Source organism: Aethina tumida, chromosome 3, assembly GCF_024364675.1.
Source record: "Aethina tumida isolate Nest 87 chromosome 3, icAetTumi1.1, whole genome shotgun sequence".
NCBI lineage: Eukaryota > Metazoa > Arthropoda > Insecta > Coleoptera > Nitidulidae > Aethina > Aethina tumida.
Window position 1 is genome coordinate 21,152,320 of NC_065437.1, and position 207,121 is coordinate 21,359,440.

Below are 207,121 nucleotides of genomic sequence, written 5' to 3' on the forward strand. Positions count from 1 at the left end.
GAGGTGTATTATTACGTTCCATGCATACCACCTTTAACTAAATCATCCTCGCTATTCGGAATTGTTATACATGAAACAATTCAGTGGAAATGAATATTGTAGTATCGCCAGCATGCATATTGTAGCACCGAACAAAGTTATAATAAGCGTTTGAACAATTACTGGAGCAATATTGGATGGCTTTTACGGGGAAACGCTAATAAATAATGAACATAATAAATGAAACTTAGTCTCTGTACATCTTTCAATTAAATACAAACTCGATAGTCAATCGAATTAGAACTCACCTGCCTCCAAACAGAAACCTGAGACTCTCGAATATGATATATGGCCTCGTAAATTTTGTTTTATGATCAAAATTAAATGTAGCTCTTAAAACACTGTATGTTCACATCGATTGGCTATATAGGCATATAATGAAATAACACGATTTCGCTTTTAAGGCCTCTTTTCTAACATGTTTTTACATTGTTCTGCTACATCACGTTAATTTGTCGGAAAATATATTATTCATACATTTTACTCTGTTTTTGCGACCCACTGCGATATGTACGTTACAAATGAGACAGGATTTTGTCAGACCGGCTGTAAAGAATGAACTGTAATAATAAGGGAATGGCGTGATATAAATTTTACATACATATGTCGCGAATGTTTACAAAGTGTATATACGAATATACAATACGAATTTGGCGAGGGAAATCTTATTTCATATTTCTTCGTGCGACTTGCTATTGTATTAAATTAGGGTAAACAAACATGTTTCGTGTAAACAAGTTAATAGTTATAATAGTATAATAGTATAACCAAATATTTGCGTAATGTGCACTGCATACAGTTTAATAATTAACATTTGAACTGAAGGTCTATGAAATATTTGTATTGAATGAATTATATGTATATGTAAGTTGTAAGAAATTATTATTATTTCACAGTAGAATTCAAATATGCTTAAGTAATTATGAATATACAGAGAGAACTACGTAAGATGCAAATATGTTATGTACGTATACAGGGCGTTCCAAATCTGATAATTTGGAAAATTATTTTTTGAATTTTTACAATTAAAAAAATAATATCATCAATAAGAATTATCGATTAAAAATAAATTCAATAAATATATTAGGCAATGAAAAAAGTAATTTACGTTTCTGGTTCATCATCGCAATTCACCCTTCACTTAAAAATTGTTTGGGCAAATAAACATTGTATAAAAAACAAAACAAACAAAAACAAGGTTTGTTATAAACATTAACATTTTTTATCTTTTTATGAAATCGACGTATTATTTAGAAGTGCATATCGGGTTAAAAAATTTCGGATAAGTTATAAAACACCTTATAGGTATCATTTATGTTTTAAAATATATATTCTCTGCATATTTTGAAGTGGATAAATTGAATTATTTAAAAATTCAAAAACTAATGGCATTGTAAACAACAAATATATTATCAAAATAAGTTTAAATAAACAATGTTAACTCCTACATAAATTAAATAAAATTGTATCATCAACAGATCAAGGATCAAGTAACAAGAAAATTAATAAAACAAAATATAATATGTATATTCAAAATTAGTAAACGAATAAATTCTTGATCCATAGCTCACCTTTCTTCTCTAAAAGCATTAACAAGCTCTTCTAAATTTGGACGCCGGGGCCTTTCTAGATGTCTCCATATGTGTTCAATTGGATTGCAGTCTGAGGAAGTGCAGTACGTCGGTCATTATAATCTACGAAAACGAAATCTGGTCCAAATTTTGAGCAAATGGAATAATAATTGATTGAATAACTAAGCCATGATATCGCAACTCCGTGGGTCTTTAAGCAATTCCAGACTGTTACAGAACCACCTCCAAAAGCAACAGTTGGAAACATGCTTATGACATTTCCCATAACGTTCACGCCATATCCAAATACGGCCATCCGAGTGACACAATGTGAACAAACAATTTCGCCATTCGACTTCAGTCCATAGCCGGTGATTATTGGTTCATATTCTGAGGAAATTTAAATTTTATCTGTTTAATAGAGAAACCGTATTCTGACTCTAAGATGAGCTTCATGCAACCTTCTGGTGAAGATACATTTAGATTGATCTACACGGGGCTGTAAATAATGTAGAACAAGCACTATACGACTAGCAGAAATAATCAGAAAATGCCTTGTCTTCTTGTCGTAGTTCGTTATTGACCTTGTTGGACGACTTCTAGTTAACTCAGATTTTCATTCTCTTAAAATTACACTTATAGTGGCAAAATCTTTAGAAGACTCTCTCTTCTTTGAGACATTTTAGAGTGCTAGGCAACAAAAAAATTAAGAGTCAATCAAATAAATTATGTACAAATCCATAAAATGCTTTTTTTGGAATCAAAAATTTTACAAGAAATGGAATATTGTTTTTTTTATGTCAAATACATAAAAAATAAGATAAATTTAAATATAAACATTATATAGAATATAAATTATACCGTCTAAAGCTGTAAAAATTCAAATAATTGTACTGCTCAGTCGGTGATTATTGGTTCATATTCTGAAGAAACTTAAATTGAACCTGTTTAACAGAGAATGTCGAAAACTTATTTTGACTCTAAGATGAGCTTCATGCATGCAATCTTTAGAAGAGAGCCATTTGACAGTGCTAAACAACAGAGACATCAAGAGTCAATCCATAAAATGCGTTTTTTAGAATCAAATATTTTACAAGAAATTGGTTATTTTTGTATCTCAAATACATAAAAATATGATAAACCTAATCTGACCTCATGTCGCATTAGATACTTAAAGGGAGCTTCAAAATGTTAAATGCAAATCTACTTCACCATAGAATCCAAATATTTCTCCATACAACTATTGTATGTTTTTGCCAACATTTTGCATAATAAATTTTGAAGAGGATTATTATAAATCTAATTGTATAAATAATATTTATTGAATCCACAAAATAAAGTGGCCATTGAATTGTATTAATCAAAACTGTTCAATCCACCGCCGAATTAAAAATGGTCGAGGCAACGTGTATCGCGATACCGAAATGGTGAATCAATTAAAATAAAAATGTAAATCGGGGTCGAGAGCTCATGAAGAACAGGGCGCAGTTGTGTGAACGGTTTCGTATAATCGCATTTCCCATATAATACCATGATCCAGTTCAATTAGCATGATTAATTTAGCATAAGCCGTTTGACGTACACAGGCGGCCAACCGTAGGTGAAGATCGATACGTGGAGGCGGCGAACCAGGACCAACCAACCATCCGAGAGTGGATCCGACGCCGCGAACTCCCGTTCACATCGCGAAACGTCATTCTCACCTCTCTCTTGGTCTCCCGGCGTATGTATTTCAAAAACGGACCACTAGGTAAATCCATTTACACGTCCGTACACTGACTGCGGGATAAACAGAGCGGTTGCGGAATAATTGATGGGGCCGGGAGCCGGCTGCCTCCGACACACGGCGGCAGTCATTAGTTTGAATATTAGCACAGATGACTACAGATACTTGATGTCTGGTATTAACGTACGCTTCGGATATCTGTTAGTTCTGCCATCATTAGAACAACACGTATTCTTCACAACCAGTAGTCTTATGTTCCAACTGACTTAAGTTACTCTAAGCATGTTAATGATAAGAAGTGATCTTTTTTGGTTTAAAATTTTATTCCAATAATATACATGAGTGAGTAGTGACATTATTATCATATTGGAGGGAGATCGTACTCTTAATCCTGGTTAAGGTTAATGCTTTATCAAATTTTCCATTCATTTTGTTGAAATATTGAAGGAGTTATATCTTGATATAGATGATAGACTGGTCAGTTCCGACATAGTATCACTTTTCAATAAACCTCCTGTCAATGAATCCTTAAACATAATAGCAGAAATACTACGAACAGGATTAGCAACGAGCAGTCCTCTAAAATCAGAGATCGACAATTTCTTTATGGAAAAGTTTAAACAAGCAGCGATAGACTTTTAAACATTTTCGTGATTTGTAACCATGGGCCAGAAAAACTAGATCAGTTTCTGAGACATCGAAACTCTAAATAGAACCACATTAAATTCGTAATGGAACTAGAGAAAGGGAATCAAATGCCTTTTTTGGACCTAGTAACATAGGTGGGTGAAGACAAGAAGTCTCAGATCCGCCAATGATAAGACGGTCTCTCAAACAGCTTCTGGGGTATACCGTATACCATACTCTTGAGGAAGAGTACATATTGGTAACACAAACCATTCAGTGAGGACTAAAATAAAAGGACAGTAAAGAAGCAAAATAAGGCAATCAAACCAATTTGCTGAAGCTGAACATGAATTGTTAGATGGAAATCATACTGCTTACTTCGACAAGTGGATATCACACTAGAAATATGAAGAACGTCATTGAACAGAATGAAATAAACGTCGACCTACAATGTAGATACTCATTAGTTTCAAAAACCAACATTGAGGGAAAAATAAGTTACATTTGATTATTTGCAATAGACATGTGTGTAAACAATTGTTCTGGAAGGCATGTTCCTGTACCAAAACAGATGCAATTTAGATCATGTGTACATAAGTTTCCTTTGGGCATCGGTGCGGCAAACACCGTTCCGAATTAAATGGCAAACAGCGGTCCGTTTATATGCAAATGCATTTGAACATTATCATTTCGTTGGATTGGTTAATAAAATTATCCGACGACGGCGAAATTAATTTAACCGGAAGGTTAATTAACAGAGAAGAAGGCTTGAGCCGGTAATGCCCCGCATAAAGCAAACTTAATAGGTGTTGCAAAATGCACATATTTACCGTGTGTTGTTGAGCTAAGTGCTAATATATGTATATGTATGGTGGCTCGCGTAATACACGGCTGAAAATTTCATGAGATGCGGGGTCCCAACCGACCGCAGCAATATAATCTCTTCTATTTATTAAAATATTTACACTGCAATTCGGCGAGATTATTATGACGCCCATAGTTCATTAAGGTCACTTCTGCTTGTTTTGTAGTGGGCTTCTATTGTTCGGGGCAGAAAAAATTGCCAATTTGTATGTATGTCGATACGGCCGTTGCTGTAATGCGCCAATACTGCATTACATGATTTTCGAAATGTATTTTTGTGGCTTTTATGTGATTTATATTGTTTTCAACGTGATATAATGAATACAAAAATTTATTTATTTAAATAGACGAGGGCAAAAAGTCACATTTTAAGCAAATACAATATTTTATAACAACGCTGTCAAACTGTGTTTCTGCTTAGTTTAGTTTGTGATTGGCACCTATTTTAATAAAACTATTGTACTTTTATAATTTTCCAACAATGGAACAAAATTAACATCGAGCAGTGATAAAATATTTGTTTTAAAAAATGGAAACAAACTGCACTCAGTGAAGTTTATAAACACTCTGCACTTTCATTAACTATCATAAAATACAATTCGAATTCAAACATGACTGTGCTAGCATTTTTTGATGGAGATCGTCCAGGCCATCCCAATAATTATTAATAACTTCATAGAAATAATGAGTGAAGAATACTAATTACCACTCAATCTCTAGGTAACCCAACGGGCTTAGCAGGACAAACCCGATAAACCATCAATAAATTATGAGGTCAGCTGGTGTTAAGTTTAGTGTGTAGGTTTATAAGGCTAGCCCCACAAGTCTAGGTCGTCCAAATAAAGTGATAACTTTAGAAATGACCAAATCTACGATATCGGTATAACTAACATCGTGCTGATATTTTATGCGTCTCATTTGAGAAGGAAGAGTACATTTTAACTCATTTGGATATGAATAAGCTTTCCACAAGATGGGCGTCCTAATTGCTCACAACTGATAATAAACGCACACGTGTGTCAACTTCAAAAGAACGTTTGAATGCCTATTTCATCCACCATATTCGCCTGGTTAATACCCATAGATTATTTCCTATTTACAAATATGTAAAAAAGGCTGAAGAGAAAAATATTACCTCTAAAGGTATATAAAAACGTTAGATTAAGTAAAGTAGTGACCTAATCATAGCCACTTATTAAAAGATATTAAAAATATGATAATAATTATTTTCGTTGCTCTATGTGGATTTAAATTGATTATTTACAAGCGATAGTTTACTTATTATAATTATTTAATCATTAGTCGAAGTGAAACTGTAAGAAAAATAATAATTCATTGTTACCAAGACTGAGAGAAACGAATCAATCGTTTCCCGTATTATTAAAAATTTAGAGAATTCTGAGATATTAAAGCTAACCAAGAGGAACTGGGACTCTGCTGAAATTAGTCCAAAAACTGTGAGATGATGGTTAGCAGATGGATTTGGGTGACCTCAGACCAACAAGAAATATCTTAATTTCTACCAAAAATATGATGATTTGCTTAGGATCTCATTCACTGAGAACGAATGGACAAATCTCAATTCAATTTATAAAAAAATGACTTAGTTTATGTTAAACATACTAAAGAGACAAAGCAATATGAAAAACTTGTTATACTCACAATGAAACAACAATTCTTCAAGCTTCTTGGATTGTTTTATATACAGGGATATATTAAACAACAATTTGCCATTATAAATTGAAAAATGATAGTATTAATAAATGTGTTTCATCATGAAAACGATCCCAAATAAAAATCCAAAATTGTTATGGATTGGTTAAAAGACCAAAGAATGAATGTTTTGACTTGACCGTTCCAATCTCCAGACAACAACCCTACAAAAAACATGTTTAAAACCAAATTTGACATAAGTATTTCACATATTTCAATGAACTCGTCACAGCAATTCAAGAAGATTGAAGGAATATAGACCTGTAATATATTTGGAAAATTGTCGAATCTATGCAACAGAGATGGGTTCTTTCAAAATTAATATTGCTATCAATATTCATTAATTATAAAAAATTCTTATAATATTTCATAGAATAAGAATATAGTAGTTTTTATAATACTGTATAAAGCAACAATAGTAAATTCATATTATTTTAACAGTACACATAAGTAAAAGAGTTACGAGGTAATTTTGTTGAAGAATAAAATAAATCCATGAATGCTTTTCCTTGTTGAAATTAATTTTCCTTATTATTTCAAAATGTAACTAGACTTAAACCGATATACAGGGTGTTTCAGAAGACAATTCAAGACACAATTTTATATCATATATCACATCATACTAATAAAATATATTTTTGTAAATTAATTTACTTTTGATTGGCCATTTGTTTGCACAATTTTTAGATCTCTGTATTATGAAAGTATTCGAATTATATTTAGTCACAAAATGAATAATGTTTAATTTAATATTCTCGGAATATTATTTATATAAAATATTTCTGCACAAATTTTAATCATATAAATAAAATAATTGCCCCTAGCAACAAAATTTTAATGACCACATATATATACACAATCAATTTCAAACAATTCGGTGCCGGTTTATCTTCAAAAATCCTACACCTCGTTAAAATTAATTAATGATTATCTCTATTTGAAATTATCCAAATATACATTTAACCCCGGCCAGATAATATCGACGAGTGCATTATTCGCCGAAGCTGTTTATCTGATAGAAAATAAATTTCGGTGCTACACGGAGCGAGGGTGAAAATTCACTGAATTGAAGTTAATATTTACGGTATTCGCAGTGAATAACACAAAACACAACATGCCTATTTGCCCAAAATCGATATTGATGAATTTTGAATTTTCACCGGTTCACTCCGAATCGTTTCCCTCCACACAAAGCCAGTCGGGAAAATTTATTCGGACTCGCAATTTAAATAAACCATAATATAGCATAATTTTTTATAAATTAGTTGTAATTATTTAATAATTTGTGAGAGCACGTCAATTATAACATGCACGGGGGCTGCATGCTTGCAATATTATGCACTTAATTTTAAAAATCCGTAAATATTTCCATATAAAATAAAATTATGCTTTATTAATCTCACAATCCGTGCCGAAATGTTTGCTCTAATTTTCCTTATGCAAGAAATATGCAAATTTTATGATAGTCTCGAGTTTTTAGCCACGGTGCTCGCCAACTTTTCGTATACATTAACTGAGACTAAATTGAACAAGAAATAAGAAGATTGCTGAAATTAAGCAATATCACTGCGCCGGATTAGGTCTTGAAAAGGTGTGTTATCACCTTTTTTTCCTGAATTTCATTCCCTCGCATTTGTAATGATTATCAAAATAATTGGTTTATACAGTTAGGGATTTGATTGAACTCTTACATCAAATATATTAAACTGAAATTTTCAAAAATTTTGAAACATAATTTTCGATATTCACAATAAAAATATGAAATTAATTTTGTACCTTAATCTATACACAAATAATTAAGAGAAAATTTGGTGAACTAGCAATTAGTGGCTTAACAATGTTAGTTAAGAGTTGCTAAGTTATTTAGAATATTGATTTTGTATTCATATATTTTACAGAGTCGTAAGATTTGCATAAGCTAATAACTTGCAGGAGCAGTTTGTTGCAAGCATTTATTTTCATATCTCTACATTTTTAAAGTCAATTTATCTTTATGCTCACTAACTCCAGTTATTTCCTTTTATGATTTTATAAATTTAATATCATAAATTTTCATTCAACATAAATGCTTACGAAAACCGGTAATATAAAAAGCGTATAATAAAATAACAACATTTTACGAATATTAATTTATAAAAAATTTAACTCACGAACTTATGAAAAGACTTTGTATCAATTTTTCAGATGAGCAGAGCGCACACTAACAATGAGTAAAAGAATGTCGAGCAATTTTCATCGCACCGTTTTCTTTTATGGTGAGAATGTGTACTCTCAATTTTATTAACACGTTAAAAGCATTTTTGTGAAATACTTATTTTATAAAATTTTTTATAGAAGATATAATATTCTACAGTTCGAACATGGAATTTGTCGCGACAAACGAGTGAAAAATATGCAAAATATTTAAAAGGGTAAAAAGCAGCAAAAGTGTAAAGAGTTACGGATGGTAATTTGATTACTGTGGATGTTAAATCGATGAAACCAAATCTTTTTGAAAGACTCGTTACAACCAGTTAAAAGAAGAGATTTATTTTTTTTTGATGTCGATGATATTCGACTACACAATTTTCATTTAATCATTAATTTCAATATCACTAACTTTCGTTGAACAGCTCTTATTCAAATAATTTGATGTATCACACAAAATACTCACATCTCGCACCAAACCGAAATAATTTCACTCACTGTTTTACTGTTCTCGAATTGATGATTAAGGTCTTTAACTAAAACGTAAGTTAAAACAACCTAACTATATTAAGAAAAAAAAAAAACAAAACAGATAAAAATATAAACTTAATTGATTAAAACTTAAATACTAAACTAAAAATTCGGTAAAATCTAATAAATTAAATGAATACCACAGTTTTTATAAACTCGGTTTCTAGGAAGGGAATGACTAAATTAATTTAAGGTTTTCTATAAGAAACCCTACTCTAAATAAAAGTGTACTTGGTGTAAAAAATCTTGCAATTCAATATACATTTATTTAAACATGAATCAATTTCTAACATTATTAACTTTTGCATAAGGAAAAACCAAACACAATTATTTCAAATCAATTCGTTAACTCAGTCTTATAAGTCAATCAAAATTCAAATAAACTATTCTGCGAGGAGTTTTTTATTCAAAGATTAATATAAATTATTTATTATCTGATTAATTTAACTTTTACTTGGCTTTAGAAGGAAAAAATCTACAAGCAAAGCTATAAATATATAACCGCAGCTTCTGAACGAAATGGAGTTGTGGGTACTACTTTTTGTGATTTGACCAATGCCTTTGATTGCGTCTCTCATTCAATATTCCTGGATAAATTTAAATTGTATTATTTACATGAAAGTTGCTATATTTTATTTATATAAATGATATCTCAGATTTCAGTATAGATTCCAAATTCGTATTATTTGTTGATGATGCGTCATTTTTGAATATGAATAGTGAATTAAGAAATGTAATAATAGTTAGTTTGCGACTGACAAACTTGCTTTAAATGCCTAAAAAAACAAAAAATAATTTTCAATCTAAGGCACGTTAAGCAATATGATCAATAAGTTACATTTTTGAGAGTAATGTTGGATCCTCGTTTGTCATGGGAAAATAACGTTAACAAACTGTCGCAGTTTGAAAATTTGTAAAATGGTATACTTTGCTTTATTCCATTCATTAATTAATTGTCTTGGGGACACTCGTTTTAAAAGAATTTTTTCCATCCAATCCCATGTTGGGTCCTCCTTTTCTGGAAGATATTAAACAATATTACATGTAAAAGAAAAGACTCACTAAACAATCTTTTATTAAATACTTATTTATAAAAGTCGGTTTTCTCTAAATTATTGTGCATCAAAACTGTTTAATAAATTAAATATGCAAATCGTAATCTAGATCTTAAAATATTCAAATAGAAAGTAAAACAGATTTTACTTGAAAAAGCATATTATTTATAATAGACGAACAGTCATTTGATACTAATTTTTGACATGTTTTATAATAAACTGTTTGATTTTTTTAATTTTGTCATCTGTATTGAAATATTCCTATTTATGTTATTTAATATTAATATTTATATAATTTTTTGTTTTTAAATCTTTATTTTGTATGTAATATATCTGTTTGTTAACCACTGTTTGTATACTTCTGTCTATGTATCAAATTCTTTTAATTAGTATTCTAAATAAAAGAAAAACCTTAAGACCTGAACAGAGGTCACACGTAGCAAATCTTATTGTTGATATCCGAACGGAAAAAAAGTAATAAATGTCTTTATTATTTTTCGTTTTGTGTATAGTTAAAATTTAAACCCATCATACAAAATAGAGTAGTATGTAGTATAAAATCATGGATGAAGTCCTTGAATAAAATCTGAATGAAGATAATTAAACAAAATATAAAACAATGCTTTTACATCTGTTACAGTAGTTTACTGAAACGTTTCTGCTTAATTTGATTCATACTATTGGCATTGAAATAGTTTAGATTCTTTTTTTTTTGTATCACCCAATATGATCAAATATCAAGTATGATTTACTAATTTCAAAAATAATGATTTGGTTACTAATATATTGCCTTTTAAATATCAAATACTGAGTGTGCACGTTTAAACAGTATGAACATTTAGCGATCCAAAATGAAATATGAAACAAACAAATAAATTATCACAAATAAGTCTTGCAACAAATTACATTAACTTATTTACTATTATGTATTTGCATACGTTCATAGAGTGAAATTGCTCCTGAATGTGCATAAAATATATTTAGAAAAGAGTTACTTATCCTTAGCCTTGATAAAAAAATCTAGTTGTTTTATGAATAGACAAATATTATATAAGCAATCAAGGTAAAAGGCAGTATGCTTCACGGGTAATACATCTGTAAATCAGTATCAGTCGCTTTTGAATTCCATTAAGTAATTGGTTTTAAAATGATCCATAAAAGCCCATGTGAACGCATAGTGGCTGAGTGAAGCAGGCAAATCAGGCACGAGAAATATGAAGCTGAAATACTGTAATTAAAGTTGACATCTTCGCTTGCTTTTAAAAGCTCCACATCGATAAAGTCACTACGGGCCTGCTAACCTATTACAAGCGAAATTCGATTTTATACTTTGGAAAACGGTATCTGGATGTTTTTAAATTTGTTTATCTTTTTATGAAGCTTTGTTAAAATATTGCCAACCCGCCGGTTTTTTAATAGGTCGTAATAGAATTACCTGGAAAATATTTGCGCAGCTAAATTGAGCTGTAACACAATAATTTTGAAGCGGGCACATAGTTTTGCCTAGCGAAGATAATTAAATGTTCTTCGGGGTAATATTCAAGTGGGCGGTCAAAGCGATGCATCCTCCACACGGTCCCTTCCAGTGTTTAAACTAGTTGCTGCCGAACAGACGCAACCTTGTCGCTTGCTGATTACCATGCTGTACTTGTTGATTTTCAGCTTCCCAGTTAAAGATAATTTGACGTGCAATATTGGTACACATATTACTTGACTGTTCCTAAACAAACACAAATATTTGTTAATGATTATACAAAATAAAACATCGATTTAAGAAAATAGTTTATTAGTAGTATTTAAAATCTATACAGTGGAATTCATTGAAAATTGTTCAATCACATTACAGTCCGATATAATAATGTCCACAATCGGTTTGCCTATTTTCCTTGCATAGCCCTCCATTACACGTAAAACGTCCAACCCCTTATAGATGCATCCAAAGACAACGTTTTTTCTATCCAACGACTCCATTGGATTAAAGGTAATTATAAATTTCGAATTATTCTCGTTGAATTTGATCCTAGACGCAGACAGAACTCCCGGCTTTGTATGTTTCAAAATGTGGTTCTCTTCAGTAAAATTTTTGCCGTAAATGGACGAACCTCCCCTTCCCGTGCCATGTGTTATGTCACCCGTTTCAAGATAATATCCTTTTTTTATCTGGTGGACCTTGCAGTGTTTATATGTGTAGCCGAATTTATTTCTGGCGGAGCATATTTCGTAAAAGTTTTGCACAGTTACCGGAACGACATCTTGATATAGTTGCACATAAACCTTTCCCAGCTTTTTGCCTCCCTTGATGCTAAATTCGAGATATGCATAAAGTTTATTCTGAATGCTGTCTAACAACAATAAGTCTTGGCAAACTGAAGGCATCGATAGCAACTTTTCATCTTCAGTTCGTTTCTTTATGGAATCTAATGTCGCATACAGGGATATGTGGTCAATGGCTTTCTTCTCTTTTTGCCACTCGATTCGCATTTCCTTATGGCCATAGATTGATTTGGCGTTTTTAATTCTTTCATACAATTTTAAGTTTTGGATATAGATCTTCTTGTAATGCTGTTGAAATTGTTCAATCTTACTGTATTGCATGCAAGCATGGGATTGATTTTGTGCCCCACCTAGCTTGTCAATAGTGTAAAGTCTTATTAGTAGTTTTTTATTTTCTTGATCAATTTGCCTTTGTGCAAGGGCATCATCTAGGGCCCTTCTTTTGTTCAACGATTCCATAAAATTAAAAGCAGCAGCCTTATCATCCACTTTGGGTTTTGCTGTATGAATTCTATATCTGTGATCATTGTATTCTTCGAGATCTTTGTATGCATTGTTATTGTTTTGCTTTTTGAGTAATATCCGCGGTATTTTCTTAAGCTTGAACACTTTTTTCTTTTTCTCTTTCAACATTTCAAGGACACCAAATAAAAAGTAAATGTGGTAATATAAACTGCAATGTAAAATTAAATGACATATGACATTTTAATAAAATCGTCAAAGTAAAAACACAACAACCACATGCTAATTGTGTTTCGGAATATATTTATTATTTAAAATCTGTGCCATAATTACATACACATGTTCAGACTAGTAGTAGTGAAGAATGAAAAGAGAACAAATTTTTTTTTTTTAATGTATATCATAATGTAAAATAATATAATAAAACCATAACATTAGGTATCGGAAAAATTAATTTATGTTTTTAATGTTTAACTTTAAAATAACATAATATTCTCTAAAATAACTTTTATTAATCAAAATAATCAACATTATAATCAATAAACAAATTCATGTCACAGGAAAAAAATTGTGGGTTCTTGTAAGTAAAAAAGAGATCAACTTTAGCTTTGACCTCCTCATCGATCCAAAAATATCTGGCCTGTATGGTAGATGCGGCAGAACCTCCTATTTAATATTTTAAAGGTTCCTATGAGTTTCTAAAGTGACGTGAGATTGTGTTGTCAAGAAGAAGTAGAATTTAAACAGTTGTTTTGATCATTTGGTCTCTTGGTAGTTCGTGTAGGTCGTCAATAGACTACCAGATAAATAATCATCAAATTAAAACACTTTTAACTACCACCAGGTTTTACAGCTTCAATCTATTCGTGATATGATCAATAAAAGACTCATTTGCCTTGGGTGCATGGATTTTACATGCCTTATTTTATTATCCTAACTTAATTTGTTTAGAATCCTCTTGTCCAACTTTTTAATGAAATTCTTTGCATGAGGCCCCTTTCTAAGGGTTAATTGGAGTTTAATGACAGGCCAATTTTCAAACACAAGTCGAGGATTCTGCAAGAGAAATTGCTTATTTTAATTTTGGTGTTGGTTTTAAAACGATATTGATATTGTTTATCTTAACCATATTCATTGAACATTACAGTATCTTCAGTAAACCATTGCTAATGCAACGTGCTTCTTCTGTTTCTTCAAGTTTACATGAATTATATCACTTAATTAGCATTAACCCAAAAAATGTTTTAAACTAATGTAAACATTAACTAAGTAGTATACAAAAGATTTCAAAAAATATGTATAGTTTAACTTAAAAATCTTAAAATATGTCAATAAAACTTCTTAATATTATTATTTAATATAATGGAACTATAAATAATGTTGCATTTTTTAAAGATTCAAGTCATCTCAAGATTATTTTTATGAAATATAAAGTAGATATAAAATTTAGGTCATTTGAAGCTGTAAAATATTTTTATGTTGTTTATATTGTCCGGACTAAACGTTCGGCTTTTAAAAACCTTTACGATAAAAGATTGTGATTAAGAACTTGTATGGTAAGGCAGTTTACAAATGTCTCGTATTATATGTTTATCCGTTACTCACTCACTGGCAATACCAAAAGTGTCAAAAACTTCAGGACTTTATCCCGCGCTAAGTAATTTATCAATTTAAAGACGGTATTAAATCCCGTTTTCAAGTAATGCAATATACACGGCTAAAAGTACAAAGTGTGCAATTTCTGCTCCACTATATTCCTGCGGGAGACTAGTGCCACATATCAAAGCGCTGCAAACACGCCGTTATACCTGGGGTGAGGTTAATTAAAAGTTATGACCCCACACACTTGTTTTCTATAGTGCTGACCTGTACATGTTCCAGTTTGACACATTGTCCTGCGGGAACACCGACTCAGCCCCGAAACTGCCCCCTTCACTCGAACAAGCCGCTAAACCATTTTCCAAGTACGTAAGTAGGTACCTACATATTTTATTATGTACTGAATGCTAAATGGGTTAATCACAAGTTACTTGGTGGTTAATTATTCAAACTTAATCGACTTGTGATCTAAAACTTGTTTGACGCTTAACAGACCAAGGATTATAAATGAGGTTTCCGTCAGCAATACAGAAGGGGAAAAGTTAAATTTGATAATAAAAAAATTGTTATAAACTTCCACCAACGTATTTACAGACATAATAATCCTTTGAGTGATGCTCAGCTTCCCTGGACATTTGAATTAATTTGTATGCCATGCGATGAAGTTGTTGTATATTTTCAAGTACACAAAGTTAATCCGTAAATCATAACAAAAATTATATTGAGTTTAGTTGATATATTTATTATGGACAAGCCCTAAACAATTCAAAACACAAAGTCAGACAAAACAAAACACCCCATTGAAAACTTCTAGACGGCCCGACGAATAAAGAATAAAAAAACAACAACAATGTAGTTCAGTCGTTGCTCGGTGTTGCTCCTCGTGAAATAAGAGAGGTGGCCGGCGGACGTGGTCGTCGGGACGCGTGCGGCGCAGCATCCCCGTGTGTCGTCCGCAATTGGGAAATAACGGAGCGTCGTGCGGCGTCAGTCCACTGTGGGCAAAGCTTACGTGCGGTTCACTCGCTCTTTCTCTCTCTCTCTCTGAACGGCAACCTTAACCTCCCTAGTCCGAACGACCCTTGTAATTTATTTAAAATTAGAAAAAATAATAATAATAATAATACATCAGTCCTGCTCTGTTAACGCGACGCCGCTTCCATCGACTTCGACCGACACGTAAATTGCGGCAAACCTGTGCTAAACATCCAAGACGGTTCTGTTCCCGGAAGTTATCCGCAAAGTATCCGCTCCACTGCATGGCAAGTACCCACATGTGTTACCCTGTAAATCGTATCCGTGTTACCGAATAAATCGCTAGCTCCACCACGTAGTGACTTCGGTTCCTTAACTTGCTGATTGGTAATAAATAAATTATTTTTTGTCGACGCAGTTATTATTTTGGAACTTATTACCAATAATATACATTAAGTTACAGAACTGAAGGTCAAACAAATTTTGTATGTCATGTATGTAAAATGTGCTAATAAATTGCCCTTTTATGTAATGTGTCCTACAACGCACGAGTACTCTTTGGAACTACAAACATATAAATTGAAAACTGTTTTTAAATGGTTAAAGTAGTTAAAAAAATTGTGGTCTGTTAAATTAAGTCTTAAGGATGAAGCTTAATGGTAAATTCATTGCTGGTCTTTTGTCCTGTCTGGAAATAAAAAGTTAATTAATAATTTAATATCTTATAATTTATAACAAAATTGGTCTATTATTCCTATAATTATGTCGACTCAATTTTTTTTTTTTTTTTTCGTTTTAGCAAAATTTTTAACATAAATCAATTGTGATGAAAAGGAACAGGTGGCTTCATTTTGTTGATCATGAGTAATTTTGTTACTATAAGAGTAATATTAACAACTTCCTTAATTTATTCAGAGCTAATTGTGTTTCTACATTTCTTTGTAGAAAAAATTATGTATAGGGACATAATAACTGATAAATATTACTAAAGCATAATTGTTTCGTCACAGAATAACAAATCTTAAGTAATTTAAACGTACTGAAAGACGGCAATTTAAGATAAAACACCCAGAGATGTAAGGTCATTCAAGTTAATTTTAGAGTCTAAAATTGTCTACCTCAGAAATGTCACCAACACTTATATTTCCTTTTAGCAACTGATAACTAACACTGTATTTATGCAACCAAATAAATAGGAATGACGCTATATCAAGAAGTCAGTTTTAATTTTTTATGGTTTTCATACTTTTTTATTGTTTGTTCATCTTTTCTCCTAAATTAGATACAGTTACATCAATAGCTTCTCATGGTTCACTTTAATTATTTAAGTTTACAACGATGAATAACAAAATGCGGAAGGATTCAAACTTGACACTATCAAGCAAATCTGTAACGGCATATTAATGTAAGCTATGTCCAATAATCCCATTAATTGCATCGCCTGCAATTCTCCGAAAGAATCCCGCAAATGCTAAAACTCTAGAAGCGTCGCCAATCAATGACCAACAACTAATCCACTGCAGTTGCATTTGTCTAGTAATCTAAGGTTATTCATAGCTATAAATAGTCGCATAGTTGTCGCATGTATAAATAATCGAGAATGGCACGACGAACTAAACGTATTTTGGTTCCCTACTCGCAATTGTCGGCCAGTGTTAAGTTTTAACATCGAAAGACGACCCCGTTGTGAACATTTCTGTTGGTTCTTTTGAATTTCGAATAAGCAAAATTGCCATAAAACCCTATTTTACAAACTCAGGTACACACACACGCGCATGACCGCATACGAATGATGCAAAATTATTCATCATCAAGTTATTATGCCGATATTATGACATACGAAACGGTCACAGAGGGAATGTTTAGAAGCCGAAAGCATAAAATGATTTTTATCTGCTCGTAAAACGTACAAAATGTATTCTTTGAAGTGCCATTACCGCAGGAACAACGGGCCGGCTCATTTTAGTCCGCATGTAAATTGTGGAGGAAATGAATTTTATAAATATGGAATTATACGCAACATGAGTGAAATCCTCTTTAAAATGTTTACATTTCGCATGTTAAGAGGTTTAATTGTCACACTTTTTCGGTAAAACTTTGGTAATACTCTTTAAATAATGGAAACGTCATTTGATAAACTTTATCAGCTTTTAAATATTTTTAAAAGTAGGTTTCGCAACCGGATAAATAAATAAAACTGACAAATGTGGTTAATAATAGAATATAAAATATAAAAATGCATATACCAATATCATAAATTAAAACTAGTCTTTGAATAATATGCCAAAAGAATTTTCAACAAAGCCATTTGCAACTTAATGAATCTTATTTGCTACAAAAATAGCAACTGGCAACCAAATATGTAAGGGCTGTTTGATGCCAAGCAGTCTCGTTGAGCTCATTAGTATTTTGTGAAAATAAAACCGGGAAAAAACTGGTATGATTTAATTAGAAATTCCATTGAGAGCAAATCTTCCCATAAAATAGAAGACATTCATTTCTATGTGAAAGACTTGTACAACTGATAAAAGCACATGTACCATTCGAAATGGCTGCGGAAATAAAGCGATAAAAATGTGTAGTGATAAAAGAAACATGTTCTTTATACCTCGTGATGCTACACATGCATTTTCGCTTTCATAATTGGTTGGAAAATTATTGATTGCACGTTTTAACGAGTGAATTCGTTGTTATCTACTTTTGTGCCGGCCTGCGCCTCACTGAATTCTGGGTCGAGAACAAAGACGTGACAAACTTCAAGAAATGCACTATCAAAGTTTTGAGAACGTCTATTCAGCCTCTTTTAGTTTCAGTTAATTTCTGGAGTTTTCAATGAAATCAAAATCGCATCGCTTTTATCTTAAATCATTTGTAGTTCTTAGCAACGAAATGCGGGGCAATGGCTAAAACGTCAGGGATTAAGGTACGGTATAAGGCAAATAAATGGGGGGTAACTATTGAATTTTGCAGTGAGAAAATATGCTGATTGCTGATTCGGCATAAAATAATTTTCGTCTAGATGTCGAGCCAAAAATCTGAGGACGTCTAGAATTCGAATTAAATATACTGAACATAATTAAGGTGCTATAAATATGCTCCTTGCAACGTTTTAATGTGTTTCTCAGTGCTCGAACCTAATTTATATGTCGTCAAATTAAATTTTAAAATCAATTACTTCTGGTACGTTCCAATAAATGTCGTAAAATTTCTGAACGTAAATTAGTATTGAGTAATTCGTGAGATGTTTTTAAATCTTTAATGTGAACGAAATTTAAACTTTTAATTTAATTTTAAGTACAGATAAAAATTATATTGTTATGGATTACAACAAATGTGTAAATTATAAATAAAATTAAATAATTAAATTTGAGCAATTAATATTTAGTTATATTCTTCATATAGAAAAATATAAAACACACTCTTTGGTACTGAATAATTTGAATTATTTAAAAATTCTGAATACCAATGGGGTTATATTGCAACCAATATAATATAAAGTTTTAATAAACAATGTAATCTCCTGCATAAATTAAACAAAATTGATTCAATAACAGAATTTTTAACTCAGTAATAAAACCAATATCATCAAATTTCTTGGGAAATTTGTAACAAAATAAGAACAAAATAAGAAATGAAATGTAATTTTTTTATTTTTTTATTGTTAAATATATAAAAAGTAAAACAAATTTTAAATACTAACCATGTAGAGTTGCAAATATTTAAATAATATATAATATAATAATATCTATTTATTATAGGAAACTCAAATTATCCACTTTAAAAGACATCCAGTGTTCCTATTTTTTATAAGATGCTATAAATTTTTTAAATAATAGTAAACTTTATATTATTTTCATTGAAAGTATTATTTACATACAGAATTTTATATGGTTTTTATAGATTTATTTTACTCCAAAAAATGCTACTTACACATTTTTATACCAGTTTTGAACATTTTTTATACATCTAGTGTGAAATAAGATGGAAACACATTTTTACTCGATTTAAATCAATAATACCTAAAATGTTTGACAATAAAAATATTCAAAAATATCGATTAGGGCACTACACATAAAAATAAATTGTTCATTGTATTTAACATCCTTTCAATGAGGACATACCAAATTTCCTAAAAAAATATGGATATGACAATGTTAAATAAAGTATCTCCTCTTTTATATTTAGAAAATATAGAAAAATGAACACAATTTTGGAAAGAGAGAATGAAGTTAAAAATAATATTCAAAGATTTATATTTTAATTTATATATACTATTTTGGGGTTATTGAAGCTTATAATTAATAACAATGTTTGTTATCTGTTGTTAATTAACTTAATTTACATTATTAATTAAATATATTTACATAATTATATATTCTCATATAGAAATCCGCAAATATGTATAATAGCTAAAGCCAATTTAAAGATAAACATCGAACACAGTTCAAACACAAAATGTAGTAAATAAACCGAAATACGTTGATGGAATCAACCAATGAAGTGTATCTATCAGATTTTTGTAGGGCATCCGGTGTCCTGCGAGCCGCACACGCTGACAAAAAGCAATCAGCGATTCGCATCCAATTAAGCCCCGACGGGTGTGACATGCATGTTCAGCGTCGACCGAGGGGGTGGTGGCGACCGAGGCGCGACACAAAAGATCGGTTGCCTTTTATAAAACACTTTGCTGCTCGGTTATTGAAATTCGCCGGGACTCTTATCGGTATTAGTGTCCGCTTGTTGGTAGAGATATGTCGGGGCATTGAATGTGCAACCAGCCCGGCTCAATGCATGACACTTTTCGTTTCTTTGTGTGTCGCCTCCGCAACGTGAACACACAACTGCGACAGGGTTGCCTCGCGCGATTCAGCCACAACAATTACACCCGGATATATGATAGTCGATGCAGAAACTACGAACAATTGTAACGTGTCGGGTAAGATTACGGCTGACACGGCTTCGGAATATCAGTAATCAAAAGTGGGTTTCATCACTTTTTTGCGCAGCTGCAGATATTTTCTTGTTTCTGGAGTTGACACTTCAAATGCAACAAATTCAACAAGTTTTAGAAGTTTATATACCTTCAGTATTAGGATGTCGTTCACGACAGGTCTCATATAAATACTAGAATAGGCCAAAATATTTTTTTAACTTCTAAATTGGTTCCTAGATGAGCTCTTAATCTTAACAGGAAAGATCTGCTCATCTCAGTTTTTCCTTTTTTTCTTCAGTCCCATATGGAAAAATCTATATCTCGCCATTATTTGCTGGTACAGAAAATTTCTGTTTACATTTTTTGTAGGAAATTGAACGCTCTATACAATTAATTCATAACTCTTACGGTCTGGAAGAAATCGGAGGTCGAAATTTGAAGATTTAATATTTTTCAACGGGTTTTAAAATGTAACGGAAATTTTTTTCCATAAAATTGAATATTTTATATTTATATAGCTATATAATTTATATAGCTCAAAAATATTTTTTCAATGTAATTTTCGTACTGCATCAAAATATAAAATTTCGTATAATGAAATGGAACTTTTTTTCTTTTCCATTAATGATATTTCTTAAATAAAAAATATTTTTTTCTGAAACAGGTAATTTCAAAATTCATGACAAATGGATTAATTTAAAGTATTAGAATCTTCTAAATGGTTAGATTAATCGATTAACTACAGGAGATCTTGTTTATAATGATTAATTATTTGTGAGTTATAAAATGTAAAAAAATTATAGATGTAAAAAAGATAAATTCTTCAAAATTCTTCAAATTTTGACCTCTTATATCTTCTTCTTGCGTAAAAAATATCTTTTTTTGTAGAGCGTTCAATTTGAAGAAATTACAAGAAATTTGAATAGAAATTGTCTGTGCTATCGAGATATGGATTTTGTCATATGTAACTTAAGAAAAAATGGAGAACTGATAAAGAAGACATTCCTATTAAAAAAGAGCTAGTCTTGTTTTATACAGTATTATAAAAACTACTATATTCTTATTCTATAAAATGTTGCTGGTCATAAAATATAACTTTAATTTTGAAAAGGATTTTTAATTATTAAGTTTGTGTTCATTAATTTCACATTTATGCCTTGACACATATTTTACCATGTTCCGGCAAATCTATATTTCTTCAAATTTCTTGAATAGCCGTGATGAGTTTATTTAAATTTGTAAAATTTTAATTTGCACCTAATCCTACTCAATTTTGGATTTGTGTTTGGGATCGTTTTCATGTGTAAAGAGAATCATTTCTTCAAAATAAGGAAGCAAATTGTTGAATAATATATCACTGTACAAATAAATCTCTATCCACTAACAATCTTCTCAAAATCCACTAGTCCCATTTCTTTCAGGTTGGCTTTCATTTCAGCTAACGATAAGAGTGGATTGTCTTTTGTCCTTCGAATTACTCAGTTCTCAATTTTCTTTCAAGTTGTTGAAACTCAAACAAATTTTTCCGAATCTACCATTTATTTAGCCGTTTTGTTTCTTTGTTATGGTAATTCAATAAATTGTAAATTTTCTTACAGTTACATTTCGACCATTTATTAAATAACTATATTAAGAAAAAAGAAAAAAAAATAATATAATTATATTTACAGAGAGCAATGAAACTAAAAAATTGCCTTAATTTTTTATATTGAAAAATAAAAAAGTACGCATATGAGACTCAGAAGAAGCTTCAAAATATTGCATCGAATTCACCATATAGTCCAGATATTTCTACATAAATAATAATCACTTTTTGACTATATCAATTTTTTTAAATATAAACTGTTTAATTCTAAAGAGGAGGTCATTTCATAGCATGAATTCGCTTATAGAATTTGTATGAATGTAAATTCCTATTTTTAGTATTCATGTCTTTTAGAATAATAAAAATAATCAATATCTGAAATTGACGAACATTTTGGTGCATAATATTTAATTTCGAAAAAACATATTTTCTTTTACATATTTATATGATTAAATAATACGTCAAATTTTTATTATTGTTTAGAAATGTATTGTTGGGATACAGTAAACCTGGCAAAAATTAATTAAAATTTAAAGCAACTGGGAAACAGTTTTATATTATTTTTCAATTTTATATTAAAAACTCATATGTGCAATAAAAAACTGCTAAATTATTTTTACATTTGTTTGAAAAAACATTTTTAAATTAGATCAAAGCAAATCTCATTATTCACATTCATTATACTACATCGATTGTTAAAAGGTTTTTGTACCAAATTGGTCTGTTAATCGATTTACATTAGGTAATATAAATTATTATTGCTGTTTAACAAATGTTATGGTGTCATATGAATAAGTCATAAACCAACGAGAAGGTGTCCTAACTATCAAATGTCAAAAGCCAGTTTCAAGATCACGTCTTCGTGGTGGCTTTCAGGCGGGTCATGTGCACGTGTTTGTACTTCTCCCTTAAGACGACGTTTATTATGTTTATGCGGTCCATTAAATTATCAAGTGAAAACATGCATAAGATTTGTATTTATGCGACTTCTGAAATACTTGCTCAAGAAAAAACTTTAGTTTCTCCATGATTTATTTCTAGAGATTGATGTTCACAATTATACAAAATTATTTTTGTAATAAAAATATCTAAAAACCCTCGTTGAATGTACATATTGTGCCTTAAAATAATATTACATATATGTTTATTTATAATAATGAGACTTATAAGCATCTTGTTACTTTTCCAATTATTATTTATATTACTAAATGTTATTAAAACAAATTATTATTATCTTCTTTTAGAGATGGTCAAGTAATAAATTACACTTAATGTGTTGTATAAGTAAGTAAAAAAATATTAATTTTTTAATTATAATCGACATTTTTGGCAAGAAATTGTTAACTGACTGAACCTAGTTGTAACAGTTCAAACCTTAAAATTAAATAACGATATTTATATTAAATAAATTTATGATTTAAACTAGGTTTAGAAATTAATTATAGAATTTGTTGTAATAAATAGTACAGATTATGTTTTGCAAAGAGAACGTAATGAAAAACATTTAACTTTTCATATAATTCTTTGTAGTTCTGTTTGTATGAAAGGATAATAAACGAATACATGGACTTGTCCATTTCCAAATGTAATTAAAATAATGCTTCCATTGTAGAATGCACAGAATCACGAAATCTGCTGGCGTAATGCGGAATTTTTCAATTATCTCTGATTTATTTTAGCTATACAATTTCTAGTATAAGGCTCAAACGAATTGTATTATTTTGTAATTAAAATTTCATATTGAAATGTTGTATTCATTGTAATTCGTTGCAATTAAACTGTAATTTCAAATAAAGTTTTAGTACAATTTTGTTAATTAAAATATAATAATATAAATCATAACTATTTCTATGGATATGCATACATGTATGTTTTTATTCTAAAATATATCTGATTTTGTTAAAGCTTGATCATCAATCAATACAACTTGGACCGTTAATATTTTATTTATTGGAAACATTTGCAATGATGATTTGAATTTTTATTTTGCAACGAGACAATTTGATTATTGTCTCAAAAGATGGAAGAAGTCTTTGAGGGAAAACAAAAACTTAGCAACACATTGATGAAATAATACCATGAACTATCGTCATTAAAACTGAGATAACTTCTAACTGTTTTAAAAAAACTGGTTTTGATCAATATTCTGCCATGAAAAGAGTCAAATTTCTGTGGTTTCTAGAAGTGAGCGATTAAAGGATACAAATGAAGAACTTTGCATCTCTGATTACGAATACGATATATTGTAACCAGAATTGGAGTTTTGCATATTAACATGAACTTCCCTCATGAATTGTTTTTTAATCTTTTCAAACATGTTAATATCAAAATGAAATTTCACACCTCATCAAGACATGCTATTAGATAATTATTTCTCAAGTACGAAATTAATTAAACACTTTATAGTTGTTATTTACACGGAAAAGTTTCATAGTCGAGATAAAGCGAACACATTTATTTGCTTGGTCAGGAAGGACATCTCTGGGGATGAAACTTATAAGCTTTGACTTTATTGATATGTGGATTTACCTTCCGTCACTAAGCCCATAAAATTGGAGCGGAAAGACGAAGCGGATGTATTAAATAAAAAACAAAACAAAAAAAAATTAACTGATCGTAATCTCAGATTTTCCGTAGGTTTATTATTCCCATCATTTTAGTCGTTATTAGATCGATTTTTTTCTGTCTGCCATTCAAAGGGCGAAAGTGGATATATGGATCAAAGAAATAAGTCGGAACGGTAAAATAATGACTGCGGAGTCTTTGTGAGGATTGGTGTATTGTGTATTACGAAAATATTCAAAATATATGTTGTAGAAACATTCATTGCCCTTGGTAACTTGTTATACCGTAGATGTATACTGATACACAAAGAAGAAATGTTTTCTGTCATTTTAAATTTATGTTATTTTAATTGTATGAATTTACGGATTACATGAACCCACATGAAAGTGGGTGACACAATACGACATCATAAATTTCAGGTTTTAAGCTGTTTACTCGTAAATAAAAAACTTTTTCACGAGTTTGGTTTCATGTCTGGGCGAATTCCTTATTCAGTTCACGACGTCGAACCTTTACTTCCTGAAATAAAATCTGTTATCTTAGACACATTTTTCAGCGAGTTTCAGATTTAAGATAAACTCTCACATTCAGTCGGTCCATTGAAAATGAATTTACTCGGTATTATTTCTACTGCATGTTTCGATCCTTTTAATATACGTTTGGTATAAAAATAATGAGCCAAAAGTTTTAGTTGGTTATTTTAATCTAAAACAGATTTTGTTTTTAACTGGAAAATAAATTTAATAAGCACAAGATAAATTATTACATTTTTATTAAATATTATTAAAAAACTAATTAATATTTTAAAATTAAAAAAAAAGATAAAATATTCCTAATATCAACAATAAGCTTAATGTAATACATATTGAATTACTATTTTTTTAATGTGATCAATAAAGTAATGATTTTGAGTTTGAATAATCCAATGATGGCACCAGGATGTCAAATTACTGTATTAAATGCACATTACGGAAATGATATGTCATGGATATCCCTATAGATCATTTGGAACATCCTGTGTAATGCAATTTGCATCAACAATTTACATCAATTTGATCTGATATGGCTAATTTTCTATTGTCTATCATTAATTTCATTTAAAAATCATTTAACTTATAGAAACCCATTCCTCATTACCTTCCTTTAAATTAAAAAGTGTCTTCATTATAATATTGTTATCCAGACATAAAAGCAATACATTGTATCAGTTAGAAAATGTCATCACCATTACAAATAATTCGTAAATAAAGTTGAAATTTCAGAATTGCATAATTTATACAGTGGGGGACGCGCCTCAACGAACATGCTTTTCGCTTTAGATATAATGGAATGGGAATAAGTTTAGGGCAATCAACTTTATATTCAACATAAATAAATTAAACCTTCTACGTTTGTGTTTTTCCTAAATTTTGTCCTTAAAGCGTAATATTGAGTTTCAAGAGATTGACATCAATTTGCTTTCAATTTTAATATAACTGTTATCTCTACATATTATCTGATTTGTATCATTTCAAATTAACTGTGAATTATTTTGTTTAACGTGGATGAAATTTTAAATAAATATATATCCTTTGTTTACACTTGTGTGTATAACCAATTTTACTATAATATTTAATTTTATTTATTATTCATTTACTGTTTTACTTAAATAAAATATGAATCGAACTGAAATTTATGCAATGTCACTAAATTATTATCTATATAACCAGTGAGAAAGAATATCATATTTATTATAGCAACTTTTAAAATGTTAATTATAGTCATATCTCTTTTAGTTGATGTCAACTAATTAACACTTTGTATAACAAACTTTTTGTTTTATATTTTTGGCCCATCTCCGTGACATAGACTCCATTTTCGAATTTTTCTATAGTCCTCCAAGTTTCTTAATTGCTGTCTTCATTTGTAAAATTTTTGTATCGAATTTGGTTATATTTGTCACAATTTTGGATTTGTGTTTAGAACCGTTTTCCTGTTGAAATGCATTTATTGAGAGCATTATTTTTTCTATATATGGAAGTAAATTGTTGTTTAATATATCTCTGTACATAAATCAGTTTAAAGAGGCTTATGCCAGAAGAATTGACTTTCACATTTTTAATAAAAAAGGTTTTTCTTGCTGGACTGAGGTGAAACGAACACCCATCCATTAACCATCTTTCCACAGTCCTTGAATTAATTTCAATAATTCCTATTTCCTCCCGTTTGATTTAACTGACGATCAGATTGGGTTATTTCTTGACATTCAAATTATTCAGTTGCCCATTGTCTTTCAAGCTTTTCGAACAGAAAAAATAAAAAACATTATAGGTACTGGCATTCAAGTAGTTCGGCTCATATTTTTAATATATTTTAATAAGTTACCACAATTAAACTGTCATGAATGATGTTAATTAATATTTACTAATTATTTTAAAACAATAATCATTGGAACTAATAGAAGAAATTAATTGACAAGAAAATTCTGTTACGATATGTTTAGTTAGCATTCCAAAGGACGTTATTATAATAAATTATTCTTCCCTTTATTTCTCAATCCTAATAATCTATATAAAAATATGATTATAAAAAAGTTTCGACATTATTGGGTTTTAAATAATTGAAGTGTACTTTCAAATTCTATATTTCTGCCATGTGTTGTATTCGAAACAATTTATTTTCGCATAATAACATTGTATTGAATTAGGGTTGTGTGGTAACCAAATGTTGCCTAGATAGTTTAATAATACGCGAGACCTTGCTTTTCACCAGTATCGAAACAAGCGATTTTGGGCAACCCTTACAAATTATGAAACTGTAGATAATGAATGAAATTTCATGTTTATTCAGGAAAATTTCAATTCACAAAGTTCAGTTCTTGTCAGGCTCATATGTCCCAGATAATTTTCAATTGTGAATTTATTTATATATATATCACTCATTATAATTACTTATTCTAAAATATTATATGAATTAAAATATATAAACAACAGTAAATTTGTCGTATGTGATAAACGAAATATTGTTTAGGTTTTCTGAAATTTTCACCAGCATATCTAATAAAATTAAATATATAATAAATAATTATTTTGTTTCAGATATACAGATGTTCCATATCTAATTCCAAGCTAGTAAATACTTTCACAACAACCCCAACAAAGGTTAGTAAAATGCGATATATATTTTACTCCTATTAAAATAAAACTATGTAACAGAAATATTATTGTGATATTTATTTTTAATACTTGGAATATCATTCAATATTGGTTTAATATTAATATTTAAAATGAATTTTATACGAGTAAAAATAATTCTAAAAAGAAATAAAACACAGCCCGCATATATTCATCACAGCTTTTGTTTATGAAAAATAAAAAATTAAATAAAATACTAATTGGCAGAATTATAAAATAAAACTATGAATTTTCTATATTCATTTCGTAGACTCTTTTGTTCGAAAAATGATGAAATATACCAGTTTTAGTATTACTCCCAAGTGAATACCGCCCGTGAATTGTAAAGAACAAAACTAATGCTGCCATCGTTTGTAATAAACTAACGTCTAACGACAATATTTGAGTATTTGACTATAATTCTAGACAATGTTCTCATACTAATTATCCAATAATAGTTGAAGTGTTTTATCAAATTAATTAGTTTGAAATACCGAGGTTAGATTTAGATATCATGTCTTGGCTAAATACTTGAACAATAGATAATCCTATAATTATAAAAGTTATACTTATGAAGCTTTGTTTAAGTTATAAAGCTCATTTATCTTAAAAGGTTTTTGTCCTTTTTGTCCTTAGTCGTAATAAGAATGAAAACCTTTTTAATTTGAAGGATTTATATTTATCAACCGTCGTATTTAAGATTTTTTCAACAAACGTTTTACAAATTTACTCATAATTTCTTTCCATATATTATAATAATGTCAGTTTATTATAGAGAAAATAAATGTTTATGTCTTAAAGTATTATTATACATTAATGTTAGGTATCGCAAAAAGTAATTAATTTTTTCACTATTAACTTAAAGTTAACATAATTTTATTTTATTCGAATAAGTACACTGCGTCGCAAAATTATGGAATACTTTTAAAAATATACAAAAATGAAACAAAATGTTGTTTTTGTTAAAGTATTTTTTTGATAAATTAAGCACACAGTTTTAAGGCAAATCTATAGTATTATGCATGGAGTATTTTCATCAGGCGCGTCAATGTCCTTTTGACATTCTTATCAGTGCCCTCCCAAATTTCTATGATCTTTTCCTCTAATTGATTTAAAGTGGTGGCGGTTGAAGTGCTCTAATTAAATTAATTAATCTTCCTATATGGTCTAATAAATATTCAATCGGATTTAAGTCCGGACTTCAAGCTGGCCAGTTCATTAGCGGAATATTTACCTTGTCAAGGTAGCGAAGGGTACAACATGAGTTTCTAGGATTTCCCTTATATACCTGTCAGCCCTGGAGCTTCCTCCAGCAATGACAACCAGTTCCGTATGCAAACTAATGCCTACTCAAACAAATCATTACCGATCCTCCACTAAAAGTAAGAGTTTCGGCTATATTACATTGAACGTGATGTTTCCTGGTCGCCTATGTACTATTCTACCACGATCATTGCTATTTTAAGAAAACCTAGACTCATCACTAAACAATACATGGCTCCACTCAGCTTCCCCCAATGAAAGTACCCTCAAGCGAAATTCAGGCGATCCCTACGATATGTTGCAGTCACTAAGGGACCTATTACAACACGGTACGGGGTTATTTTCCTCCTTTAGTTTTCTCCTTATATCCTGGCTTATTTTTACATTATAAATCAATGAAAATTGTTGTTGCAGTAAAGTACTGGTCACAAAACTTTGTCTAAGAGTTTGGTTTCTTAAATATCAGTCTTGTTATGACAAAATTATTCTGTTCAGGTCTTTTTTTGTTGGTACTCGTTTCATAAAATGGTTTAATCACTTTTGAAATCGCCCATTGTATCGTATTTAGTTGGTTTGATATCTCTTTTGACTTTTTCCTTGTTTGTAAAGAGTACACATCTGTCACATTCTTAAACCAAAAACATGTTTTAAATACAATGTAGGGAAATAAATACAGTTTACAAAAATTTTAAAATATTCAAATAATTAACGTAAATTATTTTTTCGATTATTATCAATTTTTATTCGCCAAGTGTACTAAAATTATTGCTTTTTTACATTTAATTGGTACGGTTTTTGGTAGCAGAAATAGAAAGCCGACGGCACACGGACAGGTGAAAACGGCCGAAGTCTCGTGCGCTCTTGTTTGGTTGCCGGGGCGACGGGCGCGCGCCGCGACGCTTCTCTGTCTGGGGCATTGATTGCACCGCCGCGTTTCTATTCGACGGCCGCCGCCGGCCGCACACGCCACTGACGTGGAGATGACGCACTGTTGTTTCAATCACAGTACCAATTTATATGTTTTTTTCGTAATTGTTGAATATTGTTCTTCAAATAGAAGAATAGGTAACATTTGGATAAGAAAGTAACTGAGATATATTAAATTTATATACTGCATTTTCGAGTGTCGGATGTTGAGTTTTGCTTTTAGACTATCCAGTTGTTTTAGTGATCCAATTTTATGTATTGCAGAATATACTTTACTTCCTTTCTAGATTTATTTTAGATGTGAATAATTATTGTGTTCTCCAGAAAATAAAATATATTGATAATTATTTGCCTTATATATAAAATTACAGTATAACCTTCTTATTATCTTAAAGTCCATCTTTGCAGAAAGATATAACGTTATCTTAGAAATTTTGTGTTTGTAAAGAATTAAACAGTTGGTTAAACAAAAGGTGTTCCAAGTAATTCCAGACTAAATAAAACCAAATAATAAAACTAATTTAAGTCTACACAATTCATTATTTTCAGCTTATAAAAATTTTTAGTGGCACATTTTTACATAGCATAATCACTTCAAAAATATATCTTTTTAAAATTATAAGAAAATAAGGGCAAATCTACTTCAAATGTAAATCATAATTGAATTTGTCATTAAAATAAAGAAAAAAAAAACAATATTTAAAATGATCAAAAAATAATAAATACAAATTACATAGTTACACAGTACATTTTTCAGGTACAAGTTAACAAATATGATATTTCAAGAAAGTATTATAAAAGCATCTTTAAAAGTGATGAGATTTTGTGGCTTATTGAATATAAAATTTTTTTAATATAAACTTTTTAATAATAAAGTTTTATTGCACACTTTGCCAGGTGTAAATTTTTGTAAATATTTCAGGAACATACAGAAACATCTCGATGTGATTTGCGACGATTTTAAAAAACTTAACATCAGCTCTGGAAATTCATTCGAAATCAACCAATTTTGACCACATTGTGCACATTGAAATCTCCGTAATAAAGAGATTTTTTAATATGATTTCGGATATTAATGGATTTTTAATGTTGTTACGACTGTGCGACGACGGGAACTGAGTTTTGATAGTTCAGTTTTCACGTCATGAATACGATTTGTGATTCTGATAGCGTTCAAATGTGTGTTACTTTCTCACTTGAGATTTGCTCGCGGATCTCGCTTTCAATGGAACTTTGATAGTCGTCCCCCGTACCCCAGATACTTAAACTACTTCTATACCGAAACTTTAACAATTAGGATTTCTAAAATGGATTCTTATTGAATCATGCAAAATTTATGAGGTAATTATCCGCAGAACAAAGGGCCAGTTAAACTGCACGAAGTAACGATTACATTCCTTTAAGTAATTATTTTCAATACAATGGTGCATAATAATCCTATGGAAACATACAGCTGCTGCAGTCTCATTGAAATTTAAGCCATCGTTTCAACGGTCAACCGCGACATCAGGATAGTATTTAGCGTGGACCCGTTATTCAGGAGCTCGATCACTAAACCGCATCAACACTGGTTTGTTTCAGGATCATCGGTTTGCGGCAACCGTGCTAGTCAATCAGTCTTCGCTTTTATCTTTCGGATGTCCATCGAAACTGGGGCCACCAAATACAATGTATTGTTGGGCCATTTTAAATTACTACCTTCCCAAACTAACCCGGAGCAATTACCGATCCGTGCTGCTCCAGCAAATTAACCATCAATGTTTAAAACACACAGATTTTACCTAACAAGAGCTGAATTAATGTCCGTGTATCAGTATAATGTTTTCCTTTTCGGAAACGTCTACCCATTGAGCAAACCGATATTGAATGAAACGTCAACGTTCTATTTCAATGTGATAAACGTCGAACGTTTTTAAATTCGTCCCGCATATCCTAATTGAATCCTGAAGACGTTCCAAGAGTTTGAACACGTTGTGTTTGTTCATTTGCGCACGGCAGACGATACAGCAAGCCGCAGACGCCGAAAAGGAAACCACGTGCCGTTCTCCCATCGCGGTATCTGTCGCCAGCAATGCAAATAACATCTGATTTGCGGCTCCGATACGAGATACGTTTCACCGGAAATTTTCGCGCTGTCTCTGTGGTTTTGCCGGTGCTTTTGGGCTCTATCTCGCGTCTACTTCTGTAATATGCCACGGTGAAAAGAAATACGACACCGTTATTATCTTATTGAAAGGATATTGTGATAGATGGTCCTTGTAAATTGAAATTTATGAGACCCTTGTAAATCGCATCTGATGCTAATAAATAAGAGCGAATTTTATCAGCATGGTGAAGTCCAGTAATTAAAAAGAAACATAAATGTTTTCTTCAGTTGGTGTCTGGAGATTGGGATGGGAAACATCGATGCTTTAGCCTTATAATCAATCCATCAGAATTTTGATTTGCGTTTGGGATTGTTTTCATGTTAAAACACATTTATTAAGAGCATAATCTCTTCAATATATGGAAACAAATTGTTATTTAATACATACATGCAATACATTGTATATCTCTGTACAAAAAATAAATCCAAGGGAGCTTAAACCAGAAGAATGGAATCATTCATATAACATATCTGAAACACCCCTATATTTCACTATGGGTATAACAAACTTTTTGTATAGATTTGTCTCTGTAGGATATTTAACATAAGCCGAACTATAATTTCTTTTATAGTAAATAACCGATTTAAATTCACAGGGAGCAATGAGGGATCATAAAGTAGCAATTTTTACAAAAATTTTGTCCATTGAAAATAAAAAGATATTCAACTTTCTAAAGAATAAAATTAAAAACAGCAGTTGCATGTTCTGCACAATAATAACAGCAAAAACAATAAAATGGATACGGCATCATATTTTTTAGTGGTACGGATCATATTTTTAATATATTTTAAAAAGTTGCTATAATTATGGCCATTACTGTATGTTTAAAATATTTTCTAATTCTCTTTTTTAAAACGACGCTGATTGATCCTTACGTTTCCATTATTGTTATCCTGTAGTCCTGACAAAATGTAAACTATTAAATAACATTGTATATACACTCCTAGACAAAAGTTTGGGAACCTTAAAATTACAGTTCTATCTTCTGTAAAGGGGATTAATAAAAATGTTTCTATAAGTTATAGAGTTATAGTTATAGTAATATTTATTTTTATTAAGATATCATAAAGTAAAATAGAATTTATCCTAACCTAAATTAAACTATTTTTTTTGGACATAAGTTTGGAAACCTTATTAAATAATTTAAATAATAATTTTCGAATAATAAACCAAAAACAAATAGAAGCATTAATATTTTGATTTGTAACTATCAGCTTTTATGACTCTTGGACACGTTTTATTCACGAAGCCAACCAATTTTCTGGTAAATTTTATAGACAGTTTTTGCTATTCCTTTGTGCAGAATATCAGAAATTCGATTGTACCACACCCTCATTTCTAAAGTCTAAAGTTTGTTTTGGTTTGGGATTTGCTTTCACTTTGCCATGATTAAAAATAATGTTTTTAATTTGTTTACTACCATGAAAATCTAAACAACACTGGTAGATGGTCAAAATAAATTAAATTATTAAAATGCAATAATATTAATATTTTATTTTAAAATTATTGTTTATTTACCCTTTTAAACAATTATATCCTCAGGTTCCCAAAGTTTTGACCAGGAGTGTATATTTAAAATGGTAACAAAAATGTTCGTAAAATTTTATTTGACACAATAGATCTGATATTGGAAATGAGAACAATGCATGAATATTTTTCATACATATATTGGACATATAGAAAATATTGGAATGCATTAAATTGGAATTTTTATACAAGTACATTTTAGAAATCCGTTCTGCAGTTAAATAACAAATATTTTGCTGAAATAATTGTAATTACAGTTTCCGCTTTACATCTACTGCATTATTATTTAATAAATTTTATATAATAAATTTATTATTCAGGGATTAAAATTATGGAACGAAATTTATAATTCAATTTTTAAATATGTTCTCTATCAGACCAAATAATAATTTTAAATTATTTTATACAAACTACCTACTCATAAAAAACCAAAAAAATGTATGATATTATTGTCAATTGTTGAAAATTTCATATTGTACCCGTTTTTTAAGTATAAAAATAAAATAGTTTCCTATTGTTAAGCTTCATTGTACGAAAAGATTGTGTGTGTTACTTGTGCGAGCCTGTGTCCTATAATACTCTTCTAGTTATCTTCATGATACACTCATGATCCTCATTAGGGTCGTCAAAAGCGAACAGTAGCGTATAATTTTCCGGCGTTCGGTTCTATAAAACTACAAAGAATGACCGTAACATGCTGAGCGGTGGAATCTCATCAATTTAATGACAAATAACGAGACGAAACAACGCCGAATGTTTTTTATACTTTGTAGACTGTAGCAAAAAGTTAGCTATGCCGAATTGGTTGCTACAACATAAAAATAGCAAATTGTAAATTACAGTCTAAATAAAGGACACATTGTTTGAGACGAGTATATACTTAGATTGGATGGTCGATCTAAAGAAGAAAAAAGGTCGCCTTTTAATTCCAGAATGGAAAAAAAGGTTTTCTTTAAAGGTAAATAATACTTTGTATATATGGATTGTGGTAATTTTTTACAAATGATAATGTGGTGAAGATTAATAATCCTGGATTATGTTAATTGAAAATGTTTATTTTATAGCCTTTAAAACCGTTTCCAATTGTAGTTTTAGTACACTAAAATCTGTAATCGCCAATAAAGTAATTTATGTGGTAGAAATTTACAACGTTCGTAAATTTTAGGAATTCGATAGTTTATTACGCCTCCAGATTATCGCTAAAACTCCCTATTGATTAAAAACAAGACAAAACAATGTAAAACGGAATCTAAATAATTTGATCGGTATATAATGTATTGATTTTTGTATCAGTAGATTTTAAATTAAATATAAGCCACTGCTTTTGCCTGCAAGGTAATTTCTCCAGGGATGCTCTAATTCAACCCAAATCAGCTTATAACATTTATGTCGAATACAGTTTACCGGACCATAAAATGTGAAAAAATAACCGAATGATTTTCATTTTCGCATGTAGACATCAACATTCATTTAAAAATTTATATTACTTATTGATTTATAATCAAAATCCATTGTTTCGACAAAGTTTTAAAAGTTTTAAATTAGTCAGTTTATTTGAATCCAATCAAAAATTTTAAATTACATTTCTTTTCGGTTCATGAGGTATTTAGGTTAACATATAAAAAAGTAAAGATTTAATCCGTTTATAGAATTTTAGGAAATATGTACAATTAGACAAAAGGTGATTAATTGAACAACAATAACATTATATTAAAAGCAATTACATCCTTGTAACTATATTTTATAAAAAAGTGATTTGTAGATGTAATGAGCAAAAAATTAAGTAAAATGACAGTTTTTATAAATTTTACTTTTTGAGATATGGGAAGCAATAACAAAACTATTTCAGGAGGGAATGTCTTGCTCAATAAAAACTTACAAATATTTTAACATTTTAAAATTAGATTTAATTTAATAGCATATAAATATTGGAGATATAGAAGAGGTAAATATTAAATGGAATAATGTATATTAATCGCCGTTCCTAATATAAATTTACAGGTGAATAACTTCTTCTCACCCCTGGATATGAAGACTACATTCAGAAGTCACATTTAATGTCACCCTTACCCTATGTGGTTTCTGCCAGATTAGTGCTTACTTATGCAAGTTGGACGTAATAAGCTAATGGGAGGAACTTTGTAGAGGTCATTATAAGTTAACCAAGTGTATTGTATGGACCAAGTTGTAAACTTGATAATTCGAAAGTCATTTTCCTGTTTTCTATTTTTTTCCCCATATCTGAGGGGTGAACAAATTTTGTAGCTCTTTGGTTCTTTAAATTGACTTAAATATATCAAACCATACAAATTATTTTGGGGGATTTTACCTATTAATAATAAGTACATAGTACAGTGAGTTGAAATAAAATAATTGCTATGTACTCAGTAAAAATAGTTTTAGGAAATTGACGGCAAAAAACCTACATTAGAATGTACTATAATACATTCATCCAACCGTTTTTGATCAAATGGTTTACTAGTCACTTGACATAATCATATAGGCAGTGGTTTTCTAAATGCCTTTAACAGGTTCTGAGTGTAATACCAAAATAAACGAAATCTTCGTAGAATTTTCGGTCCTAATCGAATAGCGAAGAGGCCATTCCGGACGTATCGAGTGTTTAAGTAAAAGCGACCGAATCGGAAACTTTATTATTGGGACATTGGGGAGAAAGCGAAGGTGGACGAACGAAATTAAGTTCCCATCGACCGGACACCGTCAAATACTTATATTGTGAAATATAAATGAAGAGGGGCAGCGCGGAAAATGGCGCACCAATTCCCCGGTGTGTAATTATAAAACTAAATCGATCAGAAGTTTTATCGAGTTTAAGTAGCGTGCAAGACTGTACGGGAACATATTAAACTTTTATATTCCACTAATACATTTCTAATTCGTAATGTTTTATTTGTGGCAAAGTTAAATAATTAAAAAAGTTTATTTCAGTCATGATTAAAAACAAACATTAAGTATTTTTTATGGTGAGGTACAAAATAAAAATATTTGCATAAAATTTATAGCATTACTAACAGAATAAATACTGTGCTTTTGATTAACAAGTTTAAATGAAGTTTAAGTTATTTCTCGGGAGACATCCACACTCAATAAAATGTATCTTTTAAGTTAATTATTAAATTAACATCATCCAAAACAAAACCGACAATTTCATCTTGATATCAACGACTAAACGAATAAAGAGAACAGAAATGGAGAAACCCGCCTAAAAACGCAGTCGACTTTCAGTTCTGAAGCGACGATGGTAATTAATTGAATTGGTTCGTCCCTCCATTGTTGCCAACCCCGAGTTCAGTGTATCCATTGAATCGTTTTGATACAAAATTTCATAAAACATAAATATCGCATATAATCAAAAGAGTAGAACTTTTGTCGGGATTTTCATTGTTAATTTTTATGGAGGTTTTTGATGAGATTTTCTGGGCAGTTCGTTTCAGTTTTTTCATTAGGTTTGGTCCAATTTTCTCTAATTAGTAAAATATTGGTTCGTTGGCAACAGTGTGAGATGCGGCGATCCACGAACAATCTGGTAACTGAATTTTGAAATTATGGATCGTGTTGTGAATTATGTATTCCATAAAAGTTTAAATTGATTTTCAACTCTTCGTTAAATGGCCTTTGTTTACATTCGGGATGCGATACTGATAGGCAACATGGCTTCATCACAAACATTTTGCTATCCTCATTTGTACGTCTAATTTTCAATATTAGCGGCATAACGTGACACTATTATGTCACGATAACATTTACTGTGTAAATGTAAATGTTTAAAAAATTACATTTTTCTATCACCGTTTAAAACTCTGCTGAATTTTATATTAAGCTGTTATAAAATTTTGTTCATCCCCATCAATCTTACCTTATAACCCCTATAAACCACACTTTTCTGTCTACTTTAATAACACTATGCAAGAAGAGATAATCTCCTTTAAATGTTTAGGGCACATTAAATACATAGATAATAATCAAAAACATTATAAATTATTTTGCACCAGGACCCACATGATTGCCAGTTGCTTTGTAGGATGCAATGAGGAATTTTCTTTACAAACCCAATAACTGCCTTTATCCCACGCCACTGAGTTAAATAATCCCTTTGTGTGAAAAATCTTCAGCGGTGACCTAATTTGGACCTTGGAAATGTAACTTTACTAGAGTATAGATATTCTCAATTAGATACTTCATTTTTTATTTACTTTTTATGATTTTTTAATTAAATTTAGTTTTCTTTAGTCTCGTATACTTCCCCAACATTAAAATTAAATCTAACAAATTAAAGAAATATTTCAAATAATTTTTATAAAATAAATAAAGAAAATGGTTAATTCATTAATTTCCAACAAAAATTATAGTTTAAATGTATAGTAGTGACCATAATTATAACAACTTATTAAATTATATTAAAAATATGAACTATACAATTTAGATCAGATGCGAGTACCTATAATTTTTTATATATTTTCTATTATTGTTCTGTCTACTCCGTAAACTGTAAGAAAAATTATAATTCAGCGTTACCAAAGCCAAGAAAAACGAGAAGAGTTGACTGAAAGTTTACGGGTAAATAACTCAATAGTTTCTCTACAAAAAAATTCTCTGTAATAAACTTGGAAACTGTTCAAAAACAATCCAATCTTATCGTCAACTGAAATTAAAGCTGAGTTGGAGAAAATGGGATTTACTGAAATTAGTTCAAGGTCTATGGGAAGATGGTTAAAAGGTTTGACTCCATACCTACAAGAATAACCCTGATTTCTACTAAAGCCCAATTTTGACTTGCTTAGGATCACATTCACTGAACTACAGAAAAATGGGGATAAGTGGTTGTTAGTGACGAGTCTAAATTTGATTTATAAAAAAGTGATAATTCTGCTCACGTTAAACTTTCTACAGGAACAAAACTGCACAAACAATTTGCTATGCCTACAGTGAAACATGGTGGTGGTTATTTATCTTGCCTGTCCCAATCTCCAGATATTAATTGTTTATAAAACTTTGGAAAACAAATTCGACGTAAAATTATACAAATTTTAAATGAATTCGTAATAGTAATTTAAGAAGTTTGGAGGAATATTGGAAAATGATCGAGTTTATGTAACAGAGACGGGTCAAAATTGTAAAACAACAATGTATATTATACAACGTATTGATGTTAAATTAAAATGATTAATGCTATTGTAATGTAAAATCCCTTTCAAAATTAGACTTACTATATTTATTTCAGGGTTTATTTAGAAAAATATTAAAACAAAACATTTTATAGAATAAGGACATAGTAGTTTGTATAATACTGTTTAAAATAACAATAGTAAATTTATAATATTTAATTAACAGTTCACATCAAAGAAAAGTCATATCTAAAATATTTAATATTGTGCAGTTGCTATAATAATGACCACCACTACATACACTACTACAATATTTTAAGTGCCACGAATGTTTCTGAATAGTCTGCGTTGTTTGCGAGACAAATATATTAAAACTTATATTGACATATTAAAATTGAACAACACGACATTTGACCAAGTTTAGGAGCAGACAATGCGACCGTCAGAAACTACTACATCAATCGCAGTGTTTTTGCAATTAATTAAGAGCTCATCCTGGCGGGTGATAAGAGTCGCAATTACACCAGTCGACAGCGGCAATATTCTATGTTGATGGGAACGTCACTCCGTTCAGCCGTCACCGCCCAACATTCCTGCCGCTTGAGCACGAGAAACTGAAAATCAAGGGGCCCGCCGGTAACTCGAATACAATGTATTACACTTGGATCGTGTCATCTGCAGAAATTGCCAGCGAAAAATGGCAGCAAAACATAAAGACAATCGTTTACGTTGCGAAGGAATTGGAACGATCGCGCTGTGTGCACAAACTGGGGTTTGTCTTGACAATGATGAGCTTAAATTGTTTTCTCCAAACACTTTTTTATATACCGTTGATCTTTGTTATTCGCACTTATTAATGAGGTTTTGTTTTATTGTCTTGATGTACATTGCTTAAATTTATTACCCAAATATTAAGAATGGTAATCAAAATATAATATAATTTTATGTTAACCAGTAGTATGTAAAATGTAAAAGGAAATACGTATATGTTCACATTTAATTAAAGCTGCTAAAGTTTTCCTTTGAAATTAAGTCCATGATATTTTCTTACTCGAAAATTAATCAGTTTGTATAACTTAAATGATAAAGTTTATTTTGTAATGTCTGGATTAATAATCTGAAATGTCAGTAAAAGATATAAATTGTATAATACGTTAACAAGTATAAAACAATTTTAACATAAACTTATTTAGCCATATGTACAATATTATCTAACGTGTAATAGTTAAAATTATTTGAAATTTTATTTCCTAAAAATTAAAATGTTTAATTTAAACTTTTATAACTGATTTTAAAATGGATTTAATCACTCTGTTACAGAGTTATGGCAAATAATAATTTGAATTATACACACACTTTAATAACAGTGGTTTAACTTTGATGTTTCAACTCATTGTCTTTGAAGCCGATTCGTGTTCATGTTTTCTTAAACCAATTTAAATTTTGAGGCTAAAAAAATAATTTCCATTGTAAAGGTATCAAAGATTCTTGGCAAAAATTTATATAATACTAAATACAAAAATTAACTCTATGTAATATTGAAATCTAGAAACAAAAAATATTTTAATAATTTCCTGATTTTATGATAATTTGTTCAGAACTAATTTAATTCATTTTGTCTATCGCATATAGATATGAAATACATGACAATTAATTAAGTTATAATTACATATTAACAACTAAAAGCATATCTGGTATAATTTAAAATCAACTTTTGCTTTTGCTTCTTCATAGAGTGCACATTTTATCAACAATTACCCCAATATGTCATTCCTTCGACACGAAAAAACTTATTTATTTTAAATTACTTCAAAATAAACTAGTTAAATTAAAATTGTACAGTGTAGAGTGACAAATTTTAAATGTAACGGTAAGTCGATCTTAAATAAAAGTCATGTAAAATGTCGAAACTAAACTTTACAATATTGCCTTGTATAAAACAAGCACTATCAATTATTATTTTTATGAACGGAATGGCCTTGTGAGTGAGTGCCTCATTTGAGAGATAATTTTATCCTTTATTGAATGCAGTTTCGTAGGATTAAATTTGGCGAGTAAATACAAAGTTATGATTCATTTAATGTGTTATATGACAAAAAAACATTCATTACATTTATTACTAATAAAATCGATATTTCTATAAGAAATAAATACAAAGAGAATAGAATAGAAATAGATTTAAATCTCGTTTACAGTCCATTTGTGTTTGTGATTATAATAGTTGACACGGAAGGGCTTTTCAGTGTATTATTTAGTTCAAAATTAATATTAATCTCTCAATAAACATGCCCAAAGTGCGACTGGCCATAATCTTTCAATTAGTGACGTTTATGTTTTCCTAGAACTCCTCTAAAATTAATCAGTTTATGAAACTAGTTCATTGGTTAAATGAAAATTATTTATTATTGAATTATTTTCATTGGTCCGTGAAATCAAATTGCCAATACGGCAGTAACGTAGTTATTATTAATAGCATGGCTGCAAACATTATATGCTCGCTATTAAATTATACTTTATAAACCGAAAATGATTCGATTGTGAATATTTAATGAGGCTGTAAATATGAGAGAACCAAGTAATTTTATGTTATTGTTAATAATATTTACTTGAATGTTCAACATTTCCAGTAGTACGTCATATGTATGGATACTGTTTTTTCATAATTAAATTTGGTAAAATAATTGTATGTAGAGTAACTTTAGAAATTTTCATTCGCCTTGATAAAATTGTACGTTTAAATATCAATACTGTTGTCAGTTATGCAGTATGTTTTATAACAACAATACGGCAATATAATTGTTAATTAGTGGGTTTAGTTAGGTGTCTTCTGATTTTGAGCTTCTTCATAGATTTTGTTTAAGTTTGACTTTTGGATTTTCGACTATATTGAATACGGTTTGGCTGCTTAAAACAAAAAGGTATTAAAACCATGTAAATAAAGGTACATAAAGGGAGGTACGCTGTGATAAAAATATAATATGTGATAATGTGATAAAAATATAAACAATGTACTGTCAACTATCTCTGAATATGTTAAAAATGTTAGTCTATAATTAAATTACTTACCAGGAGAAAACGGTTTAAATTCCATATTTTAAAAGGCAGAGATGTTTCGTTACAACGCAGAGTTTAGTGTATTCAGTCGACAATTTTGCGATTATATTGACGGGATATAGAAAATATAATACCGGATAACATATGTTGGATCTATCGGAAAAATTCCCCTCAATATGTATAAGCGGGCGAATATTTACGACCTCGAAAAATACCGAATTTATTGACATTCTCCCGGGCTAAAGCTAATATTTTCCTGTTGAACAAAAACATTTACGTTGACGAATTAAAACGGTTAAAAATTGTAAATAACATTACGCATTTACTCTGTTCAAAATTTAAAAATACATCAATAACAAATTGCGTCTATAAATAACAAATTCAGACATTAAACAAATACCGAATGAATTGCGTATAGATTAATGGAATTATACAAGTCTTAGGAGCGGTTTAGTCAAATAACTCGAGGAATTAATCGAGACTCCTGCGACCTTTTCACGGACTCTCGGTGTCTTGATAGTTACACCAAGTCCGAGTAATTAACTAGTAGCAGTGCAAAATTCAACAGATCCTCGGGTTGGATTACATCTACTTGTAAATAAGGTATCGACTCTAATTTTATGTTCGTGAAACTCCGTCGCGAATTAATTCAGTCGTCTTAAAACAGGCACACCCATTAATTGTGCGAGTTGTTTTTAACTCCATTGTAAACCCAATATCGAGAAACAATCATTAATATTTATAAGATATTTAAGATGGGTTTTCCATTTGTTTTTTGAATTTCTTCCTTCGGTTTACCATGCCATGAATATGTAAGAGCCCAATTGAAAATTAATTTAACTTGTTCAACTAAATATACCAAAACTGATACGGGTCACTGTGACATAACAGCTTAAACCAAAATTCTCATTTTGTGGATTAACCGGCCTTTATCAATCTTCATATTAAGTTGTTATACGGTCAGACAGGACGTCACAAGGGCTCAAGTGATTCTGGAGCTCATGTGGCCACTCTAAAGTCCATGTATCAGCGAGTCAAATTATAATTCTCCGCAGTCATTGGATGCTAGTCCAGTCGACGGGTTTTAATCGTCTAGACAATTCCCAACTTATTTTCCTAAATTTATTAATAATTTTAACAATTTTTTTTGTTAAATTAATTATTTTACTTTTTAAATATGAGCTCTCAAAATGGGATTTATTCGTTAAATTTTATTAAACCTGCAAGACCATAAAAATAAGCACGTAATTTAAAAATTCTAGTATTTCCTCGTATTTATGAATTTATGAAGAATATATAATTATTCAGTACATATTCCAATTTATGAAATTTTATGGGGATTGAATTTTACGTTCGGGCTTTAAACTTAATCAACTTACAGTTAAATTGAAATGTTTTAATTCCACATATTCACAAATATAAAATAAAATAAAAATCTCACAAAAAGGTAAATAATAAAGTTTAATAATCAAATCTAGCAAATTTAGTTTTACTCTAGTAGTTATAATATAATTATTTTATATCTAAAATGTAATTTAATAACTAATTTATATGATATAAATAAATTTTTCAGTTTTATAAAAAATATTTATTCATAAATATACAGGCTAAAAAAAGGCTAAGGTTGGTAATTTTATTAAACTTATTTAGTAAGTTTTATAATTACATATTAATAATAAAAAATTAATTTAAATATAAGAAGCTTTATTAATTTACAATATGTATTCCGTAGTTTTTAGATTATTTTTATTTAAATAACAAATATATTTCTTGTACATAATAATTATTTACTATACCATAAGAAAATAATTTCATTAACAATTTTATATTAAAATTCAACTATTATATAAAAAACATATTAATATTTTTATTTTATTAATATAACAATAATAATCAATTTCTGCTCATAATAATAAAAACAGAAATTTAGAATTTTGATGGTGATGGGGTATCGCAATTAAATGTAAACTACATAAAACAATATTATTCATTAATTTAAAATTTACACCTACAGTGAGCTTTGTTACATGATTATGGAGAATTACTTACATTATTTAAAGGTATAAAGTGCATCATATACATTTATATAAATTTTAAAACATAGATATTTTATAATATATCGATTAAATATACAGGATGTCCCTCTTAAAAGCGGCACTCCCTCATAAAATTTGTATTTTTTGTCCGATTTTATGAATTTTGGTACATACCCATTTCAGTGGGAGGTTAATCCAGTAGTGTATGATTTATTCATTTTTCATGTCTAAAAAATTACCCAGTATGTTTTGGTTTTACATGTATGCTAAACAATTAAAATAAAAGTTTTTCAAAATCTGAAAAAATATACAAATTATATGGGGGAGTTTTGTTTTCAAATGAGCCACACTATATATGATTTAAAACTAACCAACCGAATTCTAATTTAAATTATGGTGGATGCGCCAACAAAGAATGTTCACATCCACATTCAAAATTTTCTTCCTTATTTTATGACGGATTTTAAATAAATAGACACACTAAAGATTCAAAGATCAATTTAATTTTAATTTAAACGATATGTACAATAGATATATTAAAAAGAAATATTTTAATCAAATATAGTATTATTAATAATTAACTTTTGACTAATTAAATTTCTGTATAAATCAACTAGTCAGTTTCAAGCATTCCTATATTTGTTTATTTTATCCTATATTTATTAAATGTAATGTAATTTAATAATTGATAATTAATTTTAATTGATGCTAATATTATATAAATTTTATTTAATTATAGGATATAATATATGAAAAATAAACACATTAATGAATACTAAAATAGATTTCTTTAAACAATACATTTAAATATAAATTAAAAATATTTTATTTTTAATAACTTCACAAATTTCTCTTAAATTTAGTAATACATTTAATAAGCCATGAGATGTGCCACTTAAATTAATATTAATATTAATATATTTGTTTCGTTTATAGGGGAAATAAAAAGGTCCTAGATATTTTAAAAGGTGCGTGTAAGATACTTTTTTTATTTAAACAAAGTGAATGATGAGATCGAAAAGTTGTATTAGGGAAACTTTAAAAGTTTTATCAATTTTAAAAAGCATTTCCATATTGGTCTTTTTCGAAATAGTTTTAATCAATCATGCAAAACGTATTATTGTAACGGAAGTAACAAGTTTTCTTGAGGAAGATAGTTGGCAGTTGAATTCTAAAAGTCTTGACTCGCGAAGCCGTAAATCACTTTTATATGATATTTATTATCGTAATTCTTTAGCAACTTCCAACGTACGAAACCCCGTTACATAAAGTAAGTTAAAATGACAGATATCACAAAGAATTTTCCAATCTTTGAAGAAGATAAATGACCATCATTTGTACATGTACCGGATGGATACGGTTCTTTACACAAAAGTTTTCCCGAGATATTGATTCAATTTAATCCTACTTTTTCACTTTGCTTTGTTACGACATGAAACACCACAAATATTACAAGAATCGGAATTCTCATCAAACGGCACACATGTGACCAAGTCTCCAAATGAATTGCCCTATTAATCAACGCACTTAAATATTTTATCCTTATTTACATTGGCATCATAATTCTCGATTACTCAACACAACAAACACAATTATAAATTTAGATGGGAATAGCTTTACCCGATACCAAATTCCCGTGAGCACGTTCAGTAAACGTGCAAATAATTTGGTCCAAACAAATAAGGCAACAGCAAATTTCAGGTACGTATTAAATAAACTCCGGTCGTATATCCGAATGTATCTGACAACAGTGTTTAATCTGTGTGTATGTCGGGTGTAAATTGACTCAATTTAATTGAGTGACACGACTTAATTTAATTTCAGCCGAGATTCGTTACAATGAACGCAGCTTTGAAATCATCAGCGACCCGTTTAGAGCCAGTAAAGATAACCGCATTGAGCCATTTACATTTTGATGAGTTTCAACTTTCTTTTGTCTCTCGGTCGGCGTGTGTTTGAGCCAAGTTTCTGGCACGCTGCGAACGCGTCAATACTCCTCGAAACACCATCGAAAGTGACTCATTTGCTTGAGTTATTCCGACTTACACGACTAAACTTGATTCCGGCAAAACGGAACCTTTGCATGTATGGTAATTGGTTGCCAAATTAGATCTTGCTTTCGCAGTCGGTTGGGGTTGGTTTTTGTAGAGTCACAGTAACGTTTGTCTGATTTCTTAATGGCCCAGCTTTTTCGATCGTTCGCAATGTTAAACAAGACGTCGTTCAGAAGAACTCGAATCATACTCCGGGCATTAGACTAATCGGCCGCCATTTGTCCGTGCAATTCCATTCGCAGCGATAAGTTTTGCGTCCCGCCAGAAGAGTTAAGTAATTGCAGACATGTTTCATTGCGGTCAGGGAGATGAAAAATTACACGTCACAATGTAGGCGGCCAGGGACGCGTCTTCGTTTGTCTCGTCGTCGGATTTAAAGACTTAAAGCGGATGTCTCACGGGAAATTATTTTGAAAAAGGAACACTTAACGGCCGAGCCGGACATTTCATAAGGACGGCACTTTCATTTCGCGCCATTAATATTAATTCGGTCGCGATATCTCGCAAGAGACCTACATCTATTCCATGGGCTTAAAGGGTATATAATGAAACAAATTTATATGACATTAAATAAGAAGTAAATTAATTTTCTCATTATTTATGTGAATAAATATAATTAATAATAATAAAATAATATCATATGTTAATTTTTTTTGTTTTTGGAGAAAATGCTGTAAGTGATGAGATCAGTTTAAAAGTGGCAATGATTACATTAAAGATCAACCACGTCAAGGTTGTCCTAAGATCTATATCAATGAATAAATTAAGGAATATCTCATGCAACATGTTTGGAAATAAAGCTAAAGATGAGCTTCTTTAGGTAACTCCAAAATGTTAAATACAATTTTTATTTAATACATAATTTAATTTTGAACACAAGGTTAAAACTGATGTTGATTTTTTCTTTAGTTCCATATTTACAGAATTTTTCTCGTGTCATGAATTTGCTTGTAAAACATTGGCAAAAAATGTTGCTTACAATGGTAATTATTTTGTTGAATAAATTAAATTTTAAAACGTAAAGCACTTTTTATATAACTCTTTTGTTCTATTTACATTAAGAAAAAACTCCATATTTATATAACTACAGAAATAAAATAATTATAAAGAGAAAAAAGCAGGTTTTTCGCATTTTTTCTGAATCAAGAAATAAACTTATTAAATACTCTTTTAATGTTTCTATCATCACATTAAAACTTTAAACGAACCAAACTTATTTGTATGCGTGCACTTTGCACAAATGCGCTTTTAATGTTCCACCGAAGAAATGATTCAGTGGGAAATTGGAAACAAAAGTTATTTAATCCGCCGTCTGGCACTAAAACAAATTTACCTGGATTTTGCGTTATAAAACTTATCTTGTTGCTGTCGAGTTTTACTTAATTTTTCTACACATGTGCCTCTTTTTCATATTTTTATATTTATTATTGATTTTAATAAATATTGAAATTTAATATATATTTTAAATTTTAATTTTCCAACAAAATTTGCTCCAAATTATATATAAAACAAATACAAAATTATAAGTAATTTACAAGTTAAAAAAAAATTAGATAAGTTTAGGTACCTCAAGAAAATGTTTTTATGGTAGACTCACGCACAATATTTTCATTAAAGTTACCTTATATGTGAGATATGCAGTTGTACAATATAATTACCAGTTTTTTGGAGAAAGAACTTGTAATTAATAATTATGTCCTATAAAATTTATATTAAATAACTTTAATTATTAATACATATGAAGCAATTCTTAATATAAACTATTTATCTAATAAAGATTAAAGCTTTAAAGAACACCTTGTATATTAAGAACGTATTATTTGTTTTCTCAAAATGTCGTTTTTACAGTTATATTATAAAAATTAATGTAACTTAATTACAGAAATAATTATTAATAATTACAGAAATAATGAAATACGTTTATCTCTGGCTTTCCTTTGACGCCCCTATCAGGAACAATAATTGCGCAAACCGAAATTGGGACATCTGTTGGGGATTTTACCTGAAGTAATCAGTGGGGACATATTCTGTCCAGCATCAGACAGATATTGGACCGCGACAGGCGACCCTTCGGTGCACTGCATAGGGTACTAAGAAGACAATTATTATAGACACGCAATCAATATTTCCATAGAAACTATACAAGAGACGGGGCATAAGTTGTTCGGTTGCTGAAGGGCCGCCAAGATCGGTACATCAAATAAGCGTTTGTTTCGAGTGTGTGGACCCTTTCAAGACGTAGTAGATTGCGGAAATTGAATAAATTATCGAGTTAATTTAGTAGTCTTGTGACTTGTCCCATCAACGGTTCCGACCGACGTTTATTCGATTAACTACTTTCCTTGAGAGTTCGTCCGACCAACAGCATAACTGGGAAAGTTTAACAGACTAACAACAAATGTATCTTGCAATTCAATTATGAACATATGATATATACATTTTTACAAAGTCTTAAAAGGTTAAGTTAGTAGCTTATAACCACTAGATATGCTGATATTACATTGACATCCAGACATTTAATTAGCACAATACAAATTTTTCATGTTAAATATTGGTCAAATATTATTAAAAATTATCAAAAATTAAAAAATTCTATCTCACTACATAAAAATGTTTATTACTAATAAGTTAGCAAACCTTTAATTAATTTTTCTCTAGAGTGGATCTCAACATTTTATATTTATACGAATTTCGACTGTCAAGTAAATGATTATTGTAGTTTTCAGTGAAGCAATGAAAATTTTATGATTACAATATTTTAGATTTATGTCAGGTATTAAAATTTTAAATAAAATTTAGGAAATGGGAGCACTTAAAGATAATTTTCTTAACTTTATTATTATAGTAATAACAACGATAATTTTTATTAATAATAAAAATTTATTGTTAATATTCTAGTTTATACTTAATCTAGAAACACTAATAAAATATGTTTTATACATTATTTTATAAATAGACATATTTAATAATTAAAATCACTATTGTTAAAATTGTTTAGATAGATATTTAATTGTATAATTTGATTACAATTAATTTTTGTACAACAAAACTTAAAAAGTATTTTTAAAATAAAAAGGTGTCGCAACCCTTACCAGCAATTTAAGAACGACATGGCCTGTTTTCTGTTAAATGAGTAATGTCTTCTTGGTACATTCCTCTAAAGATGTCGGTATAAGTTGTTGTATGTGGCCACGGATAATTTGGCCATTTTTTGCAACTCTGCTGGTATGTGGAAAAGGCGTATCCTGCATAAATAGGAAAAAATCCTCAAAAGTATCTCTCCAGAGGCTTAATGCAGGTCCGTAGCACTAAATCCACATACCGTTGACCGGTTAGTGATTGTCTAGTGGAAATCAAAGGAATCTTTTCACCAATTTTAATGCCACCTTAAAATATTACACTTCCTCCTTTATATTTGGGATCAGATCGGGCAGCTAGGCACCGTGTCTTCCACGACCTCTTAAAAACAGGGATCTGGGGGTCTACCACGAACCCGAGTGAGATATCTCACCCGAAAATGACACTTTTCGCCAACCTTTAATTATCCAGTTTTCATGCTTCAAACACCAACTTAATCAGCCAATTCTATTTTGCGTTGGTAGTTGTGGAACCTATAAGATTAAAATGTAAGTTGTAAAAATAAGTAAGTTCACTTCACTACTACTATACATGAGATTGATGAATTTGACACTGCAGGAACAAATCTTGCCACACGTTTACATTTTTTTATCAAAAAAATATTTGATTTTTATTAACGACTAATTTTTTTTTTCATGAAAAACAAATCTTTCTTTTGTATATTATTTGATTTCATATATAAGTTGGGTTGTGTGAATATATGTTACATATATTATCTTCAGAATTATTAAAAAAATGTATTCAAAATTTTTCTCCTCTTACTGTTCTTAATTTAAAATTAGATACGGGAGGCCAAAAAAACCGTTAAGATTGACGTAAGGGTTTTTGATGTAATTAGGTCCTTTGAAAATCGGATAAATGATCATTTAAGTTTAAAAGGTTTTCGCTCATTGATTTCTCACCGGGCAGCCGTTTCATTGGTTAGTAACAGACATTTCGGAAATGACAGATTTTTATCATAATGGGATTCCTTAATTCAATTTGTAGTCAGACAATTTTCTCACAATCGAATTCTCTATTACTTAGATGATTCTGTGTTACATAGTTTTCTTACTTTAGATTAACTTTAGCCTAGTTGTTTCACAACACTGATCAATATTTATTTTATTTGAATTACTGAAATCCAGGAATTGTTGGCATTTACTTTCCATTATACTTATGGAATAAATGTTTATTTGAATGACAACAATAGGACAATACGTAAAATGAAAAATCAGCTTCCATCTGGCAGTAGCATTTCTAACATCCAATTCAATTAAAGTTAAAATTTATATAAAAACGACATCGAGGGATAACGAGCATGAAGTACAAACTGTACCTTTTGTCGGTGGATCGCATTGTTAGGAATCGTGTTTATCGAGGTATACGTGTGTGTCGTATCGTGCTAACGTCGGATGATGCGGACCATTGTTGTCCTCTTGGAAAAGATTTTCTGAATCCGATTTCCTTGGAAAATGACTGCCGCTTCCAATCCGATTCGGTGTCCCCATTGAAAACTACATGCGACCGAAACATCGTTCCGTCCGAGTCCTCGATTTAAACGGGGAAAAAGTGACTCATCCCCGATGTGTGATCAATGGCAAAGTGGAGTTGTGCGAGCAGGTTCGTAATTAAGAGTGGAAAAGAAAAGGATTTTTTCGGTTTTGGCTACACGAACATTGAAAGGCTATTTTGCCATAGCTTTACTAGTCTCACCAAATAATTAATAAAGTTACATTAAAGATATTTTCTGTTACCGACCTCACATGACAAATTATCATGGATATTTCGAAATTCAAGTCAAATTTCTTCCGGTAAAAATAATTGCTGCTCTCAGAAAAGTGCTACAAAGATGGAACGTATTCGTGTTCGTACCCACCTATAGGATATTGTATGAAAATCAATAAACCGCATCTCTTTCTGCTAAATGATTGAATATGCCACATTTTCTGTATTCCCTACTGCGACAGGCGACAGAAAAAACGCTACTTTTAAAAATATTCATCGGAGGTTTGCCATTTTGTGAGCACTCCAATTTGTTTTAAGATGCCAAAACGTGTCGCCATCCAGATACTCGGGATATGCATGTTTTGATAGGTAATGCATTTTGAAAACTATTTTAGTTCCGTAAGTACGAAAAGATGTAGTACAAACACAAATAAGCCCCTTTAAACCTTCTGACACTATAATCGATAGAATTCTATGTGACTTAACGAATGATTGTGCTCTATTTTACATTTGTACAAAACTATTAAAATAATATTAATCACTGCGGCGCAATATTATTATTTTATTAATACTTTGAAAAATTAACAAAAATGAAATAAGTATGTTACTTTTCTTATATTATTTTTTAATTAAGGATACAGTTATATAGAAAATCTATGAATATATATTGAAAAAGAAAAAAAAAATACAATGCTATTAGAGGAATAATTAAATTTAACAAAATTTTATCACTTTTGAAGTCACCGTTTGGTCGATTAGTCGATTTTGACTTTTTCCTTCTTCATAAAGATGGTCACCGCACAATTTTCCATTGAAATGTTGAGATTATTTGCTCTGTTGTGCATTGTAAAGATTCATAAACCGTAAAATATGGACAAAAACACATATATTGACGAAAATTTTGGAATACTGTATAGATAGTGTCAATGCTACTAATATAATATAATATAACTTTAGTAAATATTCCATAATTTTGCGACGCAGTTTATTCGATAAACAAATAATAAAAATTATAAGTAAATAATATAAACTATTATTTTTTAGTTATCTTTTTTGAATTTAAATCATTGGCTTAAATTTTTTTATTAGCTAAGATATTGCTAGTTAAAAACAAAATGGGAGATAAATAAATAAATTTAACAATTTTTAAATACGAAGATTTTTTTTAGATTTATTTCTTTGTGTGTGAGGTTTATTGCTGAATTGAATAATTTAAAAGCCGAGAGTGCATGAAATGCAAACATAAAAGTATTAATTAACACTTGTACCCGCTCCATATTTAAATGAGATATGCCAGAAACAGGTTGCAATATTAACTACTAATTTCTTTCTTAGTCAGAATTACACACAGTTAATTAAGTTTCCGGGAGTTTTAATTAAAACAACTTTATCAATATACGAAATAAATTAGATGTACTGGTTTGTCCAATGTATGTATCTTTTTCTTATTTTTGTATTAAATTCATTCAAAGGAGATATGTTTAATAAATGTACTTGTTTTTTTTTTTGAATTTGTATTCAGATGTAAAATTGTTAACTACAATAACTAGACGCACTATACTTCAGAGTACTTAACTTCCTTATAAAGAAAACGTTACAATTATTTTTTCTAGGTAGAAACTACAGAAAAGCTCCAATTAAATTCGGTTTAAGGAACGAGAATGCATTGTTTTATGTAAAAGCCCCGCTCCCAATATTAAATTCCCTCTCATGCTGTTGAAAGAACGCTTCTAATATGGGTACATGTAAAATTGAATAATAATGAGAACGCTAAAATACCTTTCATTTGCATAATTTACAAAATAATTACACTTCATAAAACTAATTAATATTTGATTGCATCCGCCATTTTTTGAAAACTAACTAAATAATGCGTTTGACGGCATATTCACAATGCATGAATTTATTTTGTTTCAGCATTGATGCCTGTTTCAGAATCAACTAGAATCAATTAAGTCGTTGGTTTATTGATAATGAACTCTGCATTTGGTGGATTTCAAATTAGTTTGCTCGGGTCAGTTTCAATATGCAAACATGTTGCTCATTTGGATATTATCAATTCCGGTTTTACACCGACGACTTCGATGTACTTATTAAATTATTTAATGAATACTGTACTTTCACTAAAATTTGTTATGTTTTAAGAAAATTCTACTGACACGTACGTCATAATATACGTCATATAATTTTCAGTTTAATAATAACATAAAAATTATTAGAAAATATTATATTAAATTCTTAATCATTATAAAAAACGATAGTTCATTTGTTTAATTTATATTATTTTAGATTTTTTGTCTAAACTACTACTGAAACGTAAGTGAAGATTATTCTGAAGTTGAGTAGCATTAAATATTCAGATTTTGTATTTTCTCTCTTTCTTAATCTTTTATTCCACTTATACTTAAACTAGATGAGATACTCTATCAGATTTATTTAAATGTTTTTTATACATTTAGGGATGGCTTATTTCAGTTTAAAATAATTTAGAATTGATTGACCTGTACAAACCTTTTCCATTTACACAATTATAAATCTGGCAAAGACGTAATATATTTATAAACTTATAAACAATGTATATGCTCATTTCGTGCAAACTTTTCCATTTTAAATTATATGCTTTTTAATCTTTTTTAAATCATCATCAACGAATAAATTATACTAACAAAGAACATATACAAAAATTTCGAATAATGAGTCAAAATTAACATTTTCTTTAATTTCCATTAACAGGAATTTCATGAAAACTAAATCTATAAAGGGCTATAAAATAATGAAGCAGGAAAATCGAAATCGTTTAAAACGGTGTTATATAGAGCCAGATTATTATGGTATCATTTTACGTGCTAATCCATCTCAATATACATCCACCGCGAAACACTTTCCGCGCAATATGTTACAACGTCTGACAGAAAACCAATTATCGGGATAAGTGGAATAATAACGGTGTAAGTAACGGTTAAAAGGGTCTAATCCAGTTCTAAAATAATAAACCATCACAACTCTATTACGGAAAGATTTCCGAAGATACTATGGGTAATCCTGTTAATTGAAAAGGTCTCCCGTTTCATGTCTCGCATTATTTTGGTATTGAAAATCCAGAAATTAATTTGTTTGTCGTAATGCTTTTCTTTAAAGACGTGTTAATGTTATTACTTTTATACAGTCTTGCTGTACATTAACAAAACTTTTTGTTGTTTCAATGTTTTAATTACATTGGTGTAACACTGTTTTTTATGAAATATAGCACAGATTGTTAAATTTTAATTATTTAACTAATTAAAATTTGTAAATATACAAGTGCCTGAGTAATAATATTACCAATTTTAATAATTAAATGTTTTATCTTAGAAGACCTACTTTTAACAATATTATTAATATTTATCGCCTGTGAATAATAAATATGACTAAAACAACACTTATATTTGTAATAAATTGTCGGTTTGTCTATTCTTTAAGTCTAATGTTGCCTTATACGATTTTATGTTGCACAAATAGTTAAATTTTAATATTTCCGAACAATTGTCAAACTACATGTTTATGTATGAATCTAAAAAATATTAAACTAGACAATTATAAAAGAGGATAAAGCGTCCTTTGAAGCCTCCACAATTGTATTTTAAACATACCAAGTTTTTAAATTTGTTTTATTGTCAACCTAAATTCACCATTTCATTCACCGTTTTTGTTGAAATATTTTCATTGTTAGCTGTCTAAATAAGAAACATGACAAAGGTGTCATCAAATATTATGTATGACCCATGTTTTAGGGACTTATACATTTAATATGGTAACATTTAAAATTAATTTATATAAATTAGATATTCGCTGAGTTTCGTATTTTAAAACTAGAAAAACCCTTAAGAGAAGGTCAACTAGATTGAAATGTATCTTTAGACATTTTCTTTTCACCCAAACCATTTCCACATTGATTTTCTATAATCTGTGGCCTAACGTGGCGCAGCCCCCTTATATATTTTCAATAGCCACTAATGGCGTAATTAAAAGGCAAAGGGTTGGCCAAGACTGACATAAGTTTTGATTCAGTACGTGGTAAATGGGAAAATTTTGATGCAATACCGGGGCGTTATGTGCTGTTGACGGCTATATTGTGAACATTAAAGTAACATATTGGGTCATATTAGAGTCAACGAAGCATATTCCGAACTCAATGTGGTAACCATATCGGCCTCCACTTAACGCCTGTATCAGAAGTGAGTTACATCAATGAATATATGTAAGTGAACCGACGAATACAATTTGAATTTCACACTTTTATTGGATAATGCTAAGTTTTCATTTCGGATATGGGGAGTTCCTGACAAACACATTTTTATGAACAGCTTTCCAAGATAAAAGAGCTGAACTAATGTAGTGACAATTCATTCATATATTATCGAAAGAAGAAGTGTTGAGTAACATTAAAAATAATAATGAATAATAGAAATAATCTGCGAAGTGATTATCAAAATAAATTTAATCTAAGTGAGATAAGATACTCTATATTTCTAAATCTACTTATTGTAAATGTTTCTTGCTTTGATACAAGAAATATGATAAGTTTTACTAATAGTTTAAAACGAAACCATTTGAAAACGAAACAGTAATTAAAACATTGTAACTAAAAACCATTCCGACCAGAGGAGCAAATTAAAAAAGCCGCTGCATTATTTAGTCTAGATTCACGGAGATTTATTGGGAATTGGATATATTGGGAAATTCTCGAATTTCATTAGTTTTCCCTCGAATCGGTTCTATTGCCGTTTTCGCCGGTGAAAAGGACAAGTTCGCCGGCAATCAATCAGCCGACGGCAAAAGGCGAAAACTTTCAAAGTCAAATTAATTTCAACGTTTCCACCTCGCATTCGCCAGTTTATAGGTCACGGAATCATTCAGTGAAAGTGAAAATGGCAAAATGCATTTTATGTAAATAGCTGTATTTTTTACCTTCTCTCAAGGGAAGTCCTAGAAGTATATTTTTATCTATGTACGTGTCTTTTCATAAGGTTAATTCATGCAAAACCACTAACAAGTAGTCAGATCTGTGTATCCAATTCAGACAGAATTACTTTGTGGCTATAGTATTAGCCATGTTCTATTAAATACCAACTAATACACAATTTTTAATATAAATCGGCCTTGTTTCGAATATTAGTCTCTGATTTTGTGTTCAAGAATTTCCCACAGATTCTCAATAGGACTTCCTTCCAAAATGAACCCTTTAAAAACTTTGAGGTGTGTTTGGATGGTTTCAGTTGTTCAGTTGAAACTTGTACAAATACTGCTTTAAAACATATTTAACAGTTGGCTTTATGTATTTTTTATTCAATCGTTCACCTTTCGGATGTCGAACTGTTAAAGAGGTTAAACTTGGATTCGTCACTTGGTTCACCCAATGCGCTCTTGCGCAAATTCTGACTGACTGCGATGTTCTTCTTTTGTAGAAATGGTTTCTTTGATGACCTACAAATTTTTAATCCAGAATACGAAAATCTTCGACCTTGCCGAACCAAAAAAAATAAATTACATACAGTTCTTGGGGTGCCATACAGAGTGGGTAAAATACCTAACCACTATGCTATACTGTTATATTTTAGGATATTAATAATATTGGTATTACCGTACAAATTTTCAAAATATAGAAAATTGAGAAATTCCAGGTATTATGGCCAATACTGTAACTATATCTAACGTTAAACTTCCCTAGTTTTACAAAAAGTTTGAATGCCTTTAATTCTTCCTTGATTGTTGATAACCCCAATCACCTTCTAACAATCCTTGAACTAATTTTATCAAGTCCCATTTTCTCCATGTTCGAATTAATTTCAATTGACGGTAAGATTGGATTGTTCTTTGACTTTCCAATTATCCACTTATTCATTTTCTTCCAAGTTTTTCGAACTCGGATAAGTTTTTGTAGTTACTACTTGATCAGTTTCTCTGAATTTTTCAATAATATGGGAAACCATTGACTTATTTAGCCGAAAATTCTTGTTATTTTTGACCAATGGTTAAAAAATTATAAATAGTAAATAATCGACTTAAATTCTCAGAAAGCAATGGAGGTCTATAAAGTAATAAAAGTAAATTAGATTGACAAGTTGAATAGAAAAAACAACAATAAGAGAAAAATTAATAAATATTATAGGTGCAGTTTATATTTTTAATATACACTTATATGTAGAGCAACAAATTAAAAAACATAATCATTTTATTAAACGAACCATCCTATTTAATTTAAATTAATTTTATAATTATTAAGTGTCTAAACATTTCATATCTTTCTTTGTATATGAATATCTTTATTTGCTTAGGTTTTATATAACTTTTTATTTCGAGCAGGGTTTATAACTAAAGCAACCAAACCAAATCAATACTGTTGATTTTATAATTTATTTCTGAGTCCGACATTGTTCCTTAAAGCTAAAAATACCTAAAACTGTCCATTTATCGACACAAATTAAACAACAAATTGTTAAAAAGTTTCGGAATGATGAATAGCACAGTAAAATTGCAGTCTATTTAAATTTGAACAAATCGATAATTTCTAGGACGATTTCCAATTTTAACAAAAGGAATACATTGGAAATGTTCCCAAAGGTGATAGAAAATGTCAGTCTAACTGTGAATCCCATAAAATGAAGATTAAAAGAAGCTGGTTTCTATGGTAGAAAATCAGCCAAGAAGCCTCTGCAAAAAATAGAGCAGCGAGACTACTTTTTGCAAGAGAACATGAGAGTAGAGAGATGGTCAATGGAAAACAATTTTTCGGTGAAATTCAGTTCCAATTATTCAAATTCAAATGGCATTTCAAGGGTTAGAAGATTAATTAATGAAAATTATAATCCCAAGTACACTAGACATACTGAGAACCATGGTGGAGGTGGTTTTATGGTTTTGGGGATGTTTTTCTGGGTTTAGCATGGGCCTGTTCATTAGGATACATGGGATAATGGATCGTTTCGTTTATCGTGACGTTCTGGAGAAACATAGGCTCCCAGTTGCCAAAGATAACATGAGTTTGAGGTGGACCTTCCAACACGTTAATGATCCGAAACACACGTCTAGGTCATTTAAAGACTGGTTAGATTAGGGAGTAAGTCCTGGCCAGCAAAAAGTCCAGGTCTCAATGGAATTGAAAACCTTTGGGATGAAATTGATCAGAAAATCCATGCAAAAAGGCTGTCAAATTTAAATGAACTGTACCAAGAAGTTTAATGTCAGTAGAAAGAAATATCGAACGATTATATTGAAAAGCGACTGAAATTAATTAAAAAAGGTTTTTATAAGTTATTAAGAATAATGGATATGATACTAAAGGCCAATTAAATCAGGGTTAAATGTACGTAAGGTTATTTTATTTTACTTTTTGCTGCTTTTTACCCACTAATAAACAATTATATTACCGTATCATCGTTATCAAACATAATATAACTGGCAATAATATGGATATTTAAAGGTACACTGTTATCAAGACAAATGAAAATTTCTAAAGTTATTATACATATGAGCGACATCGACATTTAATAATAAATATTATTAAAAATATACGTAATTAAAATGTTATCTGTTTCAGACAGCAAACAAATTTTCCTTTAAATTATATATCAAATTATTTAAACATGCCTTTATGAAATTCAAATTTATATGTCTATTGTTACATTGTGTGATTTTAGTTTATAAATTTTTGTATGAACACCTGTCATATTCGTTCCCCTTTTGAAAATAAACAACACAATCGAATTACGTAACATATTCATTAAACACTCCAAACCAAAATAACAAAACATTAATTTAATATGATGGGTAAAATTCAATGTAATTAATTAAACAATGCAGCAGTTTTAAATAGAATCCATTAAGCATTTAAAATATGCTATCGCCTTTTAACATTAAAACACCACATTTGCTAGAACGCCCTTAATGCTCTTATCGTGTATTTACTACTAAAACATTATAAATGGAAGTGCAAAATGTATTAATTACGAATAAATGTTCAGTTCACGGAATAAAAATGGAAAAAAAGAGAGTCGCGCACAAATAACGGTTCGCCAAATAAAACACAAAACCCGAGATTTATTAGATTCGCCGTGTTTCGTCATCAGTTTCGCGTCGTCGCGGCCGAGGAATTTTATATTCGCGATTAAATTCACTCGTGGCAGTAAACCGAAAACGTAATTATTCGAAATCGTAAAAGGGGAATGATGTCAAAAAATATGTCGACGTTGCTCGCGTGGTTGCCCCAAAAGTCGCAACTCCCGAATCCGGGGCCGCCGTTGTCTCTCTTTGTCAATTATACATACGGACGAAGAGGTATATGTATCCTACGATGCCGAGATAATGATACAACTTTCTTCCCTTGCTGCTCGACGATCGTTAAATGCTAAAGAGATATTTTGCCAAACTTCGGAGTTCTCTTGTTGGTTTCTTTTGAGGGGCTGCCAACCTTGAACTCTAACGAAGACGTCAAGAATATTTTATAAATAATAAATGTCACTGCGCAGATAGTTCATGTCAACAATGTACTAAATTAAAATTATCAGATCATACCACAATTAACTAAAATTAAATTTTTACATTTATTATGGCAAAAATAATATTTCTTTATCTAGATTTTTTCTATCACATTTCTTCAATATTTTTTTTTTCTTTTTGTATTATATTGTATACATAATAGTGGCCATAATTGTGGCATCTTATTAAAATGTATTAAAAGTATCACCTCTACTACTTAAATTGAACAACAGTATCTATAATGTTATTATAGAGGTAAACAAGAAGAGAGTCCCAAAAATTGAAATAAAATCGATAACTGAATAATTCGAATATCAAAAAACAATCTAATCTTATCGTCAACTGATATTAAAAATAACCTGGACAAAATGGGAGTTGACGAAATTAGTTCAGACCGTGAATTGATGGGGTTTCTTTTGTACAGACTTACAAGAACAATCAAGGCTTCTACTGAACAGTGGAAGTCCAATTTTGACTTGCATAGGATGACATTAATTGGACCACAGAATAATGGGGGCAAGTAGTTTTTAGTAATTAGACTAAATATAATTAAAAAAAAAATGACGATTCTGCATATGTTAAACATCCCAGGGATAAAACTATACAGCCTTTTAATAGGAATATATTAAATAACAATTTGTTTCCATATATCAAAAAATCATCCTCTTAAATGTGTTTCAACATGAAAACAATTCCAAACACAATCAATTACGATTGATTAAAAAACCTTAACATCAAAGTTTTACTTGGCCTGTTCCAATCTCTATAGAAAACATAAGGTACTGTTTTTAACAAATTATACAATGTGTACAAATTTAAATGACGTCTATGCTACAAATATATTATATAAAAAAATATATTATACAAAATATTGATGTTAAATTAAATAACACAGATTTAGTCGTTAAAAATCCCTTTCAAAATTAAAGATCCTCTATTTATGTCCAGCTCAAATTAGAAACATATATGTAACACTTGATAGAATAAGAATATAGTGATTTTTATAATTCTAAATAAAACAACAATGGTATATTAAGTTCACATTAAATAAAAGAGTTATAATTTAAAAAGTTCCTATAATACTGACACTGAAAATGTATATCGAAATTTAATTAAAAAATTAAACATTCTAGTAGTGTGCTATCTATCTATAAAGACACAGATACCGATCTAGTGTAAAGTAATAAAACATATGAGTAGAACGACAACGTATTAAGTATTCTCTAAAAACAAAAGTCGGGAATTTTAATTCAAAATTAAATAATGCAATTTTGAAAAACATGTCAAAAACTATTTTCTGAGTAGGTTTTAAAGAAACAAGTAGAATATATTAAGCTAACATTTTCCTCTCAGTGTGCATCTGTTGACATATTATCTATCTAAGAATGCCACTGGAAATTAATATAATATTTTTATCAATTTTAAAAACATTTATACGTTTCTTCACTTTTGAAATAATCATTTTAGATGTAAATTGTGGATAATTCTATATCACATATTTTGATTTATAAAATGAATCATTATCATTACGATCTAGTTTTGCCGAAACCATTAAAAAAAGTACTTAAATTCTTTTCATTACATTTTTCCCTGTGACATTTTATTATGCGTCTCGACGTCCTATTCACTTCGCTTTTGATATTTTTTAAATTGTGGCGCCCCAAAGAAAACTCCACTTTATTACTTTTGCATTCACAAAGGAAATTTCACTGTCTGTTTTCCAATAGCATATATTAAATATTTATTACAGTTAAGATATACGGGCTCATTCCTTTGTCACGTCAAATTTAAGGAAAATAATCGGCTGGAAATTAATGATACTCGAGAAGGAAGTCTTTGATGATGTGGAATTAGTTAATTCACAAAGTTATAATTGAAATTATTCGAATAACACAGATCTGGTATTGCTGCGTTTGCTCGAATCGTAAACTTACGGTTTGTTTTGAAATTGTAAACTGTTCAAAGTAAAGTATAAAGTGTATATCAGTTCATTTAATATAAATTAAACGGGAAATAAAACGAAATAAGTAGAACTAAATCAAATTTGAGTTCCGACCGCAGCTGAATACATTAAATTAAGAATTGCCCGCTATAGAGTGAGCCTGAGAACAAAGTTGTTCCATGATATTACCATAATCCTATTTCATACTATACCTTTATTTATAAAACATGAACACATTAAAGTTTTTTGTTGAATTATTCATAAATATTTAACCGAAAAATTAGAGAATAATGTTGCCGTAAATCTGATGGCGGCTCCATGAACTAACATCCCAAATGATGTATCTAATTAATTGAGCAAACCAAAATTTCTGCGTAAATCCGCTTTAAATCAACCGGAAAATAATTGGATAAAGTTTAGGTAGAAGTGAAATCTGCAGTAACCGCTGATCTTGTCGGATTTTCGTTTTCCAACTTTTATACTGTCTGTTTTTTAATCAACCTGGACTCGTCCATTGTAATTTATTCAAACGGCAAGCAACCGCTTCATTTTAAAACAAATTTATCTGCGTATTTAATTTTTCTTTTTTGAATTTTTCGATAGACTGAGTTTCCATCTGGTTTCACTCTTAAATATCACGGTTAAAAAACTAACTGGTTGATTCTTTCAAATTCTTTAGATTAACCTCTTACAATTCCATAATTGTATCATTTGACAATAATTAATGTACAATTAATTAAGGTTGACCTACGTTTTATTTCCCAAATGAGTTTCCCCAACACATTCTAAAGGCTATTAACAAAATTGGTTGCCAACAGCTGGAGGCGATTTGTTTTTGGTAAAGATTTATATATAAAATATGACCATTAGTACGTTCTCATTAAAATCAATGTTTATTAATTAAATTTTTCGTTCGTAATTGATGGTCTTTTTAATATTCATTACACTCACCTGGCGCAGTTATAAATTACTTCCCCAAACGATGTGGAACTTCATGTTGCGAAAAAGGCGTTAAAGTCGAACAATTGATTTATTTCATATTCTCAAAATTAATTTCCTATTAATTTAATTCTCCACTACATATTATTTAAAAAATGTGCTATAAGCAGTTATTTAACAATACATATATTTATATTGAAATCACTTTTTTATTAAAAAAAGTCATAGCCAAAACATAGAAGAATTTAAATTTAAAACATTTAATTAACTTCCAAATATGAATATAGGATGTTTCTATTATTACGCCCTTAGACTTATAAATAATTTATGAAAAGTTGTAGTCTTATAATTAGTACAAATATGCATTAATTAGGGACCTGCACATCTGCACGGTACGCCATCAGGATCTGATGATCAGTAGGAAAATATTCAAATTATTTTCTTGTTTACTAATTTCAAATGAAATATGTCAAAATGGTGTGGGTTGTTTCGAAGATTCGTTCCAAACTTAAATTTTCCATTCAGACTTTAAATTTAATTTACAAATTAAATTTCAAGTTGATGAGCACTTCTTGGTAATTACTTAAGTTCCTAATAACAGTAAATCTGTGAATATAAATTAATTTAATTCTCTGCCTGTCCAACAGAATGAAGTAAAAAGAATTTTATTTAATGAATAAGTAAACACTTGGTGAATTTATAAAATACCAAAACGTGTAAGTTTTTTTTTTCTTTTTGTTGAATTATTCATAAGCATTTAACCACAAAAATGGGGTACTAAATATGATGTCAAATTAATTGCCTCAAAAATTACTTAAAACAAATTGTTTAAGATTAAAAAAATAATTATAATGAATAAAACTAATTAATTTTAAATTACAACATCGAAACCGTAACGATAAATTAAAACAATAAATTTTAATTTTCATTAAATTAAGTGGATAAAATATCTTTGAAATTTATATTTATTTATACAAGCTGTTTATTATACTTCTATAACCAAAAAATTTTTAATTATAAAAATTTCATGTGAAAATTATAGTGAAATAAATTTCTTGTGAGGGCAAAATTGGAAGAAATTTCGGACCTCTCGAACAATTTAGTTTCGAAGAAAATTTCCCGTATGAGTAGTAAATACTAATGAGAAGTACTTTCGAAATTTCTCGGGTGCATTAATTGCTACAATTGCGAGTGGTAGCCTTATAGTTATATATAAATATAACGATGTTACGACGTAAAAATTTACTAAAAACGTAAAAAACTACTAAAATCTCAAAAATTCATTAAAAACGTGAGAAATTACTAAAAACGTAAAGTGACCTAATTCCATACGATCATTTTCCATACGATCAAATTCCATATGACCATTTTCCATACGATTAAAATCCATACGATCATTTTCCAATAAAGTAGTGGGCATAAATAAATGTTTTTAAACTGTTTATTTATTATTTAAGGTAGTCGCTCTACTTTTGTTCGATACTGTACATGGAAATAGTAGATATAAGAAGAAAACATAATATAAAATGTATATAATTTAAATAATTCATAATTTTGTTTTATTACTGTCTTAGCAATAAAAAAAATGTTATATATAAAATAATGTGTTCTATAAAGTTAAAAACAGTAATATTATAAACCAAGTACAATTAAAATAATGTTAACAACAAAAATTCTTAATTAATTTGTTCATTACTCCCAAAATCATACATGACAATAAAATTTCTCTTGTATTTTGAAGATACACCATCAGCGATGTTTTTATGATGAAGCATGGCACTTCTGCGTTCAGAAAATTGAAAATAAGTGAACATTAAACAAACCTGCGCGTACATCTAACGATCGTAAAGTTTTGTTATCAAGCATAATAACCGTTAAATTTTTCAGTACACAAATCGCAGAACGAATCATTACCAGATGCCGGCAACTAATTTCGCAATTATGCGGGAATTTACTCGACCCTAAATCGAACATCGGACCACATCGACTGTTAATGGGGCACAAAACACCGCCGCGTTCAACCCGTCGCCCACCCGGCAGAACACCGGATAAAACGCCGCAAAGACCGTGAATTTCTTTCGCGTTACCACTACCGTTCGACGGGGGACCGATCTAATTATGTCCGAACGTTTGAATCGTTGTTTGTGCGTGTGCCGTGTGGCCTAATTGGTTGCGGTATCCTGGAAAAAAAGGCGACGCCACGAGCGAAACTGCGCGACATCCTCTTTGCTCATTTGTTGTCGTCTGGTTTTCAGACGGAGAATGAAATTATTTTGTTTGTGGCGAAATGAAATGTAGTTTATTTTTTAATAAAATTGATCTTTATAATTCTATACATGTGGCTTTGTTTAATATATATAGGATGATTCACTTAATCCTTTAGAGATATTTAAAAGTGATCTAGCAAGCATCTGAAAAGCAACTGCTTTTCTTCAAACGGAACCCACTAAATATTCTTGAAGGTTATTTGCGGATTCCAGATTTATTATGCGTCGCCCTAAATGTCCTATAGGATTCATATCGGGACTATTCGCTGGCCACTCCATAACCCCCAAATTATGCTCCTCCAAAAAAATTTTGAATAACTCAGGCAGTGTGTGGTCTTGAATTATCTTGTTGTAAAGTAAAATTTGGGCTAGGCTGATTCATGAAAGGTAACACGATAGGCCGCAGAATATCAGCTGCAACAGCTGCACATCTTGAATGTAAATTGGCTTCATGAAGTCTGTTTGAGTAGATAAGTGTGTCCCTATGGCCATAAAGTGAAGGTTTCCTAACGGCGAGCTGTTCTTGTTCGCTTTTAAAGTGTCATCTGAACCAAACGTCGATCTTCTCGAGGAATAGTCTCTGACGAGCAATATATGGTCTCCAATTTCTCTGCATTGATTACACAATGTGAATACCTGGCTAACTTGTTTGGAGCAAGTTTGCCACGTACCACTGCGATCGACCTCCTTGCAGAAGTACAAGGCCCTAATAACTGAGTTTTTATAACATTAAAATATACTGGAGTTTGTATAAATAATGCGTTCAAGATTTTATATGGTAAATATGCAAAGTGTTTACATTTTAAAAATTGATACCTATTTCATTGTGGCTAGTTTATATTCAAAAAGGTCAATTTATATTCATATTATTTCATATTTTTACAGAAAAACAAAAACATTTTTATTAGAAATTATATAGAATTAACGCCTTCATTAAATGCTCGAGATTCGACCATTGGAAATCACATAATGTCAATCATAGGTTTAGGCTGTCAAATAATCATTTTATGTTTAATGTTTCACAATAAAAGTTCTACTGCTTTTTTAAGGATATTATATATATGTGTGGTTCCATTTGATATTAAAAAGTTACTGGCATTTAAAAATAATGTATATCAAGAATTGCATTGTCAAATACTGTTAATTTAAAAAAGTTAATCTCAAGCATAAATGAAGTTAAGAGATTGACTCAAATTATAGAGTTTCATTTGAAAAAACAATGTTATTGTCATTTTCTGTTGAACCTAAACTTCTCATGAAACAGTGAGATGAATCACCCCGTATAATGTAAATCACATTAACATTAATTTTAGTAAAAATTCTTTTATCTTCTTATCTACTTTCATAGTTTACATAGTACGTTCTATTCATATTTATAATAATAAATACATGCGTTTTATTAACTGATTTTATGATTTGAAATATTTTTTTATTATTATATTTTATTAATAATATTTTAACTACACACCAAGTTTTTTTCCATTTTTTATACAATCTAAGGTCTATAATAATAATAATTTATTTCACAACACACATTTTACTAACAAAATAAATATTTAAAAGGAAATGTTCAGTGGTTGAAAAAAGAAACAGTGAATTTTTGAATTTTAGATGTCCATTATGCTGAACATATACATATTTATATTAATATATTTTAATAAAACATTAACTTCCAAAATTAATATAACACCGTTAATTTTAATTCTGATGTTCATGTAAATTTTTAATATCTAAAATGGTTGCCTATTGATTAATTAATATTGCACTGTTTATTTTAATTCCAGAAATATAATAAAAATTATATGCGCCTTTTAATATTAATAATTGTTATAGTTTTTAATAATTTTCTATTTTTGTTTATAAATTACATATGTACAATATAATTTTAATAAAAGTAATTTTATATTTTTAGATACTGTTGAATTTTTTATTAATAATAATTTATAATTAACCAAGGTTCCTATTTAATATTAGTAAGTTTTAAAATTTCTAGTTTTAAATAATTTATAACAATACGAATGAAATTAAAATTAACTAATATATTATTTTTATATATAATTTCACAAATATGGAAGATTGTCATTTTATATGATAATAAAACTATCTGGCTGTCTTAAAATCATATAAAAAGCCAGTTTTCAATAATAAATTTCAGAATTTAAGGTAAGTAAAGCTTTAATAAGGGTGAAACGTTATACTCCCGTTTTATAGCTTTAATAATAAGGAAATCTCCTCATACAAATGTCTCATTCAGAGACTGCTATTTAATTAAACGCTTTTTATTATATCTCTAATCTGTTTATGTCTTGCCGCACAAATTGCTAGTATTTCTTTTTCCATTTTTTTCCTGGATAATTTATGCCAAGTAAATAATGAAAGATGGAAATAACTACATCCACTTATTCATCATTTAATTATAAAAATGAAGTTTTAAATTTTTTATTGAGTTTAAACATTTTCAGAATTTATTGATATCAAATAAACATCTAATAAAAATGATTTGTTACAAAGCTGTGTCATTTATAAACTGTTAGAGACGAAATATATTATTCATGTCGGTAATCCTCCTCAAGGCTCTTATAAGATTAAATTAAATTTTGAAACGGGAGCTTTGTAATAAGACCAAACCCGTATAATACGGTTTATTATGACTTGCAATATTTATGTGTCGCGTCGTAAGCGATTTATTATTTACTGCAGTAAAACCTTCGATAAATTCAATAATAGCCAGTATAATATAGTTAGAACCATTATTATAAAATAATTAAATCTTAATAAAAAGAAAAAACTGTAAGCTTATAACTGTAAGTTTCAAATTTATACTACATAATAAAATCGTATTAGGCAATACATTTATTGATTCTAATCTGTTGTTTTCAGGTAAATACCCTATTATCATCAAATATTCCAATTCAAACTGAGTTGACCGCTCTCGTGAGTATTTATGTTCAATACTTAAACTAATCCACTATTTTATGATCAGTACAAGCGTAATTTACAATTGTTTTGTCTAGTGTGTATACATCGACTGATTTATGAACACAAGACGCCTTGAGTACTACATTTCGTTTATAACATTATGTATTAAGTTATAAATAATAATTATAGATATTAACCAATAATAATTATTAATAATATTTTATACATAGTATACCTTATTGTATTTAACATACCATGGGATCTGAAATATACTGGTTTTAATAAAAAATATAAAATTTGTTGAGCAATTTTAATAAAATTTTCAGTTGAATAAAATCTTAGTAAGATATACAAAATTTGGTTACATTACAATAAAAATTATTCGACTTATTTAATAATGTGTAACTCCGCCACCATTTCGAATACTCTCCTGTATTCGGTTAGGCATACATTGATTAAGTTGATCAATTTCCACCTGCGTTATCTCATCCCAAGCTTGCTGAATAGAACCCCGAAGATCGACAAAATTGTCCGAAGGATGGGGCAAGGAACCGAGTCGTCTAGGATAACATCCTAAACCTGTTTAATGGGATATAAATCTGGTGACATTGCAGGCCATGTAAGTACCATTTGAGTTGGCTTCTTGAATGAACTGCCTTGTGATCTCCGCCGTGTAGGGGTGGTGGGCGTAATGGTTTAAATGACGAAAATGCTCACGCCGACAAATTCTGGGCATTTTTAACGTGTCTACTTAACATGTAATAGTACAACTAACAAGAATCATATTTTATATGGTAAAAAACGACATAGATTGATACAAAAAAACCAAGTGTAATGCAGAAAATTTTAATCGTTTGTATATCTTACTAAGTTGTATGTACTTATGCTGAAAATTTTATTAAAAATGCTAAATAATTTGTAAAACAAGTATTGTATTTTTTATTAAAATCAGTATACTTCAAAAATATACATTTTTTTAATATTAAATTGTTAATTGCAAATAAATAATATAAAATGTGTATGACCAAATAATACATACTTATTTCGACATATGATTAGAACAAAAAATCAGATTTTATAATATATTTTATATATTATTTATAAGTACTAATATGAGCTTCAATAAAACAACAAAAGAATGAAGTTTGATAAGCTTGACTGAAGCCCATCGATTTTATTACAAGGAATGTGAGATCCAAAAGGTCGGTGTACCTTTAAAAATTTGACATCACTTTATAAAGAAGTATGACTCCAAGTAAACCAGTGTGTGAAGTGAGCGGAGTAACAGTTCGAAATAAAACAAATTGTGATTGTTGGATGTAATCGATTGGGGTCGCAGTTTGCATCATTCAAGAGCCACCGTGCTGTGACAGTTTGCCAGTTGTGACATGTATTCAGGCATCGCTTTCCCGTTCCTGGAAACCCCTTTGTTCCGAGGAAACCTTTTACATTATCTATATTATTTATACTTTTAGATATCGCGTCATTTTAGAGTCGGTTCCATTAATTATTTAGTGCCTTGTCTCCCGCCTTGATTCCGGTGGGTGAGGATTTAATTAAAAAATTATGGGAGACTGACGGCTCTCATTAACTGTTCCCGATTAGGCCCATGGAAGTCACATTCTGTCAATCATTGATTTGGGAGGCCGAACAATCGTTTCATACAAGTATTTAATGTTAAGGTCAAATTCACAATAAAATTCTTTATGCTTTTATAAAAATTATCAAATATTTTTTAATGAGTAATTTTTATAATATTTTTTAGTAATAAATTACGTTTTTAAGGAATTTCTTATGAATTTTAAAGTCGTGTTAAATAAATATAAATGATATATCAAAAATTCATTTTTATTTTAATTTTCATTATCCAATTTTGAAACAATATATTTTCATTTTGTGTATTTTAATATTATTTAATTTCAATATTTTTAATATTATTATAATATCTTTATCTCATGATGAAAAATGCTGTTGAGTTGAGTTAGAATACTTTTTAGTTGACCTCGTATTTGATAGTTTGCCACTTCAAGGTTTGTGTTTTATCGATCCAGCAGTTCTTCATACGTTTTTAAGTGGAGTTCCTGAAAGCCGCCACATCAGCATTAATATTTTCCCCGCTCAGCAATTCCTCCGTGCTAAGTTTTAAATCAAGTGTGGCGTCTCTAATTAGGACCACAGAAATATAACCCAGACAAATATCTTTTTAATTTTAAAATGTAAACAGCTATTCTTGCTTTAAATTTAATTAAAGGGTTAGTCACATAGGCAATTCCTTTTTATTAGGTGCAATGAAAAAGTACATCTATGCACTAACGAAAATTCCTCCACTCTGGTAACAAGTAATATCCAAAGTCACAGGAAAATCCGGTACAAAGTAAATTTAATGTGTGGGACCATTGTGTGTCGCATAATAAAAATCTCGTAGCGGAAAAATGAATGGTTTTGTATTTTTACTCGTTGCTTTTGCGATAAATCTATATTTGTGTATTACAACATTTTACTTATAAGGTACCATTGTGTGTTCGCACAAAAGAGACGAAAGGAAATTGAAAAGCCCCGACAAATAGGAGAATGTCAAAATGCCTAATGCGTCTGATGGGGAACGTATGAGATTATTTAGTCTATACAAAACAATACATTAATAATATGCATCTCTGCTTATTCATTAGATTTATATTGTTCTCCTGATTTAAATCATAGCGGTTTCGTTGAGGGCTGCTCTAATTGCAAACCTCGACAAGTTTTGAAGAAAATATTAAATTAACTCCGAGGGAAAAGTAATTCGGTTATTTTTACTTATAATACTAACACTTTTTCATTTCATACCAATTACGAAGGACAATAAGACGGAAAGAATTAAGTTCAGGATAATCTTCTTTATTCCTTAAAAAAGGGGAACTTTTTTCATCATTGTCCTACTAAATTATGACTCCTTGTTTTTAATTAAATTTAACAAAGGAGTACAAATTACATCAACCCATTCTAATATTGTAAATCTTGTTAATTTTGTGTATTCTTATTGTAATTGTTTTATTTGGGAATGATTAAATCAAAAATAATTTGCATTTAGCGTTACGTAAGTAAATGAATCAATTATTTCATACAACACTTCTCCGAAAGGTCTGTACAGAATTCAACTACCAACTGTCAAGGTAAAAACAAATCAATTTGACTTATTTCAACTTAGCATACAAAAGTTAACAATTATGAATATACACTTTATGAAAGGTAATAATTTATTTTCAGTATTCATAAAACTTGTGGTATAATCAATTAATTTTCGATAAAAACTATAACGGATAATGTAATATTTGAATTCATTTTGATTATCAATTTATATGTTATACAGTCCTATTTATTATCAACTAAAGAAATAATTTCTTTTTTAATGTAAAGTGATTTATTTATGGAACATATTTGTCTAAAATGTAATAAGTCATTAAGGTTCCGCAAGGTATTTCTTTGGCTTTATATTTAATATTACAGCAAAGCACGGGGATTCTTCAAATTAAAAGAAACCTTATCAAAAAACATTAGATTGTTAAAGTGTACTAAAATATATTTTAATTTATATAATATACTCTTATACAGTCACACGAAATACGCAATTACTTAAATTCTTTCGTTGTTTTAGTAACAGTTTATACGTTCAACATTTTTTTACTTTTAATATATGCATGTGTTGTTTGTTCACTTTTATTGTTGGATATTTTCCTTGTGGGTGATTTTATCAAATTATTTCACCTCAGTTTTTGCTGTGAATAAACAATATGTTAATTGTTTTTTTTTCTTTGAATAAAATAAAATAATTTCTGTACTTAAAAATACTGTAACTTTTAATTTTTAATATTAAAAATCTATAAGATATTTTCATTTTTTATATTTCTCTGAATATATTTAATATATAAAATATTTTAGAATAATAAAGAAATTTAATGCTTATAAATAATAATTTAATAGGTATATAAGATAAATTTCAAATATAAAAGAAAAAGTCTATTTCCTTAAATATATTAAATAAAATATTTTATAATAAATTATAAATTAATATGCTCCTTAGCGTTTTTTACTTAATTGTTCTGATAAAATATTTTCTTGTGGTGTTTTTGTTATTTTTTTTCTTTTTTCCTAAAAATATGCATGACTAAATTTCAAAACTAAAAGAATAAGTTTATTAGTATATTTCTTTAAATATATCCAAAAAAATATTATATAATAAATTACATACGATTTTTTACATTTCCTACAATTTTCTACATTCACACAAAATTTGATACATACAGTTCTTTGAAACCTTTAGCTCGTTTAGTTTAGTAACGGTTAACATGTTCCTTTATTATTTTTTTGACGAGACAGTTCTGATGTAATATTTTTTTCCTTTTTTGCTAAAATATAGAATTTTTAATGTTTCCAAGTGTCTGGATTCATGTTTATCGTCGTTTTCTTTATTAATAATTTCATCAGTATGGTGTTTTTTTGTTGAGACGTTTCATACGAATAAATTTACTTTAAAAAGGTAAAAATAATTTCGATACTTAAAAAACTCATTCTATATTTCCTTATAAATATTATTCATCATATCATCAAATTTCAATTTCAAAAGTCCCTAAGAATATATTTTATAATAAAATAATTTCGTTATTAAAAAATGGACGTTAATTTATTACATATTTTCTAATATAATAATATTCTATATTTCCTTCTAGTAAACTTAATAGAACCAAATTAAAAAAAATCCATAAGAAATATATTTAATAAAATATTTTTTAATAAATTATTTTTTTTTAATTAAGTTTAATCGTTTTTGTGCTGATGTATATAAACTGTTTCTTTAACCCTCCCCCAACAATTTTCCACATTTACATGACATTTGATACATACAATTATTTGAGTCCTTTTGCTCCTTTTAGTTTTAGTAACGGTTCTTTTCATGTTTCGATGTAATTCTTTTTTGTGATCTTTTTCAATTATTTTCTAAATATATGGAATTTTTGATCTTTCATATGTCGTTTGTTCACTTTTATCGTCGAATGTTTTTTTTTACAGTTTTTACAGATATTTTTTCATCAGTTGGATACTCAGTGAAGGTTATACATTAATTTATTCTATATTTTCCAATATTTTTTAGAAAACTGATACATTTCATTCTCTAAAATTTTTAATGAACTCTTATATAACCAATTCTAAATTAAAACACTCAGTTATAGAAAAAAAAAAATAATTATTTCTTATATCTAATTATACTAAACAAACAATATAAAACTAAAAAAATCTTGTCACAGACTCATCATTCACGCCGGAAGCAAATAAAGATTTGAAAGTGCGTGTAAGAATGTTGACTTCCAGTTTCGCAACGGACGAAGAAGCAAAAAACGAAAGATGAAGAACGTGAGACAATGTTTGCGATTCTTACGGGCCGTCCCACGTCATGCCGTTCTTTTCCCTTTCGCAGCTGCGAACTTCATCCCGTTCCCGTTTTTAGTTCTAATAAGTTAGCGAAAATTGCAACGTACTGACTGACACAAAAACGTCGGCCGTGCTTTTAGCGGCAGACACAACGGGGCGAGCTTTTAGGGCCGCGGGGCCTCCCACCCACCGTTTTTCGAAACGGGACGTTGTCAGACGAATTTCGTCAAGTAACTGAAACTTTCGTGAAAGCATGTTTAATGAAAACGCAAATGAGCTCGTGCCACTATTCAACCAGCTCATATCGTACTTTATCATCGCAATTTCCAGGAGTACGTCAGACTCCTTACCTGAGAGTCTCATATATATTGAAATATTTTAGTTTAACTTATTTTACTTAACTTCGTTTTAATAATGATAACTGAAAATTAGTTCTAATTATTTCAGGACATTTTTTATTTATTAAAAGGCTACAACCTGTTTAAAACTTTGAAGATTTTGAATTTGTCTCCCAGTATGTCTTCTACTTACCACTTCGCACTTCTTCCTGGCCCTGTATATTTCAGTGAGCCCATTAGTTCTAGTTTCATTTTTTACTGATTTATATGTTCTATATGTGATTAAATCAATAGCCCTTACTCTTCACAAAGAGTAGGATCCTTAAGCTTACTGCTGGTGAGCTCCCATAAGGGTCTAAAGACCTTAATAGCTTCGTTTGTAATTTCCCTTGATTTGTGGAATTTACAATTTTAATTTACTTGTCAGATCAAAAAAAATATATTGCATATTTACCATGTTTTCTACAGGGAATAATTCTAAAACACAATAGTCATGAAAACCTGCGATTTAAAGTTTTCTATTTAGATCATTTATTTGTCGTATTATAAAAGTTTAATGCTAAAATACTGAACCGTACATAACTACAGAATTATATTTACTTTGACGAATAAAATTCAGTCGGGGGAGAGTTGAAAACGTAACTTGAAAAGGTATCCGGGACGTCATTTCGCAAATTTAATGCGGAATTGCTAGTTTATGTGAAAAATAATCATGCAGGGAGATACTGAAGTCTCTCTTCGTATATTTACCTTAATTAAGTCGGTTGACGTGGTAAAATGGATGTCGTGTTTCCGAGCTTCATTAATATTTTTAACGTTTTAATGAGTTCTTTAAAGCTCAAGTTAAAAATATGTGGGCCGCATAAATTATTGTTAAATTTTACGTAGACTGATGTACAACGAGACACGTATGTGAAAGTTTTAACTAACTTGGTTTGTTGAATATCTTTTTCAGAAAATAACACCCAAGTGTAAAAAGTGTAAAAAAACATGTTGCATAGAGGGGATATAGGCAATAAATTTCTGTCTGTAGTAAGAAACTGCAAGGGATGTCGCTCCACTTTCCTGGAACGCTATAATATTTCATTACTCGACTGCTAAAATGATATGGGCCACATAAAAATATATAAAAGGGGTCGGCCGAAACGTCCCCTCAAAAGCTTTACCGAAGTCTTATTAAATTTTTCTCGAAAGAGAATCCATTCATTTATCCTTTGATAGTCTTTTAAATTAATATTCATGTTACGAGATGATTATAAATTTAAAATTCAATTTTAAAAAGCTATTTGTTACAATTTTTTACCTCTCGATCTTAGTCGTTTTATTAAATGTCTGATATGAACCGCTCTGCTTAATGCAAAAGAAAAAATGTCCGGCCTAATGTACATAAATTACCATGTCAAAAGCATCAACTTTGGATCAGGATTTCATCCAATTGTGAGCATATTTTGTATCCATATTTAAAGAAATAAAATATGTCTTGAGATCATTTATTACCATAAAATTTATATTAATAAATTTTAGTTATGAGACAATTCGTCCAAAATTTAACAGCTGAAAAGTCAAAAATTCTATTTTGGAAGAATAACCATTTTTTCTGTTAGTATAAGAAGAAAAATATATTAATTTCATAATAATAAATAATAATTCAACTCAATATATAAAAATATATTTGCAAATATCCATAATATGAGTATTTATTTTGTTAGATAAAATATTTACATTTTTACCTGCTATTTTCCAAATACATTATAAAAAAATATATTTTTGGCTACTATTTAACTATTATATGTTTTTCATTGTTAATATATCAGTTTCCTGTGTAGTTTGCAAAGTTCGCATTAGTTGAGTAATAGAAATTTTGTAGAATTAGCATTTCCGTCTTTTCAATTTTAATAAGTCCGTTTCTTTTAATTTCAAGCTTCCCAATTCATAACAAGAGAATTTTCAAGTACGGTCTATTTCACAACAAACTGTCTCGTTTCCTCCGTTCGCATTTAAGTAGCTAGTTAAGGCAATAATAATGTTACACGGACTATAATGTTCGTCAGTAATGAGCGAACTCCTACCCTACATTTTCCAGACGAAATCCCGCATTATCGTATTTAAATCCTCATTAGAAGGGTCCGCCGGTTTACGCTTTGCCTATTTGAGTATGCGGTAAACATATTTTTCCGATTAAATAACCGAAGTACAAGCGGAAGTTTAGTTTTGTGTCACTTTATGGTATCCTTTCATGATTTAACAGATGACTTAATTTTGGTTCGCTTGGTCGCCGTAAAGGGGCTCGGTTCTAGTCGAAAAAAAATATCGGGATTAACGCTTAATGGGTCATTAGTGAAGGGTGGTGGAGCTAGGGTTGGTTTAGGGCAATAGATTTTTTTTCTACTCGTTTTACAGCTTAATTTTATGTGGGTAATGAGAAAAAAGATCTTAATCACATTTAAAAAGTAAATATGAACAAGTATGTTGTTAAGAAAATTATCTTACTTTCTTATACTAATTAATTAACTCTTAAATGAATTTTCACAATTAAAAATTGAAAGTATTATTTATAAAAATAATAAAATATTTAGATATATACATTTAGAAAAAATATGTTAATATTCATATGTAGTTTTGCACATTTACAGACCTACTTCATAACATGTTAAAGCTCACACATTATTAAAAAGTTCCATAGGAATTATATAACACGCATTTCGATCAATAATGGGAAGGTCCATCACTCAAATTTGCTCATGTAGGTGCTCAGCATGCTGAAGAATAAATTGTTAATTTGTTCCTGCAGTAAGGAGTTCCATATTACCCGAACATCTACTTCAGCTGTTCCAGTGTTTCTAGGTACCTAGAAGATTTAGTCTCCACGTTGAAAAACGGGTAACATGGATTACGCCTATCTTCCTTTTAATCTTTTTTCAGTTTCTTTGACTCAGATGGTAACTGCGAAAACCAGAAAACCAACATTATATTGATGATACAGTAATTATGCCAAGCACCTGTTCCAAATACCAATAATCTTCACGGAAATTTCCGCGTTTCTACAAACATACTCGCCAACACTCGGTCTTAGTCCAATTCTCTTCTTGCCAGTTCTATGATGGAAAGTCCACCTTAATTGACGAAACCCTCGACGTTTCCTTACTTGAGACATTTCATATAAACAGACACCTCGTAATTTTATATGCATACATTGCACTTGTGGAATGTACATTTAGTTGCGCTCAGTGATGTGACAACTTCATACGTATAAATAAATAACGAGGCTATGTCTGGAAGTTTTTAATTTGCGAGATTTATATTCGTGTCACATAGCCGAATCTGCTTAAAATCCTTAAGAAAACAGGCGGAAAATGAACGTACAATAAAATATTCCCTCATCTCGAGAATGAGGTTTATGGGTAAAAGCGTACGTGAGATCACGCCTCTTGCTCCCCATGCGCATAGACTGACTACTTGAAATATGGCCGTAGGAACTTCACTACTTATTACATAATACTTATTTCACTCGGTTTCCTTCCCCTTTCCTCGCAGTTATTTGTATTTACCGCGACGTCTTCTTCGACAATGAATTATTGATCCTTCTTTGATACCACTGTTGTTGGAGTTGAGAACAGCGAGTTGAGAACAGCGAGACTCTTGGTAGAATTACCTGAATATGAGTTGTTCCACCCGGTTTCGTTGTGGTGACTATCCTTTAAATAAAAAGTGGAAAGGAAAGAGCATACCTGTGCATCTCAACGAGAACCAAGATACATTTAGTCACAAATAAAGACATAAATAAAGAAATCAAGTTATAAATGTTATTTTGCGTTAACTACTATTTTAAAAGGACAATTCGCAAAAAAACTAGAATGATAGTATATAATAATCACCCTGTGCACAAGGAAACCACATTGTAACCGTGATTTCATTTGCGCAATGTTCCATATATCACAACAGCGATTTAATCAACCAAAATAATAGAATATTTTATACGGACCGCTCTCCAAAAATAGGCTTTGTAAACAGTTAAATTGATCCCATAAATACTTAAATAACCGTGGTGCTACATATTTCAACTCTTTTTACACCTATCCGTTTTAAATCCGACGAAATTATTCTCAAAAGTATTTATTAGCATTGCCCCGCCGGGAGTTAATAAACCCCTCCGAATGAGCACGGATCAAAGTTACAACATTGTTGGGGCGTTTTTCACCCCCTCCATTGGGCGACGTTGGGGCAACACTGGCGGATTGTAAATTCCGGCTGTCAGGAGTTTTAAACGCGCCGAATGTGACACACCGAAGTATTCTCGGTATCCGGGACGTCCTCCAGGAACTATATGAGGTGTTAATGAGATTAATGAGACCTGGGCGTTGTAAATAACACACCGTTGGTTCGGAATGCCGCCGTCGCCGAGTTCAGGTGGTTCGAGGGGGGATGGATTTTAGCCCGAGTGTCGTTGGACCCCCCGGTTAATGGGCCACTAATACTTTGCCTTTATCTCGTGCTTTGGGCTGTCATCGGGAATTACTATGTGGTCCTTGTCGTCCATTCTAACCACCACTGTTTCGTTGTTCTCCAAGTGTCCATTTATCATGCTAACAATACAATTTAACACGGCGGACTGGCAATTTTCTTTTGTTAGGCCATAGTATTATTGGAATTTATATTATTTTCTTTGGCAATTCATCATCGTCATCAATTTTCATGCGTTTGCTGACGTATTAGCTATTAATTCGTCTTTGGCTTCAGTTTCATATATATTTCTATTTGGTACAAAATTAAAATAACTTTTAAAGCTCTTTAAAGATGAAAAACATGAAAACGTTTATTTTTACTAAAAGCATAAGTAACTCCACTTAAGCCAATTATTCTAAATGAAACATATTATACATTGAAGTACAAATGGAGTCATTAAATCAGTCAATAATAAAAAGACAAAAATTCATAATTCAGAGAAGAAATAGAAAATAATAACAAAGTCTCATAAAATGTGGAAAAAAGGATACAAATTTTGTCAAAAATTGATCCCATACATATTTTTAAACGTCTAATAATTCAACACTTGTGCAAGCTCCCGCTTGTAAATGTCAGTGAGATTATAGTATTAACCCTTATCCTGGCGACATATTAATTTATCAAGTAAATGCCATTCGCACATGAATTCGTGTCGAGGACTAAACAGGATTTTATTTATCCTTGAGTTATACTTTCAAAATAATCGCAGTTGAAATTGTTGATATTTTTCTACCGTTTAGAATGCATATAAAAGTTTTATTTTGGAATAATGTTTGATTGTTAAAATATTTTTCGCAGTTAATATAATTTCGCTTGTACTTCATGCACAAGCACTCTAGTGTCAATCGCAAAGCGGTGTTCCTCCTTCGCAAGAAGAAAAAAAGAGAGGCACCTACATTTCTAGCAGCAAATACGTTCACGGTTTCATTCCATTAACGGAAAATTTCGTTTCAAAGGGAAACATAATTTTAAATAATTCATTTGGTTACGGTTCTCCGACGTACACGAACTAGTGTGGCATACGGGGACATGGGGTACAGCGGTGTTGGAATCATGACTGGCGGACCTGTTACATTCCCAAGCCAATTAGGTAATGTAATATCGCATGACGTGCACCAACACTCAAACAACTTCCACAGGGAACTTTCTTAATTACATCATACAGCGATGTTCCAATTCAGGCGGGGGCGCAAAATAAAGGCAAATAATCGAACACACATAGGAGGTTCTGTGTCTGTAAAACGGCGATAGACCTGGGCTCATCTTGGATTTGGTTTTTAGCTGAACAGTTTCGGATACATGAATTTGTAGCCACTTACCAGACACGTTTGTATTTTGCTTGTTTTAGTCCTTACAGCGGATTCAAGTTTTTTTCAAGACTAGCCGTTATTTCTTATAAAAGATAAGAAAATGAAATATACATTGGTGGTCATAAGTATGGTATAAATTTTAACTCATATTTCATTTCATTATATTTATTTTTATATTTTTTCTTATGGAATAAAAAAAGTTTACAAATAATTAAATTTTCCTTTAAAATACATTCAAATAAAAGATCATCATGGACATACCAAATAAATTTGGAAATAGTTTATTTATTTAATATGTGGTAGCATAACCATTTTGTTTAATAATTTCTCGACGTCACTCATTCATCGAGTCGACAAGATTACATACTTCCACAGGAATATTTGCACATTCTTTTTGTATTGTCACAAATGCTCTTTAATGCTGATGTTTTTCGTCGGATTTTTATTTCCCGTTACAGCCCTAGATGTTCAATTTGATGTATGTCCACCATCTGATCCAAACTTATACTTTTTATCATTTCATGATACTAAATACCACATGCGTGTGGTCTAGATGATTTCTGGCAAACTCTATTCAGATTTCACGGTTTCATTTGGATATATAAAGTTTTTTCACAGTTAGGCGCCGAAATAACCCTGCTTCACATAACCGACGTCTCACGGTTCAGTTAGAAACATCTGCACCGAAACCTTGGAATATTTCCTGGTTAATTTGCCTTGACGATTGTTTATCAATATCCTTCTGATGCGTTTATCGACATTTGGATTTGTTTTTCAAGGTTGCCCCATCTTCTTACGTGTATTCAGATTGTCTTGCATTAAATTCATAAATTTTGAGGAATCTGGTGTTCACTATGAAAATCTGCGTTTTTTCAAAACTAGTGATCTCAAAATGTATGCTATTTTTGTCCAATTTCTAAAAATTATTCCACACTTTTGTCCAGCACTATACGTATATTACATATATGATCTCTTTATTCAATCAAAAAAAATATATTTATATTTTATCTCTCAGGACACTTGAGACAAGTATGTTTGTAATAATTATAATAAGAATAAAATTGCTTATTGGTGGATTTCCCAAGATTATCCCATTTTATCACCAAGACAACTTGATTCGAACAATGCCACAATAACAATTAAATTTACTGTAATACTTTATTCGATCGTTCAGATAAATGTAGTAAAAGACAATCACACAAAAGTATGAAATTCGCCATGAGAATAATTCCCACGCGCATCGTATTAATTAGTCGTGTTGTAAAATAAGAGTTAGTCTAGACATCCGGTAGTGCACAAGTTTTTTTTTGTTCATGCAGTTGTTCTGTAAATTCTCGATTACAATAAGTAAGTACGTATTTGTATTCAAGGATTTTTAATTGTTATTTTAATATATTATTAATATTGTAACATACAGTTGTAAACAAATTGCAAAACTGTTTTTATAATATTCAAAAATAAACTTAAAATTAAAGTTAAAATTGATTTTTCTGGTATATATTTTTTGCTGTTGTAACTAAATAAATGTCAAAGCCACATATTCCAACTTTATCTCATTTCTCATCCAAACCTGTTACAGAGTTTTCAAATACATAAAATTACAAAAACATCCCCCGACATCTTAGAATTCAAGTGGTTCGCTTACGAATGGGTAACGACATTTGATAAATATATAAGACAAACGATAAAAAAATCTGATTTAAAATCTCGTTAACATTTTCGGCAACACCGAGATTTTAATTTACTCAATCGAACAACATAATTATATAAATTTTGAGTGAACTATAGGTATAAATTGATTAAAATTCGCTTTTGTGTTCCAAAATTAAAAGTATCAGTTTGATATTCGCATAATGCGTTTCACTTGATTAAACACTCTGATATTTTAAAATTAAATTCATTGTGCTGATTCAGGTTTACTTTATTAAATTATTTTTGTATGCGATATTTAATAAATATTTAAACACAAACACAGAATTATTATTTCATTTTTGATAACTCTCAACAAATTTTAAATAAAAACAATAAAGTTTTGCATTTTTAAATAATTTAATAACTGAAATATAACGTTATCATCTTGTTTTAAACAAACTCTATTTACTACAATATTATTACAAAGAATGTATATGCATGTAAACTATGTAAATGTTTTCATTTTACAATGTTTATGGTGTATAAAAATACAATAATATATATTTGCAGGAAATTTCACAAATATGGTATTAAAAGCACCATGTATTGAATTTTTCCACGATTATTTAATTTTTAAATATAATTAATAATGTTTGTATTACAACGTTACCTGGTTTATATAAATCCTTCCCATTTTATAGCAAACTATGTAAATGTTTTATCCGCATAATAACAAAATTTTATGCAAAACTGTAATTAAATAAATCACCTGCTATGTTTATAAAATATATGCGAGGTAGATAATAGTATGAGGTCACTGCGTACTAAAAATATTATTCAATAATAAAAAACAAGCAAAATTACATCATAGACATGACTTAAAGAACCTTCACTGCATGTTGAAATAGCTTGTTGTTCAATGATGTCTTTTTAATATTTTATTTTGACATGATGATGACTACTGAATTCCTAATTTCGCCAGGAAACAATGTTGCCACTAAATTTTTGTTATTTACTTTTTGTAAATAAAAAATTAAACAATGGATAATGGAGCAAAGTTGGCTCCCAATAATTTTTATTTAAGTTGTGGTTAATCCCAGTGAGTAGTATAAATAAATTAGCATAGCTAGAGCCTCACTTAATCTTTCATAAGCTCGAAAAACTAGTGCTTATATTTCAGATATCAAACAGCATCATGCTCATTAATTTTCAATAACTCATGAAACTTTAAAACTCCCAGTGATATGAATTTGACCTATATTTCAACACATTCACAGCTTTCATAAGTCCGTGTAATTTGCACGTTAATGGAAATGCACCGGTCAAACTTTTGCTTTTACATTTTATAAAATGTACTTTTCATAATTCGTTTAAGTTGAACCAAAAGCATAACTTCGCATTACACATCTACAATCTAATATCCTAATTAAATTTTATTACTGTATAAGAGAATATTTCGAACATTGCCTACAATTTAAGCTTTGGGATTTATTTTAATAAGCCTAAGTTAAATTTGCTTAGAATCCGAGATTTTTGTTTGGATCACAGACTCGCAAAGAAGAAAGTGTGTCATCAAACGAGTAAATGTGACTTTCTCATTGAACCAAGAAACGCAGACATTGATAAAATGAAGATTAGAATTGTTTAATTGTGTCTTTATTCGTAGCTTATTAACAATTAAGATGTTTGTTGACCTCAAAACTGGAAATTGTTTCTGACAACGGTTTACTTTGCAACTCCCACGAATTATCTGCGGTAAAAAGTTCATGATCAGGGTCACTACGCAATTTACATTCACGTTGATTATAAATTGTATGTATTTGCATAACAGATAGATTTATATTGAACACAATAACTATTATAACATACATTAACGTTCCTTTCGCGTTTCCATGTAACATAACGTTAATATTAATTAAAATATATTTTGGGCTTACGTGGTAAGCACCCAATCGAAATTATTAACCAGATTATTGTAAATTACGCTTGCACAATCGGAACAGCTTACTATACAAGTTTCTAAACATGTGCACTACTAAGCTTACCACTTATTAAGTTAAATATTTTAAGTAGATTTAGAATAATTTCATTAGTTCTTGATGCGCATACCAAGTATACTTACACTGATGCTTCACGTTAATTGTTCTCGGATCCAATTATGCATTTAGATAGCAGAATTGTGTATTTTCACCATTATTTTTGGTTAAGTAGAGGTTTGTAACATTTTCATAAAATTATCTTAATTATTCTTTCATATTAATTTTAGAATTATTACACAATAAACAAAAGATTTCTTTAATGTACCATCAAATAAATTAAATCAAATGAAATGTAGTACAATAATAATTTTTAAATTTATAACAATTACATTGATTTACAGTCAGATTAATTAGAAAATAGGAATCTTTTATCCTACAATAACAAAAAAAGTAATTATTGGTTTTAGTTATTTAGTTAGTTACTATTTTAAACTCTTTTGTTTTGTTTTTCCTTGACAGACAAATTATGTATAAGTATAATATGAACTATCTGAGCAGTTTTTCATGGCGAAAATAGATTTAAACGGGGTGTAAGCTTAAGTAAATTGAGAAATACAATAAATTTAAATGTGTTAAGAGCAAAATAAAATGAATTCTTGTTTCTGAATTAACTTAGAGATGGGATTGTTACAAATGGTTAATTTTTAGGTTATTAGGCACTGCCTAATAGACTCGTACAAGACTTTGAAAGTTCACAAGAGGGCTGTAATTATGTTTGCAAAATGATAAATTGATTCTTAAATGTAGCCAGAGAAGTTTTTGAAATCAGAGATTATATTCTAGCAATCTGTCCAAAAAAGTTTTCATCAGCCTCCGAAAATACTGCATTAAGAAACTTGAATAAAAAATTTAAAATGTAAATTATATAAATAAATCCATAGAAATAAAAAATACAAAAATACCTTTAAATGAACTCTAATTGATACAATTAAGGGATAACTTATTGTAGCAAAATATTTTAACAAAGTTAGATATCACTTACAGAATATAAAATTACAAATACATTATACACAAATTACTGTCAAACACTATAATATATAATATAAATAACTTATCACTTTTCGTGGTGAAAATAAATTAAAATGGGGTGGATGTAAGCTTAACTAAATTGAAAAATGCAATAAGTTTAGGTGTGATGAGGGCGAAATGATTGTTACAAATGGTTAATTTTTAGGTTATTAGACGCTGCCTAAAGGAATCGTACAAGACCTTGAAAGTTCACAAGAGGATTGTAATTATGTTTGTAAAATGATAAATTAATTTTTAAATGTAGCCTGAAAAGTTTTTGAAACAAGAGATTATAACCATCAATCTGTCCAAAAAAGTTTTCATCCGACTCCTAAAATACTGAATAAGGAAACTTCAATAAATAATTTAAAATGTAGATTTTAAAAATAAATTCATATAATTAAATATAAAGATAATACCTATAATATAATTGATACAATTATGAATTAATTTTTTATAGAAAAATATTGAAACAAGGGTAGTTATACTTTTTTTATTTAGTTACTATTTTGACCCTTCAATTAGATTTTTCCTTGATACACAAAATTATTCTCAAATACTATAATATATATTATAATATAAACAAACTGAGCATTTTCATGGTGAAAATAAATTAAAATGGGGTGGATGTAAGCTTAACTAAATTGAGCAATGCGATAAATTTAAATGCGAAATGGACAAAATAAAATGAACTCCTGTTCCTAAATTAACTAAGAAATTGGATTGTTACAAATGGTTAATTTTTAGGTTATTAGACGCTGCGTATAAAATCGTAGAAGACTGAAAGTTTACAAGAGGGTTGTAATCATGATTGCAAAATGATAAATTGATTTTTAAATGTAACTTGAGAAGTTTTTGAAACCAGAGATTATATCCATCAATCTGTTCAAAAAAGTTTTCATCAGTCTCCGAAAATAAGAAACTTGAATAAATAATTTAAAATTGAATAGATTGTAAAAAGTAAATCCAATAAATGATTCATCTGTAAATGAACTATAATTGATACAATCAAGGATTAATTCTTTGTAGTAATGTAGTAAAACAAGGTTAAATATACCTCGCAGGATGTTATCTAAAATCACACACCACAACCATCCGAACGAAGTTTTACTTATGTTTATCTCCGCACTATTTGTTAAGGATACAGTGGACTTCTGTGCTTGGGGTTGGTGTAAATCAGCCTAAAGGTCGGGTCGTTACAACCCTGTTCTGTTTTTACAGCTCGATTTGCTTTGAGTGAGGTTACCTCTGTAAATATTTGCCCTATTTTTGAAAAAGAAAAATTACCATTAAACAACTCGAATCTACAACATAATCCAATTGAAATGTTGAACTGGTGCACGAGAATTTGATTAAAAGTGATTTTCGAAAGATGTAACGTCGTGAAAACTGCGTTCGTGAATATCGCAAATCTCGTTTGCCGTCTAAAACCTGGCCTTTATTGAATCAGATATGGCAGGCTCGTAATCTTGGGGCGTTTTTCTCGAATGTTATTTTCATATCTGTTTTAAAACTGATTTGCCGGATGTCTGAACTTGTTAAAGTGAACGTACGTCAGGAAACAATATTTTTGTTTCCGAATTAAATATCCGGCTTTCTCTAATTCGACCAAATCAACTTCTAAGGATTAATTTTGTTTTTTTCAACGAAAATAGATCTTTATTTACACTTACGCTTCATATACAAAAAAATTTCTTTTTGTATGAAGTTAGTGCCACTTGTGCCTAGAACTTAGCGACTAAAATACTTTCATGACGGTCACGATAAACTGTAATAACTACGTGGATCCCATTCTGGTGGTAAATGACAGCATCGAAGTTTATAGGCTTTAGCCTCGTTTAAAGATGTATAAAAGAAAACGACTACTAAATACCCTCTCGAGGATCATGAAACGCATTATTCTTGTCGAGTGCGTAAAAAAGGAAGCGACGATAGCTTTAACGATCTTTGTTTTTATATTCCCTAATTCTGTGTAACACATGAGTGTTGTTGTTAGGGAGTGTTTTTCTACACGCTTGTAAAATATAATGTTATGGCATTTCGATGAAATAGTGCTAAAAAGAGACGTTTGCTTGTAATTAAAAAACCGAAGACCTCAAGTTATGAAATATATTAAATTTATTACAGCTATGTGATCGATAATACAAGGTTTGATTTGAACAACACAATTTTATAAGAAAGTATTCCTTTATTGGATTGCCATAGCTTTCAGCCACCATTACATTTATTTATAATCCATTAAGCTTTACAGATAATTCAGGCATCTCAGGAAATTTCTGAACGGACCGGCATCGATCGTTGCAAACCTATTTTCTTGGGTTTAACTTCTTAATTCAGTAAAAGTTTAACAAATAGTATTTAGTTTCCGAGATGTTGGAAGGGCAATAAGGAATGGTTTTAATAATCAATGTGGCAGAATAATTAAGCAAACATTGAACAAAAGGGCTTAGAAATGCACAGTAGACTATATTACATTCTACATCTTAATTAAACAATAAAAAATAATTAATCTTTTAATATGTAGTAACAAAAATAAACACTGGGCCACTCTTGTTGTTAGAACTAATTTCAACAATTGTCAAAATTAATGTTACTTGAACTGAGTTAATCATAAAAAAATATTTGTAAAAATGGACTTAATTAAACATACACTTTAAGTTTACTTATAATAAACATTCTCTAGCAATTAGCTTAAGAAATAATGAAAGTGCAGATAGTATTTGGTTAAAGTTGGTCCCCTTTAGATTAAAAATTAATTATAATAATAATTATATTATGAAAATTAATTCTATAATTCATTTTATTATTTTATTCATTTTTTATTTCTAAAAAACATTTACATGATCTAAACTTTAAAACATAAAAAAGTTATTCTTATTTTAATTGATTAACATAAATGTCAAAGAGACATGTGTATGCTTAATGAAATATTTAAATTTAAATCAAAGGAGCGATAATGATGTCTAAGTGCCAACTTATTATGAACGATAAAGGATAATGTGACAATACTAATCATGGAAGTTGACACACAAATTGAATTCGAAACAAGCAAACGCCGCAAATGTTGTTAACTTTGCCACAGTCAATTTCTCATGCCATTCGTCAATGTTAATCCCATTAAATGCATAGTATTATCTGCGGCATATTCCAGAGAACAATGCTGTTGTCTTGTACACATTCCTTCTAACATAATATTGAAATTTCATAGTGGAATACGGCATATACACAACGTTGGAAATTTATCAGAGCAATGCAGAATTCTAATTATATATAAACTCCATTTACTATTGAAGATAAGGTACGACGTGCATTTTGAGTCTTTGTTAATTGAATAAATTACCTTCTATAGGTGAATGGCTGTGAACCATACTCCAGACGGAGCATCAACACAAAAAACTATTTGTTTAGTCTTGCGTCAAACTTTAATTGATAATAAGGTTTAGCGTTGCATTCAATTTACACAATTTAACTTAATTACCTTAATCGCTGGATACCTTATTATTATATTAGTATTGATATATTTAAAGCATTTGCTATTGTTTGTTGTGCTCGTTTTGTTCAGTCATTTAATTTTTCATTCAATAAATGTTTTATTACTCCAAAATTAAATATGAATTTTCATATAAAGCTTAATCTGCTTTTTGAAGTTGAATAGGTATTAAAAAGTGAACCATACATGATTTTATCAAATTAGTTGAATGTATTGAAAATGGATTAAAATTACATCAGCCGACATGATTTTCCATGTATAAAATACTGTTAATTTTTCATTTTATTATTATTATTATTATTATTATTATTATTATTATTATTATGTTTTTTTGCAACGAACGAATTAATATACCGTTAATTTTCACTAAGATCTTAACACTATAACTATGTTGTTAAGTAAATGACTAGAATATATAAAATATATATTTTTTTGAATTAGCTTGAAACGAAAACCTAAAATATACATATAATTTGACAAAATTTTGTTTCGTCTGCTTCATACTTCATGAAATAGTTTATCTCTAGATAAAGAAATTTATTACTGGACCACAAATCAGGTCCTCAATGAACTATGAAGCAACAATGAATACTTCTGATTTAAAAGATTGGGTGCCTTTAAAAAATGTTGTGAATGATTTTTTGGGAAATAACAAGTATTCTAACTAACAGAATATCGGACAACTATACTGGATAAATTTATAAATTGAGAAGCATGGTCATTAAAACGTAATATTCTTGTTCAAATCACAAAAAAAATACGAGCAGGCACAATTTTATAAAAAAAAATTGGTATTCTTTTTATGAATATGTAAATAAAAATGTTTCCGACATAATAATAGATTTTACTTTGTTATTTTGAAATTAATATATTTCAAATTTCTAGAAAAATAATATATAATAATAAAAATAATATATAATAAATAAAATATAAACAAACTGTCGATCGTGTTATTAGTTTAGTTTTTCTTAAAATTCCATAAAATTAACCGGAAATGATAATTTCCAAATCATGTTTGAACGCGCCAAAGATTAAATGGAGTCATTGTTTGGTGTGATAATAAAAATAGAGAAGTTTTCTTAAAAGGATAACGCCGTTCCGTTGTTTAGCATGGAATTTATCTCGCCGTAAGACAAAGTAACGTCTTTCATTTCGTTTAAACTCGGGCAGAGTTATGGATAATTTATCGGAAGTTTCAATATCCACTGTCACTACGGGACGCGCATATAAAACAGTTTCCCGGCTAATCTTGTATACGAAGAAATATTGCAGTCAAAGCTAACTGAGGATATGGCATAAGCCCGAACTCCCCGGGTTCTTATATTTCTGCATATTTTCGCCTGAAACAACCGTCCTTCATGACAAAAGCCCCTTTGTCTTACGGCCATCTAATATGCAGATTGTATGATACAGTTGGAGAAATGAATTCGCCAAAATTGTTTTAAGTCCTTTGTACGTACACAACCTCAACGGTTTATTTTGTTCGCGTTTCCAATGAAAATTCCTTTGCACTGCTTGAATTCCAGTAACGGTGCATTTAAGTCGCAAGAGCACGAATTTCTAACATTGTATGACGCGTCTGAAATGCAGACTAAGAATTACTTTATATTATAAAGTGAAAACTTTATCTGTATATACATTTTAACACAATTTCACGTGAATCCCCGGTTGACGTGCCACGCTTAGTTAAGTGATCCCATTTAAGACTTCCAATCCGAATTTGATTTACCAAAAATAAAATTCCGATAGTTGGTATTTTCCTTGCTTTGTAGCGGAACAAAGAAATCCCATTTGGATTTTCATATTCACTGTCAAATGCAGACAATAAAACAAACATTGTATCGACGATTACATTGTTACGTTCAATTGCATTGTTGATTGAAATTTGAACCGTCCGCGAAACTGGCTATCCATCAGGCAATACAGGCGGTGCAAAATTTTGGATTGTTCCTTGTCGGCGCGTCAATTATTCGATAAAACGGATGATGCATGAATGAGATAAAGTTAACAATTTCGTTATATGGGTGTAGAGAAACTCGGTAAACGTGTACATAAAAGCTATTTGATATTCCCAGTCCACTGTAACTGTATGTTCAATTGAACTTTGATGTCCAGTTTATTTAGTAGGTAGGCATTCGATTAGTTAGTTGTACGGTATTTATCGATGCAAACGTATTATTGGATTCTAATTTTTGGACGTAGGTGAACTTGGCAAGCGCATTATTGCTGTATTTACTCGGCCTCGTCTCTGAATAATTGTCATGATTTTCGCTTTAATATTAATAAGCTATAATTAAATTCAGTTCATTTTCATAGGATTGTTATAACTACAACAGACACTAACACACTAACGAAACAATATTTCTACAATACAATTATTTCATGAACTCGAATGTGATTAAATATAGAAGGCCAAATACCTATTTTCCACCATTTTAATCCTGAACATTAAAGCCTTTTCAAAAAAGCCGTTTTTTATATTTTTATGTACGCAGCAAACGGTAAAAATTTTTAATTGCATATTAAATTTTCATAAATCAATAATGCAGCCTTCGTTTTTCACAAAAAATATACATTAATAACGCGTGGTCCATTTGTAAACTTCATTGTGCACGAAACAGGGTAAAATTAAGCATCTTTGTGCCCCGACCGGCTGAAAGAAAGGCCCCAGTTTGGTGAGAATTCCACGAAACAACCTACTAATGACAATATCGCATGCGATTAAACAATGGCTGTTTTCTTTGCAAAACTCGGGCGAGAGAACGAAATAAAACGTTTATATTATGTTATACATGAAACCATTTTCGAAATTCATGCCTCCCGGCGACGCATAATCTGCATATTAGATGAATCTGACACATTTGTGTTTGTGGCAATCTACAGTAATAATTCAGAGCAAATGTTGGATTCACAACCTTTCTTTTGTGTCTCCCTTGTTATGGAATACTTCGGCAAACTTTCAAACAAAACAAGTTTCCAATTTACGTACAACTTCTGAGATATTTTGAAACATTGGCGGCTGAAGTTTTTCAAACCGTCTTACACGTATAAACTTGAAAAGCTGAATGGTGTATTCGCAGGGATTCAGTGCAAGAAGGATCGAGTTGGAGTTTGAAGTGCTTCAGGTAAACAAAAATAATCTACAATCTATACATACGTGAGAATTATTATCCCTCCCGACGTATGGAGATGCAAAGTGAAACGCTTATCCCCGTAAGCTTAGAAAATTGCCGGGAATCTGCCGAAATCCCCAATAGAAATCTGCGAAATATTATATTCATGCCATCCAGAAACCGGCACGCCCGACGCCGATACTTAGATTATCTAGTCATAACGCTCCGCGGAAATTCCGTGCAAACACCCCCAGTCCGTTTAAAAGCATTAAGGTTTTTATTTCCGGCGGAATCATTCTCCGCCTGTCTTTAATTTTAATTAGATTCCCGACGGGACTACTACACTACTGAAACAATGGCTCTTATACTCATTTAAAACGAAAGATGACACTTTTAATTAAATCAACAGTTCTTCTATCGAAGAGCGGCGAATTTACTGTCTAAATTGAAAAAAACACAATCTGAAGAAAATTAAGTTTTCAGTTTTTTATTGATGCTCGGCTTTCAAACAAACGGGAAAACTTAATTAAAAGGATTATTTGATAAGACTGCAGTAATTTTTTCGACGAAAAAATTAAAAAGGGAAAAGAATCGAAGTTGGATTTTACCAATAAAGGTGCAAGTATTTGTTGGGCAGCCCCAAAAGTAACTGACCTAATAAAAAAATAAAAAATATTTATTTCTGAGCTCAGTCCCCTTTTTATAATTTTCTAACAATATTCAGTAGCTTTATTCCTCTGCTTAAAGTGAGAATGGACGAGCTCTTAACTGCAAAGCCCAGCTCTCCCTACTGTTGACAAATCTTTTACTACGGAGCCTCTTTTTCATGTTTCGAAATAAAGAATAGTCTGACGGAGCTAAATGTAGTGAATAGGAGGCGTGAAGCAGCAATTCAAACTGATACTGACTACAGATGTGTGAAATAACAATTTTTTTGCCAAATGCAGTCATTTTTTCTTTATTTCATGTCTCAAATGTTCCAATATGTTCACAGAACATTGATGATGATGAATGATCAAAGAAAATTATCATTGTGCATCCTAAAAAACTGACGCAATCCTTTTTTCAGCAGATAGTATTAATTCAATTCCTTTGAAAGAGGTTATTCGTTTTCAATCGAATCGTTTTATGCAATGTTATTAATCAAACTCTGGATTTAAACATCCTCACGATGCATCCAAAAATACTAATTAATGTAGCGTCTTAAATTTTGAGACTTAAATTAATTCCTTAAATTTCCTTATTGACATTTTATAAAATCCTCTGAGAGGAAAAATATTACTTGCTACCTCTTGTGGTTTTGATATTGAAAAATAACTGAACTAAAAACTCCACTACTTTATAAATATAAATATAATGGACGTATGGTAAATTGCTCCAAATTCTAGTCACAGAACAAATACTCGTATGGTTTAAAAGAAAGAATCAGTATGTAACAAAATCTTTCTTTTTAGAAGAACATAAAATTTTCAGCGAAATTCAATGTTTGACGTTGTATGTACCCTTTCAGTCATTAAACATAGTAAATAAATGAACTTCGCTGATGCACATTATAATATATAAATTCAATAATGTTTCACCATCATTTTTGATTTTGCTAAATTACATTTTAATCACAAAACGAACATTCAAATTATCCGTATTTGCAATTTGCAGAAGCCCAAACACAAACAAAAATAACCACGTACATTTTATTATTACATATTCAGCGTGAGCACTAAATTCGAATAAAATAACCACAACGGGTATTTATTTAATGGATGTTGTATTCCCCCACACACGTAAATTAAAGCGCCCAGACGAGAATGGAAGGGTTGAATAGTGTCTGGCCCTGATGTTCGGCCTCGCGCATATGATTTTCATATAAAATCAATAGGCTGATGAAGTTATAAAAGTACGAAGGTACATCGATATTTCCAAGTAAATAGAGTCAGACGGGGACGCGCCTCTAAAATTCGATATGTGGAAATTACTAAGGAATTGAAGAAGAATATATTTTGAATCAAACCCGGGTTAATCAATTGGAAAATTTATAAATTAAGAACTTTTAATGGCGACACTGCAAATGTTTAATTGATTATTTAAATCTAATGAAGTTTTAGTAAATGGGCTTCATTAATAAAAAAATCTAATTATCTCATTTAGTAAGTAACTCATGTTTACTTAATCTCATTTGCTTTTTCTTACGTAGGAATTGTAAATATTTAAATAAACAGATACCAAGAAAATAGAAAATAGTTAGCTAAAAGTAATTTATATTCGAATGCTAGACCGCCCATTAATCCGGATTAATAGTTTTCGCAAAGAAAATAAAGACGGAAAGCCACTAAAGGAAACACTGTGAGGAAAAACCGATGTAAATATTTGTCTTTGTCTTCTTATGGTAAACGTTTTATCAAAAAAACAATGCCATCCATTATTCTCCCGGGCGGAATGATAAATGTTTTACTATTGCGCCTACGGGAACGTTTAGTGGATTGTTGAACTGTGCTCTTAAGCAACCGAAGGGGTTTTCCTGATAATAGATTGGGCAATTTACACGCTCATCAAGATTGATACTGTACATTGTTGATAGATTTTTTCCGAACAGGGAAAATACCGAGTGATCAATTTATTTTATAAATTGGTTGGCGTTCTTCAATTTCAGTAGGAATGCGGGGCATGAAACCAATTAAGCATTAAATAAATAATCAAATTGAGTTATTATAACTTATATACAGCAAATGGAACTTTTTAAATTAACTGATAGTAGTTATTTCCCGGACGTTCATGCCACTAATGCAAGAAAGTGGAGTTTTATAGCTCGGAGCAGAGCTGCAATAGGAAAATATGAAAATATCTCATGAAAATATCTTATTTCAAATTAAAAATAAATTGCTACCCGTCAGCGATTTATTGACCAGGATAGAATACGAAAAGATTTTATTAAAAGACGAGAATATTGTTCCTGATGGGAAGTTAGTTGAACCAAAACAACGGTTTGTGGAAAGTTATTTAAAGAATGGTCCAAATTTAATACCAAAACGAATCTCTAATGCCGCGCTCGTTTAATCACAAGACCGCAATAATTCACATTTTAACTGTACACTTAAAAAAAAAATCTCCAAGAGAATTATGACACACATTTTATATCGGGAAAGAACTCGGGCTTCCCTAAATTAAATTAGCTTTTAGGTATTACGTTGTCGTAATATTTTTACAACCCCACAGGAAAATGTTGTATCATAGTTTCAAATGAGGTGTATTACATTCAACCGGTAATTTACTGGCGTAATTAAATTTTTATTTATATGCCGTTCCAGACTTGCCGCTTTGTAAATATGTAATTATATAACGTCTGCAGACGGGAATCATTTGAACATTTTTTTTAATGCACAAAGGAGTTTATCCAATGCGGGACACCTCATTAAAAAGTTTTCGCGCGTCGAGGTTTTATTAACTGCATCAACTAGAAAATCTATATTTATTACCGAGCCGGGTCGTAAACGCTAATTGATACAAACATTTCTATATAAATGTTTACTATTGTGGTCAAGAAGTTACTGTTACTAAGTATTAGTTTTTTCTTCTTAACTTCAAATTAGATGCTTTATAAATTTTTGTGAATTTATAGTAACATCTACTTTATTATATTATTATTTAATATAATTTTAAGGAAAAACTTTTATCTTGTATAATTTAGTTTCTCCAGATACTTTATTTTTTGGTACATTCGGTATCTCTAAGAGGGCTTTACGAGGCTCCATCAGATAAAGCGCGGCTCAAAATAAGGCGATTTAACTAAACTTACCTTAGTATAAAGTTGTTTTGTTTCGGTGCAATCCGGCTCTAAAGTTGCAATTTTTTAATCCACTTTTTGTTATAAAAAACATACGATTTTTGTAAGATTTGATGAAGTTTAATTAGGTTTTATACTTATATTGTGTAAATTATGCTATTATATTATGAAACAATCAAAATTTTTGTTAAGATTTGGTGAGTTGATAGGCCAAAAACAACTTTATGATTAATAGTTTTTGTTTCATTCTGTCGTGTGTCGTGACATTTAAACAAAATGCTTACATTAAAAGAGTTATTATTTATAAAACTCTGGAAAATTGTAATTTCAATCATAATAGACGTAAAGGTCTTTAAATAGGTATAAAATTAGATTATACTTACTATGGCATAATATTCAAGCAGAACAGGTCATACTTTTAACATATTTTAAGTTGTTATAATTATAACCAGTTCTATTTACTGTATAAGAGGAAAACTAAATAAAACACACAAATGTTTTAAAGGTTTGTATCTAGTTATTAAAGATGACTTTGTTTTTTCGTTTTAATTAACGTAAGATCGAATTACTTTTTTGACATTCGAATTATTCTGTTAACAATTTCTCCAAATTATTTAATAATATGGGAAACAATTGACTTATTTATCCATTTTAGCCATCTCTTCTTGTTACTCTGACGATGAAATTATTATAATAAGCAAATACCGTTGGTAAGAAAACGATTTAAATTCAAGCAATGAAATATCATTGTTATTATAATTTTGTCCATATAAAAATAAATATTACGCAATTTTTTAAAGAATAACATAAGATTAACCCCTTGCTTAGTAAACATAACATTAACAAAATAAATAAATGAATAAATGTTAAAGGCATTAGTACAACTCATATTTTTAATATATTTTAATAAGTTGCTATAATTTTGGCCACTACTATATATAAAGTTTTCAAACTTAATCAAAATTATTTCGTTTTCTTTTTTTTTTTTTCGCTTCAAATTAACCATTATTAATTATAGTATATATATAAGATTTGAATTCTCCTGTATCGTAATATAGCAGGTTTTTCTAAATATAATATTGCAAATTCGAAATTGAATCGAGACGCGTAACGGTGTTGGTAATCTTGGTCAAACTTTACATATCATTACGCAATAAATAATCACTTTAGTGTAGGTAAAAAAATTGAACAGAGAATGAGTTTCAAAATTGCTGTAATATTATTTATAATACAAATTAAAAATAGACTTTTTAATATTAATAGGGAAGGTATTTTTGAAAAATATATCCCTAATATGTCCGTATTATGATTAATTATATAAAGAAACAAAGGAGGGATAAATAAGCGATGTAGATTTCTTTGTTTTGGCCTACTGCCCCAATCGTACTGCGACGCGATTTTCATTTCAGGTTGCGTCTCATCCGTCAGAAACTATTCGTTTAAATGCGTAACAAATTATTTGATCAATTACAATTCAAATTACTCACCAATCAGTTAAATCACTTCTAACGCTGAAAGATGCAAGTTGGAAAACAATCGAACGGCGAAGTTGGGTTATGCCCGTGCCCGAGAGCACGAATTCAAAAACCGCGCATCTACGATATTAGCGATTTTACGCTTTTCATTCGCATTGTTGGCAGCATTGTCGCTTGAAGCACGTGGGGAGTAGCGTCAACGTTTTCGAGCTCCGCAAAATAACACATTTTACATAGTTAAAGTGGGTTCAATGTAAGTTTCACCAGGGGAAAATTAATTTTTAGTGAACGAAAACGTTTATTTTTAACCGGTCCCGCTTGCATCGTCGTTAAATCAATTATCGGCGAAACTTTGCACTTAGTGGTTATGTATGCGAAGCTTGTGTGTGTGTCTATCCGTTTGTAACAGAAAGAAGTTTTGGTTCGTGTATCAAATGTATGTGTTGTGTATGGAGTTTGTTGAAGTCGACACCGCTCTATTTTTAGACTAAACCATTGTGAATAAATAATGCTTTGTGTTTAATAAAATGATCAAGTGATCCATGCTGCGCTCATAAATTCATTTTTTTTTTCTTAATTCGCTGATTCTCTATTATTAGTCAGTATACTATAATTAACTAGTCTGTGACACCGACAATAATTGAGTGTTTATGCATACTTGATGGATCAAGGTATGTTTAAGTTATACACTTTTTATTTTTTTTGTTCCAGAATTGAACCCAACTACCTTCCCCTCGCCCTGACCCCTCTCACACAACACCATGGATTTGGACAAACAAATACTCAATGATGACCCAAATGTCACCCTTACCATTAGATTGATAATGCAAGGAAAGGTACGTCTACTAATAGATGTCTTCATCGATATCTATCAACTTGCATGTTGTTTGTTTTAAATGTTATGTGTTGGTCAGATTTAAGTTTTCAATAATTACATGTATTTTGCCTATTTAGTTTTTGTGATTAAATCATATAAAAGGTGCTGTAATCTTAGTTTAAAAATGATAAAATGATTTTTATTAAAGACATCATAGAAGTTTGCAGACAATGTAGTATAAGCATAAAGCAGTTTACTATGTAATTTGTAATTTAATCATCTTGGTTGCATTCATCAATACAACTAAGTCGTTTTTTGAGATTGCATGTGTAAAATTACTTGATTTCTCAATGCATTTTTATAATCTGCAAAAACTTTAGAAATGATATTAGTATATATTATTTTTATAATAAACAATATACATGAAACAAGTAACATCTTTAATAGTGATTATGTGCAAGCATTTAAAGATATTTACATAATGAAAACAACAATAACTGTAAACTGTATTGTTATATACTATTCGCTTATTTCTCAGTATTGTGTTATTATTCTTTGTTATAAATGTGAACAACACCATTTTATGTTGTTTTTTGAAGTTTCTCACTTCCATAAAGAAATAGAACAATATATTAAAAAATAAAGAGAATCCGAAATTAATGAAAAATCAGCTACTTAATTTCATAAATTTTAAAGTCTTTCCCATTTGTGACACATTAATGTCATAATTATTCTTTCTCTCTTATGAATCATAAGAAAACTATTTTTATTTACTTTAGATTTAGTTGTTAGGTTAAAAATAACCCTTTTTCAAATTTAATTTTGTACAAATATTTATTAAGTTTAATCGTAATAGTAGTTCCAAGTCGCACATGCTTTAAAATGATTTTTGTTTTGGACAATTTTCAAAAGTATTTTAGTTTTTTTAATTGCAGTTTTCTACTACAAATTTTTAAATAATGTGTGTATTGTTTAAATTTTACTATATTCTGGATAAATTTATGAATGACTTGTAATTACTCAGAGGTTTATCTCGTGTGATAAGAATAAAAATATATTCAGTTCATATAAATGTTAAAACAAACAGTTCTGCGTTGTTCAACTATATGTAATTCAAGAGGAATTCTCTATAAGTTTTATTCAGTATATGATAAATATTCCATCGATCTTTGTATCTTTCACAATTTCATATTCAAAATATTTTAACATCTCGGTAGGTATTATTTTATAACTGGGAAACTAATTAATATATATATTAATGGCTCGTAAAAGTTACAATTATAAGCTTAACTATTTTAAACATCTCTAACTACGTACATATTAACTCGCATTAAATCTGTATGTAAGCTTATATAAATGTATTACAAAATAATGTCTACTTTTTGGACCAAACAAAACCACACCTGTATGCATATTCTGTTCATCTACAGTGCAAAACAGTGGTTACGCCACCTCGCCGAGATATTCCGCCGTTAATTAAAATTTATAAATTTCCATCAGTTTTACAAAACGCCCGATCTTTGTTCGACTAGAACGGCGCGATTCCCATTCTTTTTTGTTCCCCGTTCTATTGTGCACACCTACAATATATTTTACGGTCAAACTTTTTGTAAACAGCTCCTAATGATCGAAAGGAGAATACGAACGTGGCCTGCGTCGGTTTTCTCGTTCCCATTAAAATGTTCCCCGAGTAATTATGTACCGAAAGCCGTACAAATATGGGTAATGAGATTTGTTCGTACTTAGAAACCTGTCCGGTTCACCGGAGCAACTTGCCAACCGACTTTATGCACGGGCTTTTAGGGGAGTTTATTTTTATCGTCTCGGAAATACGTTTATACAAGTCTGTATGCACATTAATTAGATGATAATTTAGTTTATTCATTTACGCTGATATGGCGAACAAACGAGGCTAAGAACCGAGTTATAAACGTTAATTTTTCATTTTTTGCATAAATAACTACGAATTTTGCCAAGTTTACTACACAACGTACGTCCAAGGTTGCCGCTAATGAGTTTTTCTTTATGAAATTAGGTGTTGATGCGAGTATCGTTTTTCCGAAAGTATTTGGGACGTGCGTATTAATATCCGCATGGGGCGAAAATAGACTACGTCAATTGTAACAAAAAGTTACGAAGAGAGTTCATTGAAACATTGTTTCTCTAAAAATAATAAATGGTAAAATTATGCAAATAAAAAATTAAAATAATTAAATTATTACACTGTCGTTTCCTTATAAAACATGTTTTGGTGCACGTTTTTCATTTTATTATAGAAAACTTACGTCACTAATATTTATAAGTGCCTATGTAATATTTATTATGGGAAAATTGCAGGGCTGAAACAATCAATTCGATATTAATGATGTTTTGTTTTAACTAATTGATATCCATTCGGTCATAAATCTCTTGTTTTTACGATAGGGAAGAACAATAACATGGTTATTGCGCAATGCTCACGAGAATATATCCTGCACATTATTTATAATTATGTTTATTAATATGCCGCACAACTTTCTACATGGTTAAATATATTCATGTTACACGATAACGGCAAGAAAGGCGGAGCTGTTCTTAATAGAAGAATCTAAATACAAATTTGCTCAAATGACCTATTTTCACCGCAAACATTCACGATATTTACACACAACATGTTTATGTTAGATATAAATAATTATTACATTATTATACTTGTCATTTCCACTTATGTATGTAAATTTGCTTCGCAGTTCATTAAGGTCCTTCTTTGTGTTTAAAACTTCAAGTGTAAACTTATATCATTAAACCGAACAGTAAAGTTTACAGTTAGCAGATCGTAGTTTATGATATTGACAGTGGCAATTTGACGTAGTGGAAAAGGAGATTACTTAGTGATACGGAGATTGTTCCAATTCTAACTCTCAATAGTATATACTGCTAATTTAGTATTATTATAAGTAATTATTCCATTATCATTAACGGTGAAATTGCCTCTGGGACAGGAGTACAAACATTAGTCTGCGTCTGCGATGCTGTAATTCTCATATTGTCGTTGCGGATAATCTGTACGTGAGAGCAAAACGACAATTTCAAAGGTGATTTCCTTTTGTTCGGTGCCAAATTGATTTAATTATAGATTGATACTGGGTCCCTGGGACAAGCGAAAACAAACAACATGAAAACCACGCACACACACAACAAGAACGTACCCAGTAGTCTGGGTCAATCACCAGTGTGATTGCCAAGATGTTCGTGATGCATCTTGCGCCTATGTGCTTCGATCTCTCTTAGCATAGATTCACCTGCGGGTTATAATTAAATTGTGTTAACGAGAGCGACCGCTCCATGTTTTATAGATCGAATCGACTATCAGGCACTCATTAAATTTAGAAGGCGACATGTGCATTGTCGGAATATGTTTTTTTGCGTATGCAACTCTGGCATTTAAGGCAGGAGGTCGTTTGTTCTCATGTGATGCACAACTTTCGTACATGTGTATGTTTAATGTCTTTAATTTACAAAAAGAATTATTTTGCTGGCATCGGTTGGAGGCGATAAATTATCCCACATCTAAAGCGACTTATGCTTGCATAGAAATTAGTCATAAACGTTATCTGTAATACATGTAAATCTTTTTGTTGCAGGAAGTGGGAAGTATCATAGGGAAAAAAGGAGAAATAGTAAAGAGGTTTAGAGAAGAGGTAAGAACTAAAGTCGATATGCGACTATGTAATTATAAAAGGACAACAACAACTGAGAGTTCATTGTACGTTGGCTTCCATTAAAGTTAGTAATGCGTCTATAATGGCCTCGGTATCCGTACGTCATTTAACAGAAGATTATATGAATTCATTTTTGTTATGCCGGCGCGATAGTAAGATAATTACTTACAATTTTCAAAAGAGTGTCAATTGTTTTATAACATTAAACAAATCGATTTTGAGCAATTCAGTGTCCACTTCCATTTCTAATTTTGTGCTTTTTATGTACTAAATATTACTTTTGTACTTTTCAGTCGGGTGCCAAAATAAACATATCCGATGGTTCGTGTCCAGAGAGAATCGTTACAGTGACGGGCTCAACAAGTTCAATTTTTAAAGCCTTCACATTAATATGTAAAAAGTTTGAAGAGGTAAGCACCGCGTGCGTTTTGCATTTTGAACATTTCATAGAATTACTGTTACGATGGCTTCCGAAAAGGATTCGATCGTCACTGCTTGAAGTAATCTGTTAATGTTAGAAAATGTCTAATGCCGGTTGATAAATATTAGATGGTGTCAAATGCATGAAATAATAAGCAGATGTAGTGCCTGACCTGCATTTGGTTTAATGTGTTACATTTGATGTGCTCCATTGGCTTGAAGGCTAAAGAAATATTTATATTTAAGTAGCCTCTACTTCAGGGCATTTTGCATTTTAATATTAGATTATGTTGAGTGACTTATATAGTTTATTCAATGTTTTGTTTAAAACAGTATTATTGATTGAACTGATATTAAAATGTAGAAACCGCAAACGAAATGTTTTAATAATGTTAGTATATCATTGAGTTAATTTTATTTTATTGACACAGTACCTTATTAGAAATATTCATTAATGGTTTATTTTTCTGTTGTGTCTGAATTTGTTAACACCATTTACAGTGTGTCTGGTGAAAAAACCACTTTAATATATTTTAATTATTGGGCTGTTGAGATTGAAACTTCTCAAATGAAATATAGATAGATTGCCTACCTGTTAAATCAAATTTCATATTGATGATCTTTAAACATTCAATTTAAATATGATTAAAAATATTTTGTGAACTTCAAAAGGTCCACAAGCAAATTAGAGCTTTTAGGATAAAAAACAGTACAATATTAAAATGATGAAAAATTTTACAAAGGTTTTACAATGTTGAAAATACTTACTACTTATACAAAAATTGATTTAGCAGTTAGATAAGATATTAAATTTTGTTCTCAACGAAGCAATATCTTAAAGTGGTCCTTTTATAGCAATCACACTATTTATGTCATATATTTTAGTTAAGCCGTATTATAAAGGTAATTTCCTTACAAAGCTTGTAGAGTGCAATAGTTTAACAATAGGCGTGAAGTATATCGTATTTTGACAATCGTTGTGCATTCGTTAATGTGGCGTTGTGTTATTCGATGGGTGCCCTCAGTGGTGTTCCCAGTTCCAGGATATAAACAGCGGAGGCAGCGGGGTACCCCGACCACCCATCACACTCAGACTGATCGTGCCGGCATCACAGTGCGGGTCGCTGATCGGCAAAGGCGGCTCCAAGATCAAGGAGATCAGAGAGGTGACCGGTGCCTCGATTCAAGTGGCATCCGAAATGCTTCCCAACTCGACAGAACGCGCCGTCACCATTTCAGGAACCGGGGAAGCCATTACTCAGTGTATCTATCACATTTGCAATGTCATGCTCGAGGTGAGATTTATTTGACGTGACTTTGTAAGAAGTCCAGTTCGGGAATTTTTACTAATGTACCTTATTCTTTTACATTTCAGTCCCCCCCTAAAGGAGCAACCATCCCCTATCGCCCCAAACCCCAAGTGGGTGGCCCCGTGATCCTGGCCGGCGGACAGGCCTATACCATCCAAGGCAACTACGCCGTCCCCGCCCACACAGACGTAAGTACCACCACAACCCATCACCATCTCCACCAGCAGCATCAGCAGGCGGCCATGCCTCCCGGCGCCCTCCTAACCGCCGCCCCCGCCCCCCACCCTCTCCTCGCTCCTCCGGGCGCCGCCCCGCTCCTGCCCCCGGGCCACCCGCTGGCCGCCGTGGCCGCATCGGTGGCTGCCGCAGCTGCCGCCGCCACAGCGCCGCACGCGGTAGCCGCCGTCTCGCTCCACCACCACCACCACCAACACCAAGATCCGCTGCTCAAGGGCAACGGACATTTGCAGGCCGCGTTGCCGCCCGCCCACCTCCTGCCAGATGTAAGTTGATCGTATTGGTGCTCCCCGCCCGCCAAACCCCAAACCGACCGTGCATCTGTTCGGAGACCTGTTGTTTGTAAACCGTCTCCGTGTTTTTTCCCGTCCATCGGTCGAGACGGCCTTTTGGATTGCCTCCCGTATCATTTGTTTGGGACAATATTGGTGTATGACATAAAACGAATGTTAATCTTGCTATAAAAGGCACAATATACATTGTCTCATGCCAATGATTAAATGAGCGGACCCCCTGTTTTCGTCGATCCGATTTTAACCTGCATGCTGTGTTGCTTATATATTGTCAATGTAGTCATATTACAACACCCATATTTTCAATGATTTGTTATCAACGTTATAGCGTCCACAACAGTGATAAATTTGCAAAATAATTTTGCTTATGGCACCGACACTTACAACTGCACAATTATTTTTATTGCCAGCAAATTTAAAAACATTAGACCCAGCCCAAGATATCCCTTACCTAGATAATAGATGTAAATAGGACGTAGAGATTTGAAAATTTTTTGATACTTATCTAAAAAAGTACTGCTAATTATTACACTACACGAATATTTCCTTGTATTTTATCATGTTGCATGCATATAATTAGCTGTGATTAGCTGCTTCTTTAAAATACAGTTGCGGTTCATTGTTCCTTTGGAATTTTACTAAGCGTTAGGTTGCTTCTTGCTAACAATTTTCTCCGCTAACATTTTTTTATCGAAAATGCGTTCAGAATCTTGGGACTGGATTTTTAATTACTTATTAAACTGTTGCACATGCATGCAGTTTGTCTTTGATTTGCAGGTGGGGAGTACAGTACGATTATCCTTACAAGGTAGTGGTGCATAAGTCACAGTTGTATGATGAGTTTATTTGTGTAATAATTTAAATTTGTCATGGAACTGTTTATACAAATTTACCACAATTTACTTTGACGATATATCTTTTGTTATCAGAATACTTTAACATTATTATCAAAGTAAAGTGTTTGGTACTAGTTTGTGATAAAATACTAGGTTTAACATTTACAAATATTTTCTTTCAGTACATCAACAAATTCTTGTAGTGTAGTACTTAAGCAAGTACTCTCATTTTAGATAACGCTGAAAAATTTAAATGTAGATTTTCGTTGCATTAATCAAAACAAATGATTGTAATCGCAACGAAAATCTAAAGGTACACAATATATGAGTGTATTGTTGTTTCAGATGACACTTGGTAAAAGTCCACTCGCAGGACTTGCTGCCTTGGGACTGGGGGGTTTAGCACCGGCTAACACAGGGGGACTAAATCCTGCAGGTCAGTACTAACTTTATAATTATATAATTTATTATTAAATAATGTGATGATAAACGTATACGTAAGAGATGGTCAAAGAAAAATCAGCAGTGCCTGAGCACGGTTCCGGCCGTGCACAAATTTTCTTTCGACGGTGGCTCTGTGAACGTTAAGATTATGAGATCTGATTCCGGTATTGTAATGTTTATCATCCACTATCACGCTACACTAAAAAAATCACGAATGCTGTTTCGTTACAGCGTTAGCAGCCTTGGCCGGTTCGCAGTTGCGCAGCTCGAACTCCCGCAATTCCCAAAATTCGAATCAGCAAACACACGAGATGACCGTGCCCAATGAGCTCATCGGCTGCATCATCGGCAAAGGTGGCACCAAAATAGCGGAAATCCGACAAATCTCCGGTGCGATGATTCGTATCTCGAACTGCGACGATCGGGAGAGTGGCGTCACCGATCGCACCATCACCATCTCCGGCAATCCGGATGCGGTCGCGCTTGCCCAGTACCTGATCAATATGAGGTACGTAATTTCATTTGTTGCCCTTCGGAACCAATATCGTTTCGTCGCTCGTTGAGAGTACGCGCTAGAAGTGAATCGGTTTGCGAAAGTACAAAGGCGAATGTCAAACTGATTCACCTATACGGTTCTGTCAACTTGTTAAGTAAAATGTTATGAATTCAGTACATTTTGGTGGTAGTTCAGGTGTTGTAAACGCGTTATACAGAAGAACAAATTCGAATCCTTAATCCTCTCCCATCGATACTGCTTCATTTGTTATGAAAGGGATGGCATGTTCTTATACCAAGCAGATTTTAAATAGTGTTTAGTCTTTGGCATTAGGAACGTGCCGAATGGATGTGTGTGTGAATGATATTTGTCATTGATGTATGTTTTGAAAATTTACAAAAAATGTAACACGATGGTTCAATGGAGAGAAGTACCAAGGAATCGACGTCGCAACATCGCCACAAGAGAGGAAGGAAGGCTCAGTTATCATTTGATGTGTTCTTGGAAAACGGAAAAGAACCAGTTTTACTTTGTTTCATTGAAATTTTAAACCTTTTAAACGATCCCGTCATATCCAAAATTCGTCGCGGCATCATTCCACCTGAACACTAATAAAATTTACTTTGTTGTTTAGCGAATGTATAAACAATTACACAAATATTCGCAAATGACACGTAAATTGGTTGTGATCTTTTTGAATGATGTCGATCATGATTACCTACTATTGTCAATAACACATCAACTGATCCATGTTTTCCTATACTTATGATTTTTTTGTTCGTTGATTATTTGAGGTTTTAACCTCGCGATCACTGGACAAATATTCCTGATATCAACTCCAATTGTTTTCCATCTTTTTACTAGTGTTGTCAACTAATGAATGAAAGGAAGGCTTATTAGAAACAATAGACAAGCCTTTTATTGGTTACTGACAACAAAGTAGTACAAAACTTTGTTTACATTTTGGAATAATTAAGAAACAGCTTATGATATATATTTAACTAGAGTTGTACATCTACTCAATAAATTAGTAATTTTTTATTAATTTATTATTAAACATTAACATTAAAGTTGTTTTATTATTATTCCACTTTTGAATCAAAGTTGATTCCCGCCCCATATTATGCACACTGCTCATCGAACCGCCGCGGCCTTTACACTAAAATCCCACGTTTTGTTCTGTCTCTCTGTCCGCACAGTGTCGAGCTGCAGAAAGCAAACCTCGAGGCCCAAAACTCGCCATCCGCGGGTGGCGCGGGCGGCACGGGCGGCGGCTCATCCGGCACCCAATCGGCCGCCCCCGCCACCGGCGCCTCGGCCGCCTCGGCGTCCCCCCTGGCCAGCGCGATACCACTGGCTCAGCTCTTGGCAAAGCCTGGCGCTCTGAACGCCCTCACCTCCCTCAGCGCCCTCGGCGGTCTTACCGAGCTGCTGGGGGCGGCGGCGGCGGGTCAGGGGGGCGCCGCCCCGCCCGTCCAGACCACCGGCGTCCACCGCACCCACAAGGGCAGCTACGCCCCACGGCTCCGGTCGCCCGGCGGCGGCCCCTCGGAGGGTTCCAAGCTCAAGAGCGAGAGGAACAAGTTCAACCCCTATTAAGACTACTACAATCCCACCATCACCAACCACCAACCACCTTCCTACCCACAACACATCCGATGCGCCGAACTGGAAGGGGCGCCACGCTTTGTTTTACTCGCCGCACGTTTACAGGATGTGTCGATATACATATATATTTATTTTTAATATCTACAATTTTAATTTTACATTTACGTTTTGTATTATGCTAAACTATTTTTAGCATTTATTCTCCAATGTATCTAACAAAATATTATTATTTATGTATTTTATCGAACATTTTTAATATAATATTTAAAGGACCAACCTTAATGACATTTACAAAATTATTAACCATCCTGTATACGATACCTGACAACAAATTTAAAATTGGTTCGTGTACATTTAAAAAGAAATCAATTTTAAGTCCTGTTGAATTGGTCAGGCCTACGCTTTGGCTGATTTCAATGCGCAGTTGTAACGCAACGTGGCGTTTAAAAATGTTTTTTCGAGCTCTCGACCGTGATTCACTCTTATGCCTTTATCACTGGCTTCAAGAGAAAATCTCCGCCGGTCCAATATATATAAAAATTTAAATCTGATGTTTTGTATATTTGGACAGGCGATAAAACCCACGTTATTTAGACTCTCGTTGACTTTATACTGATCAAAAAGGGGCCATATATGTATAGTAATTTTCTATTGACGGTTGTATATTATTTTTTAACATATATGTGTATATATAATTTTATTATTTGTGATAAGAATATATCAGTTATTTTTCTTTTTCGCGCGTATAAAGTCAATGATGATAGTTTATTTTGTATACATTTATCATTTTTATAAACACGCATTATATTAGTAATATTTCTTATAATTCATAGTACAGATAGTTTTTTGTCGTCTGATTAGGTTACTTATACGACAAATCGAATAGTTGTAGTCATTCACAGAATTTTAATTATCTTATTTATTTATAAAAATATATTTCTTTTTTTTTCTAAACTGTTTTGTATAATAATGATATCTTTATATATAAGGAGAATGTAAAGCTTTTAACACGTATTGCACTTTGTCTTCTTTTTTTACATTAAAAAAAGATTTTGGTTATTCTTATTTAACCTTTGGAAACTTATAACAAACTCGACTAGGTTTTTCGTCAGTTTGAGGTATTCAGGATTGTTTACGTTGAGACTGACCATGATAAATTGTATATACAAAACACTTAGATTTAATTTTAGATTCTAGGCTTAAAAGTATATATTGTACAGGGTAAAATTTATATATTTATGTTTTAGGCATTAAGATCTACTGAATTCGTAGATTTAAATATTACAAATATGTAATAAAGCTTTAGGTTTGATAAATTATGATTTGTGATTTATACCCAAAAATTGTAACTATTATATACAACTCATGTTAAAAGTCGTGCTGAATTTTAATAATAATCATATTACTGCCAATAACGGAGGATGATCCTATATGACCTTATATATAAAGATGGAATATTTATCAAAGTCTGTACTTGATTTTTTATAACGCTAGTTATTTAATATTTAATAATAATAATAATCTGAAACAATAATAAGTAGACTTAGTTTTGTACAAAATTTAAATGCCTGTATGAGTCGTTAATATTAGGGCAGCTTGTTGACATATCAGCAGCTGGGAAACACATTCAAAATATGTTCAGACGCTTTTCTAGTGATTTCAAGAAAATATATAATTGAAATTTAAATCTTACTATATATAATTATAATTTTATATTTAGCATTGTAAATTATGATGTATTAATACAATACATTTTGTGTGTGATGGAATTTTCTTTTTTTATTTTCATTTTTACTCAGCGAAACGTATGAAATGAAAATACCTCGTGATATTTAATAGTAGGTCGCTTTAATCCTGATTTCATACGAGTCGAATCAACAAATATTCAAATATATTTTTATTAAAAGGTTTGACGAAAAAGAGTATGAAAGTTGGTAACAAGGTTGCGTGTTCATCTCCTAAGCCTGCTAACAGACCGATGCCTTTTCAAATAATTCCAGGCCAAGAAGATCACATATCCCGGTAAGATTAACCATCCATTTTTCCTTGCCTTTACTATATTATCATCCAAACAGTATGATGCTATCTCTCAAATATTTAAATGATTTCATTCAATACATAAATATTGACTTTATAATCATTATACTGTGCGGACTTTATTTATATTTGCCCAAACACCACAATATCCAATGCCCAAAACCAATTTTGCTCCGAATTCACCTTGATCCTCAAAAGTACTCTGGTTTTGTAAATTTATACACTGTTAGAAATTTGTTTGCAACATCAGGCATTAATGCAATTTATGTTACCCAATTTTGTTTTTATTTAGAAATTGTTTAAGCATAGTGGTTGATTGTGGTGTTCCAATATCAATTTTGACCCCCAAGATAAAATTTACCCTTGCCTCTGAACTTTTTTCGTACCTCTACACAATCAAATATATCATCGATGTTCGTCATTCACTCTAAAATTTTATGAACCTCTGCTTTTTACTGAAATTGTTCTGTGTTGCTTTTATTGACAGTTTTTGCGATTGTACGATGTCAATATCCCTGTTTCAGTGAAAAATTAAATCAAATCAAAATATTTTTAAGAAACCGGATTTATTGAATTACATCATTTCATTAATCCAAATAAATCAATGAGAGCACACAGATGGTCGCCTCAAAGCTAATTTAAGCATATTGTTGCCACGACTAAATCGTCCGTTTCGTTTAGGATATCCATGGAGACGGCCGGCTTGCCCATGCCGGGTTACCACTACATCTCGCCCAACCACATCGTGAAGGCGCCTATCCACTAACAACCGGACCACATGAGGGAACCGCAACCGCCGCCTCCAACGCCTCTGTACACCGGCCCCCCGGCTCTCTACTGGCACTTCGACGGGTGCCCCCAGAATTTATGGTCTGATCTGTAAAATTAAACGTATATAAGAAAAATTCAATTGCAGAGCAACAAAAAATGATATTTAAAAAATACGACAATATTGTCAATACTGATGGATAATTTTTACATAAAAGATTGGTCAAAGGGGAACAAGCCAAAGATATGTTATTTTTAATTTTTTATATATAACGTATTTATATATATAATATTTAGATACAATCAGAAAATTTACTGTTTATTATCTGTTAGATAATTTTCTAGTTGTATTTTGCAGAGAGACTTGTTTTTTGCAAGTTGATTGGATTGTTGAAAATCGGTGGTAGTTGTAAACAATTAATAATAATACATATTAAAAATTAGCCGCGAGAAATTTCGTATTCTCGTTTCTGTAAATACGTTTCGCACGCGTTCCGAATTATTGTCCTGTAGATGTTAGTACCGGAAACACTGAATGGCTCAATTTACTCGTACTCATGTTCACCTACCAGGCAGTAATGAACTTAACTTATTCAAAAAATGTTTTAAAAGACTGTCAATCATTATTTGACTTGCATAAAAATGATCGTGATAAATTATCAGATCCGTAGCTTGTTATTGATTTGTAAATGCAGACTGGGTTATTGAAACGTTGATTCTAAAAATTTAATATTAATCATTTGTGTATTATTGTTGTTTGATTTAAACTAAACTGTTAACTCTCACTGTAATTCACAAAATTAATGAATTGTGAGACAATTCTAAAACTGATGTATTATAAAAATTGTAATTAGTTATTAATTTATTATTTATTTATTTATTTATTTATTTATTATAAGTACGTATTTTTCAGAAGAATTAATCTGATTAAAGCATCTAAAACATGTTTGCACCAAACTTCAATGGATTATTTGCCTGGAAATCCACAAACCTATGGATCAATGCTATTTTATATATGTATATAAATAAGGAGTACTAATTATAAAAGAGCAATAATAAATTTGAGTATTAATACAATCGTGATACGTTATACTAGCTTTAGTTAACAAATTTTGGGTTATGCAATAAGAGCGTAAGCACGTATGTGCCATATATTAGAACGGTAGAATGTTAAAAGGTTACTTAGGGCAATAAAGAAAACCTTAAAAAAATATTTAATGGGAGTACTAAAAGTAAATAACATAAATAGTTGTGTTATATATAATATTTTTATATTAATATACAGCTAAATGAAATGTTGAAACAATATTTCGATAAAGCATGTAGAGAAATAATTGTAATGTACAAAAGCTCTTCTAGATACTCATTAAATGCCATAAGTATTATTAATCGTAGGCGAATAAAGACGGACTTGAATTTTCTATGCACATAAAACGGTACAAGAATTCTGTGTAGATCATTTAAGTCTGACGTACTGGATATATGGTATTATTTTAAATGTATTATTCGCACCAGGACAATAATTGTGGACACTTCGTTTTTATTTAGAATGTTGGTTTTTTACATTTAACTTTTTTATTTACAGCTTACATTGTTATAGCGTTATTTTTATTAAGTTTAATTGTTAGAGTGATCTGGGCACTTTGTGACCATTCGAATTAATCTTTACAGACGTGCATTTTTATATTGGGCTGTGGTTATTGAAACTTAGTGTTTGTTATTGTCATTTCTTCCAAAATAACTTTTTCGTGCCAAAAATAAAATGATCTTCCTTTCTCACCCGCAGTACTAAAAAGAAATGCTCATTTCACTCCAGTTTAGCAAGACATACTCATAAAATACTCTATCGAATTTCGAATCTTTGTGGTTAGTGGTAGCTTTACTGTGATCATTGGTGACTTTTGATGACTAACATCCACAAAAATATGTTTAAATTAAAGAAAGTGACCATAATAAAATTTATTTGTGGATGTTTGCACCACCAACTAACTGATCATTTATTAATTCCTTGTACTTAATGATGCGAATCAGATGTTGAAACTTTTACACTCAACACAAATCATTTAGTTGGTTTACTTAAATAAGCATGCTTTTTAATTATGAAAAAGAGTATTAATGCGTGTTATTTATTCTGGATCAAGGGAATTAATACATTCCAAAATATATATATCGGTAACATTGGAAATTGTAACAGAGTGTTTGAAAAGACGAAGAGATTGAGTGTAAACGTTTCTCTAAGTAGGATTCTGACTTGCCACCTTCTTCTCTAGTTTGTGTTCTTTTTGTTAACTTTAAGGTATTGCTTGTTAAATAGTTGTAGTGATACATACTCTAGTCTCGGATTTATTAAAAACTATATGTTTATCGATGTAATTTATTATAATTCGATATGAACATTTGACTATAAATGGGGACAATCTATTGTTATCCCTTTACGTTACTGACTGTTTGTAATATTAGAATATACAGTACTCATTAATTTATGTGCCAAATTTTAGAATTCTCTGATTCATAATATTTCTATATTTATAAATGTCATCTTATGAAATCAGACAGGAGGATATCTCGAATATACATAGGTTTTAGAAGTATTTGACAGAGCATTTGTAAAAAACTTTAGTACAACAGCAAAAATTGGGATGGTCTCGTTTTATCTCATTCTAGTCTTTCCACTTTGTAATGTGTGATATTTATACAAATTTGTTCAAGATTGTCTATGAGAACATCCTGAAAGCTTTAACATAAATTTTTGTCTGAATTTATTTAGATAATTAATTATTTGATCATCCCAATTTGCGATAGTCGATGCTTCTAAAAGTAGCGTGTACGTTAAAAAATTGTACTGATGGGGTTCACAATAACCCTGTCTAGATTGTAGTATGTTTAGAAGGGGCCTTAATGTCGGCTATTTCATAGTTGTCGTGTTGTGCAGGCAATTTAAACGGTTTTAGCTTTGTCTGTAGCAAAGTGCTATACAAGTACATTTTGGTGCCAAACGTGGTAGATTTACGTACTTAACTGCAACCGAAAATGTTTGAATTTTCTCTCAAGTCAAGGTTATTAAAAAGCATATCTTTTCGGTTGTTTTAGATTTATAGTACAGAAAATAAACTTTGGAAAAAAGGAGAACGTCGGTTCTCTGAAGTTTATTACCAGGAATGTTTTGTTTGATATTTTAAAAGTTTATGTCACAAGTGAAACTTGATGTCATTGACATAAGCTTTTATAAAATGAATTTATCCATGTCATATTAACATGTAACATAATTTATATAATTTGTGACTGGGATATATAAAAAAAGATATTTTTCAACGTCACATATATCTAAGCTGAGGTCTTAGTCGCCTCTAGCACCCTGAATTTAAAGAAACACAATCAGCAAAATGTAAAAAGATCATTTTATATAGCCTTTATTAAAACAGGGTCTTTATTAATAAGAGAAAATATTGTAGATAGTTATAATGTTTCGTCTTTTGGACATAAAAAATTGAACAGTATTGTTTTTGTGAGATTATATAATTATAGTATTATAAGATGCCAAATTATTGAATTCCATATATACTTTTTTAATAAAACCCGTTGCCAAAAAATTACTTTTCAATAAAATGCTTATAATTTTTTAAAGCAATGTAAATTTTTTATAATTGTTGGCAACAAGTTTCAGGGTAAATAAATTATCGTTATTTTGAAATAACGCTACTGTACATTATTTTGACTTTTCACAGTATATCACTTTCTGATAAATACACTGATTGATATCTTTGAAGTGTATTTGTCTTAAAGTGACTCCTATGGTAAAAGCTAATAGATTCATAAATATTCTATATGTACGCTAATTATTAGTGCTTTTGCTTTGAGATCACAACACGACTGTATTGTATTAGCAGTAGAGGCATGCTGTTACTCAATTTGAATTTTCTCTGACCCTATCATATCTTTATAACATATCCTGAACTGGGTAATAATATTCTAACTTTAGAGGTACAAAAAACCTTGTAAAAAGAAAAGCGACTGCTCAATGGTTTTCTTCATATCATTACATTGTTGCGAGTAACAGCAAAGATATTTTGATATACAATCTTGATTGTAATATTTTTAATTAATGTAGTTTATATTAGGCAATAAATTAATTCGAACTTGTAAAGCATTAAAAAAAGACATTTTTAGATATTGCACATATCTATTGTTCTTTCCAAGCAAAATGTTTAGTATATACATATTTAAATAAGATGTTTTATGTTTGTTTTTGGTTAATAAAGTGTGACTATTAACTTGTGGTTTTCTTACCTGACAAAAGGCTGGACATAATCCTTTTTGTTTTCCCATAATTCCATAAAAAAACTCACTATAAAATTTTTTTAGGAATAAAAATAAATAGTTTTAACGTAATTTTTATATTTATAAATGTTTACACTACTCACATTCACTTACGTTTTTGTTAAAATGAAATGCATTAGAACAGTAAATATATTTATTTACATTACATTGTCCGTAAAAGTTACTTATACTAATTAAAATGCAAATATATTTTAGAACTGCATAAATTTAATAAACGAATATCATATATTATACAATATTACGGTTTCCGAAATATCCGTTCTATTCAATATTTTATTAGACACTGATTCTTATTCATAATTACTTAAATCACAACTTATCTGTGAGTCTTCCTACTGGGATGACACATTTGTTGATGATTATCACAACTTATACAATCGAACACAAAATTCCTATTTAACTTTCTCAAATTAATTACAAACAGTAAACACTAATAATTTTAAATTAACAATAGTTAAATACTGATAAATAAAGCAAGTTTGGTTAAATTACAACATTTTTATTATAATATTTACCTGAACCATCGATGACTATATAAAAGTGTATAAATATAACGAGTAAAATTAAATTGTTCAGTAATTTTTGTATTCACCAATTTATTCAGGGCACCTATAAATTTATTAGTATTCGGTAAATAGAGCCTTGACAGAAATTTACAATATTCGTTTTCATAGTAAAATATTTACCCAAACAATAATATTTATTTAATTTGCGTTAAATTTATTGTGCAAATAAACTGCACGTGAGTAGCAAGCAATGCGAATGCGACATATATTTTAACAGCAAACGAAGTTATTTGAAATTTACAATTAATGGATTTTTCTAATGAGCATGATGTAAATTTTACAACAAAAGCGTATCGATCAACATTTTATTTGTCTATTTTATATCTTTAGATTAATATATTTTGTATACAAAATTTAAAAATGTTACAGTTATTTCTAAAATAACACATTAAAATACTTTCCTAATATAATTTAAAAATTTTTTGATTGGTATTTTTTGATTGGTAAGATATATAATAAAAAAACGTTATTTATTGAACAGGCGCATTCACCAAAGTTTATTACTAGATACCATCGAATAATTAGTACGTGAACATAAAATTTAGAAATAAAAAAATAAAGTACAATCGAAAAATAATGGATTTAAACAAATTAATTGATTTATATTCTTAATAATTTATTTACACCATTAATTATTAAATCATATCGATTACACACAATTTAATGAGTACCGCATTGAGTTTAACTATTCTAAAAGTTTTATTTTATTTCGTTGCTTACGTCGTTGCAGTAGTAATAAAAAAGTAGTTACTAATTCAGTTGTCTATGGGATTATTCGCTGGCTCCTATCTCTAATTACTATGATCGTTAACATCATCATATATTCAAGAGATTTAAATAAATTTTTGATGAACTTTTTTGTGTTCAGGTTTTTTAATTTTTAATTTCTTCAAAATAATTATTAATTTTTCAATTTTTTTTTTTTTTCATTTTTAGAAAAATTAGAAGAAGCGTTTGCCAACATTCTGTTAATTTTATAAAACTTTTTTAAACACATTTTAGGGCAATTTGGATGTGCTAAATACAAAAAAACATGCCAATTTTTTTCATTTGAGTTAATACTTTTATTTTTCAAATTAACAAAATTTCAAGTCTGTTGTCAAATTCAAATATAACAAATTAATGGATTTTGAAATGTCAATTATTGAGAATATTTTTGAAAAATTCTTATTTTTCCCAGTTGTCTAAAAATATTGAAAGAAGTATTTAGCTACTATAATACATTAAATTTTCAGTGAAATTTTTTTATCATATTAACTTTTTTGTTATGTAACCTCAAACTGTAATAGGAAATTTCTTAGATATTCTCAACATGTTTATACAATGTATACAAGTTTTGGCTTGCGGTTATATCGAATTTCCTCAAATCCATTTGTATTTAATACCGTCACGAATTGTTCCGTTCTCCACACGAAGCCATAAGACACATCTTGAAAGAGTTGATGGTAAAACGTGACACGTCAATAAATTATTCTATTGTACCCCAGCTACTTACCTAAACAAAAATACAATAAAAATTGAACGTTTTACAAAAATATTGATTTATAAGGAATGTGGAATAACGTTTCATTTTTTAGCACAGGCGCAAAAGTCAATAAGCTGTATGCAATATTCAACACAAATCTCAGGTGTAAACCCAACCTTCTGCGGCACGCGAATAATAAGTAAAATTTCAGTTCCGTCCATTCGGTTCGACGTCCAATGTACTAACAATCTGGGCAAGCATAGAGAAGTATAAAACTTCACTTCAACACTTGTTATTTGTTTATATTAACTTAACTTATTGAGTACACCTTCGAACAGACATTATTTTTGTTCAATTCTGAAATTTCGAAAATGTATTGAGTCAATTATCCAGACAAAGAAAAAAACTTGTGTTAATGAACTTTCTACATTATAAAAGTAAATTCAATTCTCGTCCATTTGAAATAAAAAAATTAAGGAAATATATTTTTTAGGGAAAGTAGCTGTGTTATGAAAAAATTTCTATATAAAATTGCTACTGTCTTTCAAAGACACGGTTATTACAGTTTTTGTAATGTTTACACAAAATGAATTTTTGAGCAGTTACTCATTAAAATCGAATTAATAACAAAATACCATTACGATATTTTTTTAAACAACCTATATATAATCTACATATAAATATAGTTTATATGTATTATGTATTGTTATCTGTGACCCCTTAAACTGTTAAACTATTCTATATTGCTAAATACTAAAAATCACACGTTACACAAAAATGTTCGGAAAAAAAAATAATTAAAATAATATTAAGATCTAGCGCCTTTTGTCAATTTTTAGTAAACTACAGACTTTATTACTTATAAATAGATTTTTATAAATAATAGCTCAAAAGATAAACAATAAAAAACTGTATGCATGTTATACGAATTTATTCTTTATGAACATGAAATAAAATGTCAAATGTGTTTCAGAATATTTTTTTTTTTTTTTTCATAATTTTATTTCACGATCTTTCTATGAATTTAAATCGATTATTTACTAGCACACATTTGCATACTTTGCTAATTACCTAATCATACGAAGTAGGTGCAAGTAAAACCAATAAAAATTATATCACGACTGGCAAGACTTTGCGGTTAAACAAGTTTTCCATATTAAAAAATTTAAAAAAACTGGCCCATTGATAGCTACCAACAAATTTGTCTGAATTCTAAATAACTTAAATGAAAATGGATAACTGGTTAATTTGAATGTCAAAAAACAATCTTATCCAATCTTATCGACATCTGAAATTAAAGTCAACCTGGACGAAATGGGACTCGTTGAAATTAGTTCAAGAACTGTAAGTAGATAGTTAGTGGATGGAGGTTCGTTTGACCCCAAACCTACAAGAACAACCCTGGTTTTAGTCCCATTTTGACTTTCTTAGGATCACATTAATTGATCTATTGAACAGTGGGGACGAGTATTTTTTAGTGATGGGTCTAAACTTGTTTTTTATTAACTTATAAATTTATGCTTCTGCTTATGTTAAACGTCCTACAGGGACAAAACTATTATGCTATGAGAATGTTTCAGTTCTTCTGGTACAGGCCCTCTTAGACAGATTTATGTACAAGAATATATTAAACAACAATTTGTTTCCATATATTGAAGAAATGATGCTCTTAATAAATAATTTTCAACATAAAAATCTCAAATACGGTTTAAAATTATGTCGTATTGTTTAAAAGTTCAAGATATTCATGTTTTGTCTTGCCCATCCCAAACTCTAGGCATCAACCATATAGAAAACATGGGATATCACGTATATAACCAAATTCGATATAATAATTTTACAAATTTAAATGAAATCATCACACCAATTCAAGCAGTGGCTATATTTTTGTCTAGTTCAATTCTGAAAAATATATGTAACATTTTATAAAATAAGAATATAATAGTTTTTATAGTACTGTATAAAACAACAATGGTAAATTAATGTTTGAAAGAATACACAGTAAATAAATGTTATGGCTAAAAGATATAACATTTTTAAAAGTTGATCATACAGTGGTGATAGTATACATATATGATTAAAAGATCATAGGATTATCAGACCAAAAATAAGTTATGTAGGTAGATTAAAATTATCTTTATTTTACACGTGTCAACCAATATATTTATAAATTAAGAAGTTGTTATAAATCAATTTTCCTATGACTAGATACATGGAAAACTTTATCCATCGTAACTACAACCAATCTCAACCTTCGGAAGGAAGCAGTCGCGCTCTGAAGAGCGACCTTATAAATATACCCACATCCAAACATGCTTACACATGTCCCATCAGGAGGAACTGTTGGCGTCGTCGTTTCCCAGGTAGCAAAAAAAAAAACAGTGAGGTATTGTCCGACGGTGAGAGATGAGTATGTCGAAAATAGTAAGATTATTTTATTCGCGGTGGGCGTATTGCTTCGACGTCGCGCTGACCACCGAAACGACAAACTAGTCCGCGCCAGCGCCGACATACCTCCGCGCTACGCTATACGGCTGCTTTTCCCGACGCGCTTTCCTAGTTTTCCTCAGTGCATCCCGACTAAAACGTGTGTTTTCCGCCTCTATGCGCGCATCCTTACACCATACATGGGACTAATGTTTATCCATCGCAGATGACGGCAACGTGAAAGGTAATCATTTGCCTTCTAATGAGCACCACGAATACCACCCCCCGGCCGGAACACCGTTCGCCCGTTACCCAGCAATAATTCGCATCACTTCAAAAACTTTTCGGTTCACGTCCGGCGCAAAACATCCGAAAGTTAACTAAACAAACTGCTCGCTTTGATCGTACCAGTGATAAATACTTTAAAGAAGAAGTTGCCACTTGAAATAATATTAAACGGTGATAAGTATCCAATAAACACTAACCGAATTAGAACCCGATTTACATCGACCCAGTAATTATTGGATGTCCTTATATTTATATAAGTTATTGGCAGTTTAATCCTTTAAAAATTTAATCAATATGCGGTCGTATATGGTTTATATACATACATTACAATTATATGTATAGGCTAATAAGGCAATCGATTGGCGTGCACTGTTATATAACTATTTCTTTTTGCTAGCGAATTCACGATGACAATTACGATTTACATTAACTGTGGTAGATCTATTGCTTGGACAATTTACCTTGAGTGATAGCCAAAAACGGGCCATACATATTTAAAACACTGTCGCAGTTGACTCAACTATTTTTGCTAATTATTTCATTAATACGACTGGATTTATAAGATAGATTGCTTTGCAATTACATTTTTCAACTTGGGTTTGCGTCGAATTATTACATTATATGGTTTTAGTCAGATCTTAACCCATAAAAACTGAAAATTCAATAAAAATTATTAAAATTTCCCGACGGACAGTCAATCAGAACAAGGTACAAGATATTCAAGATCGGGACTTTTGGCTTACATAATCATGTGTAACGTCACTATTGTATTTTTATTACAATTGTTTCCTAATACTTTAAACCAGTGATAACAAGAAAATTCTGATTAATACGAATCACAAAAGATTTCGGGCAGTATTCGACTGAAAGTTAGAACGCGTATGCCAAAGCAAGCTGGGATAAATTAAATTACCCACTTATTAATTTAAAAAAATAATTATTCATAAGAAATTAAATAAAGTGAATTTTTTTTTTATGAATTTTACTTTTCATACTCTTCAGCAATACATCCAAATAGTTTAAAACATAAAATGCTCCTAATATAAGAAATTATTTTTAACTTGAAAATGTAAACCATCAATATTTATACAGCACCTAAATAAATTCATTCAAGCAATAATTCTTTATATGCCAAGTCTAAATTTGTAAATGTACCAAAATTTTCCTTCTTTGGGAGGAACACAATAAAACCCCATTATTTATTTCTTAGTAAATAATTTATGGCCACTCCAGATTCAACGCTTCATTCACCACGTATAAATTTCTGCTTTTGTACAAGCAATAAGACTAGAACTGATTCACGTAAAACCTATTATTCTTCTGTAAAACTTCGGAGCTTTACGGTTAAAAATATTATGAATAAAAATATTGAATGGTTTAAATAAACGATTATTAATACTTAATATTTTAACATGTACATTCAGAATAGTTTGTATAATACAATTGCATTTCATCGATTTTGATATTAAAAGTATAAACTTTCAATCAATTTATTGTTTTGTTTGTTTTTTTTCACAACAAAACCAAACATTTACTAGACCACCACTGTACATTTAGTTTCCTAAATATCGATCTCACGTGCGGGTTATAAATAAATGGGACAACATGCAATATTTATGTGGAAAAATACGACATTGCAAATTTTTCTCGATAAGCAACGATCCAATCCAAATTCCACAAGAAATCCAATGCCAAAACATGGTTGTTCCTTGAATTTAAATTATTTTATCGAATTTACATGATTTCCTTCAATAAAATTATATTTAATACTAAAAAACGTATATTTATAGCAAAAATAACACTTAATCAGTAACCATATAATAAAATGTTCGAACAGAAATTAATTTAATATTAAGTTCCAAATACGGATATATTTTGTTACATCGTGTGATCAAAGATGATGAGCCAGACAAATTACTTTCCTGTGTTAATATCACACTCCTTTTACTGACATGGATTAGAATTCTGGTGACACTCATGGGTTGTCTGTGTGTGAAACCATCATGATGTCATATATGATGTTATGATGTTAAAGAAACTGATTAAGGGCTTTTTATTTACTATGGTAAAATTATAAGAATTTGAATTTATTTTAATTAGTTTACTAACATTTGAAATAATTTTAAAACAAACTAAACAAAATAAAAAATAAGAATAAAGAAGTAATAAGCAGTGTTTGATATTATATTATTAATAATTACAATATAGTTCATTAGTAAATAACTTTTTAATAAACCTTCCACAATGCTCTTTTGAGTTACATTTTGAATTTTATAACACATTATTAAAATATAATTTGAACATTTCATATTTAATGTAAAGAACCCTTGTTGAAATATTAAGTTATAACAGGAAGGGATGTTCTCACAACAGTGGTGGGTAATAAGGTAAAATGTTTATTTAGTCTGCTTTTACCGTAACGTTTAGGTCTAAACTCCTTGCACCAACACATCAATTTACATAGGATTGTTTGCCGTTATTGCGTTAATTACATAAAATAATATGGATTTCCCGCCGCCAAAGCAACGTCACACTTATGCATACACGTCACTTAAGAGGAAAACTAATTGCCCTAAATTCATAAATACGAAATGTCTGTGACAATTTCAAGCTGCACATCTCGACCGAATAATATATTTAATACGAGTCACTCCAGTTAATATTGGTTGAGGTTCAGTAAACTGCCAAATTCTATAAATAAAACATAATAAGAACGTTGAATTTAAAATGGGACCGTCGAACAATTCCTCAATTAAATCATCATTAAATTGATGAATTTGCAAAATATTTATGTGGTTTTCGGATTTATTAACGCCAATTAAACTGTGGCCTCTTGGCGGTCGTTGCTTGATTTATGTGTCGAGGTGTTTCATTAGCGTTTTCCTAAAACAGAGCTCGTATTTTTGGACCTACAAAATTTTCAACTTGTGAAATGATGTATACTCAGTGACATAGAGTATAGAACAGGTAGATTCAGTGATCAGATTTCTATGATTTTTGGTGTATACTTTGGGGTACGAGAGAGTCGTAAATCAATGAAAATAATGAAATATTATTTTTTTAACCTCCAAGACGTAATAAATACTCATTGAATCGCTTTGGTGTTAATCTAACGAAATGATCAATTTTATCAAGAGGTATATCTACATGTCTAAGTCTGTAAAGCATCCTACCCATGATGTCCTACACGTGATATCAATGGGTGATAACTCCGGAGATCCAGCTGGTCATTCCACTATATCGGAATGTTGGAGACACTCCAAAATAACTATTACAGTATGAGGTCAGGCATTATCCTGAATAAAAACTGAATTTTGAAAGGTCCAAAGGAGTTCTACAATTTTCCTTTAATGGAAATTCCATATCCTAAACGTGTCGTTTACGATTATTATTATCTATGTCACTGAATATATTTAAAAAACATTAACTTGTCATTTTGCATATATTATTGAATGAGTAGTGTTGTAATATAATAAATTGCTAGAAAGAAATTTAATATTGCTGTAATCGGCGATTACAATTAGCATTTACATATTTTAGTTTCGCTCGCTATCTCCGGAATTGAACAGAATCCTAATGCCATTACGCTTTCCATTCGACCATTCGCAATGCGCATAATGAAATTTTAGTGTACTTGTTTGTATTTCCCTTTGTAAAACTCAATCAACATTTTTGGGGTATTAAAATTCAACCACCTTAATTAAATATAGCCTGTGTAAATAGTAACAAAACAGGACCAGAAAAAAGTTCAAAGAACAATTTGTATGTACAAAATAATCGTTTTTAATTGCCTGCTATTTAAACAATTTTTATCTTCTTTTGTGTTTTATAAAGTTGTCAATCACAATTTGTGAATTTCGCATTTATGAAAGTCGGCATTAAGTTCGTTATTAAAATAAACGATTGAAGAGATAAATATTCATTTTTATTACCCAGTTATATTAACACTTTATATTTTTTAATATTACTTTTATAAAAAAATTTCATTGCGAATTTATTTAATAAATAAAAATCACTATAAACCGGATCATAAAATTTAAAATATTAGGTTTATTTTGTAATATATTCTATAATAAAACAAAAATATAAAAATTTTAATTTTGTCCCACAACACTTAAAATTTATGAAAGTGGGGCTAAATTAGGAATATTAAGTTTATTAAAGTTAAAAATGTAGGTTATAAATTATCTCTAACGTATGATTATAATAATATTTAAAATGTTGAAATAAAGATTCTCCAATATAAATATTTATTTCTCATAAAAATTTTAATAAATTATAAGCAAAAAATAAAATAATATGTCCATTTACACAAGTTTAATATGTTTCTTAGAAGTATAAGAAGCTTAATGTTAGAAGCAATAAATATATAAATAGATTTTAGTGGAATTAAAATAAATGTTTGGTCACTGTATTCTGTCGTCATTTCAAATGTCCTGCAAATTCAATCAACGATTATGTTGAAAAAATTGTTCCACATTATTTTGTAATAAAAGTGTGAGGAGACACTGTGAAGCTCCTTTATATTTAAATGTGCTAAAATTTTCATGTGTGAAAGCTTTTTCTCTCGGTTACGTTGCATAATTCAGTAAGTAGTTCGATATTCTCTTTCACATTTCACGCTCACATTCTTGTATTCTTGAAAACTGCTCTTTTTCAGGATTCGAGAGATTCTCTCATTCTTATTTTATACTGTTTACAGTTACACAACGTGAGCGGTGTTCTCTAATTTTTTCTTTTGTACGGTCTCAAAGTTGAAATAAAAAAATATTCTACGGCATTTTAAAATATTGGATTCGAATTGTTTCGGGCTTCGCTCTAATGATCTTCAATAAACAGTTTTATGAGGACGAGTGTATATTTTGGCATCATACGTCCTACTAAATTTATACCAAAATACTTTCGAAAGTTCATCCTCTCATTATTAGGCTTCATGTACACAAACCGTATTATTCCCTTGTTGTCGTTTTGTAAAGAGTGACAAAAATAGTCGAGTACACGGTTTGCCAAATAAACAAAGGCACAATGCGGATTGGTATTACTTCGTAATTTAATTGTTTGTTTTTGTGACCGTCGTATACGACATGAGCTCACACACCGGGCGAGGAGCACCTGTTTTATTGGGGAATTTTGTAACTAATTCTATTCTTGTGTTTGGACCGAACGTGTGACGTCATTGATTTGAATATGTCTGCCTCACCAAGTTCTGAGGTAAAGGTCAATAAATTTCTGCTTTGGCAAACTCGCAATCTGCGACACTTTGAACAGAGAAAATACAAAATGTAAATTACACGAGTATCAAATCCGAAAGCTATTGAAATGCAATATCCTTTCCTAAGTGAAAAGGAGTCTTGACATTTTACACTTATTTGTATTGCCCCTCTTTGATCATGTTTCTTTGCAATAAATCTATTGGTCCACTATCCAGCTTTCCCATGAATATTTGAAATTGTGATTTTCGCATTCCGCGTCATTTCCTCAAACCCGTAAAAACGGTCAGATGTAATAAACCAAGGAATAATCAGCACAATAGTTTAGCAAAGCTGCGGAATATAAATTCGGGCGACCCACTGCGAAGGCGCCGGCATGGCGCTGTCGATATTTTACCACTTTTATGAAATTGAAACGGACTTTTGTTGTATTCAGTTTCCTCCATTCAACGTAACCCAATTTCTCACTTAACCGGACCTAAAAGTGCTGATCGATCTTTTCTATAAGATTGTTTGCCTTTCAAAATACTTCAAGAGAGAGGAACGGGACGTGTTTTATTAAAACGTGGCGCCGCACATCAAATCGGATTCTTAGGAAATTTAATTTTTGATACTTTAAGTTTTCTGATAAATTTCCGGAATATTACATCAAATTGGGTAGTTTTTCTTCAAAAAATTGTGATTTTATCGCCTATTTTCTAAAAAGTATATGAAACAATTATTATTATTATGTTTACTCTGAATTTCTGTGTTTATATTCACAATATTATTTTAATTATCGTCCATTAAAACGTCAATGTAATCTTAGAAAAAATGCATCCACAGAACCTAATTGTAAATACTACACTTTGAATGTGTATGTAGTTTTAGATCTATTGTCTCTATTTTTAACTTATTTATATATTATTTCTTTATTTTAATTAATGTTAATGTTTTAATAAAAAATATTAATGAATTAACAGGCTGACATTGTAACAATTGAATTTAAATAATTTAGAGTTTTATATATACGAAAAAAAATTGAAGATGGAGAAATATTTAATTTGGTCTAATATTCAAAATGTTATAGCAGAATGATATAGTACAGGTTCAAACAAAAAAATATGGTAATTGAAAAACATTATTCTTAAAATCGTTCAATTTAACTTGAAAAAAAAAATTTAAAAATAAAATTAAGAAGTATCTTGTTGTGGTTTGAAAGAAGTTTGTCGGATAGTCGAAACCATTTTGATAAATGCTAATCTGACTCTTTATAACTTAACAGACTTATCCCGCTGCAACAAGTCAACAACTCTTCAATTCTCTTTCCATCAAGCTGAAAAGCCCACAGCTTCAAAGACCTTGTTTATTTAATTACGAAGTTCTCAGGCGTCCTCTTTGTAAAATAGAGGCTTTTTATGGAATGACGATATGCACTTATTGGAGACGGACGTTAATAATGTGGCGCCGTTAGTTACTTGACGTTCCAAGTGGTCTATACTCTATTCTCAAGGATCGAGTGCATTTTTGATATCGGGCGAGGAATCATGAATTAGGACACTTAATTATAGTGTTTGGTCCCTCGATGGTAAGAGAGTTGCAAGATGATTTTAGAAATCACTTTTTGAACAGTTTCTTATACTTTTACCTTGCTTAGGATGTTTTTTAAAATTCTAACAAAGATACAAATACTTATAATATGGATAATAAAAGTAATAATAACAAAAGAATTTATTTTGCAAGCTTAAAAAATAATAAATTCTTCTAAACAAAAGAATCTTTTTATATAAATTATGCATCAAATTGTTAATAGACATTTGAAAATCTAAATTATTTTCTAAAAACATACCCAAATATTTTAACTTGGAAATTTTTTCAAGACAAACGTTAATTTTTACTGCAAAATTAATATTACAAACTCATACAATTTAGAAAGTTTTTCTATTAGCATAAATTGAGATATGTAATACAGTTTATAGTAAATAGTTTATTTTATTATTATTTAATTAAATTCTGCATATTATTGAAAGCTTTTTATGCTCTTTCTAACTAAGCTATATTGTATTTAAGTCATTTTTTGTTAAAAATTCCGAAAGGTTAACCATCAAATAAATTAAGCAAAATCTTTGTATAACATTTCTATAACGTACTCCATCATATAATCCACATATATTTGTCATTATCCAGATGTTTACATAAAAAAACAATGTAAATCTGAAAAGTCAAAACTGTCTGTTTTCTTATTAAAAAAAAAATAATTTTTTTCTCAGCATTAATTTATTTATATAATTTTAGTAAAAATTGTTGATTAATGGATTACACTGACCTGCAATTTTTTTTCCTTCTGATTTTATGCATAATTTTTCATAAATTAGATATTTCTGAATAAAAAAATAAAATATAAAATTATAAAACATATATAATTTTTATAAAATGTAAAATTTCAATAAAACGGTTTATAATCAAATTTAAATCATATATTTTATAATTCATACAATATTAGGTACACAAAATCTGTTATAAAAAATCAATAATCAATGTTATAAAATTTCACTTTGTAGTTTTCTTCCTTGTCATATTTTCTATTATATACAATATATAATATTATTGTATAATATTTTGGTAATTGTTTAGAATCGCGGCTCCACCTATTTTTGGCTATAAAAAATTCAAAAAACATTTTTTCATGTTTTTTTTTCAAAATAGCCTATTCTTTGGTGCATTAAAGAGTACGTTTTGGCCGAGTAAAAAAATTAAGATTTCATAAAGAAAAATTAATTTTAAATTTGAAAAAATAAAAACCTAACCTAACATAACTTAACAGAAAGTTCAAAAATTTAATAAAACATTATTGGCATAAATAGAAATTGTTTAAAAAGAAATATTAAAAATTTGAGAATATGAGAAATTATGAATTAAATATAAATATTTTTTTATTAAATTAATATTTTTTAAATATTTTATTTTTAATAAACTTTATGAAAAAAAAAATAGATTAGAGTAGGTTAGGTTAAAATATTATATAAAATATTCTTAAAAATAGGCATACAGTGTAAATAAGAAAAAGGAAAAACCTCAAAAATCAGTATTGTTCAAATTTAAAATTAATTTTTCTCTACGAGGTTTTGATTTTTTTCTATTAACTATGACAAATTTTTCATCACGTCTAAAAATAGAACATTTAAAAAAATAAAATTGATTGAAAAAATATTTTTTATGATATAAAACGTAAAACTTAAATTTAACAAAAATTGTTATATTTTCAAAAATTCATAAAACATTGAAAAATTACGTTATGGACTTTTTTTTGAAAATATGCTATTTTTGATGAACTTTTTGAAAAAAAAAATAGGCAGTATAAAAAAATTGTTAGAAATTTCAAGCAAAAACCACAAAAAACAATCTTTAATGAAAAAAAAAATTGTCGAAAGCTCAATTTTTTATGGCTGAAAATAGGCGGGGATTCTAACAATTGCCCAGGTTTTTGTCTTTTCCCATTTGCAAAAACACCGGACATCACAGGAATATCGATGTGGGTAATTAAAACACAAAAAAATGGTAACAATGATTCGAAATGAGAGTCCGAGAGCGGAAATCACGTGTCGTGCGACAGCGACAATAACAGTGGCTGTGCGATCGGGCGCACGGGGTCCCAGTGCCACAATCGGCGGCCCAACCTTGACCAGAATTTAAATATAACTGCAGGAATGAAACGCGGCGCTCCGCCCGTCCGACGGTCGGGCCCGCTCAGACGGTTCACCAAGGGTACAAAGACGGCAAGATCAAGTTGGCGGGGCACGCGACTGCAGAAATGCCACCGATAAATCGCCACTGCATAATGTTCGCGAACTTGGATTGTCCGTTCGGCAATTGGCGGCCACACATGGTAGACTGTGGGGTATTTCGGTGTACGATTTTCTGCTTCCTGGTCGTTTTCGACAGTGACAGTCGAGTGGGTTCCTTCCGTATCGATTCCGAGGCGAACTGTCACCTGGTGTTACAAGGATAATTGAGGAGCAGTCGCTATCTACGGTCTTGCTGCATTAAAAATCGAATTAATTTACATGTCCTATTTATAGACCTGGTTTATGGTTCCACTTTATTGTGATCCAAAATAGTATTCTAATTTGGATGAAAATAGATGAAATATGGGCTCTTACACTGAAACGATATTGTTTATTGTTAAGAGTCTAAAATGCTTGTATGTGTTCATCATTCCTTTTTATCGTACTATAATAAATTTCAGTTAAAATAGTATACTATCTCGTTAATTGTTAAATGATAAATAAATACTTGATGTTAAGTGATCTTAACAAAAAGCAAATGTTTCAATATCTTACACACTTACATAATTTTTTTATAAAAATATGTGCCAATTAAAAAGGTTAATTTATATAAAAAAAATTACAGCAAGAGAATTTTAGCCAAAATTTTTATAAATCTAACTTGTTTTCTAATTAAATACCAAATTCAACAACAAAATACTAGAAGCAGAATTTTAATTAAGAAGAACATTTTATAATAAAATTAATAATAAAAAAGTTTGTTTTCTTTCTAACCACATATTTGGACTCACAAATTTGAAATAATTTATAGAAATTTTATTCAAAATAATAATATAGTGACACTTTTTCAAGTAGCATTGTTACATTTTCTTCAAAAATTGGAACTTTCTTTAAAAATGCAACTTTTTATTTAATTTTGAAACCATAACTGGATTTATATTTAAAATGTTAGGCTTTCCAAACACACACAATTTGTGTTTCATTAAATTATATTTAGCTGAAATATCCATATTTCTAGTATATTTTGAGATATTATTATAAATAAATATATAATATAAAACAAAAATTAGATTTTACCATAGATGACCATAATTAAGCAACCAAATATGATATTTGACATAAGCTGTTTTAGTTAATACAAAATTTAAAACTATAAATAAAATATTTTTTTTTAAAAATCGATCGAAAATTGACATTTGAGCTAGGTTTTCTCTTTCCAGCCTGAAAATACTAAAATACGAATAGCTAAAATCAACCAATTTGGGATACGTTGCATTAATTATGTCAGTTACTAGTTACAATAAACAAAAACCACTTCATCAACCTTGTATATGAAATAAATTACTACATTTAATTCCTAATTAATTAATTTCATAAACTAAAAAGTTATTGTAATTTAAAAATCTTCAAGAAAATGTATTATATATTTGTTTAAAAATTTGACAATATTATTTATTATAGTTCTTCTTTAACTAAGGTAACGTTCAAGATATTTAATTTTTATCTATAGATTTTATCTTAGGTGATATTACAAGTTGAGTCCTGAAAATTTGCACCAATTTTTCTCTTTCTAGTCTAGTAATACTTATAACAGCTATAATCAACCAATTTAAGATCCCCTATATTAATATGATAAATATATAGTTGACAGTTAATACTTACAATAAACAGAAACCATTTCAACAACTTCGTATTTAAAATAAATTAGTACATTTATCATTTAATTTATAATCAATTAACTTCATAAACTAAAAAGTTATAGTGATTCAAAAATCTTCTAGAACAAATAATATATAAAATGCTTTTATTTTAAATTTAGACAATATTATGAGGAAATATGATATTTAACAAAAGGAGTATTAGTTAATATAAAATTTAAAAATAGAGTTAAAATTATTTTTTTTTTAATTGAGTTCTGGATATTTGAGTCGGTTGTTTTCTATCTAGTCTGGAAATACTTATAACATGAAAAATCAACCAATTTTGCTACTTACAATAAACAAAAACCACGTATTTATAATGAATTAATATTTATATCATTTAACTCTAATTAATTAATTTTATGAATTAAAAAAAATTGAAAAAAAATATTATGTATTTCTATAAACTTTTGACAATATTATGGCTATAATTATAATAAGAATTTTATAAATAAAGATTTATTAAAGAGTTAAAATTGTTTTATATCTGTAAATATGTATAAATCATTACTTATAAACTTTTATTTAAAATGATCTTTCTTAATTATAAATATAGACTATGTTTTTTTCGAAAATTTTGGCAAAGAACAGTGATAAATGTTAAACACTAATTTCATTATGTTATTTCAAATGTAAAAGTTATTTAGATACTAAAATTTTTAATATTGTCTCCAATTAATTTTATTAACAAATTACTTAATTTGTTTAATATTTAATTAATTTTAAGTAATTTAACCAGGATTAAACCCTAAAAAATTGATTAAAACTATTTTGTATGTCTATTTAAATATAATAACAATTATTTTTAATAAACTATATAAACAAATTATTGTTTATTAAAAATGTATACAAACAAATATCTTTAACTAATTATAAGTGTTAACTAATAATTTTATATAATGATTAACTTCGTTTCATTAAATGGATAATAAAATAGTTTGTCTTCTTTATAACCAATTCAGTAGACAGCCTGTATAAATTTATAAATAAAGTTAAGAGGTTCTACTTAAAATAAACAGAAACCACTTTAACTATCCGCTATTTAAAATAAATTAAAACTCTTATAATTCAATTTCTAATTAACTAATTTTATGTACTAAATGTTCTTACTTAAAAAAATAAAATTATTATAATTTATTTACCTTAAAAAAGAAATATACATATTTTGGAAAACTGTTAATTGTCAAAATTAATAATTATATGAAAAAATGTTAAGGAAAACTTTTATTTTAAATTATTGGGGAAATCTTTTTCAATTATACTAACAGCTTTTTTTAAAACACTTTAATAGAGAGATGAATAAATGTTAAATACTAATTTTATTATATTATTTCAAAGGCAAAATTTATTTAAACTTTAGAATTTTTAAAAGAACTACTTTAATTAACAAAATTACATTACATTTTGGATAAAAATTAATAGTTTCCAATTAAGAATAGACATAAACAAGTATATTTAACCAATTGTAAGTGTTAACTGGCAACGATTGATGTGCCTGAAGCACTTTTCAAGTTCGCTTGGCATCCAATCGATTGAATCATTTTGCAAGACAGAAGATCACTCGAACTGTTGTTACGCAACATTTACAACGGACAACGGTCGAGCTCACACATATTTTTAAAGCTTTGACAAAATAATAAAACTGTCTACTGTATTTTAGTATGTTCGCTTGCTTGTTTGAGCTTTAAAAAAATGTGCACAATATTTTTAGAAATGTAATAGTTTTTCCGTATATTTTGACTTCTTAAATCATCATCAAAAATAATAATAAGTTCGAATATTATTTGCTTTAATTTATTTAAGATTAAGGTGAACGTAGATTCGTGTATAATGGGAGATTATCCAAATTTCGGTCGATTTATGGACGGCGACAATTTTCCCTGTAAAACTGAACCAATAAAATCAAATAAACTTAGATTTATGTGGCACGGTGTTATTGCATGATTTATTGTTTTCTAAAGCTCGCCTCTTAGAGAACGTTACGCCGTTTGAACGCTAAAATGGCAAATCTTATTCACCTAGTTAGATTCCTCACACTCGAATAAATTTAAATTCGGTGGAAGTGTATGCTTTCCGAGAAATGATTTAAAGAACCGTGCACAATTTAATTAGTTTAGGATAATTAATTTATTCTCGTAAAATTAATTATCCTAAACACAGTGCAGATGCAGTTTAAAAATATATTATTAGAATGCAATTTTAAAATACCTATAAATTATATAATAAATTTTAATTTCGTTTCTAAGTTAGATAAGTTAATTTGTCTGGGAGAATAATAAATTATCTTTGTAATTGTGAAGTCAAGAGAGTAACTGACATTAGGAAATGAATAATTGCCTGTTGACAGTGGTTAACCAAATGGACTCGTTGATTCTGTAAACAGAATTCAATTTATCAATTACAAGTATATTGTCTCAACTTAATGTCTTTTATTCAATGGTCATAAATAATCTGGTCTTTGAAAAATTAATACAGGTTATTCAAATGAATGATTTTTCGATTCGTATATGAAATATCCATTTAATTCTTGTGCATAATTTATTTTAATTTTCCCAGTCATATGATATAATTCTGGCTAATTAAAAAGAAAATTATTTTAAAATTATCTGTCCGAGATAAGTACTTTGTTGTAATCAGTGTAATTAATAAACAATTCTACTATAATGGATTGTTAATTCATAAACATTATTTAGTAAATAATGACCCTGACCATCGAACATTTCCTAAATAACAGTTTACGCATCTTATTTCCGTGTTTATCAAGAAATGACTTTCATATATTTCGGCACGTTTATTAATGAGAATATGAGTTTAATTAATAATTTTTAAGGTCACCGTAAATATATTTAATTTTTGAACATTTTTATCAATAATATAACCAATATAACTTTCAAAAATTTATTAGTTTTGCTCCTGTGAAGCAAAATTAATTATTATATTTACATAATAAATTTAATTAATAAAAATATTAATTATTATTATTAGTATAACACTTCACATCAAAGCGACCTATGTATTTTTTATTACATTATTACTTGTACGACGTCTGAACTTAAAATAACACGTCTGAACCTGAAATAATATATTTCGAAGAGGAAATAGAAATCTATTTTCTGTAACAAGCAGCGATAAAATTGGTTATTCAATTTTATTACTTTCCTAACGGCACTTCCAATTTGTTATTGGAGGACATATTCGTAAATTGTTTTAAGTTCGATCAGAATTCTTCTATTTTTAATTGTTATTATTTAATTAATATCCATCATGTTTATACTTTAAGTTGTAGATACCGTTTACTTCTTCAAAATGTAGTGAATTAAGCATCAAACATTGATTATTTTTGGTTTTCTGAAACAAAAGTAAACATTTATCTGTATTGCAACCTGCAAATTTAATAAAAATAACTTAATATTTATTTATTCAAGTAGTTATTCAAAGTTATAATAAAAGTTATTAAGCTTAATTTTAATTTCATATAATAATAAATAATTATTATGCAATTATAAATTAATTTATAAAAAAAGTAATAATAATAATAATGATTATAACTTATTAGCCATTTTATTAAAAAGTTCTTTATGAAAATACTCCATTTTTAAATAGAAAAAAAGAAATGTTGGCTAATAATTCCCCCTATTTTTTTATTTTCACATTTTAATAATTTATTTAACTTTTAACCAAATTTTTGTGATAAGCAGAATATTTATAATTTTTAGAGAACTTCTTCTTTTTATAGCACCATTTTTTCATACTATTAACTCTTTAAATAAATATAAAGTAGTGGACATAAATATAGAAACTTATTAAAATATATTAAAATTATTATTTATTATTTTTTCAGCCCCCGTTGTGTTAAGAGTTTACGGCTAAATAGCTCTATCTTTTCCCATATTATTAAAAAATTTAGACCAACTGACCAAATGGTTACTACGAAAAAAATTGTCTGAGTTCAAAAAACTTGAAAGAAAGTCAATAACTGGACAATTCGAATGTCAGAAAACATTCCAATCCTATCATCAACTCAAATTAAAGTCAACCCGAAAGAAATGGGACTTGCTGAAATTAGTTCAAGGAGTGTGAAAAGATGGTTAATAGTGGAGACGAGTAGTTTTTAGTGACGAGTCTAAATTTTATTTATAACAAAATGGTGGTTTTGCTCATGTTAAACATTCAATTATTCATTGGGGATGCTTCAATTCTTCTGGTGTAGGTCCATTTAGACTGATTTAAGTACAGAGGTATATTAAACAACAAAATGGATACATATAAATAATAAATGTGATTTAAAATGAAAACGATCTCAAACACAAATCCAACATTGTGATTGGATTGATTAAAAATCCAAATCGCCAATGTTTTGTCTCACCCGTCCCAATCTCCAGACAGCAACCCTATAGAAAACATGAGGGATCACATTTGTAACCAAATTCAACATAAAACTGTTTATATGAAGTCATCAAATTAAAAAGCTTAAGGGAATATATTTCATAAGAAATCCCTTTCAAAATTAAAGTTCATATATTTATATCTACCTCAATTCATAAAAATATAAACAAAATTTTATAGAATAATAATATAATAGTTTTTATAATAGTAAATTAATATTAAAAAAAGAAGTTATGTCAAAAATATTGTAAAACAGTTTAAAATATTCTTATAACAATGACCACTACTGTATATGATGGCTATAACTGAAATAAAATATTGCGAAAAGGAAATTTAAATATATTTTCTCTAAAAAGCAACGATAAAATTGGCTATTCAATTTTATTACTTTCCTAACATCACTTGTAAGTATAATAGAAAGTTTCTTGCGACAAATAACTTAAATAAATATCACCGTCAAGTTTATTTGCAAAAGTTTTATCATTGCATGATAATAAAAAGCAAAATTAGATTTATCCAACATATCAATTTAACAAGCGCACATAATAAAAAGCAAATAAATTCACAAAAGTCTTACAAAATTTGTTTATAAAACATACAACAATAAGCTTATATGTGCTTGAATAAACCAACCCCGACATAAATATTTTGTTTGAAAGTACGGCATCGTGCACATTAAAACCGATTACATGTGTGTGTGAGTCCAGAAACCGGCAATACGACTGTCACTTCAACAATATCGAATTAAAATTTCAATTTGTTTTTATTGACTGTCATTCGAAACGATTCCTTCGATAAGTTTGTTTTATTTATTACAAATACGTGCTCGTAAAATATTCAATCCAATGTAGGCATTGCATTACTGAATTAAAACGTACATAAAAATTTCTATGTAAATACTTACAACTAGCATTGTGCATTGCATGTTGGTTGAATAAAGTATGAGAAGTTAAAACAGTAATACTTTACGCAAACACCGTTATTTAATGCAGAGAGAAAAAATGCCTCACGCACGTTTTTAAATTATAAAACTAACATTGCCGCAGCAAGAATTTCAGCGTGTATTATTACGGAAACATAAAAACTTAATTCAATATTAGCATGTGTTTTAGAGTTTTTAATTATTCTCGTAACTGTGTTCGCAATTGAAATAAAACTAAACTGTATGAACTACAGAAAATAGTTATAGTAACAAAAGCCTGAGGGCTGAAGTTGAGATTAATATTAACACAAAGTTCCAAGTTAATTAATTTCGACGACAAAAGAGAAACCGGTCGCCCCCATGCTTAATTGTGAACGCAGTTCTCTGTTTTGAGTTAGTTTGCAAAATACAAAAGATTTTATAAATTAAATCGTCAAAGGATATTTAAGTGTAATGGAGGTATTGTTCGCATTGGATAAGGTAAAATTCAAACAATTTAAGACTGTCAGCTTTGTTAGCGTCCTTGCATTTTTATCTTGTCGCAACTAGCAGAGAAATTGAAGCAGATTTTCTATAAATAATCCTCTTGTGTTAGACTGACAGTCACAATATATCATCCTTATTAAAACCTTGCTCAACATATTATAATTCTGTCATATTTTACATAAAACGTTAATATTTATATCAGTTTAAACAAAACCAGATCACACCAGTCACTTAGTGTTGCAGCAACTATTCACAATAAACATACGATAGGCATTCAATATCTGGTATAAATTTTTCATATTTCGGAACATAAAACACCGGTCTGCAAAACATGTGACCTTTTTACTCGTTGCTGCATTGGAATCGATACTTTTTGGCAGTAATTTCGCTGCTATGCGTACACCGTAACAAAATCTGAAGGTTTCTTAGTCGTTTTAGAGGTAAGTTTTTAAGAAAGTTTGTTCGTGGAACATTAACGTGAGCATCTTTACCACTATCTAGTTGTAGAAATGGCGAATGCATTTATCATCGGCGCATTCGTCATTTTTTAAGAAACTGATAAAAATATATAAAAAATTATAATAATTAATATTAAATAACTTAAATGGTAATAATATATTATAATATATAATTTTTAATATTTATATTAAATAAATCTATTTAAAAAATCAATTTTAAAATTAGTTTAAAAGCACAAAATTAATTTAAAAATATTTTATATATATTCATAATTATAAATATTTAATTTAATACGATTTAAGATGATACGAGGGCTTTATGATAAAGTTCTAACCCAGACCAGACATTATAATATTGAATCCATGGAAAACAACAAAATGTGATAAATATGTAAATTTTGGAGAGTTAAATACAAAGGTCCAAACATTTTTGATGAAGTCCTCCAATGTGGTGATTGAAAAAATCCACTTAAACGATCGGAGATTAAAACTGCGTGAAATTGCTGAGACTATAGGAATTCCAGTTGGATGGGTACAAATTGCTCACAATTGTCAATGTGTGTCAACTTTAAGAGAGTGCTTAAATTATTTTTATATTAAAAAAACATTCGCCTGATTTAACACCCAGCGAGTATAATTATGAAAAAAATATTGAATCTAATGATAAGCTCATTATTGAAACGAAAATATATATTGAAGGGTTAAAGTAATTGTATTTTTTATGTGGAGAAATAAAACAAATCTAAAACACGTTTTCTAGTCTACACTGGGTACTTATCCTACAGCCCTCGTACATGTATGAGATCACATTTTTAATAACTCTAAATTAAGTGTGAATAAGAAATATATCACGCCAAATTTTTTGGTATATTCAAATTTATAAAAAAGTCAAAGAAGAAAATTTTGAAATAAATGTTATTAAAAACTTCATTTTTAATAAGATAATATTTGTGAATGTTAACATAACTTTTAAGCAATCTTTGCAATAGTTTAATTAACTTCGTAATTCCTTATAGAAAGTTCTTTTCATTATAGAATTTAGTTAAGATTATGGTGCTTAAAAAATGAAAATTGCTTTCGTAATTAAGTAAGTTTAGTATATGGGCCATTAGTAAAATTAATATCGTTGCAATATTTGACATATAAAAAGTACAAGTACGTTAGTTATAAGCATATTTATCTCGGTCACCGAATAATACGTAAATTATGAATGAACTAAAAATAGGTCACATTAAAATATGTTTTAAATACCAAACAAACATAAAAAATTCTTTGACAAATCCCTGATTTAAATGAGGGTAATTAAACCTAACGTCAACTAAAAAAGAACGTTTAGCAAAGTTTTAATTAACTAAAACGAACATAGTACGTAATTACGATGTACGTTTTGATATGGAGACGGAAAACGCATTTCCACAGTACAACGTTATAAATATCTTTTTAGGCAGCCCCAGCAGAGTAGTGCACGCACTTTTCAACACAACCGACCCCAACGACTAACTAATTATTGGATTGTGACCTGATTTTGACCTAAATTTCACCCTCCCATTTTAATAGACCAGTTCAAATATCAAGAAATGCAAGGTTTTTCGAATGGCGCTGATGATATTGTCGATTGTAAACAGCTTAACAGCCTGCATGACATTGCTTTTTGATGATCGGTAAATAAAATTATTTAAATATACCCACATTTCTTTAGACTTTATATAAAATTTAAAATTATTTATTACGACCATTAATAACTTCTCGATTTAATAATATTTAATCACAAAGATTACACACCTGTCATTGTTCTACATAGGAGAAGGTCGAAAGAGTCGCATGAAGTTGCCTTGGAAGTTGCTGATGTTTTTATTCCAAGGAGCTTTTTAATCATGCGGCTTTGATTAAAAAAGAAATTTAACAACGATTTAAACACGCATCTAACCAAGGTTTAACCTGTCCAAAATAAGGCAATCAATAATTATGAAGGTTCTTCTATAATTTAATTTATTTTAATTTGCAACACACCTTAAAAACATTTTTAATATTAATTTATATCTTTGTGCTTTCAGACATCCAGTGTTATTTTCTTAGATAATATGGCAACACAAAACAGTACTAATAAACAAGATTAAATTTATATAAAATAGTCGAGAATATTTTCAACTTCTTCTATTGTTTTGCTCCTTAGAAAAATAACGATTACTTGCCAGGAAAGTGTGTATTTAATAATATTTAATCACAAAGATTATACACCTGTCATTGTTCTACATAGGAGAAGGTCGAAGAGTCGCATGAAGTTGCCTTGGAAGTTGCTGATGTTTTTATTCCAAGGAGCTTTTTAATTATTCGGCTTTGATTAAAAAAGAAATTTAACAACGATTTAAACACGCATCTAACCAAGGTTTAACCTGTCCAAAATAAGGCAATCAATAATTATGAAGGTTCTTCTATAATCTAATTTATTTTAATTTGCAACACACCTTAAAAACATTTTTAATATTTATTTATAGCTTTGTGCTTTCTGATACCCAATGTTATTTTCTTAGATAATATGGCAACACAAAACAGTACTAATAAACAAGATTAAATTTATATAAATTAGTCGAGAATATTTTCAACTTCCTCTTTTGTTTTGCTCGTTAGAAAAATAACGATTACTTGCCTGGAAAGTGTGTATTAATCCCCGTATTATGATAATTCCCAGTAAACACTATGTAAATATATGCATTTTACAGCTTTATTCAAATATATTCATTATTTCACGAATTGAATTAATTGGTGCGAATATCACGATTAAACTGATCCTTCAAAGAAAATGGTCGTTAAACGTTATGAAAATGAATATAAAGATATGATTACATTTAGCGATTTGCATTTATATTGCTTAATTACACACAACCAAAACTATAGCTTTGCTTTAGAAACTCAACTCTTAGAATTTAAGTAGGTATTTATGTATTTGAAACCTTATTTGTCCTTTACAGACTTCACGAATGCCAGAAACATCAATAAATGTACAACTGTGTTTGTTAAACACAAAGATAAATATGTAAACTTTACTATTATTTTGTAATATTACTTTGTATCTATACATAATATATATGTAATTTGCGAGGGTTATATATGTACCCTGCTCCGACAAGAATTTTTTGTAAACAATATTTTATGGTTCACCCTTCACTTTGATACACTTAATACAACATTTCCCTATCTTTTATATTCTCCCTAAAATACGGATACTCCGACCCTCCAAAATAAGTATTCGTTTTAGTAAAGACCTCATCACTACAACCGATTTTTTTCCACGGAGCCATACGAAATAATCGTTGGGTGCTAAATCAAGTGAGTTTGGTGGATACGGAAACAACTTTCGAAAAATCATTCTTTTGAAGTTAACAAACGTGTGTGTTTATTGTAAATTGTGAGAAATCGTTGCACCCATAAATTGGGGAAACCTTTTCATGTACAAATGTAATGTTTAACTGAGTTGTCAGTCTTTACACTTTTACTTTCTGATTGTTTATCAAGGTATCTTGGATTTTCTCAATCAGATTTGTAATATTTATAATGTTTTATTTGAATACATGCCAATCACACCCTAAACTAAGCAGAAACTTGTCAGTTTGACACCCTTGTTGTGAAAGGTTATACATACGAATAACGATACCTTTTTAATAATAGCAACGCTCTCGTAATATTGGCCATAGTAAAGGTATGAAATCTTGTATGAAGAAAAATGGTAAAAAATAAGATTAAAGTTACAAAATTGTAAGTAACGCCCGTTATATTATTCCGACATAAACACAATGAGCTCAGGAAAACTGCCACCAAAAAAAAAATCAAAAACCAAAAATAAAACCAAGTAGTTTTTGCTTACTTTGTCTGATTGTGAGGAAAAATCGAGAACAAAGGCTTTTAGTTTAAATTGACCCAGAAGATGTCGACGGCTAAAGAAATTTATCATGGTCCTTTTATACTGAAACTTACTGTTGTCTCTAATTAAAGTCCAACCGAAAGAAATGAAAAAAGTTTTAAATACGGATTTTTTTTCAACTGCTAATAAAGCACAGTCTGGATTAAGAAGGCGATTAACTCTATTTTATTAATTGATTTAGTTACTTCGTTATCATTGAGTTATTTAAAAGTGGTCGGAGATTAATTATAATTATTCAGGTCATACGGTAAACTATTTATAGAACACGGAGACATCACCTGTAATTTATGTATGTCAAGAACATACGTTGATGTTATTAGTTATAATAACTGCATAAGAGCATATTCATCACACATGACATATTTAACAATAATCAATAACCAACATCGTAACATAATTTTAAAACAGTGCATCAAACAATTTTCCGCGAAATTATGTGCGAGAGCTTTAGTTTTCCGCACGGTGAACGTTAAATAAACAAACACATCAAACGTTCAATTTTTGTTTCTTTTATTCTAAATTTAGTTGAACTCAACCAACGAGGATGGCTATTGTAGTCGTAAAATACATGCAGTTACTGTAAAAGATTTGTATCACATTGGCGTGTTTAATTTAAATTATTTATTGAAGAGTGCTCTAAACGTTGCCGGAATATATGGCTGACTTAATTTACCTATATTTTAGGAGATAAGAGAGCTGGATTACCTGAACTGCTGTTTTTATTCCACTTTGGTGTCAAGGAACCCTCGGTTTCGCCTACATATATTTGCATCCCTCCATATTACTACATTATCTTTTTTATTTCGTCCCCTTGGAACGTAAACAAGCTTTGGTTGTGGTTTAATTTCGTCCTTTTTAGGTGATAGCTGAAGACAAAGTATTCAAAATACAGTCTGCATTCGTTTAATGTTCGATTAAACTTTCGCGAAATTAAGTTTGCTCATAAAGTATTTACTGTGGCGACAGATAGTCTGGAACTATAAAATTATAGTAACAAATGGTCCATTTCAAATATTATCGGTGATTATAGGAGTTACATGATATCATTTGCAATTTGGTTCAAAAATTTCTTATTTATTGAATGTATTTTTAAAGCAATTTCCTCAATATTTATAACCACTATTATTTATAACGACATCCTTTTTTGGACCTCATGTTTTATGCTCAATTAAATTTAAAACTACAATAGTGCCACTTAACATAATTGTTAACTGAATTTGTCATGTCTTTTAACACTTGCACCCAAACAAAACAGTCCGGGGATTCCATTTAATTTGCAATGAAAGGATTTCAATGAGAGTCCACCGACAATATTTTTATCCGTTTGCATTTTATACCGTGCACTCACGTGATTCGAACATTTAAGGTTGGCATAAATATCGATCTTGTTCATTTCAAGTTTCTGCCATAAAAGTGAGTTACCTGTGGTCATTATCCGTATTAGCATCGATCGTTCGTTGCTAGAGGTCATTTACTACACTACAGAATGACTGACCTGTGTGTGAAAGTATTTTTTTTCTGTCTGCAATTTTTAATGACTCATCGATCTACAATTAATGTTTGTTTAATACTCCCTATTGATAGTTCAATGGCTAAATATAAACGAGAATATAAAATATTTAAAGCTACAGGACAGTACAAAAGTTTAACAAACATGAATTATTTTGGAGATATGGAAAATCAATCTTAACATTCATATGCAATTACATATGATTTACTTTATTAGGAATAAACAAACAAAAAATTCGTGGTTACTATGAGCTAGCAATATGAATAAACTTTATCACAAAAAATAGAGCAACTTTTTTAAAATTCAAATAATTTTAGTCCTGGTTATTATATTAAAAAAATGTATATTGAAAATTAACTTCCCTTTATAAATTTAAATAGTTAAACAATAAAAAAAATCAAGAGTAATTTTACTGATGATTATTTGTTTTGGGTCGGCAAAAAGTAGAACGACTTATACTATTTAAATTTTTATTACTGCAGTAATATATTGTAAAATTCCCATTATTATGAACAACTTCTAAACACCTTTTTTCATGGACAGCAACAGATGGGCAGTAATATTTTTTTCCATATTTTGCCAGGACTCTTGCAGAACCGTGAATAAATCTTGATGATTACTATACACTTTGTGTATAATAATCACCAAGATTACTATACACAAACTGTATACTTTTGTTGTTTATTATCTTCCATAAGTTTTCAATGGAGTTTAGATCGGGAAATTGACATGGCCAGTTCAAAACATTAATTTTTTCCCTTAAAAGCCACTGCTTCAAATATTTTGAAGTGTCCTTCGGGTAATTATCTTGTTGGAAATAAAGTTTTAGTGGCATATTTTTAACTGAATACGTACCATGTTGTTCCTCAATATTTCTTTATACATAAAACGATCCACAATACCCTCTATTCAAAGGAGAGGACTCATTCCTAATCCCGAAAAGCGGCCCCATATCATTATCGACCTATCGCCGTGTTAACAGTGAGTATTGTAAACTTTGGATTAAACTTTTCATGAATAAATCGTCTTACATATAAAATTCCATCACTGCTAATCAGATTAAACTTAGTTTCATCACTACAGACTGCTCGTTTCCAAGTCCAGTGTAAAAGGGTCTTCTCACATGTACACCCCCTGGTAGTAATCTATATCTTGCGGTTTTTGAGGAAACATTAATTCTAAATTGTGTCTCCAGTAGACCATTTATTTTAGTGGAACTCTTTTTCTCTCATCGGATTGAAAGAACGATACAATCCCTGATTTTAATTCGGAAAATAATTTCTATCCACGAGGTACTGTATTAACTCACTTCACTTCGGTGTATATTGTAAAACTAAACATTATTGTGGATTTTGTAGAGATTAGTGATATTTAGTAAAAACTTGTTCTACTCTTTGCCAGCCGAATATTTAGTATTTTAATATGTGTGGGTGTGTATAAATGATGTGGACACTTTTAGTTATGCTTTTCACTTCAATGCTTTAAATTGTGGTGAAAAATTTCCACAACAAATAAATCAATATTTCCCAAACACAATATATAATTAACTAAAACTGTTCATCAATTTTAATTAGGGCGACCTCATAAACAAATATAATATAAATATAATATTTTACGAGTTAATTGACAAAATATCAATAAACGAACATCGCGTGTATGTCACAAATTCAAACATATCAAATTTATTACACAAATAAAAAGAGTCCTCGAAAACGGTGAAACAGTCCCAAAAATTCGGGGCTCGTACAATTTTTAGGTTTTCGGAAAGGCGATACAAGTCAGTTTTATGGTTCGATAGGAAATTTGATTTATGACTTGGTCGATGACAATGCTTCCGATCCACTCGAACGTTTTCGCTTCGATTCCGGTGTAAAAATAATTTGTTCTATTGGCAAGTTTAAGTATCGAATTGGGAATTGACTGTATAGTAATTTGGAATGTTTTAAACCTTATTTGTATTACTGTATAATTAATTGAAACCTTCTGTAAAATGGTTAATATATCTGACAAAACGAAAAGTTTAAATAGATAAGTGACAAATTTCTAATCACCTACACAGTCTCAAATAGTTTGCTCTGGTAAAAAATGAACATGAATGGGATGTTTAAAATGAAAAAATTAAAGTCACAATTAATAATAATTATTTTTGACTTAATATGACCTAGTTGCACAACAATAACAAGTTTGAAATGAAAATTTAAAGGCATGAGTAAGAATAATTATTTTTGACGTCCTATGTCACAGTTGTTTATCAGTGGCCAGGGTACCTGTTTTTATAAATGACCGGAACTCTACAATTCATGGAAGGCAGCGATATGCTATATAAAATTCCAATATTTCGCATTCAATAAATTTAGATGAAGTTCCAAATTGAATGCAAACTTTATACGCCTGCCTCACAAATGGTTTTTTGTTTTAATTTACGACTCAATGAGCACACATTAACTCATTTTCCATATTTTCCATTTCCCAATTTTTTCCTTTATTTATTTATTCGTTTCATTATATGGATGAATTGCAACTTAAATCAAATAAGCTATATTAATTAATTTTAGTTTAGATTGAAGAATACAAAAAAAATACACAATTCAGCATTTCCGTAATCCATCAGAACGAAATAGAATTGTGACAGAATATTTTCAAATATACCTTCGACGAAAAACAATCATACTTATATTTCACGTTCGGATACATCTTAAAATTGACTTTCAACTTCATACCCGAGTTTCATATTTGTACTTCCCTTTATCAATATATTGAAATTCCTTCTACATCTTGGAGTGAATCCATTAGAATTTCGTATTTCAATTCAGTTGTTAAGATTAAAAAAACAGAATAATGATTATCGGTTTGGAATATCGGTCCTACATTATCTTTTAAAAGGTTGACAAATTCTCTGTGCAATCAAAGAACGTCGCCATGTCTATCCTTAAAGCAAAGAGTCGTTCACAAAGTCCCTATCTAAGATAACGACGATCTCGACAAGGAGAACACTTTAGTGACAGTTTCTCGGTTTTCCCCTTTTACCAATCGGTCCTCTGTTGACCCGCTTTTATGTTATTCATAAAGAGAACCAACTCTTACATGCATTTCAGTTATTGGGGATTATAAATAATAAATACATTGGAATACAATTTCGTAGATAAACAAACAACTAAATGTATAAAAGCTAATGGAAACCTAATTGCAGTTTGATGAGAAATAGAAACTTTTTATCCGGAACAATATCAACATGATACGGATATTACAGCAATATGTTTTTATTCTTTCAAATAACATTTTTGCTTTTATTCAGTCGTAAATCCTTTCAATTAAAAATGAAAAATCAAATAATGAAAAATTAATTACCCATAAATTACTCTTTGATATAAAGCAGAATCTAAAAACATTTTAAATTAAAAACCTCACCTTCTAGAAGTAATTTTAATTTCCATCATCTGCAAAAAATTGAATTTAAAGAAGAATCCTCTTGTAGCCGGCAAAACTGCATTAATATGTAATTCAGGGGTGATTTAATAAACGTATTTCCGTAGATACTTGGGATGGAAAGATGGCTCGGCACCAAACTAAAGCTTCCAGCAGTAATTAACCCCCCGATTATTATTCAGAGTACATTTAAACGAGCATTATTTAAATTTATACGACTGGTCGCCTGCTTTCCGGATCCTTTGAAATGAATATTTTAACATAAATATGTCCAGTACAATAAAAACCATATTCTACGCACCGTTGTCAGCCCTTTACGATTTTAATCACGTAATATACAACTGCATTCTGTTGTGACCTCGTTTTTTGCCCGTAGTAATAACTTATTTTTCACTTACGCTGAAAATCCAGTCGGTACCTTTTTAGGTTCACGGTTCTTCATTATCAATAAATGGGGATATACATTGCAGAGGCCGTAAACTAGCAGTTGACGTTCCGTATGGACCCCTTGGGAAATGTAATTCCGAGATCCTTATCAATTTTGTAGAGACACAATCAGCTGACTTCTCAACAATATTTGACGGGATTCTTCTATCAGATTCAATTCAGGAAAATCATTGTATAGGGAGCATTCACGTGACCATGAATAGTTTAATGATTAAAACCAGGAAAACAATGCACAAACTTGAATTTTGGTCCTCAACGTCCGATTAAAAATATGTTTTAAACAACACAACATGACACGTGTAGTTCGTCCTTCTCCTGCGAGCCTTTATTGTGTTATCACCAGCGACAAGAACAACAAAAACAATCGTTCTTTTCACGTCGAAAATCCAGTTAGTTCCATTTCAATTTGCCACGTCCAAATGAATTTATCCGACTTGCCATCAGGCCATGATCTTAATTGGGTGCAATGTGAAATTTCAGCGTGCTCCCTTACTTCGTTTTTAGCCCGATTCGTCCCTCCCCTTTGTGTGTGTGCTTGTGCGAGTATTATGTAACAAAAACATTATTTTCAGGGTTTATGGCGTTGAAGGGGGCTGAAATATTGGCGAAGTGCGAGCCTGAAGGCGCTGAAATGCTAAAAGAAGCCAGTCACGTGGGCTAGGCTCACCGCATACTGCGCGGCCAAACCTCTCTGGAAAGGTTCGTATGTTTTACTTTCTTACTTGCAAAGGCTTTGCTCGTAATTGCGCTTCTACGCATATAAATATTATTATATGTAGCTCATTAATTATAATTACAAAGCACTCTGACTTGGCCAGTTAGGTCGCAATTTGCTCAGAGAGAAACCACCACACAACTGAAAATATAAAATTTATTTTATTTAACTATGTTTCAATTAAAACAGTTGTACATTTAAATAATACCGTACTTTGAACGTCGCAAATATGCCAGCTATAAACAAGATTTACTCGTTAATTTTCCAATTGTAAATTACGAGTTTTCTCCGAAACGATTTAACTCCTCCAGTCACGCAATTCTTAATTCTAAATACGATCTTGCATGGTTTCCAACGTTTCAACTTCTATTGTTCTTGGTGCTTTCATTTTTACAAAAGGAATCATCTGTGCAAAAAGTTCAACGGTTTATAAAGTTTAAATCGAGCTCGGATAAGAATTATTACACCAGCACAAGGCAACAAAAGGTTTATTATGGAAATATGACACTGCAGATTAAAATCATAATGGACAGAGATAATACACCGCAGCCCACGTCAATCAACAATTTTGTCAATGCCTTTACAACAACAGTCTAAGCATATTCATCGATTTTCCCCACATTGAATAATTTAATGTTTACTCCATCAGATTTGGCTCGAATAAAAATTTAGTACGGTCTAAGCCTCCGAAAAATATGAGGGTAATTTTCATTTATTAATAATTCACCCAAACGGCGTACATCACTTGTGCAGAGAAGTTCTTGTAGTTTTAGTTTGAGAAACCGTAACATACCTCATAAAATATTTAAACGACTTCAGCCGCAGAACTTCGATACTCCAATATTGGTACGAAAAACGACCCAAAGAACCACTACTGTGATAATGGCACTTAAGGGAGCTGTGTCACATTAATTAAACCAGATATCAGTACCTTTCCTCCTTTGTCCTCCCTAATTACGATCACTGGGACACGGTGTAATTCCCTGAGGCACAACTAGTGCCAAAGCGATAACTAATATATTGTCTTCGCCAGTTGTGTGTTACTTGATGATGTATTCTGACCGATGTTCATGATTTAAATCGACGTGCTTTACTATTATTTATTATTAAGCCCCTGTTACATTTCTCATTGACCCTAATTCAAATACATAAAATGTTAATCTAATTTCAAATATGTTAATTTACCAGCACAAATCAACTACATTTATAAACAATAAAATACTGCTAAATTAGAAAGTTTAATACATAAAACAACAAAATTGTTAGTCTAGAATTAAATTGTAATTAAAGTTAACGTAATCGATAAAATGTAAATGTGTTAAGTTTAAAGTTTAGAAGCACTACTACTACTTATTACAGTTGAACTACTTAATCAACAGCATCTTTAACCGTGTCATAGGCCTTATTAGCTCCCTCCTTGATACCCTCACCTAAAATGGCAAAAATGGCATATGAGTATGTAGTATGTAATTCAATTATGGGATGGTCTCACCGACTTTCTTCATGAATTCGCCAGTTTCTTTAGCACCATGTTTTACGGCGTCACGAGTTTTCTCATAAGCTGATTGAATGGCGTCTTTGGCGGTGTCCATTGTTTTGTCCATCCTCGTTGTCCAATCTTTCGTCTCGTCTATAACCTCATCGGCCTGTATGCATACCATAATGCACTAAAATTTAACGATTAATTAAATAGCAACACACAAATAGGTAACGGATTGAATTTACCAAGACGAGGACAATCACAACCGTAAGGATGAACGCGTACTTCATGTTGAAAGGCACAAATTGATAAAGTGTTAAAAATGGAGTCGGCACATATTTATACGGTAATTGAGCGGAAGGGGCCTTTAATACTTCAATTATCGCACATCGTGTTTTGGCGACCAGTAGTACAACAACATTTATGGAAGGTGCTAATTCGATAATAAACGATTTATTTAATCTAATTGCCATTTGGTTTTTATGTGTGCTACAGCCAAGGACCATCAAAATTAACAACCTCATATGGACCCCCAAAACGAAAATTAGAATTACTTTACTGGTGCTAACAATATACGCTGCTTTGTTTCATTTTCTGCCACTTTATTTTAGTTTTATTTTGCCATTAGCTAGATAACTTTATTTTAGTGCTTAACTATGTCCAACAAGAAATATCCTCTAGTTTTTTATACATTATTATCTTAGGAAAGAAATCTAATAACCAAAATTATTCAATATGCAGGCGCTAAATTAAAATTGAATATATATAATACAAACGTGACGTGACTTGAAACTATGTAAAAACCTATGTATGTAATAATTAGAATGACTTAATATGACTGATGCATGTTTGATTTTCATGTTACCCTGACTTGTTAGCGTTATTTATTATCGCAACCAACAAAATAATAATAGAGTGATTTTCCAATTTTACTGTTAACTTCAAACATTTTACCCATCTAGTGTAGGCCGTTTTTTTTATTTGTAAAAAACAATTTTGTTAAAACGCAATCCAATACGAAAATTTAAACGAAGTGAACCATTTATTTTTATGATGGGACGTTCAAAAGCGTTCGAAAAAAAATGTAATAAACTCATCCCAGAACGGTTGTTTACCACTGGTAGAATGATATTGTTCGAGTTCAAAGATCTCACTGTCGGTCCATTGTCTAGGCAAATAAAGATGCAGTTATACTAAGGTGGTCGTTTTCCTTTCTCAACGGTTTTTATGAATGTCTGCACAAAAGTTCTAAGGATATTGGTACTGGGGAAACTAAAGTGGGGGTAGTATATACATGTGACCACATTTTTTGCGTTCAAATTTGCCTTTAATATATTATATAAAATAAGTGTCCTTATAGTTACATAAAAAATTGTAATTGAAAACGTACTTATATTATATATCTATTATTTATAACAGTTTTCTAAGAAGTTCTAAGAATATTGGTACCGGGGAAACTAAAGAAGTGGTAGTATATATACATGTACATGTTTTTTTCGTCCAAATTTGCTTTAAATATATGATATAATATAACAGAAATAAAGTATCATATTTTAATATTAATGAGAGGATAATTGAGAGTGGTGATAATTGAGACTGGTGAGATGTTCATTTATGGTTATTTTACCTTATTTGATACATTATGTGCTGTTTAAATTATTTCCTTATAGTTACATAAAAAATTGTAATTGAAAATATATTTATATTATATTTCTATTATTTATGAAAGTTCTAAGAATATTGGTACTGGGGAAACTAAAACAGAGATAGAGTATATACATGTACATGTTTTTTCATGCAAATTTCCTTTAATATATAATATAGAATAACAGAAATAATGTGTCAAATAAGGTAAAATTACCACAAATGAAAATCTTAATCAATTACAAGCAGTACCACTCACCATTCTCAATTATCCTCTCATTAATATTAAAATATGATACTTTAAATACAAACGTTCTATTTAAATTATGTCTTTATAGTTACATAAAAAATTTTAATTCGAAACATATTTTTATTATATTTCTACCATATATAACAGTTTACATAAAGATTTAAGGATATCGGTACTGGGAAAACTAAAGAAAAGATAGTGTATATATGTGTACAAGTTTTTTTTATTCAAATTTACTTTATTATATAATATAGCATAACAGAAATAATGTATCAAATAATGTAAAATTACCACAAATGAAAATCTTAATCAATTACAAGCAGTACCACTCACCATTCTCAATTATCCTCTCATTAATATTAAAATATGATACTTTAAATACAAAATTATGTCTTTATAGTTACACAAAAAATTGTAATTTGAAACATATTTATATTATATTACCACAAATGAAAATCTTAATCAATTACAAGCAGTATCACTCACCATTCTCAATTATCCTCTCATTAACAAAAAATTGTAATTCAAAACATATTTATATTATATTTCTACCATTTATAATAGTTTACATAAAGATTTAAGGATATTGGTACGGAGAAAACTAAAGAAGAGGTACACATGTACATATACGTTATGTATGAAAATTTGCTTTTAATATATAATATAACATAACAGAAATAATATCAAAGGAGGAAAAATTACAACAAATGAAAATCTTAATCAATTGCATGCAGTACAAATGCTAACCATTCTCAGTTATCCTTTCATTAATATTAAAATATGATACTTTAAACACATACATGCAATATAAATTATGTTCTTATAATTGCATAAAAAATTGTAATTTAAAAACACAGCTAAATGACAAAAAGCCACGACATAAATAAATTAGTTAATACTTAAGAACTCCATTTAAAGACGTTGATAAATGATATTTTTCCCATATAGTAATTTATTACAACCCATTTGACTTTAAACATAAAAGAAAAATGATTGATGCATAATCCTAACTACTTTTACAAGTAAAATGAATTGCAAATGAAACAATGGTGCAGAAAATTCAACCTTTTCCCAAGATTTATTTGTCTCATTAAAGTCAGCGATGTTAAAATTTTCGTTAATTTTCTCCAATTCATAACAAACATTTGCAGCTATGCCCGAACGTTTCGCAAAAGGTTGGAATATTTAATTACGTGGTCCGTTAGGTCGAATTAGGAAATCGATAAACAGTAATTAATCACTGAAGTTGTGTTAGTAAACTTACGGGTTTTTGGTTAAAAACACTTGCTGCATCCACCAGTAATTCGGTGCGTAAATAAATACTCAGTGGTTTTTGCATCGTATCCAATCAAAGTGTGAATAATTAATGTTTCTTAGATCGAAATCGGCCTTGAACAAATTTTATTATTGATCAATTACATTGTTGTGAATGATTAGCACAGAGGGAATTGTGGTACATACGAAAGTTAGTCGCGCATTCATTATCTATTTATATTCACCACATCAACAAAACAATGTGACGGTCAGTTTGCACACAGTTTTCATTATAAAAAATTACCAGAACCGTTCTATCTCTTTCGATGTTTAGTTTTCATTACGCTTGCGAAGCGAAAATTTCATAACTGGGCCGGCCATAAATTTTCCTTCTAATTTTATTTGAACTTTTTTCGCCCAGCTGACTGAAGCCAGATCAAATTTTTCAAACTTGATATATTATCAAAATAAAAAAACTTAATAAACAACTCATTGTTGTTCTAATCTAGGAAAAAAATTTAAATTTACAAAGTGAATACTATGTTTTCCTGAATTTCGTGAACAAAAGTAATTTTATATGGAAACGATATTCATCAAACGCAATATTGAAACACTTTTTTTATTTCAATTATTCCGTCGACACTAATGCGACGTCTTGCTTTTTGTCAACGATAAGAAAGAAAAATATGTCGCCGGAATGCTTTAAACGTTCTTATTATAAGCGATTGCCATCTATTTTCTCGTTCTTAAGAAAAAAGCCAGAACACTGTTTCAGATAAAACCGGCGAGGGTTGTTACTTATTATTTTTTTGCTGACTTATGGTTATTACACTTGGAAATACGAATAAATTAATTCATTTCATTTTAAAACATAGATAAGTAATTATTTGAAAAGTGTTTTTGTTATTATTCATGGAATAATTTTCTTGATTACCTGTAGCATTAAGAAATAATTTATTAAACGTTCCTAGAATAAAATCAATAAGTCGGTCTAAATATAACCCTACCATAACTAAATAATACAATGATAAACTATCTACTATTAAATTTTATGGATTGATATAAAAAGATAATTAAAGTGAATTTGTCCTACGTGGGACAAGAATATTATACATATTAATAAATGTCAAATATGTGTACAAAAAATTATTACACAACGCATAAAAGTGACTACAGAAATAAAAAGAATAATTATCTTGCTCAACACTGAAAATATTTCAACACAATTTCATACAATGTCAAAAGACTTTTAAGATATGCTATATATTATTATTAAAAAGTAAATTTTTTAAACAAAGTTCAAATAGAATTACTGAAGGAATGAACACCTGAATGAACAAATGATATATATATATATATCCACAATTAAATTTTACCATTTTATATATTTATTTATTTATTTGGATGTAACAAAAATAATTGATAAAGCAAAAAACATATTGAATTTCTCAATACAATAATAATATATAAATTTGACTAAAAATTAATCTCAAAACTCAAAACAAATAACATTGAAATGCGCAAATACCCATACAAAATGTATATCGTAACACATGCTTAATTAATTAATTTATTTAGTGAACGAATCCAATTTTGCTGAAATATTGTTATACCTGAATGAGTCATTTAAATTACAACTCAATCAGCATACCAGGTTGAATATAATATAACGTGGAACAGAGCCTGATTGAAAATTCTGTGGCCCTGGGACCAGAGACTCTTAAACTATTCATATTTTTCGTTGTAACTTTCATCGGATTGAAAACACATAAAAGGGAAATTTGTGAATTTGGATATATCTCTCGAACAGCAAATCCTCTGGGATTTAATCTTGGCCAACACTTTTCTAAATCCTGCCCTAACGTCGAATGTTACAATCAATTAACTATATTAAATGTTGTTGTGCTGAATGTTCTGGCTTTATGACATCAATTCTGTTTATATTATTATTAATTTTTAATTGGCAAAATTAATTTAGTTAATTACTGCTGGTCTAATCGATTTATTAATATTTGTAACTTTATTATTGCCTTTGTAACATTCAAAAACCGTTATCGGATTCGTCAAATTTTGGGTTAATCAGTCTCCATTATCCATGATCGTAATCCATAAAATTTTTGTGCACGACAATCCAGTCGGGGGGGTCGGCACCACAAAGTAGCGTGGAGCTTGACTGTCGGTAAGTTTGCCCTTCATTGAGGCCACGTCGCCGCCGACCTGATCAATATTGTGCTGCGGAATACCACATGTCTGCATAGACAACATTGTTAACCGCGAATCTTTGTCCTTTGCATATTAACTGCTCAATCCTTCGAGATCACACGTCCAACAAACTCCATGACATTCAATACAAGTGACGCCATATGAGCTGTTCATTCTATACCCAACCAGACACTGTTATGACTATGTTTGTTTTCAACGGAAATTTATACTTTTGTTCTTCAATATAAACAAGGATTATTAACTCTTTTTAGTGAATGCTGCTACAATTTGTTTTTTTTTTTTTCATATTTTTTATTCCATTTTATGACTACACTAAAGAACAAACTGATTTGAACGTTGAGGGTAACCCTATTTTTCATTTTTTGATAATATAATAATTTTATTATAACAAATATTGTTTAAGCTTATACAACATTGCAAAAATTACGTAAGATATTTTTTTCTATACAATAGTGACCATAATTATAGCAATTTATTAAAATACTAAAAATACGAGCTAACCTACTTGAATTGAACGCCAATAACAATATTTATTGTTTTTTTTTGTTATTGTTGTGTCTACTTTGCAAGAGTAGTCACGAGTCTAAATTTAATTTACAGAGAAAACTATATAAAAAATGCCTCAATTCTTCTGGCATAAAGTTCCTTAGACTCTCCAGGCATAATCCCTATGAAAGACATGAGGAATCACGTTTATAACCACATTCGAAATTTAATTTAAATGATCTCATAACAGCAATTTCAGTAGCTTAAAAGAATATAGACTGGCCATATATTATATTAATAGTATATATTAGGATGGGCCAAATCGACTATTTTTTTTTTTTTAACTTCCGATATTGAAAAATTGGTTCCTAAATACCATTAAAAAGTAATTTTAAATAGGAAGGTGCTCTTAGATAACGGAGGTCAGAGTTTCAAGAATTTAACAAAATTTTCTTTTTTACTTCTAAATTTTATAACTCTATATACATAAATATTATAAAATACGCAACGGAAATTATACGTTCTACAAAACTTTAGAAGATTCGCATTCGAATCCCAATGCGTACTGATTTTAATAATTTTTTATAAATATTTAAATAAATATAAAATTTATCCATTTATATCATGAATTCATAAAAATTTGAGTTTATTTAATATCTTTTAAATAGTTAAAGTAATCGATGAAATACAATTACCTATAAAAATGTATGTTGGTCATTTTATAATATATACTTATCCACGAAAAAAATAAATAAATGTTTGTTAAAATCTTCAAACTTTGACCTCGTATAACTTCTAAACGGTAAGAGTTATGAAAAAATTGTTAAATACCTTTTTTGTAGAGCGTTCAATTCCTTACAGAAAAGTTTAATAGAAATTTTGTGTACGATCAAGTAATGGCGAGATATAGATGTTCTCATATGAGACTGAAGAAAAAATGGAAAACTGAGATGAAGAGAGCCTTCCTATTAAAATTAAGAGCTCGTCACGTCTTATAAAACTATAATAGTAAATTAATATTACAGTATTAATTAATATTAAATAAAAGAGCGATGGCTAAAATATTTAACATCTTATAATATTAATATTAACCACCACTGTGACTTTGTGACTCAACGTAGTCTTAAATTAAAACTAAAGGTATCTCATAGACCACTTATTTTACATGTAAAAGCTACTTTATTTCTTTTTTTGATTTTCCGCTTCGGTGATGGTTCTCTGAGGGCAGAGCTGTATTTTATTTAACAGGCCATAAACACCACCTCCAGTAGTAAAATCTACCATCCTACATTTAAATTTATGTCGCACACGTAATCTAAAACAACAATTTGTGACAATTTATGCAAGCAAAAGACCAACTTACGCCAAGGTCCTACATACAATATTCTATATAGACTGCATAAATTTCAGATATATGTCCTCAGATGTGGCAGCGAATATAATATCAGCACATGACGCAAACATTTTGATAACGTTACGCGGCATTTTCAAGGAAAAGAAACTAAAAATCGCGAGACGCTGGAGATTATAACGGAAGTTCACGTTGACAACGTGAATAAAACCTACGTCCCCTCGGAAAGAAGACTGCAGTTTGCAGCGATTACGTAATTTTTTTAAGCGGTTTGTTTCTTTGTCCAGTTTTAACCTTAACTAGATGTAAATATTTGCTTTTAATTTCAAGAATGAATTCATAAATAACGGCTCAAAATTAATCAAAAACACAAATGCGTCAAATGTGTTGTATGGAGTTTATTTTTTTTTTAATTATTGAGACCTCTTTGTAAAAATATTTAAACTGTTGTAGCTATTTAATTTCATATTTAGAGAATATTAATTTAAAAGTAGTTAATTATTAACCTTCTAGAAGCATTTGTTATAAAATATTCAAATGTATTTCCCAGTTCTATTAATATTTATATATCGATCAAAAATATTTTATTATGCAGCACGTAGTATAAGAGTTGGGGAAGATGCGGTAATTTTCTCGGACGATCCTAAAATCCTAAGAACAACTTAACTTTATACTTAGTCTTGTCCTATTTCCGGGTCCATGACCCTCCAACTTCCCCGCTGTCTAAGGGCATCGTGCAGTTCACCGTTCTACACGTGCAACTCATTTATACCTAACAAAAGAATGTAATTTAAAAATACGGTACGAAATTAACAAACCGTTCAACCTAGTTATTACTGATTCATTGGCGTTTTGGAATAGCTTCAAGCGAAATAAATTGAAACCTGCAGGTGACATAAATTATATCAAATGAGCTAAACATTAAAAAAAAACTCAAAACTGGGGTAGACATTTTCTAAAGCAATTGGATCGCAACGCTAATAAATTGTCCAAAAGTAAATAGGGCACAACTGTCGCAGAGGAGTATGAAAAAGCCCAACTAGTGGGCAATTACGTACAATATGGCGCACGAATTGTTCAATTAGACTCTCCAGGAACGGCCCCAAATCCCTCACCTCATTTATCCTAGCTAAAGTTCCATAGTTTAATATTTTGTCCTGTGCTGCGTCTCCCGCTAGTCAAATAAAGGACCCCGAGAAATTGTGACTTCATCACTATAAATCTCTCACATTTTACATACAAAACGTTAATATTTATGTTAGGGAGAAAATAACAAAATCCACTCGAAAATAGGTTGAGCCAAAGGACTATGCAGTGTAAGGAAACTTACACAAGAAACAAGTTTTTAAGCTGGCACGAGACTTTAACGACATTTAATTATCATCAAAATCCTATTAACAGTGTTTTCCGGGGATTTTGGAGTATCGAAATGGGCGCTGAAACTGTCGTAAAACATGGGCACTATCAGCGTCTCGTCAAGCAAATTTCACGCTTTAGATAAGCTAAGTGACACTTCCTAATTAGGAGTACTTTTTCGATAAACTTAGATGCTGATGATGTCAGTTCCCTTCCTGGATAATATTTTATCCCATATTAAATTTGCTAGCCGTAACGCTGGAATTTAACGTCCATTTTTTGTTAATCTAATTAATTTTACTTTGTTGATTCTTCCACTTCAGTCAGTCAAAGATGACCTATATACCAATCAATAAGGGCAGGGTTTTTTATAAATGTCAACCATTAGTAATTTATAATCCGTTTCAATCGATATACATATCCTGTTTGTCTAATGTAAATAGAAATCCATTTAGAAAATAGACAGGATTTTTTGTTAAGTACAACTACAAATAGGCAAACTTTTCTTGACCAGTTATTTATAATACTGTTTATGTTAGTACAAATGTCATAATAATAATCCTAACTATAATTATGTAAAATTGAACCTACTATTAATTGAAATATACAAAAAATGTTAATAATAAAAACATATTTATATTATATTAATTATTGTAATGATATTGTAATTATTTAATTAAAATTAATTAATTTTCTTGACTAATAATTACTTTTTTAGTAATTAATTTAATCTACAATTAATATTCAAAACCAGAATATTAAGTCCCGAAATTGCAACTTTAGTTGATTCGACATTAAAAAAGTTATGAGTTCCAGTGATCATTAATTCAAATGACACGACGGTTATGATTGAGTGGCGGCGACCCGCTTCTAAATGACTGTTCCAAAACTCGGAAGAAAAAGAGCAAATAAAACTTGGAAGACTGGCGTTTCAAATGAAAGAAAATCCTATAACAACTAATGAACGCTGTTCACAAAGATCCCACTGAGGTCGAGCGATTCTGGACTGTGGTTGTAATCAGGAAACTTTGGCTTTTCAGCTGGTCCTTTTAAACTGTTCCATAAATCAGGCTCTATTCAGTCCTTCAAAGAATTTGGCGACACGATGATATAAGATACGCTCAAATTATATGTGTTCCTTAAAAAAATGGTGTTTATAATTAATTGTGTGTTTCACAGAATGTATAAAAAACAGTAAATAATAATTTATAATTATAATTATAATTACAATAATAATAATAATAACACTAATTTTATTAAGACTTTTGATTTTATTTACTTTATTAATCTAATTTTAAGATTTATTATACTTTAACATATACATTTTTGTGAGGGTTTTTCTATATGGAACTATTTATAAAACATTTTTTTGAATTTGGGCTTTAGTTTTATTTACATTTTTAATTTAATTAATTAATCGTCAATTTTAGGGACTTTTCTTATGATTTATTACACTTTAACATCTACATATACATTTTTTGAGGGTTTTCTATATATAACTACTTATAAAACAAATTTTTATCTGTTCCCGGATAATTTTTTGTGCGATATTCAAAATGACATAAATTTTGTCTCAGATATCTAATTTTTGAGTTGATTGCTATTTAAAAACAACATTAATTTCTTTATTACTTAAAAGTTTATCATTTTTAGTTAATCAGGATGAAAATAATTAGATACTTCAATTTCTTTGAGAAGATCTATCAATTCTTGTTGATTCTTAACTTTCAACAATTGTAAATTCTGCCTGAAAGTCAATATTGTTTTCATTATTGGACAACCAATGTCCATTGTGTCTTTTATATTCAAAAATCTAATTCCTACACTCAAATGTTCATCACTTGTTTTACATATGAAATGTGGAACGTACTGAGTTTGATAAAAGTAGAGTGAGGTAAAATGAGCATAACTTTAATTTGAATTTTGGGAATGAAATTTGTATATTGACCTTAAAAGATACCTTTATTTCTTTACTAATATCTTTTATCAAAATTAAAATTCAATTAGCCTGTATCTCAAAAACAGGAGTTGATACAAACAGCAGTTTTGTTTCCTTCCAAATCATTGATACCCTGTTCTCTTTCCCATGGTACATTCTCCCAAATATATTGTAGATAGATAAGTGTAAAGAGAATATAATGTGGGCCTAACTGGATTTAAATTTTGAGTATGAAATTTCTATTTCAACCTCAAAAGATACCTTTATTTCTTTACTTATATCTTTTATCAGAACAGAATTAAAATAGTCTGTACTTTGAAAACTAGACCTGAAAAAACAAATCGGTTAGCACTTTTGAATTTATGAAAGTAACAATTTCCAAAATCAACTTTTTATCTTTCGTCACCAAAAAAATATCATATTAGTGGCTTGTATTATAGTATCGTGTGATAATCTTTCTTTAATTTATCTGAATATTACGACAACTGAGACGCATATGTATGTTTACACATAAATATGATAAATCGAAATCGTTCGTCCGTCCAATAAATAATCGTGGATTTTTCAATTAAGGAAAATTTATCTACATTTCCAATTTATTTAATCGATTACAATTGAAGTTGGTTGATTGATATCGTTCATCATAAATCATTCGTTGTTTCATCAATGTAAAATATTGTCATTTAAAACTGTACATGAACAGTCGATTAATCATCTGGTATAATATGAACTACATTCAGTTTTCTGTATAACAACTAATTAAATAAATATTTTTGAAAATAGTTGAACGCATAAAAATAATTTGCTAGATTTTTATTGCTCTTTATACTTAGGAACCAGTCTAATTCCATAAAAATCTCGAATAAGAAAATTATTAAATGAAAACCTCCGGAGCAAAGGCGCATTTATCCGAATGGCCCTCGTTTGGGTAATTTCCAGTCTCGTATGAAAGTACCATTCCGGGTTTATATTTTCAAATGAAATTATAAGAAAACATGATACCGCACCAATTTAAAGTAAAAGCATTCTTCTGTCGAAATAATATGGGCTATACATTATATTTCATATTACTTAAAAATAAAGTATGGTGTAAAATACGAGAAATTGTTCGTACAACAACGGCATTCAATCACTTAAAACTCAACTGAGGTATTTGACATCAGTAAAATCGTAATTTTATTAGCGTCCCCAAGGCGCAGAGTACAGTAACACTGCATCATAATATACCGAAACACAATTACAGAAACAGTAGATTATTCGGTAGCGAATACTATAAATAACTATTGAACTTGAGCAAAGCTACAGTATTGAACAAATTATTCGAATATCTCGACCGCGTGCATACCCTTTAGCAAAATCAACCAAAACTTCCCAAATCGATATTTAGTTTCGGTTTCCTATATCCTGATTAATTTTAGCGCCCTAAATAGATTAAAACTTGGTCCACGGTCCGTGGTCATTATGCATTTGAAAGTCCCAGTTCACAATTAAGTGCTTAATTAGTGACTCGAACACTTTGCCTTAATTTCTGCGACTCGCATTTTGATATTTATAGTTGAAAATTTGATTACGAGGGCATATTTAGGGAGGACGGACGTAATTCACTTCAACTCGTTTCAATAATGGCAAGAAGATTTAAAACTGATTTCGAAAATGATTTGAAAATGTGATTTTTGTTGCAGATGTCCTAATATGGGTCAGCCTTGGATGCTAGTTCGTGCGGCAGCTATCCTACTTGTGACAAGGCAAACTCTGGCCCTGTCCGACATGTAAGTGACAATTAATGGGAAACGACTTGCTATGTAATAGCGGCAACAGCAGCAATTGTTGTTTGATATCGATTAATAATAACAATAAACACAGTTTAGGTGGCGACATTAAAATCAGTAAATCAACGTTTAATTCTAGTTCTTCGGTCATGTCCTCAAACGACCACAACTATTACGAGCGGCTATTCGCAGGTGCCGCCCCTCGGTTTATACCCTCACAGGACATTAAAACCGAGATGAGATGCTAGGAATTATAATTAAAAGATGACAGAGCTTAAACTAGTTTAATGCGTGCTAATTTAAATTCGTAACCATCTAAATTATTACGGCTGTTCTAATTACGGGCTTAGAAGAAGCGTTATACTGTCACATTACTTCGTCGAAATGATCCCAGCTCATAACATAAAACTGTCACGAACACTAAATATTCTAAGACATATTCGGTTCCCAACAAATTATGGAATATTTATTTGGATATACAATATTTATAGCAAATATTACATTTCAATTTTTAGTGAATACGTAAAAATAAAACTCTTATTAAATATTTTATATTCTAATTACATGAGTTTCAATTCCCCATTGTGTTTTACCCACATTTTTAGCCCAAGCCGTTTCACAAAACAACCCCCATTCCCAAACAAATCCCCTGCGGAATTCAATTTGAAAAAATGAATTAAATCGTTCGAATTGTTTTTCCAAACCCCAGTTGAACTCAGGTCTAATCTATTTTGTGACGTTATTTGGGTAAATTGAATGTACAAGAAAAAGAGAATTCATAAACTTACGACATATTTTACATACGAGTTACTCGGTAAATTCCAGTTAAGAAATGTAGTGCACATTAATAATTCAAATACATCTTCTATATTTCGTTCATTTTCTTTCATATTATGATCTTTAGAATAATATATAGTATATTTTATATGCTAAAATGTAAACAGTTTTATAAACGGCATGTCAGACATGGATGTTTAATAAAAACAAGTATCTAGAAAAGTTTTTAAAACGAATTACATATTATACTTTTTCTACGACCCCGTATATTTCAATATACAATTAAAAAGTCATAACTAATAGGAAATGGAAATAACTTTTTTCATTTAAAATTCCATTCTAATAAAGATTGACAATAAAAGCTGAGCCATAAAATGAGTTTAATATCAAAGAAAAAATTGATTAAGGCATATTTTATAAGAAAATCATTAAAATTCATTTCTTAAAAAGGGTGTTAAATTTCAAATAAATCTCCATTTTAAAGGATGTTAAATACAATGAGGTAATTTATAGACATTTAACATTATTAAATAAAAAAGTTGAAGTATAGTTTAATTTTTTTTAATTAAGCATTAGAGTATCTTCCAACAATAAATTATTTAACTAAGGTATAATAAAATAATACGCAACTATTATAAAAAATATTCAAGAATTTTCAAAATTTTCAATATTCCTGAAAATGTCGTTAAGACAATTTAGGAATTTATAGAAAATAAGTTAAACTAGTTCAATTCCTTAATGAATTTTTCAGTAGTGTTATAAAAATATTGTTGTCTGTACTAGCCTGGGTGGCTGGATAAGATTTGTAAAAAAATGTTTCCTGTAACTTTAGCTGAAATATAATACATAATTTCTGAAAACAATTAGTCCTATAGGTTTAAATGAAATATCTTTCTATACCCTAAATTATTAAATAAAATTAGTTGTAACCTAAATAATCTTTTAGGTCTGTTTAAATTTGGACTTTCTTCTAGGTAATAACCTATTCACAAATTCGCAATTCCAAATAGGTTAACATCGTCTGCTAAAACGATGTGTAATTTGTAATTGAAGACATAATTCAACTAAAATTTGATGTGATAAATCATTCAATTTTGCAACATGAAATGGAAAATTATGGGATTAGAAGCATTGCTTTTAAACTTAGAATAATTCAACACCTGGAGTTCCTCATGGCTCTTTTCTAATACCACTACTCTTTCTGATTTTTATTTACGATTTTATCGTGTTCTACCTGTTAGACGACCATTTATGAACGAATTTGAGTACATAAACTTCTCTCAATAAATCAGAAACATAATTAAGTAAAAAAATATTTATACTATGAATATTTTTAAAATAATAATTTCATCAATATAAATAAATATTATAATTCTCAATAAAGAATGTCTAACTGAATCTAGTTTTTCAACAAAATTGTGTCTTTAGAAATTCCCCTTCACCTAGAATTCTGAGACTCACAACTGACACTTTAAGTCGCGTAAATAACCTATGGTCCATACCATTCAGCGTCATATATGTCTTAAAAAAACTTTGTAAGTTAATAATACAATAAATTCAATTTCCATCCGAGTTCCACATTTCGCGGGCATAATACCAGAAATATCCCGCTGGGACCTAGATTTACGAGAACTCGACTATATTTTAATAGTTTTATTTTTAATGGCAACCCAACAAATATAAGAAAACTGTGTGTTTTTTAGTAAAGTAAAGTCATTCATAATCCATAATGTGTTTTATAATATCAACGAATTCTTAACTTACCTGGATGTTTTAATGGTATAAAAATAGGTTAATGTCTGCAGTATCTTTATCATAGTTCAAATATTCCATATTTTATTTCTTTTTTTTTCGTTTTAATTTTAAATAAACTTTTTATTAATCAGTGCTTCTATAAGTGTTACAATTAGGTACAGTGTTTGATCATAAATAATAATTTCGAATTGGTGGAAAAAACAAAAGTGCATTGGATGATTTAGATCGAATGCACAATGCAAAATAAATAGCTAAATAGCTTCTGAAATATTGAGGTGATTTATGACCAATTACATAATTTAACAGGATGTAACAATCTAACTAAATTGACTGCGGTTATGTTGTTATGGAGCTTATTCTAATTTGTTTGTATAACATAAATAAATACATTAAATTTAAATCTTCGATGTTTCCCACCACAACATTCATTGAAATCATTCGACTAATTTCGTTACTGGTTACAAACAATTTTTCTTGAAAAATCGATTTCTTTTGTCTACACGCACGTTCAAGGTACCCGTTTATATATTTCATTAATTTTTGCCTAAAAACTAAATAGGATGGGAGGCGAATTTAATTAATAATTTAATTAAAACTTATAACTAACATACAATAGGTATTTGTGAACTCAAACTATTTAATAGGTTGTATAGGTAGGTTTTGTTGTTTTCCTGAAATTAATGTGAACTTGTTAGCTTTATATAAAGTTGAAGCACGCGATTCTCCAGAAAATAGTGGCTGGATATGCAGTAAATGTTGTTTCGCCAGAGTTCTACGTGTGGAACCACACGACAAAATTTATCGGGAATCTGTTATGTAAATTAAAACAAATAATATTTAAATATTACGCTTTAAACGTTTATATAAAATGATTTAAATTATTCTAGAAATTCCACGTATAACACCTAAACAAACGACAATAAACTTTCCATTTAACGTATCAATAAATTTATAAGTTCAAGGTAAAATTTTGCGAAAGGCGTTTATGTAAACGCACAATATACCTTAACACAATATTATTGTAAATTTAAAGGTCATGCTTGCATCGTTTTCACTATAATATGTACTATGCAACTGATAAATTGGCGTGCACTGTTTCAAACACAAAACACATACACCTACAATACGTTACGGAAATTATACAATTATAATAATGGGTAAATCCTACTGTGTAAATTTATCAACTCCGTTTATATTGCAGAACGAGTTTTCAGGAATACAAAACAAAAGAAAACAAAGTAGGGAACCTACACGGAAAATCACTATAGTTCTTTGTTAATTTCAAATAAATTTATTCCTTTGTATCATTTTTTATTTCAGTTTTCCACATTAATATCTATAAAATAAACGATTACATTCAAACTGAGTATTTGGGTTAATCGAAAAGTTTGTTTATTCAACAAACTAAGCAACTGTCATTGAAAACGGAATTGAATTTAAATAATAATTTATCTAAACAGATAATCCATCGTATTAAATAGGTATTATTTACATGACACACATTTAGTGAGTTACCGCAATAACATGTAAATAAAATATTGCATTGGGAATATGATATAAATGAATTATCTGATATCGCATTATCAAAATTAGTTGCACAAACTGTTGTGTTTCACTCAAAGGAATTATTAATCCTCTCCATAAATTTATAAATACACTCTCCTAAATTATATCCATATTTTAAAGTTTATTAAGATAGGCGCATCCACCATCTCATAGAGTATACGACGCATGCACCATTATTTTAAATTCCCGATGACTGATATATACATTATTCGTATTGTTATATTATATTATTAGTAGTGTAATTAAAAATATTAATTCTAATAAAAATTACATTAGTTATTTTACTGAATTAATACATATTAAATATAACATAAATATGATTAAATTTTGGTGAGAAAAATGAAACATAGTAAAATACAAAAGAAAAAATGTGTTTTTAAAAAGGATTCCTGCTTAAACCGACAAAAAATATGATACTTTTCTCTTTGTCGTATGTCACATACATCCATAAGAATCCAGACTAACCGGGTGTTTTTGCGTGTTTCAGCTTTGAAGAGGGGAAATCCGACAAGGAAATCCTGGATAATCTTTTGCGGGCCACCCGTTATGACAAGAGGCTGCTGCCTCCGGTTAGAGGTAAGCGACCAACAGTTTGCCACGTTCTCTTTTGCTTTCGACTTCACTCATTAGTGCATGTCGAGTGGTAGATGTTTCCTTCATGTTCAAATGTAGTGGTTACTAGTGTGAAAAGTGCTTTTTATAATAATTATGGACTTGATATTTTACACATATATGAATTGAAACGACACAGTTTAGTACAAAAATTTTAAAATTGTAACCAGCAAAAACAATAAAAGAACCAAATTCTATTAAAAATTATACTACAATAATTTATTATTATATACTCAGTAACATAAATCCATTGATTTTTGGTATATAATCTGAGGATCTGAGAATACGGAGTAGTAACTTGCCTTGGCATTGATCTAATGTAGTGGGCAAATTGTGCTGAAATATCTTATTCCTGTACTTAAGACTGAATATCCACAAAAGCCTGTGGAGGCGGGACTGTTTCGTATCTATGATTTTCCACACGTGTTCAATCTGTAGAAAACAGGATTTTGAAAGGTCCTAAAGTAAGGCAGCAAATAGGGTTCCACAATTTCCTGAATGTGACGCTGTGCATACAAATTACATCTAATGAAAATTAAACTCCTTGACAAAACAGGCATAAAGAAACTAATCCTTTTTTTTTCTCATGCGAACTAGTGAACAATCCAAATTAGGTTAATATTGAACCAGTGGATCAATTCTCGTTCACTTTACTATGTTACTGAGTATATTTTATACATTGAATCCTTTGAAATAATTTTAGACAAAATGACACATTTTAGTAACAGCATCTAAGAAAAGAAGCAATAAAAAGTGTCGATAACATTTCCTATTTCAGTTGGTCATGCTAGCCAGATATGAAGATACATTCGTGAAAGAAAAATGATATATTGATATTTATACCAGCTCAATTTATCATCGAACTCTAGAGAGTGATTTATCAAAAGAAATCATTTTTATTTTCCAAATAATTGTGTTTAGTTAAATAAATAGAAGTTTTTCACTTCAATTTATTCTTTGTCAAGACGAAGCCATAAAAATACAAACACCAACTAAACACTTTATGAACTGTACTATACACTCAACAAAAAACATATCGAACATGGAAAATGTAGTAAATGAAAAGTTAACACAGCGCAAGATGGTGATATAACCTTTATTAAAATCTTAAGAATCGTTAATTTAAAACTAGAACTATAAAATAATTATAGTAGTGGTCATAATTATAACAACTCATCAAAATATATTAAAAATATTTTTGTTTTTATTTTTCAGTGGACAAAATTATAGCAACTTTACACAGTATGGAATTTAAGTCGATTATTTATTAGCGGTATTTTGCCTAGTATAATTAATTAGTCATTGATCCAAGTAAACTATAAGAAAAATTATAATTCAGTGTTACCAAAAATGATAGAAACAAGAAGAGTACGAAGGAGTTTACGGCTAATTAAGTAAATTGCTACTCATATTATTAAAAAGTTTGGAAAAACAGGCCAAGTGGTACGAAAAAATTGTAGAAATCTGTAAAACATGAAAGAAAATCGGATTATCCGAATGTCAAAAAACAATCCAATCTTATAGTCAATTGAAATTACAGCGAACCTGGAGGAATTGAACCTGGGACTTGCTGAAATTAGTTCAAGGACAATGTAAAAATGGTTGGGGATGAGGGTTCCTACTAAAGAAATCCAATTTTGACTTGCTTAGGGTCACATTTACTGGACTACTGTGTGGACGAATATATTTAAGTGTCGAGTCTAAATTTAATTTATATAATTTATTAATTTTAAGATGCTATATTTATGTCAAGCACAATTCAGAAAAATATATGTAACATTACAGAATAAGAATATAGCAGTTTTTATAATAGTGTAAATTAATACTATTTTAACAGTTGACATTAAATAAAAAATTGTAACTAAAATAATTAACATTTTAAAAAGTTGCCATATTAATGACCACTGCAGTATATTTGTGCATAACTAATTCGATCGAAAAACATTACATTACATAAAAATGTTGATCGTCTTTCTCAGTAGTGCAACTAAGTAAACACTACTTTGAAAACCTAGTTACAGCTTTGGCAGCTCTCTCTATGTTCGACGTGCTTTTGCATTCAATCTCCCGTAACATTCAACGTTCAAAGAGCATACGTAAACAAATCATACAATCGGTATGATCCATTAATGGATCCGACCAGAACACACCCCGATCAGAAGGGCGGCCTATGACTATTTAGGGTGTCGATGTGCTTGCGCCGTATGTCATGACTGTTTCCGACTCAACCGTTTTAAAAAAAGATGAAACGTTGATCATGTCTCGTTACGCTGTTTGCTGTTGCAGATACGGACTTCTGTTGTGGCCTGCAGTCGCCGGAGGATGGGAAGCATGACGCCCACAACATACCGCCGAGCAGCAAGCAACGTGGTCCGTTATTTGTGCCTTGTGCTACACCTAGATTTTATCACTATCTTCTCCTTCCCCTGTCTTTATCTCTAGATGTATTTTCTTGAGCTATTTGTTCGATAGACTCTCTATTATATGATTTATGTTTAGTTGATGTATCCATTTTGAATGTTGGAACTGCAGACGATTATAACGTTCGTTAAATTCGGGCTTGTATGTAATTTTAGGCTTATGCGCTTAGCTCTACCAATTAAAATGTTTGAGCCAACTGTTTGTTGTTAATTTAAAGTGGAGTGAGCCCGGTATAACTGACTCCGGACTATTAATTTGCAAACGAAGTACCGCCGGTTAAGCTGTCTATTGGTGTGTGCAACTTAAATGAATCTCACTTTAATTTCAACTGTCATAATTGCGCGTTTTGTACGGCGTTATTTGCTCAATTATTACGCCAAATGTGCATTTATTATAGAATCCACAGTGGAACACATAATTCAGGATAATAAAAACATAAATGCGGATTAAAACGATGCTCACCGAAAAATTAAAATAATATATCACAAATAAACGCCGACAATTGCAGCACGCTGGCACTAAACCCGTTAATTAAATTTTTCCCGTTCGATTAAAAATTGAAGTTTTATAATTAAATCCGGAATTCAAATCACGCATTTAATAAATAAAATTCGTAGTCTGCAGTTCCACCAAGGTGTCGTTTGCATTTTGATGTGGATTATTATTGGGTTTATACAACGTAGATCCGAATCGAATTGGGATCTATGGTTTAAACCCAGATATAAACAAGGCATTCGGTGTATAATATTTATAGATAATTATGAAAACTGCTATGAACATTATGTGGTATGTGCATGTTTAAGTGTGCTAGAAAAGAATTGGAGGAAATTTTGCATATGTCACACTGATTGGAGCATGTAACATATATTATTTATGAACAACACTGTGGCAAATATACATCACACCCATTTTTCAAAATTTGCTTGAATTCATTTTAATATTCTTAAGAACTTTTTGATACAAATTTAGTTTCCGGCAACAATTACAAACAAATTTATTGGGAATAAAATTAATCACCATTAAAAGTCCGCCTTGTTTTTTTTTTTCTGCAGATTGTATTTTACAGTCCGGGGCACTCCGAACTACTTAGCAACATTTAACTAATACAAAATAAAGTAGAGTTTAAATCTTTAAATTACTTCATACAAAATGCATGTTCCTATTTAACGCTGACTCGACCACACAATTTAGTGCCCAACCCAAGGTGAAATTATGTTCTGTTTATCGGTAATTCGTTGGCGAAATTGCCATGCAAGTAGCATCTTAAAATGGTATTAAAAAGTTGAAAATTCAACCAAAATGACTACATTTACGGACTGACAAAAATAAAATGCACAATGCTGACATGTTAATTGTTTTAAAGGTTTTTCAGTGCAATTGTACCATCCTAAAATTTCTTGATGATATAAACATACACGACGTGAGACACGGTTTATTATTCGCCGGGATTTTCATAGCCTTTGTTTCGCAGTTGCACAATTAAGCTTAGGGACTTGCATACGTAATGCGCTAAACGAGATGTAGACTTCAAATCCCGGGGGAATACTATTGAAACTTTCCACTTTGCAACTACTTATAGTTGGGGTTTTAGACTGCGACTCAAGTGGAGTCAATTCGGTTCGTCGCCGCTAACAAAATGCGAAATGTCTTGCATAAATATAAATAGACTGTAAAATGAAAATAATGCTAAACATGAGCGTACGACGTTGAATATACCACTCGATCTTCAGTGCCCAAGCTCAGCGATTTTTTCCAACAACTTAATTTAAGTTTGTACAAAATGTGTAAAGTAACTTTATTCTAATATGTAATATACAACAGATCCAATTATGACTTAAGTAATACATAACTGTATATTAAAACTTGGCTTTTATTGTTGCGCGTTCGCCCCAACTTCCTAATTATGTAAATTTAATTGAGTTTGGTATCACTAGTTACCCGTACATACACACGTATCTAATTGTGAACTTGTATTTTAGTAAATTATTATGCCTTGTTGATGTTATCTAGAAATTGGTATTGCATATTGCTGGATATTTCCTATAATTATTATCGTTAATTAACATTAAAACTTTTGTTATAGGTACCTTGACAGTTAATGTTAGTGTATTACTACTTAGTTTAGCGTCGCCTGACGAATCCAGTTTGGTAAGTTATAATAAATTTATAGTGTTGCATTTTTTAACAGTTTTTATTATTTCCCTTCTGTAGTATATTTTAGAAAGTTCGCAATTTATCCGGAGTCTCAAGAGGGCTTGAACGTTTTAAGGGGATGCAGAATAAATACCACACTCTTTTGACAGTTTGAATGGAAATTTGGTTTTTCATTACTTTTTAAAATTTGTACAATATCAACATTACTGGCTAACCTTAATATAAAATTTAAGAAAAATGAGAATAAAAAAACTAGTTTATATTTATTTATTTTTTCTATTATATATAGTATCGGACAAAAATAGAGCGACTATATTAAATATTAAATAAAATGTTTAAAAACTAAATTGTAAAATATTTATTTACGCCCTTTTCTTTATTTCTCTTCATTTATTTCCCACACATTTTTCACGTTCAGTAGGAGAGAAACTGTTTTTATTCAATTATTTCTAAAAACCAAAAAAAAAAAAATACGCAACAAAATTAAAAAGTTTCGAGTATTTTTCATTCGTATTTATATCTTTCAAACATGAATATTGTGTTTATATTAAAAACAATGTCCCATCTTTTGGCTAATTTAAAAAATAAAATTATATAATTCTGCCTATAATTCTGAAAGCAGAACAATTTCTTGTATTAAAACAAATGGTATAAAAACAGCTAAAAGGTTTCGAGTTCATGGAAGTGTGGAGAATCAAAAACGGGAAGGGCGAAACAGTAAAACCTCCGGAGTATTAGATCGCCACATAAATGCTTATTATGTCCGCAACACGGATGTCCGCAACTCAAATTTTAAGGGATTTAATAGATAAATCAATTAGATCGAGGACAATCCAGCGTTGGTCAGTGGAGACAGGTTCCTGCCTTTCAAAAAAGAATCGAGAAGCAAAATTTATTTTCGCTCATAAGCATCGGAACTGGACAGCAAGAAATTGAAAAAAACATTTTAGGAAGTGATGGTGGACAGGTTGTTCATCGCCCTAAAAACAATAAACATCATCCAAAATATCTTATAACAACAATTTAACATGGAGGTGGCAGTGTTATAATGTGCAGCATGACAATGACCCCAAACATACCGTCAAGCTTGTTAAAGAATGGTTTGTTCAACAAAAAATCAATGTCATAAAATGGCCAGCTCATGAAGAGGTACTCTAACTTTGTCGCGATAAAAATAGTTAATTTTCTAGTTTTATTTTTTTTATGTCATAGTTAACGTGACATGTTTATACAATAAACAACATAATTTATATATGTGTGTTTTATTATTTAATGAAATAAAAATCAGGTGTATTTTGTTTAATATTTAAACAAAAAGAACATCGCTCTAATTTTGTCCGATGCTGTATAGTTATTACAAACAATTTCTTTTATTTCAATACATTGAATATTTTTGGAGATAATATATAAATGTTAATATAAGTAGTGAGGTTAAGGGGTATCTGCTGACGTCATCGGTGCTCTTGTACCTTTTAGTAATATAGTTCCATACGATTAAGAGAAAATTAACTGTCGATAAAATGAAAAAAGATTTGTACTAGATCAACAAAATAACTTAATTCCATTACAACTTCAAGTTATTTATTTACATTTTAAGTTTGTAAGTAGAGAAGTTAACGAGTCAATTGAGGTAAAACTATAATTTATTCTCAACAAGAATAAAATAGTTCCGCTACATAATAAGATAATTTTTTATACATATTAATTTATTCAGATGTATAAAAAATGTAATTACAAAAAATGAGTTAAAATAATTTTTATATTCAACTTCAAATCATATTAAATAAATATTTACTGAGATAATAGAGTCAAATAAATATGATAAATTTAAATATAAAAATAAATATAGTGTATTCAAATAGTTTATAATAATGATATCATCATAGTCACCTATCTGGTTAAATTTGAAATGAAACCAAATGGAAGTTGGAAAAGAATACATTTAAATAAACACAACTTTGAAATTCTATATTCAGACAATTTGATACACACATTTTAAAAATTGTTGTATTTAATCCCATAATTCATAAGTTCAATATTTTCTTCGGAACACTTATGAATATTTTATCAGTTTAGTAAATGTATTAGAGAGCACCGATGACGTCACTGGTTTTAGACACGTTCGTTATTAACTTTAAAAATATATTATGAAGTCGTTTAGAGTTTTAGAGAAAGAATTTCAACAGCAATATTAAAGTTGCAAAAAGATCTTTGAAAAAGTCACAAGTCCTTGTTTAATCAAATTTTGAATTTTTATAAATAGTATAGAAAATATTTAAAATTTTAAATATTGAATTCCTATTTTATGTTTTATTAATATAAATATGTTCACAGCATGCTTCAATATTAGTTTTAATTTTAGATATTTTACGATGTATTTTTTATTGTTACGGAAACACAGTCTATTTAAATGACACAAATTTATTTTAAAACTTTTAATGTTTTTTTAAATAAATAACTCATGTTTGTTATAATAACCCAGTAGTGGACCTACAGAAAACATGAAAGAAATGAAATTATTGTTTCATTAGATAATTAGCTACGTCGAATTTCAGAAATACGAGGTGGAATTCTTGCTGCAGCAGCAATGGTATGATCCCAGGCTGCGGTACTCGAACCAGAGCAACTACGACTTTCTGAATGCCATCCACCACCACAATGACATTTGGCTGCCGGACACTTACTTCATAATGCATGGCGACTTCAAAGATCCGCTCATACCAGTACATTTCTCCCTGCGAATTTACCGCAACGGGAGCGTTAATTACCTCATGCGGTAAGATTAATTAATCACTTAATTGAGATCTTCACGAGCCTATTAATTTCAACGGTGTAACACATAATTGTGATTCCATTGATTACGTGTTTCTCTTGGAAACTGCTAAAAAGTTAATTTCGGGAGGTGTTTGCGTAAATTAAACAAATTTGTTTTAATTTAATCTTAAGTTTAATTGCACCAAAAATAATTAATTCCTATTAAAAATTACCTGAAATTTCTGACTCCGAACGTCGGCATTCCAAGTGGAAAAAACGACAGAGTAATGTTTCAGTTTTTCTCCCCCAGCAGGGATTTTAATTGCCCCATTCCGCGCATTGTATTCTCTTTGTTTGTATCTACATATTTCAGTTAAATTCTCCGTGCTTTTCATCCGTTTAGTTTATACGTTTATTACCGTAAAAATTCTTATTATTCCGCACATTAAATAACGGTCCCCCTTTAACCTTATGACGTAGCAGTAATCATACTTAGGGTGATTTTAATTAAATTTGACAATATTAAGATAAGGAAGGTGTTTTGTAGTTAAAATATTACTTAAAATATTCAACATACTGTATTACTTCAATTTTTTTCTATAATATAAGAGGGCTTTAATATATGTTAATTATTGTTGTGTTAAATTAAATTAAATTAAATAATTACCTTTGTCCATTATAAAGATAATAAATAAAATTTTTCATCACTTGTGTTTGATATATTTTAGAATCGACATAAAAAATGTTCAGGAAATTTATTGGCAAAACTAACATCTATTATCATATGTAAACAGAATTCATACATATTAGTTTCACATGTTTTCACTCTCTAGAATCTGATAAACTCTTTTTTATTTGAATTGGAAATGACGTTTGTTTCTACTTGGTTGGAAAATAAAATACAGTCAAATTTATAATATCACAATATTAAAGATTTTAAGTTAGTTTCATAACAGTTTTGGTAGTGCTTTCAAAATTAAAAAAAAAAAATTGTTGAGTATCATTTAATTGCTATTTTTCTGAATTTTATTTTTATATCAAATACAATTCAAGTATGAACAAAAAGACTGTTTCTTCATTTAAGATTCATTGCCATCAGCTCAAAAAAGATATATTAAAGTATATTAAACATTGTATAAATATACATTTGTATATAATTATTGTACATAAACAAAGCTTTTATATGTCCACGTTTAATATTTGTATATATAATATTGTTGTTTAGGATAAAACAATATTAATTTAATTGCATTAACTAACACATTCGGTTTTCAGGAGGCACCTGATACTATCCTGTCAAGGACGTCTCAATATATTTCCTTTTGATGACCCTTTGTGTTCATTCGCAATGGAAAGTAGTAAGTAAAAAAATCACTCAGCAAGTTTTGGGAAGCAAACGATCGATTAAAATTTTCATTCATTTTTAGTATCGTACGAAATGACGGCAATCAAATACGTTTGGAAGAACGACGAGGACGTGCTGCGGAAGTCGCCCAGTCTGACGACTCTGAACGCCTATCTCATAGAAAATCAAACACTCATATGTCCGATAAAGTCGAGTTGGAGAGGTGAGCCCGTCAAAAACTAATTACAAACCGTTTGTATCAACTTGCCCGAACTCTAGCGTTATTACTCAAAAGGTTAAATTTAACTGCATCAATTTGTATGCATTGATTTCTTGCGTCCGGTCTGTCAATTAAAACATCACTATTGGATTTTAATTTTAGTGTTTTTTACTTTATTATTCGACAGTCATCCATCTGGTTAAATTTGAATAGGAAAGGGAACCAAATGGAAGTTGGAAAACAATACATTTGAAATTCTATATTCAGGCAATTGATACAAACATTTTAGAAATTGTTCAAAGTGTTATTTAATCCCATAATTCATAACATGTTCTGGCTTTATTTTGATATATTTTGGTGTTTGGCTTACTTTCTGTATGTATGATATATTTTACCAGTTCCATTTACCTTATTGTCCCATGCACATGATTCGGGTTGTAAACACTATACACAATATTATTATGTAAAATAAACAATATTGAACGATCAGCTGTAAGTAATTCTGGTTGATTTATTACTGATGCCACATACGTTTATTTATTTAGAGCACTTTGCAACCTGTACTGATGTGTATTGTTATTCTACAGTAACAGTTGTATAAAGTTTATTTTTACAACTCGGCGAATTGTGCAACATTTTTGTGTTTCATGTTTTCATTATTTTTGGGAGGATCTAATTGTAAATGAACAAAATGATCCAAATAATAGTCAGCCTCTATTTCTTTATAAAGTAGCACGCTTTTTGTTTACACAAATATTTTATTTTCAGTAGAACTGTGTATAAATAAGCAGATGTTAAAAGCATGCTTTAACGTATAATACTTCAAGTATCATAGTTAAAAGCAATAGTCAAGAAGTTTTGGTGCACTAAGCTTGTAATATTTACAGTATTTATGAGTAGGATAGGTAACAATAAATGTAGGTAATATTGCTAGTGAGTATTGAAATATTTTAAGCAGGACAAGGAGCTGATGACGAGGACGAGTATGGTATCCACGTCTGTGATCTTTGCGAAAAACGCTATCAATTACAAGAAGGTACAACTCACACAACTAAGATGCATACCTTCATTCTTTCTATCGTCATTATGTGCTTATGTGTCTATTAAATGTTACCAAGAACAGTTATACCAACAAACAATGTATTCAGTTACACGAATAATTTATTAAATAATGTTTATAAACAGGCTTAAATTTAATACTTAATAATGTCATAGATTAGCACACCATATCAGTTTATTATATTTAATATTATAAGTTATATATAATTTGTATTATTATACTTACGAACCTACTGTTCATAAAAAATTGTCTTTCTCTTTTAATATCTTTTATAACATTACATTTATCACTGTAAAAGTTAAATAGTCTTTTTAGGAACAGAGAATGTATAGATTAACTTAAGTATAGACAAATAATTATAATAATATCCTCTATAATAACTGCTAACATTTAAAAGACGTATATGTAATTTTGACCATTTTTCCTTTTACACACGTCATGACAATCATACCATATTCGTCTAGCACCACAACTTTTAAGAGTCACAAGCTTTCACCTATAATTGTTACTGTTAATTACCTGCATTTTAACTATGAATGAAATTTTACAATATGGGATCCTGTTTGATGTTTTGTGTTGTCAAATATCAGTTATTGGATTTAATAATAACGTGCTCAACAAGTTCTATAAAGGTAAACTAGAATTAAAAAAATGTGATGTTTGCATGTCTACTACACCCACATAACAATTTTACACTTACAAACTAAACTGTTATCTAGCTTTCAGTCTCTAAATATTTGAGGTACTTACAATCAACATTTAATTTGAAACACTCGATTTCTAAACATAAATTAGATTATATATGTTTTTTACTTTTATTAATTTTATTTAGTCTGTAACGTAACAAACTTATACCTAAACATAAATAAACGTCTTCCTGTTTACCATTTCTGACCATCACTTGAACTTTATTATCCATTAATTTATACATCATGATAATTGTATGCGAGTAAAATAATAATGCCTGAAATATTTTGTTGCAGGTAACTATAGTTGCCTGAAAGTGGACCTAATATTCACACGGGATCGAGCGTTTTACTTCACGACGGTTTTCATACCGGGCATCATATTAGTAACCTCGTCCTTCATCACTTTCTGGCTGGAATGGAACGCTGTGCCCGCCAGAGTAATGATAGGTTTGTAAACGATTGTTTCGCTTCGGCTTATGAACGTTATGGTGGCGTTGTCTTCCAGGTGTAACGACAATGCTCAACTTTTTCACAACGTCGAACGGGTTCCGTTCGACGTTGCCCGTAGTGTCGAACCTGACGGCGATGAATGTCTGGGACGGGGTGTGCATGTGCTTCATCTACGCCTCCCTGCTGGAGTTCGTGTGCGTGAACTACGTGGGCAGGAAGCGTCCGTTGCACAACGTCGTCTATCGTCCCGGCGAGAATCCTGTCACCCAGGTCGGTATGCACCCTCCATTTACCGTTCGGAGCCTTTCTTATTTTTGTCTAACTGTTGTTGTTATTTTTTTATGGATTACTACTGTCCATCGATTAAGATCGAACCAGTTATTCGTATTTTATGTTTCGTAATTTAGAGATTTTCTGTGTGATACTGTTGAATTTCACTATTTTAGTTAACCTTAGTTAAATTAATGGAGTCATGCCAGGTTATTCACCAGGTTGGGCAATAGAATGGTTTCTTCCAACCACGGAAGGAATTATTTGATATTATTGGACCCCATTTCAACACCTGGACTTGACTTGTTAATCAACCTATTTTTTGTAATTGTTTTATGTATATCCCCCGTTAATTTCCGTTATATTAAACCAACATCAAAAGTAAATCACCGAATAATTTGTACAGAAAATTGTGGAATAAATATTCCGTCATTTCAACCGTTGTAAATAAACACATTTAAATACAACATTCATAAACATTTAAAATTAAAAAAAAAATCAGAAGCAATTCAGCAATTGTTCACTTTTTGTGTCAGTTTGTGTGACCAATGTTCTGTTAATACACCTGATTTCTTGCAATTTTTCTATATTCTAGTTTCTTCTCTTCTCTCTTGCATGAATTTAGAAGTGCATGCGTTGTAACCGTAAACTTTTTAATATACCTCAAAAATATTCAATTTTATTTTTAGATTTCAAAAATTTATATCAAATTAATTGAGCACATCATAATATTTGAAATTTACTTTTAATATTTTAAACTTACCACTTTACTCCCAACAATGCTTTTTAGATAATGGAACAAATATAAATATGTAAAGTGCCGTTAAATATGCAAACACAACAACACTATATCAGTAAACCGGTGAATGCAGTAATGGAGTAGTGAATCTGCATAAATACTAAATACTCTTAAACGATATTGCATTCATCTGCATTTCTGGTAGTAATTATGTATACAATTGAACATTTGCACGACTTAATAGTACGTAAAACCAACGTGGTTTACGGAATTAATGATTACACGTTAAAGTACCTGTAGCTTTCAACTAAAATTACATAGATTCGATTAAACAAACAATTTTAAGCGTTAAAAGGCACTTTTAACATTTACATACATATAAATTTTTGAAAATCAATTGTATAATTCAAGAGAAGAAATTAGAAGTATAAGTTAGTATCCGTCTTAGTAATTAACAATAGCGATATTTTTAAGGTATATTCGTTGAATATTCACAGTTTCTTCTAGAAAATTTGTGTCCTTCACTAAGTTTGGTGTTGTGTAGCAAAAATGCAATACAGTAAACAACGTGATGGAATTATGTACATAAAATTACAGTTCCAGCGAGAACCAGCATGTAAATTTAACATTTATTCAACTCCAACTAAAATAATTTAAACAGCTTGGACTATTTGTGATTAATTGCTAAATATTTGCATACAGCAGTCCAGACTGGGCCAAGTTCACTCGCATTTTACGCAGTTCATGTGTACTTATTCATGTCGCGTTTACAGAAATATTAATTTTAATAAACTATTTTATGAGTAGGTCTGTGTTATGCTATGCTGCTTATTTAAATTTATCACTAGCAATAAGCAAAATCGTTTAAAAAAGTCAATTTAATTAGTACTGCTAAATTATTTTTTATTTATTAGTTATTGTTGAATCAAGCTGTTTAAATTACCAAAACGATTTGGTTTTCAAGTATGTTCAGTTAGCCTGAATATTTAAATTATATTCATTTGAAACTTAACGAAAAATATTCAAAACAACATACAGTGGTAGTCATAATTATAGCAACTTATTAAAATATATTAAAAATATGATACTTGGGCATCAATATATAGAATGTAATGTATTGTTTCTTCAGTTATTGTTGTATCTTACACACTATTGTACCGGGAATAACAAAAAGAGATAACTAAGAGTTTACATTTAAATAAGTCATTCGTTTCTCATATTATTAAAAAATTTAAAGATTCTGGGCTGAATAAACTAATTGCCAAAAAACAATCCAGCCTTATCTTCAACTGAAATCAAAGCCAAGCCTGGAGGAAATGGGACTTGCTAAAATTATTACAAGGTCTATAAGAAGATTAAGAAGAGTTATCATTTAAGACCAGACCTAAATGAAAAGCCTGATTTTTACTAAAAATGTGGAAATCTAATTTTGACTTACTTAAAATGACATTCATAGAACAGAGAAGACCGTTAGTTTTTAGTGATAAGTTTAAATTTAATTTATACAAAAAACATTGTTTTGCTTATGTTAAACATCCTACAAGGACATAACTACAATACATAGTGGTGGTTCAAGGACTAATTTTTGTACATGGATATATATCAGTCAACAATTTGCTTCCATCTATTGAAAAAATGATGATCTTAATAAATATGTTTCAACATGAAAACAATCGCAAAGCATCGAATTTAATTTAGGGATATAATTAAATTAAAAAATGCAGATTCAATCATTAAAAATCCCTTTCAAAATTCAGGACAATATATGTAACTATATGAGACAACAATAATAAATTAATATTAAAGAGAGAGTTATGGCTGAAATACTTAAGATTTTAAAAAGTTGCTATAAATGTCCAATACTGTATATTTAAAAATGAAAAACAAAATTCGCAGTATAACGATTCTAAAAATAATTATTTTAAGGTTTCAAATTTTTAAATTATAAAAACGACGTAAATTTGAATATTTGAGAATCACTTGGTTAATCACACATCAAGAATTCTGGTTCCAACTTTTGAATGAAAAAATACATATTGGCAAAAATATAAATAAATATTTTAAAATATTAAAGGATATTTAATTAATATTTTATTTTTTCTTCTAGATTAATTAAACGCATTTTACTTATTTATTTAGTAAACATTGCTTAAGTTCAGCTTAAAATTCAATATAGTTTTTGATTTTTTTTTATTTTTAAAATTAACACCTTTTTATATTAAATATCTTTTAATTGTACACTTCTAATTTTATTATTTCTTCAAAAGATGAAAAAAAAATATATGGTTGAGTATTTTTATAAAATTAAAAGAACATACAAAAAAATTATTAAAATCGTTCAACTTATAACATGTTTTATAAAACATTACCACTACAATAATTGAACTGATTTAATACATATTTTTTGCAAGGTTTATGAACTATTTTTTATCATACTTACATGTTCATTATAATTTTTGAATAAAATTTCGACTTCAGCCAAAAATATTAACTTTCTTCGATATGTTGAACAAACGAGAAGATTATCACAGGGTTACAAAGCTGTTCGTTCGACCTGCAAAATATATGTGAGCGTGTAAATTGCCGGCGTATTCGAATCAGTCATTCTGTTTCTAATTCAATTTTTATTTGTCCGTTAGTTGAGCATGTCTAAATTAATAAAAATAAAGAGAAGGGCGCTGAGAAGCCCGTCACGCTTAAATCAGTGGCTCCTCAAAAGATTGTACGTTGTTTCGTCTGTCATGTTGCAGCGACTGCCCGCTGTTCTCAGCCGGATAGGCATTATTCTGGCCAGTCCCCTGGTAAGCCTAGGTTACGTTAGCTAAGCTACCCCTCGACCCTTAAAAAATATTACGTACCGTCCCCCCAATCGAACCCTGCGCAACCTCAGCACAGTGCACACACCACCCGCCAGACCCCAACAATTTGACCCCATTCTTTTTAATAATATGACCATGGAAAAATGTAACAATCACTCCAATTTTTTATTACTTTATTACCAAGGACAACAAATAAAACGCCCTTGCAATATTTGACTGTTGTTAAAATTCTTGGGGGTCGTTATTTGATGTTCAATTCAATGCAGCAATACCCATTGTGGGGTAACATTTTTTTTCAATTTTAATTGAGTGACTGATACTTTTATCTGTGCCACCCCGCATGATGTTTTGTTCATGCGCATGTTTTTCCGACATATCTTGGATTGTAACATTTTGCAATTTCTTGAATTTTTAATAACTCTGTTCTGGTCACAAGGAGTTCTTTCACTGGTAACTGCTTCAGGTGATGTATACAGTTCTCACTCACATGTTTTTTTCATTGGGAAACAACAGGTTCTATCTAAGTTTCTTTTTGTTTCCCATATGTAACATATTTTTTGCTCATTCTCACATTTTTAAAATGTTCATTTTTCATTGTTTCACCTTCGGGATAATATTAAAGAGAACTAAATTTTTTTCAGTTGTGATCTGAGTTATTAAAAATCAAAAGAGGAGGTTCTGGATACAAAAATGTGTGCGATTTTTATCCCATGCGCTTTTTAGGTAGAGCAGTTAACGTGACAAAATGCCTAAATTGTAAAAAATACTCTTTGGTCTTGTCGCCGTTTCATTTTGCATTGTCGTCATACATGGCTTGTAGTAGACATTCATTTATCACCAAACAAAACAAACTTAAACATAAACAAATAAAACAACATAAATAAAAATATATAATTTAATTAGAAATTAGATCTGATCCTTAAGTTTAATTTCGAGAGTCAATTATTTAAATTTTTCATACACATAAATAATCTAAACGACCAGAATCTTATAATATACACAGGTATAAAAGTCGTCGGATTTGAAGGTAATTTGTTTCTCCACCACTTTTATTAGTAAACTGCTTCGATAATAGGTGATGTCGGGTAGAAAAGTTAGATTGGAACGCTTATTATTAATAGTTCACCTTACGTACACCCTAAACGACTTTAGATTCTAACACAGTTAGCAATTTCAGTGTGCATACCAACATTTCAATACGTTTGCTTAAGTTAGACGATTGTATGCACGCCTGATTTGCTATTTGTGATTAGTATTCTGCATGTTCCCGATATTGATTAGTTTAGACTGCACAAAAAGTTAAATGAACCGCTTAAAAAATTACAAACTAAATAAACATCTCCAGTAGAGCTCATTGAATACAATCAGCGAGATCAATGTACTTCTAACAATTCCACCGTCATACTATTCTTTTGACTTTCAATAATCGAAACATTTATTTCTTAATTTTCCATTTCTTTACATTTATTTTAATTAATAGGAGACTGCAGAACAAGAATATTATTCCACATTCTGTGAAAGTCCCCGTTATACAGTAAGTCAAGACACCCCTTTGGAGTTTGAATCATTAACCCTTTGACTTTACTAATTTCACATCTCGATACAGATACCATGTAATTGTTGGAACCTTTTTGGAGTGACATCGGTTTGACAAAGCAAATAGTCTTAATGAAAATATTACATAAAATATTATTTTAATAATGAACTGTTGCTGTTGCAGTCCAAATTCAAGACAATCTGCTTTGGCAATAAAATTTTGTTTTTATCTGATGAATTAATGACTCATGAGATAATGACTAACCAGGAGATCGAAATTGTAACAATCTGTTTGTGTTGTTTAGGGGGACAAAAAGAGAGATTCCACTGTTGCGAATGAGATAGTGTCGTGTACCAATTGCGGACCAAATCCATGCACCCATGCAGCCAACAACGGTTGTGCGGCGGAGGTAAATATTAATGTGTGTTTCATTGATTGTACATTATTTATATACATTAGAAATGTTTCGTCAAAAAATTTAAACTTTTTATTGATTGAATAGAAACGTAAACATTTCTAAGTGACTCAATCTAATCCGTAGATTTACTTCAACTTGTGGCAGTTTGCAAACTATGTTTTAAGTTTTGGATCTAATGCTTGTTTAGATAAAACAAATACCGACAATGACAGCGTTCCACAGCTGTGTAGATGTTTGATTTGGTGTTTAGATGTACTCACACACCACAATAGTCTAACCTTGAGTAGTCATGTTTATTGCAGGTGAGGAAAAAGGAGCCTCCACATCCGATACGCGTGGCAAAGACTATAGACGTTATAGCTCGGATAACTTTTCCGACAGCGTTCGCCGTTTTCCTAATGTTTTTCTTCTACCACTACAAGAGCTTCACAAACGCACATCAATGAGACAAACTGCATCCGAACTCGTTAACGGTGATACATTTTATAATACGAAAGTACATATCAAAAAAGTAATCCCTTAAAATAACAGTGATTAAAATTAGTGTATAAAGTAAGTGTAGTTTGTTTTACGTCTTACTACTTACTATTATTGCAAATTTTATTTGCATCGAGAAGGTTCGCAAAACGTGTAGCTGTAAAGCACTGTATATAAAATTTAAATATTTTGACAGAATAGCTATGTATACTCCCACCGTATTATTAATGTAGTTTCTATTATTATAATAAAGTTGCAATTGCATGATATATTGTGATATCACATGTCTAGAGGGCATGTTATATAGTATCTTACAATCTCATAATTTTATAAAATATTTCACGGTTTTTTGAAAAGTTCTCACCGAGGTGTGATCAAATATGTAACAACACATCGCAGTAATTGTTTCTGTACACTTTCTCCTTTAATTTATTTAAAGTAAATGACATTTTCATAATTTTCATTTTTAAATGCTCACTTTAATAATTTCTACTACTGGAAAATGGGAAGAGTCTAGACCTTACTAGTTTTATACCAATAAAGAAATGTAAGACACTTACCAATTTCCTGCATAAATCAAATTTGTTATTAATTAATACGTGTGAAATATTTTGTAAAAACATTTTACCAATCCATCTGCAATCATTAAAAATGTTATTAAAAAGCACCATTATATTGTTTGAAAAATTGATATGATGTATAAAATATATCCATAAGTTATTGAGGATTATAAAAACAAAACTTATCAAATATAGTTTGTGTCAATATTACAAAAGATAATTTAAGCAAAAAAACCAATCCAACGCAATAATGATTTTAAATCCGTAATGCAAATTGAATGTTTTATATTAAGCCAAAGTGTCTTATGTCGCGTCTATGACGACAAAAAGCAGTGGTAAATTAAAGGTTGATACAAATTCTAATACCTTTTCAATACTTTTGCCCTCCTTGCTTTTCCTTACCACTGCCACTGATTTCGCTAATCCCGCTGTGCTACGAAAAATACGTAAAGGACCAATTATTTATAACTAATTGTAAATACCGTAAATGTTTTGATCCACAAATTGTATTTGATAAGCCGTTAAGGAATACCGACCAACTTTTGTGCCAGCATGATCGTTTTTCCTGAGTTGTTGATTTATAATGTTGCCTAACGTCTCTGTGATTGGTTATTTTATAGAAATGTACCTGAAATTTCGTTATACAAATTCACGCATGCCGAATGTCTACATATGTCCGACGAAAAATTGAGCCCTCCAAATAAAAAAAAATCTTCGTTAACGGCAATGTGGATAATCTAAAGGCGGGAATTTATTATATATTTTATAATTTAAGTTATGAATATCAAGTTATAGTCATTAAACCATGTTGTTTCCTTTATTTATAATTTTATTGATGTTATCGAGAGTGTTTGTTATGAACCTGAAATGTCAAATCCAGTTGATTTTGTTCTTGACAATACACAGATTCTTCTATTTCTGGCTTTCGCTTATTTACCTCTTTCATTACTAATATCTAGCTTCAGCTTGGAAAAGAACAAAACAATATGAGGTAATTTGATATTTTGTGATTCGTTATTTTAAAGTATACATGAGCCCCAAGTTCACTAAGACTACGATATTAGTTTTACTGAACTTAGTGCTAGGCGATGTAGGTGTGTTGACTTTGATGAAGCTTTAATATCTAGTGATTATTCGTTTCTACATGATATTTTTAACACATTCCAGTCGTAAAACAGCTCAGTGTTTTTAAAATCAATTGAACTGACCAATAGAGATAATGAATTGTTTAAAATAACTCGTGCCTCATTGATTAACTAAAAAAGAAATTCAATTTTAAACTAATATTATTTAGAATATCCTGTCGTCAACAATTGTTTTAGGCACGTCTCTTATAAACCTAAATCATGAAGCAATAATACTTATTCATTCAACATTGTGTGATAAATAATTGAATCATCTACTATTAACAGTTCATTCTTTCCCATTATTGTTCCAAGGTACAGTCCCTATCAAATAGTTCATTTCTACATTGGATAACAGTTCAATAACTAAGACGATATGTACATATAGCCGTAAAAATGCGTCGTTTATGTTACATGAAATTATAAATTTCTATCATTATAAAGTCTTAATCGATTAAAATAGTTTAAAGGTATATGCCAATACGTTATGCACGTGCATAAATATGAATATTATGCATGATAGAGCGGACACTGTGATGACAGACTGAGCGCTTTGAACCAATTTTAATAAAGAAATTAATTGTTAGAAATAATATTCAATTATGATTGTTAACAAAATTATTCAACAATTTCTAGTCTGTAGTCAAATAATGAGGTGTGTCCGCATTAATACGACGCTTTATTGTCAATATTTAAAAGAAAATATATATATTTGGATAAATCGAGCCATAATTATACAGGGTATTAACCTACACGTTTTCGCTTGTATAAAATAAAAACCTTTATAGTTAGTCCAACAGGTTTTTATACAACACGGTGTTCAAAAATTAGTAAACATTGACTGTTTAATTCGTATTATTGGGGACACAAAGGCATGGAATTTTAACACTTCTTAAGCACCGTAAAAATTTAACACGCACGAACGACACATGTGTACATACTTTGGATACATTGTATATATTTTATAAATCAGCCATAATTAAAATTCCATGCGGTCTACATAATAATTATTTCTACCCAAATACTCAAATATGCATACGTTAATCAAAAAATGTATTGAATCCCATTAAGAAAAAACTCTTTTACACATATTTAATAAGAGGCTAATAAGCAGCTTTACTTTGTGAAAGAAAGTCAGTGCAAAAAGCTTTTGGAATTCCAACTAGAGCCAAACTCATAGACCTTGTCCTCAAATCCACGTGATCTTTTTCTGAAATAATGTATCGAAAGTTGAAATAAAGTAAATTTAAAAATCGCCGAGTTTTGTTTTTATTCAACCCACAATACTAAATTTAACATGATTAAAACTTTACCCTCCTATTTCTTAAAATACGCCTATTAGGTTTTACTCATTATTTGGGAGATAACCAAACTAAATGAAGTTCATCATGTACTTGGGTACAGTATCTGAAATGTCGAGTGTTTCTGAATGTACAGGGTAATTCACTCAGCTGATTTAATACAGTTTTATAGGAAATTAAAGGAGGTATCTATCTTAAATCTCAGTTGCAGCTGTAGTATTATATATTTTTCCTTTAGGTCTTTTAAAAAATGCAAACAAATTTTGGATTCGGGCATCATTTCTTTAACATATGTACCACTTCAGCCCTTCTAAATAAAATTACTAATTTTCATTTCTGAAACTTTTTTGTGAATAATTTTGATATTTTCATTTCTGAAATATAAAAATTATTCACAAAAAAGTCTCAAGTTTCCTAAGATTATAATACTAAATTTCATATTATATGAAGTAATCAATTGTTAAAATTAATGTGCAATTTCAAAACAACATTATTAACCATAAATCAAATACGAACAATGATATTGATTAATTTTTATTGTTCTGTTTATTTCATATTAATCAAATACCAAACACCAATAAGCAATGCTTCTACCACTCCTACATTTTATGTTAAACAATGCAAACAACAATAAATATGGTATTCCAATATATGATATATTTAAAATTTCTTTTTTGAATGTTTGATGTGTGGGTCCGCCCAAAAATAGTCTAATAACGTACCTTTGAATCTCCATCAAATCAAAAATTAATTGTTTAGTACTCGTATGAATAAAAATATTTTATATAATTATATTAATTTATTATTATTATATTATTTAAAATTTCTTTCTTGAATGTTTGCTGAGTGGATCCACCTAAAAATAGCCAATAACGTAGTTTTGAATCTCCATCAAATCAAAAATTATTTGTTAGTACATATGCACCAAGCTTGTGGGTATACCATAATAACAAGGAGGTAAACCAAAATTTCATAAGGAATGTACAGTTCATAAACCAAAGTGACATTTTTTTTACTTCAAAAATTATGGTTAATTATTGAGTTTATCTAACATTAATACCATATATATGTTTTTCTCAAAAGTATTTTCGAAAAATGCCACAATTTAATTTTTATTGTTTTGAGTATATCAAATTAATTTTATTATTATTATTTATGTTTTTTTACTTTATGGAAGCAAGTTCCAAGTTGAACTGAACATAAGAAACAAGGGTGATTATCTTTATAAATATAATTTATATTTGCTTCTAACATATACATATTTGTACTCATATATATCCGTTCAGTTAAGTCAGAATTTAGTATTCATATCTGTGTTAATAATGCGCATGTACAACTTTGATTGTACCGCAGAACTTCTACGACAAAGAAGGAGCTTATTAACTTTATCGGAGAAAATGAAAATGACTAAAGAAAGTAAGTCGTGGATATGTTGCATAGGTGTTCTCCCTCTCTAATAGGTATTATAAATTCATTTTCAACTGCTTTACACTATTCATTATATAAGTAAACAACAAAGATGAACTTCAAATTGGCGGTAACATATTTAATGTTAATCATGGTTACCTTTACGCCAGAAGCACAGTCTACAGATTCAGATTTAGATTCAGAAACTGCGACAGAAGGGATTGTAGAGAACAATTGTATTTGCATGAGGTGGAGCAAATGCAATGGCGACATTGATAGAACGTAAGAATTATGTTATTAATATTTTATATTAGGTGGCGGATTTAAACATGTGAGGAGACATCTCAACTTTTTTTTCGTAAATAATCTTAACATTAATTTATATTCATTTTCGGAACCTTTGTCTAACTCGTCTAAATCCGTCACTGACTAAAACACAACACGAAATGTAACTACTGACTAGTTATAGTATTAACTGAACTATTTCCTGTAACTCATATTATTTATTCAATTGTAAAATAAAAGAAAAACTAATAATATCATTTTATTATAAATTTAGCAAGAAATTACATTCAGTTAATTTATAAACTAGCTAAATCATGTTTTCATTTCTTGTGATACCAGACATTTTCATCAATCAAGTTGTAGGAAGATTTCTTATTAATTAATATACTAATATACCAACTGTATATTTTGCTGAAATTGTAATTCCTGTCAAAATGCCAACGATTGGATACGTCAACTGAACAAACTAAATTTGCTATACTGTTAATAAATTTATTTCAGAATGGCTTGTCCTTTGGGTTTTGTAAATGTTTGCTGCATAGAAAAACCGAGAAACGAAACTTATGACATTTTCTGGAAGGAAGACATACTAAAAAAGATGTAATGAAATCTATTTTTTATTAATAGTTTATATTTTTTATACAATTTTAGATGGTCATAAAAGATGGACAACATAAAGAACTACCACGAATGTAGTATTATGCATGGTACAGAGAACTAGAGAAAAATAAACCAAATATAGTGTAAGATACAAAAATCGATCTTCATTTGACTTCGGGAAACTGTATAAATATAAATAAAATAAATAAGAATTCATATGTGAACATATTTTTAATCATAACTTACTATTCAATTATATTTCCATTTTCTTCTTCATAATAGAAGAGGTTTTCCTCACTAATTATTATAATAACTTAAAATAAATATAAATAATATAATATTAGTTCAATTTCTATACATACATATACAAAATACATTACATTTTAAACAATAAGTAAAGTAAAACATTTTATTTTATTATATTATTCTATTCATATATTTTTTTTTATAAAAAAAATTCATAACTATCTCAACGAATTGGTATATAGTGAATTTTTTTATTGATCAGGAATTATCCGAAAATTAATGTTAATGTCATGCAAACCATGAACACTTTTTTAATAACGAACATAACAATAAATGAAATATGGACAATAGTAATATTTAATTTATATCATTCTGAACATACATACTATAGATATTGTTTTTTCTTCTAAAAACATTCAATGTTCAAATATTCTTACTGTCAGATACAAATTTTAGAAAAGTCAAACAATTGCAATTATATACTTTTGTTAATGTTGCCCTATTGCTTCTTAATTGAATAACGTATGATGAAAATTTTAAATTTTATTATGACCAAAATTTTTACTATTTATTTACCCCCAATGAACAAAATATTTAAGCCATCGATTATGTTTAATTATATTTAACGTCAATAAAAGGCTGAAAAAAATTGTGTACCAAGTTTTAGTGGGAATACCAAAATAACAAGTAAAACAAAATATAGTAATGAAAATAGTTTATTAAGTCACGCAACAATAAAAATGCTAGGCCTTCAGCTTTAACAGAAGTTTTCGATAACGATTTTAGGCTGTTTCGGGTAGTAAAATATTTATTGACTTTAACACATAACAATTTTGATTTATATAAACAATACACTCAAAATTTTAAACACCTATATATCTATTGATATGACTAAAATTAGATAAATTTTAATATCTCCATGAAAATAACTTTTTATTTGAGGGAACACATCATTCATGATAATGATTCATTAAGAATAACAGTACAATTAACAATTACAGCAACAAAGTTCCAAACAAGTACATTCATAAAAATCTTGCATGTGATAAGGATATAATTGTACTGATTTGATTGTTCTTTTGGAATGACATTGGTTGGTTAGCATGAACAACTCTGTTGGGTATTATAATCCATGTCCACGTCGGTGGAATCTCTAGGCCTGCCTCGGCGACCGGGCAACAAGGCTCTATCAACAGCCGTTTCCATTCGAGTCATTACGTTCTCCAACAGAACCTCGACGGCTCTGCTCACATTCTGTCCGGTAAATGCACTTGTCTCCAAGTATGGATATCTGAAAAATGGCTCATTTATTTATTTACTAAGGATGGTGTTTAGTTCAGGTCCACCCACCCATATTTTTCACAGAGATCTTTAGCCCTCCATTCAGTAACCACACGTTTTTCATCCAAATCAGCCTTGTTTCCACAAATAACTACGTCGGGTGTATCACAATAGGCATGAAGCTTTAAAAACATTTAAGAAAATTATACATATATATTATTACATAGACATATACAATTCTACTCAAAACCAAAATATTATAAAATATTGCAGAAAAATATAATTTATATAATACAAATATAATATATATTATAAATATAAATGATTACAAGTTTGTGTAAAAGAAAACAGGGATTGATTTGAAATTTTTAGAACAATTATAATTTCATTATCGCTTCTACCACAAGATACATTAACCTTGTTATTTTCAATGGTAACCTTTCATATTTTTAGATTTTTATTTATTAATCTTTTCACAATTTTTTTAGCTAACTAAAACGTCTATACAGCCAATTTCGATATTGGAAAGTTTATTTTTGACATATACGTGAACAAAGGGCTATCCTATAAAAAGTCGTTATTAGTACTACTAAATTTTATACGTTATTCTTCATTATAGTCTTCGTCATTTACATTTAATTTAGTGCATCTTAAATCAACTCAAAAACTATAGGTATAGGATATTTTATTTACAATTAAATGTAGAATTGAAAAATACAATAATATACAGGGTGTTCTGTTGAAAATATCACTTCCGGTGAAACCGGAAATTAATTTTTTTTCAAAACAAATTGGAACATTGGTTCAAGTCAAGTTATAATTGTCATACAAATTTCAAATCAATATCTTTTTCTATTCTCCTCAAACATTGGATGAATAAGTTAGATGAACCACTCTGTATATAATAAATATTTAAAAAGACTTGTATTTATTTTTACATTTGAGTAGTTTATAATGTAAATAATTTTACCCAAAAATATATAAAATAAGAGCAACCAAAAGTAAACAAATGATAATAAAACGAAAATAAAAAAGCATAACAAAAAATGCATAATAAGTAAAATTTGATCATCATCATACCCTTAATTGCTCAATCCAGTTAATAATTTCTAGAAATGACTGCTCATTAGTTAGATCAAATAGCAGTAAAAAACCCATTGCATCACGATAAAAAGCTGTTGTTAAACTGCGGAATCTAATGAAATAATTTATTAGCATACAACTTAATTATTAAAAAGTTAACCATAATTATTTTATGTATTTCGTAGTTATAATATTACTTTTAACAAGTTCGTAAATTATGCTTACCTCTCTTGTCCAGCAGTATCCCATAGTTGCAGATGAATTCTGCTATTTCTCCCTTTAGATTGATAAACCTGAAAGTAAATTTAAATTATTGATTAAAAATGTACGTGTATTTTATTCAACTATAAAAATGTTTCAGTCAAATTTTGTCAATTATTTTTGTAGATAAATATCGTTGAAAAAAACAATTATTTTAATCAGTGTTGTTTTATACTTCATTATAATGATAAAATGTTAGAAGCTGATAAAACATAATAACAAACATTTATATTACATACTAATCTCTTTTCTCGAAAGTCGATTCCGACAGTTGATATAAATCTAGAATTAAAAATTCCATCTGTATATTGGTATAAAAAGCTTGTTTTCCCAACTCCAGAGTCGCCCAAGGCTAAAAACTTTATCAAATAATCATACTCCATTTCTAAAACAAACAAATTAACCAACAATTTGTTGCACTAGCGTGTAACTTGTCACATACACATACCTCAACTATTGATTACTTATAAATGCAATTTCTACACCACTATCAACCTGTTGCCATACAAAGGAAAATAAACAAAGCATAATTTTTATGAACCACCTGTCAGATTTTCGTGCTCTTCCGGTTCGAACAAATTATAGATTTATTTCCGTGGTATCAAATTGTCACTTATTCAATTTTACGTTTTCATAAATGTAAATGGATGATATCAGAAATTTCACACCGAGGTTTTCTCTGTATGGAAATTATGATACGAATTGAAGAAGAAATTAGTAAAAATAAAATTATTAATGGAATAATACACAAGGAAAACTTTTCATAAAAATTTAAATTATTGAACAAAAATATAAATTTAAGTAGAAATTATATTATTTATATCACATTTTATGTTTATACAACATATTTACGCTAAAACTGCGTCAAAATAAATATTTTGTTGTTTTTATAGCCTCTAGAACAAAATTTTTATTATTTATTTTACAAATTAACGTTTTATAAATGTATTAAATTTAATATGATAGTAATATCTTCCTGTAAAAAAAGTCATTAGGTCCTTTCAAATTTATAGATTTAAATTTTTTTTGATTTTATCATAAAAGGTGGCGCCCATCGAACACAGCGCCACCAGTGTGGCCATTCAGCAAACCGACTTTCTGTGAACTGGTTATTTTCGTTAGACACGTTCGACACCTTTGGACTTGGCACGGTTCGGTTTCTGAATCGGAAAGCAACTGCCGTGGATCCACACTTTAATACACATTGAAATTAATATATAAATATTAAAAAAAAATTATTGATATTTTTGTAATTAAAAATAATTTTATAATGTAAACTTTCTATTAGTCAAGCCTATTTTCAAACTCTGAATGAATTATTTGAATAATTCTTAATAAAAATTTTGTTTTATTTAAGAAAAAGGAGAAACTATACAAAGTAGTTTATAATTAATAATATCAAATTAAAATAAAAAAAACACAATAGCACCACTAGATGCCTGAATACTGTTTTTTTGTGCATTTCTGTTGGTCGTCGGCGCACGATTTTGGTAAGAATTGTTCGTCGAGGTAACTTTGTCCATGTTTCTTAAAACTGGTTTTTGTGATTTTAACGGAGGATATTATTATTATATTTGGGTATGTTTTATTGCATATTTTTAGATTAGAATAGAAATTAATTACATTTTGGGACACATCGATATAGTTACATCTGTTCTATATACATTTTTTAATCATTTAAATATATCTAAATACCATTAAAATGAATAAAACAAAAATGGAAATTTGTAATAATATATTTTATATTTATTTTAAACAATTTTTAGTATAAATAACTTATGTTGTTTATAGTTATAATTGTATATTTTTGAATAAATTGAATTTATTGTTATCTTTTCCTTAGCGAATGCGCCGTAATTAGAAAAATGTTTCAAACCCACCAAAAGTACTACAAAATTTAAACTTTTTGTTATCAATAAAGATATTTAAATGTATATGTATATGCTATATATTTTTTTAATAATGAAAGAATATAGTTAAAATTTTAGTAAAATACGAAGTAAAGTCATTTATAAGGTAACAACAAAACAAACATTTAATATTCGTATTAACTCAATTCTAATAATTTTTTTATCAAAAATAGTTGTTTCAACTTTTAAAACAAACCTTCTTTCTTCAATCGCATATAAAAAATTACTTAAATCTTGAATTTCGGAAAGAATGAGACAAACCACTGTTTTTATTCGATATTTTGACAATTCCCTTGAAATTGTTATTAACTTTGTTAATATGTACTGTGGTCTTTTATATTTCTTTTGACTAAATTGTGTCATTTTAAAGTAAGAAATTTGAAGATGTTATATTTAAATTCCTTTTTAGGTTAATTAAAGAATAAATTTAATATTTTGAAACACCTCAATATTATTACTATCACACTAAAGAGTATTTGTTTTATAATTCTTAAACCGACTGCCTAAATATAATTTGAATAAAAAGGATACCTTAATTTGTTACGGCACATCAGAAATTATTTAATTTAATAATAAAATATTTAAGCAAAAATGTTTCTATCTCTACTGTACATAAATTGTATTTAAATCATGCCCACCGATGTACTAATAGTCATATAAACCATGTCGTGTGCTCACCCGTGAGCACGCGGGGGTCTATACTGTTGTTGCGTAATGACCCACCGGAGGCCCATGCAAAGTGTTATCTAATTAATTTGTTTCGGTTCAAAACATGAAATTTTCATTTGTCTTTGTAAAGGTGCGAGAGGCAGATATTAAGGTGAGTTAGAGAAAGATGAAAGAAGATGGGGCCAAATCGCTTCGGTAATTTTGTGGTCGTCACCATTTAATTGCTTTTCTTATAATTACAATTTTGGATAGAAGGGGAAAATTGGCGATTTTGGGATTTTGCAATTTTTGATGACTGAGAAGCATTTGAATGAAATTCGCAGTGACAATTAATATTTTTATCATCTTGAACGAGGCGTTTGATAAGCTGAGGAGGAAGGTAAGCAAACTTGTAACTAGTTATTAATAATTCTTACTATTAAAAATATACATACTAATAAATATCAATAAAGTTTTAAATATATTATTTTGTAAAATACCCAAAATTATATTCCCGCTTGTTTCTGCATTTCGTGCGTCATCAGATAGGACATAATTCAAAAATGTATATCTGCAGTAGAAGTACAATTTTGAAAATCCTATGACAAGCCTTACAATTTAAAAATACAATTTTGGGTTAGTAATTTATAGGTGAGCTTGTCGCTGCATTTACGGCGAAAACACTAATCCTCGCTGAGTAAATGCAGCCTTACACCAATATCCAATTTATTAAAATTTGAATACTTTATTATCTGTAAATAAATTAATATTATTATTTATAATGAATTCCTGCAAATAAAACAATCATTAAAAAATTAACGAAATGGAAATTTGTTGGCCAATAATTTAACGAACAAAAGGGAATTTGTTGGTCAATAATGTAATGAACAAAAAGCTGAAAATATTGGTATCATTTAAAACACATATAAATGAATATAATTTTCCTGAAAATCATATCAAACAAATATTTACGATTTATGTTACAACTGTATCATTAATTTATTTGAACTGAAAAGTCTGTCTAATTAGATTGGACAAATAAAATTAAAATAAACCATTTCTGAAAATCACAAAAGATATCTTTCTTTTTTTCATTTTTCAAAAACATTAAAATCAATATGTTCAAAAACTTACTTTGCGTTGCTAGTTGCCTAGTTAACTAGCCCCGTTCTGGAACTACCTGAAATTAATCAAAAACCTTCAATTAATATCATCGTTTCAAGGATAATTAAAATTATGAATTATTACCCTTAACGACCTTTCTCTGTTGCCTTATCGTCTTTCCAATAGTTGATTGGATCGTCATGGTCCAGAGGTTTATTCTGATACATTGTCATTTAAATCATGCATTGATTCTTATAAACTATTCATGCAAAGTTTTATCCATGCATTTATTTCTATTCGATTGATACTCCACTTAATCTAAGTAGAGTTGAATCTGAAATATTGTCATTTAAATCATGCATTGATCCTTATAAACTATTCATGCAAAATTTTATCTATGCACTTATGTCTAATTGATAGAAACTCCACTTAATCCAAGTGGAGTTGATTTATTCTGTAATATTTTCATTCAAATCATGCATTGATTCTTATAAACTATTCATGCAAAGTTTTATCCATGCACTTATTTCTAATTGATAGAAACTCCACTTAATCCAAGTAGAGTTTATTTATTCTGAAACATTGTCATTTAAATCATCCATTGATTCTTATAAACTATTCCTGCAAAGTTTTATCCATGCATTTATTTATATTCAATGGATACTCCACTTAATCCAAGTAGAGTTGAATCTGAAATATTGTCATTTAAATCATCCATTGATTCTTATAAACTATTCATGCAAAATTTTATCCATGCACTTATTTCTAATTGATAGAAACTCCACTTAATCCAAGTAGAATGGATTTATTCTGTAATATTGTCATTTAAATCATGCATTGATTTTTATAAACTATTCATGCAAAGTTTTATCCATGCACTTATTTCTAATTGATAGAAACTCCACTTAATCCAAGTGGAGTTGATTTATTCTGATACATTGTCATTTAAATCGTGCATTGATTCTTATAAACTATTCATGCAAAGTTTTATCCATGCATTTATTTCTATTCGATTGATACTCCACTTAATCCAAGTAGAGTTGAATCTGAAATATTGTCAGATAAAACATGCATTAATTCTTATAAACTATTCATGCAAAGTTTTATCCATGCATTTATTTTTTATTGATTCATACTCCACTTAATCCGAGTAGTGTTGATTTATTCTGTAATATTGTCATATAACTCATGCATTGATTCTTATAAACTATTCATGCAAAGTTTTATCCATGCACTTATTTCTAATTGATAGAAACTCCACTTAATCCAAGTTGAGTTGATTTATTCTGTAATATTGTCATTTAAATCATGCATTGATTCTTATAAACTATTCATGCAATGTTTTATCCACGTACTTTTTTCTATTTGATAGAAAATCCACTTAATCCAAGTAGAGTTGATTTATTCTGAAACATTGTCATTTAAATCATGCTTTGATTCATATAAACTATTCATGCAAAGTTTTATCCATGCATTTATTTCTATTCGATTGATACTCCACTTAATCCAAGTAGAGTTGAATCTGAAATATTGTCATTTAAATCATGCATTGATTCTTATAAACTATTCATGCAAAGTTTTATCCATGCACTTATTTCTAATTGATAGAAACTCCACTTAATCCAAGTAGAGTTTATTTATTCTGACACATTGTCATTTAAATCATGCATTGATTCTTATAAACTATTCATGCAAAGTTTTATCCATGCACTTATTTGTAATTGATAGAAACTCCACTTAATCCAAGTAGAGTTGATTTATTCTGAAACATTGTCATTTAAATCATGCATTGATTCTTATAAACTATTCATGCAAAGTTTTATCCATGCATTTATTTCTATTCGATTGATACTCCACTTAATCCAAGTAGAGTCGAATCTGAAATATTGTCATATAAAACATTCATTAATTCTTATAAACTATTCATGCAAAGTTTTATCCATGCATTTATTTCTATTCGATTGATACTCCACTTAATCCAAGTAGAGTTGAATTTGAAATATTGTCATTTAAATCATGCATTGATTCTTATAAACTATTCATGCAAAGTTTTATCCATGCACTTATTTCTAATTGATAGAAACTCCACTTAATCCAGGTGGAGTTGATTTATTCTGAAACATTGTCATTTAAATTATGCGTTGATTCTTATAAACTATTCATGCAAAGTTTTATCCATGCATTTATTTCTATTCGATTGATACTCCACTTAATCCAAGTAGAGTTGAATCTGAAATATTGTCATTTAAATCATGCATTGATTCTTATAAACTATTCATGCAAAGTTTTATCCATGCACTTATTTCTAATTGATAGAAACTCCACTTAATCCAAGTAGAGTTTATTTATTCTGAAACATTGTCATTTAAATCATGCATTGATTCTTATAAACTATTCATGCAAAGTTTTATCCATGCACTTATTTGTAATTGATAGAAACTCCACTTAATCCAAGTAGAGTTGATTTATTCTGAAACATTGTCATTTAAATCATGCATTGATTCTTATAAACTATTCATGCAAAGTTTTATCCATGCATTTATTTCTATTCGATTGATACTCCACTTAATCCAAGTAGAGTTGAATTTGAAATATTGTCATTTAAATCATGCATTGATTCTTATAAACTATTCATGCAAAGTTTTATCCATGCACTTATTTCTAATTGATAGAAACTCCACTTAATCCAGGTGGAGTTGATTTATTCTGAAACATTGTCATTTAAATTATGCGTTGATTCTTATAAACTATTCATGCATAGTTTTATCCATGCATTTATTTCTATTCGATTGATACTCCACTTAATCCAAGTAGAGTTGAATCTGAAATATTGTCATTTAAATCATGCATTGATTCTTATAAACTATTCATGCAAAGTTTTATCCATGCACTTATTTCTAATTGATAGAAACTCCACTTAATCCAAGTAGAGTTTATTTATTCTGAAACATTGTCATTTAAATCATGCATTGATTCTTATAAACTAATCATGCAAAGTTTTATCCATGCACTTATTTGTAATTGATAGAAACTCCACTTAATCCAAGTAGAGTTGATTTATTCTGAAACATTGTCATTTAAATCATGCATTGATTCTTATAAACTATTCATGCAAAGTTTTATCCATGCATTTATTTCTATTCGATTGATACTCCACTTAATCCAAGTAGAGTCGAATCTGAAATATTGTCATATAAAACATTCATTAATTCTTATAAACTATTCATGCAAAGTTTTATCCATGCATTTATTTCTATTCGATTGATACTCCACTTAATCCAAGTAGAGTTGAATCTGAAATATTGTCATTTAAATCATGCATTGATTCTTATAAACTATTCATGCAAAGTTTTATCCATGCATTTATTTCTATTCGATTGATACTCCACTTAATCCAAGTAGAGTCGAATCTGAAATATTGTCATATCAAACATTCATTAATTCTTATAAACTATTCATGCAAAGTTTTATCCATGCATTTATTTCTATTCGATTGATACTCCACTTAATCCAAGTAGAGTTGAATCTGAAATATTGTCATTTAAATCATGCATTGATTCTTATAAACTATTCATGCAAAGTTTTATCCATGCACTTATTTCTAATTGATAGAAACTCCACTTAATCCAAGTAGAGTTGATTTATTCTGAAACATTGTCATTTAAATCATGCATTGATTCTTATAAACTATTCATGCAAAGTTTTATCCATGCATTTATTTCTATTCGATTGATACTCCACTTAATCCAAGTAGAGTCGAATCTGAAATATTGTCATATAAAACATTCATTAATTCTTATAAACTATTCATGCAAAGTTTAATCCATGCATTTATTTCTATTCGATTGATACTCCACTTAATCCAAGTAGAGTTGAATCTGAAATATTGTCATTTAAATCATGCATTGATTCTTATAAACTATTCACGCAAAGTTTTATCCATGCACTTATTTCTAATTGATGGAAACTCCACTTAATCCAAGTAGAGTTGATTTATTCTGAAACATTGTCATTTAAATCATGCATTGATTCTTATAAACTATTCATGCAAAGTTTTATCCATGCACTTATTTCTAATTGATAGAAACTCCACTTAATCCAAGTAGAGTTGATTTATTCTGAAACATTGTCATTTATATCATGCATTGATTCTTATAAACTATTCATGCAAAGTTTTATCCATGCACTTATTTCTAATTGATAGAAACTCCACTTAATCCAAGTAGAGTTGATTTATTCTGAAACATTGTCATTTATATCATGCATTGATTCTTATAAACTATTCATGCAAAATTTTATCCATGCATTTATTTCTATTCGATTGATACTCCACTTAATCCAAGTGGAGTTGAATCTGAAATATTGTCATTTAAATCATGCATTGATTCTTATAAACTATTCATGCAAAGTTTTATCCATGCACTTATTTCTAATTGATAGAAACTCCACATAATCCAAGTAAAGTTGATTTATTCTGAAACATTGTCATTTAAATCATGCATTGATTCTTATAAACTATTCATGCAAAGTTTTATCCATGCATTTATTTCTATTCGATGGATACTCCACTTAATCCAAGTAGAGTTGAATCTGAAATATTGTCATTTAAATCATCCATTGATTCTTATAAACTATTCATGCAAAATTTTATCCATGCACTTATTTCTAATTGATAGAAACTCCACCTAATCCAAGTAGAGTGGATTTATTCTGTAATATTGTCATTTAAATCATGCATTGATTCTTATAAACTATTCATGCAATGTTTTATCCACGTACTTATTTCTATTTGATAGAAACTCCACTTAATCCAAGTAGAGTTGATTTATTCTGAAACATTGTCATTTATATCATGCATTGATTCTTATAAACTATTCATGCAAAGTTTTATCCATGCATTTATTTCTATTCGATTGATACTCCACTTAATCCAAGTAGAGTTGAATCTGAAATATTGTCATTTAAATAATGCATTGATTCTTATAAACTATTCATGCAAAGTTTTATCCATGCACTTATTTCTAATTGAGAGAAACTCCACTTAATCCAGGTAGAGTTGATTTATTCTGAAACATTGTCATTTAAATTATGCGTTGATTCTTATAAACTATTCATGCAAAGTTTTATCCATGCATTTATTTCTATTCGATTGATACTCCACTTAATCCAAGTAGAGTTGAATCTGAAATATTGTCATTTAAATCATGCATTGATACTTATAAACTATTCATGCAAAGTTTTATCCATGCACTTATTTCTAATTGATAGAAACTCCACTTAATCCAAGTAGAGTTTATTTATTCTGAAACATTGTCATTTAAATCATGCATTGATTCTTATAAACTATTCATGCAAAGTTTTATCCATGCACTTATTTGTAATTGATAGAAACTCCACTTAATCCAAGTAGAGTTGATTTATTCTGAAACATTGTCATTTAAATCATGCATTGATTCTTATAAACTATTCATGCAAAGTTTTATCCATGCATTTATTTCTATTCGATTGATACTCCACTTAATCCAAGTTGAGTCGAATCTGAAATATTGTCATATAAAACATTCATTAATTCTTATAAACTATTCATGCAAAGTTTTATCCATGCATTTATTTCTATTCGATTGATACTCCACTTAATCCAAGTAGAGTTGAATCTGAAATATTGTCATTTAAATCATGCATTGATTCTTATAAACTGTTCATGCAAAATTTTATCCATGCACTTATTTCTAATTGATAGAAACTCCACTTAATCCAGGTAGAGTTGATTTATTCTGAAACATTGTCATTTAAATTATGCGTTGATTCTTATAAACTATTCATGCAAAGTTTTATCCATGCACTTATTTGTAATTGATAGAAACTCCACTTAATCCAAGTAGAGTTGATTTATTCTGAAACATTGTCATTTAAATCATGCATTGATTCTTATAAACTATTCATGCAAAGTTTTATCCATGCATTTATTTCTATTCGATTGATACTCCACTTAATCCAAGTAGAGTCGAATCTGAAATATTGTCATATAAAACATTCATTAATTCTTATAAACTATTCATGCAAAGTTTTATCCATGCATTTATTTCTATTCGATTGATACTCCACTTAATCCAAGTAGAGTTGAATCTGAAATATTGTCATTTAAATCATGCATTGATTCTTATAAACTATTCATGCAAAGTTTTATCCATGCATTTATTTCTATTCGATTGATACTCCACTTAATCCAAGTAGAGTCGAATCTGAAATATTGTCATATAAAACATTCATTAATTCTTATAAACTATTCATGCAAAGTTTTATCCATGCATTTATTTCTATTCGATTGATACTCCACTTAATCCAAGTAGAGTTGAATCTGAAATATTGTCATTTAAATCATGCATTGATTCTTATAAACTATTCATGCAAAGTTTTATCCATGCACTTATTTCTAATTGATAGAAACTCCACTTAATCCAAGTAGAGTTTATTTATTCTGAAACATTGTCATTTAAATCATGCATTGATTCTTATAAACTATTCATGCAAAGTTTTATCCATGCACTTATTTGTAATTGATAGAAACTCCACTTAATCCAAGTAGAGTTGATTTATTCTGAAACATTGTCATTTAAATCATGCATTGATTCTTATAAACTATTCATGCAAAGTTTTATCCATGCATTTATTTCTATTCGATTGATACTCCACTTAATCCAAGTAGAGTCGAATCTGAAATATTGTCATATAAAACATTCATTAATTCTTATAAACTATTCATGCAAAGTTTTATCCATGCATTTATTTCTATTCGATTGATACTCCACTTAATCCAAGTAGAGTTGAATCTGAAATATTGTCATTTAAATCATGCATTGATTCTTATAAACTATTGACGCAAAGTTTTATCCATGCACTTATTTCTAATTGATGGAAACTCCACTTAATCCAAGTGGAGTTGATTTATTCTGAAACATTGTCATTTAAATCATGCATTGATTCTTATAAACTATTCATGCAAAGTTTTATCCATGCACTTATTTCTAATTGATAGAAACTCCACTTAATCCAAGTAGAGTTGATTTATTCTGAAACATTGTCATTTATATCATGCATAGATTCTTATAAACTATTCATGCAAAGTTTTATCCATGCACTTATTTCTAATTGATAGAAACTCCACTTAATCCAAGTAGAGTTGATTTATTCTGAAACATTGTCATTTAAATCATGCATTGATTCTTATAAACTATTCATGCAAAGTTTTATCCATGCACTTATTTCTAATTGATAGAAACTCCACTTAATCCAAGTAGAGTTTATTTATTCTGAAACATTGTCATTTAAATCATGCATTGATTCTTATAAACTGTTCATGCAAAGTTTTATCCATGCACTTATTTCTAATTGATAGAAACTCCACTTAATCCAAGTAGAGTTTATTTATTCTGAAACATTGTCATTTAAATCATGCATTGATTCTTATAAACTGTTCATGCAAAGTTTTATCCATGCACTTATTTGTAATTGATAGAAACTCCACTTAATCCAAGTAGAGTTGATTTATTCTGAAACATTGTCATTTAAATCATGCATTGATTCTTATAAACTATTCATGCAAAGTTTTATCCATGCATTTATTTCTATTCGATTGATACTCCACTTAATCCAAGTAGAGTCGAATCTGAAATATTGTCATATAAAACGTTCATTAATTCTTATAAACTATTCATGCAAAGTTTTATCCATGCATTTATTTCTATTCGATTGATACTCCACTTAATCCAAGTAGAGTTGAATTTGAAATATTGTCATTTAAATCATGCATTGATTCTTATAAACTATTCATGCAAAGTTTTATCCATGCACTTATTTCTAATTGATAGAAACTCCACTTAATCCAGGTAGAATTGATTTATTCTGAAACATTGTCATTTATATCATGCATAGATTCTTATAAACTATTCATGCAAAGTTTTATCCATGCACTTATTTCTAATTGATAGAAACTCCACTTAATCCAAGTAGAGTTTATTTATTCTGAAACATTGTCATTTAAATCATGCATTGATTCTTATAAACTATTCATGCAAAGTTTTATCCATGCACTTATTTGTAATTGATAGAAACTCCACTTAATCCAAGTAGAGTTGATTTATTCTGAAACATTGTCATTTAAATCATGCATTGATTCTTATAAACTATTCATGCAAAGTTTTATCCATGCATTTATTTCTATTCGATTGATACTCCACTTAATCCAAGTAGAGTCGAATCTGAAATATTGTCATATAAAACATTCATTAATTCTTATAAACTATTCATGCAAAGTTTTATCCATGCATTTATTTCTATTCGATTGATACTCCACTTAATCCAAGTAGAGTTGAATCTGAAATATTGTCATTTAAATCATGCATTGATTCTTATAAACTATTGACGCAAAGTTTTATCCATGCACTTATTTCTAATTGATGGAAACTCCACTTAATCCAAGTAGAGTTGATTTATTCTGAAACATTGTCATTTAAATCATGCATTGATTCTTATAAACTATTCATGCAAAGTTTTATCCATGCACTTATTTCTAATTGATAGAAACTCCACTTAATCCAAGTAGAGTTGATTTATTCTGAAACATTGTCATTTATATCATGCATAGATTCTTATAAACTATTCATGCAAAGTTTTATCCATGCACTTATTTCTAATTGATAGAAACTCCACTTAATCCAAGTAGAGTTGATTTATTCTGAAACATTGTCATTTAAATCATGCATTGATTCTTATAAACTATTCATGCAAAGTTTTATCCATGCATTTATTTCTATTCGATGGATACTCCACTTAATCCAAGTAGAGTTGAATCTGAAATATTGTCATTTAAATCATCCATTGATTCTTATAAACTATTCATGCAAAATTTTATCCATGCACTTATTTCTAATTGATAGAAACTCCACTTAATCCAAGTAGAGTGGATTTATTCTGTAATATTGTCATTTAAATCATGCATTGATTCTTATAAACTATTCATGCAATGTTTTATCCACGTACTTATTTCTATTTGATAGAAACTCCACTTAATCCAAGTAGAGTTGATTTATTCTGAAACATTGTCATTTATATCATGCATTGATTCTTATAAACTATTCATGCAAAGTTTTATCCATGCATTTATTTCTATTCGATTGATACTCCACTTAATCCAAGTAGAGTTGAATCTGAAATATTGTCATTTAAATAATGCATTGATTCTTATAAACTATTCATGCAAAGTTTTATCCATGCACTTATTTCTAATTGAGAGAAACTCCACTTAATCCAGGTAGAGTTGATTTATTCTGAAACATTGTCATTTAAATTATGCGTTGATTCTTATAAACTATTCATGCAAAGTTTTATCCATGCATTTATTTCTATTCGATTGATACTCCACTTAATCCAAGTAGAGTTGAATCTGAAATATTGTCATTTAAATCATGCATTGATTCTTATAAACTATTCATGCAAAGTTTTATCCATGCACTTATTTCTAATTGATAGAAACTCCACTTAATCCAAGTAGAGTTTATTTATTCTGAAACATTGTCATTTAAATCATGCATTGATTCTTATAAACTATTCATGCAAAGTTTTATCCATGCACTTATTTGTAATTGATAGAAACTCCACTTAATCCAAGTAGAGTTGATTTATTCTGAAACATTGTCATTTAAATCATGCATTGATTCTTATAAACTATTCATGCAAAGTTTTATCCATGCATTTATTTCTATTCGATTGATACTCCACTTAATCCAAGTTGAGTCGAATCTGAAATATTGTCATATAAAACATTCATTAATTCTTATGAACTATTCATGCAAAGTTTTATCCATGCATTTATTTCTATTCGATTGATACTCCACTTAATCCAAGTAGAGTTGGATCTGAAATATTGTCATTTAAATCATGCATTGATTCTTATAAACTGTTCATGCAAAGTTTTATCCATGCACTTATTTCTAATTGATAGAAACTCCACTTAATCCAGGTAGAGTTGATTTATTCTGAAACATTGTCATTTAAATTATGCGTTGATTCTTATAAACTATTCATGCAAAGTTTTATCCATGCACTTATTTGTAATTGATAGAAACTCCACTTAATCCAAGTAGAGTTGATTTATTCTGAAACATTGTCATTTAAATCATGCATTGATTCTTATAAACTATTCATGCAAAGTTTTATCCATGCATTTATTTCTATTCGATTGATACTCCACTTAATCCAAGTAGAGTCGAATCTGAAATATTGTCATATAAAACATTCATTAATTCTTATAAACTATTCATGCAAAGTTTTATCCATGCATTTATTTCTATTCGATTGATACTCCACTTAATCCAAGTGGAGTTGAATCTGAAATATTGTCATTTAAATCATGCATTGATTCTTATAAACTATTCATGCAAAGTTTTATCCATGCATTTATTTCTATTCGATTGATACTCCACTTAATCCAAGTAGAGTCGAATCTGAAATATTGTCATATAAAACATTCATTAATTCTTATAAACTATTCATGCAAAGTTTTATCCATGCACTTATTTCTAATTGAGAGAAACTCCACTTAATCCAGGTAGAGTTGATTTATTCTGAAACATTGTCATTTAAATTATGCGTTGATTCTTATAAACTATTCATGCAAAGTTTTATCCATGCATTTATTTCTATTCGATTGATACTCCACTTAATCCAAGTAGAGTTGAATCTGAAATATTGTCATTTAAATCATGCATTGATTCTTATAAACTATTCATGCAAAGTTTTATCCATGCACTTATTTCTAATTGATAGAAACTCCACTTAATCCAAGTAGAGTTTATTTATTCTGAAACATTGTCATTTAAATCATGCATTGATTCTTATAAACTATTCATGCAAAGTTTTATCCATGCACTTATTTGTAATTGATAGAAACTCCACTTAATCCAAGTAGAGTTGATTTATTCTGAAACATTGTCATTTAAATCATGCATTGATTCTTATAAACTATTCATGCAAAGTTTTATCCATGCATTTATTTCTATTCGATTGATACTCCACTTAATCCAAGTAGAGTCGAATCTGAAATATTGTCATATAAAACATTCATTAATTCTTATAAACTATTCATGCAAAGTTTTATCCATGCATTTATTTCTATTCGATTGATACTCCACTTAATCCAAGTAGAGTTGAATCTGAAATATTGTCATTTAAATCATGCATTGATTCTTATAAACTATTGACGCAAAGTTTTATCCATGCACTTATTTCTAATTGATGGAAACTCCACTTAATCCAAGTAGAGTTGATTTATTCTGAAACATTGTCATTTAAATCATGCATTGATTCTTATAAACTATTCATGCAAAGTTTTATCCATGCACTTATTTCTATTCGATTGATACTCCACTTAATCCAAGTAGAGTCGAATCTGAAATATTGTCATATAAAACATTCATTAATTCTTATAAACTATTCATGCAAAGTTTTATCCATGCATTTATTTCTATTCGATTGATACTCCACTTAATCCAAGTAGAGTTGAATCTGAAATATTGTCATTTAAATCATGCATTGATTCTTATAAACTATTCATGCAAAGTTTTATCCATGCATTTATTTCTATTCGATTGATACTCCACTTAATCCAAGTAGAGTCGAATCTGAAATATTGTCATATAAAACATTCATTAATTCTTATAAACTATTCATGCAAAGTTTTATCCATGCACTTATTTCTAATTGAGAGAAACTCCACTTAATCCAGGTAGAGTTGATTTATTCTGAAACATTGTCATTTAAATTATGCGTTGATTCTTATAAACTATTCATGCAAAGTTTTATCCATGCATTTATTTCTATTCGATTGATACTCCACTTAATCCAAGTAGAGTTGAATCTGAAATATTGTCATTTAAATCATGCATTGATTCTTATAAACTATTCATGCAAAGTTTTATCCATGCACTTATTTCTAATTGATAGAAACTCCACTTAATCCAAGTAGAGTTTATTTATTCTGAAACATTGTCATTTAAATCATGCATTGATTCTTATAAACTATTCATGCAAAGTTTTATCCATGCACTTATTTGTAATTGATAGAAACTCCACTTAATCCAAGTAGAGTTGATTTATTCTGAAACATTGTCATTTAAATCATGCATTGATTCTTATAAACTATTCATGCAAAGTTTTATCCATGCATTTATTTCTATTCGATTGATACTCCACTTAATCCAAGTAGAGTCGAATCTGAAATATTGTCATATAAAACATTCATTAATTCTTATAAACTATTCATGCAAAGTTTTATCCATGCATTTATTTCTATTCGATTGATACTCCACTTAATCCAAGTAGAGTTGAATCTGAAATATTGTCATTTAAATCATGCATTGATTCTTATAAACTATTGACGCAAAGTTTTATCCATGCACTTATTTCTAATTGATGGAAACTCCACTTAATCCAAGTAGAGTTGATTTATTCTGAAACATTGTCATTTAAATCATGCATTGATTCTTATAAACTATTCATGCAAAGTTTTATCCATGCACTTATTTCTATTCGATTGATACTCCACTTAATCCAAGTAGAGTCGAATCTGAAATATTGTCATATAAAACATTCATTAATTCTTATAAACTATTCATGCAAAGTTTTATCCATGCATTTATTTCTATTCGATTGATACTCCACTTAATCCAAGTAGAGTTGAATCTGAAATATTGTCATTTAAATCATGCATTGATTCTTATAAACTATTCATGCAAAGTTTTATCCATGCATTTATTTCTATTCGATTGATACTCCACTTAATCCAAGTAGAGTCGAATCTGAAATATTGTCATATAAAACATTCATTAATTCTTATAAACTATTCATGCAAAGTTTTATCCATGCACTTATTTCTAATTGAGAGAAACTCCACTTAATCCAGGTAGAGTTGATTTATTCTGAAACATTGTCATTTAAATTATGCGTTGATTCTTATAAACTATTCATGCAAAGTTTTATCCATGCATTTATTTCTATTCGATTGATACTCCACTTAATCCAAGTAGAGTTGAATCTGAAATATTGTCATTTAAATCATGCATTGATTCTTATAAACTATTCATGCAAAGTTTTATCCATGCACTTATTTCTAATTGATAGAAACTCCACTTAATCCAAGTAGAGTTTATTTATTCTGAAACATTGTCATTTAAATCATGCATTGATTCTTATAAACTATTCATGCAAAGTTTTATCCATGCACTTATTTGTAATTGATAGAAACTCCACTTAATCCAAGTAGAGTTGATTTATTCTGAAACATTGTCATTTAAATCATGCATTGATTCTTATAAACTATTCATGCAAAGTTTTATCCATGCATTTATTTCTATTCGATTGATACTCCACTTAATCCAAGTAGAGTCGAATCTGAAATATTGTCATATAAAACATTCATTAATTCTTATAAACTATTCATGCAAAGTTTTATCCATGCATTTATTTCTATTCGATTGATACTCCACTTAATCCAAGTAGAGTTGAATCTGAAATATTGTCATTTAAATCATGCATTGATTCTTATAAACTATTGACGCAAAGTTTTATCCATGCACTTATTTCTAATTGATGGAAACTCCACTTAATCCAAGTAGAGTTGATTTATTCTGAAACATTGTCATTTAAATCATGCATTGATTCTTATAAACTATTCATGCAAAGTTTTATCCATGCACTTATTTCTAATTGATAGAAACTCCACTTAATCCAAGTAGAGTTTATTTATTCTGAAACATTGTCATTTAAATCATGCATTGATTCTTATAAACTATTCATGCAAAGTTTTATCCATGCACTTATTTGTAATTGATAGAAACTCCACTTAATCCAAGTAGAGTTGATTTATTCTGAAACATTGTCATTTAAATCATGCATTGATTCTTATAAACTATTCATGCAAAGTTTTATCCATGCATTTATTTCTATTCGATTGATACTCCACTTAATCCAAGTAGAGTCGAATCTGAAATATTGTCATATAAAACATTCATTAATTCTTATAAACTATTCATGCAAAGTTTTATCCATGCATTTATTTCTATTCGATTGATACTCCACTTAATCCAAGTAGAGTTGAATTTGAAATATTGTCATTTAAATCATGCATTGATTCTTATAAACTATTCATGCAAAGTTTTATCCATGCACTTATTTCTAATTGATAGAAACTCCACTTAATCCAGGTAGAATTGATTTATTCTGAAACATTGTCATTTATATCATGCATAGATTCTTATAAACTATTCATGCAAAGTTTTATCCATGCACTTATTTGTAATTGATAGAAACTCCACTTAATCCAAGTAGAGTTGATTTATTCTGAAACATTGTCATTTAAATCATGCATTGATTCTTATAAACTATTCATGCAAAGTTTTATCCATGCATTTATTTCTATTCGATTGATACTCCACTTAATCCAAGTAGAGTCGAATCTGAAATATTGTCATATAAAACATTCATTAATTCTTATAAACTATTCATGCAAAGTTTTATCCATGCATTTATTTCTATTCGATTGATACTCCACTTAATCCAAGTAGAGTTGAATCTGAAATATTGTCATTTAAATCATGCATTGATTCTTATAAACTATTGACGCAAAGTTTTATCCATGCACTTATTTCTAATTGATGGAAACTCCACTTAATCCAAGTAGAGTTGATTTATTCTGAAACATTGTCATTTAAATCATGCATTGATTCTTATAAACTATTCATGCAAAGTTTTATCCATGCACTTATTTCTATTCGATTGATACTCCACTTAATCCAAGTAGAGTCGAATCTGAAATATTGTCATATAAAACATTCATTAATTCTTATAAACTATTCATGCAAAGTTTTATCCATGCATTTATTTCTATTCGATTGATACTCCACTTAATCCAAGTAGAGTTGAATCTGAAATATTGTCA

General features: G+C 29.7%; 4 protein-coding genes across 22 annotated transcripts; 2 read left to right on the top strand and 2 right to left on the bottom strand.

Moving 5' to 3' along the window:
* Positions 1-12,088: 12,088 nt before the first annotated feature.
* On the bottom strand, positions 12,089-13,273 carry LOC109609070 (uncharacterized). Its single transcript, XM_020025691.2, has one exon. It carries the CDS (start codon positions 13,218-13,220, stop codon positions 12,117-12,119), a length of 1,104 nt encoding a protein of 367 aa, XP_019881250.1. The 5' UTR covers positions 13,221-13,273; the 3' UTR covers positions 12,089-12,116.
* Positions 13,274-15,645: 2,372 nt separating this feature from the next.
* On the top strand, positions 15,646-112,748 carry LOC109609093 (poly(rC)-binding protein 3). 8 transcript variants are annotated; one of them, XR_007547568.1, is made up of 11 exons: positions 15,648-15,910; positions 27,784-27,846; positions 96,222-96,346; positions 99,951-100,007; positions 100,322-100,438; positions 101,474-101,743; positions 101,824-101,946; positions 103,470-103,560; positions 103,800-104,076; positions 107,580-107,694; positions 108,391-112,748. XR_007547568.1 is itself a non-coding variant. In XM_049965114.1 (10 exons), exons 3-10 carry the CDS (start codon positions 96,272-96,274, stop codon positions 105,661-105,663), a joined length of 1,398 nt encoding a protein of 465 aa, XP_049821071.1. In that variant the 5' UTR covers positions 15,646-15,910; positions 27,784-27,846; positions 96,222-96,271; the 3' UTR covers positions 105,664-107,441. The 8 variants fall into 8 exon arrangements, 7 of the variants coding, with proteins under 7 accessions (XP_049821071.1, XP_049821070.1, XP_049821067.1 ...); XM_049965114.1 differs by lacking the exons at positions 107,580-107,694; positions 108,391-112,748 and adding an exon at positions 105,264-107,441 and having other exon boundaries at positions 15,646-15,910; positions 101,486-101,743; XM_049965110.1 differs by lacking the exons at positions 107,580-107,694; positions 108,391-112,748 and adding an exon at positions 105,264-107,441 and having other exon boundaries at positions 15,647-15,910.
* A 4,532-nt stretch (positions 112,749-117,280) lies between these two features.
* Positions 117,281-183,260, top strand: LOC109604827 (glutamate-gated chloride channel). Of its 11 annotated transcripts, none has more exons than XM_049965100.1 (14): positions 117,281-117,517; positions 144,362-144,488; positions 158,170-158,256; positions 162,842-162,930; positions 167,471-167,535; positions 170,097-170,317; positions 171,571-171,653; positions 171,723-171,863; positions 173,904-174,056; positions 174,115-174,329; positions 177,708-177,869; positions 179,368-179,421; positions 179,729-179,845; positions 180,145-183,260. In XM_049965100.1, exons 3-14 carry the CDS (start codon positions 158,180-158,182, stop codon positions 180,286-180,288), a joined length of 1,521 nt encoding a protein of 506 aa, XP_049821057.1. In that variant the 5' UTR covers positions 117,281-117,517; positions 144,362-144,488; positions 158,170-158,179; the 3' UTR covers positions 180,289-183,260. The 11 variants fall into 11 exon arrangements, with proteins under 11 accessions (XP_049821057.1, XP_049821056.1, XP_049821058.1 ...); XM_049965099.1 differs by having other exon boundaries at positions 179,729-179,833; positions 180,130-183,260; XM_049965101.1 differs by having other exon boundaries at positions 179,729-179,833.
* Positions 183,261-186,542: 3,282 nt separating this feature from the next.
* LOC109604826 (ras-related protein Rab-27A) lies at positions 186,543-189,086 on the bottom strand. 2 transcript variants are annotated; one of them, XM_049964388.1, is made up of 6 exons: positions 188,910-189,086; positions 188,707-188,852; positions 188,432-188,499; positions 188,204-188,318; positions 187,193-187,305; positions 186,543-187,133 (listed from the first exon to the last, which is right to left on the bottom strand). In XM_049964388.1, the coding sequence occupies exons 2-6, from the start codon at positions 188,848-188,850 to the stop codon at positions 186,941-186,943; spliced, it is 633 nt and encodes a 210-aa protein (XP_049820345.1). In that variant the 5' UTR covers positions 188,851-188,852; positions 188,910-189,086; the 3' UTR covers positions 186,543-186,940. The 2 variants fall into 2 exon arrangements, with proteins under 2 accessions (XP_049820345.1, XP_019876918.1); XM_020021359.2 differs by having other exon boundaries at positions 188,916-189,082.
* Between the last annotated feature and the right edge of the window lie 18,035 nt (positions 189,087-207,121).

Bases quoted from the DNA above. Each gene is read 5' to 3' on its own strand.
- LOC109609070 (XM_020025691.2), bottom strand. From the start codon at position 13,220: ATGTTGAAAGAGAAAAAGAAAAAAGTGTTCAAGCTTAAGAAAATACCG.
- LOC109609093 (XM_049965110.1), top strand. From the start codon at position 96,272: ATGGATTTGGACAAACAAATACTCAATGATGACCCAAATGTCACCCTT. The intron at 100,439-101,473 runs GTAAGCACCGCG...GGGTGCCCTCAG, and splicing joins TATGTAAAAAGTTTGAAGAG to TGGTGTTCCCAGTTCCAGGA. The intron at 101,744-101,823 runs GTGAGATTTATT...TTTACATTTCAG, and splicing joins TTTGCAATGTCATGCTCGAG to TCCCCCCCTAAAGGAGCAAC.
- LOC109604827 (XM_049965099.1), top strand. From the start codon at position 158,180: ATGGGTCAGCCTTGGATGCTAGTTCGTGCGGCAGCTATCCTACTTGTG. The intron at 171,654-171,722 runs GTAAGTAAAAAA...ATTCATTTTTAG, and splicing joins TTCATTCGCAATGGAAAGTA to TATCGTACGAAATGACGGCA. The intron at 174,330-177,707 runs GTCGGTATGCAC...TTTGTCCGTTAG, and splicing joins GCGAGAATCCTGTCACCCAG to TTGAGCATGTCTAAATTAAT.
- LOC109604826 (XM_049964388.1), bottom strand. From the start codon at position 188,850: ATGGAGTATGATTATTTGATAAAGTTTTTAGCCTTGGGCGACTCTGGA. The intron at 188,319-188,431 runs GTAAGCATAATT...TTATTTCATTAG, and splicing joins GATACTGCTGGACAAGAGAG to ATTCCGCAGTTTAACAACAG. The intron at 187,134-187,192 runs GTGGGTGGACCT...GCCATTTTTCAG, and splicing joins GATCTCTGTGAAAAATATGG to ATATCCATACTTGGAGACAA.